Source organism: Dipteris shenzhenensis, chromosome 8 (assembly GCF_047967505.1).
Source record: "Dipteris shenzhenensis isolate YYH24624 ecotype China chromosome 8, Dip_SZ_1.0, whole genome shotgun sequence".
In the NCBI taxonomy this organism is placed as follows: domain Eukaryota; kingdom Viridiplantae; phylum Streptophyta; class Polypodiopsida; order Gleicheniales; family Dipteridaceae; genus Dipteris; species Dipteris shenzhenensis.
Genome location: NC_141603.1, coordinates 6,589,325 through 6,877,682, shown reverse-complemented (window position 1 = coordinate 6,877,682; position 288,358 = coordinate 6,589,325). Strand labels below are relative to the sequence as shown.

The 288,358-nt window shown below is 42.7% G+C and overlaps 4 protein-coding genes across 9 annotated transcripts; 3 read left to right on the top strand and 1 right to left on the bottom strand.

Moving 5' to 3' along the window:
• Positions 1-9,073: 9,073 nt before the first annotated feature.
• LOC147899034 (putative chloride channel-like protein CLC-g) lies at positions 9,074-14,449 on the top strand. Its single transcript, XM_087377953.1, has 7 exons — positions 9,074-10,279; positions 10,389-10,589; positions 11,212-11,389; positions 11,512-11,774; positions 11,931-12,203; positions 12,361-13,510; positions 13,588-14,449. The coding sequence occupies exons 1-7, from the start codon at positions 10,032-10,034 to the stop codon at positions 13,738-13,740; spliced, it is 2,466 nt and encodes an 821-aa protein (XP_087234079.1). The 5' UTR covers positions 9,074-10,031; the 3' UTR covers positions 13,741-14,449.
• Positions 14,450-28,823: 14,374 nt separating this feature from the next.
• On the bottom strand, positions 28,824-52,817 carry LOC147899033 (ubiquitin-conjugating enzyme E2 5-like). The gene is made up of 6 exons (XM_087377921.1): positions 52,465-52,817; positions 52,256-52,335; positions 50,941-51,055; positions 29,699-29,751; positions 29,441-29,569; positions 28,824-29,218 (listed from the first exon to the last, which is right to left on the bottom strand). Exons 1-6 carry the CDS (start codon positions 52,506-52,508, stop codon positions 29,091-29,093), a joined length of 549 nt encoding a protein of 182 aa, XP_087234047.1. The 5' UTR covers positions 52,509-52,817; the 3' UTR covers positions 28,824-29,090.
• A 34,827-nt stretch (positions 52,818-87,644) lies between these two features.
• Positions 87,645-221,090, top strand: LOC147899032 (FAD/NAD(P)-binding oxidoreductase family protein). 6 transcript variants are annotated; one of them, XR_015541405.1, is made up of 17 exons: positions 87,645-87,975; positions 111,474-111,623; positions 160,958-161,017; positions 201,858-201,971; positions 211,395-211,470; positions 217,482-217,624; positions 217,719-217,820; positions 218,049-218,120; positions 218,202-218,301; positions 218,408-218,490; positions 219,130-219,207; positions 219,445-219,543; positions 219,664-219,714; positions 220,008-220,064; positions 220,289-220,330; positions 220,465-220,684; positions 220,833-221,090. XR_015541405.1 is itself a non-coding variant. In XM_087377975.1 (16 exons), the coding sequence occupies exons 1-16, from the start codon at positions 87,820-87,822 to the stop codon at positions 220,540-220,542; spliced, it is 1,473 nt and encodes a 490-aa protein (XP_087234101.1). In that variant the 5' UTR covers positions 87,645-87,819; the 3' UTR covers positions 220,543-220,784. The 6 variants fall into 6 exon arrangements, 1 of the variants encoding a protein (XP_087234101.1); XR_015541403.1 differs by having other exon boundaries at positions 211,395-211,482; XR_015541404.1 differs by having other exon boundaries at positions 211,395-211,482; positions 220,465-220,723.
• A 42,344-nt stretch (positions 221,091-263,434) lies between these two features.
• LOC147899031 (DnaJ/Hsp40 cysteine-rich domain superfamily protein) lies at positions 263,435-266,586 on the top strand. Its single transcript, XM_087378488.1, has 3 exons — positions 263,435-263,819; positions 265,772-265,921; positions 266,049-266,586. The coding sequence occupies exons 1-3, from the start codon at positions 263,550-263,552 to the stop codon at positions 266,133-266,135; spliced, it is 507 nt and encodes a 168-aa protein (XP_087234614.1). The 5' UTR covers positions 263,435-263,549; the 3' UTR covers positions 266,136-266,586.
• The last annotated feature ends 21,772 nt before the right edge of the window (positions 266,587-288,358 follow it).

Sequence of the window (288,358 nt, the reverse complement as noted above, 5' to 3'; positions counted from 1 at the left end):
AATAAACACAAAACCATTTGGCAAAAGGCAAACCCAAATTCCAACCTATTGAGAACTGTCAGAATGAAATCCCATCTCCTCCTATCATAAGGATTGTTTAAATCAAACCTGAACCTAATGTACATGCATAGTCAAGAGTTGTGACTTGGAGACATTAAGAAATTTTTCAAGATATCATGTGCTTTCAGAAAGCCCATCTATTCCCGGTCTACAACTACCATCCAAAGTTCTTGGATCCACATGAGTGCTTTAGCAATGATTTTGTACCAAGTGCTGAGCATAGTGATAGGTTGTCTCTGTTACCATGTGCTTTCAAAAAGCCCGTCTATTCCCGGTCTACAACTACCATCCAAAGTTCTTGGATCCACATGAGTGCTTTAGCAATGATTTTGTACCAAGTGTTGAGCATAGTGATAGGTTGTCTCTGTTACTTCAAGACGTATTTCATCAATCTCGTAATAATATCCTTTTCCTCTATTGATAGTGATAGGTTGCCTCCGTTGATTCAAAAGCTATTTCCCAACCCAGCATTAAAAGTGACCTCTAAGAACTACTTCATTTTCCATTTCCACTAAACCCTGCCTAATTTCATCCCAAAAGGTACAAAAAAGCTCAATTCGCCAGGCCATCAAGGCGAGGGGACCTATCTTGCGACATGAGATTTAAATATCCCAAACTCCTAAATTGTAAAGAGTCTATCCAAGGCATATCTTTGAACATCGGACACCCTACACTCAAGCCCACTCTACACTTTGCTAACATCCTCAACCCAAGTAACATCTTGGGTTGCAGGCTCACCCACTATCCCACTCAACCTCATTCCATGTGCCAAAATTCCATCACCAAGTTGCCTTGATTATCAACTAGCCTATCAATTAGCTCTCGTTGGTTCTTCCTACACCATGTAATTTGCAACCATACCTCCTCCTTATTTCTGCCAGCTCTAACAATTCTCTCCCATTCCTTGTCCTTCCCCAATATTTCCTTGAATAGTAGCATCCCACCTTGAGCATGGCTCCTTCAAACCAACACAAACTTGCTTCCAGAAATGAAATAATTTTTGTACTAAGTGAATGTCCACGCACCCCCCACCTACCATCTCCCTCCCCCTTGCTGTGCTTTCCATCCCCCCAACCCCCTTTCCCTTGTTTGGCATCTCCCATCACCTCTACCTCGTCTAAACCACCTCTCCCCCATTTCTATCACCCCTTCTCTCTACCTATGCCTCCCCATTCCTCCCCCTAGTGCCCAACCCTTTGGCCTACCCCTTTTTTTGCCTCCAGCCCCTCTCTTCCCTCCCCTCTTCAACCGTTCCTATAACTTTTCTTGCTCTTCAAGACGTCAGCATGCATGGGGAGACTCTAAAGTGCAAATTAAAAAAAATGGATAATAGGAGAACATGTCTCTCTTCTAATCATACTTATTGCAAAGGGGTATAGCATTAGAATTCTACAATCTGGTGGCTTCATCTTGAAGAGGCTTATAGAATACCTCCAAGGCAAATGGTTTGCAGTTGAGGTGACTGTTAAGAATGTTCTATTATTTTTTTGTTTCCATTTATTGCTCTACATCCTACCCATTAAGTAAGGACCTTTGAATTGATTTACCTTTCATGGAGATCCTACTAGGGGACTTCAACATGGTTGAGGATTAAAGGACAAGTGGCTTGAGAAAGGACAATGCTCAGAGGAGCTAAACTCCAAAAGTGGGAAGAACCCAAGGAGAATATGTAGTTAGTAGACCTTGGTCTTGGCACTTCTTTCACCTAGGCTATTAGATGTACGGGAGAGAGCAATAGTGTATAGGCCAGAGATGCCACTATATCACTCTATGATATGGGTCAAGGTCCTCCTCCACTAATGCTTTTTAATCACAAACAACTGGCTTATGCATGTGATTTTGGAAGGGGTTGAAGGTCTTCTACAAGCTTAAAGTTGATCCTTGCTTCTTCAAGCTTAAAGCTATAGGAGTTATCAAGGGCATCTAGGATGATATCTTTGTATAATAGCTCTAGAGCTAAATGTTAGGCTAAAGCAATGATCTCCACACAAAAATACTTAAACAATGTGAGCACAAAATTAGCTATAGAAGCTAGACTGAAAATAAGGGATAAACTTAAAGAGAGTAGAAATGTTAAAGTCAAGGCTAGGATTGGGGACATCAAGGTGTAGATCAAAAATTTCGAATCTTTGCTAAGAACTGAACAAGGGTTCATATTGGATTACAACTACTTTAAAGGAATAGAATGGTGGCCTGGAAAGATATATAGGCCATATTTAGGATAATTTTAAAAAATCATGCTAAGGAATAGATTACCTTATTAATGAGGGAAAATGGGAATACAGCTACTTTTAAGGAAGAGTGCAAATCATATACTGAAATCAGTTCCAAGTGTTGCTTTTCTATGCCTCTAGAAATGAATGATGTTCTTCTTTAGGCCAGACATAAATGCCAAGAAGTTAGGGAAAGAGCATTATAATTACCTATAGAAGAGCTTTAGGGGACCGTTGGGGCTCCACTTCTTGAGGTTTCAGTTAAGAGTTCCTATTGGCTAGCTCTCGTTCCCATCACACTTGGATGGAGGGATCATGAAACTATACCTAAGGGAGGCCTTGCGAAGGAATTTAATAGTTGGAGACCCCTTATAATGCTCAAGTGTAGCTACAAGGTCCTAGCTAAGGCATTAGCTCTTATAGTTATGTTACATATAACCTACTAATATTTGATTGTGTGTATGTGTGTGCGCCTTGGGGCACCAACTCCCTTTAGTAAAAAAAACCTATCAAAAGCTTGAGTATGAGATGAATTTAACAATATGCCATGAGTAGAAATTAGTTAAATGAACATGGTTGTGTTCTACACTAAAAGAGCTTCAATTATGTCTTTACACCTTGAAATTTAGGTGGCACATGAAATAGTTACATTAATTTGAATGGAGATGGGTTTTCCTATTTTAGTGTATTTTTTGTTTCCCCCCCCCCATCCAAAAGACCCCCCCCCCCCCCTTGGGCCTCACATATTATGAAAAATATTTTTCCCTTACATATTTGAAAAATTTTAAGGAAATTGGTGCATATTCTATATGGACCTTGTTCCCCCATACCCTGGATTTTGGACGAGGGTAGTAACATAATACATATTGAGTTGGCGCACTAGGGTGTGTGCATGTGCATGTGTCAGTGCATGTCCGTGTACATATGTTAGTGCATGTGCATGTGCCTATGAGTGTGTACATGTGCCTGTCCATGCATGCACGCATGTGTGTGTGCATTTGGGCATGTGCATGTGTGTGTCTGTGTGTGTGCATGCATGCATGTGCGTGTGCGTGTGCGTGTGTGTGTGTGTACATATACAGACACATACACATACATATACACATCCACATGCACATACACATACATGTACACATACACATATACATATACATATATATAAACATACATACATGCATGCATAGTATGGATATCTAACACCCCCACCAATAATAACCCTCCCAACCAAATGTGTGATTGGCAAAGTTTTGTCCAAATAATTTTGGTCTTGTATTGACTTTGTAGTTTTAAGTTAGTGAATCATCTCATATTCATTCGATATCCCATAACATGTAAATTGTGTATAATAGTCTACATTATTTACTATAGTCACTATTTAATGTTTACAATTTTTGTAATCCTAGACCCTCTTGATATTCATTTAATATTGCATATACTTTTGTGATTTTAATAGTTTATACTACCATCAATTAGTATTTGTTATTTCATACATATTTGGTGACCTATGTCTCTTGTAGTCACATTATAGTGGTTGGTTGTTTTTTATATACTTAAACAAGTTCAATTTCTTAGATTATTGCATGTTTTAGATGATCCGATTTCATTTATCTTTGCAAACTATGTAAATTTTGAGATAATCATTTGAAATTGAAAAAACTCTTTTTTTTAATGCTTGAAAGTTGTGCATTTGAGATTTGTCATGTGGGTGGAACAAAAAGTACTAAGAAGAAAAGCTAGAATGAGAGCAGACAAAATATAAAGTGATGCATCATGGGTTTCCATCTTACCCCTCAAGATGGTGGCTCTAGATTCCCATCTAGAGTATTTATAATTGTTTATTTCCCAAAATCAAAGAGACAATAATAGTACATCAAAAGCCATCCCTTCTCTACAATTGGGGGGATCACCCATCATAGCTCCATGAGCTCAAAATAAGTCACGGGTTTTATTTTTCCTTATCTAGAATTAATCTAATAAATTAGCCCATGGCTTAATTACTACACTTTTTAACAATATTGGCCCATGGCCTTATTGGCCATTTGAGAGTTTGCTCAATCCAAATTTTATTCACCATATTCATTAATGAATCTTCACACCAACTGAGGGCCCAACACAATTACAATTAATATAAAAACCTCAGAATACATGATACATGCAATTGCAATAACAGAGTCACACTAGCAACATTAGTATAAACATGGAATCGCCCACAATACTAACCATCAAATCTATTAAAACATGGATACTTTGACTTCTTTATACAATACATCAGTCATCGGTACCCTTGCACTATGAAACACCTCAATCGGTGCCCTAGCACTATATCCAATTTCCATAAGCATCCTTAGCAAGAAAAATATTTATGGAAAATGGATTTTCTTAATAGATATAAGATATTTATTTTTGTATAATTTAAAAGGTGTACTACCTAAGGTAAGATGTAACTTATGAGCAACCATGAATACTCTGTAGCTTTGAAGAATTTTCAGAACTTTTCTTTTGTTTGACAAGGAGTTATACATACCGCATGCATTGTTTTTTACAAGCATTTCATGCATCATGCATGTCATTTCTCATGTTCTTATCCATGTTTGCTTTAGATTTCTTTCCCTTACTTCCTTGTGCTATCTCTATGGCAATGACAATATCAATGCATGCTCAAGGATAAGATCAAGGTGTTAGATCAAGAGCATGGTGATGCATAAGTGGTGGGGTATTTTTTAGTGAATCTATCTATTCCTACTATTGGTAGTGCCATGATATAGAAAACAAGGCTCAATGATATTCAGCAATCAAGGAAAGGTCTTACCACTTGGTTATAGTCCAAGGGTAGTGCCCAATTCCTTGCCCTCTATGTTATAGATTCTAGGTCTAAATCAATGCAAATTAATACAATCATATCACAGATATTTGACGATGGACTTGTCCCAAGTCTTGATGGAAATCATTACCAATGGTTCTGCAGTTCTTCTTAGGATGCAAATTGATAATAGAGTGGTTGGGAAAAAATATTTAATGCCTTCACTTGACACAAACAAACATGAAAGGGCATAAAATTGGACAAGTGTGTGGAATGATCCTAACAGTGCTCAACATTGTGGTGATACATGAATTTAAGGGCCCAACAGATCACAAGATGATGTGACTTATACATACCAAGTAAGCTTTTAGGAATACATGAAGAATAGCTATTGCAACTATATGATGAGCATGGCATGAATTAGAGAGGTAATAGATAGGAGACATCAAGAGGTGGAAGATGTGAGAGATAGAATATATACGAGTCTACTTGTTGCCACAACAGTTATGTTGAGCATAGAGGAGACTGATATAGTCATTTTGTAACTAGCTAATACTCCACTCTCCAACAACCCACCGAAGGTTTGACAATGAGAGCCTTGTAGGTACAAGAGGTAAGGTAAATCTTGAGAAGCATTTTGTGGCCTAATTTGGACCTCACGATTACATCCCTTTGCTCATTTGTTGCTACCTGCACATGCTTTGTATCTTTACCTCCTCAAATGAATTTTGTGCTTGACAGAACCTCTCAGGCAACACTAATATAGATACAATGCAGCAACCAAAACTTTAAAAAATGGGAAAACTTTACCACATCATTGAGCAACTTGTCTCCAAAAGATGGTGGCCAAAAAAGAATAGTTGTGGCTATATAGAGCCACCTAATGTGGTAGCAAAACGATGAACGTGACGTAGGTTTGAGGAAGCAAACGATGATCATAGAGATAACTATCAATCTCCTACTCAAGAAAAAAATTGACCAAGAGATTAGTGGCACATTTGAATGATGGCAAGCTACCCCTTAGAAGAGATGCAACCGACAAATCGAGGGGAGCTAGAACAAGCCTATATTTTGATATTATATTGTAAATTAGAAAGGCTACATGATGAAGATTGAGGCAAAAATGCTGAGTTGTATAATTCAACAACAAGTATAAGAGCCGCATTTTATAGGTTGAGGTAGCCTTATCCTCTTGCACACTCACACTTAATCACTCTTGCACACTCATATAGAATAGATTTAGTCACATGCAAGGCTCTAATTCCCAACTCTCTCTCTCTCTCTCTCTCTCTCTCCACACACACACACACACACGTACGTATGTATGTACATACATACATACATAGAGACTACACACACAAACACACACGATAGACATCACTCATAACTCAATAGTGTGGCAATTCTCATGAATGACTTGCAAGCACCCCTCGGTTCTTATTATGATTACCTTTGTTGGAGGGCTAATGAAGCCTTTGTTCTAGTGTGTGCATGGATGTGCTCTTACTAAGCACAAGGTGATGCTTCATAGAAATTGTGCTTCCATAGATAAAGGAGATGTATTGTCTTGGTTGCACATATTCATGATATCTTTGACAAGTGTAGGGATCTTAAATCTCCTTTTCCACGTGTCACCACGGGGGAATCAAAACTACATGTTACTTAGCCACCAATGGATCTTTCCATGTTAGGGTTCCGCATCATGATTTCCTAGCTCCCCTAGAGTTCCCCACTTCCCAAAATCCTTGATAATCAATCCAACTAGCCAACATGCATGCAACCACGTTGCATGATGGTGCTTCTTGAATTAATTGACAATGATTTTCATCAAGTGGAAAAAAGGCAATCTTGACTCATTGTCCATCTCCCACAGTGCTTCATGAATTAGCACCATCATTGGAAGAGCTACGTGTTTAGAACACCACATTAGTGCCAAAAACATACCTTTATTTGTGGATATTTATACCTATTAGATCTAACACATGCATATTGTGGTTTCTATTATGTTTTCATTAGTATGAAGGACAATTGTCCTATCAATCTACTTAGTTAGAGATAGTGCTGCTATCCCATGGTCTAGAAATAGGCCTCTTATTGAGATTATTTTTTGGTTCATAAGGTGGGCATTATCTCAGGGCCCTAGCACATAGAGGCCATTTTAATGTTATTCCCAAACTAAGTCATCTAGAATGGAAACAACCACTTTTTATCCCTTCCTTAACCAAGACCTATAGGAAGAAAAATGCATATCTTGGTCTAGCTCTTGTCTTTCATGAGCATGTCTTAGGGGGTTCTAAAATTGCAAGGGACTTTTGCCCCTAAAAATAGGATGGAAACATGTACTACTATTCCCATGTTATTTCTATGCATGTGCTTATACCTATAGAAGTGAAGCTACTTTGCATATCTTAGATCCATGGTCACATGTGTTTTATTCAATGGTCACCAACTTGAGCCATTGCCCATGGCAAAGCTTTCGTTAATGTCACAATAGTGGGCACAATGGATGCACTTATGTGCACATTAACTTCAGTCCTTTCCTAAAAGGAGGGGCTTTAGTTGAGTACTGATGAGATTCAGCTTGGTTATCATGAAATATTGATTACAAGCACCATAAGTGTTACTAGTGGCAAAGCTTTGGTTGGGAACCAATGTCACAAAGTAGGCACCATGGATGCACTTATTTGGCCACTAACTTTTGTCCTTTCCTAAAAGGAGGGGCTACAGTTGAGTACCGATGAGATTCAACATGGTAATTATGAATAATTGATTGCAAACACCCTAGCCATCTCCTTTTACTTAGATAGCATGATCATGCTTACATCATGTTCTATAGCGTAGAGGAACCAATAGGTCATATATAACAAGGGTTAGGACTTCCCAAAATCAGCTTTGACTAAGGCAAATATTTTATTTTGCTAAGAGAGGCTCTGCTCATCCAATTCAAAAAATACATCTCCCTTTTGGAAATCATAAAAGCTAAGGTAGACATGTGGGTGACTATATATATTGGTTGCCATGGACTAGCTTATGAAGTGGTTAGATGATGTAGCTACTTCAAAGAATGATGCTACTACCATAGCAAAATTTTTTGTGGGTGTGCACATGAAGAGCAACTGCTAAAAATAAGACTCAATTGGCAATCTGAGAGGGCTTTTATAGCAATAGCCCAATGCCACTAACCGAGTTCTTGCACCTCTCTACCTTTGGAATCACTCCCTAGGAGCCATAAGTCTAGCATTGCAATGCCAACCCTTAGAGTGCTGGGAGGGGAGATCGAGTCATAGAGGATGTGAGAAGACATTCCTCCCTTTGTTTCTCCTCTAGATGTGGTAGAAGCATGCCAAGTAGATTTGAGTTAGTGGAGTCTTCTAGTTTGAGTTTGAGTGGACATGTGAGGACAATGCGTATGCCTTGATCCCCATTGATGAATTCACGAGCTCGTTGCTAGATCCTAAGTGCTAGGGGCTGAGGTGGGCATTGAGTGGGGAGGTGAGTAGGGAAGCACAAGATGGTGTATGATTTGTGGGAGAAGAGTGGGGAAGAGGTGATGAAGTTGACTGGGGAAGACGTGATGAAGTTGACTAGGAGAGGAAGGGAGGCCCACCACGATGGTGTGATAAAGGCTGCGGATGTTGATGAGATACGCTAGGCTTGGAGTGCAGGAACGAGAGCATCCACAATATTCTATGGATTGCTCAACGAAAGCAAATGCACATGGACGGACGCAGGGGGGACCCTCTGCATTTGCTGTGTATATTCTTAAGAGTGGAGTAGCTTATTCAGCTCTGCACAGTGCATACTTCCATGGCGTTTGGGGAGGAGAGGCCACTGGCACTGGCACTGGCACTGATGAGAGGGAAGCAGGGAGGGAGGGAGAGAGGCAGCACTCTCTTCGCCACCCATCTCGCCACACTCCTCTCCTTTTTCTTTGCATGCACCACGCTGCATGATGGATGCTCTCTAAAAGCCATTACCACGCTGCATGATGGATGCTTGCATTAGTAGATTATCAATTATTCTCTCTCCCGAGTCCCTCTCTTAGATTATCAATTCTTTCTCTCTCTCTCTTCCATTCGGCGCTCCGTTATACATCAACACAATGCCTCGATTTTGCCCATAAAGCAAGCTCCCAAGCTCAGATGACTTCGCTTGCGCTCTTCCTCCCCGCGTTCTCTGCGTCTCTCTGCCTCTCTCATCATGAGAAAGAATAGCTCACCAGTAAGCCCGCATCTATAGAATTTTAGTTACAGCTCAGAAGCTCGGATGACTGGGAATATTGGTGCAGCTCAGAGGCATGCTCGGATCAATAGTGTATTGCTTCCTGCTGTATGTTCTGCCTCTGAATCATGCGTGCTCACAGAGCACCTTTGAGAGCTTCAAAGTCCTCTCTCTCTCTCTCTCTCTCTCTCTCTGCATCAGTTGCTTAAAAGGCTCGAGAAGCAAGCTTCATTCAATACGGTGGGACAATTCATCCGTAATCACTGACTTTGCCTTCCCTGCGGTTGCCCTTGAAATTGCGGCGTCTTGATTTGATCTTATTATAAAGAATTGGAGTTTTCCCACCGTGACTTTCTCGAAGGCAGGCTGGTAGCTCTCGTTAGCGGTGTCATGATTTTTGCTATCTTGCAACCAAACAACTCACTCAAGCAACATGTTGCTGCGCATCCTGTGAAAATGCCGTCCTTTTCGCTGCTCTGCTCACACTTCGCACGCCCGCCAGCTGCGAAAAGGCCGGAGTCCGTTGCCTCATCAGGACCATCGTTTGGAGTGGGCGCCTACAATTCCGCTTTCTTCTTATTTTCTCAGCCATTGCTTCTTCGCTATTGACTAGTCCTTTCTCATCCTTGTGCTGGCCGCTTGGTATATAAGATTGGTATTTGTACTTTTTGCAAATTTATGTAAGAGAATGCAACTGTGTTTGAGTCGGCATCAGCGCAAGTGAAGTTTGTCAAGCTATGATGGAAGATATGGAGCAGATGGAACAACTAAACGAATCGAACGATTTGACCCTCTACGACGAACATAGCCTCGCAGATTCTATGGTGAAGGGAGACTCAGCGTTGATTGACATGGAAAATGGCTGTATAGAGCCCTTGTTAGCAAACAATACTTTAAAGAGAGCGTGTAGTGCAGTGCCTAATGGGACCTCTCAGATGGCCATCATTGGTGTGAAGTGTTCGCATATCGAAAGTCTTGACTACGAGTAAGATCATGCTTTCATCTGATGTACGTGCAATTGTGTTCATTTTATCGGAGAGGATTGGTGAATGGTCGAGCTCTTTTGACACTTATTCGTTCCATGGTTTTATCAGTATTGTGGAGAACGATATCTTCAAGCAGGATTGGAGATCCAGAACGCGAGTAGAGATCTTGCAATACATTATCTGCAAGTGGACAATGGCGTGCTTGGTGGGCTTAACTACAGGAATTGTGGCCGTCGCAATCAATATGGCTGTCGAAAATATAAACGGAGCCAAACTTTTACAAACAGCCACCTACTTGAACGACAAGAGGTGGGCAATTCTTGCTAATGTGTAATACTCTTTTTCAATGTACGTGTATTGGATGCTAATAATGGTTGTGCTCGCAAAGTGGGTTCATTGCATTATACGATCAAAGTGATTGTGGATTAATTTTCAAGAAAACGGAATGAGAAATTCAGCTACTTGATGGGACACAAGATACTGTGGCGTTCCGCAAGATCATTTCTTTTAAAGAGGTTGGGGAGGGGAGAGAAAGAGCGCTGCTAATCCGAGGTTTTCGTCGCTTTAATGTCTCGAAGTACACACTGTAATTGTTCAATGAAGACCCAGCCGAGATTTTGTGCTTTGTCAAGGTGATTTTGTTGGGTCAGGGGCTTCACTATTTCAGGTCTCAAGGATCCATTGAACATCGCTTTACTTCCCCAGTTGATTGTTCTAGGAGGCTGCAAATAATTTTGTTTCACACCTTTCTGAGGCCACTGTCCAGAGCTTGTAATATTTGGGTAATGCCCATCTCGTGTCCAACGTGATCGTTGTGATAAATCATTATTCAGCCAATTAGAAATCCAGATCAGAAATGGTGTATGCACTGGCAGGTTTGGGGTTATCACATTGGAGGTCGTGCTTGATAATATGAAAACGGTATTTGCAGGTATATGGTTGCATTTTCAATCTTTGGTGGGAGCAATATGTTACTTGTAGTACTTTCTGCTGCTCTTTGTGCATATATTGCACCTGCAGCAGCAGGCTCTGGAATACCAGAAGTGAAAGCTTATCTCAACGGTATTGATGCTCCTAATATTCTTGCACCAAAGACGCTAGCAGTGAAGGTATCGTTTATTTCTCTTTTGGCTTTTTGTTTGAAACAATCAGTCCATGTGGTAATCTTACGAACCATGAAAACTTTAGTCATGCTACACGCTTGATCTGAGAGGTAGTTTTGGCAGCACAGATCTTTGGAAGCATAGGTGCCGTTGGAGGCAGTCTGTATGTGGGTAAGGAAGGACCTCTGGTTCACATAGGATCCTGTATCGCATCTCTGTTGAGCCAGGGTGGCTCTAAGCAGTATCATCTGACCTGGCGATGGCTCCGATATTTCAAGAATGATCGAGATCGCCGAGATCTTGTCACTTGTGGGGCTGCTGCTGGAGTTGCTGCAGCTTTCCGTGCACCTGTTGGGGGTGTCCTATTTGCACTAGAAGAAGCCGCATCTTGGTAATTGCTTATGTTTTTACTTTGCATGATAAGATAATAGTCTGTGGATGTTAGGGTGATAAGATAAAAGTCTGTGGATATTAAGGTGATATATTGTTTGAAGCTTGACAGCAACTCGGGAACATAGTTCACCTATGTTTACATGGTTTTTTGCAGGTGGCGCAGTGCACTTTTATGGAGGGCATTTTTCACTACTGCTTGCGTTGCTGTTGTCCTTCGAGTAGTAATTAACTATTGTCAGAGTGGCAACTGTGGAACGTTTGGAACTGGCGGCCTAATCATGTTTGACATGGGAACGTTATCAGCTGAGGTGGGACTGATGGAATTGATCCCAGTCGTGATACTAGGCTTGATTGGGGGTTTTTTGGGTAGCTCCTTCACTTACCTCAATGGGAAAATCGTAAAGGCCTATTCTGGATGGCATAGCAAGTACGTGACTGGGCATGTACTTTCTTCTTCACTCAAAATCTGTAGCCTTGCGATCAAAGTGCTGCCTCAATTTCCTGCTTTGCCCACAAAAGGTAATATTCACAATAGTTTGTTAGCTGCTGAGACTAACCAGGCTCTTCAATGTGATGTTTTGCAGGCATGGATTAATGGCAAAGCTCATTCAAGCCCTTCTTGTCTCTGCTGTGACTTCTTTGTTCATGTTTGGACTTCCTTGGCTGGCCACATGTACACCTTGCCCATCCAGCCTCATGGCTGTTGGGATTGACCAGTGTCCTACAAGTCGTCTCTCAGGGAATTTCAAGCAGTTTGTATGCCCCTCGGGCCATTACAATGACCTTGCCAGTCTGCTCCTAAACACCAATGATGATGTTATACGAAATTTATTCAGTGTAAATACTTCAAATGAGTTTCGATACGACTCCCTGCTGTTATTCTTAGCCATTAGCTTTCTGCTAGCACTGCTGACTTATGGTATAGCAGTTCCCTCTGGACTCTTCATACCAGTAATCATTGTAGGAGCAGCATATGGTCGTCTCACGGGCAAGCTTATGAGGTCTTTTGACAGCTTTGAAAATCTAGATGAGGGCTTCTATGCATACCTAGGTGCTGCTTCCTTCCTAGGAGGATCAATGAGAATGACAGTTTCACTCTGTGTCATCCTTCTGGAGCTCACAAATAATCTTCTAATGCTACCTTTGACCATGCTTGTACTCCTCATTTCAAAGACAATTGGAGATCTCTTTAACCACAGCGTGTATGATCAGATTGTTCGGATTAAGGCTCTACCTTTTCTTGAAGAGAAACCAGAACCTTACATGAAGCATTTGACTGCCCTTGATGTGTGTTCATCTCCTCCAGTTACTCTTGCAGCAGTAGAAAGAGTGGGGAATGTAGTGGAAGTTCTGACACGGACTGATCATAACGGTTTCCCTGTTCTTGATCGTTCATCATCATCCGAACCTCCTGTCTTACATGGGCTTATCCTGCGATCACATTTATTGGTGCTGCTCAAACGGAGAGAGTTTTTCTCTTTGGAGACACCAGAACCATGCAACCACAGCAGTCATTTTTGTTCAGTAGATTTTGCAAAGCCAGGTTCAGGGAAAGGCATCAAAATTGAGGAAATCCACCTGACTGCTCAAGAGCAAGATATGTACCTGGATCTTCATCCATACACAAACACATCACCGTATATTGTTGTTGAAAATATGTCATTGGCAAAGACTTTCTCATTGTTCCGTCAACTGGGCTTGAGGCATCTCTGCGTTGTGCCTAAAACACCAGGGGTAAGTTTTCTTTTGGATTTTCTCCATTATGCTCTTCCCTTGCGATGTATTTTTGACACATCCCATTGTTCATGCAGCCATCCCCAATTCTAGGCATATTGACGAGGCATGATTTCATGCCTGAGCATGTCCTTACGCTTTATCCTCATCTGAAAGCCAGCAAATGGAAACGACTACGTGTACGACCATCACTAATCACAGGAGTGGCACAATGGTGGTGTTGCTCTTGAGGCAGGTTCAGATGCAAGGGTTTAAAGTTTTTCTTCTCCCATTTTTTCTATCTACAGTTAAGTTGTCACCCTTGCCCTTGTTCCATTTGTTACACTAAGAAAAATCCGCTTTCTAAAGAGTAGCACAAAGAAGTATTTTGCACGCTACTTTCTGGCGTAACACTGCCGGACCCTCTACAGATGAAAGTTCTTCAGATCATTTTTGGCATTTCATGGAGGCATGATTGGCCATTCCTCATCATTTTTTAGAGCATGCCCATCCAATGGGGTCAGTGCTGTCATAGGTGGTGGTGGTCATGCTTTTATCAAGGTGTTCCTAATCTCCTGACCTGGTACGCATAGAATGAGGACCGGGACAGGATTTGCATACAGAATCATTTTTTAGAGCATGCCCATCCATGGTCAATGCTGTCATCGGTGGTGGTGGTCATGATTTTATCAAGGTGTTCCTAAGCTCCTGACCTGGTACGCATACAATAAGGACCGGGACAGGATCTGCATACAGAAATATAGAAGAAAGAGTTTGTGCCCATGTACCTGAGTGTTTCGGTAGGTTTCTTACAATGGCTTGCGAAGAATTTTTTAGAACGACAGTGTACGAGGATGGGGAAGGTCTGATTTACAACTCTCCATCATGTTGTAATTCAGTACTCAAGCTCAAATACTCGTTTCTGCTATGTTGCAGGCTAATAGAGAGAATTGTTTCGTCTTTTTTCAGTACCCATGGATTGATCCAAGTTCCACATTATTTCCTTTGTATTAGCTGGCTTGAAAAACTTTTATCGGCCGAGGGTCTGGCACCAGCCTCTCTCTCTCTCTCTCTCTCTCTCTCTCTCTCTCTCTCTTTCCCACCCCCTTTCCAAAGCGTCTTCTCCCATTGGTAGGGGGGAGGGAGGGAGGACTGATCCCCCAAACTCAACTAATCCTCCAAACTCCCTGCCTCTCGACATGAAAACTTCAAGCAAAACGCATGTATGCATGCCCAAACTCAACTAAAGACCAAGTTGAAAGTATACAACTTGAGATTCTTCTATCACGATAGCACACGATACCAGTGCCACAATGTTGGTTTTGTCTCTAAAATCATTAGGAACATCAATCTTCCGTAGCCCAAAAAAAATTATGATTAGTTATAAAATAATCTTCCATTAAATATAGATAGAACACTCCAAGCGAGAGATGCCAAAAAGTGCCAAACAATGAAATGTTACTAGATGATGCTCCCCAATCGCCATCACTAAACTTTGGACAACAGCAAAAGAGGACTCTCTTTGCTATCAAGTCTAAGGAAATCTAATTTTTAGCAAGCCCTTGAGGATTCCAAAGTAGATCCTCCTTGCACCAAGAGTATCATTTAAGTAAGAAAGCAAGAATATTGTAGAGGGGCGTTTTTTTCTAAGACTCCAATTTCGGTCCATTTAAACCAAATCGGATCAAAAATATTGTCTATATAGTCAATTGCACAAAGGATTTTGAGTAAAGGAATAGTGTAATCAAACTATCAATATGACCAAAGCACATTGCTCATCAAATTCAGCGTTAAATACTCAATGTTCCATGGAAACTACTTTACATTTGGAAGTATCATATTGACAATTATTCATAGGCTAGAAGTTGCGGTCATGTGCAATGGCCAGATGACTAGTAAACAAAGTTGCAAAGCAATCAATATATTCAGAGCATGCTTGAAGAATATACTCTTTGCAAGTGATGCATTTCACAAAAGCATCGAAAATATGGATAGTGTTGAATCCGGCAAATGTGAAGATATGGGATGATGATGTGGACCGATGCTTCGCAAGACATATGTTGTAGGAGAGATTGACTCAAGACGTCTAATCCAATCAAAGGTGCTCCAAATGTGCATCTTGGAGACACTCATTCAAAAGCTATTGTAGGTTCTAAAGCTAGTTCTATTTCAAGCTAAGAGGGGTATAACCACGAGCTTCCATCATAAAGAATGAAAAATAGGGTGTTTCCATTAGAAGGTTCTTTTTCCAAGGCAATGAGCACAAACCTTACTACTCTAGTTTTAAAGAGTGTTAATAGCGCACTTTAGGGCTTCATCAAGGGAACATTCTTTAGCATGGTGTAATCTGCTCCTTTACAAGGTTTATTTTTTCAAGGCAGTGAACACTTGAATTATTACTTTGTGAACCCTCTAGTTTCTAGGAGGGATAATACGCTGGTTGTTTCAAATTGGAGGCTGAATTTTGTTCTCAGTGTTTCTTACATAATAGTTGCTCAAGCATTGGCTCTCTAGATTAAGGAGCTCCTGGTGGCTAGGAGTAGCATAGATTTTGGAACATCTTTGAAAATATTTTTAATGTAAACATGGCTCTTGACTATGCGCTTCAAAAGAAGAAACACGATGCATTTCTATATCTTGAAAGGCTATGATAAGGTTAGATGGGATTTTCTCTAAGGTTTTGCAAAGAGTGGGATTTGGCATAAAATTTTATCGAAAGGTGAAGACTCTTTTTAGAAATGGAAGGGAAGTGGTGACTTTAAATGCAAGGGTGGTGGGGGCTTAAAAAATGCTTAAAATACAATGGCTATGATGATGAACTTTGGAATTATTGGGGCAGTGGTAACTTCAAAGGGCGTGTGGTGGGGGAGTTTGATCTAACAAGATCGATGAGACAAGGTTGTCCCTTGGTCACTTAGGTTTTGATTAGTAATTTAATTCCCTAGAGGAGGAGGAAGGGTTAATCACAAGTTTTATCTCTCCCCTCTAGCAAAAAGTTAGGGCTGCAACATTTTGTTGATGAGCTTCTCTCTTCCTTGAAACCTAACAAGGCCATGGTGGATGAATTACTTTTGTTGGTTCATAGTTTTGATCTGGCTTTAAGTTCTTTGTGCACCTTTGATAAGGGATTTGCCCTCTTGGTGGGATGAGGGAGGCTAGATTGGCTTGATAATTATCGTTTCCATTGGCAAAGATTGGGGGCAATTTGGTATCATTTGGGTCATCCATTAGGGGTTCCGATCTCTATAAAATAGAGATTTGAAACGTTGATGATGGTAAGGAATAAATATAAAACCCTAAAGATGTAGGCTCCTTGGATGAAATGCTAGTAGTGTTGTTCAAAATGTTCCCATGGCTTACCCAATTTAATCTCCACTCTTTGGTGGTTTGTCTACAATTATGACACTTTTTTGGGACAAAGGAGATAAGACCTAAAGTTCCATGTCATTCCCTAGTGCTCTATCACAACACTTCTGGGTTCCTAAACTAAAAATGAAGTTCTTAGCTCTTGATTTGCTATTGATTTCTCAAGAGCTTCATTGTAATGAACCATGGGTGAATTGTTTCATGCGGTTTACAAGCGAGGCTAAAGGGATAAGAATTGTATGGTAGAGAGGGATTACTTGGAGACACAAGCTCCTCTCTTCTTTCTCTTTTAAGATAAAAGGCTCTGACTTAGAAAGTAGTTTGTTGAATTATTGGAAGGGATTATTTGACCAATTTAGTCTAAAATGGGGGAGTATGTTTGAGAGAGGATAACTGAGAGTTAGTCCAATACAGTGGTGCCTGAGAAAAGAGATAATGGACAAGGAAATGATGCAGTGTATGACTGCCATTAGGTGGAATCATAATGATATGCCTTTGGCTTGGGTGATGAGGACAACTAGATCCCTACATAGTATCTAGGGTTGACTAATGGATGCATCTCTAGATCTAATAATAGTTCAATCTCTCTGATAGAGCTCTTTTAAATACGATTTACCAAGGTTGGATTGGCCTTCCAATAGCCTTTCTTATGGAGGTTTTCATTTGGCAGTTGGTGTTCAAGATCTAGTGCAAGAATGTACAATTTCAAATCAACCCAAATTTTCCACGTCCTTTACCGATACAACCTTCTCCCACCTCACCTTTCAAAGCTTTAGTGAGGGTGGAAGGTTGTTATGTGGAATACTATTGGAGTGTAAGTGTAGCCAGAATCTAGAAGAACCCTACCAAAACTAAAGTACTTTCTCTCAAAGGTGTTATTTTGTATCCTTCCTATTCAAGGATGTTAAGGTTCTTGAGGATTAGTCCCCTCCGTGGTTTTTGTAAGGGAAGATGGGAGACTATGCGTCATGTTTTTTGTCCTACCCCATTGCTCAAGCTATTTAGCCAAAAAGGTTTAAAAGGCAATTAGGTTGATTGGAGCTTTCATTAGTTTGCTATTTTAGGTCAATTTTGCCATTGCTTTCTAGGGGATATCTAGGCATTTCCATCCTCTTTAGTCGACCTTTAGTCTTAGCTTGGCAAGTCATTTGGGATTAGAATTTACTCTCGATTTAGCTTAGCAGCGTGCAGGTCAGTCAATTAGACTTTGCTCTTCATCTTGGTCGATTGTAATAGGTTGATTTTTAGAAGTCAAGATCTTTGTGTTAGGGAGCTGGAGCTAATTATTAGTCAAGTGTACAATGGTTTTTGGCTTTCCTCTTTCTCTACAGGAGGCAAGTTTCAAGATGTAGCCTCATCTACATTACTCTCTATAGCCTCAACATGCTATTAGTTTTGTTCTCTTAACACTAGTTTGGTAGCATAACAGGACGTAAAAGTGTCCTCTCAATGCTTTGGCAAAAAGATCACAACTTCAAGTAGATCTGTCTTTCAACAACTCCCTCTCTTGAGCTTGAGGTAGGCTCATAATACTTTTTTTTTTTTTAAAGGAGAACAAAATGCTTACAAATGTATGGTGACATAGCTTTTTACCAAGGGAGTATTCAAATTTGAAACTTTGTCTAGCAAGCTGGAAAATAAAAATGATTTCAATGAGCTTGCATTTTTTACAAAGTATTTATACGTATATCAAACCCCTAAGAGTGACAAAAGTTGGTAAAAAAATAATTCTGGCAAGATTGATTTAGAATTAGCAAGAGTGGTTAGCCTACACATAATAGCTACCAAGTGTCATATCTTAGCAATGCTAAGATTCTATCATAGGTAAAAGTCACCACATCACAATAAAGGGTACAATTAAAGGAGATTAACTGCTCGTAATCTCAACTATCAAAACAAGTTATGTGTTAAATCTAGCTTTTACAATTTTGAATTATACCATATATAAGTATTCTACATATGACCTTTTTTTAATGATATCACTCCTTCATGACTATAGGCACTCTAAAAGCATAACTTGGAATTATTAAGTATTGGAACTCGTACCTATTAATTTGAGTTCTACATAAAATGGCTATGCTTCTTAATTAGAATGAGTTTTTTAAGAGGTTGTAAGTCCTGGAGTCTAAGGATAGTTATAACACATATGTTTAGATTACTTAGGAGCTAGATAATCATATTTATTATGATTTATGGCCTCAAATGTAATGTTATTGGATGTTGACAAAGAGGCAAATTTTGATCTTTTGCAAATTCTTTGACATTTCGTAACTCAATTGTACTTTGTATATATATTTAGTAGGATATAGAGTCGCATGAGTTTTTAGGGAACTTAATATCATGTAATTAAAACACCAAATTCAAACCCAAAAAAACCTTATCAACTTCTACCAAACTAGTGTTAGCGTTTTGTACTAGGAATTTGACTTTTTAATGTAACCCAAAGTTAGATACATGTGGCATTAAGAATGATGGGCTCGTTAATGAGGATGGCTAGTGTACAATCTACACAAGTTGGCAACTATTCAAACATGCGGCGTACAATAAACTATATGTGCTACCTGTGGGAAAAACCGAAAAGAAACTTTGGTCCTTGTCCTTTGGGAAGTCGTTATCTTCCACCTACGCAAGCCATTCGTTGGGTAGGCTGGGCAACATGGTACATCGACAAGATTGCATGATGATGCTGCAGCCTGATAATGGAAACTTGGGGAGCCACAGGTCAGTTTCGGAAACATATTACAGGCAAGAACAAAAATCTGCAAACTCCTGAAAGCTTTTAGAATTGAAGTCACGAACGGACTTGTTATTCCAACGTTTAAAGGCATAGCAGATAGTCGATGGGAAGGGTTCCCGGGCAATCCGTGAGGCAACGTGGCGAAGGGTGATTGCTTTAGATCATGAGAATACGTCATGGATGACATCAAAAGAGCTCGAAAGGTTGAGGTTACTGTTTCCGTCGAACAGACAGCCAGTCCGCTGAGCATTTGAGCAGCGTTTTCGCTTCGTTTCTGTACAGATCTTCTTGTTTGTGGTCCTACGTACCTGTAGACAGACTTGGCCCTTATTGGGTGACGCGTTCGTCGCGGGAAGTTAAGGAGATGGTTTTCCATCTAGTAAACGCCAACCCCACGCAAACACCTTTGCGTAAGAGAATACCAAGAGGGACACGAGAACGAACAAGAGACAGAGATCTCCTTATCGTGAACGTAGGCGCAACGCAAATACTTTTGCGTAAGAGAAGGAACCTACGATAGGCTTTTTAATAATACGAGACGTGCTATAGGAAATGCAATGGTAGGCGAAGTTTGTTCATAGTTGGTCCAAATGTGGTTTAACTATGTGTTAATCAGTTGCCTCAATTTGTGTGTTGACATGAGGTGGTTAAGGTTATGGTAATGCAATGTCAACACCCACAATGTATGTTGGAGATGTTGGGGTATGATGATTATTGGATAAAGTCAAGAGGACCACTAGTTAAATAGCAACTAGCAAGAGAAATAGCCCTTAAGACATGCGACTAATGCACTTATTTTTATTGAATCAAATTACACACAATGGACTCCTCAACGAGAAAAGAAACCACATGAAAGAAGTAATATACTAAAGAGTGAGACAAATTAAACTCAAAAAACCACTCTCATTCATTTGAACTGAAATGTAAACATCATGATGTGTCATATGAACTTAAAAATTAAACTCAAAAAACCACTCTCATTCATTTGAACTGAAATGTAAACATCATGATGTGCCATATGAATAGGCTCACTATGCACCTTCCTCAAACGCAATCACAAAGCCTGAGCTATTGATGGTAAAGTGCCCAATAGGCTTTGTGTAAGCAACATGGGCCGGCTAGCTACCAAATTCTCGAAGTGCAAATGGGTGAAGGGACAATTGAGCTACTGTAAATTTTCAACATGAGCTCCATGAACTTGCACTTGTATTCACAAGCCCTTCGAAATCACTCCTAGCACGATACATGCTTTGAGCGAAGGAACTTGAATTATGTTCTGAACACTATCACAACTATAGCAAAATGGCCTAGCTAAATATCTGCAGCTCATCCTTACGCTACCACAAGTGTTGCATTGGTACTTCACCAGCTACAAATTTAGTCATGTAAAGTATAGCACTCCTGCAACCTACCCACGAGTGGAAGAATGTCGAGCGTTAGTAATTCAACTCACTAGGGAAAATGTGATACAAGAGATTGAAAAGTGCACCTTCCGGCCATAGCCCAAAACTCAAATTTGTTGTACAAATGTGCTTTGCAAATTGTCACGCATGGTCCTTGCTGGCACATCTCCAAGAATAGTAAAGTAAAAAAATACCCAATAGGTTTCGACATGCATGTGCAAGACATTTTTCAGCACATACATAACAATTCCATGGTCAATGTACTCTTGATTGAGCTTAGAGTGCTTTGTTGCTCGTTTACAAATGACAACTACCTATAATATAGGCTCAATCAACAAGGATGCATGGATAAGAATACAGTTAAAGATCACTCAAGTTCATCAAACCTACTCTGGCATGGTCTTCATTGTCGGGGCTGTCAACACTAAGTATCTGGCCATTGTCGGATCTCAACTAAGAAGAAGCCCATGGGACATATGAGCTAATGCACATATCAAGATGGAAGCAGATTGAGCCATCAAGTGGCTTAGCCTTCACAATGCTAGTAGTTGCATCCAAGCGAAGCAATAAAGTGGACACACCACCCTCTCCTCGTCGAGAGTTGTCTATGACTGTGGCACCCTCAACTCAATAAGAGTTATCAACTTGTGAAATATCATTACACTGTTGGTCAAAACAATGTGGAATCACGTCTCACAACAACACTCATCCATCAAATCGACCTGCACATAGGTAGGCTATGATGGATCTCACACTTTGTGATTTGGCCAAATTCCTCCCAGCCTCTCTTCTAGATTACATGCACACAAGACACGTAATTCATTTTCTTCATGCCTATCCACAAGCCCACAAATCCCTAGATGGTTCCCTCCTGCCACATGTCATCATTTTAGACCTTTAGCTTGGCACACCATTTACCCCTCTCTTGGGGCACAATTAAAACATTTGCCCCTTGGCATTCTTACACATTAGGTGCACCTAGGCCTGAGCACTCAGAACCACCTAGTCGATGCCAATACACCCTCACCTAGGACCTTGGCAGTTACTTCCCTTGACCATTTAATTTACGCACATGAAATATTACCGAAGTCGGTGTCTAAGGGAAAATGCCCACCGATCTTTCCGAGGTCATGCTATCTCAGCTAGAGCATAACATTCCTTCCCTCTTCAAGCATTAGCGTCCTCAATGATGAAATCTTGGAACACTCTCCGTAACTGGTATACGGATTCCCAAGTAGCTTCTGATAGAGGTAGACCATGCCATGCAACCAACACCATGGGTATCTTCTGATTGCGCACTTGCATTGTTCCTCGGTCCATGATTCCTGTTGGTTTGTGTCTTGCATTATCCTCTCTCTCCTGAAACAAAACAACACCTTCGATTAGTGAGTCACCTGTATGCAAAAATTTCTTTAAACGAGAAACATGAAACACTGGGTGCACTTAACAACCCTATGGCAATTCTAATTTATAGGCTACCTTGCCTATTCTTTTTAGAATTAACCATGGCCCACAATATCGAGGTGATAACTTAGCACACTCTCCTGCAGTCAAAGACTTAGAGTGCGAAGGAATTCTGAGAAAAACTTTTTCTCCTTCCTCAAATTCTCTAGCGGATCGATTTTCATCTGCATACGCCTTGGCTCTATCCATAGCTTGGAAGATGTTAGCTCTCGCAAGTGCTAACATCTCCCGCATCTGAACCACAAAGTTCGCGGCACTAGGCACTTTCTGAGGTATTCCAACTATAGTTGGATTCGCTGGCCTATAACCATAGTTCTCGTGAAACTAGACTTCTTTTGGCCAAAGATGAAAAAGCATATTCATGAATATGTGACACGTTTTTCGTATCAGGTAAGTAAGATAGAGCAGGTGAAGCCACCCGGACTTTTACAGCCCTTGGAGATACCACTAAGTGGGAGAGCATTTCCATGGACTTTATTGTAGGGCTGCCTACGACACAAGGTGGATATGATTCTATCCTTGTGGTGGTTGATCGTCTTACCAAGATGGCTCACTTCATTCCAACTAGAGAGTCTGTTAGTGCCTCGCAAGTAGCGGATTTGTTTATTAGACATATATTTCGTCTACATGGATTACCCAAATCCATAGTGTCAGGCAGAGATGTCAAATTTACCCGTCATTTTTGGACTGCGGTATTTGAGACACTAAGGACTGAGTTGGGAATGAGTAGTGGGGATCATCCAGAAACGGATGGTCAGACGAAAATAATCAACCAAATTTTAGAGGATATGCTTAGAGCATATGTGTCATTGAGGCAACATACATGGGACAAGTGGTTGCCATTATTAGAGTTTGCCTACAATGATAGAAAACATTCCTCTACAGGATTCAGTCCGTTTGAGCTCATATGTCTTCTCGACTCCTGGATGTCCCGCACATGGGCTATCATGGCATTGTCGAATGACTCTCTGCCTGAGATCATTCTGATTAGGTACTACTACCTTGCCATTTCTTTTCAGCATACCATCCCTTATGGCATATCTTGCATAAGTTTGGCCTTTTCTGGATGCCAGGTCATCCTTTTCCCCGGGTTTTAACATATGAGCCTTAGGCCATAGGCTTTGGACGAACTCGTCCACCTTTTGAGTTTCTCTAATCTTGGCCATTAGAGCACTCTCTAACACCGTGAAACTCATGTTATGCATAATGCGTGACAACGCATCAGCAACTTTATCATCCTTTCCTCTTCGGTACCGAATCGTCAAGTTAAACTCCTGCATGAGTTCTGCCCACCTAGCTTGGCGGCCTCTCAAGTCAAGTTGTTTACAAAAATGTTTCAGAGTATCATGATCAACATCCATATAAAACTCTGATCCATACAAATAATGTCTCCATGTTTTCAAAGCATGGACAACAGCATACAAGTCTAATTCATGAGTTGGCCAATTTCATTGAGAGAGAGAAAGCTTCTTGCTTTCAAAGGCTACTGGCCTTCCCTCTTGGAAGAGAACTGCTCCTACCGCAATGCCACTTGCATCGGTTTTAAGGAACAACGTTTCTGGGGATCAACTATTTTTAACACCGGTCCTATGACCACAGCTTGTTTTATGGTGTTAAAACTTTCTTGTTGATTCTGTCCCCATATAAAAGGTACTTTATCTGAGGTCAGATCAGTCAATGGCGATATTATTTCGGAATATCCTTTGATATGCCTTCGATAAAATTGGACAAATCCCAAGAATGATCGCAAAGCGGTCAAACTCTGAGGGATTGGCCAAGTCAATATCGCAGCCACTTTCTTTGGATCCATTTCTACCCCCTCAAGAGTAATTATGAATCCTAAATATTCAAGTCTTACCATACATAGTATAGTTTTCTTTTTATTTACATAAAGACTGGCTTTCCTCAAAGTACTGAACACTATTCTTAAGTGTTCGTGATGCTCAGTAATACTTTTACTGAATACTAGAATATCGTCAATAAAATGTACTACAAACTTTCCAATATACGGACGTAGTAAATCGTTCATAAGCATGACGAATGTAGCTGGAGCATTGCTAAGTCCAAACGGCATTACCAAAAACTCATAATGTCCAAACCTGCTTCTAAAAGCGGTTTTATGCACATCCTCGGCTCTAATACGGATCTGATGGTAGCCACACTTAAGATCTATCTTACTGAAAATTACGGCTCCATGTAATGTATCTAGCAAATCATCGATCCGAGCCATCGGATACCTGTGCTTAATAGTGATATTATTCAATGCTCTGTGACAGTATATCAAAAGTGGCAAATGATCATAACCTGCATCAAGATGTAGTGTCATGAGCTACAAACTCACAATGGGAGACATGGGTGGATGGACAAATGGGAGTAGAAGGGTTGAATAAAGGCTATAAGGATGGAGAGCGGAAGCTAATAAAAATATGCAAGAAATATATGGCAAAGGGGATAAAGAAAGGATGGGATATATCGATAGACATAGCAGTGGGGTGCACTACTAAGAAGCCATTTACGGGTAAAAATATACCTTTCATAAATAAATGCACATTTTTTTCAAATTTCAAAATAAAAAGATCCCCTTTCTAAATACATTTACATAAATTTCCCTATATTTTTTAATTTAAATGCACATGGTATACATACATATTTATAGATAAACCACATGCATAGAGGATAGTTTGGGGATACAGGAAGGATGGATGGGTGGCTAGAGAAAGTGGAGGGTAATGGAAGGAGGGATATGAGATTCAAATAGTGAGCCTTCTATTTCAATGGAGAGTCAAAGGAGATAGAGGCAAGATGGGAGATGGGGAGAGTAGATTAGATGGGGATAGAGGAAAGATTAGAGAGCTAGGTGGATGGAGGAATGTGAGGAAATGGACAGAGGTGGCTAAATATAGATTTTTTGGCCGTGCGACGGTCTTTGTTTAGTGGACAATCTTTCCACTGATGTTGCTGAAAGCAGCCGAAGCACAATCCTTCTTTTCTAGCTTTTTCTTTTTGCTCAGGGGTCAACGAGGACTTTGACCAAGCCCGGGCTGCCATTGGAGTTACTTTTCTTTTCACCCCAATGGTGGTACTTGTCTTTGCTTGTCCCTCAACCGGCTTCACCTGCTTGGTTTGGCCACTTGGCTGCGAGACACTTGTCTTTGAAGTCCATTTCCTCTGAAATCCCTCTTTTCTCGGGTACTCATGCTGAGTCCCTGCCTGCACAAACCCACTAGGTCTGCCTCTGGCATCCTCATAGTTCAGGGCTACTGCAATAGATTCATCTAATGTAGTCACATATTTAGCCCGAACTTCCATTTTAATCTTGTCGTTCAGTCCATAGATATAGTCTTTCAACTGAACCGACATAGGGAAAGGGTCTGTTATTTTCATAACACATTCCCTGAACTTGTGAGTTACTCTGCCACCGACAAATTCCTCTGGCGAAGGCTTCTGTAAGCATCCCAAGCTTAGGACTCTTCGTCAGGTGGAAGAAAGTGTTTCTTAAATTCAGCCTTAAACCCTTCCCAGGTGGTAGGGGCAACCTGATCTTTCTGTTGTTTTATCCACCACCTATCCGTTGCCTCAATAAACAGGTGAGTGGTCTCGCGGATTTTCTTTAGATCAGAGCTGATTTCACAAATGGCGAAGGCTTCTTCCCACTTGTGTAACCAAACCTCGACCACATCAGAACTGCGCTCGGTCATCCGACCAACGTACTTTTTCGGTCTATAATTGGCAATATTAGGTACCTTGACCTTCGCACGTTCCGACGAGTGTATACTGGGCTCTGGCTCTACTGGAGCTTTGCCCTTTCCATTTCTAGATGGTCTAGCCAACAAGGCTTGCACCATCCCTCTAAGTTCATTTTAACCAACGTTCACTTGAAGCTGCTGGTTCATGATCTGTTGTAAGGCATCTTCCAGCACAGAAATCCTACCCACCAGAGTAGGTACTGTGTGGTGGGACACTTGTTGCGTAGATCATGCTCTAGATTCACCAAGATTTACCCTGGAATCTTGTCCCTCTGCCTCCATTCTTTCAAAAGGGAAAATAGAATTTTTTTTCTTTTTTTAAAAAAATATTTTTTTTGTACGCCAAAACTCCAAAAGTATATCACTCTTCAAATTCCCCTTTGCTGTACAGGAATAATAAACTGCAAACTGAAAATTTGTACAGAAAGGAAAAAAAATGCCCCCTAGAAGCTCCACGAAGTCTTCCTGCGCTGAAGTCTTCCTTCTGTTTCTTGCCTTCCGTCACCTGCCTACGGGAACCTTATGCTCCTGCGACAGCTTATAAGCCTGCAGTTGTACCCGCTCCTGCTCTCCTACAACGGTGATGATGTTCGAGACCCCACAACTGCGCCATCACCCGATAGCTGCGATATTGCTAATGCGTAGCGCAATTCTGAAGGGCCAAGTTTCCGCTCTTTCAAGCTACCCAAATATTCTGCGCTCTAATACCAAATGAAACACTCAATAACACTCAATACTACTCTCTCGTCCTCCTTCGAATCACAGGCAATCACAAGCGATGGCATCCGATATTCCTCCCAACCTCTCTTCTGGATTACATGCGCACAAGATACGTAATTCATTTTCTTCATGCCTATCCACAAGCCCACAAATCCCTAGATGGTTCCCTCCTGCCACATGTCATCATTTTAGACCTTTAGCTTGGTACACCATTTACCCCTCTCTTGGGGCACAATTAAAACATTTGCCCCTTGGCATTCTTACACATTAGGTGCACCTAGGCCTTAGCACTCGGAACCACCTAGTCAATGCCAATACACCCTCACCTAGGACCTTGGCAGTTACTTCCCTTGACCATTTAATTTACGCACATGAAATATTACCGAAGTCGGTCCTCTAAGGGAAAATGCCCACCGATCTTTCCGAGGTCATGCTATCTCGGCTAGAGCATAACATGTACAAGGTACTGCTTGGATTTGCTTTCAGTTTTCAGTTTTCAGAAAGGGTCTTACTGAACCCTTTGCTTCAGCCCTTAGTGGCTTGTATGAGGTACTGCTTGGATTTGCACTCTCATAGGCCCGCAAAGCCTCTTGCAGTCGTTAATCTCTCTCTCTCTCTCTCTCTCTCTCTCTCTCTCTCTCTATATATATATATATATATATATATAAAGTTGCACACAAAGACAAGGACCTGGTATCAACTTGATTCCTCAACTGAGGAACCCCCTCCTATCATGTGATGAGGATTCCTCAACTGAGGAACCCCCTCCTATCATCTGACTCATCACAGCCACTAGGCAATGAAACTAGCATTTTTTGTGGCCTATCAAAGATGAATGCAGAATTGCAGGACATGCTACGTGCTTCAAAGAGTACTGATATTCTGAATTACTATCTGAAACAGAGGGGCAATCTTGAGCTCATGGTGACCAAGTCCCTGACACTTTTCTGAAAGTACACCCTGTGGCATAGTTGTTCAGGCCATCAGAACACCTTGGGTCGTGAACTCGCATTTGTAATCGCCATAAAGAAAAACACTCAAAAGCAAGCCCTAATCAAACTCATACCTTGCTAATGTTTCCCCCATCAATCATTCTTTATATCCATCTTGCAAGACCTGAATAAGCACGATTGTTACGCTCAACAACCTTTGGTTCTCTACTGACACGCTTTCCAGTTTCTCTCTTTGCCCCTCAGTTCTACCACACCCAACCCTGTCTTTCTAAGCATCCCTTGAACTCAATGCATCTCTTAAAAAGGTAAATATCAAAATGTGCATTGAGACATGATGGATCAGTAAGAGTCCTTAACAATGCTAGGGGTAGCCCAAGAAGAAATGGGAAAACTTGTGCTAGAGACTTTCATGTGATTGTTACTTTCGCCTTGAAAGCTATCATATGACCAACAGGGAACTCTAAAAAGCTCTTTTCTTCCACACTTTATAACAAAGAAAATATATGATACAAGCCAGAAACAAAGTACAATATCCATAACACAGAAAAAATGGTGCTTCGAATCTACTACATGGCCATGTAGATCTCTGCTTGCCAAAAAGAGTACAAGTTTACACAGGAGAGATGCCAAGTAACAGTCCATGATCCATTCAAAATTGCCATCAACAGAAAATTTTATAATACAAAAGATCTAAAAGTGGCATCATTGTTAGTTTTTAAGAGCTAATATATAATCAAACCTACCAGCTCTGCAACCCACAATGTATTTACAGTTGGGCTTGCTACGCCGCTTCATAGACAGCTCCTAAGAAACAGCATAGGCATAAGCTTCATCACGCTGCAAAGAAACGTATCTTAAAAGAGAGAAGGAATGTAAAGTTATCCACCACTGCATTGCATTAAAACCCATTTGCAAAACCATACGAGGAAGTGTCGAGGAACAGAATAGCCTAAAACTAGCATCGTTGCTATTATTTAAGAGTTAATGTATGATCAAGCCTACCAGCTCTATACAACCCACAATGTATGTACAGTTGGGCATGCTGCATGGCCTCATATACAGCTCCTAAGAACACTTACTTCTACAGCATAGGTATAGCCTTCATCACCATCTACTTAGCTGCAAATAAATGTATCTTCAATGAGAGAAGGAACATAAAAGTTATCCACCTCTGCATTGCATTAAAACCCCATTTGCAGAACTATACAAGTGTCAAGGATCTGAAGGCCCTGCCATCTCCTCATCACTGGATTGATACTCATCCTCACTCAGCTCACCGTCACTGCTTTCCTCTGGACGGCTGCCAATATCTTCGGCTTTTGCATATCTTTCACAATATTCTGAACAACAAAATCACAAGGATAATGCTTACAATCCCTTAAAATACTAAAACAGTACACGCATCTACATGACCCCGCACAAAAAAATCATTTAAAATATTTCAAAAGAGAATCACCGTCATAGCATACAGAATGAGAAAGTCAGAACAAGAACTTTATGTAAGGCCCGAGGGTCCCAAAGAAGATAACATATGTTTGCCATAATCTTACACAAACAATTACCTTTCACCTTTTGTTCATATTTCACCTTGTCCCGCATCATAAGTGCTGCAGCTTCACCATTTAATGGATCCGTTGGGTTTGGGTACAACAAAAGCTGTGGAAGAAATACTTCAAAAACATTGATGAGATCTGCATACATCAATCACCCAATTTATATTATCATAAAATTTAGAAACCAAAGACCAAAAAAACACACAACTTTTCTCTTTAGCTCTCTTAATCCGAGAAAGATCTCTTAATCAAAGAACATTGCTTTACCAAACATAGGGCTCCACGTTTGATTGATCACATCCAGACACACAGAGCCAGACCTGCAATTTAAGTTCGCAGACTTCACTAATTAGCCCTGAAATAGTTACTTAACTACACAGGAATTCACAAAGTCACATGTCACCACCATGTAAATATCCTAAGTCAAAGTATAGTTGACCATTTATTTGATCATAATTAAAGAGTTTTAAATGTGTTAAGTATGGTCAAAGAGTTATTTTTAATGGTCAAAGGATTGACTACGGTCAAAGATACTTGACTCTAGTCAAGTAAACCTGACTGCGGTCAGAGAGTGTTGACTTCGGTCAACAAGACTTGGCATGCGCCAAGAGGGTTAACCCCGGTTAACCAAGATGTGCCAACTTCGGTTGGAGAGACTTGGCTATAATTAAGGCGCCTTGACCTTTGGTCAAAGCTCTTTAATTATAATCAAGAGTGTTGACTCCGGTCAACCAGAGAATATATATTTATTTATTTGTATATATATTTGTTTAGATGTGCACATGTGTTCAATGGGGACGCCCACCGTGACTAGGTTTAGTCCACAGTGTGTTATTTGCATGCAAAGCGCTAACAATTAATGGGTACCATGGTGGTGCGCTTTAATTAATTGTTGCAGGTACTAGGAAGGATTATTTTTCCTAAGCGTAATGAGAGCCTGACAAGCATCTAGGAGGCGGTTCGTGTGACCGAGAGCTTTGAAGACTCCAGAATGGCCCTTAGTGGCATGTAATAGGATTTAGTCTAGATTTTAGACAAGTGGCATGTTGCCAATTTGAATGGAGCTTGAAGCTCTTGTAAGAAAAGGGATTATTCACGTTTTGTAATGAGGAGATTTACCAGATAGCTCTACGCTGAACTTCTGTAACAGATTTTCTCTGATGAATAAAGACCTTCGGGGGGGTCCAGCCCGACGTTTTGTCCTGGGCCCTAGTGCATCTTCAGAGAGAGGGAGTGAGGGAGAGCTTAGGAAAGCATAATTTCTGTTATTTATGAGTGGTAATGGCTGTCTCTCACCAACGAGTCGGTTCCATTGGTATCAGAGCGGGATTAAAGGCTTTTTCAAGCCCTTGACGATCGGAGCAGTAGCCTAGGCAAGGATGTGCAAGGCAGCGGAGAGTTTGCTGTAAGTAACAGACAGGGCGTTATTCCGCCTATCAGCAAAAGCTAACGCGAGCCTTGAGTCTTGACGGGACGTTGACGTTGGCTCTTGGTTCTTGCACGGGTATGCCTGGGTAATAGCTGGCCTGACGGGGTGAATAGTCGAAGCTATGGAGAAGGTTCTCGTAGGCATCGACTTTGAGGGAGCGCACGGGCTCCGAATATAACCCTTGACAAATACAATCGACGGACAACGCAGGCTCCATAGAGCTTCTGCTACACAGCGCGATATGATGCGAAAGCTCCTACGGCTGGAATTCGTCGAGGAGTAAACTGACGGAGAATAGGTGGGCTGTGGTGTGCTACGGCCTGTGATAGGCAAGAGTGTGAAGCCTCACGGAAGAGACCAGCTTACCGCCCTTCGAGTGACAGATTAAATTATCGATAAGGTGACGAAGATCGCAGATGTAACCACGAGCCAGCGACGCGCGACGACGATCAGTCCATAACCAAGGTTTGGTACCTTAGGTTCTTGCTGACGTGGCCAGGTGTTCAGCCAGGTGTACACGTGGCACTGACATGGCAGGCTTAACGGGCGCTGATGTGGCAGGCTTAACCGACGCTGACATAGCAGGCTTGACCGACGCTGACATGGCAGCCAGCAGGTCCAGCTGACGTGGCATGCACGTGCTGATGCTGACGTGGCAGATGAGTAGTGGGCTTGATGACATGGCACTGACACATGGCAGACAGCTCAGCAGCTGACGTGGCAGTACACGTGGCTGACAGCGCAGTTGCTGACGTGGCATGCACGTGTGAGATGACCTGACATTCTGACAGGTGACATGGATGCTGACATGGTTGACCAGGGGTTAATCTAACTTAACCTTAGTTAGTGGACTGGTTAGAGGTCCAGTTAGTTGACCCAACCAGACCAGTCTGGTCACTGAAACCAGACTGGCCAGTCTAGTTAGTCCAGTTGCAGACTGACGAGACTAGAACCAGTCAGTCTGGTTAGAGTAACTAGCCAGTTACTCCATCTGGTTACTGTTCTGTATTTTTTTATTTTTATTTTTTTTTTAAAAGAGAACAGTTGCAAAGACTGTTTCTGCTAGTAATTTTCATCTGTTTGTCAGACTTTTACTGTCAGAAAAGCAGCAGAAAAACAGAGAAAGCAGAGAAAACAGAGAAAGTAGATCTCTACTGTCAGAAAATAGCAGAAAAACAGAGGAATCAGAGATTTGCAGAAAAAGAGTATGCATGCCTTTGAGCAGTAAAAAGAGGGAAAAACAGATGCCTTTTGAAGCCATCTGCAGCAGCCAGAAAAGGGCAATATAGTTGTTGATGCTTTGGCAACTGTGTGGGTATATGCCTTGAACTGACAGCCAGTACTGGCATAGATTGTGAATGCAAAACACCTCTTGTTAAGGTACTTTTTCTGTTGGAAAAGCAAAGGTAGTGTGCACCAACTTACCTGCACGGTGTGAGAAATCTGCAGATCTCAGAATATGGATCAATCACCTATCCAGTGGGATTCACAAGATAGGGATGTACATCCAGGACAGAGAAATGTGCCGCAAATTCAACAAGAATTTGAACAGATGGTACGCACTCGTATACAAGAGCTGGAAAATCTCAAAAGGGATCCCAGGGCTCAGCATTTGTTTCAAGCAGAAGCTATGCCTAATCCAGTATATGACGTGCCAATGCCAGAGGCACACTCTCGTGTACAACCTGAGAGAGAGAGATCTCATAGAACTCATAGGAGACGGTCCCATAGTAAAAAGAGATCGAGGCATCATCACCAATCTCCTAGTCCATCACCGTCTACCTCGAGTTCGACTTCTGTGTCTTCTTCTTCCTTATCAGATAAACCATCCAGGAAAAGAAGGAAACACGAGAAGTCTAGAAGAGAAAGTCTTCCAAAGCGACCAAGGAATTTAAAGAGGGAGGAAAATCTGTCAAGTTTATGACCTAGAATGGACAGTATGGTCATACAGACAAAGCATTGCAGTTTATCAGACAGTTTGATGCTGCATTCGGTACAGAAAAATTTTCAGAATCCTCCAAGTTAAGAATGGTCAGTTTACACTTGACAGCAACCGCTAGTGCATAGTGGAGTGCACAAACCACAGATGGGTCAGCCCCAAGGAAGTGGAAGGACTTCAAGAAAGCCTTCTACCAGCAGTTTATGCCTAAACAATTTAGAGACCATGTTCTTCAAGACTGGGACAGCTTACACATGGATGCAGGAGATACAGTGGATGGGTACAACCAAAAGTTTTGGGATGCTTATTTGCAGGTTGCACCTTTCAAAAAGATCTCCAAAGGCACCCAAATGAGGAAGTACAGAGCAGGTCTCACTCCAAGAATTCAGGCAGTAGTGAATGCTTTGGGGGCAAAGAATATTCAAGATCTTATGCATTCAGCTTCAGTAGCGAGTCTTGTGCCGCTACAAGATCCATCTACAGTGCCATCCTTGCATGTAGGACGTGCTGATAAAAAGAAAACTGATTTTCCAAAATCAGAAAAGAAAGAGTATCCCAAGGCTGAAAAGAAAGGATTTCAGCCTCAGAAGCCGAGGGGTACTCAGTTTTCAAAGACTTATAAGGGCAAATCTCTATTTACCCCTGAACAGATAGCGGAATTCCGTTGTCAAAACAGATCACCAAAGTCTGAGATACTTTTTGACTCAGACCAAGCTTTCCGAGAAGCATATGAAATGGGCAAACATGCTGTCAATGTATCATTTTCAGATTGTCCATACTCCAGGAATTCGGAACAGAGTGGCAGATGCCTTGTCCCGAAGACCCCGGGTCAATAATGTAACTATTGCTTATCATCAAGACCTGGAAGGCATGAGGGAGCAATATGCTCATGATTCTGATTTTGGTGAAATTTTACAGCAAATGCAAGAGGGGCAATCCACCAGTCACTATTCCCTGAAAGATGGGTATTTAATGAAAGATGATTGCCTATGCATCACCCAGGAGATGAGGAAAAAGATTTTGGGGCAATGCCATGCACCTCCCTATGCTGGACATAGAGGAATTACAGCAACAACTCTAGCACTAGAGAGGTATTTCTTTTGGCCAGGAATGCGGAAAGATATACATCAGTTTGTTACTGAATGCCTTACGTGTCAGAAAATGAAGTATGATAGACGGAAGGCACCTGGCCTACTTATGCCTCTTCCCGTGCCTCAGGCACCATGGGAAAGTATTACAATGGACTTTATTTTTTATTTGCCGAGATCAAAGTCAGGAAATGATGGGATTTGGACTATCATTGATAGATTCAGCAAGCAAGCTCATTTCATTCCGGTTCGCAAAACCATAAAGGCAGATCATATGGCTAAGTTGTTCATGGCACAGATTTTTAAACATCATGGTATGCCTAAGTCCATTGTTAGTGATCGAGATCCCAGAATGACCAGTCTATTCTGGAGAGCTTTATTTGATAACATGGGGACGAATCTGAATTTTTCTTCTTCTTTCCATCCCCAGACAGATTCCCCAGACAGATGGTCAAAGTGAAGTAGCAAATTCTACCATTTTGGATATGCTGAAATGCTACGTGGGTGACCAAAGTTCAGACTGGGAAAAGTACCTACCGTTAGTAGAGTTTGCTTACAATAATACAGTACATAGCTCTACAGGGAAAGCCCCTTTTGAAGTCATATATGGGAAGGTGATTTTGCCACCTATATTGAGGACTAAAGATGAAATATTTGCAGTTCGCAAAACCATAAAGGCAGATCATATGGCTAAGTTGTTCATGGCACAGATTTTTAAACATCATGGTATGCCTAAGTCCATTGTTAGTGATCGAGATCCCAGAATGACCAGTCTATTCTGGAGAGCTTTATTTGATAACATGGGGACGAATCTGAATTTTTCTTCTTCTTTCCATCCCCAGACAGATGGTCAAAGTGAAGTAGCAAATTCTACCATTTTGGATATGCTGAAATGCTACGTGGGTGACCAAAGTTCAGACTGGGAAAAGTACCTACCGTTAGTAGAGTTTGCTTACAATAATACAGTACATAGCTCTACAGGGAAAGCCCCTTTTGAAGTCATATATGGGAAGGTGATTTTGCCACCTATATTGAGGACTAAAGATGAAATATTTGCAGCTGATCAGTTTGTCAGAGACCTCCAGACAGCTTACAGCCAAGTCCGGACAGCAATTGAAAGGTCTCAAGAGAAACATAAAAGAGCTGCAGATAAGCATAGGAGACAGTTAGATCTCAAGGAAGGGGACTGGGTACTTTTGAGGTTTGAAAAAGCTAGGCTCCGCAAGTTTAAAGGCAAACAGAAAGTGTATGCAAAGTTATCTCCCAGATACTATGGCCCTTTCAGGGGCCCTTTCAGGGTTACAGAAAGAATAAATGAGGTTGCATACAGATTAGCATTGCCAGAGCATTGGAGGATTCACAATGCATTCCATGTGAGTCTTCTAAAGAAATTTCAGGGACCAGAGCCTACAGAACCAATATCAGAGGATCCACCAGAAGTGGATGAGCTGGAGGAAGTCCTTCAGCCAGAGCAAATTGTGTATCATATTGTACGTAAAGGCCCTCAGGGTAAGCAATTTTACAGGTATCTTGTAAAATTCAAGAATTATACGGCATTAGATGCCAAGTGGATGGACGAAGACATGTTATCCGATCATCCACAGCTTTTGGATGTTTACAAGAAAGCTTTTCAGTTGAGGTCAACTGAATAGAAGCCGAGGGGATGTCACCACCATGTAAATATCCTAAGTCAAAGTATAGTTGACCATTTATTTGATCATAATTAAAGAGTTTTAAATGTGTTAATAATGGTCAAAGAGTTATTTTTAATGGTCAAAGGATTGACTACGGTCAAAGATACTTGACTCTAGTCAAGTAAACCTAGCTGCGGTCAGAGAGTGTTGACTTCGGTCAACAAGACTTGGCATGCGCCAAGAGGGTTAACCCCGGTTAACCAAGATGTGCCAACTTCGGTTGGAGAGACTTGGCTATAATTAAGGCAGCTTGACCTTTGGTCAAAGCTCTTTAATTATAATCAAGAGTGTTGACTCCGGTCAACCAGAGAATATATTTATTTATTTATTTGTATATATATTTGTTTGGATGTGCACATGTGTTCAGTGGGGACGCCCACCGTGACTAGGATTAGTCCACAGTGTGTTATTTGCATGCAAAGCGTTAACAATTAATGGGTACCATGGTGGTGCGCTTTAATTAATTGTTGCAGGTACTAGGAAGGTTTATTTTTTCTAAGCGTAATGGGAGCCTGACAAGCATCTAGGAGGCGGTTCGTGTGACCGAGAGCTTTGAAGACTCCAGAATGGCCCTTAGTGGCATGTAATAGGATTTAGTCTAGATTTTAGACAAGTGGCATGTTGCCAATTTGAATGGAGCTTGAAGCTCTTGTAAGAAAAGGGATTATTCACGTTTTGTAATGAGGAGATTTACCAGATAGCTCTACGCTGAACTTCTGTAACAGATTTTCTCTGATGAATAAAGACCTTCGGGGGGGTCCAGCCCGACGTTTTGTCCTGGGCCCTAGTGCATCTTCAGAGAGAGGGAGTGAGGGAGAGCTTAGGAAAGCATAATTTCTGTTATTTATGAGTGGTAATGGCTGTCTCTCACCAACGAGTCGGTTCCATCACACCACCAAATGTATTGATTCCTTGGCAATCTAGTTCATAATTCCTGGGTAACTATTAATAAAGCCACCATTCAGAGAAAAAGTGGCTATAACCTCTAATCATTACATCATCAGCAATCACCCCAATCCGTACCCATGCAAATATTAAATATCTACACCACTAAGGGCCAAGGACTTCATGAGACGTCATCCCATGATGGGTTCCCCTCCCTTAGCATAACCAATGCTCCAATGTGGGATACTTGAACATGGAATAGAGGACTCATAATACAGCTATTGGTTGAAACAAATATATCGTAGTCATTTACCCTGGTTAAAAGCTGTCCTAAAACATCAAAATTCTTTAAATTGTAATGTTTGGAAACAAATTTCTGAATACCCAAGATAGCCATTTGTCATAGGTCTAGTCTTGTGTGGATAGAGTGGACATAAACTGTGCTCAAAGGAGTATATACTAGCTTTAATATACCAAAGATTGCATCAATGAAATATAAGGAGGACCATATCTATATGACACTGTTCCTAATGGCATTCTAGCTTGCTTCAAAAAGTTATGATCTTCTCATGCCTCTTGTCCCCCCCCCACTCCCCAAAAAAAAATCTTGACCCTCTAAAATCACATCCCACTAGTTCTACACATATTATTGCTCTGCTTTTTTATCTAGAGATGCCAATATTCTAGATTTATGCTTCTAAATTGGGATAGATTCTGATAAAACTGGGAATTATGATAGATGCCAAACTAGGCACTTGCATGTAGTTGCACAAAGCCAAACATCCACTCAAGTCTGTACTTCTCGAATTTCATTTTCTGACAGCTGACTTTTGTCCTAAAAACACGTTTTGAAGTACTTCGTTGGGCAATTTAGGGATGTGGAGCGCCCCTAAAGGCAAGTAACACGTGTGGCTTGCATATAGATGCGCTTCAGTCACTGGACACACATGTAGCCCATGCATGTGGACTTCAGCAATTCCCCCTTGCTCCTACCTTTTCCTGTTCATCTATTTCAGTCTCCTCTCTCTATCCCGCACTAATCTCCCAGCTTGTGTTCTACTCAAGAACTCAACCAGCCTGCTTGCTCTCATACGCCCCTAGCCAAGCCATTGCCATTTACCGGCTGCTCCTGTCCACCCTTTGCTATCCCTTATTCAAGGAGTTAACTTTGGATTCGATATCCAGAAGCCTGCTTTCAGCCTTAAGCACATAACTCACTTGTTTCTGCAAGGAGAAAGGCGCTTACTATACTGTTAGCTACTTGCCTTTGCGCCCTCCTCACATCCTTTCATCTCTGTCGAGATTTTGGTCTGCATGGATTGAGAAGCATATATAGCTTACACATGTAATTGGAATGTGTTCTTTCAGAATCGTGTTCTCCTTCTGAATCTCTTTGGGATTCATGCATGTTCTCTTTATATGTATACCTTTGTAAGACCAGAACATATCCAATCGTACAAATTTAGATTTTGTGTTGTTCTGAAGTCCAAAATTCTACAAAAAAATTACAAGAGACAACGAAAGAGAAGCAAAAAGGTAACAAATTTTTTTGAAAAACAGAAGGAAGACATACTTAGCAAGCAAAGCAACACTTATGTCGTCATCAGTACCCAAGCATAAGCAGCTATACTGGGTTTCTAAAGATCCGCGGAGTTTCTTTACCTTGGAATTTTTTACTTTTAATTATGAATCCTCGCATGTACTCTTTCAAATAATTGTCGTATAGTATTGATTATCTTCTTGCATATTTGCAACAGCTTATAAATATCAATACAAATTTTGGAGAAGGAGCTCAGCCCTTCGGTGCTCCTGGACCATATGCACCACCGAGATGCTCAGGTGCTGCAAAATCTATTCCAGCAGATGCAGATGACATAGTGGCAGGTTCTCTTGCTGCAGCAGAGTCAGGAATCCCAGCATCTTCACGATGGGATTTTAAATATCTTATATGGGATCTATTCAAACAAGTACTAGAGTATGTACGCTCCTGGCTGAGTACGTACGAGTCGCAGTTTGCCATCACCAACTCTGCTGACAGCTTCCATGCTACCCTTGTGGAGATGAATATCCGGGGAAAAGCTATTGTTAGACCTTCTACACAGAACCCGGGGTGTTCTTGCTATTGCTCCTTCTGCTGCTACTACCCCTAATCATAGAGCAAGTCTCAATGAAGAGGCTACTAGCTTCTCCTTTCAAGTTCCTTTTGGTTCACACAACAAATACTGAGGATCTTGTTTTATTTTGTTACTACTCTTTTTGTAAGATGCTAGTTCTATCCAGGGACAACTCAGTTTTATTAGCTAAAATCTGATGATATACAAACCATGCATATGTGGCTCAACTGAGAGACATCATTGAGTTTGATTGCTTCTATAGGATAGAAGGTCCTGCGATAAGTAAGAAAGTACCAGGTTAAGGAGGCACCTATAATGTCTCTTTACGTGTTGATGCAACAACGAGCGTTCCAAAAGCTGACCCATTCGATGGACAAGTCTGTTTTCATCCTGATAGGAACATAAGTGCTTATGTGCCTTGGGCAGCAAATCAGATCCAAGCTGCAGGCGATTCATTTACTTCGTAATGGACACCATTGCCTTTGTTGTTGTGAAACTGGACTTGGACGGACCTTCATGCAAGCAAATCATTGTAGCTAATAGATCAAATGCTGAAGATCGAGCTATGGTATGGAGGTCACTTAGTAACGCATTGTCTTGTAGTACATTAAAGTACTTAGAATTTCACGCCCCCGTGACAGGTCGTATCCTAGGGTAGCGCATGCAAGCATAGTGGAACAGTGGTCAAGCGAGCTCCTTGGGGCCTAGAGTCGGCTCCCCTGACAGCCAAAGAGCGCTCGCCAACCTAAGAGGAGCTAATAGCAAGATTCATGAGATCGAGAAGGCCATTCTGGAGGCATGGCAGGAGGGGCTTGGTAGGATCCCAAATCCCACCAAACCTCAACGCTAGTTTGGTCAAATCTCCGGGATGAGAGTTCCTCTCAAAATTTTCTTCTTGTACCAAACGAAGAACATGCCCTCCCCAGATTTCTTCAACATCGACTCGAGTGGGTCACTCCAAATGGAATCAAAGCAAGTGGGACATAGGCTTAGGAATGATGGAATCTTAGACTCGGTGGAGTAACAGAGGATTGGTTGTTTGGAAATAGCTAGACCATTGACCTGAAACTATTCTAGTATGGACAAGATCATTCTCAATGGCACTTTTGATTACGGAAGGACGGACCCTTGTATGAGATGCAACGAGACCAAGCGAGTGGTTCTGGCCATCTAGGGTTCGGCTCCTAGATCAAGTAGCACGGACACTTAGAGTAGATGGCAGAGTTGCATTTCTTCTCCTATGCCACCCGCATTGATAGACGACTTCAATTGGATGCATCAGCTAGATCCCCCTCAGAAGACCAGTAGTCGAGCAACACAGGCCAACATGAGGCCAACAAAGCTGCTTTCTTCTGCTATACCACCCGTATAGGTACTAACTTGAGCAACAGAGACCAACGTGAGGTCATTAAAACGTTTTGGTTCTACCTCTACACTAGCCTTTGTCCGAGGAAAATCTCTTATTTTTTATGACTGGTAGACAATTTTTAAGAGCTTAGTTTCTATGTAGGCACTTACATCCACCAGACACCTCATGGAGAACTCTTCTACCATACTTAGGCCCATGGAGGTCTATCCATAAGACCACATTTGGTACGAAAGAAGGTAAAGGGCGTTTCTCATTGCTACAATGCTAAGGATCTTGAGACAATAGCTCACTACTTGTGGATTGTCTAGCAACTCACAAGATCTGGCAATGCTCTCTTGAGATTGTAGCCAAGATGCAACAAATCCAATGGGAATTCACCTGCGGCATGGCACTTGGTTGAAAGAGGGACAACATGCCTTCATGATGGAGATTGTCTCTCCGGTTATAGAATATGTTCCGTCTCTCACCCACCTGGACGTTCAAGATTTGGTCCCTCCCTCTCGACGAAAACTTGAGTTATTTCCAAAGGACAAGTTTGGGAGATGATGGAAATCATCAATGCCTGGAATATTTGGGTAGTGCATTTTAGTTTAGTGACGATGGGACAACAGCTCACCCTACAACAACCCTCATCAACATATGACATTATATAAGCTATACCCAATGAGCCACTTGGGAGCAAGGTATGGAGGGGCCTAGGAAGACCGCCAAAAGGCAAAAGCGTTGCTACAAGGCATGGCTTGCAATCACTTTTTACATTCTCATGGATCAAGGAATCCACTCGTTGTACAGCCTTCCACAATTAGCCTCACGTTACTTCGCCCAACTCGAGCTGAGACCATGCAAGGTTACCATGGCCAGCTCGGATCGAGACCATGCATGCAAGGTTACCACGACCAGCTCAGATCGAGATCATGCAAGGGTAAATCCACACTAACTCTGAACAGCCAAGCAGCGCGACCACAAGCCACCAAGAAGTGCCAACATAAGCTACGATGGAGAACCAATCAGTAGTAGCAGTTCTATGCGTTTCCATGTCTTGATTCGGAAGGTGCCACATCGCAACCGCATAAGTGCAAAGTTTAGGTGTTTAGATGTAGAGTCCAAACTAGAATGGGATCGCTCTTTTGAGGAAGAAGAGCAACAAGCTGGTCAAATGAGAAATTATTGGCATCACCCCCTGCAACCAACCTCAATGTAGTAGCAAAGCCTTGATATGAATCAGGCAACCCATCAAGGGTATTAGAAACCAGCTGCCAATCAGGCATAATCTCATCAATGTTAGCCAACTGCTCTTTCAAATCCTTCACATTAGTGAGATAGGCATCCATGTTACCACCCTCATCAAGCTTTAAATCTTTCAATTGCATGCGGAGATAGGCAATCCTCGCCTCATTCCGCACCTGATACAAAGATGCAAGCTAATCCCATGCTTGCATAGAGAGCAATCAAGGCATGTGCTTTGGCATCACTACCATCCCACTGAATTTGCTCCTATGAAGGAGGCAAAGCACTTGGAGCACGAGGTGCAGAAGTCCTGGCTGTAGCAGTAGAACCATCACCTGAAGAAGCACAGGCTGCAGGTGTAGCACCAGTAACTATGTGTGTAGGCCTGGCCTCAGAACCTGAAACAATATGCCATAGATTCTTGGCAACCAAAACATGTCCCATCATGTATGGCCACATATTAGTGCCATCAAGCTTGTCATCGGCCCCAATCAGCCCAAACAAATCATCTTTGCCACCAGACACAGTGCTGAAATACAAGGCAAATGCACCAACTAGCAAAGCAAATGAGAGAAAGGCAACCTCTCATAATCAAGTGCCAAAAAACTGCCCAAGCTTCAAAGCTTATGTCTGCAAAAGACTCTGATGTCCCAAGGTGTACCTGTTGCAAGAAAAATCCCCAAAGGCAACACGAGGCCTTCCAAGGCAACACGAGGCCTTTTAAGGCAACACGAGGCCTTTCCAAAATGCAAATGAAGCAAAAATTGGAAAAAGCCAATGCAACAACGGCTTACCCAATGATGAACAGCAGTGACAAGCTCTTAAAGCAAGCAAATGAGGGCTGGAAATGAGAATTACAGCAAAAGAAGTGCTCCCACGAGAAGGAGAGCATGTAGAAATGGAGAGAAAGAGATCCAATGGAGAGAAGCTCGCAGCCCGAGGTAAAGGGATGCCAAATGAAGAGGGAAGGGCTCAAAGAGAAGTCTCCGGATCAATTCAGCAGCTCCAAATGGCTCCAAACTCCGGCACGCAGCTGGAGGCAGCTCCAAAATGCTGGGACGCAGCTCGAGGCAGCTCCAAAATATTGGCACGCACGAGGCAGCTCCAAAATATTGGCACGCAGCTCGAGGCAGCTCCAAAATGCTGGCACGCAGCTCGAGACAGCTTCGAAATGCTGAAATTCTGAGAAATGACTGGCGCGCACACCGAGGCAGCCCGTACTGCAGTGAATGTACTGAAATTCTGACAAACCGGACATAAGTACGGAATTTTCTGACAGGTGTACGAATTTCCGTACAATTTGACGCATATACGGTTTTTTTTTTGACACGTTCGAAATTCCATACAGATGCTGTAAAAGATCGCGTGTGGTCGTTTTTTCCTGCAGCAGGCTGAAAAATGCACCGAAAAACAGTTCCCTTCGCGAGAGTTGCTCCAAAGTGCAGTCTTCTCGCGACAAAATGAGGTTTTTCACGACAGAAGTGCTTGGAAAGGTCTCAAACACTCGTGGGAGTGTGAAAACCAGCAAGACCAGCAAGAATGAGAGCTCCAAAGGCTACCAAACAGCTTGGGAAAGCTGTCAATGGCTGAGGGAATGGATTCCCGACCTGCTCTGATACCAATGTTGGGTGTTGGAAGCAATGGAAGCTCAAAAATGGAAGCACAATGGAGAAAAACGAGATGTTGTAATAGATTGCTGCAAAACTGAAGTGTGGAGGCTCAAGGGAAAGCCAACATAACAAAACCCTAGGGCTAACTGCCCTAACTGGACTAAGTGTCCTAACTGACCTAGATGGTACATAAACTAACTGTACCAATAGTCCTAACTAACTATAACTAGGCCTACAAGGCTCGTACCAAGGTATAAGTAGCATCTATGGATAGCCCATGAGATAGCCTACACCTTGCAGTTTACAGCCTATCTCGTTTGGGTATTCCGTTTGCTGGTTTCTTCCATGGCTGATGCAAGTAATCTCCCTAAGGGGGACCAAAACCCAACCAATTCCAACCAGCCTTCCCGCATGACTGAACGAGACATTGATGGGGACAACCTATGATGTTTATGAGGATCTGGTTACTAAGGAGGCTTTGAACCAATTCCTCGCGGAATTGGATGAAAAGTTTGTGCCCCTGAACTCAAACCATGAGCAGTTGTTCCAGCAACTTATTGCTATGCAGACCCAGCTTCAGACTCTAAGTCACATGGACGCAATGGCTTCTGTCCTTGGCCCGAATATCAACCCAGCTCAATTCTCGAGGGAACAAAAGGATCGAAAGATAGTAGTGGATACTTGGCTTCACAAATGACAGTTCCAATTCAACTTTCACCCCTACCTGCAGGACAAGCGAATACAGTTAGCAGTTGGATACCTAGTTGGAAAGGCTCTTCTCTGGTGAAAAGAATTGAGGCCTCAGCCATCCACTTGGGCAGAGTTCGAAGAAGCTTTTAGAGCTGGGTTTCTTAAAAATAAGGTGATTATGACATCGTGGCCAAGTTCAAGGCCTTGGATATGAGCAAACAGAACCTCATTTTTTAGACCTATCCCCAGAAATTGCGAGACCTATAGACCCGCACTACAAAGATGGATCATGTTACCCTCTTGGGTTTCTTTGTAGAAGGCTTACCCGATTCCTACAAGTTGCAGGTCAAGAACAATAAGAGCTCTAATCACTTTGTGTGCATTTGCGCGAATTTGACCCAGGGCAAGCGAAAATCTGCTAAGGACAGTAACGCTTCTTTCATTCGCTTCAACTTTGAAGGGAAGGACGATGCTTTATTTGAGAGCAACGTGGGCATACACGAGCTGATTGCCCCAAGAGGCCCGCAGCCTCATAAGGATCTCTACCAAAGCTCAAAGGACCACCTACGAAGTCAAAGACAGCCACTCATACTACTTTGACATGTATTTGTGTCAATGTCCTCACACGCCCTCATTCCTGAGGTTGTTCTTTTAATAATTCACTGCTTGGCCCCCATGATCTCTACCGGGCTTATGGAGAGATCCAAGGGACACGGATTCACATTCTTTTTTACCCAAGAAGTTCTCACAACTTTGTTAATCACAAACTTGTGCAAAAGCTATAGCTGACTACGACACCTAGTGATCACACCTACGAGGTGCAACTTCCAACTGGGAAGTAGTTTTGGGATCGCAAGGATCGACTTCATAAACCCCAATCAGGATTCAAGCCTGCAAGGATATTTTGGAGTCCTATGTTATGCACTTGGATCATGTAGACTTATTGTTGAGCATTGAATGGTTTAAAACCCATGATGTCCAATTTCATTGAGAAGCACATACCCTTTCTCTTTTGCATGGGGATACAGAGTGATGTTATACATCCCTTAGAGGGACCTCTTGTAAATGCGATTCAAGTTCATAATATATTACAAACAACTTCTTATGATGTGTTTCGATGTGCTTTGATTCCATTTTCTTTTAATTCAATATTTTCGACCAAATACAACAAATGAGGAGTTGTTAAAGGATTTTAATGATGTATTTCCCGAACAACTGCCAATAGGCTTGCCTCAAGAACGGACAGGAGATCATCGCATAGATTTAGTCCCGGGTTCTCAGCCTATAAGTATACCACCTTATAGGATGAGTCAATTAGAGAAGAACGAGTTAGCTCAACAACTTCAAGAATACTTGAAGTTGAGGTATATAAGCCCAAGCAAATCACCCTGGAGTGCTCCCGTTCTTCTAAGGAAGAACGGCTGGTTCATGGAGAATGTGTGTGGATTATAAAAGATTGAATAAAGTCACAGTTAAGAATAACTATCCTCTCCCTCGTGCTGATGACTTGATACACAGATTGGCTGGAGCAAAGTATTTCACTAAAATTGACTTACGGACTGGCTACCACCAGATTCGTATTTATGTAAAACATATTGAAAGGACAACCATTCGGACCCGATATGGTCATTACAAGTTCCTCGTATTACCTTTTGGATTGACCAATGCTCTCGCAATCTTCCAACAGATGATGAATGACTTGTTCCAAGAGTTCTTAGGCAACTTTGTTGTTGTGTTCTTGGATGATATCTTAGTTTACAGCAAGACTTTAGAGAAACATATTTATATATACCTTTGTAAGACTAGAATATGTCCAATCATACAAATTTAGATTTTTCGTTGTTCTAAAGACCAAAAATCTACACAGAAAATAAAAGAGAAAATGAAAGAGAAACAAAAATAGGTAAACAAAAACTTTTATAAAAAAACAAAAGGAAGACATACTTAGCAAGCAAAGCAACGCTTATGTCGTCATCAGTGCCCAAGCACAAGAAGTTATACTGGGTTTCTAAAAACCCGAGGAGTCTCTTGGGCAAACCCAATGCTTACTAAAGTACATCAAATAAACAAAAGAGAAAGGAAGAAGAAAGGAAGAAGGTGACTAAGCAAAAATAAGCAAGCAAGTCAAGAAACAAATCTTCCAAAACAGGAATAAAATCTCTCTCTCTCTCTCTCTCTCTCTCTCTCTCTCTCTCTCTCTCTCTTATTTAAAACATAAAAAGCTAAATGGACCCTTTACACTTGTGTATCGCTTCCTAAAAGGAGGCAAAATTACATTCCTAACTTAGAAAGCACAAGCATACTCAATCAAACTCTCTTTTGAAACTAAAAGAAAAACGGGCTATTCAACTCTCAGCTTTTTGTTTTCAGCTTATGTTCAATCATTCTAAACATGCCTAAGGCCAATACACCATAGATAAAGGACTTCATATCTAAGATTGTGCGTACTCTTTTCATTGTTTTCCTAGGATTATACCTCTTGTGTGATTGTAAAGTGATCAAATTACTACATTGAGTGATAAAAGACTCCTTAGTTGTACAAAGGCAAGAAAATATATGGAATTGGGAAGAAATGACTCCTTTTGCCAAATCAGAAATGTTTTGAGTCAATGTGAGGCATTTTTATAATGTGTAAACCACTCTATTCAGGTTGTTCAAGTTTACCGTATATATCAACCTCTAATCCTATGGTAGATTGAGAAAGTCTAAGAAAACACAAGAATTGCCTCTTGAAGTGCATTCATTTCACAAGAGTCAGGAGGATAGATTTCTTCTCCAAAAGCACAAGCATCTTTGTACATAAAGTCTTGAAAGTCAGGAGTATCTGGAACAAACAAATCATCTATAAAATGCCTAGCTTGGCTAAGCTTATGTAAAATGATAGGGAAGGTATTGATAGAAATAAGACGTTGCATAAACTCAAATTCATAAGTGAAAAGATAAAAGTTTGCTAAAAAGACTGCACAATTAGTGCCCATGGGGATTCCTATAATTTGTTGAAACAAAGAATCATCTATTGTGATATAAAGATTATCTAAAAGAAAATCTATCCAAGATCAAGCATCTTCAACACTTACTACCTTTGTGCATCTTTTCTTTTTAGAACCGATGTCATGATCTTTATTATGTAGCCACAAAAAGTCAAAGCATAAAGCTGTTTTCTCAACTTTTAGCACTTTGCATGTATCTTTGTCAAATCTCACCTTGAAAACTTCAGCCACTAGCTTTTGATTCTAAACTTCAAGTCTTCTAGCTCAATCTTTGTGTAAAACGTAGTAAAATCAAAGGTTTGAAGGAGAATCGGAAACTCTTTTTCTAAATGCTTCAAGAGGATTTAAAAAATTTTGCAACAGGAATCACTCCTACAGAGTCATTTAAAATCCAGCTTGAGTGCGAAGGAACATCTACCTCCTTTAATAAGTCTCTCCTTTAAAAGAAAATCTATCCAAGATCAAGCATCTTCAACACTTACTACCTTTGTGCATCTTTTCTTTTTAGAACCGATGTCATGATCTTTATTATGTAGCCACAAAAAGTCAAAGCATAAAGCTGTTTTCTCAACTTTTAGCACTTTGCATGTATCTTTGTCAAATCTCACCTTGAAAACTTCAGCCACTAGCTTTTGATTCTAAACTTCAGGTCTTCTAGCTCAATCTTTGTGTAAAGCGTATTAAAATCAAAGGTTTGAAGGAGAATCGGAAACTCTTTTCCTAAATGCTTCAAGAGGATTTAAAAAATTTTGCAACAGGAATCACTCCTACAGAGTCATTTAAAATCCAACTTGAGTGCGAGGGAACATCTACCTCCTTTCATAAGTCTCTCCAAAGTTCATGGACACTAGGCAACATGGCTTTGAAGCAACAGCTTAGCCATTTAGAGACATCCGTTAAAGTAGTCTCACAAGCAACAGCAATAAATCTTGGATTTTTTTGGAGTTTTGTGAAACTTCCAAGCAGCACAAAGAAAAGGGATACTTGGATTGCAAACAAACCCAAAAGGGGAACATACCAATAGACTGAAAGAAGTATTGGGTGCTGAGGATCAGGTAGTTACTCCTCATGAAGTTATAGAGGTCGAAGATTTAACCCTTATACCACACGAGCCAGAGAGTACTCTTGGATTTCGTGAACGTCAAGTTAAAAATAGGATGATCACAGAATACAAGATTAAGTGGAAGGATCGTGTCAAGAAGGACTTTACATGGGAGACATTGACTAACCTTCAGCAAGATTTTCCGAACTTTCTTTTGAACTCAAGAGTAAGTTCTTAGAGGAAGGGGAGTATGTCATATGCATGCATTGTATCTGACATGTGTTTAGGCACACAGGACTAGCTTTGATAGCCTGGGGAGGCTAGGGACTAGGTAGGCAATTCTCACGTTGGGTTGCAAGGGCAACAGATGAGTTAGGGTTCCAGCTACTTTTGGCTAGAGCCTATATAAGGGGCCCAGGGGTTTAGTTTTCATTCACGCAAGTCAAAGCAAGTCTAGCTCTTGCAAACACGCACTTGCCTTCTAGCGTAGCCCGGATTCCCAACGCAATCCTCGGGCCCTATAGGTGCCTTTTGGTGGTATGAGACACCAGTAGGTTGTGGACTAGTTGGATGTAGATGTTCGTGCCAGCAGCCCAGTTTGTGGCTCGAGGGGATGCTCGGATTCTACGGGTCTTGGACCCATGAGCATCACAGTTGGGTGGTGAGCATGCCTGCGTAGTTGTTTGTGCTTGTGTGCAGGTCCAGATTCCCAGGAGCGATCGTGGTCATGCAGTCTATGCCAGGGATTCAGTAATGTTGTCACCTTGCAGGGTCAGCTGTAAAATCTCGAGTTTCTCCATTCAACCATCCTAATGCAAACAAAAGTGCTCCATAATCAATTGCCGGCGAGTCATCTAGACTTTGATGATCTACGCTCCTTTCTTCTCGAAGAGGAATCGGTTCTAGTCTCCAAGGGAAAGCTCAGGATCACTCCAAGTGGCACTCCAGGTGGAGGTAAAGCACTTTTGACAGTGCATAAGAAAAAGCAGAGCAAATGTTATAAATGTTGTAAGAGAAGGCATCTCGCCAAAGATTGTTGGTCCAAAGGCAAAACTAAGGACCAAGCCACATGAGTCTAGCTAGCAAAGCAAGTTTGTGGAGCTATGGCCAGATGAGTTCGGAGTTCATTGTTTGACGTCGCAAAGACTCAAGTTCCCGTTCGTGATGTGTTCATTGGAGGATATAGGTTGTGGTGTGCACCACAGATCATTCTACCGGAAATCATTGAGACTGGCATGGGAAATCACAGCTGAGGACATCTCTTTTGCTGTTCGAGGTGGCATTGTGGTTCGAGGCGGCATTGTGGTTCGAGGAACCAAGCTGTTTGGTGCTCTCTCCAGCAGGCATGCTGCTGGAGGGTCCATGGTTGCACCTTCATCAGCTTGCTTCTTCAGATTATGGTGCTCACCATGAGCTGCAGAGAGGGTATTAGAGTATGTCATCTCATGGTGAGAGGGGGCTTTTATGTGGGTGTGCCCACCGGGGAGAGGCTAGGTTAGGTAGAGGTCTAAGCTGGGATAGGCAGGGTTTAGGGCAAACTGGGCCCCAACCTGATCGTGTCAACCGGTCTGTATAGTCCGGTCAACCCGACCCTAAACTGACCTAGCCAGGGTCGGGTCAGCCAACTGACCTGACCCAACCTGGCTGGTCGGTTCATTGGCCAGCCGACCAGGCTGGCTGGGGACCTATAAAAGCTCCCCTTCACTCTCCACTTAGTGTCTCACACTTGGGCAGTTCTTGGAGAATTCTTGGAGCATTCTCTTCCTCACTTTGTTCAGCCCCTTGGCTGTGGATTGGATCCCTGATCTGGATATGCAGTTGCATTGCCTATCTACTGTCTCTTCTCTCTCTCTCTCTCTCCTCATGCTCCCATACATGCACCACTCTCACAGTTACCACACTCGACCGGCTTTTAAAAAACCTGTTCTGCTGAAAATCCAGTTCTAGGGCCTCATAAACTGGTATACTAAGTGACAAATGAGAAGATTGCATTTTTGGACCAAGTGCAAATTCTTTTTGGATTGCAAGTTATGGCTTGTCGAAGTTTTAAACAAGAAATGGCCCTTGATGATGTGGCAGAGGTTGTTCACGAATGTGTGCCCTTCTCTGTCTCTGGCCCATCTGCTCTGGTGACAATTTCAGCTCGTTAGCCGGAAAGTTCCAGATAAGAGAGAGTCAGCCTAAAAAACATAAGCACGTTGCACATGGTCATTCACACACATTGGCTTCAAGAAGATTTTGAAAACCTGGCCTGGAGAGATTCTCTCTCACTGCAGAGTTTTTTGCTTTATTTGAGCTTTGCTTCAAAAAGTTATCAATCCAATAAATCGATTGCACACAATAGCTGACAGTACTTCCACAAACGACAAGACCCAGCACCAGCTTTCCTGCCAACTCAAGATAAATAGAACTTGGATTGCTCTGCTATCAATCCCATGTTAGAGCAGACTGCCTATTTGGCATCATCCTCTCATGGCTCACATTCTCAGTAAAATCATCCTTTCCGAAAGGAGGATCTGTTATGCTTGAGCCTTGCAGCTTCCATCTGCATACTTATCTCCAATCCTCCAAACAAAGTGCCGCAACTATTATAAATAAAGAATTGCTCACTTATCTTTTAATAGCATTCCATAGACAATTTCCAAGAAATTTATTAAGAAAGACAACTGCCCAAAGTAAAAAGAGGAGCTTCACAAAATTGTCAACTTGCCATGATCCTTTGATCCTTCAAGGATCACTATGGGGATAACGTTACATATGGTGGATCCCCCCCTAGTGAGGGAATGCCATGATTACAATCCTAGCTCGTTCTATATCAACGACCTTTCTAGGACTAATTAGCCCCCAATTAGAACAAAAACCACAAACAGACGGTTGTGTATCTTGCCACTGCTTGTACAGGACATACCACACCATGTATGCATTTCAGCTCTTTTGAGCTGCAGATTGTTACAACTCAAGTGTAAGGGAAGCACTATATTTACAGAGTTTGTCTTCTTGCTTCATAACGTCAATTTGAAATTTTTCATCCAATTAAACATGTATGTTGCACCATAGATTATTTTGCAAATCTTTCCCAGCACAGGGCCTTGATAAAGGTATAAAATCAATCCCCCCCCTGGAGAAAACATTGTAATGTCATTGTTGGGTCCCATAGACTCTGTTTGGCGGGAACAGACAAGAAATAAGAAATCGTTCGTTGTCACCTCTGCCACCCACCTTTGCCACTGCTGCTGCTGCTGCTGCTGCTGCTGCTGCTGCTGCTGCTGCTGCTGCTGCTGGCTCCTCTCTCTCTCTCTCTCTCTCTCTCTCTCTCTCTCTCTCACACACACACACACACTAGAGCAAGGTTCCATCAAGCACATCTTCCCAGAAAGCATACTGAAACACAAAGGTGCCAACCCTTTTACACGTTGAGAGATATAGACTCACATTTCATCAACATTTGGATGAAATATCTTGTTCATAAATCCAATTGACGGAGACTTGTAGGGATATGCATCCGGCAATTCCACCCTAACCTTCCATACACCATGTTCATAAGGACCTGGAAATCGCATAGAAACTGTCAGATCAGTAGAAAGCAATGGAAATTTCCATAAATACATAAGGTAAAAAATCAGAAAACGCCACATAGATATATGTGAAAACTTGCAAAGCATCACATGGCGACTGTGTTACGACAAGAAAATCGCTAGTGCACAAGGAGTACATATGTCTCTTTGAGAAACAAACATCCCCTGCAGCTCCCATCTCTTTAATCTTGCACAACTGGACCAGACAGCATCATAAACGGTGGAAAGGTGATGAGTTATTTGGACGACAAGTAAGCCACATCCTCACCCAAACCTCACCAGAAAAACATAATGAATATGCTGGCAAACATCACGCATCAATAAAATTAGAATAATACAAATCTTCCAAATTCGGAGGGAGGGGGGTTAGAGAAAAAGGCCACCCATAGATTGCCTTCTGGTTCCCAAAGATTCTGAAATCTCTAACCAAAAAAATTGTGAGCAATGGAAATATTAGTGTTTCACGTTAGCTGAATTTCGTCATTGTCTGGGTTCTCCAGCAGGTTACCACGCTTTAGTTTCCTGTTGACACGACGACAAACTCCAAGTTCGCTGATTGTGAGAGTTTTGAAATACAATCCAGTTCATACTAAAAATTGAAGATACTTCATGTAGATTTGTGTGCCAATGTTTTGTGGACTTGCCACGATTTTAACAGCATCTTCATCTAATTACGTGGAGACTTGTGATAGTATCTTCTATCATAAGACAGCTTTCGTTTCTGGATCGACATCAATAATACGCTCAGCATGGGACTATCGTGCAATGCAATACGCAAGAGAGAATGTATGAAAGCTTCCAGAATCTGCAAAGAATTTTCATAGCTTATATTCTCATGGGTAATTTACACAAAAGCGATAAACAAGACGCTGTCAACACATGACGTCGTCTTTTACTGGTACCTATAAACAGACAAATGCAAGAGATGTTCACACCAAAAGACATACTTAACATTTCTGCCAAATGCTGTTACAAAACATTACATCGACGAAGCATCCAGGCATTTTATCAAGCTGCTGCCCCTTCCTGGACAAGAGAAGGTGATCTTCTATATAACCGTAAGCATTCCCCCCGAAAAAAGAGAAATGCGTTTCCCATATGTGATGCTTACAATAGCTTTCTGAAGAAACAAAGGATTGTTATGCAAGCCATTAGAAAAGAAAAGGGCATACTGTCACAAGGTCCGTGAAACTCCACGTAAAACTCATGCATTCCATCGTTCACCATCTCGACTTTATAATCGCTCATCATCCTACAGAAAAATGCGAACCGAAAAAGCCGCGTGCCGTTAAAGGACATATGACAAAAACAGCAAGATCCGCAGCATCTATGGCTCAGTACATTCAGAGAATAGATAAGGAGAGCAAGACTGCCAACGTACAACTTCATGACATCCATCTCCCTTCGTTTACTCGGGGAAGACATGGTGGAGTTGTGGGGCGGATGAGAAAACGATATTGAGGTCAAGATGATGATTCTGAGGCCTGATCGGGCACCCTTTGCTGGTGCGGTTGTCTCTCTCTGTCTATGTCGCTATGTGGCTCCGTCGCGTTCAGGTAATCTACAGGGGCGGTGGAGAAGCAGCAAAAGAGGAGATGTACCGTGCTGAAAAGCAAAGGAAGAGTGGCTATGGAGGCAGGATTCAAGCGAAAAGCTCGCTCTTAGATATGATGATGAGGATGAGGAAGGCGAGGAAACAAGGCAGCAGCAGAATAGGCACACACAAAGGAGACACACACACACACACAATCAAAAGCTTAACATCATGGACATCAATTTTATAATTGATTAGTCTCACCTAAACATCAAATAATTGTTGTTCACCCTTTCTTTACTGTCTCCTCATGGTTATGTGCCACCAACCATTATTAAAACTTCATCCATGCCACACCCATGAACCTTCCCCCTACGAAAACAGGCACATTCGTTGTCACAACTATCTCGAAACTCGAGCTTTTCTCGTGCCTTCACGAAAGAGATATCAGCACGTATCTGTTGGGCACTTCAAAAACGTGGCAAGCTCATTATTCTAACAGCAATAGACACTAGTATTAAGTATGGGAACATGCAAAGGTTCTTACTCATGTCTCATGCTTCAGTGTGCTGGAAGGGAGAAAAAGGTCGCCTTGTATATAGTAATTAATAAAAGCATAGTGGTACACAAAAGCTCATGAGTTTTCATGTACAATAAACATTGAGAGACATGCTGATGTAGAATGACATCAAGCCACCATCAAAGTATCTAATTTTGACCAAACTTACAAGATGTATAAACTTGAGTGTGAGCTAAGTTTCAAGCCTTAACCTAGTATCTTTGTATGTAACCAAGACACTTATAATTATTGTGCATTGGACACTCAATATATTACATGAATGATACTTTAGAATTTTGAATCATGATTGAGTATTGTAGCAAGCAAACGTTCTTAGTTCACTCATAATTTAGTGTGCCAAAAGCAAATATTATACATTCATATGATAAAACAACCCTATTCCACTAAATACTTATTTCTTTCTATTTTAGAGCAAAATTTCTTATGCTATAGCAGGGTATGCCTTAACATAGCATTTAGAAACATGAATGGCATAGTGTTTCTATAGAACTTATAAATTACCATTGTTACCTTTCAATGCATAGAATTTAATCCATCTATTTTTTGAGTTTAGTAATCCTTTATTTAGTACTAGTGTTGTACCTGTGCTTTGCACGGGCATTAAATGCTCTCTTCACAAACCTCCAATCTCTCTCTTTCCTCTCTCCAAACCTCCAATCTCTCCTCGAACAACCATCCTCTTGCCATGTCACCAGCTTCGGTAAACTTCTCCTTAATATATATAGAGATATAGAGAAGAGAAGTATGAGAATATATCCTCCTACTATTAATAAAATATTTAGTCAATACTTTGAGGTATGGGTGAAGAGAGTTGGTTACTTTCCTCTCGAAATTCTCATTTCGCTTTTCCTCTACAACTACACAATTTTCCATTCTATGACTTTGAAGCTAAGTTTCATTAAATGACTCTCTAGCTCTAAAACAATGAAGCATAAATGCTTGTGGGCATGTCTCATGATTTATCACAAGAGGAATTCTTTGAGTGGAGAGAGAGAGAGAGAGAGATGCCACTATAACAATCGATTTTTAAATTGGTAACCAATAAAATAATTAGTTCTAGACATGCCACTTAAAAAAATGATTTTTAAATGGTAGCCAAGAAAATAATTAGTTTGGTGAAATTCCTCTTAAAGCCCCTGACTTTCCTAATGCTTGCTCTCCCTCTCCCTCTTCCTCTCTATCCCCCCTCGGCCTCCCCCTCCCCCTCCCTCTCCCTCTCCCTCTCCCTCTCCTTCTCCCCTTTCTCCTCCCCCTCCATCTTTAGGCCCCTCTCCCCCTCCCCCCCCCCCACTCTCTCTCTCTCTCTCTCTCTCTCTCTCTCTCTACGCTTTTATTTCAAAAAGTAGTTTCATATTGCATCAAGTCTTTGTCGATTTGAAATTCTAAGTAAGTCTTTTAAATTTGAATTCTAGAGTAGCATGTAACACCCCTAATAATAATTCCAAAATTTATGTCACATGTGACATAAAGCATACATCAAAGACTTAGAATTAATAGCATCATTTGTATTATATAATGTTCACAACAATTATCATGTATGACATAAAGCACACGTTGATGACTCAAAACTATATGAATTTGCATGATCATTTACCTTCAAGTAGTTATTTTTCATCAAAATTTTCAATTCCTTGATAAAATAAATACTTTTCATTGCATACAATTGGAAAAATGCTTGCCCTTTTTATAAAGAAAGGTATCAAATCAATTTAGAAAATCAAATCAATACTTTTTTGATCTTTTAGTTACAATTCCTTTAAAATTATATCTTTTCACAAAGCGCTCTCAAAACATAGCAAGAGATTAATTGCAATCAAAAAAAGAATATAATTTTGATGTCATTCATGGATATAAAGTTACAAAGTATAATGTAGTAGCAACAAAGTTGATCATCCTCAATTTTCCCTGGGTCACCAAACAATCTATTATGTGCAAGCAAGGATATAGCCTTGGCTATGATGAATGGACACCTTTGACTTGTTGTCCACCATGTTGGCACACAAGTTTGCAATGTGTCTCGTACCCATAAACATGAGCCAAAATGATTCTTCTTTTTGTGGAGCCAACCTTTTCAATACTCTCTAAAATTTCATCAATCTCATGCATAACCTCTATAGATTTCTATCTTCAATACAACTTCTACTTATGTTGCATGTGTTATTCCATTGAAATCCGTTCATGGTTGTCACAATCTCCAAAACATTAGCAGGTTCAAAGGAGAGAGAGAGAGAGAGAGAGAGAGAGAGAGAGAGAATTGTGTGCAACGTGTGTGTCTGTGCACACGTGCATGTGCCGTGTACATGTGAGTTTGCATGTGTGTGTAGCCTATTCAAAACCAACCTATAGAAATCTAACCTATACTAGATTAGCCTTCCTTCTTGACTAACTTATGTCAAAGCAATTAGTGTTCAAAAAGAAGGGTCAAAGAACGTTGCTAGGGCAGGAAACCCTGCACTTTTCAAACGCCTTCAAGATAATGTCGAAACTACCTTTTCTTCCAAAACATAGCTATCAAACTACCTTTGTAATTGGATAAAGATGGAAATTGCATTGTAACAGGAAGCTATTTTATCATGTCATAAAAAGTACTACTTTATATTTAGGACAAGGTTCTAAAGTATGGTATTAACAATTATTAGTCTAGACTTAAAGGATTCAAGGGTAGCAAATGTGTGTCTCTCGCATCCCAACCATATATGAACATATTATTTAAGGCAAACTAACTCACCTATAACCATCCCAAAAAATGCATAAGGTAGTACTTCTTATATTTGTGTGGGGGGTGGATAGGCTTCAATGCTAGTCCAAAAATTCCCTTTACTAAATGAATTCTTAATACATTTGATCATGTTTCAACCTAAGGAGTGTCTTTTTACAACTCGAAGATATCAAAGAAGTCCAAACTCCTCTGAATTTGTAATTATACCTTTAGAATTAATATCTCTACAACCTTTTCAATTTCATACTAGCAATTAGAGTTACTATTTTAACATTCTCTGCCACAAATTACACGTGAGAACTAGTGGTGAGCATAATACATATAGATTACTATCTTACCCAAAATAAGGAGTACAAACGTATTTCCAAAATGCAAACAAATCTACCAATCCAACTGGTAAACTAAATAGTTATAAAATGTGCTCCCCTTAATTTCAACCTAGTTGTGGGGGTAAGATACTACGTTTAAAATGATTGTACCTTGTTCCAAGTGTTTATATAGTCAAATGTCACATTGAAAACTTGTCATCAGCTCTAGTATCCCCACCATGCCAACTAAATGAAGATCAGTCTAGGAAAGTAAACTTCTTTGATGCTTTTTAACAAGTCAAGCAATTGATTATTATACTCATCCTTTGCGTTCTATCCTTGCAATTAAGAAACGATCAAACACTAATCTCTCTAGGGTTCCTTACTTTGTTTATAAAGAAATGCCTATGCCCCTATTCAAAAATATCCCAAAAAATTGCATAGATTTCTCTGCATAGTCTTTGTCCCTTATGCCGCTATTATTCCCAAGGAAACCTTTTGCAAGTGTTAGTCTATTATATTACTTTTCAAATAGGTCCTTCTCCATACGCTCCCAACATCCACAAATATCAAAATCCCTTTTGTTTTCGGTTGAATAGTATACCAAATATAAAAGCCAAAATAGAAGGCACAGTCATACCACTTGTGTGGCTGTTACCAAAAAAAATGTATATTCAACTCCACAATAATTCATAATTAAAGCAACCACCTGCCCTATGCACTCAATTGAATGATCATTCAACACCTTCATGACTCTATTCCAATTAACTACATTGTCTTTGTGGCTCCCTCTACCCATAACCAGCATCTCATTAGTGCTATGAGAGAACTACACTCCATAGATCTTCTAGAAAACTTAAAGTGCTTCTAGTCCAACATTGCCTTTCCATTATTTCATTATCATAAGGGAAACAAGGGAGAATAGGGTGTGGACCAAAAACTCTCAATGCTTGGGTACCTTCAAGAGACATTGTCTCAAACATTGATGCCATACTAAGTGATCAATAGATCATGTATTGTAAAGAATCACTAAGTTATCATAGATAAAGAAAGAGATACTAGACCAAAGTAATGCCTATGCATAATTTGGACCACTTAAGTATTGATATTCTCAAACACATTTATGAGGTGTAGAGTAGCATAAAGACTACTTCCTTGTGGTTTCCCCATTCTTTTTTTGAGTAGAAACTATTGACGCTTATATTGATAATAAAAATATTTTACAATGAAGTTTTAGAGATCCACGAGAAGAGTCTGTGCAAACCATGATTTACATCTTTATATGGAAAGCTGAAAAACCAGTGCTCAATGGGTAGATCCAAAGAGTAAACCGACATGGAGCGTAAACTATGGGGCATAAGACCCATGTACATTGCTAGGAATAATACATTCTCTTGAAGCCTTAGAGTTAGGAGAACACGGGCAACCAGCATTAGTGCTAGTAGCCTCAATACCAAGAGCATCAAAACCATGAGCATCATAACCAATAGGAAACCTCAGAGACAAATGTTGTCTTGAACAGAACCAAACCTCCCAATCAAAAAGTGCAAGCTCCCCCAATGAGAAAGGTTCCTCCTTGACATAAGGAGCAGCAGAGGCAGGGGGAGGGGGGACTCGAGTAAAAGTAGAGGGAATAGTAGCAGCGAGAGCATGGATAGGTGAAGAGAGGTTCCAATTCATTCTTTTGCTGGAAAAAGTATCCATCCCTATCCATAACTAATCATGATCACCATTATATGGGTTCCAACTAATGGGTTTTCCAGTATGTACCTACACATATCTCTAGATGCTTCTAGCTTGAGGGCAAGCTACAAATAAGTGGAAAATGTCTTCTTTGCACCCTAGGCACTCTCATGCAAATTCCATCTCCTTTTCCTATGACCAAACCCCTAACATCCATATAACCATGTGGAGAATGAGACAAAGAAGAGTGGAGATCTTTTCGAGGATGGACTTAGTCCATATATTGTAGAGCTTGGATTTCCAGTAGTAACTACTATCATGTAGCTTCCACCTAGAGTTGAGGACTCTAAAAACTTATACAATTATAGAAATAGAAGTAGGGATGGGGGAAAATAATAGCTGCCAATCTAGCTAAATCCATCTCATAAACCAAAGATGTGCCCCCTTTCCTCCCTTCAAAGATCAACCTACCCATGACAAGCTACTATGAGACATTTGAAATAGCGAACTGCCTCCTGATCTCTGGGCATGTTTTCTACCTCATGTTAAATTTGTTCCAAACTCGTCTCCAACTGTAGAGACCTTTTTTGCAGAGTATCCTAGCTTTCTCAAATTCATTGTCCTTAAGGGGTTTTTCTTTAAAGATCACGAACACCCACATGGAGTTAAGGAACATGAATGCTCTCTTGCTTGAGAACACAAATTGGCTTTTAATGTCCTTAAAGTACTTCCATAGAGACTACCAAAGAAGGTTTCCCTTAGTTTGGCATGGCTCAAGATTGCAAAGAGTAGAGAGGATGGTGTACCTCTTCCATTTAGGTGCTCTACCAGGTCTAATTTGTCCACATTCTTAAAAGCAGCTGAGATCAATCATAATTAGGGTTTGGAATTGCCTTTATAATCTAAGGAGCTAAAATTTATTGGTTTCTTGATCACTTAAGCCACCCTCCTCCTTTGGATTTGTGAAAAAAGTGTAAAAAAATTATTATTGCATGACACATATGGTATGCCTTGTTAAAATTGTTCAACTAAATTGGAGAAAAGTAAAGAGAAGTAAAACCATATGGCTGGTTTAGATAACATGATGAAATTCTTACTAAGCAAGAGGGGATACATGAATGTTAGCTAGAAATATAGATTTCATAATTTATTTGTGATATTACATTAATGGATAATGAAACAATAGTTGGTATACTAGATAATGTCTTCTATGTATTTTCTAGTAGCTAAACAAAATACATATTGGATCATTACTAGCTACAAAGTTATATTAAAAAACTTTGAAGTGTGATTGGACAATGGTGTACATGTATTTCTATGCTGACCACATATTAATATATGCTACTTATTGTTACTCACATAGTCAGGAAAAGAATTAAAGAGTTAAGTGTTATATTTATTATTGTTTTTCAATATCATACTAGTATAGGATGGTAGAGATGTCAAGAAATATGCCAAATGTAATGATTGAGTTTATACCTCAAGTAACGTGGCCATTGAATGAATGTGGTATAGTAATTTTTATTGGTACAAGATAAGAAGTTGACTATCTCTTGGTTAATGAGAGAGTTTAAGATCTTTTAATGATACTTTTTTATTGTCTCAATGATGATACCTGAACTTGAATGCATCATTGATCATAATCTGAAAAGAAAAGAAAATTATTTATGCCAAATATTTTCTAAAGTTTAGGGATCACCCGAGAGATAGTGCTCAAGTTTAGGGATCACCTGAGAGATGGATGCTTGAGCGGTTCTTTCAAGCTTCTTCAAACCTCATCAATTCCTATAATCGAACATACAATTGAGGTTAGTTGCAATCCAAGCATGAGGGATGTTACCGAAATTGTAATTCTGATATTTTTTTATATGGATATTATTTTATTTTAGTCAACTGTGACTATGGTAAAGTATTCCATAGGAGTGCACTAGATGTGGCAAGGGTCCTAGTGGATGCTTTGTGTGGTTTAGTTGGGGACATTAGATGGTCAAGATTGTGGGTGATTCATGTTAATACTGATGTCGATAGTGTTACTAGTGTTATTGTACTTTCAGTCCAATTATATTGGGATCGATTGATTTGGTGATTCATTCAATTGATTATTAATAACTAATGTAAGCTGTGGCTTGAGTACAAGTTATGGAACTACTTATGAGGCTTGGAGTTAGTGTGAGGGCACCGATCGAGGTGTCACATGGTGCATGCTATATGGCCATGGGCCAATGTTGTAAAAATAATGAATATAAAGCTATGGGCTATTAATTGTGAACGAGGGCATATTGAGCTTGAGCTGAGCTTAAACTAGTGAAGCTATGTTGAGAAATCCCTCTAATTATGGACAAGGGATGCTTTCAGATGTACTATTTATGGCTCTTTGCTTTTTGGAATATGCAATTGTAAATATCTAAATGGGAAGAAAGAGCCACCATCTAGAGGGGGCAGTTTGGACCCCATGAGGCATCGTTTCTCTTCTTTCCTCCTTGTTTTCTTGTTCTTGGTTTCTATGGGTTTGGTAAATAATTAATTTGTGAGCATTTTTTATTACAATTTTTGTTATAGATTTGGCATGTAATGGCTACTTTTTTTTTTGGACATGTGTACAAGACCATGGAGAAGTAGTTCAAGTCCTCAGCTCTCAAAATTTTAGAATTTTCCAATTTGAGTTACATTTCTACTCATTCTTGAAGCTTAAGGAGGGAAGGGGATAAATAGTACAATGATGTGCATCATACTATTGCATTCAAAGGAAATGTAGGACCATAAAAGTCAGTACATAGGTGCTAATGGCACATATGTGATGGTTGAGTGGTAGTAGTTAGAGGAACACTAGCATCTGGCTATAGTGTTTGATCACTTTGTGTTAGCAAGCACCAAAAGCTAGAGCTATCAACAGCTCTTGTATTAGTCACAAGAGATGTAGCAAGCTAAGCTAGCCAAAAGAGCTTGGGGAGCATCACTCCTAGATGACCATAAATGCTAGGTCATCACTTTCATGCCAATGCAATGCTAGCATTTGTGTGCAAGAAAGACCCCCCTATGAGATGCTAGGACTCCTTAAAATCCCAATCCACTACCTCCTGATCCATTGCTTCCCACTTGTCTAGGATATTGCATTCTTGAACAAAACCTCTCTAAGTGCAATGAATGTTGCAGCAAGATGGGCACTGGGGCCACATTTGCAAACTCAAGATCTTGGCTAAGATTTTCTTTTAGCAAAAACAAAGTTTTCCTTTTTTAATATTATGTCTTAGGAGACAGATAACCACATAAAGTTTCAACTACAACTGGATCCATCATTACATTTGAGAAACCAAAACAGAAAAAGGGAAAGCAAATGAAGATCATACATTAGTTATAGACTGAGGGTCTATTGATTTTGCTTTGAAGTCTTTGATCAATGCCTTGCCATCTCGGTAGACAACCCATTTTCCTTCCTTTCTAGCCACCTTTACCTTTGTAAGCTCTGAGGCTTTGCTCTTTAGTTGATTTTTTGTGAGTTCATCTGGAATCCACATTGGAAGTCCTTTCAACTTGTTAGATTGCCTAAGAATTTGTGTTCTTTCTCCCCTTGTTCCAAAAGTGAGAATTGCATGAGCTCCTTCTAGTCCAATGTCAAAATTTGCATCTCCCCACTTAATTCTTAGTAGAGCTTTGCTGAGTTTTTGGAAGGTCTCAGTGCCTAGAAAGTCAATCTGTGCATTGCCATACCGGCCTTGGAGTCACTAATAGACTAAATTCTACTCTCTAAGACACTCCATGGAATGTTCTATCTCATCTTGAGGGTTCCATTCAACTGGACCCTCAACCTAATTTGACTATGCAGGTGAGGAAATTGACATACAATGGTGAGCCATGATGTGCCACTAGTCTATGCACATGGTTTTCTCCTTCACTAGGCATTGCAATGCTATTCAAAGCATAGAGGGAATGTGAAAATACACTCTTTACATTTAAACTCATAGAGTATTTCCACTAGGTGACATGAGATACTATGGATATTTTAAACGGGTTTAAAATTCTTACTCTCATAAATACGAGAGGAGGAGGTCCCTTCCCTCATAAATCAAGGACTTATTGACTCTCTTCTTTACAACCCCCTGCCTTTACCACTCCTCCACTCCTTCCTTTTCCACTAATTAATACATTTTTAAAATCTTTTCCATTTTTGGGACCTATTCTTTCCTATATTGTCAAATTCAATCATCTGTACATTATGGATATATTTTCCATATTGTGATGGTTTGGAGCAGGTGTGCAACCACTTTATGTAACTCCCTTTTGTAGTCATGCTATGAAGGAGAATTGAAAATGTGTTGGAAAGATGCATGCTCGTATGTGTGGAGACAAAAAAGGTATTGCATATTGAATTAGCCAAAGAAACAACTACGGAATGTGAAACCATGTTTGGGGACTACAAACAAGCTAAATAGGGGCCATTCAAAAGGCAACTTTAATGTCCATTTGGTGAAGCAAGAGTGAATATTGAGCAGCAAGCGTGATGATGATCTGCAAGGATTTCATTTTCATGATCGGGGTGTAGGTCTCGGTGCAGTCTACACCTTGTATCTATGAAAAAACATGTGCTACTAGATGAGCCTTGAAACGAGGAAGAGATCCATCTGCATTGAACTCGACCACTTTAATCCTACTATTTTTCTACCTGGGGGTGGATCAACAAGGACCCATGCTTCGTTCATCTCAAGGGCAGTGATGGCAGCTCTCCAATGTTGAGCATCCTCAGAGTTCTATCAAGGTTTGAGTATCAAGGATCTAGATTCATTATGTATATAGAGATAAGCATTTCTAGGGTAGTTTGGTTTTTAATATGCATTTTAAGGTCGGGTGGTGCAAGTTCGAAAAGATAGAGCTATAGAGTACTCATAACTATGCAGATCCAAACTTCAAATCTAAGGCCCGGAGATATGAGGTAAAAGGACCATGACATGTGGTTGTCATCCATGGACGTTTGATCCCCAATGCGATGGAGAAAGTTGTGTTGTGACCAAATAGCATCCACAAAGATTATTTGAGTTGAGATGGAACAAAATCACAACCCATTCTTTAGATGCATTCAATCTAAGCACCACTATGGCCTATAAGTGTGATCAACTGAGATGGAATGCCATATGATGATTCAAAGTACATACTAATTATTGGTGATTGTAATAATTTTAGAGCATGTAGTCCACGAATCTGGCAACCTCTACCTAGATACAGTGCTAAGATTCTCACATAAAATGATACATGAAATAATACATTGCAAGAGAGAAATTACAATATTATTGACGGATCACTCCCTATCTCAGAACTCCATATGATGGTCACAATAGAACTAGCATAAATTGACACAAAAGTGGACTATACTGACAATAAAAAGAGAGCCTCAACCCTATGGGGTTCATTGGCATTACAAAGATTCAAAACTAACAACCTAGGACTCCCATGAGCTTGCTTACAGACCTACTACCTACACCGACTCTCATCATAGCAACTTTTAGAAAAGAGAGAGAGCTGCTTCATTGACTAGTACGATGTCGGAGTCTCAAGGAGCCAAGACACCTTCACCTTTGCAAGCTCTGAGGCTTTACTCTTTAGTTGTTTTTTTGTGAGTTCGTCTACATCACTGGAAGTCCTCAAATAGCCTTGCTCTGATACCAATTGTAAAAATTTTAGAGCAAGTAGTCCACAAATCCGACAACCTCTACCTAGATACAATGTTAAGCCTCACATAAAATGATACATTAAATAATATGTTGCAAGAAAGAAACCACATGAAATTACAATATTTTTGACATATCACTCCATCTCTCAGAACTCCATACGATGCTTACAATAGAACCCACATAAATCGACAAAAAAAGTAGACTATACTAACAAAAAAAAGAGAGCCTCAATTGAGCTTGCTCAGAGACCTACTACCTACACCAACTCTCTTCAGAGCTGCTTCGCTGCCCAACGCTATGTAGAAGTCTCAAGGAGTCAAGCTAGTCATGCTACCAAAAATCGCCATTTGCTATGTCTCCTTCATGCATAGACCAACCATCCTTCCAGCCAATCAACAATCCCTTACTTGCATGGGCCAATCACATGCAAGTGACCAGCAAATCTCTATGTTTCCAATCACTTCTTATCCATCGATCACAAGACAAGGCACAAACCTTAGGGCTTCATTCACCTCCCCATGAGGCTTAGTGTTAACAGTAATGATGTGCATGTTAAACCTGAGCTTTCTAATTGAGAGTGAAGAAGCCAAAGGTGCAAAGCCAATTGTACTCAAAAGACCTTTATGGAATTTGTACTCAAGAAGTTGCATGTTTTTGACTGATTCAAGATGTTCAAGGGAATAGTAGAGAACCATATGCACCAATGAATCAAAGTCCTCCAAACAAATAATGGAGGGGAATATGCGTCAAAGTGTTTCAAATCCTAGTGCAAGCAACATGGGATCCTACAATAATTTGACAACAACAAGGACTCTAAAACATAATGGATAGGCTGAGATGGCAAATTAGATGCTAATGAACATGGCTCTGAACACGATGCTACCAAATTTTCTCTAGGGCAAGGATAGTAAATGCAGTAACCCACCTACACAAATGGAGCACTGGCATGAGTTACACTAGATGAAACATGGCTAAGAAGGAGACAAGAGGTAAGAGATTGTTCTAACATTGAAGCATGGCCAAGACGGAGGCTAACATTGAAAAGTACAAAGCACAATTGATGGTCAGTGTGATTCACCCAAATTGAAGAAGTGGATTATATAGAAATATTTGTAAGTGTGGCCAAGATGGGGACTGATAGAGCTATTCTTTCTACGGCAAGTGAGCTACGAATGCATGTATGCATGGATTTCTTGAATGGGGATTTTAATGATGACCTTATCAATTGTAAGGCTTGCTTGGAAGGCCATGAATGAAGTACCGATTGAAAGGCCGTAAATGAAGAAGGGGCAGTGGTCAACTTTATTTACAAATCTATTTCTATTCCGGGTCCAAGCGGCCGCCGCTGGGAACCAGGTTCTACCAAAGAAAATACTATGCCTTTTCCCCCACCAATTTCCCCGGGCCCTAAGAACAAGCCCAAGAAGTGAATGGGTCGGACGATGTGCCTAGTGAAGCCGAGCCCTCAAGGGAGAAAGGAGAGATATGAGAAATTGCGTATGTAATAACTTGAATTGACTGGTACCCGTCAACCCGATAGAACATAAGCAGCGAGGTAAAGATCTCTTCATGCTTGCATGGAGTTAGTGGTTCAAACCTAGCAGCCTTGGGATTGGGTTTCTCGGATTGGATGTTTAGGTTTATATGTGGCAACCCATAGCCTTTGAGGATGGAATGAGGTTTTGTTGACGTTTGTGTGAAGATCCACCTTTTTACCAACATTGGTTTTTCATTAACTTATATGTGTTGATGATCTTATTCTCTATACCAATAGTATCTGATTAATGAATTAGCTCATATGAAGGTTAGGAAAGACTTTCAAAAGAATGATCTCAAGAAGATACACCACTTCCTAGGCTCGTAGGTGTGGAGACACCATGAAAGAGGAAGCCTGAAAGTTGGGTAGATCCAATATCAAGAATAAATATCGAAGAACTATTGATTGGATGAGAGCATGCCATGGAGCATTCCAATGGACTCGGGCACTTGACTTTGCTGAAACATGAGCCCATCAACACAAAGTGAAATAGGTTGGCCACCATGCCAAAAATGACCATCATAGTAGGGGCACTTAGCATATTTTTAGTAGCCAATTATGGCAGAGTGGATTAGAATGTATTGAAGGGAGCAATGATGTACTTGAAGGGAATGAAAGACCTTGGACTATTATATTAGCATGGGGGGCTACAACTTGTTGGGCACACTACTAGATGCTTATGTTTCATTGGAGGGATATTCATAAGTTGGTACATAGGAAAATAGTCAATAATTGCACTCTCAACAATGAAAGATGAATAAATGGCAACTTGCTATGCTACATAAGAGTGTGTGGTGCTATGATAGTTGCTGGAAGACTGCTCTCCATAGTGTGGCCATGAATGATAACTAGGGAGCCACCTTCCTTGGAAAGAATCCAAGGTTCCACTAGAGGTCCAAGTAAAATCAAGCTTTAGTTTCACTATGTGTGGGACAAAATGAAAGGTGGGAATCTCATTAGAGCATTGTCCTATGGATGTAATGGTGGTAGATGACTTGATAAAAGGGTTGGAAAGGATAAATTTTGAGTACTTTTGATAGTGAATGGACCACAACTTGTGGGGGGGTCTACAAGATAAAGTCCATAGCAACAAGCCAACTCCATGGAGGATTGATGTAAGTAATGAAATGGATAGGACAATGCAACTGGCTTAGTTGGTGATGACCAATCATGTGTAGGAATGATATGGATAGCAAGATTTCTTGATATGCGAACTTATCAAATCTATGACCTTTGTACTTATCCAAGAGGAAAAAAACTTCCTAGGCTTGTAGGTGTGGAGACACCATGAAAGAGGAAGCCTCAAGGTTGGGTAGATCCAATATCAAGAATAGATATTGAAGAACTATTGATTGGATGAGAGCATGCCATGGAATCGAATAACATAAAGCAAAAGTTGAGTTATAGCAATTAAGTACTTGAACTTGCAAAGGTGCTCAACTAGACCCCAAATTGAGAATTGAAAGTCCTAGAAATTGTGTAATAGAAATTTGAGTGCCTAACACATAAGAGAACAAGTCGATGATTGGCACAATATGCTTGCCAACTCATCCTAAAATTCTATAGTATTATTTGTTGGAATTGCACAACTAAAGCATGCATTTTGCTCCATCTGATGGATTGTTGATGAAGAATTTATTTTCTTATGGGTTTGCGATGATGGCAAGCAAGTCACACAGTGTTATCCTGTACTTCGATTGCCTTTTATTGCTCATGTCAAGAGAGCTTAAATTCAATGTTTAACCTATGGATCATTACATCCTTTTTTACAAGCATGGGGAAACCTTATTTCCACCTCTCCTATCCTTGAGGAGGTAGTAAAGAGGGCTAGATTTATGTGTCTAGATGTAAGACAGAAAACAATATAGAAATTTGCCAATTTCTTTATGGAAAACCCTTTGACATAGGAGTAACTCAAAGGGGCTATAGATGTGATGGCATATGGAAAGACCTAGTGGATACGGGCTACCTTTGAATTCTACAAAACATTCAAAGAGCTTGTGGGCCCTTTCCTCCTCCTTGTGTGGCAAGAGAGTGTTGATAATCAAACTCTTCCTCATCACATAAATCCAAGAATTATAAAACTCGTCCCTAAAGAGGGCAACAAAGAGGAACTAAAAAGTTGGAGACCCCTCACCATGCTCAACTGTGGCTACAAGATTCGCAATGCGCTAGCCCTTAGAGTGCAGAAAAGGATGCACACGTGGATCCTTCAATAACAAAAAGGATTCATTAAGGGTAGATAGCTTCTCTAGGAAGTTATCAACATTTGGGAGGGGCGTGAGTATGCTAAGGAGACATGACTGGACATTTGTTTCCTTAAGTTTAACTTTGACAAAGCCTATGATAGACTAGAATGGGACTATCCCTACAAGATATGGGTCTTAGAACTTCTCATAAGGTTTATTAGACAAGGATTCCCCCTAGCCCCTCTCCTCTATGCTATAGCAACTCCCCTTAGATGGTTGCTACACAAAAAGTTGAAGCTCCATTAGGGGGATTGAGCTCCCCTTATGGAAGCAATTACATCATTAGTAGTGTGTAGATGACACAAACCTTACACCAAGAAATATTGCACATAGGACATTCAAGAGGTGGTTGATTGCTTAGAAACATTTTGCAAAGCATATGGATCCATTATAAATAATAGGAATACAAGTTATGTCACTCTATCTAGAGATGTGTAGGTCCTTCTTGAGAATCTAAGTTGCAACAAGACCACCAAAGGCTCAATTTTTAGACTCCTTAGATTCCATGAGCTTTGACATCACAGAGATGGACTAGTTCCTAGACAATCACAAGAAGAGTTTGGACAAGTGGAGGGGGTAACAAGCTAACTTGGCTGGGAGAAAAGTGGTCCTTAAGTACTGTACCCATAGGCACACAAAAATGCAAATCTCACCTACTTCCCTATGGATCTAGTCTTTAAAGTCTTCAGACACAACATCACACATGCTATTGTGCACACAATGGTACGGTCTGATTGAAAATTCAATGCATGCACAAAAAATTTCTTTGTGTCATATGGCATGGCAGAGCGGTCACACCTTTGTCACGAACAGAGAGTGTCATATTAAATTCTATCCAATTTGGTGGAAGGTTAGTAGGCACATAGGGGTGTGTGGTTCAATCATCAAATCTTAAATCCAACGGGATTTAGGGAGATTGAAGTTTAATTTTTGCTTTTACTCCTGAGAGGATCAATAAAGAATATTAAAAATAAATCTTGTAATTATTATACATGACCAAACATTTCAAAAATGTCAATATGTTTAGTCCTCCACGTGATGAATAAGAGGAAAAAAATTTGGTTAAATTTGAGTAAGGGAAGGGTACATTATGGCCTCCACAAGTGAAATCTCCCTTTTGTGGGGGAAAAAGGGCCACCCAAGCCTAATACCAAGACAAGGTAGGCTTGGTGAGGTAGGTTAGGAGCATCACCGACCCTAGTGGCAAGCCTTTAGAGTGTGCATGCTGCCCATGTAGAAGGCTGAGTCATCTATTTTTGCCTTGCCACCATGCCACGTTGTTAGACTGCAAGCTACCATGTCATCAAGGAGATGTGACATCACTCGTTGCCATGTCACCTTAGATTGCCACACGTGCTACCACATTAGCCACATGTGCCACCTCATCATTCCACATTATAGGAACTCCTGGAGCCATGTCATCACACCTTGCCAACTTGGCGTACCTCGTTACCATTGCCACATCACCAATCCCTCCACCTCAGTTTGCCATGTCAATCTACCACCTCATGAATGCCAACTCATCATGCCACATCACATTTCCATGTCATGGAAGAGCCTCATATATTCCACACCATATTGCCACATCATCACCATGCATGGTGCCACATCAGCCACATGTATACACATCATGATGATGCAAGCCACATCATCAACATGCATGGTAAGTTATACATGCATGTGATTTGAGTGCGTGAAGCATAGAATACCACGATCGAGGTATTTGGAGGTATTTGGAAGTGGTAAAATAATCAAATTGTCATGGTTTATGACCACGATCAAGGTATTTAGAGGTATTTGGAAGTGCCAAAATAATCAAATTGTCATGGTTTATGACCACGATCTAGGTATTTGGAGATATTTGGAAGTGGCAAAATAATCAAATTATCATGGTTTATCACATAGGTTATTCTCAAATTGCATTAACGAAAATATTAATCAAGATAGGCACATATGTAATGTGAATATTAAACTGAAATAAAATCAAACAATGAAAATATTCAAAATTAACATTGGATTCCATGTATATATAATATGATTGAAATCAACTTATTTGAGTAGACCACAAAAATTAGTTTCAAAACAAAATCAAATGAAATTTTAGTAGCCAATTATTTTCAACCTTACCACCTTCTCCACCAATAATAATCAAGAGCAATCTAGTGGATGAGTTCAGGCTCTCTATAAGACACCACATTTCGGTTCATTTCACCCATTCTTAGCCATTCTTGCCTCCCCATCACTTTGTCACACCTTCCATCCTACTTTCATTGAGAATAGGTTCTCAAAGCCGTAGAGCTAGTAGACGTGAAAGATGTAGGAAACCCCCCCCCCCCCCAATCTCATTGATGAGGAGTGCAAGCGAAAGGCTTGCGAGTGCAAAAGAGCCTCTAGAGCTAGAGCTCGTGCTGCCACCACCAATCCACCTCCACCTCTACATCCCACCTCCACCTCTACCCCCCCCATCCCCACCTCCATTGTCCCCCCCTCCACATCCTCATCCGCTCCCCTACCTCCAGCCTCTGCCCTTCTCCTAGCCACTGACATTTTGCCCTCCACCTCTACCTCTTCCCCCTCCACCCTCCCCCCTCCCCCTCCCCCCCTTCCCCTTGGCGCCTCCCTTCCCCCCTCCACCCTACCATCTCCCATTGATCCCCTTGCCCCACCTTGTAGCAACAGCAGTGTTGCTTCACGACGCGACTTACTGAAGTCCACTATCTGTCGTCGTACTAGCAAGATTGTGCAGTCTTTTGTTATTGACCTTACGCCAGCTTTGCAATCTGCTCTTCTCACATCCTTGATTGATCACCTTGACTTGGTAGAGTGTAGGAGGCTTGCTGGTCTTGGTGCACATAGAGATAGGCTTGGATGTAGCGAGGTTCTTAGCAGTGTTCGACATTCCTATGCTTCTATTAAGCATAGGAACTCCAGTGATGCCCTCGAATGTATCATCGAGGAGGTGAGGGCACAGAAGCAGAGGGTTTATTGTTGCTTTGTTGATTTACGCAAGGCATTTGACACGGTTCCAATTGCATTGTCATGGCACTTTACGAGAGAGTTTCAATGAGGAGGGTGTGGATTATTACTTGTTGCGATGCTCTATGGTGAAGAGTGTGCTGAATGAGGATACAGTGGATGGGCATGGGATGCACTTCGATGCTCATAGCATGATCGTAGGTGGCTACTATTTTCAGCAGATATAGAGGCGTGGTCATTATATTGAGTTCTAGGAGTACATGGTGGATCAGGAGGCATACATGTATTCTCATCTTGTTGTTGCGATCAAGATTACTTTGAGTCATGTTCGCACTCGCAAGGCGATGTCCACTCCACGATGGCACCTTGCAGTGGAGGATCACGAGAGCATACTTGCAACTATTGGAATGAGAGCCAATCCTGAGGAGTAGCACATTACATATCATAGTTTTGGGGATCATCAGTTGATCAGATAGATTTTTATTAGGTATCACTAGTTGATTACATATTTTTGTATTCGATATGTATAGGCTCACTTTGTGAGCATACCATTGTAATTTTCATGGACTCATATTTTGTATTTCACTATGATGGTTTTATACACGTTCATACACATCATTGTATTAGATTCTATTTTATACATGATGTTCGTTGTCTTCTCAATGGGATTTGTTGTTTCTTTAAAACAAAAAAATTGTTTATTAGTAGTTATGTTGTAATTGTGTTTTGTGCTTCAGGACATTTTCAAAATATGACTAAGAAAATTTGTGCATGTACTAAACCAAATACGCATGTGGACTTATCTGTTGGGGATGAAACTTTGCACGGCCCTTAGGCTACCCTAGATATACATCCATGCAAGATTTCATTGCCAAATGGTTTTTTATGTGCCGCGTGGAAGGTATAATGTGTACATTTTTTCAAGCACTCGCTACTAGTGACTACATATTAAAAATGGCAAATGTACTAACCAAATATGCATGTGGACTTATCTGTTGGGGATGAAACTTTGCATGGATATTAGGCTACCTTAGACCTACATCCATGCAATATTTGGTTGCCAATCAATTTGGTATGTGCCACGTGGAAGGTATAATGCATATATTTTTGCAAGCACTCCCTACTAGTGACTACGTATGAAAAATGACGCACGTACTGACCAAATAGGCATGTGGACTTATCTGTTGGGAATGAAACTTTGCACTGCCCTTAGGCTACCCTAGACCTACATCCATGCAAGATTTGGTCTCCAAATGATTTGGTATGTGCCGTGTGGAAGGTATAATGCATACATTTTTGCAAGCACTCACTACTAGTGACTACGTATGAAAAATGGTGCACGTACTAACCAAATAGGCATATGGACTTATCTGTTGGGGATGAAACTTTGCACAGCTCTTAAGCTACCCTAGATATACATCCTTGCAAGATTTGGTATTCAACTGATTTGGTATGTACTATGTGGAAGGTATAATGCGTACATTTTTGCAATCCCTACTAGTGACTACATATGAAAAATGGCGAACGTACTAACCAAATATGCATGTGGACTTATCTATTGGGGATGAAACTTTGCACGGCTCTTAGGCTACCCTAGACCTACATCCATGCAAGATTTGGTTGCCAATAAATTTGGTATGTGCCACGTGGAAGGTATAATGCGTACATTTTTGCAATCCCTACTACTAGTGACTACGTATAAAAAATGGCGCACGTACTAACCAAATAGGCATGTGGACTTATCTTTTGGGATGAAACTTTGCATGGCCCTTAGGCTACCCTAGATATACATCCTTGCAAGAATTGGTCATCAACTAATTTGGTATGTGCCACGTGGAAGGTATAATGCATACATTTTTACAATCCCTTCTAGTGACTACGTTTGAAAAATGGCAAATGTACTAACAAATACGCATGTGGACTTATCTGTTGGGGATGAAACTTTGCACAACCTGTAGGCTACCCTATACCTACATCCATGCAAGATGTGGTTGCCAATCGATTTCGTATGTGCCGTGTGGAATGCGTACATTTTTGCATGCACTCCCTACTAGTGACTACATATGAAAAATGGCGCAAGTACTAACCAAATACACATGTGGACTTATCTGTTGGGGATAAAACTTTGCACGGCTCTTAGGCTACCCTAGACATACATATCTGCAAGATTTGGTCTCCAACTGATTTGGTATGTGCCACGTGGAAGGTATAATGCGTACATTTTTGCAATCCCTACTAGTGACTACGTATGAAAAAATGGCGAACGTACTAACCAAATATGCATCTGGACTTATTTTTTGGGGATGAAACTTTGCAAGGCTCTTAGGCTACTATAGACCTACATCCATATAAGATTTGGTTGCCAATCGATTTGGTATATGCCACGTGGAAGGTATAATGCGTACATTTTTGCATGCACTCCCTACTAGTGACTACGTATAAAAAATGGCGAACGTACTAACCACCGATCCATGTGGACTTATCTATTGGGCATGAAACTTTGCATAGCTCTTAGGCTACCCTAGACCTACATCCATGTAAGATTTGGTTGCCAATCGATTTCATATGTGCCACGTGGAAGGTATAATGCGTACATTTTTACAAGCACTTACTACTAGTAACTATGTATGAAAAATGGCGAACATACTAACCAAATACACATGTGAACTTATCTGTTACACATGAAACTTTGCACGGATCTTAGGTTACCCTAGACATACATCCATGCAATATTTGGTTGCCAATAGATTTCGTGTGTGGCGCGTGAAATGTATAATGCGTATATTTTTGCAAGCACTCACTACTAGTGACTACGTATGAAAAATTATGAACATACTAACCAAATACACATGTGGACTTATCTATTGGGCATGAAACTTTACACAGCTATTAGGCTACCCTAGACTACATCCATGCAAGATTTGGTTGCCAATCGATTTGGTATGTGCCAGGTAGAAGGTATAATGCGTACATTTTTGCATGCACTCACTACTAGTGACTATCTATATGAAAAATTATATACGTCTTATATGATTTTGGACCAATTGTACATAATCATGTATTAATGTTTGACACATGTTACTACCATTGAGCACCATTCCATGCTAAACATTGACATCTTTTTCTTAATCTACAATTTACAAAAATTAGTGACAATATTATTGTAATAATTGCAAGCATTGATGTATACGAAATTCAATATGATATTCAAAATGATAAAGTTCATAGCACGAGAGAGAGAGAGAGAGAGAGATCAAGAGAGAGAGAGAGAGAGAGACCTTATACTTGAATACCTTTTCAATGCTTAATGTTTAGAATTACTTCACACGGCATTATTTTTAAAATACCTTATATATTAGATGTGTGAATTGAGATATCTGAAATTCAAAATGATACTCCTAATTTTAAATGTTTATGTTAGATTTGAACAAACTACAAACTGAGATAAACAAAGTAAGAACAACATCATGAAAGTACCAAAATGCTCATACATTATAAAAGTAAGAACAACATCATGAAAGTACCAAAATGAATGTGTACATCATCATCATCATCGTGCAGAAGTGCATCCCTAAACAAGATATGTGTGAAGCATGAACAATCATCCTGAATCAGAATCTGATAACTTCACATATGGTCCTCTAGTTGTTCTCTGATGTGGCTCCTGTATGACCCGCTGCCCAACTGTCCACTGTGTACCCTCGGGCAAAGCCTCATTTCCTGGACCAGATGGGCCAGCCTCATTCTAATGATGAGGAGAGCATGCTACTCAAATGGGCCAGCCTCCCTCGCCTCATCTATGTATGCGTGCCTTAGCTCCCAAATTCATGCATTTGCAAATACCCATGCCTCAAATCCAGCTCGAGTAATCATCTCTACATGTAGAAGATGCTGGTCTTGGCCCCGTGCCCAAGCTGATACTCCACCCACTACTGCAATGATATCTGAAGCTTTGCCTCTTGCTCAATACAATGTGTCTCGTTTGCTCGTGCCTCATCACCTGGCATGAAATCACCATACGAGAAGCGCCGCGGAACACACGTTGTAACCAATGAAGTATCAGCATCCTCTTGCTGCACAGCAAAGCTCTCTGTGCCTCCTCCCTGTAGTGCTCTGTCAAGACCACGCGGGCAAATGGATCAATGGCCTGATGATGACTAACATATAGATCATCCATGCATAGTCCTCTGTATGTGGCCACATCAATGTTAGCAAAGCATACATGGCACACTGATCGTGCCACCATGTGGTAGGTCATGCAATGGAGATGTGCGATGTGGCCGCACCCTAGTCCATGCACCCTAGTCCAAACCACCCTATAGTGTCAAAATCCTCATGGCAAAGAATGCAAGTGGTAGTAGGAAGCCTAGCTATGATTGGTGCGTCTATGGGTGTCCTAGTCTCGGCACATCTACAGGAGGGACGAGGTACAGGGCCACACTGGGCTGGATCCTATGGCGAGATGGATCATGACTAATATGTCTCAACTGCGAAATATAGTGCTCCGCTCGATGGTAGGCTATGCATGTTCGAATCCTCTGCTCCTCCAAATTCGCCTCCAACTATCGTACACGAGACTCCATATCTGCCTCCAACTGTTGTACATGAGACTCCATATTTGCCTCCAACTGTCATACACGAGACTCCATATCTTGTCGCAATAGATGTGCCTACCAAGCAAACATGTTGCGTTCATGGTGAGAATGAACAAAAAAACTTCAGTTCAAAACACGCAACAAAAAAATAAACTAAAATAATCAGAATAACTAACCTCGACCCTAGACTTAGCCAACAATACCACCAACTTTGCAATTCGTGCATCTCGAGTATCTAACTCATGTTGAGGCGGTGTAGATGTGGGAGGTGTTGCACATGTGGAAGGTGGTGTAGATGTGGGAGGCTCCGTAGATGTGGGAGGTGGAATTGAAAGTGATTTCGATAGGGCAAAGACCATGTCGTGCAAGGATGAGGTCACTGAATGAACATCCCCCCTAATCCATCATCCAACAACTCACAATGCCGGTGCAAGGATAGTGTGCAATTGTGGTGCCTCGCGTCGATGCTGAACACTTGCAGTCTGATGCCCTTGACGCCCCATCCTACCATTTCCTGCTCCTGATCTTGGACGGGTACTAAGGTAGTCTACCCGATGACCAACACAAACTCGACATATAGCTGCATGGCAAATAACCTGGCTATCTGACAGTTGTGAGGCAATCGACCACCATTCGCAGCGAGATATCTCAGATAAATGTGTGCTGCTATGACAGGGTGCCTACAATGTAAAATATAAAAGGGCTTCTCTGATCGTGGTCGCATTGCCTTAGTGTGACCATCCCAAAACATATCCTCTAAGGCTTGCCTATGAGGTGACTCGCACTCAAACAACTCTCGAATGGCTCTCCAACCCAAGCCATGACCACCGATCTCTACCTCAACCTATGCCTAAAAGGTATCCAAAACGTCCTCAAATGTATATAATCGACCTAGAGCATCGACGACTGAATCGAGACTCGTGACCAAGTGAGGGGTGCCCCAGCATCTTGCAATGCCCTCATCTCAGCTCTCAAAATCGCTATCTGCATATGAACAGTGGTGCTAGAACCTGCGCGTTGTGGGCTGGCGCATGCACCAAAAAACACATGGAAATTAATATTCTATTTGGGTAATGAAAATTAATATTCTATTCAATGGGACTTAATATTCTATTTGGGTAATGAAAACTTTTAGCTAGCCAATTTTGATTGAATTTTTGCAAAAGCTCATGACAGTTTCATGGAATCACATAAGTCTTTGTATTTGTCTATGTAACTATATCCATACATAGATCAACAACCTTCCCTAGTTCCCTATTTCTATAGTTTCACGTGCCACCTAAAGGGATTGCTAGCCACATGATCTACCCTCTCCTTGCATCAACCTCTCGCACCATATGATTTGAAAATGATGTATAGGCGAATGTGTTGTTCAAATCATCCTATTTGTTTGATTGATTACACTTAGTCAAGCACTTCTTGATGAGGTAGGATGTCATTGGGATCATCCTATGCACCTAACGGTAGATGGGCCAAATGTGTGGCTATGCCTATAACAGTGCTATGTTGTAAGTACAACACATGCACTCTTGCATGCTCCAAGTTTCTCCACTCTTCAATGGAAGTAGAGCTATGTTCTCTGAAGTTGAACACTTCATTTACAATTTATTACACATTGAATTTCCCATCAATATATTTAAAGTTCCATGGCTTGGTAATAACCCTTTAAGGTACTAGCTTTTATGTGAATTTCAATCACCTATTGCTTGGTTCTCTTACAACCCTACACATCGATCGATCACTCGCATGATGGTTGTAGACTACATGCGATGAATTTCTATATGATCGATCGCATGATGGTTGTAGACTACATCTTTTAAGTATAGAGTCTAAAACCTCACCCTTTGAAAAATAATATAAAACTTACATTAAACTCTTATTTTCTCTTTTTTTTTAATATATGATTTTTAAAAACAAACTATATATGTTTTTACAATTAAATGAAAATTTCCCTAATTTGAAAAATAATATAAAAACTACTTTAATCTCTTTTTTAATAAAAAATAGATGATTTTAAAATACAAAATATATACGTTTTGACATTTAATTTAAAACTTCACTAACTTGAAAAATAATATAAAAAACTACTTTAAACTCTTGTTTTCTTTTTTTTTAATAGATGATTTCTAAAAATAAAATTTAAACGTTTTCATATATAAATAAAAACTTCAGTAATTTGAAAAATAACATAAAAACTACTTTAATCTCTTTTTTTTTTAATAGATGATTTTAAAAAACAAAATATATACGTTTTGACATTTAAATAAAAACTTCACTAATTTGAAAAATAATATAAAAACTACTTTAAACTCTATTTTTCTTTTTTTTTAATAGATGATTTTTAAAAACAAAATTTAAACGTTTTTATATATAAATAAAAACCTCACTAATTTGAAAAATACATAAAAACTACTTTAATCTCTCCTTTTTTTTAAAAGATGATTTTGAAATACAAAATATATACGTTTTGACATTTAATTTAAAACTCACTAACTTGAAAAATAAGATAAAAACTACTTTAAGCTCTTGTTTTCTTTTTTTTTATAAATGATTTTTAAAAACAAAATTTAAACATTTTTATATTTAATTAAAACTTCACTAATTTAAAAAATAACATAAAAACTACTTTAATCTCTCTTTTTTTAATATATGATTTAAAAAATATATATATATACGTTTTGACATTTAAATAAAAACTTCACTAACTTGAAAAATAATATAAAAGCTACTTTAAACTCTTGTTTTCTTTTTTTTTTAATAGACGATTTTTAAAAATAAAATTTAAACGTTTTTATATTTAAATAAAAAATTCACTAATTTGAAAAATAACATAAAAACTACTTTACTCTCTTTTTTTTAAATAGATGATTTTTAAAAACAAAATATATACATTTTGACATTTTAAATAAAAACTTCACTAATTTGAAAAATAATATAAAAACTACTTTAAACTCTTGTTTTCTTTTTTTTTTAAGATGATTTTTTAAAACAAAATTTAAACGTTTCTATATTTAAATAAAAAATTCACTGATTTAAAAAATAACATAAAACCTACTTTAATCTCTTTTTTTTAATAGATGATTTTAAAAAATAAAATATATACGTTTTGACATTTTAAATAAAAACTTCACTAATTTGAAAAATAATATAAAAACTACTTTAAACTCTTGTTTTCTTTTTTTTTTTAAAGATGATTTTAAAAATAAAATTCAAACATTTTTATATTTAAATAAAAACTTCATTAATTTAAAAAATAACATAAAAACTACTTTAATCTTTTTTTTCAATAGATGATTTTAAAAAACAAAATATATACGTTTAGACATTTAAATAAAAACTGTAATAATTTAAAAAATAATTTTAAAAAACTTTAAAATGCATTTTTAATTTTTAAATATTTTATAATTAAATTACATTTTTCTATAAACTAAAATTTAAATAAATCTTTGCAAAAAAAAAGCTACACTTAAAAAAACCTTACCTGGAATCTCCTGCTCTATCCATCTTCGTCACTCCGTCGATCTCTATCCATCGTTCTCCGTCGCTCCAGCAATTCCGTCGATTTTGATGAGGAGGAGCTCGATCGAGGTTTAAACAATTAGGGGCTCGATCGTGGTCCCTCTCTTTATATACGAAAATTTAGGGTTTCAAAGTACCACGATCGTGGTATTTCACACGAACATATCATGCCATGCATTGCCATGTGTATACATGCATATGTGGCTATCCATGTGCATTACCACGATCATGGTATTTGTGCCAAGTATAATCTTGGATGTTTCTCCACGTAAGAAAATCGTTCCACATCAAGTCCAACCACTGGCCACGTAGGATGCCACATACCTCGATCGTGGTATTTGACATGCCCCCATGTCATCGGTCTAGCATAGCACGATCGAGGTATGTGGACTTGCCACGATACCTCGATCGAAGTATGTTAGTTACCAGCACACTACGCTGAATACCATGTCGGATGCCACGTACCTCGATCGTGGTATTTGACACGCCTCCATGTCATCAGTCCAGCATACCACGATCAAGGTATGTGGACTTGCCACGATACCTCGATCGAGGTATAGGCTTGGTTCAGTTGATAAAAATGCAAGACCTTGATCGAGGTATTAGCTCAGTTCGGATGTCCACGTGTGCCAATTTCATTTGACACAATACCTCGATCGAGGTATTCCACACCGAAGCAAAACCTTTGTATTTTCACTGGAGGGAGTGTCACACTCCCTCGCGGGTGGTCTGAAAGTGGACACCCTTAGCTTGCTACCTCCCACCAATATAATTGCAGTCAAAGTACAATAACCAAAGATAATACCAATAACACTAGCGCCATTAGTGTTAACATGGAATCATAGGCTAGTTAGGCATCTCCAACTAAACCACACAAAGCATCCACTAGGACCTCCAATGTGCTCCTATGGAATACTTTGCCGTAGTCACAATTGACTAAAATAAAATAATAACCATGGCAATCAATATTATAAATACAATTTTCCTAATAAAATCAATCAATTTTGAGTGTGTTAGGTATACGTATTGAGTTTTTCTTTTCTTTTCCTAAGGATACAACTATTGATGCTTTAAAAAACAACCATAAAAATTAACAATTTGAATAGCATTGAGTGTGGAAGAAAACAAGAAAAAAGATTTGGCTCTCAGCCAACATATTTTCAAAGAACCCAGCTCACTGCCTAGGGAATCTCTGACCAGGGGTCGACAACTAGAGTTAGGAAGTGTACATCTAGCAAATGCCTTATTCATGTGAATAATTAAAAGACACGCATAGGCCATGCCTTCCATAAACACACACATCTCTCAACAAACTATATTCTAATGTCATCAGCTCCCATATGGTGTGTCCAGTATCCTACCAAATGGCAACAAGCTACCTACTGAAGGAATTGTTGGCCTCCCATCACCAAGTTGTAAAGCATGTGACTAGATGTTCCAAGTAGTAATGTTAGACATTGTCTCCTTCATACTATCCTCTAGGAAAGAGGAAAAATATTTTTGATAAGGAGGAGTCACATCATGTACCTCAATCCAAAAGACCCTCTATCCTTGGATCGTATAAGTTGGTGTAAGTATGTTGATGTAGAAGGTGTGATCCTATGAGGCATACCTCAATACACTCTATTTTGCTTCTATGTTTTATTGTCTACATATTTTTTTTATGTTTGACATGGGAATGTTGATACTGGCATTTTTTTGAAATGCAAATATGTAGGGAAAGATGATCCATTTTGGGAAAAGCCTATAGAAGGGTGTTGTATACTTTCCACGAGGCTACAATTTTAATACTTTGTAATTTACACAATTCAATCATCCGGATGGTAAAAGTTGGTCCATAGGTCTAGAAAAAGCACTTTGGAATCATTTTTCAAATTGGATTTCCGTGCATAATTCTAAAATGGAGATTTGAGGACTGTGATGATCATGACCAATCTTATAAGAAATTGGAAGATGGTCAAAATTCATCTTATTGATTATTCCTAGGTTTTGCACAATCTAGAAGATATATGGCTTTGAATATGGCATTTTTATGGTGAAAAAAAGAAAAAAAGAATTTGTGCAATTAAAGAGATGGCTTTCTTTCTAAACAGCAGGAGTATTTTTGGAAAAAAAGCAAGTTCACACTTCAAAAAGGTAGATTTTTAGAGATAAACAATTAACTCTCCATGCATATATTTTTTATGAAGCTTTGTGTATGCAAATTTCTAAGGGAATTAAGAGATTGAGAATCAAGATTCGGATCAAGAATGACACTAACATTCCAACATTAGATTTTGAGTTCATGATTGAGTGTGAGATATGGGAGATAGGGCATGAGGGTGATGGAGCAGCACGTCTTCCTTCATATGGGAAGTATTTCCTTTGTAATAGACTATTTCTTATCAAAGAAACCTGTTCTTTCCAATTTTGAATTGTGCTTTTAAGTGAAAATTCAACTATAACCGGGCACCTCGTGGTATTATAGTGAGGTTTTAGATCTTAAAAGATGCATGAATTTTGAAATAGGTTTTCAAATCTTGTTGAAAAGCTCAAGTTTCAATTTTGGATTCTATCAAACGTATGATTTTGAAAACACGGTCTTTTGAGGAAGACACTCAAATCTTAGTTTTTGCAAATTTTGGGAAAATGGAATTCAAAAAATATATATATATATACATGCATGCATGAATGCATACATACATACATACATACATATACATTGTATACATATACATATACATATACATACATACATATATATATATATATATATAGAGAGAGAGAGAGAGAGAGAGAGAGAGAGAGAGAGAGAGAGAGAGAGACCAAGAGAACACGAGTATGTGGTGCATGACGAAGCTAATTGAGGAGTAATCATAGGCCCTCAATGCACTACAAGCTAAAAATAAAAGGTTACCAAAGAAAGTGAATGATCTCAGATCCCCTATGAAAAGTGTGGCACATTGAAATACCATTACTGGGGGACTACTAAACTTGGAAAGAGTCAATCTAAAAGACAAAAGCAACTTATGGGGAATAGAATGAAAGGAGGGATGATGAAATACAAATATGAGTATCTAATCTAAATGTTCAATCAAAGTAGATTCAAGACATTCACCTTCGTTTACAATAGAGTCCTAAAATTTTTTTACACCCATAGTTTAAACAAGACACATCACTATGTCTATCACCACTCTACATCCATGTATACATAGTATATGCATCAAAATGCAAATTTCTAGCCCCAAAATAGAGATGATTTGAAACAAATAAAATTTCCTAATGGGCTATGAATTAGCCTCAAAGTCGGCCACCATGAGAGTATCAAAGGAAGGGAAACACAACAAAGAGTATGACCAATAAGGTGGATTGGAGGATGTGGGATCTAGAGTACTCGAAACACACAAGAGGATGGGGCTTTGCTGTAAATGCAAAAATTAGGGTCATGTGCACGAACAAAGAGATTCCTCCTAAGATTGAGGCAAAGGTTGTGATACTAGGAGTAGTCCTTCATGCTAGAGCACCATATAGATTTACATAGTAAGAATATACTGAGCTAAAGCTTCAGCTACAGTCTTGAGTTTGTCTCCATGTGGGAGCACCCATCTTATTTCAAAAGAAGAAAGATGAAACATATTACCTCTACATAGACTTTAAAGGACTTTATATACTACAATGAATAAATATCCACATCCTTAGATAGATGAGCTATTATATCAATTAGCTAGAGCTAAAGTTTTCTCTAAGATAGACCTTAACCTAGTCATTACCAGATTCAAATAAAAGAAGAGGATATATTTTAGGGCATTATGAGTGTACAGTCCTACCTTTTGGTTTGACTAATGCTCATTCACCAACTTCTCAACATACAAAACCACCAATTGTGATATTTGGGCTCTCATGAATGAGGTAACTACTTTCAACCCATACATGCATGTTCTTAATGGATAACATTTTTTCATGAATACCTATATGATTTTGTGAATTTCTAGAAAATATATTGATCTATTGTAAGAATGAAGAAAAACCCGAGTTTCATCTCAAGAAAGTTTAAGAAGTTAAGGGAATATTTGTTATATGGAAAGCTAAGCATACTGAGGAGTTTATGGAGTATCTAGGGCATGTAATTTCCAAACACAAAGTGCATAAAGATCATGAAACAAAGAAAGGATCGTTGATTGGCTAGTTCCAAAGAATGTAAAGGAGGTTCAAGGTTTTATAAGATTAGCAAGTTATGAAAGGAAACATATAAAGGATGTTGCGAAATTACTTCACCTCTTACAAACTCAACAAATAAAAATAGTAAATTCATTTGGGATGGTCAATGTCAACAAGGTTTTGAAACAATATAAAACAAGGTGGTCTGGAGAACTATGTTTTAAAAATTCCAATACTTGGTAAACCTTTCACCCTTTGAGTAGAGATGAAATAGCCAATGTTTTATCGCAAGATGGGAGGGTGGTTGCTTACAAGTCAAGAAAGTTCAAGGAGCATGAAAGAAATATGCCACTCATGATCTTTACTTGGCAGCAATTTCTCCTAGGTCATAGGTTTGAGCAAAGGATTGATCATTAGAGTTTGAAGGACTAATTTACCCAACCACAATTGAACAATAGACACAGAAAATGGAGGGAGCTTCTTTGTGAGTATGATTTCAATATTAAAGTTATTGGGGAAAGGAAAATAAAGTAGTGGATGCTCTCAACCATCGGCCATGTTGCCATTCCATATCTATGGTTTGCTTTGAGTTGATTGCTGATACCCGAGATGTGTTGCCTCATGACTTTGGTTTTTCGTCTATTTTGCAAAATATTATGGGTCGTAGTAATGCTTTGCTTCTTGGAAAGTATAGAAATGTGAGTGGGAGTGTGTTCTATAAGAAATACTACATGTGCCTAACCTCCCAACAAATATTGCTTGCCTGTGTCGCATCTCTTTTAACCCAGACCAAGGATGACTTCCTTACTTTTCATTATGTTTTATTGAACCCAACATGGATAGTCTAAGAAATACATCCTTCCTCTTGGGAAGCTTATGTGGACCCTTGGCAAAACCTTCCATGACTATCTAGTTAGTCAATCTATAAGTTCAAGTCATGCAATGCATTTTTCATGTTCTAGAACACACTAGAGCTTACAATATTGTCAACTTCTATCACTTTCTTCCTGACCATGGCTTATTTCATACCTATGAAGAAGACAGATAAGAATTCAATGTAGCCAACCTATTTGTGAAGTAAATCTTTAGGCTTCATGGAAGGCCTAAGAGCATAGTTTTTATAAGATTCCATTTTCACATCTAACTTTTGGTGATCAATCTCTAAGGCAATAGGAACCCAACTTGAGTACTACATTTCATCCTTAGGGTGATGGTGAGACAGAGCGAGTGACTGAGAATATGTTAAGGATGTATGTGGGTGAGAGAAAAAAGAATGGGTTGAGTTATTGCATATAGTAGAGTTTGCGTGTAACAATTCATGGCATTCATCTAGTTAGATGTCTCCATTCAAAGATTGTAGAGTATTGGTCAATTTCTATTCCCACAAATAGAGTATAAGTCTCTATAGAAATGCTTGAGAGTATGGAAAAAGACCTGAAGGTGATGAAATAATGCATGAGAAAAGCCCAAGATAGACAAAAAAGTACTATGACTAGAAGAGAATGCCACAATAATTTAAAGAAGGGGGCATGGTCATTTCAAAATCTAACACAAGAAGAGTAACCTACGATAGGGTCAAGACAAAAGATTTTTACATAGATATGGGAGACCATTCAAGACTTTGAAAAGATATGGCAACCTAATCATGTTTTACATGATTTACATATATTATAGAAAGATGGGAGTCTAAGAGCATTCCATAGGCATTTTTGATAACCTGGTAAAAGAAATTAGGAACAATACAATATGAGAGGTGATGCAAAAGTAGGATCTTTACTTGGTTGTGAATGTTACATTGGAGGTTTGGGATACTCTTAGTGTAGAATTTCTAGTAGTTTGCCCTAGGGACAGAGCCTTTCGACGGAGGGCGTATGTGAGGCCCTAGCTCATTGCACTCTATTTTGTTTTTATGTTTTATGGATTGCACATTTTTTGTATTTTTATCATCAATATTGATAATGGCCATTTTTGAAACATAAATATGTATGGGAAGATGATTTATTTTGGTTGTAGGACAAGTTTTGATACTTTGTAATTTACATGATTCAATTATTTAGATTGAAAAAAAATGGTTCGAAGAGAAGCAACACTTTGGGCTGGTTCATTTTGCTTGGATTTCCATGCAAAATTCTTAAGTACTAATTTGAGGCCTAAGGTGGTGGACGTTGGAAAAAAGAGATGAAGACTAATGTTGTAAGAAATTGAAAGCCAGTTAGAAATTATGTTATTGAGTATTCCCATATTTTGCACCATTTGGGAGATACGAGCCTTTGAACATGGCTATTTTCCTAGAGGCAAAAAAGCAGTGGCTTTATTTTTGGATAACAAGGATATCTTTGGGAAAAAGTAGGTTCACACTTCAAGAAGATAGATGTTTGGAGTAGAATAGTTTAGTCTACACACATAGATTTCTGAAGAAGCTTCATGCGTATGGATTTCAAATAAATCAAGAGACTCATCAAGATTGGGATCAATACCAAGACGAAGGTTCTACAATCAGATTTCGAGTTAGTGATTGATAAGGTTCTAGAATCAGATGAGTGAGATTGAGATTGCACATAGATTAACATTCGTATTCTACTTACAACAATGATTGCGATTGAGATACCAAAGTAGAGCACGAGGATGCTACATGAAGTATTTCCTTTGTAAAGGGCTCTCTTTAGAATAAAAGAACTATTTCTTTTCCAATTTTGATTATTGAAATTTTGACTTCTATAACTGACGCCTCAAGACCCCCCCTTTGTTAGGCAAGCAACCACACTCTATGTGAAGTCCCGTTGCATCCTTTGTGCCTAGCCGGGAGGGCCCTTGTCAAATCCTTTGTGCTATGAGGCAACTCCATCAACGCGAGATTGTCTTGAGATCATTGTCCCACATAATAGTAGCACCTCCCATTAATGCACATCTACTCCATCCATGGGTTGATGGGCAACCATCCAAAAGAAATAATCAATCCTTTGTGGTTGGTCCATAAACACGATGAAATGTCAAAGATGACCTCCCAGGGTACCTGTACTTGAACCAATGACACTCTCTTGAAGGATTCCAATTTGCAGATGCCACTAGCTAGAGGTAATGACCAATGCATATTGTGCAAGAGAAGAAACCAAGAGCACTTGTATGCATCCTAGTGTACTTCGTGGAGGGGCCGGACCTCCCAAAAGCAAAGGTACCACTGGGACTCGTCCCTTGGGATTAGTGTGACATCAACAGTCTCAAATGCTCTATTGCTCTAATCTGCCACTCAAGCAAGTCCAAGGTCCCATCCAACTCTAAGTCTCTATCTCTATTGGAGAAGACCTCTTAGTCCCACTTTGTAGTGCCTAGAGTGGTAGGATCCATGGACTGAATGCAAATCCTGAATCCTCAAGGACACCCTATCCTAGAGAATTGTCCATACCAGTGCCATGGAGCTGAAGCACTATGTAAATATCCCTCCAAGACGTGGGGATGGTGGAGTCTATCTTTATAATCCATGTGCCTATCCCCCTCAAATGAGAGAGGGCTCATGCATGTAACTTTGTCTCAGTGAGGGGAGATGACTACTATCCCACTGCACCAACCAATGCCATATCATGAAGCCCTCTTGATTCTCAACCTCCGGGTGCCAAAGAAGAGGTTGACGCTCGAAGTCCTCACAACATTGAGGGCTACCTTGAATGAGTCTCTCGGATAGATGCAACCAAAGTCTATGTAGACTCCTCATCAACGTTGAACCCTTCCTTTGCATTGGAATGTTTCTTAGAAGCCCTCTCCAGCAGGAGCTTCTAGGGTCTCAACCGAGGGTGAAATCTCGCACTACCAACTTGCCCGAAAGGACTCTACTTTAGATATCTGGGTCTATGATGCCAAGTTCTCCCTCTACCTAGGGTAGGATCACTGTCTACCAGGTGACCTTAGATCTGATGTTCATTGTCCATGTGAAAACACCAGCACAAGGCTATGTACCAAGTTGTGGCAAAGAAGATTTGGTCCATCAGGGCCTATCTTGAAAGGGAAAGTTTTGGCCAAGCTTCAATATAAAAGCTTGCGCCACGCATCGTCTAACGCATGGGCAATCTGTTGCTTCGTTGAAATGTCAATGGTCACACCTGGAAGCCTAAGCACCTTGTTGCATGACCTCACGGGATCCAATGGAAGCCAAGAGCCGCTGCCTAGTCTAGGATCTCTCAAACCTCCTCAGTCATCGTGAGGAAGCCGATTGATTGGGTCTAGTTGTTCCTAGCCTTAGATGGCATACAATGCAACTCAAGGGCTCCTCGAACTCCCTCCAGACTCGCCGTCTTGCCCTCCCCAAAAGGTGTTGCATCGTCTGTAAACTCTGAGCCTAGTAGCTCTTCCTCCTGTGATGAAGCAGGAGCTGCATCTTAGTGTAGCCTGTTGCTTGGGAGCACATAAAATAGCATAGAGCCGTTGCCACCAAAAAGAAAAGAAAAGGAGTGAGAGGGTAGCCCTGACCTATAGAGCGGGAAAGGGAGAAGGCCTCTCCCGTGTGACCCCCAATAAGCATATGGTTGGTACTCCTTGTATACAAAGGTGAGACCCTCCAAATCCAGAAACCCACTCTATCGTGTCATAAGCCTTCTTGAAATCCAAGGGTGTTCTCTAGGAACCCATCTTCCGCTTGGTGTTTTCCAAGGAAGGCCACTCCAAAGAGCGAGAAAGGGAGAAGGCCTCTCCCATGTGACCCCCAATTAGCAGTGGAGACCCTATGTACGAGAAACCCATACTGGCATACGAGGTCGTCCCCATACCCATGCCAGATCGCCTTCGCATAAGGGTTAGGGGAGCATCCCCATAGCCTCAGATACTGCATCCTCTTAGGCTACACTACCTCCATCAAGGAGGGTCTCGTCTCCATTCAGGATGCACAATGAGGTGGTGATCACCAAATCGTGCGGAGAGAGCTCCAGCCATACGAGATGGCAGGTATGATAGGTCACATCATTGGCTGCAGCCATGAGGTTGCTCCTCCTATGGGGACGAGATTCACACCCTCCACATTATCCATCCCGCACAACCCGTCCCCCTATACCTTCTTAATCAATGTACGAAAACCTCCGAGTTCGAGGATGTTGCCACCTTATTTAAAAACTTTGTTTTAGTGTGCGTTATACTTGGCTTCCTCGCTGTCATTGTGGCTTGATTGTTGCTTCGTTAGGATCCCACCTGCACGCCTGATTAGCTCATTGATCAAATGCTTTGCTCCTGTCGCTTTTGCACGAGGGCTTAAATGAAGCTTCCTCTCGAGGCCAGTCCTCTGCACGATTCGAGAAGTTCTCTCTCCTTTCATCTCTTGTCGAATCCCCAAGTGGCTCTGCTTGGCTATGGAATCAGAACCCACAAACGAAATGTAAATTTGGGTCCTCATTGTAGCAGAGTGCAAGAGGTACAATTTCTATGCTTCGCGCTCTCATGCAACGTCTTGTATGGAGGTAGGCGTGAGTGCAAAAAACACGAGCCTCTTTCGTAAGCTAAAACATGAGCCTCTTTCGGAAGGATTTGGGTATCATTTTTACATGTCTTGTCCTCAAATATTGACGATGTAAAAACCACAGTTTCAATAAAACAATCAAGTTGGCGGTATTAGGGGGGTCGCTTGTCTTTTGTATGACGTTCATGGTCCTCCACCTGACAAGGCTTTGAAAACAAGTGTTTCGCAACAAGCTCCACCTGCCTACATCTCCTATGTATTTGATTTTTAAATAGTATGTTTTGTACAAAGTATGCCTATGTCAGCGCTCTTCCTGTCTTCTCATCTGTCTGACACGGATGAATCAAATTTCCTACATTGGACTGAATTAAAGGACTGACGTTGTTCGAAGATACGAAAAGTGAAAAGTGTTACGTCTGCCGAGTCTTAAAGTGTTGGCAGAGCTCCTCTGTTCTCATGTCACTTCCATGAGGCGTCTGCCAGTCATCTTGTGAGGCTAAGCACTCAAATCCTTGATAGACGTGCTGAGTGCAACGTATCACGATGATGCATGAGGATTTTGTTTTATCTCCTCCTCTGCTTGGAAGTGTTGGTGGTAGAAGGAGGTGGTCATCTTCAAGATCTCTTGTGGATGGGACTGAAGCTGTCTTGTTTCATCTCTTAATCTCTAGAGCTTCGATCCCGTTAGAGTTTCAAAAAAGTGTCGTATCACCTTGTCCCTTGTTGAAGCCAACAGTTGCAAGAATTATGCTTGCCTGGCCTGTGTCTCTTGCAAGGTCCAGTGGGCACACTCGCATCAATAAGGGAGCCACTAGGAGTTGGGCTCTGGCTTCCTCAACCTCTCAATGGAATCCACTTCTCTGAAAGTCAACCTAGGTAAAACCAAGGTTATGATCTTCAATACATCTGAGCCGTCATGGGTCAGGAGTCGTTTACGTTTGACTGTTGAGATAGTTTCATCATACACGTACCTTGGGGTTGTCTTCTCCGGACCCATCTTCACTATGAGACTCGCGATGTAGGCACGCTTGGATAGAGGATACACTTCATTGGCCAGACTAGAGAGGCAGTGCTTCCGTTCGCACTTCAGGATCCACGGATCAAGGGGTTGCTCTTTGACTCCTTGGTCTTCCCAGCAGGAAATTATGGTAGCCCTTGTTGGAGACCAGACTTATTGGATACAGAGTGGGCGCGGGTGGAACGACTATTGGTTCTCATGCTATCATGGTTGATTCGTAGTAAGCCATTGTTCCTCACCACATTATTCAGGTTGAGTTTGGGTCATCTCTATTATAGCTAGATGCTGCATTTCAGGTTACCACATATCTGTACCGAGTCAGAGAGAATGGGGATTATTCTTCCGGACGTAGCAAGCTGCCATGGCTAGCATTGTCTTCCTCTATGACACTCTCAGCAGGGTGACCAGAGATGCTGGTATGCACGCACAGAGAGATGGTTTGAGGGACATGGACAGACTCCCTGACTTTCAGTACAGTATGGACGCTCCTTTTTCTCCCCTCTTGTCACATGATGTCAACCAGGTAATCCGTGAGGATCTCTTACAGCTACACATATTCCGGACCTAGTTGGGATCAAGCGAACTCCCAGTGAAGCTTAGCTTCTACAGGGATTATTGTTTACATATTACAGAGGAGGGTTTCATTGACCCACCAGGATACACGTAGATCCACTTATCCCACTCACTGAGGATCTCTATTGGGCAGTTCCGGGTCTCTTCACATAGACTTCGTATTGAGAGCGGTAGAGCAGAGCGCTTACCCAGGAAGAGGCGCTTATGCACATTATGTGACATGTAGGAGGTTGAGATTGAGGAGCACTTTATCTTCAGGTGTCCTGTTTACTATGAGATCCGAGGGTGTTTCTACTGCCTCTTCAGAGATAGCTATGGGGTTTTGTCCCGATTCCTCTCCTATCCAGATCAAAGATGCTTGGCAGGCTTCAATCATGAGGTAGTCAGGCACAGCGAGAGGATACTTCGATCACGGAGATAGGAGCAGACCTTTTCGTTGTTGGTAGATCCCTCTCATAGCTCTATCACAGAGTTCTTTCAGCCATATCACCTGGACTCCCCGAGACGAGACCTCGACATGATCGGGACCTAGAGCCAGTGACTTGATAGCTCAGACAGAGGACGGGCGCACATATTACACTTGGGGATATTCCCTCCATGTTTCGCGTCGAAGCATAGCCGACAGGGGTTACTGCAGCCCTTGTTAGGTGTAGAGCTATGACCAGGAGTCACAGGACCACACCCTCGAGTGGTCGACATCACTCTATCGTTGACTTCATGCTTCCTATGTCTCATCCACCCCTGATGTCTTGATGATGATGATGATGATGATATGACTTATCTGTAGTTGACCACCGACATGACTATGTTGTACTCAGTACTTAGGACTACCATTCTTCATTGGTGTGGATGCTCGTTTAGTAGCTCCACCCTCATAGCTCGCTTGTATCAGGAATTTCACCGTCTCATAGACCCATTGGTTTTCAGAAGACTTTGATAAAATTTCTTTCTTTCTTTCTCTCTCATGAAGTGTCTGTCTGTGTCTCAGAGTTAGGGCCTGAAGGTACGGATCGAAGAGAGAGAGAGAGAGTGCAGGTACAAGATGAGTCGAAAGAGAAGTCACGTCAAACTTAGATAGATAGATAAGGTTGCAAAACACAAGTACAAAGTACTTGTATCTAGGCCTAGGACTAAGTGTCCTAGGTGTCACATAGGACTAAGTGTCCCATGTGGCATAGAAGACACTAACACTATAAGTGCCTACACTTATGCCTACAAGGCACATACCATGGCCTATAGGGCATCACTAGAACCACCAAAAGATGGCCTACAAACCCCCCTCCATGGGATGGGCTGAAGTACTCTGGAAACGTCTCAGAATACCTGGTAGTTTCTGGTCATGGTGGCACATGTTCATCCAAAAGGATATAGCCACCTATGAATGTACAAGGAATGTCAGATCATGTAACAAAGGGAACCAAGTGTAAAGCCTGTCGGAAGACTTCGAACTTGGGACGAGGAAGTGCCTTTGTAAACATATCTGCGATGTTGTCCTCTGTGGGAAGATAGGACAACTCTATGTCTCCTGCTGACAACCGCTCCCGAACATAATGATAGTGAACTTCAATATGCTTGGTACGCGCATGAAACACTGGGTTACGCGAAATGGCCAAAGCACTCTGGCTGTTAGTGTAGACAATAGTGGAGGATGTCTAGCAAATACCAAGATCTGTAAGTAACTGTCGAAGCCAAACACACTCTACTGTAGCGGTGAAGGCTGCCCTGTACTCAGCCTCACAACTAGACGTGGCAATTGTCGGTTGCTTCTTGCTGAGCCAAGAAATACATGAATTGCCAAGCAAAAAACAATTGCCAGTATGTGACACTCTGGTGTCGGAACATCCTGCCCAGTCACTATCCGTGTAAGCATGCATGGTAAGTGAACCCTGATCACCATAGAAGAGGGCTAAATCCTGAGTGCCTCTGAGATATCTGAAGACTCTCTTCACTGCCTGCCAATGCTGTGAACTGGGCATGTGCATGAATCTGCTGAGCTGAGATACTGCATAGTGCAAGTCAGGTCTGGTGTGACATAAATAAATAAGGCATCCAACAGCCTGCCGATAAAGAGTGATATCACATGGTGGGCTCCCATCATGAGCTGAGAATTTGAAGCCAGGGTCCACCGAAGTAGAGATTGGCTTGCAATCCTCAAACTGAAAACGATCAAGGAGCTGTCCAATATACTTGGACTGAGACATCATGATACCCCCCTCAACATGAGCAAATTGAATGCCCAAATAATAATGGAGCTGTCCCATGTCTGAAGACTGACATGTCAAAAATCTGCTGCAAATCAGCCTTGAAAGCTGCAATTTGCTGAGTATCTGGGCCCGTGATAAGCACATCATCGACATATAAAATCAGCACTAAAAAATCAGATCCACTCCCACGGAAATAAAGAGTGGGTTCTGTGGGACTATTCTGAAAACCAAGGGATAGTAAGTGTGCATGAATTTTGGCATACCATGCCCTGGGTGCCTGCTTCAAACCATAAAGGGCTTTTCTAAGCCGGCATACCTTATTTTCAGAATTAACAACCTCAAAGCCAGGAGGTTGTGTGACATAGACTTCTTCCTGCAGATCCCCATGAAGAAAGGCGGTCTTGATGTCAAGTTGGTGCACTTGCCAATGATGATGGGCTGCAATGGCAATGACACATCGAATGGTAGTAATCATGTATGTGGGAGCAAATGTCTCCTCAAAGTCAATGCCTTGTTGTTGGGCATACCCTTTTGCAACAAGACGGGCTTTGTATCGATCTATGCTGCCATCAGATTTCCTTTTTAATTTGTAGACCCAACGCGTTCCAATGGCATGCTTGCCAGGTGGGAGATCTACTAATTCCCTCCTGTCATTTTTGGCAATAGATTGTAACTCAGTTTTCATTGCATCCATCCACTCTTTGCTGTCAAAAGCATCTTTATGGCACAAAGGCTCTTCATTGCAAGCTGTAGCAAGGAGTGCAAACTCAAGAAAGTGACCATGCTGTTTATTCCCTGATCTTGTCCGGGCAGCAAAAGGCTGATCTTGTTTGCTGTCCCTCAATGTGTCAAGAAGCCATCTGGGAACTTGCCTTTGCTGTCTATTGACAGCTCTTTCTTCAATGACTGCATCATCAGTGGTGGGATCATTTTGTGCCGGAAGAGAAACGTGCAAATCAGCATGAGGTTGGGGCTGATTATTGCTTAGTGGAGGGCTTGCGGGAGGCTCATGTTGCTGCTCAAAATCCTCTTCTGATGATGGCAGAGGTAACCAAGATTCAAAGGCATCAAACATGTCAATATCTGGCTTTGCTTTGCAGTCCACAAGAGGAGAAGCTGAATGTTCAGCAAAGATCACATCTCTACTGACAATAATCTTCCCAGTATTTGGTTGATATAACCGATACCCTCTACTCTCTTGGCTGTAACCAATGAATATGCATTTGATTGCCTTGTCATCAAGCTTATGTCATGAACATATGCAAGAGACCCAAAAACTTTCATGTGTGAAAGTGAAGGCTTCCTGCCTTTCCATGCTTCATAAGGTGTAATAGTCTTTAATGCCCGTGTAGGTAATCTATTCAGCACATAGTTGGCACACATTACTGCATCAAGCCAAAATTTATTGGGCAAAGACTTGGCCTTAAGCATGCATCTGGCCATCTCCATTGTGGACCTGTTTTTCCTTTCAGAAACAGGATTCTGCTGAGGAGTGTAAGGAGTAGTGCATGAGTGAATAATGCCCCGTGAGGACAGAAATGCATCAAACTCCTTTGACATATACTCACCCGCCCTATCTGTGTTGAGGGTGACAAGCTTGCTTCCTGATTCATTCTCAACCATATTCAGCCATCTCTGAAAGCATAAGAAAACTTCAGATTTGGCATTTAAAGGATATACCCAGCAATACCTTGTGAAATCATCAATGAGAGTCATGAAATACTTGTATCCTCCAATGGCATTTGTCCTCATTGGGCCACAGACATGACTGTGTACTAGCTGCAATTTCCTTTGTGAGAGTTTTGGACAATTCTTTTGAAAAGGAAATCGATGCATCTTACCCAAAAGACAGCCCTCACACACATGTTTAGAAACTGTGTGAGTCTGAGGTACATCATTTGCCATCTGCTGTGAATGTAGCTTTGCAAGAGCTCTATAATTGAGATGGCCCATTCTCTCATGCCAAAGATGAGTTTCAGCAATCTGTGAATCTGAAATTGCCAATGCTTCAATAGAAAGTGCAGCTGAATGATGATCAAGGTGATAAAGCCCTTTTTGCAAAGTGCCAGTGAGAACTATGGCATTGTCATCACGAAGATCATATACTAGGCATCTGTAGCCATCAAAAATTACTCTGAAACCTGAAGTAGCAATTGCTGAAATTGAAATTAAGTTGACTTCAATTCCAGGCACAAAAAGAACATTTGTCAGAGTGACAGGATGGCTGGAAATGGATGTGAGCTGCACATCTCCAACTCCTTTTACAGCACATGAAGCATTATTGGCACATGTAACAGTCCCCCCTCGAGGTGCATCAGCTAGAGAATGAAACAACTGTCTGCAAGATGTGACATGCTTGGAAGCTCCACTATCAAAGTTACCAGGACTGAGCATCATTAGCAACAAAGAGTGCATCAGCTTTGGAGGGATCAAATGAGCAATGGACAGCCCATGCCCAATCATCCTGAAGAGCATGTGCATGTGAAGCATCTGCTGGCTCATGGGATTCAATGGCATGTGAGGCATTAACTGTCAATCCTGCTTTCTTTTTCTCCGAAGCAATGCGTTTCCTGCATTCTGAAATGTCACGTCCAGGCTTGCGACAATAGTTGCATCTTTTCTTCTTTCCCTTATCTGCTGTATTTTTAGATGCATGGGAGGAATTGCAGCTGCTATGCGTAGAGGAATCGCAGCTGCTGTGCGCAGATTTTGGCTTGCCCATAGGCTTGGAAGCCTTGCCTCTTCCTGTCTGATGTGAAGCAAATGCATGATCAGGAATAATGGCTTGTTTGTTAGCTCTACTTTGCTCTTCCTGCAAAAGCAAAGTAACTAGCTGATCAAAAGAATAGTGGTCTGGATTACCCATGGCCACTAATCGAAGGGTTGTAGCAAACCCTTGATATGTATCTGGCAGTCCATTCAATCTAGTACTGACAAGCTGTGAATTTGGCACCACCTCATCAATGTTGGCAAGCTGTTCCATGAGGTCCTTGACCTTTGTCAAATATGCATCCATTGACTCACCTTCATTCATATTCACTTCTTGTAATTGCCTTCTCAAATATGCAACACGAGCTTCATTGCGAATCTGATATAGAGAAGCCAATTTATCCCAAGCATCCTTTGCTGTCCTGCAAGAACGGATGTGTGGAATAATGATTCTCTTGCATGATAAAGCAATGCATGAATGTGGATTTGCATCTCTTGCATCCCATCTAGACTGTTCCTGAGTTGGAAGAGCAGCAGCAGGAGTGCTAGAGGAAGAGGCATTAGGAGGAGTACCACCTGCAGAAGGACCAGCACTAGAAATAACCACTGTAGCATTGGCTGGCCTCAGAGCAGCCCCAGAAACAATATTCCACAAATGCTTTGCAACAAGAATATGTTTCATGAGATAAGACCACATTGGATAGTTGGTGCCATCCAACTTATCATCTTCACGAAGAACTCCAAATAAATCTTGATTGTTCCCAGCCATAGCAACTGTGATAACCTGTAAAAGACCTGAAAACCCAAAAGCCTCAAGGCTATCACTGCAAAAAGCTGGCTGTCCCAAAAATGACAGCAAATATCTGCAAATTTCTGACCCGCAAAAGCCCCAAATTTATTGAGGGCAAATAGGCCAAAAAGAGGGCAAATTCAGAAAAGCCCCAAATTTTGCTGAAATTTTGCAATTGTGACCCAATGTATGCAAATCTGACTCAATGTCCTGCAAATGTAACTTAATGTCCTGCAATCTGACCCAATGTACTGCAATCTAAACAAGAAATTGCAGAACAAATCCCAAAACTCCAATTTCTTGCAAGAAATTGCAATTAAAGGAGGTGAAAGGAAATGAAAACCCCAAATTTTCCAATGTCCTGCAATAGCCCCAAAATTTTCCAATGTCTTGCAAAAGCCCCAAATCTGCAAATGTCTGTAGATGACTGCAGTGAGACCAAGGACCTGTTTCAAGCCAATGCTAAAAAAGGTACAGAACCTGTGGTGAATCTGGATGGAATACCCAGATGAAGCTGTACGGAACACCACTGAAGGTACGTAGTACGGGAAGCTGGTACAGACTGCTGACGACTGAAGGTACGGTGAAAGTACCTTATACTCCTATGCAGGTACAGTCGTACGGGCGTAGGTACCTTGTACGGCGAAGGTACGAAACGGCGTACGGTACGAAAGTACGACGGATCTATCACTGCACCGTACGTACGGCGAACTGCAGGTATGGGTGTACGATTTCAATCAGCGTACGGCGATGCACCATTTCAGTACAGCGATGCAACGGCTACGTGCAGTACGGATAGCGACGGCGCAGGTACCACTGAAGGTACGGCGAAGTGTACTGCGATGCACGACTTCAGTACAGTGACCCTCGATGCGCAGGTACCACTGTAGGTACGGATCGTTGATACCAGGCCTTCCGTACAACTGTACGGAAGGGAATGCAGATACACCTGTTACTTGGGGAGCTGGACGCCTGCTCTGATACCACTGAAGGTACGGGTCGAAGAGAGAGAGAGAGTGCAGGTACAAGACGAGTCGAAAGAGAAGTCACGTCAAACTTAGATAGATAGATAAGGTTGCAAAACACAAGTACAAAGTACTTGTATCTAGGCCTAGGACTAAGTGTCCTAGGTGTCACATAGGACTAAGTGTCCTATGTGGCATAGAAGGCACTAACACTATAAGTGCCTACACTTATGCCTACAAGGCACATACCATGGCCTATAGGGCATCACTAGAACCACCAAAAGATGGCCTACAGGGCCTGCAACTCTTTGCTGCTCCTCTGAATGATCTTAGCTCATGTATATCTTTAGGCTTTGGCCATGTTTCAATACATCAAAGGGCCCAACCATCTTGTGGGCAGGCACCCTTTGTAAGTCATCTTAGGTTTGTTCTATTTTTTAAAGTACTTGTTTAGTTAGTTATGAAACTGTCCCCTTCCCCCTCCTTCCCCCCCAAAAGAAGAGCTCAAAAGATCTCATTATTTGACAAAAAAGCAAGATAATCTAGATCCCGTGCATGTAGGCAATCAAAGAATGATCGCGAAGCACAGAAGAAATGATACTAAGACAGGGCAAGGTCACCAAAGACTCTGTGATTACGGTCCTTTTATAGATAGAGTCCATAGACCCCCTACCCCAAGAGCTCCAAAGCAATCAACAGGTTAGGATCTACCACCCAACATGCAAGTAGCTCTAGGAGGGGAAGGACTTTCTCCTCCCCTACGGGCAGAACCTTCAATTGCAACAACTGAGCCTAGTTGATTTGCCATACCCTCCCCCTCCTCCTTCAATTCAATTCTCCTAAATTTGCCAGCTTTTCTTCCCCTCTTCTTTGAACTAGGCTTGGCTTCATACCTGTTGTCCCTAGCTTTGTCAACTTGAATTCCTCCTAGCCTTCCTGTCCCGCTTTCCTCCTGTTGGAAAGGTCACCTCCCCATCTAGAAGCCCCCAAATTAGGAGAGCATGGGGGAGGGAGGCCTAGGGCAAGACCTGCCACATGGGGCATCTGCCCAGAGGAGAGAGAGAGAGGGCCGCCACATGGGCAGCACCTCACAGCAAACACAAGCAGAGGTACCTGGCTCCTGGCCAGATCTGCAGGGAGAAAATGACGTCAGCAGCAGTATGGATGGCCATGTCAGCAGTAGGAACAGTATGGGACCGTGGAGCAGCATGTATAGAGCTAGGGCGCAGCATCCTAAGGGCTGGAAAGGCCTCAAACATAGGCAGAACAGTGACCTGGCCAGTGGCGCAAAGCCACATGGCAGGCGGAGCCAGCAGCAACACCAAAGGGGCCAGTGAAGGGCCCTTATATAGGGCAGGGAGGCAGCCGACCAGGCCGACTGGAAAGTCGGCTCGTTAGGGCTGCATAAGGCCCGCCAAAAGTCGGCCATAAGGGCCTGCCTGGGTTGGCCAAACAAGCTGCCTGGGTTGGTCCATTTTCAGGGGGCCTTCCCCTATAAAAGGGGCCCCTTGGGGGTCATTCGTCATCCTCCAGGGCAGCCTTCAGGGAGCAGATTTGGAGCAGAAGAGCAGCAGACTTGGAGCCTACATCCAAGAGGACCAAGGGAGTCTGCATACTGCAGACAAAGCTTGAAGAAGGGCTGCACACCTAGGCTGACACTTAGGGCAGCAAGGTGCGGGGGATTAGACATGGAGACTAAAGTCTACATACACTCATCAGGGAGCACACGGACTCATGGATCTAGGAGTGTCTCGGAGGTAGTAAGACAACGTCTTTTGGTGAGGACAACGGACCACGATTTGGTGGGACTTTGGCCCCTTGTTGCATTGTGTCCATTGGACGGAAATATGTTGTTGGTCCCATATCTCTCTTGAGCATTGTCTATTTGCTGATCTGCATATATGTGTGAAGCACATTAAGTAAGGAAGTTTGTGATTCCACCCACACCAGCACTGTGTGAGCTCCTGGGCTATTCTATCAGTCTTCTGTTGTGTGTACCCTCTGTTTGGTTGATTTCTAACATCCCATCTTGTCTCCCTCTCCTCCCACTCATGTTGGAAGGTTTGATAGGCCTAGACTCCCCCTCCTCCTTCAATTCTCCTAAATTTTCCGGCTTTTCTTCCCCCTCTTTTCTGAACCCTAGGCTTGGCTTTGACATTTGTTGTCCCTAGCTTTGTCAATTTCACTCCCTCCTAGCCTTCCCTTCCCGCCTTTCCTCCCCATGCCCTCGAGCCCTGCAACCTCTTTTGCCCCTCCCCTCCCACAACTCCTCCCATCTCCTCTCCCTCTCCTCCCGCTTAGATGGAAGTTTGTTAGGCCCGCACTCAACAGCCTCCTCCCTCTCCATCTCTTCTTCTTTGACCTCCTCACGTAGCCCCCTTTCAAGGCAACCTATTTATGAGGACTCTTGGAGAGCTCGATACTCGAACTATATTGAAACCCCCATAGTCTGGAGATTGTGCAGTCACCCTAGAAGCATTTGGTTGTTCAAGGATGATTTCGATAATATATCATGATGCGCCCACATGTATACGAAAAATAATAATGTCTTGTCTCAGTTGTTGTATCGTTGCTCGGTTCTTCAATTGTTTGTATGTTGCAACTTGGTAGTCAATCCATTGAAACTTCATCTCCTTCTCGATGAGCTCATATAATGGTGTGGCTACTCGAGCAAAGTCTGTGATGAATCAACAGTCGATGGTGGTAAAGCTTATGAATGAGCAAAGCAAAGGCAGGCTATTCAGCTCGGGCATTTGCTCTGTTGCCTCAAATTTTGAATGCTCGGTCATTGTCTCATCTTGAGAAACCAAGAGATGGGTAGAATACTAAACGGCACTTAGCCAGATTCAGTGAGACACCTACTTCTGTGCATCTCTTAAATAAATTCTTTACATAGTAAAAGTGATTGTTGTCATTTGTATAGACACAAAAATCATATAAAATAAATTGCAAGGAACTCGAACAAATACTCCTTGAAAGTCTCAATGGAAGGTGGGAAGTGCATTCCACAGTCTAAACAACATGACATTGCATGTGTAGGCTTCCCACTTGGTGACGAATATGGTCCTCCTTGGTAATGGAGATTTGGTTATAGTTATTGTATCCATCCATGAAGGAATTTAAATCGTATCCAGGTACTTGGTCTAGGATACTGTCAATGAATGGAATTAAAAAAAGGGACTACTAAGGTTTGGGCAACCGACTTGCAATAATCTAGATAGATGCAGTCCACGTGGGTGTAGGAGATCATGTTTGTTCAAATGGTTAAGGTGAGCTTTGTGGCCCTTGGGTGATCCTTGTCATCTGTATCCGCGTGCTCCTCAACACCAAGGTAGGTAAAGGGTGTGACACTCTCCACCTCTTTTACGGTCAAAACAGAAGGATAAACCTCTCGAACCTACACAAGAGTGTTAAAAATTGTTACTTTTCTCTTGGACAAGTTCACTAAATGAAGTGCATCCAATTGGGCTTGCAAGCCTTCAGGAGAAGTTCTGAAAGACCACACCATTAGAAAATAAGGATGCCCCCTGAGTCCAAGTGGATGTTGGAACCTAAAAACTCAATTGGATTCACCTACAGCCACAACTTGTTTTAGTTTATGATTAAGACCATGATAGGAGTTCAAAACTTCCTGTGCTGGCCGATTGGCTTGCGGAAGCTGATTTAAAGTGTGCGGAATTTGGCCACGTAGTCGTCGATCATCATATCCTTTTGGTCCATTCGACCAAGCTTGGCGAGGACGTGGATTGTGGTCTTCTCTTCATGGTACCGAGCCAAGAAAGCGCACTGAGGGCTGCAAAATCTGTAAAAGGGGCGATGCCGTACTGAGCAGACATGCCAATTGATCAAATGGCATGTGTTTTTGTAGCAGGAGATAGACTATCCACACTCTCTCTCATGCTCAATACTAACTGCAAACTGCTAGATGATGCACTCAATACACAAAGTGATGCTGTGGATGTGAGTGAGAGAATTAGAGGGAGAGAAAGGTAGTGGACCTCGGAAGAGGAATATATAACTGAAAGTATGAATGCCCAAAGGGCTGAATACAACTGTATGGAGGGGCTGAAACCCTCACTGCAAAACTGGAAGGAAACTAGACTACCTAGAGGAGTTAAATCCTCACTAGATCCCATAGAGGCTGAGGCACCCTGCTGGTCTGCTGCAGGGAAGCCTGGCTACTACTGCACTGAAGGCTTGGAAGGCCTGAGGTGGGGATTTTAAATGAAGGCCAAGGGGGCTGCTTTTATAGGCCCCCTTAGGCCTCAAATTGACCGACCAGTCTGCTCCCTGTTCACCGACCCGCTACTGCTGACGTGGCAGCTGACTTGCTGATGTCATCGTTGATGTGGTGCCCTGCTGATGTGGTGCCTTGCGATGATGTGGCGCTTGCACTATATGGTCTGCTGAGCTGGCTGCTGCTTGCGTGGCAGTCCACATGGCAGTCGGCTGATGTGGCTGCTTGCATGGCAGTCCACGTTGCTGCTGCGTGCTAACTGGACAGCCCACTTGACAGTCCAGCATGCCACGGGTTGAGGATGCCCTTGACATCCCCTTCTGTTGAAACTCGAATTAGGGTAGAGAAAAATCCGCCTTGTACGCTGCAAGGAGGTACGGATAGTCCGTGACCAAATCGTCTTGCACCCATGGTGCTTCGTGGGAGCCCCTGTGCTTTGAACTTGACTGCATACAAGCGTTGTCAATTGCATGTTCCTCTTTTGAACCGATGAAGTAAAATTTGCTCTGGTTCCACGATCTCGGCCTCATCGACAATTTCAGGTTGCTTTACATCTGGTACTGTGGTTGGTGCCGGACCCACATATGAGATAACTGCAACGTCATGGCCACATCATTCACCACCTTGATGATTGGAAAGGGTCCAAAACTTCGATGAGAAAGTTTCGGGTACTTCATTCCAATCTGCTTTAGACGTTTCTTCATGATTTGAATATAGATCCATTGCCCTTCCTTGTAACTCATGTCATGCCTGTGCTTGTTGGCTTGTGTTCATAAGGTCTCTTGGGCTTTGGCAATGCAGTCCTGACTCCATGATTTGCTCATAGGTCTTTGTGATGCGATGAGCTTCGTATACCTTCTTGGAAGTCTTGGTGAGAAGGGACTTGAACTTCTTGCCGAACGTTGCTTCAGAGGGAGTTCGACCATGTTGGGGGAAGGGGGGACAAGGGACAAGGGTGGAGGCGGGCTGAGGGCGGGCGAGGAGGGGGGAGAGGGGGTGGGAAGAAAGGCAAGGGGGAGGCGGGCTGAGGGCAGGGAAGGAGGGGGCTGGAGGGTGAGGGGCAGGTAGGCGGGCTGAGGGAGGGAAGGGGTAGGCGGAGAGGGAGGGGAAGGGAGGGGGGGAGAGGAGGGCTGAGGCATAGAGAGGGGGAGGGAGCAGCATGGAGTGGGGAGGAGCAGCAGCCGTAGGCACATGCTTTGATTGCCTTGTCAGTGAAGACATTTATTGTTGTGGACAGCATCAAGGTCTCGGTATTGGTTGCAGTTGCCACTCAAGCAACTGCAACCAAAGTTTATTGTTGTGGACAGCATCAAGGTCTCAGTATTGGTTGCAGTTGTCTCTTAGGTCATTGGGTCTACAATACGTGTGCAGAGGATACTCTTTAGAAGCGCGTTTTCGTGCTCTCTCGAAGAGTGTTATTTTGTATCTTTCAGTTCTCCAAGTATTAAACAAATTCTCCCTTGATTGAGGGAGGGGGCCCTCAGTGGACTGCTCACTGGTGCTCATGGTGTCCTTACCAGATCTTGGCTGGACCATAAAACAATAGAGCTGCCCCTAGACTGATTCTCCCTATCTCAGGAAAGAAATCTGAAGCTCTGATACCAATGTAGCGGGAGATCTCTCTTCTGCTCAATACTAACTGCAAACTGCTAGATGATGTACTCAATACACAAAGTGATGCTGTGGATATGAGTGAGAGAATTGGAGGGAGAGATATGTAGTGGACCTCCGAAGAGGAATATATAACTGAAATGTATGAATGCCCAAAGGGGCTTAAACCCTCACCGCAAAATTGGAAGGAAACTAGACTACCTAGAGGAATCCTCACTAGATCTCTATAGAGGCTGAGGCACCCTACTGGGCTGGTGTGGGGAAGCCTAGCTACTGCTGCACTGAAGGCTTGGAAGACCTAAGGTGGGGATTAGAAATGAAGGCCAAGGGGACTGCTTTTATAGGCCCCCTTGGGCCTCAAACTAACCGACCAGCAAGATGCTGCCCACGGACAGTCTGCTCCCTGTTCACCAGCCTCCTCTTGCTGCTGACGTGGCAGCCGACTTGCTGATGTCATCACTGATGTGGCATCCTGCTGATGTGGCACCTGTGCTGTATGGTCTGATGAGCTGGCTGCTTGCATGGCAGTCCACTTGGCAGCTGGCTGATGTGGTTGCCTGTGTGGCAGTCCACGTGGCTGCTGCATGCTGTCTGGACAGCCCACGTGGCAGTCCAGCATGCCACGGGCTGAGGATGCCCATGACATCTATCTTCTTCTTCCTACAAGGTGGTCCTGTTACATTGCACAAATATTGTAACGCCGTGTGTTGTGTTCAGGCTTCGTATTCTCCAATCGTTCTCGAGAGGTCTCAAGTTTGCCGACTTGTTCTAGATGCACAAAGCCGGTCCTCATCCTACGTATGAGCTGCTTTTTGAAATCTTCATTGAGATATTTCTGTCACACATCAATGAATATTTTGTTGATTTCCCTCTTATAGAATGCCATCTTCTCTTTCGGACGTCCTTGAAGCTTGGTCAGAAATTTCTGTTTTACAAACTCCCTTATGGCCATATCACTGGATGGTAGATCCTTTGCATTGATCTCCCAATGTGCCATCCATTCTACCCTTGTTTTGTACCATCTTATATGCTTGGTTGCCTCTGTTGCTCTGTGAAGAAGTCCTTTTTGTGTCCATGTTTTAAACAGTTTTGGTGTATTGACAAAGTGTTTCCCTTCTAAAAGTAGCATTCTGAGGGTCCTTAACATGTGCCTCGATGTTGGCCTCAATTTCCTTCTATTACTCTTATCACGTTACCTTGAGTGTTTCAGTTCCTCAAGACCCTTTTTGGGAGCTGCATTTTCTTGCATTAGGCATCATTGGCATTGGAAGCTTGGTCCTCCACTGTTTCTTTAAGATCTCATTTTCCTTCCTCATAACCTTTTGAATTTCACTGAAGCTGTCTGTCCTCTCCATACAGATATGATAATTAATTCCTTTATTTTTGTACTACACTCTAAACAAAAGTGGAAGAAACATCCAGTCATGGCAGATTCTGATGTAAGGCCTTCATCGCGCCGCCTAAGTTTGTGCTGGGTTATACCGCAAGATGTTTAGTACTAATGTAGATGAAAAAATCAACCTTGCTGGAAAAATATCAGCGTCCGTCATTGACGGAATCTAAGAGTTTTGGTCTGTCTCTTGATGGAAATTCTGTTAGTGTAGGATGAAAAGTTACAGTCTGCCCCTCCTTTTGTCAAAATGTTTTCCTTTTTTGATGCTGTTCTCTGCCCCAATCTGCCTCAGCTGCATTCACAATCTACCCTCTCCTAGGGTCTTCTGGACTGTTTAGGAGTATGGGGGTGCTTGTGGCTGTTTAGGATTGGCTGGGCCACCTAAGTGAAGAGGGCAGTATTGGTGCTGAAGATGGGTGTCCAAGTGGTGGCCATGGGCGTATATGTGTGTGTGAGGAAGAAAGAAAGAAAGAAAGTTAATTAACGTCTATAAAACACCGAAGGGCCTATGAGACTGAAAATAATCAGATACAATGAAATCTAAGCGTGGGCCCACTAAACGGCCACCCATGACGAGGAAAAAAATAGATACAAGGCGGTGCAGCATATCTTAGTAAACATCGTCAGAGAGATGTAGAAAATGGTGGCAAGTTTGGAGCTACAACTATGTATGTTGTCGCAGCAACATAGGAGTAGTAGAGCCGAAGCCAATTTCCATGTTGAGGATCTAGGAGGTTAAACTAACCTAGCTCTGATACCATGTGAAAGTAACATATAGAGAGTGAGGGAGTCGGAAAGATGGAGACAAGGCTTAGGCAAAATGCTTGAAGTGGATAGCAAAGTACAAGCCTCATCTTATGGGTAGAGGATGCCTTGTTTTCCTCACACAGATACATCATTGACGATGTCAGTAAGTAGAATCTCATCGACAAAGAAATTGATCAAGAAGTCACGCTGCTTGAGCTCCTCCTGCACTAACTTCCGCTCCACCTCCTAGTATCACCATAGCTTCCACCCTTGCTCCTCTGCTTCCTTAGCGGGGTGCACTCCTCCTAGTCCCACCCCTCCCGCTTTTGGTCCCTTTCTCCTTTTGTGTGGCTGTTTTTTTCCCTTTCAGCCCACTCCTTCTCTCCCACCGTAGTCGCTTCCCTTTTTGTCTTCAGCTCTGCTTTCCCTCCCTTTTCAGCACGTGGACTGCCTTCTGCTTTGCCTAGCTAATCCTTCTAGCACTCAATTTCGGCCTGTGCGAAAAGATTCTTGGTGCCCATTCCTTGGTTTGTTCCTAGGGAACCCTTCCAAAGAGCCATGAAAAGTAGGTCAGGGTGGTTGTGTGGCTATTGGCATCGTTGACAAATCCCCCAAAGGCTACACAGTAGCGCCTTAGCATAGCTGTGCCTGTGCGAAGGGATTTTTTCCTCTCGTAGGTGGTCGCACTTCAAGTTGAGCTCCTTGGATATGTATATCGTGTTCATGGCCCTCAGTGGTGGGCATGCATGTAGACTTGGCCTGCCCAAATGTCTCGCTCGAGTTTTTTGGGCTACTTCTGCCATTTGCAACTGTCCCTTCTTTCCTTTCCTTTGGCTGCACACAAGAGCTTTCCTTTGCTTTCTTTTCTTCTTGTTTCCGTCCCCTCCCGCCTCTTCCTCCTTCAGCTTGCAAAAAAGTTCTTTGGTTTGTTATTTTTGGCTCTCATGGTAGCTCCCTCGACTCCCAGAGCTCTTTGGATTATTCTTTCTCTAGAAGACAAACGGCAGGTATAGACATTAGTTTACTCCCTGCAAGTTAGAGCGTTGGTGGGCTGTATCATTGGCCTCACGCCCATGAGAAGCGAGGTCCGTGATTGGACTCAGGCAAAGTTTGGCCTTAGAGGGTGACCATATTCGAGAGGTCACTATCTATGGAAAGGAGTTTTTCCTCTTCAGTTGAGCTCCCTCGACACCACCCAAGCTTTGATGGAGTAGAGTCCCATCTTCCGCAGACTGCACCTAGCGAATTTTGTTCCTTGGTACCATGGTTTCATAGTGGACAACATGGGCTCGACGCATCACATACCACGATTTTTGGTGATGCTCTACTTCCGAGGGCTCCCAAAGGAGTATTGACCCATCTTGTCCTCCATCGGAAGGTGTTTTGGCACAATCTCGAGCCCTTGCCAACCACGGCAGCTTTGATTTTGACAGATGATGTGGTTCCTCACCTTAGGGTGATCGTTGAATCCCTTGAGACTTTGCCGAATGAGATCTTTGTCGAGACACTGGACGCGGCAGAGTGTCGGCGAGTGGCTTCGTTGCATACAAAAGGGCCACTTGGCAAGGGCTTGCCCTAGGGGAGCAGATCAAACGCCTCCTCTCCTGCAGCGTCTCCAAGGCCAGCAGCGTGAGGACAGGCCACAACATACTTTTTTTTAAAATAAATAAATAAAATAGAGATCCTACCTTTTTTACAGACATCTTTGTACCACAACATCCTTTTTTTCAACATCTTTGTACCACAACGTCCTACCAGGCAACATTAGGAGTTTCAAACCCCTCGGGTGGAACGTTTTGAGGGGGGTGGTCCGAATGAAGCTGAGAAAAGGGCTGCGAAGAACAGGAGAAGGCGAGCCCGCAAGCGACAACAGGCAAGCTTAGGCCTTGCACCAGATCCTCCAACTCAAGGGAAGCAGGCTGCTAGAGCCCTAATGAGAGATACGATTTCCCTTGTTGAACTGGAAATCCATATAACTTTATTGATTTCTTTTTCTTCCTCATTTATAGTGCATCAATAAATCAATATCTTGCATATTTGGTTTGTTGATCTTCATCTCATTAGCATAGCAACTTAACTGTAAACTCTTCTTGCAATGTCTTGAAGGGCTTAGAGTCACAATATAATCACCTCCACATCAAGTGTCTTTTGTTTTGACTTTTGCTGAAATCCAAACTTGGTATCACGATTCACAATCATGTCATTGACGATGTCAAAGCATAATCAATAAAATGGAGTAGGATGTGATTGTCGTTGCTTGCCTCATATGTCCTCTCTATGGTTGTCACACATGCCTCTTTATTTCACTATTAAGTACTTTGAAAAATGTGCTGTTGCACTGCCTTAGCATTGCCATGTGTTGCATGTGCGTGATCCTTCTTCTGCTCTTTGTATTGCTTGTGTAGTTGGCTTCCACATGCGGCCGCTTTTAAACTATGGATCAAAACTCAAAGCTTTAGACTATCACAATGACTTTCGATGCCACCGTGCCACACAACCTATTTTCTAATTGCACCATTGTGGTGTCGTCACACAGGTGCCACATGTACTATTACATTTTCTTGCTATGCCTTGCTTTGATGTGGATGCCGTCATCCTCCTATTGTCATGCTGTCTACGCAAGCTTGCGTTTACACCCATTTGCACAACTTCTTTGTTGCTAGTTCCAAGGCTTAAAAAAAATCTTTGCTAGAAGCCGTTTTTGTTGTTGTATACTAACTCTCTAACTGAGGCGATTTGTATGGCCCATGAAGTGTAGAAGAAAACGATAATGCCTTATGCACCCCACCTTGTACTTGTCTTGTTGCAACAAACTTTGTAGTGGCTTTCACTATTTATTGGAGAGTATCCCACCACGAAGTGCAGAGCTGTTAGAGAGCATTTTCTAAGGTTTCTACAACAACTCATAGGTCAATTGATAGACTTTTGACAACCCTCAAGGATAAACTATGTCCCTTTCAAATCAACTCTCAATGGAGATTTTAAGGTAGAACAGGATAGAGAAACTACAATGGCATGGAGTAAACTTTTTCACAAGCTACCACTATGGCTATCTGTAAGGAAGGCCTTAATTGGGCCAAGTTAATCAGGGTTAGGACTGCTTCAAAGCCAACGATGATGCATCTGTATGCAGGTCCAAATTCTGGCTATTGTAGGCGATTGCAGCTGCAAACACTAAGCGGTTTTGTGGGGATATGTGCTTCAATGAAAATAGCAGCCCAAATGATGGGAATGAATATAGGCAGTAAGAGAAAAAGCGATGTTATAACAATTTGCAGGGCTCGATATGATGCTTTGACAGTTCAGCATGCTAAATAGGCCACATATGACAGGAAGAAAGATTTCACGTATCAAAAATTTTGTGCAGACTTGCTTGACAGGATCACAATTACACTACATCTTGATGGTAACCTAATTTCTCATGAGAAATTAATTAAACGAGGCACATGTGTTTAAGTTGAAAACTTCTAGGTAGTAAGAAGAAAAGGAAGCATGTACAAAAAAGTGACTCAGAGTTTATAACTAGTGGAACACGTGTGCTACCGATTCCAAAGTTTGAAGTATGCCTGCAAATGTTCTCCACAATAGATATCATAAGCTTCTGTAAAAAAGAAAGAGAGGTACGTATCAGGAACTATCCAATTCACTGTATTTGCAGATGCAGGGTACATTGAGTGTTAGTACGCTTCAAAATGTGCCACGAGATTGACAGGTAGCGCTGGCACTGACAAAATTTTCACTATTGCTTCTCGTCCAAGCTCCTTTTCATCATTATTCGCACCTCCAAACATCAGATGCACACTTATTAAGGGCACTCCTGCTAGTATACACCGGGAAAGCATCCTGCAACTTAGGTGGCACAAAGGAGAAATGCTTATTTTTAGAGTGATGGCACAAACCTGCATAAAAGTGGCAATCAGGCTAGCCTGGTTGGTGAACAACTAGATCATGACGAACCAAGCAATGACCAGCAAATTTATCATAGAAATCAAGACGGAAAAAGGCAAGGATTTGGATGTGCTTACTATTGAAACCTTCAGCTTGTACACTTTTGAGGACAAAGTTTCTGAAAAGGAGGTGAGTATTGCGCACCATACGGTATCCTTAAGGACATAAAATCTAGAAGATCACGAAGGTGATAGAAAGGATGCTAAAGTGGATTTGCACACAATGACAAGGAGCAGGCTGTGCAGTAAGAGCAAGTAATGCATAACAGTTTTAGTCTTGAACTTGCATCGCGAGATAACCACCACTTGCAATTTTTGCAGCAGTGGGAAGCCTCTATGTCTAACCACCACTTGGCAATTTTGAGAAGAAGATTATTTTAAATGGGGATGGTTCATAATGAAGGCCATAAGTAAGCCAAGTTAGTGGAGGTAGGACTAATAGGGCTAGGGTGCGTTTGGTCTTAGAAGGGCTATATAAGCCGACTTTAGTCCCATTCTATGACACGTTTGATGTTGACATCTCCTACCTTATATTAGGTACACAGCCTCCTGTTTCCGACCTCCCTCCGCTTTCCTCAATCTTACACTATCCCTCAAAATTGTCTCTACCATAATCCTTGAATACCACTAACCAAGATCCAATAGAGAAGTCTCCCCTTTTCTACACTATCAAGCATTGAATCTACCGTAGGCCTTGATACGAATGTGAAGAAAAGAGTGCTGGCCAAGGGGACACTCAAGGACAAGAAGAGGTGGATACAAAGCAATTTCTTGTAACAAAATAGATAGAAAAACAAGAAATCTTCATTGTGATAGAAATAATCAAACGCAGACTGAAAGCTGAAAGCTGAATTTACAATCACTTATCCCATAGAGATGCACGATAGAGTGCGGGGAAAGAGAAGAGAGAAGCACCACACGCAACACTAGGGCCCAGAAATAAGGGCTGGACCCCCCGAAGGTCTTTATTGCAATAGAAAATACTTTGTACAAGTGGCTCTGGAGTCTGAGAAGAGCATGAAGCTGAGTACAACTCTTGAATGAATCTAGGAGGCCTGGGGCCTTTCTTTTATAGACTGGGCCTAGCAAAATGCTAGGGCCTGCTTTCTAAAAGCTACTTTTACATAAAAGCAAAGCTTTTTAGGCTTTCTTTTTAAATCTGGTGCTTTTGGTGCCTTTTTTATCTCGTGGGTCCTCCTTTTAAAGAGGCCCCCCCTTGTCCATGCTTTTGGGCCTTGCTCCTTTTGGCCGACTGGTCTTCCAGGGCACTAGGCAACCACATGCCCCTCTTTGTGTATCTAAAACACTAGCTTTCCGCATGGAGATTCTTGCTTTTCTTTGGCATTTCTTGCTCTTTAAGAGCACTGGGCAGCCATAGGCCCTTCTTTTTCTTGGCAAATCCCTGCCCTTGTTCCTTGTGGAGTTGATAGCTTTGCCTTTCATAGGCCCTGACTCTTGCCATTTATGCTGGTGGTGGAAGGAAAGTGTTCCAAAACAGTCATAAGACTCTAATAATAGAAATCCATCAGTTTTTCCATACTTTGCTTATCATCTTCCTTGCAAATAACCTCAGTAGCTCCGTAATAAGATGGGCTGCTTCTTCCAAGGGCTTTGTTTTCCCGTCGGCTCCACCTTTGATTCCCAAATAAGGGAAAGAAACACTTGGCCAATGATTACTTGTACCGATACTTGAGCGCATGAGGCTCTAAAGACTTCTTATTTATGAGTAGTGTTTCCTTGAAACAAATTCAAGAAAACAATCCACTATTCTCCTTGCATTGCCAGAAAAGGGTTAGATCTTCATAAGGCAAACTTTATCAACATAAAAGAGATACTTAGCCTTGTATATTTCTTGGAGCCTTTCTTTGTCTTCTTTTTCTGAGAGACTCCTCTAGTCTTCTCTCATGGAGTGATTTGTAGATATACTGTTACTGTTTCCAAGTAGTGTGAACCTCTTCTTGGGATTGCTTTGTTTTTCTATCTATTTTGTTACAAGAAAGAACCGTGATTGGTTTCAGTGGTATTAGAGCATAAGATTTTCACTTTCATTGGTGGAAACGGTCCAAGGCTAGCACGCAGCTGTGGGTGAGCCACACTTGTTTTTGTATTAGTTCGAGTGTTGGATGGTGAGGTGCACCAATTGTGACGTGATTCTTGCTCGAGAAGGTGGGGCACTCCTGTTTGTGAACTAATACACATCCAGGAAGGTGGGGCACTATTGTTTGGAGGCTCGTTGTGGCACCAGGAGCTGAGGCGCATCTTTTAGGCGGCACAAATTCGTCTTGGCCAGACGTCTCTTCTCTCTCTATCGACGCAGACTCAAAGCTCAAAGCTGAATTTACAATCACTTATCTTATCGAGATTTGCGACAGAGCGCGGGGAAAGAGAAGAGAGAAGCACCACGCACAACACTAGGGCCTAGAAATAAGGATTGGACCCCCCCGAAGGTCTTGTACAACTGGCTCTGAGAAGAGCATGAAGTTGAGTGCAACTCTTTAATGAATCTGGGAGGCTTGGGGCCTTTGTTTTATAGACTAGGCCTATCAAAACGCTAGGGCCTGCTTTCTAAAAGCTACTTTTACATAAAAGCCAAGCTTTTTAGGCTTTTTTAAATCTGGTGCTTTTGGCGCCTTTTGTATCTTGTGGGTCCTCCTTTTAAAGAGATACCCCTTTGTCCATGCTTTTAGGCCTCATGGGGGTGCTTTCTCCCCACTACTGGGTCCTTTTTGCACTCTCTTAAGTCCTACACATTGCACAAACAAGTTCCAACACTTTAACCCATTAGAGGTTAGTGAAATGCATGCATTCCTAGTTCTTGGACTAATCCTAGCCCTTGGTGGATGTTACCACAGTTCTCTTTTACCAATGCAAAGCAAAAGTAAAACAAAGCTTATTCTAGTTTACCAAGCTTATTCTAGTTTACCAAAGTCAACTTTCTTGACCATCGTCAATGCAATAAAGATTTCTCTTTATGTCTTGGGAGAAGTACCAATTGGGTGCCATTGTCTCCTATTCCCTCAACATAACCTTCGAGTTTTTGGGATAGCTATCCACACTCTTCTCTCTTTTGTAATCCATGGGAATTTCCATTTTTTTCCCTTTTCAGAAGAATCTGTCTTTCCATTTCTACAATATATAAGCTGGCATTTGGCATCTGATGTTATCTTTGCACTAAATCAATTGAAGATCCTCCTTAGGTCATTGAATGGATTTGCATTTCAGTCTGATTGGACTTATCTTCTCTTTTGCTGAGGTAAAGAAAGGCGCAAGTCACCATCAGCAGCAAAAACCGTCTGTGCTAGTAGTTGTTGGGGGTGGTGCAGCTGGCATATTTGGTGCAATCAGGGCAAAATCTGTGTGTCCCAGCATGGATGTCTTAGTGCTAGAAAAAAGTCAGCTTTTGTCAAAGGTAAGTGAATATTCTTCTTTGTCCCTCACCTTGATCCAGATATGGAGAAGAGCTTCTAGACAGATTTGTTTCAAAGCTGAACAATGTTCCGATTAGCGAACAAAGTATAGTTTGTTGAAGTGATCATGTTAACACTTTGTGTTTTGTGTTCAATGAAAGCTGCCATTTCTGTTTTAAGGCTGGTAGTACTATGCCATTTTTCATATGTTGAGATTCAACAAAATTTTCTGGAAAGTCTGATGGGAATCTCTTATCAGTGCAAATATGCTATGCCCAAGGGGCTGGAGGTCCTTAGCATATTTTTTTGCATTTAAAGGATTTATTTATCTGGTCTTGGTCATTACGTAGAGTTATCTCAATATGGTGGGAGCGTCTCTTGAATATCATTTTAAACATATATTTTCAAGATTTTCCCGTCTTGAATCACATATGGTCAAGACAATGAAGAAGCATAGAAAGTTTGGACTCATGACATTGTTGGAATATGAAGCCAAAGTGAGTCTAAAATGAGTGTTCTAGGTGTGTTTTATAGTCTAGTGAGTCCTAGCCATGCCACGTGTCATATTGGGAGTTATCCCATATACACTATGGCTTTCTAGAGTCTAGTGTCACACACTATAGTGTTGTACTTGTCTATTGTCTATTACATCAGTCAACATCAAGCTCTTTGGTATCATGTGAGTACTTGTCCATTTCTTTCATTTTCTTTCCATTTCATTCCATTATGCTTGTTATCTTTCCTTTCCATTCCTAGTGTTAGCTTGCTTCTCTCCCTACCACTATGATCTTTCATGTGGTACTAGAGCCATGTTCCTAGCCTTGCTCTCTCTTTCCCTTTCCCTTTCAAGAGGTTGAGGTGAGGGAGGCCAATGAAGCTACTCTACCTCCTCCTCCTTGGAAGGTTGCCCTCTTCTTTCCTTCCTTGAGCTCTCTTCTCCACGCCATGATTTGCCACCTCTCTTCTCCTTTCTTCAGCTACATCTTTCTGTGATTTGCGGACGATGTGACGCTTCTATCCGGATCTAGAAGGAAAATCACGGCTTTGTGTCTTCATCAAAGTTGTAGAGGACCTTGAGTACTACAAATTTTGTTTTTAGATCATTGCAATCTGACTTTTCTGTGAAAAGTTACAGCCCTTGCAAGAAGTGACGAAATTTGTTTCTGTGCGCGAATTTTATTCTAGAGCTCAATGATTTGACAGCCCAAGCATGATGCAGCCCGCTCAACGTGGAGCTGTCCATCCTCTTCATTGTTGACCTCTGCTCCAGCCCACCATTTGCTCCTTCTGCCCGACATTCTCTTGGAGCTACTGCCCTCAAGTTGGTGCCCGTATTCTGCCCGTCATTCTCTTGGAGCTGCTGTCCTTCTACTTCTGTTTGCCATGAAGAAGTTCCAGACTTGCTCCAGCTCATGAAGAACTTATCAAGGTCATCTTTCCATAGTTACACTTGCATTTCTACTCTTTTCCAGCCATGGAGTCTTCCAAATCAACTACCATTTCGTTCGAGAAGTTTAATGGTAAGAATTTCCCTACATGGCAAACAAAGATGCGTCTTGTACTAATGAAAGATGGAGTGTGGAATGTTGTGCGTGGCAAGAAGAAAAAATCACAATCAGATGAAAAGAAAATTGCACAGTGGGAGAATCTGAATGACAAAGCTCTTTCTCTCATTGGTTTGGGGTTGGGTGATGACGTTATTCATCATTTTGATTTTGATTCCACTGCTCACGACTTATGGGATAAGTTTGAAGAATTGTTTGGCAACAAAATCATCAACTCAAAGGTATTCCTTAGACAAGAATTCTTCAAGCTGCAAATGAAGAATGAAGACTCTCTTCTTGCCACTTGAATCATATGGAATCCCTTGTCACTCAGCTTGCTAGTCTGGCGGCCCTTGTAGGGGAAGATGATCAAGTTGCTGTGCTCCTCTCGAGCATTGAGGAAAATTCTAAGTATCGGGAGATCATACCAGCATTGCGTGTGACACAAATGGGTTATCATGATATGGTTGCTATGCTTATTGATCATGACAGACAGTATGCAGAAACTCCGGACTCCATTGTACTGTACACTCCAAGGGTAAAGGAAAAGGCAAATTCAAGCCTTTCAAATGTAATCACTGTGGGAAGCTTGGTCACACTGAGGATCACTGCTTCCAGAAGCTTGCCAAGCAACAATACAAGGATCATGTTAACTTGGTTAGGATTGCAACAAGTGAAGACGAAGAAGAAGATGATGCTTTGACACCGACTCATGCTCTTACTGCCGACATCAAAGATCTCTCTTTCTATTCAGAGGTCTATGTATCTGATGATCGGGACTTTTGTTTCTGATCTATTATTCCTACAGCTTGATGTATTTTGGGGTCCTCTGCCCTAGGTAGTCTCCCTAAAATGATATGTATTGAGTATTTGGTTTTCATTGAGTCTAAAGGTCCTCTGCCTTGGATAGTCCTCCTAAAAAGATATATTGGTGTTCATATTTTGGTGTGTGGCTTCCTAACATGTCCTATTATGAAGCCAAGGGGGGATGTACTGTGGGAGCCATATGTATTGGCTTTGATAGGTCTTGTTATCAGGCCCGGTCGAGTTCCAGGATGTTGGTGTATTCCTAGACCTATGAGCTGGTCATTTGTGTATGGCAGGAGGTCAGCTCCGGTGGAGGGTTCTTTTTCCGCCACCAGGTCGGGTAAGGTATTTCAACCCGCTTCCTCCCGCCGATGAGGATAGCCAGTTGGAATATACAGGGATTGGGCGGCATCCCTCATCGCCGTCGTAGACAGCTGATCAAGAATCAGCTCCATCCAGGTGTTTCAGGTGGTTCCCTAGACATGCTTTTTCTTCAGGAACAAAAACTGGATGTTAGAGATTGCTCCAAGTCAGGTAAGCTGCTTTCAGGCCAGACTTTTTGGCTTCCTGCCTTGGGAACCAGAGGAGGTACATGCATATCAGTTTCAGATTCTATTCTCCCTTTGATCATTGGACACGGTATCATAACCCCCTCTAGGGCCCAGTGGGTTCTACTTCTGATTGACGGATGTAAGGTTGGTTTCCTCAACCTCTATGCTCCGAACAACAGAGGGGACCGTGTTCTGTTTTGGAAAGAGTTGCTCTTGTGGGCTGACATTGCAGATTCGTGGATTATTGGAGGTGACTTCAACATGGTTGAGGCACCTTCTGATAAGCAAGGGGGCAGAGAAGGTGGTATTCATTCCCTCGAGAGAGCAGCTTGGGATGCCTTCTTGTTCATATTCAGTGGCAGAGATGTTTGGTCAGATGATGCATTTCATGTTCAGTCTCAGTCACTTTTGTTTTCATGGTCGAACCATAGGGTGCAGATGCCTATCCATGCTCGGATTGACAGATTCTATGTGGATGACTGGGCTCTTGATAGAGGGGGGATAGTTTGCATTGCACATGGTGTTTCCACTTCCGACCATTTTTCGGTAGTTTTGTCCATCTCAGAGCGCCATCTGAGAGGACGGTCTCACAGTATCAGGATCCCCGATGCCTTATACACGGATGAGACCCTCACAGAGGCAGTCTTGGAGATCTGGGTTTCTCACATGCAGGGGGGGTGGCCGGTCCTTCACATGTGGCCACAGCACTTGCCAGTATCAGCGACTTCGTTGCTAGTGCTCGGCGAGGTGAGGTACTAGTCGGGAGATTGGTATCCGCCGGCAGTTGGCAGCCTTGCAGAGGGAGGAGCAGAAACGACCATTAGATGCTTGGGTACGGGAGCGCCTTGCTACGGCAAGGGCTCACTTGCAGACATTGCTTGATCAGAGAGCAGAGTATTCCTTCCATGCACGGGAGTCCTTTTGGATACAGATGGGAGGGAGAGTCAATAAACACTTTTTCTCTACACTTGGTCCCAGACATAGTAGAGAGAGTGTTAGGCAGCTTATTGACTCTGACGGCGTTTTGCAGTCTCATCCAGATACCGTCATGCACTTAGCGGCAGCTTTCTATGCCTCCCTTCTTTCCGCAGATCCTGACACATAGGCCAGAGATGTGGCTAGAGATGAGATTTGGCAGAGTTTTTTTGTCTTGGTCACACCAGAGATGATATGCTCACTTGATGCACGCTTTACCAACACAGAGTTCAAGAGTGCTCTCTCCGCCCTTCATAAGGGCAAATGCTCTGGTTCCGATGGTCTTACTCCTTTTTTTACAGCCTTTTGGGATATGATAGGTGATCATATCACTTCAGCCCTGCAGGGCATTTGGGACTCGGGTGGGATGCCTGACTCACTGACCGAGGGACTCATACACCTTATCCCGAAAGGTGGCAACATGAATTTTGTATCCCATTGGAGACCCATCACTGTTTTGGGCACTCTGTACAAAATCGTGGCTAAGGTGATCAGCATCCGGTTGCAGCCCCTTCTTCCAGACCTCATCCATGATACTCAGACAGGCTTTGTGCATGGCAGGAGCATATTCGATAATATATTTTCCTTTTGGGAAGCCACAGAGTGGGCTATGCAGAGCGGGCAGAGGCTGGCAGTTCTACTCCTGGACTTTGAGAAAGCCTATGACAGAGTAGATTGGGGTTTTCTTGAGGGCACTCTTCTACGGTTTGGATTTTCAGATGCATGGATTAGAGGGGTGGTCTCCCTTTAGAGATCAGCCCACAACCAGGTTTTGATTGGAGGGGTAAGGGGTGACAGGTTTCAGATTTTCAGATCAGTTCGTCAGGGATGCCCTCTAGCCCCCTTCCTCTTTCTCTTTGTGGCAGAAGCTATGAGTATCTTCCTTAGATCTCAGGCTGAGCTTTATGGGACTATGAGTTGGCTGATGACATTGCTATTTTTATTGAGGCCTCTTCGCAGTCACTTGATTCTTTCCGGTCAGTCTTGGATATTTTTTGCTCAGCTGCAGGGGCACACATTAATTGGCATAAATCCTTTGGCTTTTGGATCAATGATGAGGACACTCTAGGCTGGGGAGTTGACATTGGCTTTTCTTGGATTCAGAGGGGTGTTCTTGTCAGATATTTGGGATGCCAGGTAGGATTGGGCATCTCTCTAGCACAGCAGTTTGCCCCAATACTAGAAAGTATAAGGAAAAAGCTCCTTTTTTGGAGCTCAGCCAAACTCGACCTTGCCTCTAGAGTTGTGGTAGTGAACCATGTTCTCTTGGCCACCGCCTGGTTTGTGTGTTCTTGCTGGTGCCGGTCTAGGGATTGCATCACTCATCTCATTAGACCAGTCAGGAATTTTTTATGGAGTGGACTTGATGGCACGGCAGATGTTGCAGCCAGGGTGGCCTAGGAGACCATTATTCTCCCTACTTGGGAAGGGGGCCTTAATATCATTGACCCGGACTGGCAGTGCAGGGCATTGCTTTGTAAGGTGGTGGTGAGGGGACTCATGCCTGGGCAGGAACCTTGGAAAGGAAAGATTTCTTTTTTGGACGCATTCAGGCTTGTACACCTACCTTAGGAGATGATTGGGTGGACAGCCCTCGCTGGATTTTTACTTCCGCCTCTCTCAGGTTTCCTGCCTCTCCTCTCATGACTGCCATCCTCAAAGCTTGGAGGAGCTTCAGGAACACTCTTCGAAGGGTTCTGCCCTCTACCCTTGAAGAGATTGATAGGCAGCCGATCATTTGGAAGGATAGTATACTTGATGAGCATGGCAGACCTCTGGGCACTTCCCATTATATGCAGTGGTCTGGATGGGAGAGAGGCCCCGTCTACAGAGTAGGCACTTGGAAGGCTTTTATCATTCTACTTGAGGATCAGAGGCTACAGTCCGTGAGTCACCTCAAAGGGGTAGCACGCAAGATTCAGTAGATAGATGCAGCCATCCTGGTGGATTGGACAGTTGAGATGCCTATTACTTCCACCACTTAGATGGAAGCTTTTTCGAGGACAACAGTTCCTCTACAGGTGATCGCTCTTCGAGGTCTCGGGGAAGATGCTCTGGTCTTTGACATTGGGGATGGAGGTATACTCTCTAGATCCACGGATGGTATTCTTCTAGAGGTTGCCTTTCAGCCTGTCAGGATTGTTGGTTTTGTGGACCATGGAGCGGGCTTGCAGTGATACTTAGACCCCGACCCTCTGCTCTTGGCCCTGCGATCCTGGAGGTTGTGGTTATATGGAGGTGCACCTATCAGGTGCTTGCAGTGGGACCCAGGAGAGTGGGAGTGGATAGATCATGGGCACCGAGAGAGGGGGATTCCCTTCTTTCGTTTGACGGTTGGTAATGCCAGGAGATTTCAGCTGAGTAGTAGAGGTTGGATTCCCTCCAGAGCCCCCCATTGGGATAGCGTCTTCATCACTGCAGATTTGCGTAGGAATTTTTGGAGGAGGCTCTGGAAATCCCTCAGAAATAGAAAGATCATTCTTTTCTTTTGGATTTCTATTCATGGAGGGATTGCAATAAACCTGTGGAGATCACGATTTGGGGCTGATCCCACTTGCCGTTGCTGTCATTCTGTAGAGGAGTCAGTGCGACATTGCCTTTGGGACTGCAATCAAGCGAGAATTGTTTGGAAAGGAGTTGCTCGGATACTCAGCATTTTTCATACTTCCCCTTTCTTCATGACTTGGGGCTCGGTCGGATGGTTATCCCTTACTGGGCTCCAGGTGTTTTATGAGGGTGAGCTTTCTTCTTGGGCACTCTTGATCCGCCAACAGGTGATAGAGCCCTGCTCTCTTCAGGATGTACCACATATTCCTTTTAGAGCTTCACATGTTTCAGTGGACACCTCTTGGGAGATTTTGGCTAGCATTTCCTCTTGGCACATTTGGAGAGCCAGATGCACAGAGGCCTTGGATGACACCCAGATACACCCATCACATGTGTTCACGGGAGAAAAAGGGAAGTTACATGCATTTTTGGCATCAGTTGCAATAGCCAAAAAGAGACACACATCAGATCCGAGTTATTAAATGCTTAACAAAACTTGAGGTTATGCCTTGAGCAAAGACTAGTCAGTTGACATTAGTTTGAGCTAGACCGTGCTTGCAATATATCTCTTGTTGAGGGAAAAACTACAGCTCAGACAGAAGGGACTGTGTTTATCATTAACACACCCTTTGAGTGAGGGTTGAGGCTAAGTTGCAGAGATGGCTTCACAGGAACATCTCATCCATCCTAGGAAGGAATTGCACACACTGCCTGTCTCACGGGGACATGAATTTGTAACTTTTAGGAATTTACGGTGACTGACCTGGCCTCAAACTGATTAATAATATAAGGCACACTTCAGTGCAATTAATTCCATGGGCTACCAGCTGTCCACACACCTTCCAGGAGCCAGTTTCTTTGATCTGCCACCAGCCAGGAGCCGTGCCAGGTCCCAGCTTTCATAAACGCCCTTTCTAGGAGCAGTTCTATGCAATCACAATAAACCAGGGCCTTCCCGGGAGTTGTTTGCTGATTCACACTTTTCCAAGGAGCCCTCCAGGACAGGCATTTCACTTCTGCGCGCTCTTTCAGGGCTGATTCAGGCTCTAGGCGGGTCATTTCACTGTTCTGCATGATCCCAGGGCTGGTCTAGCTGATTCGTAGTTTGCAGAAGCCCTGCTAGTGCTGTTTGGTTGATTCGCAATTTGCTAGGAGCTCTCCTGGCCAGTTGACTTTCAGTTTTGCACCCTTCTGGGCTGCTCCGGTGCCTTCCAACAGGATGTTCATCAGGTCTTCATCTGCTAGGAGCCATCTAGGGCTTCCAGGCTTGGTGATTTTCTTCAGTAGGCTTCTAGGGTTGCTTTTGTTGATTTTCACATGCTAGAGTGCCAGAGAACTGGACTAGGGAGATCCATTTTCATGCTTGCTGCTGTTCCAGGGTTTCCCGAACCTTCAGATCAATTGATTGCTTTCCAGAAGCTTTCCTACTGCCTCAGAACCTTCAGATCCTATGGCCTTATTGCAGCTAGCCTTTCTGTCTGCCAGGAACAGCCCGGGTTGGTTGTTTTGCTGGCCTCTGTCTTGCCAGGACTCCCTTGATGGGTATCAGAGCTGCTAGGGCTGTGAATCTCCACGAGCTTCCTCAGCTTGGGATCGTCGTCACTATGGAGGGTGACGAAGCCATGCTCTGATACCAATAAAACCGAATTCTCTTTCTCTTACGTAAGCATAGATCAGAGAGTTATCTTTCACAGCAAGCGTAGACCACAACATCTCTCTCCCTTCTCTCGTCTCTCATTTCGCAAGCATACTAGGGCCCAGGACAAATTGTCGGGCTGGACCTCCCCAAAAGCTTTTTATTACTTGATGAAAATCTCAATACAGAGTTCAGCATACGGCTGAGTTACAAAACGTTCAAATTCCCATTACAAAGGAGGCACAAGGCTCTCTACTCTTGGCAAGTGCCAAGTGTCTAAATTCTAGCCTAATTCTTAGTTACATGCCTCAAAGGGCAAACTCTAGAGCCTTTGTAGAACTTGGTCACGCGAACACCTCCTGGTTGCTTGCTAAGCTTCATAGCACTTGAGTTTCAACCCCTCTTGGTACGTGCAACAATTCATTTAATGCGCATAGCCATGGCACCCATTAACTGTTAGTACTTTGCATGCGTAAATGAACTTTAGACTAATCTTAGTCTCTGCGGGCGTCCCTACCAAGCAAACACGTGCACATGAACAATTATTTCTTTGGCTGACCGAGGTTAATCCTCTTTGATTGTAATTAAAGGGCTTTGACCGAGGTCAAGGCACCTTTAATTATAATCAAATCTCTCTAGCTGAAATTAGAATAACTTCGTTGACCGAAGTCAACCCTCCTTGGCCGAAGCCAAGCCTCGTTGACCAAAGTCACCACTCTCTGACCTTAGTCAGCTTTGTGGTTCTCTAGTTAACCGCAATTAACCTTCTTTGTGTAAGCCAAATCTTCCTAACAAAGGTCAAGCTTACTTAACCAGGGTTAAGTAAGCCTGACTGAAGTTAATACTTTGACCAATAGAAAATAACTCTGTGACCATGATTGAATAAATAAAGAACTCCATAATCATGACCGAATAAAATGGTCAATTGGAACTTTGACTTGGAGTTTTACAACTTGGTGACATCCCCTCGGCTTCTATTCAGTTGATCTCAACTGAAAAGCTTCCTTGTAAATGTCCAGGAGCTATGGATGATCAAACAACATGTCTTCATCCATCCACTTGGCATTCAATGCCGAATAGTTCTTGAATTTTACAAGACACCTGTAAAATTCCTTGCCCTGAGGGCCTTTGCGTAAAGTATGGTACACAATCTTCTCTGGTTGAAAGACCTCCCCCTGCTCTGGCTGAAAAGACCTCCTCCAATCCATCTTTTGTAAGGCTCTATAGGCTTCGGTCCTTGATATTTCTTTAGAAGACTCACATGAAAGGCATTGTGAATCCTCCAATGCTGGCAGTGCCAATCTATATGCAACTTCATTAATCTCGTCCGTAACACTAAAAGGGCCATAATACATGGGAGATAACTTTGCATCCACTTTTTCTTTGTCTTTAAGCTTGCGAAGCCTGGCTTTTTTGAACTTCAAAGGCACCCAATCCCCTCTCTTGAGATCTAACTGTCTCTTGTGCTTATTTGTAGCTTTCTTATGCTTTTCTTCAAACCTTTCTATGGCTGTCCGAACCTAGCTGAAAGCTGTCTAGAGGTCTTCAACATACTAATCAGCTGCAAATATCTCGTCTTTGTTCCTCAGGATAGGTGGCAGAATCACCTTGCCATAAATGCCCTCAAAAGGGGATTTCCCTATGGAGCTGTGAACAATATGCAAACTTCATTAGTGGAAGGTACTTGTCCTAATCTGATTTTTGGTCAGCCGCGTAGCATTTCAAAAGGTCTAACATTGTTGAATTCGCTGCTTCGCTTTGACTATTTGTATGGGGATGGAAAGAAGAAGTTCGTCCCCATTTTATCAAATAAGGCTCTCCAGAATAGGTTGCTCATTCATGGGTCTTGATCACTGACAACGGACTTTGGCATTCCTTGATGCTAAAGATTTGTTCCATAAAGACCTGAGCCATATGATCTGCCTTTATGGTTTTGTGTACTGGAATAAAATGGGCATGCTTGCTGAATCTATCAGTGATAGTCCATATCCCACCATTCCCTGATTTTGATCTTGGCAAATAAAAAATGAAGTCCATTGCAATGCTTTCCCATGGTGCCTGAGCGACCAGAAGAGGCATAAGTAGTCCAAGTGCCTTCTACTTGTCATATTTAACCTTTTGACACGTGAGGCATTCTGTAACAAACTGGTGTATATCTTTACGCATAGCTGACCAATAAAAATACCTCTCTAAAGCCTTAGAGGTAGCTGCAATTCCTCTATGCCCAGCATATGGAGATGCATGGCATTGCTCCAAAATCTTTTGCCTCATATCTCAGGTGATGCATAAGCAGTTATCCTTCATTAAATACCTATCTTTCAGAAAATAATGACTTGAAGACTGCCCCTCCTGCATTTGCTGCAATATTTCACCAAAGTCTGTATCAGTGGCATAGTGCTCCCTCATGTCTTTGAGATCGCTGTGATAAGCAATTGTCAGATTATTGACTTGGGGCCTTCGAGACAAAGCATCAACCACTCTATTATGTGCTCCCGGAATATGGACAATCTGGAAATGATACTTTGACAGCATATTTGCCCATTTCATATGCTTCGTTGAGAGCTTAGTCTGGGTCAAGAAATATCTCAAACTTTGGTGGTCAGTCTTTACAGTAAAGTTTGCACGCAAGAGATAGTGTTTCCATGTATTAATGGCATGAATCACAGCTAGCAATTCTTTTTAGATACCCAAATATCTCTCGACATCCCGTAGTCTATGGCTTTCATAAGCCACTACACGACCATTCTAATGTAATGCAGCCCCAACATTCTCTCCACAAGCATCACAATCAACATCAAAAGGCTCATACAGATTAGGAACTATCAAAATCGGCTCTGTAGTTAGCTTCTCTTTGAGTGTAGTGAATGCTGTCTTTTGTGGAACACCCCATCTAAAAGCTGCATTTTTCTTTGAGTGTAGTGAATGCTTTCTCCTGTGGAACACCCCATCTAAAAGCTGCATTTTTCTTAGTCAAGTCAGGAAGTGGAGCGGCAATATCAGCAAAATGTCTGATAAATCTTATGTAATATGAACAGAGGCCCTGGAACTATAGACTTCATGCACAGTTTTCAGCTCTGGCCATTCCTAGATGGCTTGAATCTTTGCCGACCCATCTGTATTCCATCCTTGGAAATTATGTCCCCCAAGTGGTAGATCTCTTCCAAGAAAGATTCACTTTTCTTGCTGTTTGCATAGAGCTGATGATTACGCAGCTCTTGCAAAACAGTAGCAAGATGCTCCCTATGCTCTTTTTTAGACTTTGAGAAGAAGAAGGTATCTGTGAACTGTCCATAAGGACGGAAGATATAAACCATCATTCTGTTATAAGTAGCCGAGGCATCTGTTAACCCAAAAGACATCACCAGATACTCATGCAGCTCAAATGTAGTGCGAAACGATGTCTTGTGCATATCCTGTGGGTGTATTCTGACTTGATGGTAACTAGTCTTGAAATCTATCCTACGGAAAACTAAGACTTCGTTGAGCTGGTCCAGCACATCATCGATGCACGGAATTGGGGACCTACTCTTGAGGGTCATCTTGTTTAATGCGTGATAGTCCACACACATACGAAATGAACCATCTTTTTCTGTACAAGAAGTACAGGAGAACAAAATGGAGAGGAACCGGGCTGAATCAGTCCTTTGGACAACAAGTCCTGCACTTGGGCCATGATTTCTTCTCGCTGTGTTGAACTAACTCTGTACGGGGGCCTATTAGGTGGTTCACTGCCAAGAATAAGCTGCTCTACTTGATGGTCCTCAAGTCTCACGGGGTAACTCTTCTGGCAAAACATTTGAAAAACAATCTTTAAAATTTACAAGAAACTGAAATTTATCTTTATCTTTTTCATTCATTTCAGCATGCATTTCAACATCTCTTTCTTTAATGAAAACCATGTACGCTGAAACTGCAGACCTTATTGCTTCTCCAACTAAAACATCAGATAAAATGGGAATGGTCTTACCTCTATTCCTGGCAAGAACACGTTTTTGCTGTACCCCTATGTACAAACTCAAGCACTCTTTCAGGTAGAGAGAACTTCTTTACCTTACGATGAAACCAAGGCATTCCCAAAACTACATCATGATGTTTAAGTGGGGAAATGCAGAAATCGTTTTGATCTACGTAACTCTGAACATGGACTCGGAGCTTCCCAATCAAGGGAGTAACAAGCAGGGTCCCCGTGGAACATCTGATCGGCATCTAGGGCCCTACCCAACTCTTCAGTATTTATTCCTAGCGTCAAGGCTAAATCTTGTGAGAAAACCATTTAGAACTTTCCACAACAAACCAAAATAACTTAGAACACAACACCCAAGAGCTAGATTGCCCTCGTCCTGCACCAGACACCAGATTGGACCTAAACATAGCACCCCTTTCGGTATTTCTTTATCTTTTATTCAGAAGGCTTCCAAATACAAGAAGAGCATTGTCGTGCGTCAGCCTAAAAACAGCACACTAAATAATCCCTTCACAGGCACTTCCGTCCTGCTATACAGTCACAGAAAGGCATCCCAGTCCAGATGCACTATCCCATGGCAGCCCTTCTTTCGATTTTGACTGAGGGTTCTAACCTGGCAGCTCTGATACCCATCAAGGGAGTCCTGACAGGAGAGAAATCAGCCAAATCCGTCTTGGCAGCTTTGATACATATCAAGGGAGTCTTGGCAAGCCTTGGCAAACAGAAAAGCTAGCTGCAACAAGGCAATAGGATCTAAAGGCTCTGAGGCAGTAGGAAAGCTTTCGGAAAGAAATCAACTGATCTGAAGGTTCGGGAAAACCTGGAACAGCAGCAAGCATGAAAACGAATCTCCCTGGTCCAGTTCTCTGGCACTCTATAGGTGAAATCAACAAAAGCAACCCTGGAATCCTGCTAGAGAAAATCGCCAAGCTTGGAAGCCCTAGATGGCTCCTGGCAGATGAAGGTCTGATGGACGTCGTGATATAAGGCACCGGAAAGTCAACTGGCCAGGAGAGCTCCTGGCAAATTGCGAATCAACGAAACAGCCCTGGCAGGGCTCCTACAAACTATGAATCAGCTAGACCAGCCCTAGGAGCATGCAGAACAGTGAAATGGCCCGCTTGGTGCCTGAATCAGCCTTGAAAGAGCACGCAGAAGTGAAACGCCCGTCTTGGAGGGCTCCCTAGAAAAGTGCTAATCATTTAGAGAGTACAATCAGGTCAAAATGGCCAAAGAGGAACAAGAAAAAATGGCACTCATCACCGAGTGGGGGATGGCACTCATCATCGAGTGGGGGGTTTTCACCTCCAATGTAATGACGTTTGGCCTCAAAAACACACCAACAACATTTCAACGCCTAGTCCAAGAAGTGTTCAATGAGTATCTCAATTCTTTCATGTGAATCTTCTTAGACGACTTCAGCATCTTTGAAGAGCAGATCTTGAATATCGGCCACCTCCGACTGTGCCTTACCAAATGCCACGTTGTGCAACTATTCCTCAACCTGGTGAAGTGTGCCTTCGTGGTCAACAGTGGACACTTGCTTGCCCATATCATCTTGAAAGACAGCATTGCCGTGGATCCACATAAAGTTGAGCGCATCTGCAAGGTGTATCGACCCGCGACTAGCAAGTACTTAGCCCGCTTTCTTGGCTAAGTTTATCATTGTTACACCACAGCTTATGAGATGATAGGGGACTAAGGGGGGGAAATCCACACTACATTTCTAATGACTTTGAACACAGTAATAACTGGCCTAGCATCAAGGGGGGGTGTTGAGATAGGTGATGATAGGCGTATGGACATGAGTGAGGTGGAGAGATGAGGTGATAAGGATAAGGTGGACAAGTGGCCCGATGAGTTGGTACATGAAGGTGATTAAGTACAATGTATCTCTTGCCTTTATATTGAGGCTCTATCCAAGGGAATTGTGTGCACTTTCTCTTATATAGTCATGTTCACATTTCTGTTTAAGCCTCCATAGCATTCTATCTTCTACAAGCCACGAGCCCTCTTTGCTAAATAGAAGTGCATTTTTCACTATACTCTTTGCCTTGCTTAATATTCTCCATTGCATGCTTATTCCCTCATCTCCATACAAATCTAACCATGTTATGGCAACCTAAGGTGAGTTGGAAAGTAGACACTCAATTCCCTGCAACCAAGCACTGATAAGAGCTTAGAAAAACCAAGGATTGTAAGAGAGGGTATCTTGGCCTGGGAAGGTCCTGGTGAATTGCGATTTCATAGAACAGTTGTTGGGAAGGGCGTTTTTGCAAGCGGGGACCTGGCAAGGCTCCTGGCTGGTGGCAGATCAAAGAAATTGGCTCTTGGAAGGTGTGTGGACAGCTGGGAAACAAGAAAAACGAGATTATGATTTGAGATGGAGCGAACCAGCCCTGGCTTAGCCCCCAATCCACTTGAGCCAAGAATAGATGCCTTTGCTTGCCCTGCAAGTCACTAGATTTTTACCCCTCTAGCCCTCAGATCCTTTGCCTTGGCCCATAAAATTAATTGCACTGAAGTGTCCTTTATAATTGTAATCAGTTTGAGGCTAGGTCAGTCACCGTAAATTCCTAAAAAATCAGAAATTCACGTCCCGGTGACAGACCCCCCTCTTGAAACACAGCAAACATCATCGTTTGCTGATTCAAAACAGCAAGCACAATAATACCGAGTGGTAGACTCTGCCAATATTACAAGTACCTGTTCAGATATGTACTTGAAACATTAAAAATGCATAAACAGCATAGAAAAATCAGAAAATATATACAAGGTATGGCTTGGTAGAGCTCAAGATAACCAGCTATTCCAGATATATAAACAAAAGCTTACAGTGACTGATCCTGAAGTCTCGCGACAGATATACTGTTAGCAAGCAGTACCTTGCGTCAGACCAACAGTCTCTCCAAGCGACCTATAGATATTAGGAGCGGTTTGAACCAAGGGAGTGGAGGTGCTACCGCCCTCTTGAGCATCAGGCAATGCTCCATACATATGCTCTGTTGAGCCTGAATGAGCCCCAACCAAAGTCGGCTCAAGCTGAAATGCCTCTAGGTAGAGCTACAACAACTGAGGTGAATCTGCCAGTTAACCCTCCTCCATCCACTTCGCATCTATAGCTGGATAATTTTTGCATTCCTTGTGTGTCAGAATCTATTCCGGAACCAAGATTTCATCCAATTCTTCAACTTCAGGCTATTCTTGAGGGGGCATATCTTCTGGCACATCTCCCTGAAACGGTTTCAAAAGACTCACATGGAACACGTTGTGAATCTTCTAATGATCCGGTAGCTTCAGTTTGTAAGCTACATCATTGATCTTTTGCAAAATCTGAAAGGGACCATAGTATCTCAAGGAAAGCTTAACATACAGCCTGTCTTTCCCCTTCTTCTTTTTCAGCCGTGCTTTCTGAAAGCGTAAGAGAACCCAATCGTCTTCTTTGAATTTCAGCTCATGACGATGACGGTCGGCGGCTCTCTTTTGCTTGTCCTAAGATCTTTGGAGAGCGATCTTGATTTTCCTGTAAGCCTCATCCAGGTTTCCACCTCCACAAATTTATTAGCTTCAAAGATTTTATCTTTGGTGTGCAAAATGGGTGGAACTTTCATGTATCCTTCTACGATCTCAAATGGAGCCTTTCTTGTACAAGTATGCACTGTGTTGCTATAGGCAAATTCAATTAGTGGCAAGTATCGCTCCCATTTTGCCTTGTGCTCTGAAACATAGCACTTTAGGAGATCGAGGGTAGTGCCATTCGCCTCCTCGGACTGCCCATCAGACTGTGGATGAAACGAGGATGAGAAACTCAGCGTGGTCCCCTCTTCAGAATAAACTGTCATCTGTTGTGGGTCACAGTCACTGATGATAGACTGTGGCATTCCGTGGTATTTGAAAACATGAGACATGAAAAGCCTTGCCATCTAGTCTGCTGTGATTTTCTTCCTCACTTGAATAAAATGAGCCTGTTTATTGAACCTGCAAATAATGATTCAGATACCATCATGACTTGACGGTGTACGAGGAAGATAAAAAATGAAGTCCATAGCAATGCTTTGCGACGGTCTATCCGGAATGGTGAGCTGCTATAACAGTCCAGGGTTTTATGCGCGTCATACTTCACTTTCTGACAGGTGATGCATGTCCTAACATACGCGCTTCAACATCACGTTGCAAAGATGGCTAGTATAAGAAGTGCTCAACAGCCTTTACAGTTGTCTATTCCTCTGTGTCTTGCGAAAGGTGGAACATGACTTTCGACCATTATCTTGGCTCTCAACTGCTTTGTGACACACAAACGGCCATGCATCAACAAAAAACCGTCTCGAAGAGCATAATGATCATTTCTATGTCCCTCAGACAAGTGATCATATATCCGTGCAAAGTCATCATCTGTAGCATATTGCTCTTTCATGGCATCCAATTCATCATGATAGGCAATAGAAATTGCAGAAACTTGTGGTTTCTTTGATACGGCATCTAGCACTGGCCTTCTGGAGAGTGCATCTGCAACCACATTCTTGTTCCAGGGACATGCACAATTTGAAAATGAAACATAGTCAGAAAATTAGCCCAGCGCATGTGCTTCTCAGCTAATTTTCTCTGTGTGAGAAAATACATCAGTGAAGAATGATCCGTCTGAACATAAAATCCAGCACTAAAAAAATAATGCTTCCACTGTGAGAGAGCATGAATTTACAGCAAGCATCTTCTTTTCATAAATCTGAAAATCCATTTCTGTAGGCTGCCACATCTGCTCTCGTAAGCAATGATCCTTCCATCCTGCATAAGAACTCCTCCAATGTTGTTGCCACATGCATCACACTGAACAGCGAAGGGCTTCTCAAATCTGGCAAGATTAGAATTTAGGACAGGGTCAGAACACAACTTTTCTTTTAGCTCGCAATTTGTTTCGAAGTCCAGCGAAAAGATACTCCTTTCTTTTGCAAAGTGTGCAGAGGTGAAGCAATCTCAGCAAAGTAATGAATAACCTCTTGTAGTATGGGCATAACCCAAGAAAGCTCCCTACTTCATGAATGTTCCGGAGTGGTGGCCAATTATTGATTGCTTCAATCTTTGCCGGATCCATCTGAACTCCATCTTTGGATATGATATGCCCAAGAAAGTTAATTTTTGGAATGAAAATTCACTTTTCTTTGCATTAATGACCAGCTTATGTTTTCTCAATTCTTCGAACACGACCGCGAGATGTTTTCAATGCTCTGCTTCACTTTTGGAGAAAACAATGTGTCATCAAAGAATGTGCCCACAAAGGACCTGTGTTCTCTAAAAATCATGTCCATCATTCGATTGAATGTAGCGGGAGCATTGGCCAGCCCGATGGCTTGACAAGATACCAAGAGTGGTCTTAAAAGCGGTCTTGTGTGTTCTTCAAATCAATGCGGCTGAAAATGGAAGACCTCTCAAGTGTGTCAAGAATGTCATCAATTCGAGGAATGGGAAACATGTTCTGCATTGTGAACTTGTTAAGTGCATGGTAGTCGATGCACATTCGCCAAGATCCATCCTTCTTCTGCACTACAAGAAATGGTGAACAGTACGGGGAGAAACTCGGCCGAATAAGCCCCTTGTGCAACAATTCATTTACCTAGTTCAATATTTCTTCCCGTTGAGCTGCACTGACCTTGTACGGTGCTATATTCGGTGGGCTACTACCTAGCATAATATCTATAGCATGGTCTTCGGGTCTCTCGGGCGGGAGTTCCCTGGTAAAGACTGAGAAAAACAATGCTGAAACTGAAACAAGAAATCTGTCCGCTCTTTATCCAAACTAGAAAGAGGCGGCTGATCATCTTCTCTCTTTTTCTTTGCAAAAATCAAATACGCAAAAATATGTTTTTTCATTACTTAAGCAATTCCAGAAGCAGATACAACTGGAATGGACTCTCCTTTGAGTTTTACATCAACGTTCCCCTGTGAGTCAGGGCAACTCTTTTATTGAAGGCATTAACAATAGCCCGAAGGTATCAATAATAGTCAGGGTAACTGTTTTATTGAAGGTATCAACAATAGCGTGAAGACGATAACACCATGGAATGCCCAAAAGCACGTCACAACCATTCAGAGGCATAATGTAAAATTCTTCGATATCAACGTAACTCCGGGCATAAAGGCGGAGCTTCCCAATGATCGGATTGATGGATGTACTCAGCCTTGTAGCAGCCATGTTTGCGTGCGCAAGTGAACCCATTTCTTCTAGGCGTATACCAAGCCTACCAGCTAACTCATGAGAAATAAAATTTGCCTTAGCACTTGGGTCAAAGAAAAATAGAGCGGTCTGGTCACGAACTTTGCCCGAAGCTCTACAAAGCTCCTTGTCATCTTCATGTTTCTTGTCAGTAATCATATCAAAGGCACAAGGCCAGCAGATGGCTTTTGCTTCTTGCTCTTTTGATAAGCTTTGGGTTCCACCTTCTGTTCATCTTTATCCTCCAAAGGCTGCTTTCTTTTCTTATTGTGCGGGCATTCATGTGCTTGATGACGATTTTCCCTACAGTAGAAACATCTATTCTGCTCTCTAAGGACTTGTTTCTCTTCTTCCGCCAATCTGGTAGGGCATGACGTGAGAACATGCCGCCATCCTACAACCAAAGTAGCTCTTGAAGGCTTACCAAATTTCTCCTTCATTTTGAATTCTTCTTTCTTGCTGCCCTTAAAGCCACTGGTCGTGCCTTGTAGCAAAGCATAAGCTGTATTGGCATTTTCTATCAAGTGAGACATGTTAGAAACCTTGGACTTTGTGTAAAAGTCTCGAATTTCCTTCAGCATCTGCATCCAATTTATGCCAAGCAATCATGATGTCAACTTCAAATGTAGTGGTCAACCATATAGCTGAAGACAAGTGGTAGGTGCTCTCCCTTGCAAGAGAAGATTTGTCCACCATTCTAAAGCATTTCCCTTTAAGAAAGTGGCAGCTTTTCTAATTTTTGAGGACTCCATGAAATTCCCACTTGAGTTGGCTGCATCAAACTGTTGAATAAAAGTAAGAGCTTTCAACTTGTCTTTGACTCCCATTAAAAGTGTCAAATTTCATAGCTGAACCACCTCTTGATAGTCCTTCTGCTCCCCTTTGGTTGTGAGATTATTTCTGCTTCCCTTTGGGTGTGAGATTATTATAGGCAAGTGGCTGTAAATACGGAGGCTGCATAATATTACCAGGATGAGTGGCACTTTGCCCACTACTCACATCAGGATTGACCATACCTAGTCCTGTTGCATTCATTCCACACATTCCCAAAAAAAATCCCATCATACTAGGCATAGCAGTCTGCATCCCTGGCTGCATTCCAATGTTACCATACATCATGTTAGGCATCATAGTAGGCATACCTCCAAACATCTATCCCTGATAGCCTTGCATGCCAGGCTGGAATCCAAAAGGGAAATTTCCAAGCATCCCCATGCCTTGCTTAGGCTGTCCAACCATCGCCTGAAATACTGAACCTCCTCCGAAATAAGGTGCGGGCATAGAAAATGGAGGAAAAGTCTTCTGTCCCGAACTGAAAAATTGAAAGCTCTTGGGATTTCCACCTGTACCAGATGCAGAAGGCATTGCGCCAGGCTGCTGTGTCTTCTTCTACTTCTTCTTAGGCTTCAAAGGGGCATTCACCAACTCTGCAAAGCGTGGATCTTGCATCAATTGTGCAAAAGTCTGAGCAGTTCCCTGCAACTGTGCAGGGAACTATGCGTCTGCATTTGGCTCCTCAACTTCTTCCTCTTCACTTTGAGTACCCTCAGTGGCATGTTCTGATTAAACGGGTTGTTTATCATCTTCCTCCCACCTTGCAATATAATCAAAAGACCCCGATTTCTCCTCACCATGAGTGCTTGCGCCATGGCTGAAAAATTATCTAGGCCACAAATTTATCACAACAACTAGTATTTGCTGGCCTGACCCAAACAGAACCACAGGCTCACCCTTTTGAAGAAGATGGTGATGCCCCGGCCTTCGGAATCTCCAAAGGGCAGAGAACAGATAATAACCAGCAAAATACTTAATTTCCAACCATTTAGAACTTTCCACATCAAACCAAAATAACTTAGAACACAACACCCAAGAGCTAGATTGCCCTTGTCCTGCACTAGACACCAGATTGGCCCTAAACTTAGCGCCCCTTTCGGTATTTCTTTATCTTCTATTCAGAATGCTTTCCCAATACAAGAAAAGCATTGTGGGGCAGCATATTCAAACTGTCAAGTCGGTTTGGCAGGCCCCAGCAGAGGCGTGCTTTGCTGAGGTGGTCCCCTGCTGGTCGGCCACTCAGCAGCCTCTATATGGCTGTGTGGCAGCCTTTCTTGTGGCGGGTCCCAGGGCATAGGGGTTAGGCCCCCTAGAGGTGCAGTAGGGCTGTGTGCCAGCCCTTTATAGAGGGCAGAGGTGGGTCGGCCCACCCTCCATGCTGGACGGTGGCCTAGGGCAGAGGGTCGGCCATGAGCCCCCCTGCTGGTCGGTTGTATGAGGCAGGGGCTGACCCTATTTATAGGCCCCCCTCTCCTCATTTGTTTCCATCTTGTGGAGCAGCAGTTCAGCTCATTCCAGGGCCTTGCAAAGGAGCAGAGCCAGCCCAGTCTTGCCCCTGTGGAGCAGCTCATCCACTCCCTTGTGCTCCCTTCCACGTGGTTGTTGAGCTTTGTGTTCCGAGCTCTCGAGCAGCCTGTTGTTTCTGTGGTTTTCCCCCAGATGTAGCGGGGTTTTCTCCAGAGATCATTTGTAGTTCTCCCGTGCCGCTCTCTCCTTTCTCTCCTTCTCTGTGTGTGTGTGAGGCGTGCTCTCTCTCTCTCTCTCTCTCTCTCTCTCGTCCGTTCATTTCCATTGCACTTCTCACATGGTATCAGAGCCACGGTTTGAGACCTGAGGGGTGGATGGAGGGTTGAGCCAACACACAGAGAGGAGGATTAGGGTGCTGTTCGGAGGTGTCTTTGAGGAGGAGTGGACTGTTCGGGTGACCAGCAAAGGGGTGACTTTGAAGGGTGTTTTCAGATCAGAGAGGAGGTGTTTCCAAGGGATGGAAAGCAAGCTGTGAAGGTACATTGGGCTGTCAGCCCCTTCATCCTCTTCTTCCACCTTCTCCTTTCTTCAACCCCCAGATCCCTTCCATCCCATCCACCTTCTCTTTCAGTATACCCTCCTCTTCGTTCCGACATGGCAACTTTGTCCGAGATGGCAGAGAACAAGACTAGAATTTCAGTGTTGCCCGTTCCCGGTTGACCGGCAGTTAGATGGGGCTCAATTACGGCGTTTGGCGGGTGATGATGGAATCTGTGTTAGAGAGGTCATAAGCCGCTTTTGGCCCTGCCTTTGGACAAGTTTGTGTCCGCTGAAGATTTCTTATTTCTTCTGGCTGTTGGCGCATGGGGGCTTGCTCGTTGGCTCGTGATGACTGGAGTAGATGAGGATAGATGGCAAATGCACTGGTTGTATGGATGGAGTTTTGGAGACGATCTCGCACTATCTTTGGGGCTGCCCTGTTGCACAGTGGATATGGCTAGTGTCCTTTAGGATTGTTGCTAGCACGCGGAGGATGAGTAGGGACTTCACATGGGGGATGCTGGCCTGGCCCAGAGAGGGAGGCCATGCCTTTGCGATCGACCCTGTCACGCCGGCTTACAGGATACATGGGCAGCAGGTTTCCCAGATTGAGCTTCACGACGTAGTTTAGCCCTCCCGTCCACGCCCACCACCTCTCCCGAAGGTTGGGGCTTGGGAAATTGTTTGGGGTTTGGGGTTTGGGAGACTAGGGTTTGGGGTTTGAGAGACGGGAGTGCTTCCGCCAGATTTTGTTGGCAGGCATCTTCTACACCCTTTTCGCGAGAGGCATTCTCTGGGTATATAGATCACCACTATGGTTGCTAGCTCTTGTTTTGGAATCTCTATAGACAAGGTGCCTTGAGATTCGGAAACGGGTGTTGTTCCTTGTAGCTCGACAACCTGCTCTTTTTCTCGTTTTCATCGACAGCTCCTTTTGGAAGCTGATTGTATGGCTTTTCAAGCATTAATAGAATTTACCTTTCTTTGAAAAAAAAGACGAGCTGAAAGTACAAATTTATAAGTTTGTGAGTTATTATCTTTATGTGTTTATGTACTTTTTAAATTGAATCTCTCTTAATTTATTATACTTTTTTCTTCACGTACTATACCATAAAACATGAGAAATTATTTCTCAAATAACTTAATATGTGCAGATGTTGTTTGATGTTTAACATTTTTACTGAATAAAATAAAGTTTTCAATGTAAAAAAAAGTTTCTTGAAATACAAAAATATATTCAAATTTATTTAGTTTAAATGTATAAAAATAAAAAATTAACAATGATTCTAAAATTTATAGGTGATTTGCCTTGTCTTTGTATCTCTTACTCATATTCACAATCCTTAACACACATAACAGAGGATTGAAAGTGCTATTTGTATTGAGGATCATGTGTATGAGTGAGATTGAAACCTTAACCACACCATAAACTCCTCTCTCGGAATAGGATGCAGCTACTGGAGTCAATTTGCACTTTGGAAACAAGCTTGAAATTTGTAGGCCATCTTCTCCAGGTTCTAGTGATGCCCTATGGGCCATGGTATGTTCCTTGTAGGCATAGTTATAGGCACTTAGTGTTTTAGTGCCTTTTATGTCACATAGGACATTTAGTCCTATGTGACACCTAGGACACTTAGTCCTAGGGTCTACCTTCAAGTACTATGTACTTCTCTTTTCATTTCAATCTAGTTGCGTGACGGCTGATATCCATCGACTCTTGAATCTTGTGCTTGCTCTCTCATTTATCGATCCTTCAGTGGTATCAGAGCCCAGGCTTTACATTTATCTTCCAGCTCTCCTCAGCCCCCCGAGTCCTCCATTGCTCATTAGGAGTCTGCTGCTCTGCTGGTCGTCACATTCCCAGCCTGTTCGAGGCTCTTCAGCTGCTGTCCAAGGCTTCCAGAGTCTTTTTGTCGCCATAAATTGCCTCTTTGCTGTTTCCAGGCTGAGGTGATTGCTTCTAGGTCCTGCTGCAGCATTTTCGAGGTCTCCTACAGCACCCGTGGCCATCTGTCGCCATTTTTTGTGCTGCAGATCACTTCAACCAGACTCAGATCCAGGCGCCCAGCTCCTGCGACCTCTCCAGAGTCATCTGCAAGAGGCGTCCTGCTGTCGCGACCTGTCCAGAGCCCTCCACAGGAGACACTTGCAGCCACGCACTCATTTCGAGGTGTCTGAAGGCTGTTCCAGCTTTGCTCCAGCCGCCTTTTGCACTTCAACTTGCTGCAGCAGCACCGTGGTCTGTCATATTCTACCTACAGAGGTCTTTTGGGTCTCAGCCTTAAGTTCAGGGGACCAGAAGCTGATTTACAAGCAACATTTGCTGTCTCTCCAACAGGAAAATTTAGGGCTTTTAACATTTGGACCTTCAACCTGTCAATACAACACTTTGGACAAGGTTGACCACTGAAATTCTTCCAAAAATTGAAGTTTTCAGTAAAATTCAGGTTCAAGACTGTCACATTGTGCCATGTCATCACTCATGCCAACAAAATTTGGGGCTTTTGTGTTGGGAGCTCAATTTCAGCTGGTATCTCTGTTTCTATACCTTGCTGCACATATTTTCAGTCTTTTTGCTATCTCTATTTTATCATCTGAGCAAGAAAAGGCACCGTGTTGCCTTGAGGCCCAGTGCAGTCTCCTGGAAATATCTATTGTTGGCTCATAGGTATTTGGGACAGTAAGACATATTTTTGCAGTTTAAAGCCTTGAGGCTATCCTTTGGTCACTTTGTCAGTGCATTTCTATCAGTACTATTTACAATGGCTGGGAACAATCATGACTTATTTGGTATTCTTCGTGAAGATGATAAATTGGATGGGACCAACTATCCGATGTGGTCTTATCTCATGAAACATATTCTTGTTGCAAGGCACTTTTAGAATATTGTTTTTGGGGTTGATCTGAGGCTAGCCAATGCTACAGTGGCTGCTCCTACTGCTGGTCCCTCTGCAGAGGGCACTACTCCTGATGCCTTATCTTCTAGCACCCCTGCTGCTGCTCCCCCAACTCAAGAACAATCAAGATGGGATGCAAGAGATGCAAATGCACATTCCTGTATTGCTTTATCATGCAAGAGAACCATTATTCCACACATCCGATCTTGCAGGACAGCAAAGGATGCTTGGGACAAATTGGCTTCTCTTTATCAGATTCACAATGAGGCATATGTTGCATATTTAAGAAAGCAATTGCAGGAAGTCAGTATGAATGAAGGTGACTCTATGGATGCATACCTGACAAAGGTCAAGGACCTCATGGAACAACTTGCCAATATTGATGAGGTGGTGCCAAATTCTAAGCTTGTCAGTACCACATTTAATGGACTGCCAGATACATATCAAGGATTTGCTACAACCCTTCGATTAGTGGCCATGGGTAATCTAGACCACTACTCTTTTGATCAGCTAGTCACTTTGCTTTTGCAAGCAAAGTCGTGCTAATAGACAAGCCATTATTCCTGATCATGCATTTGCTTCACAGCAAACATGAAGAGGCAAGGCTTCCAAGCCTATGGGCAAGCCTAAGTATGGGCCTAACAGTGGCAATTCCACCAATGCATCTAAAAATACAGCAGATAAGTCAAAGAAGAAACGATGCAACTATTGTCGCAAGCCTAGGCATGAAATTTTAAGAATGCATGAAGCGCATTGCTTCGGAGAAAAAGAAAGCAGGATTGACAGTTAATGCCTGACATGCAAATTGAATCCCACGAGCCAGCAGATGCCTCACATGCACATGCTCTCCAGGATGATTGGGCATGGGCTGTCCATTGCTCCTTTGATCCCTCCTATGTTGATGCATTGTTTACTGCTAATGATGCTCAGAATTGATATTTTGATAGTGGTGCTTCCAAGCACGTCACATCTTGCAGACAGTTGTTACATTCCTTAGCTAATACACCTCGTGGGGGAACTGTCACATGTGCTAACAATGCCTCCTATGCTGTAAAAGGAATTGGAGATGTGCAGCTCACATCCATTTCAAGCCATCCTGTCACTCTGACTAATGTTCTCTTCGTGCCTGGAATAGAAGTCAACTTGATTTCAATTTCAGTAATTGCCACTTCAGGTTTCAGAGTGATTTTTTGATGGATACAGATGCCTAGTATATGATCTTCGTGATGACAATGCCATAGTTCTCACTGGCACTTTGAAAAAGGGGCTTTATCACCTTGATGATCACTCAGCTGCACTCTCTATTGAAGCATTTGCTATTTCAGATTCACAGCTTGCTGAAACTCATCTTTGGCATGAGAGAATGGGTCATCTCAATTATAGAGCCCTTGCCAAGTTACATTCACAGGACATGGCAAATGATGTACCTCAAACTCGCACAGTTTCCAAACATGTGTGTGAGGGTTGTCTTTTGGGTAAGATGCATCGGTTTCCTTTTCAAAAGAATTGTCCAAAACTCTCACAAAGGAAATTGCAGCTAGTGCACAGTGATGTCTGTGGCCCAATGAGGACAAATGCAATTGGGGGGTACAAATATTTCATGACTTGAGAATGAATCAGGATGCAAGCTTGTCACCCTCAACACAGATAGGGGGGGAGAGTATATGTCAACGGAGTTTGATGCATTTTTGTCTTCACGGGGCATTGTTCACTCATGCACTACTCCTTATACTCCTCAGCATAATCCTTTTCCTGAAAGGAAGAACAGGTTCACTATGGAGATGGCCAGATGCATGCTTAAGGCCAAGTCCTTGCCCAATAAATTTTGGCTTGATGCAGTGATGTGTGCCAACTATGTGCTGAATAGATCACCTACAAGGGCATTGAAGACTGTTACACCTTATGAAGCATGGAAAGGCAGGAAGCCTTCACTTTCACACATGAGAGTTTTTGGGTCTCTTGCATATGTTCATACACCATCTCAGCTGAGATATAAGCTTGATGACAAGGCAATCAAATGCATATTTATTGGTTATAGCCAGGAGAGCAGAGGGTATAGGTTATACCAACCAAATACTGGAAAGATTGTCAGTAGAGATGTAATCTTTGCTGAACATTTGGCTTCTCCTCTTGTGGATTGCAAAGCTAAGCCAGATATTGACATGTTTGATGCCTTTGACTCTTGGTTACCTCTGCCTTCCTCAGACGGGGACTTTGACCAGCAACATGAGCCTCCTGCAGGCCCTCCAATAAGCAATGATCAGCCAGTACCCCATGCTGATTTGCAGGTTTCTCTTCCAGCACAAAATGATCCCACTATTCATGATGCAGTGATTGAAGAAAGAGCTGTCAATAGACAGCAAAGGCAAGTTCCCAGATGGCTTCTTGTGATACATTGAGGGACAGCAAACAAGATCAACCTTTGGCTACCCGGACAAGATCAAGGAATAGACAGATGCATGGTCACTTTCTTGAGTTTGCACTCCTTGCTACAGCTTGCAATGAAGAGCCTTTGTGCCATAAAGATGCTTTTGATAGCAAAGAGTGGATGGATGCAATGAGAGCTGAGTTACAATCCATTGCCAAAAATGACACATGGGAATTAGTAGATCTCCCTCCCGGCAAGCATGCCATTCGTACCTGGTGGGTCTACAAACTAAAAAGGAAATCTGATGGCAGTATAGATCGACACAAAGCCCGTCTTGTTGCAAAAGGGTATGCCCAACAGCAAGGCATTGACTATGAGGAGACCTTTGCTCCTAGATCCAGGATTACTACTATTAGATGTGTCATTGCCATCGCAGCCCATCACCATTGACAAGTGCACCAACTTGACATCAAGATTGCTTTTCTTCATGGGGATCTGCTAGAAGAAGTTTATGTGACACAACCTTCTGGCTTTGAGGTTGTTAATTCTGAAAACAAGGTATGCCAGCTTAGAAAAGCCCTTTATGGTTTGAAGCAGGCACCCAAGGCATGGTATGCCAAAATTCATGCACACTTACTATCCCTTGGTTTTCAGAATAGCCCCACAGAGCGCACTCTTTATGTCCGTGGGAGTGGATCTGATTTTTTAGTGCTGATTTTATATGTGGATGATATGCTAATCACGGGCCTAGATACTCAGCATATTGCAGCTTTCAAGGCTGATTTGCAACAGGATTTTGAAATGTCAGACATGGGACAGCTAAACTATTATTTGGGCATTTAGTTTGCTCATGTTGAGGGGGGTATCATTATGTCACAGTCCAAGTATATTGAACAGCTCCTTGATCGTTTTCAGTTCGAGGATTGCAAGCCAATCTCTACTCCAGTGGACCCTGGCTTCAAATTTTCAGCTCATGATGGGAGCCCACCATGTGATATCACTCTTTACCAGCAGGCTGTTGGATGTCTCATTTACTTATGTCACACCAGACCTGACTTACAATGTGCAGTATCTCAGCTCAGTAGGTTCATGCACATGCCCAGTTCACAGCATTGGCAGGCAGTGAAGAGAGTCTTCAGATATCTCAGAGGCACTCAAGATTTAGCCCTTTTCTATGGTGATCAGGGTTCACTTACCATGCATGCTTACACGGATAGTGACTGGGCAGGTTGTTCCGACACCAGAGTGTCACATACCGGCAATTGTTTTTTACTTGGCAGTTCATGTATCTCTTGGCTCAGCAAGAAGCAACCAACAATTGCCACATCTAGCTGTGAGGCTGAGTACAGGGCAGCCTTCACTGCTACAGTAGAGTCTGTTTGGCTTCGACAGTTACTTACAGACCTTGGTATTCGCCAGACATCCTCCACTATGGTCTACACTGACAGCGAGAGTGCTTTGGCCATTGCGCGTAATCTAGTGTTTCATGTGCGTACCAAGCACATTGAAGTTCACTATCATTATGTTCGAGAGCAGTTGTTAGCACGAGACATAGAATTGTCCTACCTTCTCACAGAGGACAACATAGCAGATATGTTTACAAAGGCACTTCCTCGTCTAAAGTTCGAAGTCTTTCGACAGCCTTTACACTTGGTTTCCTTTGTTACATGATCTGACATACCTTGTACATTCATAGGTGGCTATATCCTTTTGGATGAACATGTGCCACCATGACCAGAAAATACCAGGTATTCTGAGACGTTTCCAGAATACTTCAGCCCATACCATGGAGGGGGGTTTGTAGGCCATCTTCTCCAGGTTCTAGTGATGCCCTATGGGCCATGGTATGTGCCTTGTAGGCATAGTTATAGGCACTTAGTGTTTTAGTGCCTTTCATGTCACATAGGACATTTAGTCCTATGTGACACCTAGGACACTTAGTCCTAGGGTCTACCTTCAAGTACTATGTACTTCTCTTTTCATTTCAATCTAGTTGATGTGACGGCTGATATCCATCGACTCTTGAATCTTGTGCTTGCTCTCTCGTTTATCGATCCTTCAAAATTGGCTGGAAACTTCAATCTTAGCAAGGAGCATGAATTGCAGTACTCTGGGACAAATTACAAATGGGAGTAGACCTCGTCTATAGGCTGGAAACTCTAGACAGCACATTAGGAACTCAACAATGAAACTGATAGGTGAATCGTTGTAGAGAGTAGATGAGAGAGGGAGAGAGAAAACAAAAACATAGCGCTAGGGGCGCTGAGTCCCCCCGAAGGTCTTATTGCAATAGAAACTTCTTTGTACAAGGCGGTTCATGTGGGAGCAGATTCTGGGTACAATTCTCAATACAACTGGGAGCTTAGAGGCCCTTATTTTATAGACTAGGCCAGCCAACTAAAAAGCATGTGCTTTCTAAATGCTAGGCTTGCTTTTCTTGCCTAGAATAGGCGCTTTTCTCTAAAAAGTTGAGCTTTCTCCAAAATCTTGGGACTTTCTCCAAAAGCAGGTGCTTTTCTCCATAGAGTGGGAACCGTTTAATGCTTCTAGCTGAAGTCGGCCCTTCATTTATTGGGGCCACTTGTCTTGTGCTTCTCCCATTAAAAAGTGGGGGAATTTAGCAATCTCCATTAGAGGTTAGCCAAATCCGTGTATTCTAGTTCTTGGACTAATCCTACTCCCTTGTGGGTGTCCCCATAATGTTATTCAACCGATGCAACGCAAAGGAAAATAAAACTTCTTCTAGTTAACTGAAGTCAACTTTCTTTGACCGAACTCAACCTTAAGATTTCTCTTTATTTCTTGGGAGAAGTTACAAACTTGTGACATTCTAAATAGTTGACCTCAACTTGGAAGCTTCTTGGCACAACTGTAGAACTGGGGGGTCCTCCAAGAAAAACTCCTCATCCACCCACATGGCATCAAGTGCTGAATAATTCTTGAACTTGACAAGGTACCTGTGGATAACCTGCTATTGGGTCCTTTTTTCTTTGTGTGAAACACAATTTGTTTAGGATAGAGGATGTCCTCCATTTCTTCCATGTTTGGTGGTTGTTCTTGAAGTGGCTCAGTGGGTTCTGGTCCTTGTTAGAAGACTCACATGGAAAGCATTGTGGATTTTTTAATTCTTTGGCTGTTGTAGTCCATAAGCGACTTCATTTATTGGCTCATTGACTCAAAGAGGTCCATAATACGTGGTTGATAACTTTGGATATACCTTTTCTTTCCCTTTCATCTTTCTGAGTCTCCAGCTTTCTCAAACTTGAGGAGCATCCAATTCCCTTCTTGAAGATTTAGGTCCCTTCTATGCTTATTTGCTGCTCTTTATGCTTTTCTTGAGATCTTTGGATGGCTGTCCATACTCCAGAAAAAGCTGTCTCAAGTGATTGGCCACAAAAATCTCATTCTTCGTCCTGAGAATAGGTGGCAAAATCATCCCATAGATCACTTTAAAAGAGGCTTTTTCACACTTGTCTCCCTCTTTCTTGCCAATTGACCCTTCCCATTGCCAAGTGGTTGGGCCAGCTGGCCTTGCTACTAGCTCAATCAGCCTGCAGCCTGCCACGTGTAACCTAAAACCCTAAAAATTTAAACTTCATCGACTTCAAGGATACATCTAGTCACATAGTTTCTCATGCCATCTCATGGTGGTCAAGGATAAATCTATGGCTAGGATCTCATGCTAGCAAAGGTGCCCAAGGGTCAAGGTTTACAAAAATGGGATAGACCAAACACATATCACATGGCCTACATCATATGGTGACCAGAGGTGATTTACAAAAGACAAAAGACAAAACACATAACATTCTTTTTGGAGTACTATTCTAGGCAGAGAACCTCAAAAATTGACCAAGTGATGATAAATAAAGTTCAAAAGACAAAGTGCTCAAAAGGCATAGTCTTTATCTTCTACCACAAAGTTTGATTCTTCATTTGTTGATGGAGTTCTCCCTTCAATCAGATTTGCCATGTTTTTCTTCTTCTCATTGCAAAACTTCTGTGAATGATTGTTCTTGCTACAATAAGTGCAAGGATGGATCTTGTAGCAATATTTTTCAAGATGATTGGTCTTTCCACAATGCTTGCATGCCTTGTACTTACTCTTTGATGAAAACTTTACTGCAAGTGCTTGTGTGTGCACTTCACCCATTCTTGAAGTGTTCTTTCTCTCTTCCTCTTATAGAGCATTGATGATGTCCTCTAGTGTGGGTTGGGGAAGATTCTTCAAGGTAGTCACAACATAATCATAGTCTTGAGGCATACTCTTCAAGAGCACAACCATAGCATCATCTTCAGTAACTAGAGAGTTGATTGAGGCCAATTGTGTCATAAGACTCCTCAAAGTATTAACATGAGCTGCAACATTGTCTCCATTCATCTTAAGTTCAAAGAACTTAATTTTCAAATTCAACTTAGAAGTATGAGAGCTAGCACCAAATAACACATCTAACTTATGCTAGGTCTCAAAAGGGGATTCCAAATCTGAAATATGATGCACATAATCATCTCCCAAACCTAATGCAATAATTGCATAAGCTTTCTCTAGCCTTTTAGCATCTGCAGGTGTAGTTGAAGAAGAGTCACTTGCCTTCCCTTTATCTTTGGTTGTGTTGGATTCACCTTCTTGAGATGATTGATTCCCTGACTTGACCAAGTCCCACAAATTCTCTTTCATAAGCACAAATTTAATTTTCATTTGCCAAGTGTGAAAACCTTGGCCATTGAACTTGTCTATCTTAAAGATGCATCTTAAAGGGTCTTACCTTTATGTTTAGGCTGTGTCTGCTCTCTTACAAATGGCTTATGAGTCTCAACCATACAAGTGCATATTGCAAGCCATAACATCAGAAAATCCTAAACTTTTTGCATCAAAATAATAATATGGTTTATGTGACTTTTCCTTCAGTCGTTTTGTTACCTTCCTATTGACATATCTAGGTGCTTGTTTCTTCTTCTTTGCTTTCACATATGAAGCATTGGAAGATGAACAACAGCTAGGCATTATTAACCAATAATTTTCTGTCAATAAGTCATCTCCAAGCTTGCATTAAGCATTCAACAATAAAAAATGCCTAACACTGAAGAGTAAAAAACAGAGTAATTTGGAGGGCTTGATTCAAGCTTCTATGAAGCATAATTGAGAGGGCTTTTAATGCGCATTTGAAGACTTTATACCAGAGATTGTCCACCTAGGAGGATTGCCCAAAAAACGCGCAGAATTGCTCATGATAGTAGCGCCTTCTCTAACTGGTATTTTGCTTGTTTCTCCTTACTCCAGCAAGCATTTGAGCTCAAATTTCATCAGCAGCAAGCTCATAGTGTCGCCCATCTGTGGCTTAGAGGAATTGACGAAATATCGCATCTGTAGGCAGAACTGCTTGAAAGTTCGGCGAGCAGAGATCGTGTCGGCACGGGCAAACGAAGTGAAATTTCAGAGAATGCTTGGTGTCAAAGGTGCGTCCCAAGTAGAGGATACTTCAGCTCAGAGGGCTCTGGGAATGGTCACTTAATGGAGGAGAACGGAGCTAATCAAAATCTAGAGAAAAAGAGGGCAGAAATGAAGAAGAAGGTGGAGGGTGTAGGAGAAGATGATGAGGTGGCATATTGAAGCTACAATGGGCTAAGAGAGTGTGGGAACCAAATGGCAAAATGTTCCATTGAGTTGAGAGGAAGTCCTCTCTTTTATAGAATGGAAGAGAGGGTGGCCTAAATCAATGGTACCTCTCCTACATCAAAGGAGATAACTCCTAAATCATAGGAACTCCACAAATCATAGGCACCACCCCATGTGGGGACCTTTGCATTACATCATCACCTGTGTCATGGTCTATGGCACTAAGTGTGCCTCTCCTACACACACACTTTTTTTTTGTGAAGAAATCTTTTATTACTGTAAAATAATTACATTCATAGTTACTTCGAAACTGAAGTAACTATTACTCAATTAAAGATCTCAGTATAAGCTGTATACAAAGACTCTATGATGTCTGTCCATCCATAAAGTCCATAGTGCCCAGTAGCGTACCCATATAAAAAATAAATCAAAACCTTGTCTCGGGGGATGAAAACCAAACAACCAGAAAAGCCTGCCAAAAGTAACAGTAGGAAATCTTGCTCGAAGCCTCTGTCGGATGAGAGCGACGAAGGTACAAGTATGTGGACAGAACCAAAAAATGTGTAGCACAGATTCAGTGGGGTGTAAGCATCTGTGACAAACAGCCGGAGCAATATGTCTGTGTGCAAGTAGCTAGCCAGATGGAAAAATGCCAAGCAGGACTCGCCAAAGAAAAAGATGTTGTCGAAGAGGGACATTGTAATGCCAAAGGAGACGCAGCCTTTTTCTCCACCACTTTAGTGGGCGATCCATATGCCAAATAGTATTTGTTCTGTCAGAAATCCAAGGCGGAAGTAATAGCACTTTATACAGTGATGGCACTGTGAAATGTGAGAACATTAAGGGATGGGCTGAAGAGTAAGAAGAGCGTAAAATCCAATCCTCAAGCCTATTCTGAAGTTCCATGCGAGGTACCGGCAAAAACGGTTGAAGCATTGCTGAAATCTGATGCCAGAGAGGACGATAATGAGCTCCGAGACCGTATTTTCTGGCAGCCATAGAAAAGGATAAAAGTGTGCCATCATCCTGAAGTACATCTGCCACAGATGTGATGCCTTTAAAGGAGAGAAAGTAAGAATGTCTTGGTTCTTGAATGGCCAAAGAAGGGTGGAATACTTTAGACCAATAAATATTCTCAGCCCTCAAGGAGTTTCCTGACAAAGAGTCTCGGCCATGCCATTCCAAGTGGGATAAGATATGTTTCCAATCAAGAAGCAGGCGAGAAACAAAAGGGCAGCCTCTGATCTTGCCTTGGATAGAGCCGAATATGAAATTCCACTGAGTTGGCTGCCAATGCCCAAATGCAGAAGTATGAATATGTAATAAGAGAGAGTGGATCATTAAAGCCCACGGCTGATCTCCTTGCATAAACTGCAATATCATTTTTCCTCTGTGAGTAAGTAAATGCATGTGAATATTGAGAATGTTCAGACCCCCGTGCATCTTTGGAGAACAGAGACGATGCATAGAGAGTAATCTGAGACTTTTCTTGCCATTTTTGGCACACCAGAAAATTTCCATGATAGCTGACATAAAGGAGTTCAGCTCTGCCTTAGTGAACATAATGAGAGGCAGATAGAACTGTATGTATGCTATCAAAATGGATTGTGCGATTCACAAACGAACATGTAGTGGCCAAGTTGCAAGCTTCCAATATTCAAGTTTTGCCCTCAACTTTGTCAACACCCAATCAGTTTGTTGGGAACGGGTGAGTTCCCAACCTAGAGGATAGCCGAGATGTTGAATAAATTGAGAAGCGGGGACAATTTCCCCAGGCCACAGAAGACTGTGCCATTCCTGTTCATGCAACGGCAACAATTTTGATTTCTGAAAATTGACCCGAAGACCAGCAACCAATCCATATGTAGAAAGAGCCTGCATAATCATGGACAGATCACTCCGAGTATTTTTTGGAGTAAAGAATGAATCATCAGCATATGCTTGAGCAATCATGCTGCGACTGCCAGTAATCTCCAAACCATGCAACTGGTCAGTGTCCAAAAGGTGGTCCAGATATTGAAGCATTGGATGAGTGGCTATTGCAAAAAGTAAAGCACTTAGGGGACATCCTTGCCTAACAGAACAGCCAAGAGTCCAGGATGTAGAAATATCCCCTGAAAGTATGCAGGCAGCTTTACTATCTCGATATAGCCAAGTGATAACTTGCTGCATTTTTGTGCCAAATCCCAATGCGTGCATAGTCGATGAAATGAAATCCCATTTAACCGTATCAAAGGCTTTGGCAATATCAACTTGCAATAATAAAACATCTTGCTGCGTGTATTTGGCATATTCAATTCCAACATAGGCATTAGCAATGTTATCTGTGATATGCCTACGCGGAACAAAGCCATATTCATTTTTGTAGTGACTTTGTAAATGACTGGCATAAGGGTGATAGGTCTCCAGTCTGCCAAAGATTCACAGATTTGTTTTTTTGGAAGGAGTTTAACAATACCTCTCTTCCATGCGTCTGGCATTTTCTGATTTTGCCATGCAGAATTCACCATATGCAGCAATGTATGCTTCAAAAGAGGCCAGTATTCTAGAAAAAACTCAACCGTAAGACCATCACATCTTGGAGATTTCCATCTGCCGCAAGATTTGATTGCATCTGACAGTTCCCTCTCAATAAAAGGTTCCTCCAATTCCAAAGCTTGAGTAGTGGAAATAATAGGAGAAACATGCTGTAACGGCAAATTTCGTGCAACCAAAGCTTGCTGTGAGGGAGGAACTGCAGAACCAAATTGCTGAGAGAAATGTTGCACACAAACAGAAGCAAGCTGTGACCGCGAGGTGGTCCATGATCCATCAGGCATAAGCACCCTGCAAATTTCTGTTTTTAATCTCCTCTAATGCAAGCTTTTGAAAAATTCTTTGGAAGAGCAGCCTTTATCTGTAAAGGCTCTTTGTCTTGCTCTAGTCTCCCATTTGGCCAGTTTTCTATGATCATTGAGTTGAAGACAATGTCTGGCCTGGCATAGTGTTGTTTGCTCATGAAGGGACAACGAACGAAGATGGCTGAGTTCAGTGAGATCCTGACAAGTAAGTTTGGCCTGAGCAATAGTTTCCCTCAGAGTCTTCATGTAAGACTTGCCGTAACTTCTTATCACAACTTGCATTTTGGAAACAAAAGAGTCCCAGGCATCATCAATATGAACATGGCTGCGAGAAGACAAAGAGTGAGATGCTTCAGTAACCATGGCCTTGAACACAGTATGTTGCAAGTAGCTATTGTTCACGATTAGATGGCGCGTTTGTGGCAATCTATCATCTAGCATATCATGAAAGGATAACCGCAACCATAGAGGTGCATGATCTGAATGCACAAAGGCATAGTCAATCCACATCTTGCATGTAAAATCCCCATTTTGTTGCGGAGCTACACTATACCATCGATCCAAACGTGCCTGATAAGAAGAAAGAGCATTATGTTGGAATGTGTATCCAGGTGACAAAGGCTGCAATTCCTTCCAAAGGTCCACCAAATCCAGATGCATGAGTAATTGGGACCATGCATGCCTTTCAGGGGTTAACATATGAGTATGTCTGGAGGTATTGTCTCCCTATTGAGGAGCATTATTAAAATCCCCACATATAAAGGCATGATATCTACATGGATATTGTTGCATGGCATCCCAAATTTCAGTTCTTTCTCTAGAGGATTGAGGTGCATAAACAGAGGCAAATTCAAACACCTCTCCTCGAATAATGCATTAAAGAACAAGCTATCTGCCTTTGTGGTCATTTAAAGCAATAACTGGTTGGAGCTCATGTTTGATCAAAATGACCACCCCTGAGAAAGAGTGCTCTCCAGCATAGAAAATGTCATAGCCACAGTAGTGTCCTGTCTTTCCTGCATAGACATGTTGGTTATGTTCTTGTAATGCCACTATGTCAGGCTGAAACCTATTGATGTACAGCCACACTGTTTTCCATTTCCTACTGTCACACATCCCCTGGACATTGAGTGTAAAACATTTGATATGAGCAGTCATATTTACAGATATTTATAGTAATATAACAACTATGTACAACAGCAAATTTCATGATGTCAACCCTGCATTTCTATCTCAGGGTCAATGCTTCTCCCCTGAGAAGAAATATCCACCTGAGGAGTAGACAGCAAAGCAGCAACCTCTTCTTCAAGGAAGAGTGTTCTGCTGGCTGTCACTGCAGCCCATGTGATCCCAATTCCCGTATTGACCTCTGGGGTGTTTCCACTGGAAGACGCACCATTCCAAGTACGAGGGGGTGGAAGTCTTCTAGCAGAAGTAACTTTTCTTGGACTTTGCCATCCATCAATTGGAGGTTTCTGTCCTTTTGTTGAGGGTTGAGTAGCAAGAGGTGAATGTGAAGAAACATTCCCATTTGAAACCACTGGAGCTTTGCCTTTATCCTGAATTCCAGAAAACCGTCTACCACCTTTGTTTTTATTTGCAATAGAAGTAGGAGCATCCTTGGTAGGCATTTGAACCAATAAAACAGCAGGAGGCATTTTATGCTGATTCATTGGACACTGTGAAGCCATGTGTCCAAATTTTTTGCAGTCAAAACAAGCCCCTGCAAATAATCCCCATTTCAGTTTGTAAAAGGCACTTCCCATGTCCACATTATTCACCGTGACTGAATAAGAGTCTGGTGTGGGATTATTAGTATCCCAAAGAATGCAAAATCGATTTGAATTGCCATTAGGCCGTGGTGGGCAGACCACTTTGCCTAAAGAAGCTGCAATTTTAGGCAAGAGTGAGGCCATGCATTGTGGGAAGTCTACAACTTCAACCCAGACCGGGCATCTATGTCGGATTAAAGCCTGATAATCCCTTGTGGGAGACCATGGCAATACATGCACCATTTGTTGCCCAAAAAAAAGAGGCGAATGTTCCAAAAGCATTTGTCTGTGTAGCTCATCCACCATAATAACCTCAAAAAAACCCCTAGCTGCATAGTGCACTTTGCGAACAGACGAGCCAGCCAGTGTGCGAGCCAACCAGTTGCCTATCTCTGCAGCAGGTGGCATCCGGCTAGGAAAAAATAAAACTACTGCATTTTTAGCATATTCTCTGACGGGATCCACAATTTCATCTACTTCCACCATGAGGCCAACTGATGGAACCGAGTCTTTCCACTCTTTCCTGGTGTCTGCAAGTCCTTCATGCATGACATCGTAGACCAGTCGGGCCTCAAGAGTATCATGTACCGGGTCATGCTGACCCTCAGCCTGCTTTTGCTTCTTGCAGTGAACCGAACTTTCCTTTTGAAATGCTTTTCATAGGAATATTCAGCCATAGCTTTGTAAAAAGTGGAACTCAGAAAGGAGATACCTGTAAAGTGGTAGTGGAGGAAAAAAAACAGTCCCAAAAAAAGCCGACAGGAAGCCCACAGAGAAGAGCAAAAGAGTATATTGGTAAGGAGAAAGAAGGCAAAGAGGGATATAGAGGCCAAGATAGGATAGAAAACAGTTTTGTAGAGGAAAAAGAGAAAAAAACCAGCAAAAAAACCCCAAATGAAATATATTTCAAAGGGCAATAGAAGATTTTGGCGATGGGAAAGGTGCAGCAGACCTAGAGACTGAAGAGGAGAGAAATGGGAGCGAAGGCCTTCAAGATCAGGGCGTGGCTGTAGTCCGGATGCAAAACACTGCGCAGAAAACAGACCAGGAACCAGAGATGATGTAGGAGCAGCAGGCTGCAGCAGGCGAAAATGGCCGTACAGGCCGTACAGCTGTACGGAAGCTGTACGGAGGTTTGACAGGCTGTACGGCGGCTTGAGTCTGCTCCAAAAGATCGAGTTCAGGGCGTTGATGTAGCGCAACAGGGTGCTGGTGCTCACTGGCTGGTTACGGGATGCTTTCGAGCTGATCTGCAAGGGCTCTCTCTCTCTCACACACACACCACACACTTTTTTTGTGAAACCAAAATACTTATATTATGATACATTCATTTACATCTGGGCAGAGCTCAAAAGAGAGCCAAAGCCCTATCCATCAAAAGCAGTAAAAGAAAAGCTGAATACAAGAAACATCCAAATCTTCCTCATGTAAGGCATCATATAAAGACTGCCGCAATGAGGCTCGGAAGAACTCATATGGCTGCTGAAGTGGAGAATTCAGATATGCTTGATTGCGCTGTAACCAGAGGGTCCATAAGGCCCAGTATCTGATTCAGTGGAAGAAAAGAGAATACTGTGACAAAGAAGCTGATAGTTTGCCATATATCCAGAACAACCTGTAGAACCTGTGAGCTGGGAATCTGAGAGATAAGAAATAGGAGATTCTGTCTAGAAGGTCTCTGGAATATGAACAAAACCACAGTAAATGCGGAATACTCTCAGATGTAAGATGACATCTTGGACAAAGGGGCGAAGCTATCCTTCTTTGAGCCAATTTCACCCCTACTGGAAGAATACCAACAATACATCGCCATAGAAAGAGTCGTTGCTTCAAAGGCATTTTCAACTTCCATATCAATTGCAATCTTCCTTTCCACTAGGCTAATGACTTGTTCAAATGCCATAGAGAATTAGCATGATGGGCAATCCAGGGAGGAGGTAATATCAATCGATAAGCCTGTATAGAAGTCAATAAATTCAAAGGCCTAGAGGATATGCTTGTATTTGAAGACCAAAGGTGCCAATCTTGAAGCCTGTCTCTGACATTCAATGTCGGAATCGGAATCAGAGGGAGTAAGAGATCAGCAATAGCTTTCCAAATGGGTCTATGATGCATCCCCAAATTGTATTGCCGACATGCTACTGGAAAAGTGAGAATATTTCCTTGCATATCTACTACGTCATCAATGAACCGGATACCCATTTTCATAAGATTGTAAGCTCTGATGGGTTGTTGAACAGCAAGGGGAGAGGAAAACATAGCACTCCAATGAATACTTTCCATTCTGAGTGAGGAAGCTAAAGAAGCAGGATGGGGAGACCATTTGATGTGAGAGAGTACTTGCTTCCAGTCCTGAATCAAGGAATTAGAAAATGGACAACCAGGGATTTTACCTTGCAATTTGCCAAGCACTACTTCCGATGGATCAACTAGCCAGTGTCCATAAGCATTAGTGCTCATCTGTCCACACAAAATTGCCAACATGATAGACCAAGGCTGCTCTTGTTCAAAAAATGTCTTGAGCATAGTGATCTTTCTTGCTAACACATGAAATTTGATGTTTATTATATTCAAACCACCATGCATTCTTGGTGAGCAGAGCAAGTCCATTTTGAGCAGCCGTAAAGCTTTTTTATGAAGCTTTGTTTTCCAAAAAATCTCCATGGCTTGAGACAAAGGAAGTGAGATCTCGAGATGACCAATGTAATAGAGGAAGATAGAACTGGACATAAGCTAGAACAATAGACTGGACAATTCGAAGCCGTACATGCAGAGGCCAAGTGGAGATCTTCCAATATTCTAATTTGTTCTGAATTTTGTTTGCCACCCAGGACATTTGTTGCTTATTGCTGATTTTCCAGCCAATGGGATAGCCCAAATGTCTTACTATGTTTTCCGGATAAACAATCTGGCCTGGCCACAAGATAGCATGCCAGTCACAATGCTTGAGAGGCAAGAGTTTTGATTTTTGAAAATTAATTTTAAGACCAGCTGCTAACCCAAATTCTGAAAGGGTATCCATCAAGAGGCGAATCTCCAAAGGACTATTCTTTGGCATGAAGAATGAATCATCTGCATAGGCATGTGCAATGAAGGGTCGTGAACCAGAAATTTGAAGCCCCTCTAGCTGTCCAGTATCAACCATGTGATCCATATAAAGCAGCAAAGGATGTGAAGCAATGGCATAAAGCAAAGCACTGAGAGGGCATCCCTGTCGAACTGAGCGTTCGAGAGTCCAAGACTCAGACAAATGATTCCCTATAAAGCATTGTGCAGTGGAATCTGAGTAAAGCCAATATATGACATTAACTAGCTTTGGCCCAAAACCAAGTTTTAACATGATTTGAGAAACATAATCCCACTGTACTGTATCAAAAACCTTCGCCACATCCACCTGCATGACCAACACATCTTGATATGAATATTTTGCATATTCCATTGCGATGATAGTGTTAGAGATATTGTCATGTATGTGCCGTCTAGCAACAAAACCATATTGCCTGGGATGAAGGCCTTCATGAAGGATATCCTTTATCCGATGTACCAACATTTTGGCAATCAGTTTGTATATAACCGGCATCAAAGTGATGGGCCTCCAGTCATCCATAGTCTCACATAGAGAGTTTTTGGGCACAAGCTTAACCAGATCATGCTTCCAAGCTGAGGGAAGATGTTGATGCTGCCAGGCTACATTTATAAACTGCAGAATTGGACCCTTCAGTTCAGGCCAAAAGGCTTCAAAAAATTCAACCGTCAGACCATCCCAGCCAGGGGATTTATGTTTACCCAAATGCCTAAGAGCTTCATCCAATTCAACATCTGAAAAAGACATTTCTAGCATTGAGGCTTTTTGCAAGGAGACAATAGGAGAAACAAACTCGGTAAATCTGTTACGGGCTGAAATAACCTGAGGTGTAGAAGAAGATGGCTGAGAAAAGAGAAGCTGAAAATGATCCAAACATGGTTTTTCTAGGTGAGATAGAGTCTGGGTCCAAAGGTCGTCTGGTTTCCTGACCCTCATGATAGATTGGCTTTGTCTATGTGCATGTAAGTTCCGAAAAAAAGATTTCGAGGAACAGCCCTTATCTAGCATAGGTTTAGCTTTGGCCCGGATCTGCCATTTGGACAACTTGCGTTTATCATTGGCATCAATTATGGAGGAAGCACAAGACAATAAATGCTGCTCATAATCAGATAGAGATCTTTGATGACTAATCTGTACCAAATACTGCTTGTATGATTTTGCCCACTGGATATGTTGTCTGGTTTCTGCCATGTACCATATTCCATATTCCTTAATGACATTTTGAATACGATGTATGAAAGAGGTCCAAGCAAAGTCCAGATCCTCCTGAGCATGGGAAAGCAATGGCCTCTGCAAGCCAATCTGATCATATGCTGGAAATTTTCATGAGAGAGATATAATTGATTGACCTGTAAATTTCTGACTGAAGAGAGCTGCAAGTCATCCAGAGGCATACCAAAAGAAAGGATGAGCCATAGTGGAGTATGATCAGATAATTGCTGTGAATAATCAGTCCGCATTTGACATGTATATTCATCATATTGCTGAGCATGAATGAGATAAAATCTATCAAGCCTGGCCCAATATTCTATGAAAGCATTATGATGATATGTAAATCCCATAACTGTAAATCTGCAAATTGAAGAGATGATGTCATATGTTCCCATTGCTGAATTTCAGAGGGCAGCATATGGGATTTATGTGTAGTGTTGTCCTTCCAGTGAGGAGAATTGTTGAAATCACCACAAAGTAGTGCATTTGAAGACCAAGGATATTGCTTGATGGAGTTCCACATTTGAGCTCTTGAAGCTGAATTTTGAGAAGCATACAAAGATCCTATTTCAAAAATCTCTCCATTAATCATACATTGGATAATCATCCATCGTTCACCAAGATCATTATATGCTATCCAGGGTTGCAGATCATGTCTGGCTAAAATGCACAGCCCAGAGAACTGTTCAGATCCTGAATAAAATATATCATATCCAGAAAAAAACCCATGCTGGCCAGCCAAAAAATGCTGATTATGCTCTTGTAGACACACAACATCCGGATGAGTTGCATTTATATAATGCCATAAAAGCCTCCATTTATTCTGGTTGCAGAGGCCCTGTATATTATAGGAAAAACATTTGAGAGAAGCACGCATGAAAATATATACAAGAGATGTTCGGTCCTAAAAAAGAACAGGAGGCCTCAAGCCTCTGCCATTGCCACAGGGTCTTGCTGACCCTCAGCATCCAATTCCCTGATAATATCATCTTCTTCACAAAGGGGAAGACCCTTCTTGACTGCATTAACCCATGCCTTTGAGATGGGGTTGCTTGGAGAGGTAGAAGATTGTCCTGGAGAAGGAGCAGAGGCATCCCAATTACGAGATTGGAGCGGTCTTTGTTTGAGGGGCACCGTCTTCTTTTCAGTCTGCCATCCCTCATGAGAAGATGGGTTATTTTCCCCTAACTTGCTTTTGCCTTTATCCTTATTTTGAGCTGAATTGGCCTGGCTCCCTGTATGAACTGAAGGCTTTGCTCCTTTAGCTTCAATCTTTTCCACATATGTCTTCTGACCTCTTTTATTAGATGGCAGAGGAATAGCTGCTGGAGGAGGTGGATGAAGGATAGAGGGACACTCTGAAGCAAGATGCCCAAACTTGTGACAAGAAAAACAAGCTCTAGCAAAAATGCCCCATTTTAAAGTGAAATATTTCTTTCCCAAATTAACACGCTCAATCTCAACTGCAATAGAGGAGGGGGTCGGTCTATCAGTATCCCACAAGATGCAAAAACGATTTTTATTACCTGTGGGACGAGGAGGACAGATCACTTGTCCCAATGTCATAGCTAAACCTGGAAGCTCTGTTCTCATGTAATCTGGAAAATAAACCACTTCAACCCATACAGGGCAATGATGCTTGATGAGGTTCTGATAGTCCTTATTAGGGGACCAGGGCAGGATATGCACCATTTGTCGACCAAAAAATAAAGGAGACATTTCCAACATCTTTTGTTTTGTCAAGGCATCCAAAAGATGTACTTCATAAAATCCTCGGGAGGCAAAATAGACTCCTTCTACATAGCATCCACCTAGGAGAGAATTCACCCATTGTCCCACATCATTAGCAGAGGGAATTTTGCCTGGGAAAAAGATGATCACTGCAGTTTGAGAGAGCTTCTTCAAAGGATGCACAAGAGAAGGCAACTTCATTTTGTAAGTGAGTTCCGGAGCAGGTTGAATCCATTCCCTTCTACTTTGTTGAAAATCCTCATTCAACACATCAAACACATAGGAAGCATCTTCAGATGAAGGAGCTATGGGGGGAGAGGTTTCCCTTGATTGTCGTTTGAGTTCAGGAGAGAGTGCTCTCTTGACATAATACTTGTTTGCTTCTGCCATGGAGGCTAAGGGATTCAACAGATATCAAGCGATGAGAAAGAGAGAGGACTGAAGCACTATATTGACGAAAGGAAAAGCTGGCAGAACTGTACGGAAGGGACACCGGAGTGTGGTACGTACAGATGTACGGAGAAGCGACAAAATAGTACGGAATATTGACACGGAGAAGCTGACAGAACTGTACGGAACAGAGGCGCTGAGGGGACACGATGGGGCTAATCTGTACGGAGGAGCTAGGGATGTACGGACGTACGGAGGCCCTGTACGGAGATAAGGAAAAGATGACTGAACCTTACGGAATACGGACACAGAGAAGATAGACAGAAATGTACGAAAAAGAGAGGCTGACGGGACACGAAGGGGCGATACTGTACGGAAGAGGCAAGGAGGTACGGACGAACAGAGGGAAGTTCAGAAGGGGAAATTCGATGGCGAGGTGAACATCAGCGGGTTCAGACGAGACGCCGCAGGGATGAGTAGAAACTGTGCGTACAACGCCGTACAACCGTACGGCGTCCGTACAGATGTACGGACGGAAAGGGAGCTGTACGGGGACCTGGCTTTGCATCGACCTCCTCTCTCACGCTCTTTCACGCTCTCTCACACACACTCTCTCCAACACACACACACACACACACACACACGCACACACCACCAACACCACACACACACACTCACACACACACCACACACACATCACGCATGTACACACACACACTACACACACACTCACACAAGACTCACACAAGACTCACACACATAGACTAGTGTACTAGATCACCTAGTACTCGCACGTACACACACACACTTCTCCTTTCCTCTCCTACACACACACACAACCATATGACTGCTAGTGGATGCGCACATGCACCTAGCAAGCCCTTGATCACACATATCCCAACACATAGCTCTTTTTATCCATTTTGCATCTGTGGATGGAAATCCCCTAAACTTAAGAAGATGCATCTTTCGATTCTTTCCTCGTCTTCCAATGGTGAAGTCGTGGAAGATGACCTGCTCCGGGATCAAAATTATCTCATTGTCTTCAACTTTGGGTCGGTCTTGAAGACTTGGCTCTTGAGGTGGCTCCCTAGCAGAGGGTTTCATCAAGCTGATCCGGAAAGCATTGTGGATCTTCCAGTGGGTTGGAAGGCTTGATTGAACTGTGACATTGTTGATTACCTGCAACACTTTAAAGTGTCCATAATGCATGAAAGAGAGTTTTAGGTATATTTTCTTTGGCCCACCTTAGTTTTTAACCGGATTTGTCAAACTTTAACAGCACCCATTGTCCATCTTTGACTTCAAAAGCCCTCTGTCTTTTATTGGCGGTTGTCCTTTGTTTTTCTTGAGCTTTCTGAATGGTTGTACGGACCGTGGCATAAGCATAGTCATAGTCCTCAATGAATTGATCAGCATCAAAGATCTTCTATTTAGTTTGCATTAGAGAAGTTGGTAAGGATCTTCCATAGATAATCTCAAAAGAGGTCTTTCCAGTGGAAAAATGGATGGTGGTATTGTAGGCAAACTCTACAATATGGAGATACTTTTCCCACATGGTTTGTTGAGCATGAACATAAATTTTAAGCAAACACAAGAGGGTGTTATTTATAACTTCAGTCTGGCCATCAAGTTGGGGGTGGAAGGCTGAAGAAATAGAATCGTTCCAAGATTTTCAAACAAAGCTTGCCAAAAGTTACTCGCAAACTTAGAATATCTGGGCATCCCGTGGTATCTGAAGATGTGTCGGATATAAATGTGCGGCTTTAACTGCTTTGAGGTTTTTTCTACAAGGAATAAAGTACCAAATCATATCATGGACTTGGTTTGTCTTGGGAATTCCAGTAATGAAATCCACGGTGATGTGTTCCCAAGGCCTTTTAGGAATGGGTAAAGGTCAAACCTTTGGGTTTTCCTCTGTCATGCTTGGCTTTTTGACATGATAGACAAGCTAAAATGTAGGTAGCGGTGTCCTTTTTCATGTCAGGTCAATAGAATTGTCTATGCATGGCTGCAAACGTAGCCACAATGCCCCTATGGCGGAGGTGTGGGAACCTCCATACACGTTGCCCCCTTTGTTGTCACTTGGCAGTCCAAGAGTTTCAGGAGGGGGAAAACTACATAAGCATACGTATAATTCTCTCAAAATGCTTGTGGCCAATGATTTGGACTTTTCTCCTTTATCAAAGGTCTGATCTACATGTTCATGATGAGCTATCTCCTATCACTTATGGGTGATTGGAGCTGAACCATATGAACTTCATTGGAGAGCAGAATTTGGAATTCAGAATTAGATTTTGGCAGGCAAAGTCATCACCTATATAAATATAAGTCTCAAGGACTACCTGAGAAAGAAAGAAAGAAAGAAAGTTTATTAAAGTCTTCGGAAGACCGATGGGTCTATGAGATTGTGAAAATCCTGATACAACAAGCTGTGGTAGTGGAGCTACTAAATGAGCGTCCATACCAATGCAAAATGCAAGAATGCAGAATGGTAGTACTAAGTCCTAAGTACAACATAGTCATGTCGATGGTCGACTATATATCAATCTCAGCATCGTCATCAATATCATCATCATCATCGGCAGTAACAAGATATCAGGATGGATGAGGCAGTGGAGGCATGAAGTCGGCAATAGAGTGCTGTCGGCCACTCAGAGGTGCGGTCCTAGCACGTCTCCTGGTCGTAGCTCTGCGTCTGACCAGGGCTACTGTGACCGCCATCAGTTGGGCTCCGACTCTGGGCTCCGACTCTAAACAAGGAGGGGATGTCCCCAAGTGTGATCTGTGTGTCGACCCTCTGTCTGAGCTGTTAGGTCACAGGCTCCGGGTCACGGTCATGTCGAGGCCTCGTCTCGTGGGGGTCCATGTGATCTAGCTAAAAGAACTCCGTGATAGAGCTCTGAGAGGGATCAGCCGAGGAAGAAGTCTGCTCCTGTCTCCGTGCTCGGAGTATTCTCTCATGGTGTCTAAGTGCCTCATGAATGAAAGCTGCCAAACACCGCTGGTCTGGGTAGGAGAGGAAACAGGCCAAAATCCCATAACTATCCCTGAAGAGGCAGTAGAAACGCCCTCGGATCTCATAGTACACAGGACACCTGAAGATGAAATGCTCCTCTGTCTCAACCTCCTGCATGCCACACAGTGTGCATATGCGTCTCTCCTTGGGTAGTTGCTCTGCTTTGCTGCTCTTGATGCGAAGTTTGAAGAGACCCGGAACTACCCAAGAGAGATCCTCAGCGAGTGGGGTAGGTGAATCTGCGTGTCCTGGTGGGTCAATGAAACCCTCCGCTGTGATATGTAAGAAGTGATCTCTGTAGAAGCTAAGCTTCACTGGGAGTTCACTCGGTCCCAACCAGGTCTAAAATGTGTGTAGCTGTAGTAGATCCTCACGGATAACCTGGTTGACCTCGTGTGATAAGAGGGGAGAAAAGGGAGCATCCATGTTGTACTGGAAGGAAGGTAGTCTATCCATGTGGAGTCCCATTCGCTCAAACCATCTCTCTGTACGTGCATACCAGCACCTCTGGTCTCCTCTTGCTGCAAGTGCCATAGAAGAGGATAGAGCTATCCATGGTAGCCTGCTATGCCCCGAGGTATAATCCCCATATTCCCTAACTCGGTACAGATACGTGATGACTTGAAATGCATCATCTAGCTGTAAAGGGGGTGACCCAAACTCAGCCTGAATGATTTGGTGAGGAACGGATGACTTATTACGAATCATCCGTGATAACATGAGAACCTGTAGCCGCTCCACACGGGCCCACTCTGTTTCTGACAAGTCTGGCCCCCAACAAGGACTGCCGTACATCCTTGCTGGGCGACCAAGGAGTTAAAAAGCAACCCCTTGGTGCGTGGATCCTGAAAGTGCGAGCAAAAGCACTGCCTCTCTAGTCTGGCCAATGAAGCATACCCTCTACTCAAGCGTGCCTGCATCGTGGGTCTCATAGTGAAGTTGGGTCCGGAGAAGATAACCCCAAGATAAGTGTATGATGAAACTATCTCAACAGATGACCCCGCAAATGTGAACTGCTCCTGATGCATGATGGCTTGAGATGTATTGAAGATCATGACCTTGGTTTTACCCAGGTTGACCTTCAAATCATGAGACTCACAAAAGGACTGTAGTGCGTCTAGGTGTCTCTGAAGCCCCTCTGCTGAGGAAGACAAGAGAGCCATGTCATCTGCGTAGAGCAAAATCTGGATCAGCGTGCCCGCAAGAGAGCAACCTACACCCCCCTGTGTCTGCATCACTGTCTCAAGCTCGTCAATGTAGAGGCCAAACAAGGTAGGCAACAAAGGACACCCTTGTTTGACCCCGATGGTGCTCATGATCTCGTCTGTCCACCCGGATCCTGTCCGAACTCTGCCTGAAACTCTCTCGTAAAGTGCCATGACAGTCCAAATGATCCCCTGGTCATAACCCAAGTCTTGTAGGCACCGTATGAGGCATGCTCTTGGAACCGTGTTAAATGCCTTGCGGAAATCCACAAAGCAACAATAAACCCTCTGCTTCTGTGACCTCGCCTCCTTGATGATACATTTGAGCGTGAGAATGTGGTCCATGGTTCCATGATCACGCCGGAATCCGGCCTGCCGTGCTGCTCTAAGTCCTCGACACTCTGCAAGTCTGCTAACCTCGGAATCGAGTACTGATGCATAAATCTTGGACATGACATGTCCAATCATAACGGTCTTGTAGTTCTCCGGGCTCATGGGATCCCCTGCCTTGTGAATGGGTGAGATAGTGTTAATGGTCCAAGTGTGTGGAAATCCCAAACAAACAGCTTCATTAAAAAGCTTTGCTAAGATTGGGGCTAGGAGATTAATCCCATATGCAATGAACTCAGTGCATAGCTCCTCATGATCCTTCACTCGGCCATTATGAAGTTTCATTACGGCATCCTTTACCCCTCCTCTAGTGAAGAGGGTGCAGGATGTGGGACGAGGCATGTGTGAGAGGTTAGGGACTGGCTGATTTGGGATGTCATAAAGTGTGCGTGCATAATCAAACAAGATCTGAGTGTCAGTGAGTGGCAGAGGGGACCGTCCTTCTAGAAATCTCCGCCATAAGTCCTTAGAGTTGTTACTAAACAAAGTGTTTAATAGCTCCTCCTCGTTCCGACAAACGAAGTCTAGTTTCTTCCTCCGTATCAGTCTACGGTATTCGCGTAGCGTATCTGGTGCGCTCGGAAGACTGTTTTTGGTTTCGAATCTGAGTTGACGGCGTAAAGCCTTACACTCATCATCGTACCAACTATTACAGGGTACGGTTCCAGGGGGTGGTGGGCGGGTGGTGTGGGGGAAAGCGTGAATGGCAGCCTCGTGTATTGAGCGGGTGACAAGGCAGCACGATCCTCTAAAAGGGGTATGAAGTCAATATAAGCGAGAAGTATGTACAGACGGCCAGAGTAAGAATGTTTGTTACCAGGATTCCAGTCTCTAGATTTATTGGCTGTCGACTTATGGAGTGTTCTATGATGTCTATGGGCCTATTCCTGCTTTTTGTTGTAATTTCTTCTTCTCATTCTGAGTATAAAGTATCTTGTCTACAGCAATCAAGGCATTAGCCTAGTTTATAGGACATAAGAATAGGTAACATGTTTAATAGCAGCTATTCTGTGTACACAAAAATGACATTTATCAGTCTGATCAGACAGCTGCCATGTGTCAAGCACTAGTCACTATACCGATTTGGTAAGGCATCATCTCGCCTCTATTAGCCCTTTTGTCTTAGCAGCTCTCTGTCCAGCTCCTTAGGTAATATTAAGTAATGAGTCCATCATTTTCCTCTATGGGTTGCTGAGCAGCCACCATTATGAATTTATTTGACCAGCAACTGAAACACATGTATTCAACCTTCCAAGGCCTACCGAAAACAGACCTCTTCTTCGAGTAAGGTTGATTTGTAAGGTTGATGCAAAAAATCTAATTCTTACAAGCAACTGAAACACATGTATTCAACCTTCCAAGGCCTACCGAAAACGGACCTCTTCTTCGAGTAAGGTTGATTTGTAATGTTGATGCAAAAAATCTAATTATGAATTTATTTGACCAGCAACTGAAACACATGTATTCAACCTTCCAAGGCCTACCGAAAACAGACCTCTTCTTCGAGTAAGGTTGATTTGTAATGTTGATGCAAAAAATCTAATTCTTACAGCGTACTCATTCATGTTCTCTATTGCTGTATATTGGCTAATACAATTTCATTTGTTCCAAGAAGCTCATTTCTCATTAGGGCCCGCAATACAAACATGTAAGCATTATATAATAACCGTGTTTTCTACAATGTCTAAGTAGAATGCTTTTGAAGTTGTTCAGTTGTGCATATATTGTTTTTGACAACAGGTGAAAATATCTGGAGGAGGCCGCTGCAATGTTACAACAGGACTTTTTGAGGATCCATTGGTAATGAGAATCTTGGTTAGCCTTGTGATCAAGAGAATTTAATTATTGGTTCAAATTTGTTGCACAGATTGGCAAAAGCTATTCATAGTTTGCTTGCAGGAATTTGTACTAGGGTTTAGGTCACTTGTGAGAGCAAACTACACAGAATTCAAGACTTAATAGAACCTAGATATCTTCTTTACCTCGACTTTCTCAACTTCTTAGCATCTCAGTTTAAACATGTTCTTTGTGGGGAGTTGTTCTTTTTTTTGGGGGGGGGGGAGAGGGGGCAAACTACATGTGAGCAGCCGCCAGTGACCACGGTCCGCGTACGATGTTTACAAGACTTGTTTGCATTTTTATATATTGACATTTTAAACACGTACAGAGGGAGGCTACACGCAGTGAAAGGATTACATGTAATATCCTCCACACAAATGAGAAGCCTTAACAATCATTACAAGAGGTTCCAAAACATTATACTGAAACTTAAGAACATTGCCCTTAGCCTGCTCTATTTGAAGGCAATGTTTGAATTCTGTTTGAAGTAGGTCCCATGTGGCGTGTTCTTCCATGAGAAGGTCTAGGTACCAATTCTGATTGTCCTGGTCCCAAATAATTAACAATTAATGTCTCCAAACCTCAAATTATGAAATGTGATTGGAACTCCTACATGATTGCAGACCATGGACACGAGTTAAATACAAACTTGGCTTCCTTATACAATGCTGAGTGGATTATGCATTATCAACTGCTGACCGTGCCAAGAAATTGTTTGAAAAACAACAAGGAAAAGGCTGTTTTTGACATAGAAAGAGCCAGTTGCTAACAAAGGTTATTTTGAGATTGGGTGACCAACAGAACTGAAAAGGCATTTTTAAACATAGAAAGATTCAGTGACTAATGCCATTCACAATTTATAAAAAAGATTGGATGACAAACAAAACAGAACCGCAGTGGTAAAAGAAGGCCACCCATACAAATAACTCTCCTAGCTTGCAAGTGCACACACACTTTTTTTTTTTTGTAAAACCAAGATACTTATATTATAAAACATTCATTTACATCCAGGCCGTGCTCAAAATAGAGCTACAGCCCTATCCATCAGAAACAGTAAAAGAAAAGTTGAATACAAGAAACATCCAAATCTTCCTCATGTAAGGCATCATATAAAGACTGCCTTAATGAGGCTCTGAAAAACTCATAAGGATGCTGAAGAGGAGAATTCAGATATGCTTGGATGCGCTGCAGCCAGAGGGTCCATAAGGCCCAGTATCTGATCCAGTGGAAGAAGAGAGAATACTGTGACAAAGAAGCTGATAGTTTGCCATACATCCAGAAAAACCTGTAGAACCTGTGTGCTGGAAATCTGAGAGATAAAAAATAGGAGATTCTATCTAGAAGGTCTCTGGAATATGAACAAAACCACAATAAATGCGGAATACTCTCCGATGCAAGGTGACATCTTGGACAGAGAGGTGAAGCTAATCGTCGTTTAGCCAATTTCACTCCCACTGGGAGAATACCAACAATACATCTCCATAGGAATAGTCTTTGCTTCAATGGCATTTTCAACTTCCATATCATTTGCAATCTTCCTTTCTACCAGGCTAATGATTTGTTCAGATGCCATAAAGAATTAGCATGATGGGCAATCCAAGGAGGAGGTAATATTAATCTATAAGCCTGTATAGATGTCAATGACTGCAAAGGCTTAGAAGAAATGCTTGGACTTGAAGACTGAAGGTGCCAATCTTGAAGCCTGTCACTGCCATTCAATGTCGGAATCGGAACCAGAGGAAGTAGGAGATCAGCAATAGCTTTCCAAATAGGTCTATGATGCATTGCCAGATTGTATTGTCTACATGCTGCTGGAAAAAGGAGAATATTTCCTTGCATATCTACAACGTCATCAATGAACCGGATACCCATTTTCATAAGATTGTAAGCTCTGATGGGTTGTTGAACAGCAAGGGGAGAGGAAAACACAGCACTCCAATGAATACTCTCCAATCTGAGTGATGATGCTAGAGAAGCAGGATGAGGAGACCATTTGATGTGAGAGAGTACTTGCTTCCAATCCTGAATCAAGGAATTAGAAAATGGACAACCAGGGATTTTACCTTGAAATTTTCCAAGTACTACTTCCGATGGATCTACTATCCAATGTTCATAAGCATGTGTGCGCATCTGACCACACAAAATTGCTAGCATAATAGACCAAGGCTGCTCTTGTTGAAAGAATGTTTTGAGCATAGTGATCTTTCTAGCCAACACATGATATTTGATGTTTATTATATTCAAACCACCATGCATTCTGGGTGAGCAAAGCAAGTCCATTTTGAGCAACCGTAAAGCTTTTTTATGAAGCTTGGTTTTCCAAAAAATCTCCATGGCTTGAGACATAAAAGATGAGAGATCTCGAGATGACCAATGTAAAAGAGGAAGGTAGAACTGGACATAAGCTAGAACAATAGACTGGACAATTCGAAGCCGTACATGCAGAGGCCATGTGGAAATCTTCCAATATTGTAATTTGTCCTGAATTTTGTTGAACACCCACAACATTTGTTGCTTATTACTGATTTTCCAGCCAATAGGATAACCCAAATGTCTTACTATATTTTCCGGTTGAATAATCTGGCCTGGCCACAGAATAGCATGCCAATCACAAAGCTTGAGAGGCAACAGTTTTGATTTCTGAAAATTAATTTTAAGACCAGCTGCCAACCCAAAATCTGAAAGGGTATCCATCAAGAGGCGAATCTCCAATGGACTGTTCCTTAGCATGAAGAATGAATCATCTGCATAGGCCTGCGCTATGAAGGGTCGTGAACCAGAAATCTGAAGCCCCTCTAGCTGTCGAGTATCAACCATGTGATCCATATAAAGAAGCAAAGGATGTGAAGCGATGGCATAAAGCAAGGCACTGAGAGGACATCCTTGTCGAACCGAACGTTCGAGAGTCCAAGACTCAGACAAATGTTTCCCTATAAAGTTGTATTTATATAATGCCAGAGAAGCCTCCATTTATTCTGGTTGCAGAGGCCCTGTATATTATAGGAAAAACATTTAAGAGAAGCACGCATGAAAATATATACAAGAGAATGATCGGTCCTCCGAAAGAGCGGGAGGCCTCAAGCCTCTGCCATTGCCACAGGGTCTTGCTGACCCTCAGCTTCCAATTCCCTGATAATATCATCTTCTTCACAAAGGGGAAGACCCTTCTTGACTGCGTTGACCCAAGTCTTTGAGATGGGGCTGCTTGAAGAGGTAGAAGATTGTCCTAGAGAAGGAGCAGAGGCATCCCAATTACGAGATTGGAGAGGTCTTTGTTTGAGAGGCACCGTCTTCTTTGCAGTCTGCCATCCCTCATGAGATGATGAAATATTTTCTCCTAACTTGCTTTTGCCTTTATCCTTATTTTGAGCTGAATTGGCCTGGCTCCCTGTATGAACTGAAGGCTTTGCTCCTTTAGCTTCAATCTTTTCCACATATGTCTTCTGACCTCCTTTATTAGATGGCAGAGGAATAGCAGCTGGAGGAGGTGGATGAAGGATAGAAGGACACTCCGAAGCAAGATGCCCAAATTTGTGACAAGAAAAACAAGCTCCAGCAAAAATGCCCCATTTTAAGGTGAAATATTTCTTGCCCAAATTAACACCCTCAATCTCAACTGCAATAGAAGAAGGGGTCGGTCTATCAGTATCCCATAAGATGCAAAAACGATTTTTATATGCAGGTAAGCCCAAGAAGAAGGGAATATGTCATTACTGCAAAAAGCCAGGTCACTACATTGGAGAATGCAAGAAAAGGCTTGCAAAAGAAAAGAAAAACAGCTCCGGTATGGCTGTCTCAGATTCAGCTCCTCATGCATCTGACAATGAGCAAGCTACAACCAACTTTGTGGAGCACGACTATGCCTTCTTGTCTTGCATTTCAGACTCTCAGTTGGCTGCTCGGGATAGTACAGCCACTTGTAATGATGACACTTATGCTTTTCTGACATGTAGTTATGATTCTTCCAAGGATGCATCAGCTTTCAGTGTCAATGAGACACATAATACATGGTAGTTTGACAGCGGTGCCTCAAAGCATATCACTTCCAAGAAGTGTCTCTTCACATCTCTGCATCCACCACCTGTTGGTAAAAAGGTCACATGTGCCAACAACTCCTCCTATTCAGTCCGTGGTACAGGAGAAGTTGAACTTACAGCCATTGATGGTTCAACATTCAGAATTTCTGATGTCTTGTATGTGCCTGGTATCACAAAAAATCTACTTTCAGTGTCCACTCTTTGGATTTCAAGTCATTTTTGAAGATGACAAGTGTGCAGTCCATGATAGAGAGCATGACTATGCCTTGAGATTGTCTGGCACTCTGTTGCGTGGTCTTTTTCAGCTTGACATGTATGAGAAAAGACCAGCACATGCTCTTGCAGTTTCCACTCCTACTGCGGCTATGCAGAATGCGGAGTTATGGCACGCGAGATATCGACACATGCATTATGGCAGCTTGATGACGCTTCAAAAACATGCCATGGTTGATTGATGCATTGCCTCCTCTTGAAACACCTCCTCCACATGCCTGTGAAGGGTGCATTCTTGGTAAAATGCACAGATCTCCTTTTAAGAAGGATGGATCAGTTAAAGCTGTTCGAAAATTACAGCTTATCCATAGTGATGTGTGTGGTCCCATGAGGACTCCATCATTGGGTGGTCATCTTTACTTTGTCACTTTTATAGATGACTACTCCAACTACACTTGGGTTTATGGGCTGAAACGCAAATCAGAAGTGTTTATGGTCTTCAAACACTTTGTAGCCATGGTTGAGAATGAATCCGGACTCAAGATACAGACATTACGCACAGATAGAGGAGGGGAGTACTTGTCTGCAGATTTTGATGCTTTTTTGAAAGACAAGGGCTAACTCCTCAGCAAAATGGGAAAGCTGAGAGAAAAAATCGTACTCTTATGGAGATGGATAGATGTATGCTGAAAAGCAAAAAATTGCCTCACAAATTTTGGCTTGAAGGTCTCATGTGTGCCAATTATGTTTTAAATCGGGCACCCACAAAAGCTTTGAAGACCAAGACTCCCTATGAAGTTTGGCAAGGGAGAAAGCCTTCTGTGGATCATTTCCGTGTCTTTGGATGCCTTGCTTATGCTCATGTGCCTGTTGAGTTTCGGCATAAGTTGTCTGATAAGGCAATCAAATGCATTTTTGTTGGGTACAGTGCAGAAAGCTAGGGGTACCGTCTCTACAATCCTGTCACACGCAAGATCATTGTCAGTAGAGATGTAATATTTTCAGAAAATTCAGCTCACACTCAAGCTGAATTTGATATGCCTTCTTCTTCCGGTGATGTCTTTGAGGGGTTACTACCCATTGCCTTGGGTTCCCCTGCTGATATATCTGATGAAAATCAGAATTTTCAGATACCTCCACATGCTCCGATTCAGCCACAGGATGTCATACCACCTCCACAAGCCGTGGAAGAGGTTGTTCAGCAAGAAATTGCAGACATACATGCAGTAAAAACAGTCCCAAATTGGCTGTTACAGACTCTCAGGGAGAGTAAAATTGATGCTCCATTACCTGGCAGAACTCGGAGTGCAGCAAGGCATGGGGGAGGTGCTCTTTCAGTTGAATCAGCTTATGCAGGTACTCTTCTTGATGAGGAGGAACCTGAGACATTTGAAGAGGCACAGGATAATGTGCATTGGATGAATGCCATGCGATGAGTTGCAGTCCATTGAGAAAAATCAGACATGGGAAGTTGTCGATTTGCCACCAGGTAAACATGCCATAGGTATGCGGTGGGTTTTCAAAGTTAAAAGAAAGCCCGATGGCACCATTGACAGGTACAAGGCAAGGCTGGTCGCAAAAGGATATGCTCAGAAAAAGGGCATAGACTATGAGGAGACTTTTGCTCCTACATCCAGAATGACAACCATCCAGTCAGTCATAGCAATGGCTGCAAATTTTCAGTGGAATGTTCATCAGTTGGACACAAAAACAGCCTTCCTTAATGGAGACTTGTTGGAAGAGGTTTATGTCAAACAACCTCCAAGCTTTGAAATCTTAGGAAATGCACTTCAGGTATGCAAGCTGAATAAAGCTTTGTATGGGCTGAAACAGGCCCCACGTGCATGGTATGCAAAGATTCATGCCTTTCTGACCAGCAAGGGGCTGCACAACAGTCCAACTGAAAGCACCCTCTACATCAAGAAGGATGGGGGGGATATTTTAGTCATCATTCTTTATGTAGATGACTTACTGCTCACAGGGTCAAATGAAGATAATATTGCAGATTTTAAAGCTGAATTGCAGACCACTTTTGACATGTCAGATTTGGGGCTGCTACACTTTTATTTGGGGATCCAGTTCACTCAAGAGCAAAGTGGCATCGGTATGTCTCAATCCAAGTATGTGCAAAAACTCTTGGACAGATTCAACATGCAGGATTGTAAGCCCATAGCTACTCCCATGGAGCTGGGGCTGAAGCTTACAATGCATGAAGTAGGTGAATCATTTGATGTCACACTCTACAGTCAGGCTCTTGGATGCCTCATTTATCTCTGCAATACACGACCTGACATTCAGTTTGCAGTTTATCAGGTGAGCAGATATATGCAAAGCCCAAAGACTATGCATTGGCAGGCTGTAAAACGCATCTTCCGTTATTTGCAAGGTACCAACTCTTTTGGCTTGATGTTTCCCGGGGGGGTGACTTGCAGATGCATGCCTATAGTGACTCAGATTGGGCTGAATATTATGACACTAGGCAGTACACAAGTGGCAATTGTTTCTTTCTGGGGAAAGCTTGTATTTCTTGGTTGAGCAAGAAACAATCTACAGTGGCTACCTCTTCATGTGAAGCTGAGTACAGGGCAGCTTTCATAGTGACAGTTGAATGTTTTGGCTGCATCGTTTATTTGCTGATCTTCATCTTTCATTGGAGGGTCCTTCTCCAATTCTCACTGATAGTCAGAGTGCTATTGCAGTGGCAAAGAATCCTGTGTTTCATGCTCGCACGAAGCACATTGAGGTTCACTATCACTACGTTAGAGAGAAGTTGCATGCAGGAGAGATCAGCATGATCTATGTGTCAACACATGACAATGTTGCAGACATTTTCACCAAAGCACTTCCACGTGAAAAGTTTGAGGCATTTCGCAGTGCCCTGAACTTATCTCCTTTTGGTGATTGATCTTTTCCTTGTACATGACATTGGCACTGCAGGGGGGTGTTAGAATTATTGCTATAATTTAGCAGTGACCAATGTAATGTAATAAGTAGGCTAGGGACACTTTTCCCTCACTTAGAGGTTTTTCTCCCTAACCACAGTTAGTTCACTAACTATGGTTAGTGAAGTGATAAGGTTTTGTCACTTGGACAAAACCCATCACTCTACTCAGTTGTATCACTCTCATCTCATTGCAACTACATTTTCAGCTCTCACACTCTCCTGCGCTTGTTCTCTCATTTGCTCTCTCTCTCCCATTCTCACAGAGAGAGAAGACAAGAGAGGAGCAACTTCCTCTATGGAAAGAGGGTACGATTTGCAGTGAGATTGCTGCCCCAGTCAAACCGATTGCAGAATTTTCAGTGGGGGTTTTGCCCTGTGAGGATGAACCATTCCAAGTCCTGGATGGCAAAGGTCTCCTAGGAGTGACAACTTTTCGAGGAGTTTTCCATACTTCATCCAAATTTTTGCCCTTCACTTGAGGCTGAGATGCCGAAGGCATAGAAAGAGGAGCAGGAGCATTCGAGGCAGCTAGGGCTTTGCCTTTATCCTGGACAACAAAGAACTGTTTGACCCCTTTGTTTTTCATCACAAAAGAGGCATTTGAATTCTTACTTGGAGGCGGGATTGTTTCAGTTGTTGGTAGTTTGGGAGCTCAAGAAGGGCAATGTGAAGCCATATGCCCAAACTGCTTGCATTCAAAGCAAGCTCCTTCATACAGCCCCCATTTCAGCTTGTAAAAAGCACTACCCATGGAAACATTATTGACAGTAACCGAATAAGAAGCCGGGGTGGTATTATCTGTGTCCCACAAAATGCAAAAGCGATTCGAATTGCCGTTTGGTCTTGGTGGACAAACCACCTTGCCAAGAGAAGCTGTAATTTTGGCAATTGAGAAGCCATGCACTGAGGAAAATCGTCAACCTCTACCCATACAGGGTAACGGTGTCAAATCAATGCCTGATAATCCCTGGTAGGAGACTAGGGCAAGACATGGACCATCTGCTGGCCATAGAAGAGCGGAGAGAGCTCCAGTAAAACCTGTCTGTGCTCTTCATCAGCCATGATGATCTCAAAAAAACCCCTCGTTGCATAGTGGACTTTTTTGACATAACACCCACCCAGGGTTCTAGTCAAGCAATTGCCCACATCCGCAGTAGTAGGCATATGTCCAGGAAATAAAATAATAATGGCATGCTTGGCATATTCCTTGACAGGATCAGAGATATCATCCACCTCAATCACACACACACACTTTTTTTTTTTTTTTTGTGGGAAGAAATCTTTTATTGCTGTAAAATAATTACATTCATAGTTACTTCGAAAATGGAGTAACTACTACTCAACTGAAGATCTCAGTATAAGCTGTATATACATCCTGATCAATCAAACGAGTCTGAACGCAATCATAGAATGATTGCTGCAGAGATCGTTTGAAAAAGACAAAAGATGAAAATAGTGGATCACCAAAGACTCTATGATTTCTGTCCATCCATAGAGTCCATAGTACCCAGTAGCGTACCCATACAAAAAATAAGTCAAAACCCTGTCTCGTTGGATGAAAACCAAACAACCAGAAAAACCTGCCAAAAGTAACAGCAGGAAATATCGCTCGAAGCCTCTGTCGGATGAGAGCGATGAAGTCACAAGTGTGTGGACAGAACAAAAGATGTGAAGCACAGATTCAGTAGAGTGCAGGCATCTGTGACAAACAGCTGGAGCAATATGTCTACGTGCGAGTAACTGGCCAGATGGAAAAATGCCAAGCAGGACTCGCCAAAGGAAAAGCTGTTGCCGAAGAGGGACTTTGTAATGCCAAAGAAGACACAGCCTTTTTCTCCACCACTTTAGTGGGCGATCCATATGCCAAACAGTATTTGCTTTGTCCTAAATCCAAGGCGGAAGTAATAATACTTTATACAGAGATGACACTGTGATATGTGAGAGCTTCAAGGGATGGGCTGAAGAGGAAGAAGGGTGTAAAATCCAATCCTCAAGCCTATTCCGAAGTTCCAAACGAGGTACCGGCAAGAACGGTTGAAGCATTGCTGAAATCCTATGCCATAAAGGACGATAATGAGCTCCCAAACCGTATTTGCTAGCAGCCATAGAAAAGGACAAAAGTGTGCCATCATCCTGAAGTACATCCGCCACAGTTTAAATGCCTTTGAAAGAGAGAAAATAAGAACGTCTAGGTTCTTGTATGGCCAAAGAAGGGTGGAATACTTTAGACCAATAAATATTCTCAGCCCTCAAAGAATTTCCCGATAGAGAATCTCGGCCATTCCATTCCAAGTGGGATAAAATATGTTTCCAATCAAGAAGCAGGTGAGAGACAAAAGGGCAGCCTCTGATCTTGCCTTGGATAGAGCCAAATAGGAAATCCCACTGAGTAGGCTGCCAATGCCCAAAGGCAAAAGTATGAATATGTAATAAGAGAGAGCGGATCATGAAAGCCCAAGGCTGATCTCCTTGCATTAACTGCAACATCATTTTCCCTCTGTGAGCAAGTAAATGCATTTGAATATTGAGAATGTTTAGACCCCCGTGCATCTTTGGAGAACAGAGACGATGCATAGAGAGTAATCTAGGACTTTTCTTGCCATTTTTTGAACACATGAAAATTTCCATGATAGCTGACATAAAGGAAACCAGATCTGCCTTAGTCAAGATAATGAGAGGCAGATAAAATTGTATGTATGCTATCAAAATGGATTGTGTGATTCGCAAACGAACATGTAATGGCCAAGTTGCAAGCTTCCAATATTCAAGCTTTGCCCTCAACTTTGTTAGCACCCAATCAGTTTGTTGGGAATAGGTGAGTCCCCAACCTAGAGGATAGCCAAGATGTCGAATCAATTGAGAAGCGGGGATAATTTCCCCAGGCCACAAAAGACTGTGCCAGTCATGAGCATGTAACGGCAACAATTTTGATTTCTGAAAATTGACCCGAAGACCAGCAGCCAATCCGTATGCAGAAAGAGCTTGCATAATCATGGACAGATCACTCCGAGTATTTTTTGGGGTAAAGAATGAATCATCAGCATATGCTTGAGCGATCATGCTATGACTGCCGGGAATCTCCAAACCGTGCAACTGGTCAGTGTCCAAAAGGTGGTCCAGATATTGAAGCATTGGATGAGTGGCTATGGCAAAAAGTAAAGCTCTTAGGGGACATCCTTGCCTAACAGAACAACCAAGAGTCCAGGATGTAGAAATATCCCCTGAAAGTATGCAGGCAGCTTTACTATCTTGATATAGCCAAGTGATAACTTGCTGCATTTTTGTGCCAAATCCCAATGCCTGCATAGTCGATGAAATAAAATCCCACTTAACAGTATCAAAGGCTTTGGCAATATCAACTTGCAATAACAAAACATCCTGTTGCGTGTATTTGGCATATTCAATTCCAACATAGGCATTAGCAATGTTATCTGTGATATGCCTACGCGGGACAAAGCCATATTGGGCAGGATGCAACCCATCATGTAAAAACCCCTTTAGCCGATCGACAATCATTTTGGTAGTAACTTTGTAAATGACTGGCATAAGGGTGATAGGTCTCCAGTCGGCCAAAGATTCACAAATTTGCTTTTTTGGAAGGAGTTTAACAAGACCTCTCTTCCATGTGTCTGGCATTTTTTGATTTTGCCATGCAGCATTCACCATATGTAGCAATGTATGCTTCAAAAGAGGCCAATATTCTAGAAAAAACTCAACTGTAAGACCATCCCATCCTGGAGATTTCCATTTGCCACAAGATTTGATTGCATCTGACAATTCCCTCTCAGTAAAAGGTTCCTCTAATTCCAAAGCTTGAGTAGTGGAAATAATAGGAGAAACATGCTTTAACAGTAAATTTCGTGCAACCAAAACCTGTTGTGAGGGAGGAATTGTAGAACCAAACTGCTGAGAGAAATGATGCACACAAACAAGAGCAAGCTGTGACCGTGAGGTGGTCCATGATCCATCAGGCATAAGCACCTTGCAAATTTCTGTTTTTAATCTCTTCTGATGCAAGCTTTTGAAAAATTGTTTGGAAGAGCAACCTTTATCTGTAAAGGCTCTTTGTCTTGATCTAGTCTCCCATTTAGCCAGTTTCCTGTGATAATTGAGTTTAAGACAATGTCTAGCTTGGCATAGTGTTGTTTGCTCATGCAGGGATAACGAACGAAGATGGCTGAGTTCAGTGAGGTCCTGACAAGTGAATTTGGCCTGAGCAATAGTTTCCCTCAGAGTCTTCATGTAAGACTTGCCATAACCTCTAATCACAACTTGCATTTTGGAAACAAAAGAATCCCATGCATCATCAATATGAATATGGCTGCGAGAAGACAGAGAATGAGATGCTTCAGTAACCATGGCCTTGAAAGCAGCATGTTGCAAATAGCTATTTTTCACGATTAGATGTCACCTTTGTGGCAATCTATCATCTGGCATATCATGAAAGGATAACCGCAACCATAGAGGTGCATGATCTGAATGCACGAAGGCATAGTCAATCCACATTTTGCATGTAACATCACCATTTTGTTGCGGAGCTACACTGTACCATCGATCCAGACGTGCCTGATAAGAAGAAAGGGCGTTATGTTGGAAGGTGTATCCAGGTGACAAAGGCTGCAATTCCTTCCAAAGGTCAACCAAATCAAGCTGTGAAGCCATGTGTCCAAATTTTTTGCAGTCAAAACAAGCCCCTGCAAATAATCCCCATTTCAGTTTATAAAAAGCACTTCCCATGTCTACATTGTTCACCGTGACTGAATAAGAGTCTCGTGTGGGATTATCAGTATCCTAGAGAATGCAAAATCGATTCGAGTTCCCATTAGGCCGTGGTGGGCAGACCACTTTGCCTAAAGATGCTGCAATTTTAGGCAAGAGTGAAGCCATGCATTGTGGGAAGTCTACCACTTCAACCCAGATCGGACATCCTTGTCGGATTAAAGCCTGAAAATCCCTTGTGGGAGACCATGGCAATACGTGCACCATTTGCTGCCCAAAAAAGAGGGGCGAATGTTCCAAAAGCATTTGTCTGTGTATCTCATCCACCATAATGACCTCAAAAAAACCCCTGGCTGCATAGTGTACCTTGCGAACAAACGAGCTAGCCAGTGTGCGAGTCAACCAGTTGCCTATCTCTACAGTAGGTGGCATCCGGCCTGGAAAAAATAAAATGACTGCATTTTTAGCATATTCTCTGACTGGATCCACAATTTCATCCACCTCAACCATGAGGCCTACCGATGGAATCGAGTCTTTCCACTCTTTCCTTGTGTTTGCAAATCCTTCATGCATGACATCATATACCAGTTGGGCCTCAAGAGTATCATGTACCGGGTCATGCTGACCCTCAGCCTGCTTTTGCTTCTTGCAGTGAACCGAACGCTCCTTTTGAAAAGTTTTTTCATAGGAATATTCAGCCATAGCTTTGTAAAAAGTGGAACCCAGAAAGGAGGTACCTGTAAAGTGATAGTGGAGGAAAAAAACCAGTCCCAAAAAAAGCCCACAAGAAGCCCACAGAGAAGGGGAAAAGAGTATATTTGTGAGGAGAAAGAGGGGAGAGAGGGATGTAGAGGTTGAGAGAAGATAAAAACAGTTTTGTAGAGGAAAAGGAGAGAAAAAAACAGTAAAAAATCCCGAGATGAACTATATTTCAGAGGAAAAGGGAAGATTTTGGTGACGGGAAAGGTGCAGCAGATCCAAAGACTGAAGAGGAGAGAAACGGGAGCAAAAGCCTTCAAAATCAGCGTGTAGATGTAGTCCGCAAGTAAATCCCTGTGTGGAAATGATCCAGGAACCGGAGATGAGCTGGGAGCAGCAAACTGCAGCAGGCGGAACAGTCCGTGCAGGCCGTACACCTGTACGGAATTTGTACGGCACTTTGGCGGGCTGTACGGCAGGTAATAGCTGCTCCAAAACACCGGTTTTTGGGCTCTGATGCAGCGCAACAGGGAGCTGAGGCTCACGGGCTGGTTGCGGGAGCGCACACACACACACACACACCAATCACACACTTTTTTTTTTGGTAATATCCAGTGCAGTATATTTATATGCTCATAATTTACATGATGGGAGGTCTCCGAAATGGAGAGTATCCCGAAGATCAGAAACATAAAAAGAAAAGCTCTATGCAAGAAGCATCCATATCACCCTCATGGCAGGCATCATATAAGGATTGCCGCAATGAGGCTCGGAAAGATTCATATGACTTGTGGATCTGCTGTCACGGGGGCGTGAAATTCTAGGTACTTTAATGTACTACAAGACCGTGACAACTTTGGTTTTAAAAGTCCAAGCGTGGGCTTAATAATGTGTAATTAAACGCGGCATGGTGCCTAGCACATAAGCGTAATTAATCCCTAGGCCCAAAGGCATTCCAAGGAATTAAAAGAGTGGTTGTTGGGAAATGATGATGTGGCATTTTTAATGGGCCCCCTAGAGGGCCATGTACCTTCAGTGGCCCCCCTAGAGTTCCAGGTGGCTCTAGTGCCTTCTACATGCTCCTTTGCCATTCCTGGACCTTCCTGGGCCTTCTAAACTTCACATGTGTGGTTTTCTCTCTCATCTTCTCCCTTTGTTGAGATTTTGGACTGGTTTTTCAGCCTCCTTCAGCTGAATTCCGTTTTTCTTCATAACTCCTCACCCGTTTGGATTCCTCGACTTCCGTTTGGCCCGATGGCTTCCCCTCTGCCTCCCCTTCGTAGTGATATGCTTTTCCCTCCGTGCGTTTGGTAGAACGGGCAGAGCTGAGCACTTCTTTTGCTGGTCGAATTTGCAAAAGTGGCTTTTTCTGGACCTTTTTGCTTCTACCGCCTCCTGGGCCTCTCCTCTTGCAAAGCTACAGCTTTCTATTGAATTTCGAGTGGTCCCACGCGCTGGTTGACTGGTTTTTCTCAGTTTTGGAGGACTTTCCGGCGATGAAACTTCTCCAAAACCTTCTCAATGCATTCCTCTCTGAAGCACGCTTCTTTTGAGCCCAAGAACTCCCACTTCTTCGCGACAGAAGTGCTTCTTTTCGCATTTTTCAGTGGAATTCTTGCTGGTCGGCTCTTGTAAATGCTCTTTCTTCATGCCTTTGCACTCCTCTTTGGTTGAGAATGCAATTGGGCATTGGCTACTATGTCCTCTTGGCGATTGAGGACTTGGTTCGAGTTTTCAGGGTTTGGTGAGTTGTGATTTTGCTACTGCAATTTCTTTTTGCCATAAGCTATTATCTCGGTCATGGACATTGGGGAGATCAGTTAGACAGGGCTGCCCTCTTAGTGCTCTCTTCTATGCTATTGCGACCCATCCCCTCTTGATGTATCTTGATCATCTTACAAACACAGGACAGATGACTGGTCTTAAAATCCCTGGGGCTGCATCTTTTTTGGCACAAGCATATGCTGATGATTCCTTCTTTATGCCACAAAATTCTCCCCGGGAAGTTCACATGCTTATGACCACCCTATCATTGTATGGATTAGCAGCGGGATTGCATGTCAATTTTGACAAATCTAAATTGCTTCCTCTGAAACAATGTGACCGGCATTCTATTCTCTGGCCAGGTCAGGTGGTGCATTCCAAAGATGTAGTCAGGCATTTGGGATATCCTATAGGATGGCATATCACCAGGAAGCAGCAGTTAAAATGGATCTTTCAAAAACTTCAACATAAATTGGAATTTTGGAAAATTTCTACCTGGCCACTTCATGTCAGGCTCAGAATAGTACAATCCATTGTAATGTCCTATGTTCAGTTCTTTTTGCCTTTGTTACATTGGTCCCCCAGAGATATTTCAGCTTTTATGTCTCAAGCTATGGAGCTGTTATGGAGGACAAAAAATGCTGTGAAAGCATTGAGACTAATGAAGATGGAAATGGTGTGCTCTCCTAGGATGCATGGTGGACTTAATGTTCTCAATATAAGATATCATGTACTTGCAAGGAAGGCGACTATGCTCCATACTTTTTTCCGTCAACAACAGCCATGGACTTGTATGATAGCATCCATGTGTGTCAACATGAGGACATCGGCATATGGCCATTGGACTATTGATCATTGGGAGGTTGTCATTGGGAGATTTGTAGGGAAGATACCTGGCTGTCCTTTCTCTACTGCTCTGATACTTGACTGGAAACAAGTACTTTCTAAGGTCAAATGGGCTCCTGATAACTGCTCGGGGACAAACTCGATGAGGAAAGAAAGTATTCATTGGAGTGCCATCTTTGACATTCCACTTGCTTTACAGGAACCTGTTCGGGCATATAATCTCTTGAAATTGGGAATTAGATACATAAATGATGTGGTAGATGATCAGGGCTATGTCCTATCTTTTCCTCAGGCCACTGCTTCCTATGCATTGGGAATGCATCATAGGCTGATATGGAAGAAAATTGCTGATTTGTTACATCCTCTTCTCCCTGTTCCTCCTGTGGCTGGCACAGACAGGCTTATGGATTGGCAGTTGCAACCCTCTGCTACATGCTCTCATCCTGTTCCTCTGCCTCTCTTGACCTCCATCAAAGCCCACAGACTTCTTCAGCCTGCTCCATGGATTCAGCAATATGCTAATACTCTGTGGCATAGCAGGAAGCCCCTTTCATGGTGGCGGAAGAATCTCCGGATATTATGGAAGTGTAAAATGCCTTTGAAACAAAGACTTTTTCTTTGGAGATGCATGACCGGGACTTTGTCAGTGGGAATTACACTTGCCAAACGTCACATTGCACCATCCACATGTTTACGATGGCGAGCTCCTTCAGAGACTGTCCCTCATTTGCTTTTGCACTGCCCGTGTTCTAGGAACCTCCTTGGAAGAATTTCAGATCATCTTCGACTCCGTTTCCCGAGCCACAGATTTGGGAAACATTTTTTGTTATTTGGAAGATATATGAGGTCCTTGTCACATTATTCACTATTTCTCTCATGGGTCAGATTTTGGGCTCTTTGGACAATCTGGAATGAGCATAATTTGGCATACTTGGGTCGCCAGATTCACAAGTCATATGAATCTTTTCGAGCCTCATTGCGGCAATCCTTATATGATGCCTGCCATGAGGGTGACATCCATGCATACAGCTTTTCTTTTTATGTTTCTGATCTTTGGGATACTCTCTATTTTGGAGACTCCCATCTTGTAAATTTATGAGAATATAAATACACTGGATTTTACTTTAAAAAAAAGTGTGTGTACACCCTTAAGGATGACTTTCAACAGTCACGACAGAATTGGGGCAAACCAGTTCCAGAGGTCACTTACAAATTGAAATTGCCGTCCCTCCTGAATCCTCTCAGGAAGTTATCTCAAACCGCGGTAATAATTTTCTTTCCAGGAAGAATCCCAGCAGCCAGTGATGTCGCGTAGTGGATTAAATCCATCCTTAGAGGATGCTTTGTAAAGGGAGTGTATTTTGCATCTAGAGGCTTTTATGAGGTGCATTTATCAGATGCTTCGTGCAAGCAGAGGCTACTTGAGTACTCTCCCCTGTTTTACGGGAAGCAGATGGTACATGCTATGCCCTGGTCCCCAAACAAGGATTATCAAAGTCTTATACGACATCATTGTCCTGTATGGCTTGAGGTTGTTAACTTCCCGGACTATATGCGTGAAGAGTTGGTTGGCCTGGCTGCTTCTTTCGGACAGGTCATTTGTCCTCCACGCCCCATGGGAAACCGTAACAGGTTCTGCATTCTCTGGGACACTGATACACCTTCCCCTCCTTCTATTGCAGTGGAAGTTGAGGGAGTGCAATTGGGAAAAAAGTATTTTGAATTGAAGTGGAGCGTGTTTGCAGGAGCTTGTTTTGCCTGCCACAAGTTTGGGCATCTAGCCTCTGAATGCCCAATGGTTCTGCATCAGCCCCCTCCCAATGCCTTGCCGCCCCAGACACGGGAAAAGAATGAGAATTTGCAAGCTAAGACAGCAAATAGAAATGGAGCAAAGAATGCCAAACTAATCAATCAGGTGCAGTCACTTGCTGGAAAAGGAAAAGAGAAGATGAAGAAATCTGTGGGGATTGATCAGGATGGTTTTCAACAACCTAGGAAGGTGGTTGTATTGAAGCAACGGCCCTTTCAATCTCGTCAATGAGATGCTTCTTCTCCCTCACCAAGACACGCTTCTACTTCAGCTCCTGTCCTCCAAAATTGGGTGGGCGTTTTGAAGAAGGGCATCCCCATATGTGATTCAGAAGAAGGGGAGAATGCTATGTCTTTCATGGATCATGAAGGAATGCAGCCCATGCAGGCAGAGGCTTTGCCTCTCTGATGTCTTGTTTTATTCTCATACTTTACTGTATATACCTCTTTCATGCATCAAACACTTAAGTGCTTTACATACAATGTACAGAGCCTCTGCAATGTCTCAAAGTGGAGGCTTTTATGGAATTATGTACATAAAATGCAGCCAGATATTGTTTGTTTGCAAGAGCATAATCAACACTCCAAGGTTGGTCATCATGATTATTTTGGAGGTTATGATATATATTATGCTGGTACCACTACCTACTCAGGTGTATGCATACTGGTTAGACATGAGCTGGAGCCTCAGTTAGCCTTCAATGACAGCACTGGCAGATGGATGGTCATACAATGTAATGTCAATGGTGATATTCTTGAGTTTGCATCAGTCTATGCCTCCCAGACCTCTGCCATAAGGGCTTCATTATGGGATTCTTTATGCAGATATCCATGGAGATCCAATGCATTCATCTTGGAGATTTTAATAATTCCCCTCTGCCAAGAGATAACACCACTTCAAGATCTCATATGCTATCATTGGAAAGGCAGAAATGGGATAGCATGCTTCTTTCTGTGCAGGCTGAAGATTTATGGCTGCTTCTCCAAGGGTCAGTGCCTGGATATACTTTTCATCATAATGCACTTACTACATACTGGGCAAGGCTTGACAGATGGTATTTGTTTTACCCACAACAATTTGTAGATTTTAGCCCTCATATCCTTATAGATTTCTCATTGGGCTTGTCAGATCATGCCCCATTGTGGATGAATTTGCACCTTGGTATGCCTCTAGATGATTTGCCACCCCTTTCCAGTAGATTATTGCATGTTAATCAGGCTTATCTCCGACATCACTATTTCCAGCAAATTATCAGACTTACAATTCATCCCCTGCCTTTGCATGCCCAGGAGGACATGGATTATGCTTGGGACAGTTTTGTCTCTCGTATGCAGAATGTCATTAGTGAGTATGGCAACTGGCATATGACTAAATGGAGGAATGAGGTTAAATGGGGGTTAAATGGGCAAAAAGGACAGCACAACAATTGACTGAATTTTCTCAATTAAGGCCTCTCTCTGATTCAGAAAATGATTCCCTTTCACATGCTCAGATTAAATTGACTGTTAATTATCAGAGGAAATTGCACAAATGGCAGATTAGGGCAAGAATGAAGCCCCTCATGGATAAGGGCTGCTCATCAAAAGCCTTTTTCCAGGGCTTGCATGCTACTCGAAAGAAAAACTCATGTCTAAGGGTAAGGAAGCTAGATGGCTCTTGGACGCACTCTTTCTCTGATCTCCAAGATGAATGCCAAAATTATTTCCAGAAATTGTTCTCCGCTCCTGGTCCCCCATCAAATCAAATGACTGATGCTAGGACTGAATTTCTCCAATATGTTTCTGAAATAGTGGAAATGGATGATGCTCTTACCTTGGAGAGACCTTTTACTGACACAGAACTTGATAATGCATTGCTCCACCTCAGCAAATACAAGTCCCCTGGCTGGGATGGCCTTACGGTGGAATTTTATATTTCTTTTTGGGATGATTTGAAAGAAGTCCTCTTGCAAATGATCAATGTTGCCTGGCAAGAAAATCAGTTGCCGCACTCTTGGAAGCATGGCATAGTCAAACTTGTGCCCAAAAAACATCTGTGTGACCATATGTCAGATTGGAGGCCTATTACTTTGATGCCTGTAGTTTACAAACTCATTACCAAAATGATTGTGCATAGGCTTCACAGGATACTGGATGCGGGACTTCATCCTCATCAGTATTGGGTTTGTGCCGCGAAGACAAATCCATGACAATATATCCAATGCCTTGACTGCAATTGAATATGCTAAGTATTCGCATCAAGATGTCCTTATATTGCAGGTGGATATTGCTAAGGCATTTGACACTGTTCAATGGGATTTTCTCTCTCAAATTATGACAAAGTTGGGCTTTGGTCCCAAGATAGCAAATGCAGTTTACTGGCTTTATTCTGACTCTACTTCTCAGTGCATTCTTGGGGGTCATCTGTCTCGGCCATGGACATTGGGTCGATCAGTTAGACAGGGCTGCCCTCTTAGTTCTCTCTTCTATGCCATTGCGACCCATCCCCTTTTGATGTATCTTGATCATCTTACAAACACAGCACAAATGACTGGTCTTAAAATCCCTGGGGCTGCATCTTTTTTAGCACAAGCATATGCTGATGATTCCTTCTTTATGCCACAGAATTCTCCCCAGGATGTTCACATGCTTATGACCACTCTTTCATTGTATGGCTTGGCAGCGGGATTGCATGTCAAATTTGACAAATCTAAATTACTTCCCCTGAAACAATGTGATTGGCATTCTATTCTTTGGCCAGGTCAGGTGGTGCATTCCGAAGATGTAGTCAAGCATTTGGGATATCCCATAGGATGGCATATCACCAAGAACCAGCAGCTAAAATGGATCTTCCAAAGACTTCAACATAAACTAGAATACTGGAAGATTTCTACTTGGCCTCTTCATGTCAGGCTCAGAATAGTACAATCTATTGTAATGTCCTATGTCCAATTCTATTTGCCTTTGCTGCATTGGTCCTCCAGGGATATTTCAGCCTTTGTATCTCAAGCTATGGAGATGTTATGGAGGACAAAAACTGCTGTGAAAGCATTGAGACTGATGAAGATGGAAATGGTGTGCTCCCCTAGGATGCATGGTGGACTTAATGTCCTCAATATAAGATATCATGTGCTTGCAAGGAAGGCGACTATGCTGCATACTTTTTTCCGCCAACAACAGCCATGGACTTGTATGCTAGCATCCATGTGTGTCAACATGAGGACTTGTGCTTATGGTCATTGGACTACTGATGATTGGGAGGTTGTCATTGGCAGATTTGTAGGGAAGATACCTGGCTGTCCTTTCTCTACTGCCCTGATACTTGACTGGAAACAAGTACTTTCTAAGGTCAAATGGGCTCCTGATAATTGCTCGGGGACAAACTCAATGAGGAAAGAAAGTATTCATTGGAGTGCCATCTTTGACATTCCACTCGCTTTACAGGAACTTGTTCGGGCATACAATCTCATGAAATTGGGAATTAGATACATACATGATGTGGTAGATGATCAAGGATATATCTTATCTTTTCCTCAGGCCACTGCTTCCTATGCATTGGGAATGCATCATAGGTCTATATGGAAGAAAATTGCTGATTTATTACATCCTTTTCTACCTGTTCCTCATGTGGCTGACACAGACAGGCTTACGGATTGGCAATTGCAACCCTCTGCTACATGCACTCATCCTGTTCCTCTTCCTGCCTTAACCTCCATCAAAGCCTATAGGCTTCTTCAGCCTGCTCCATGGATTCAGCAATATGCTAATTCTCTGTGGCATATAAGGAAGCCCCTCTGTCACACTTACTAAACGTCGCATTGCACCATCCACATGTTTAAGATGTCAGGCTCCTTCAGAGACTGTTCTTCATTTGCTTTGGCACTGCCCGTGTACTAGGATCCTCCTCAGGAGAATTTCATATTATCGTCGGATCTGTTTCCCGAGTCACAGATTTGGGAAACATTTCTGGCTCTTTGGCAGATTTATGAAGTCTTTGTCTCAATACTCACTATTTCTCTCTTGGGTGCGATATTGGGCTCTTTGGACAATTTGGAGTGAACATAATTTGGCATACTTGGGTCGGCAGATGAAACCGGCCTCTAATCACTCAGAGGGCAGTGGAACTAAACCTTTAATCACTTCAGCACTTATTTACAGCTCACAAAGCATATATCACAACCATTAACCATTGCATGATCACCATTTGGCATTTACCCATTTGTTCACAAACAAAACCACTGAAAAAGGGATGGAGGCTAGAATGCCCCTGCTCAACAGACATAGACAAGTGCACCTGATTGGCCCCAAACACCGTGGCGCCCCTTTCGGTATTTCTTTATATTTCACAGTGAAATGATTACAAGTTGCATCTGGGAGACCTTCCCTGCAACTGAGCACGCAGCCCCAATTCACTAAGCCTTCGCAAGGCTTTCAAGCATAGAACACCATCACATAAGTGCACTTAACCCGTAGGCTCAACCCAAAGGCATTCTCTTTTCCGAGTGCAATTCCATTGGCTGTCCAGATGCAATCACACGACACCCCAGCTGCACTCTCTTTGAGTGGTTTCCAGATGGCATTCACAAAGCTTTTCAAAGCTCCAAAATAAAATCAGCAAAGTACCCAACCAAAGAATGACTCATGTAGCACTGCTTGGGCACCTGTGAGCCAAGAAAGAGGCGGCACACGAGGCCAACCAATAGCTTATGGCAAAAAGAAATTGCAGTAGCAAAATCACAACTCGCCAAGCCCTGAAAACTCGAACCAAGTCCTCAATCGCCAAGAGGACATAGTAGCCAATGCCCAATTGCATTCTCAGCCAAAGAGGAGTGCAAAGGCATGAAGAAAGAGCATTTACAAGAGCCGACCAGCCAGAATTCCACTGAAAAATGCGAAAAGAAGCACTTCTGTCGCGAAGAAGTGGGAGTTCTTGGGCTCAAAAGAAGCGTGCTTCAGAGAGGAATGCATTGAGAAGGTTTTGGAGAAGTTTCATCGCCGGAAAGTCCTCCAAAACTGAGAAAAACCAGTCAACCAGTGCGTGGGACCACTCGAAATTCAATAGAAAGCTGTAGCTTTGCAAGAGGAGAGGCCCAGGAGGCGGTAGAAGCAAAAAGGTCCAGAAAAAGCCACTTTTGCAAATTCGACCAGCAAAAGAAGTGCTCAGCTCTGCCCGTTCTACCAAACGCACGGAGGGAAAAGCATATCACTACGAAGGGGAGGTAGAGGGGAAGCCATCGGGCCAAACGGAAGTCGAGGAATCCAAACGGAAGTCGAGGATTCCAAACGGGTGAGGAGTTATGAAGAAAAACGGAATTCAGCTGAAGGAGGCTGAAAAACCAGTCCAAAATCTCAACAAAGGGAGAAGATGAGAGAGAAAACCACACATGTGAAGTTTAGAAGGCCCAGGAAGGTCCAGGAATGGCAAAGAAGCATGTAGAAGGCACTAGAGCCACCTGGAACTCTAGGGGGGCCACTGAAGGTACATGGCCCTCTAGGGGGCCCATTAAAAATGCCACATCATCATTTCCCAACAACCACTCTTTTAATTCCTTGGAATGCCTTTGGGCCTAGGGATTAATTACGCTTATGTGCTAGGCACCATGCCGCGTTTAATTACACATTATTAAGCCCACGCTTGGACTTTTAAAACCAAAGTTGTCACGGTCTTGTAGTACATTAAAGTACCTAGAATTTCACGCCCTCGTGACATACCCCTCTCTTGAAACAGCAAACCACAGTTTGCTGTCCCAAAACACAGGAGCGAGCATGAAATATAGCATAAAAGAGTATACAAGAAAGCCGCAGCTATAGTATACAGAGACACTGAAAATATGGCTAGGAGAGGCATGCATCCATCCATATATACTGCTCAAAATCTATGTGATCCTTGGCGATCAATAGTCAAGATGCATCAATATCATGAAGTCTCACAGCAGAAATACTGTCAGCTCAGTATCTCGGATGAAACATACAATGTCATCAAGCGACCTCATGAAATCACGGTGAGCCCGTCTGTACTAAGGGAGTGGAGGTGCTACCCCCCTCTCGAACATCAGGTAATGCTCCAGACGCTCGCTCTGCTGAACTACCTGTAGGAGCCCGGACCGCAGTCGGCTCTAATTGGAAAGCATCAAGGTAAAGCTGCAATATCCCAGGTGAATCTGCCAGTTCACCTTCCTCCATCCATTTCGCATCAAGTAATGGGTAATTTTGAAATTTTACCAAGTAGCGACGGATAACTTTACCCTTGAGCTTTCTATCTCTGTGTGCCAGAATCTGCTCTGGGACCAGAAGTTCATCCTGTTCTTCCACTTCAAGCTGCACCTCATCAGGTACATCCTCGGGAATATCTCCATGATATTGCTTTAATAAGCTCACATGAAAGGCATTATGTATCTTCCAATGCGGAGGCAACTTCAGCCTGTAAGCTACCTCGTTTATCTTTTCAGAAACCTGGAAAGGACCATAGTAACGCATGTTCAGCTTTGTGTACAACCTTTCCTTGTCTTTCTTATTTTTCAGCCTTGCCTTCTGAAAACGCAGCAAAACCCAATCACCTTCTGTGAATACCAATTCCCTGCGGTGCTTATCTGCTGCTCTTTTCTGCTTGTCTTGACTTCTTTGCAAGGCATATTTGATCTTCTTGTAAGCCTCTTCAAGGCTTTCCACAAAACGATCAGCTTCGAAGATTTTCTCTTTTGTATGCAAAATGGGAGGTATCTTCCTGGCACCTTCCACTATTTCAAAAGGTGCTTTACCTGTGGATGTGTGCACCGTATTATTATAAGCATATTCCAGCAAAGGCAAATAATGCTCCCATTTGCTTTTGTGGTCTAAGACGTAGCATTTAAACATATCCAAGATGGTAGAGTTTTCCTGCTCTGATTGTCCATCAGATTGAGGGTGAAAAGATGACGAAAAATTCAGCGTAGTGCCCATATTTTCAAACAGTCCTCTCCAAAAGAGGCTGGTCATCCTCGGATCTCTATCACTGATTATGGATTCAGGCATCCCATGATACTTGAAGACATGCTGCAAAAACAATTTGGCCATTTGATCTGCTGTAATTTTCTTTCTTACTGGCACAAAGTGGGCTTGTTTGCTAAACCTGCAAATTATTGTCCACAATCCATCATGTCCAGTAGGAGTACGTGGAAGATCAAACACAAAATCCATAGCTATGCTTTGCCATGGTCTATCCGGAATTGGCAAAGGGTGTAACAACCCAGGTGCCTTCTGCCTGTCAAACTTTACTTTCTGACAAACCATGCATGTTCTCACATATTCTTCCACATCTTTCCTCAAAAATGGCCAATAAAAGTATTGCTCCACTGCTGTAATTGTTGCTGTAATTCCCCTATGTCCTGCATATGGAGGAGCATGACTTTCCATTATGACTTTCTGTCGCATCTGATCAGTGACACAAAGTCGTCCATGCATCAAAATGAAACCCTCTTTCAACATATAGTGATCATGCCTTTGACCATCAGAAAGCTGTTCGTAAATAGTTGAAAAATCAGCATCATTAACATACTGATCTTTCATCACATCTAACACATTGTTGTAAGCAATGCTCACTGCTGAAACACTTGGTTTCTTGGAGGCTGCTTCAGGCTGTGGTTTCCTGGAAAGTGCATCAGCCACGACATTTTTGTTACCCGGCACATGTACAATTTGAAAATGAAACATTGAGAGGAAGTTAGCCCATCTCATGTGCTTTTCAGATAATTTTCTCTGCGTGAGAAAATATCTAAGTGACTGATGATCAGTTTGCACATAAAAATCAGCTCCAAGAAGGTAATGTTTCCATGTGGTCAAAGCATGTATCATTGCTAACATTTCCTTCTCGTATGTCTGCAAGTACAATTCAGCATCTTTGAGAACTCTACTCTCATATGCAACCACTCTGCCATCCTGCATCAAAGTGCCTCCTATGCTGTTCCCACATGCATCACAAGTTACAGCGAAGGGTTTTGCAAGATCTGGCAAGATAATAACGGGTTCAGAACACAATTTTTGCTTCAGCTCTTCAAAAGCTGCATTTTCCTTTGGTCCCCACCGAAACGGTACAGCTTTCTTTTGTAAAGCATGCAAGGGAGAAGCAATTTCTGCAAAGTACTTTATAAACCTCCGATAGTATGAACACAACCCAAGAAAGCTTCTGACTTCATGCAGATTTTTCAAAATTGGCCAACTCCTTATGGCCTCAACTTTTGCAGGATCCATCTTGACTCCATCCTTTGACACTATATGACCGAGAAAATGAATCTCATGCATAAAGAACTCACTTTTCTTGGTGTTTATTAATAGCTTGTGTCTTTTCAACTCTTGAAACACAATAGTGAGGTGTTTCCTGTGCTCTTGCTCATTTTTAGAGAACACAATGATGTCATCGAAGAAAGTGCCCACAAACTTTCTGTGTGCTCTAAAAATTCTGTCCATCATTCTATTGAAAGTGGCAGGTGCATTAGTCAAACCAAAAGGCATCACAAGGAACTCATATAAGCCAAATGAAGTGCGGAAGGCAGTCTTGTAGACATCTTCAGGCCGTATCCTTATCTGATGGTATCCACTTTTAAGGTCAATACGACTGAACATTGAGGAACCTTCCAACCGATCCAATATATCATCAATGCGTGGAATTGGAAAACGGTTCTTAATTGTGACTTTATTCAAAGCCCTATAATCAATACACATTCTCCAACTGCCATCCTTCTTTTGCACAAGCAACACAGGGGAACAGTAAGGAGAATTACTTGGCTGTATTAATTCCTTTTCCAAGAGTTCCTTCACTTGTGACATTATCTCTTCCTGTTGTGCCTTACTGACACGATAGGGAAGTATATTAGGTGGTGAGCTTCCTGGAATTATATCAATTTGATGATCCTCGGGCCTCTTGGGAGGTAATTCTTGAGGAAGTGCATCTGAGAAACAATCCTGAAAATCTGAAATAAAAGCAGCCCTTTCTCTATCTAAAGCAGAAAGAGTAGAGCCTTCCTGAACTGGTTGGCTGTCCTCTTTGACAAAAATCAAGTACGCTGAAATATGACGCTTTATTACATTGGAAATACAAGAAGCTGAAACTATAGGGATGGACTCCCCTTTCAACTTTACATTAAGTACATGATTTTTGCCTCTATGAGTTAAAGAAATCTTCTTGTTTCTCATCTGCACATCAGCCCCCACCCTGTACATCCAAGGCATCCCAAGCAAAGCATCACACTCTGGCAAAGGCATAATGTAGAAGTCCTCTGCATCCTGATATCCCTGGATATGCATCCTCAACTTGCCAATGATAGGAGTGACAGGTGTGTTGAGTTCAGGGTTGGCCATATCACACATGCCGGATGGCCCCATTTCCCCAGGCTCGATGCCAAGCCTTCCTGCCATATCAGGAGTTATGAAATTTGCCTTTGCCCCAGAATCAAAGAAAAACAAACAATTCTGATTTCTGATTTTTCCCCATGCTTTGCACATCTCAGTCTTTTTCATTTCCTCTTCATCATGTGCATGTGGCAAACTCCCAATCACATCTGGAAGAAGTCCTGCAGAAGGTTTAGGCTTTTTGCCCTTCCGATCAGCCTGTTTATCACCATTCTTATCATCATCTGACCTGTCTCTTTTCTTGAATGGGCAATCATAAGAGTGGTGTCCCTCTCCTTTGCATATAAAACATTTGTTTTGCTCCATGAGTGACTTTTTCTCTTCATCAGATAACTTGGTACGGGGCTGTTTATTAGGCTGTCCACGCCTTTGACCAGCTTTGAATTGGGCTTTTCCTCCCTTTTGAAACGATCGTTTGCCATAATTTTTATTTTCAGATTTGATGTCCTTATCCTGGTGTTTGGCAGCCCGTTTGTTGTCTTCTTTCTTGCTGTCCATAAAGCCCAAATTCTTCTCCTGCATCCATGCATATGCTGTCCTTGCATTCTCAATTAATTGAGTCATAGAACCCACCTTGGTTTTGATGCAATAATCACGTAGCTCACTAGGCAATCCACAACAGTACCTCTCTATTTGCTCTTTCAAAGAAACATGCCTGTAAGAGCTCAATGGCAGCAAAACATCCCAAAACCTCTGGGTGTAATCATCAAGATTCTTGCAAAGTTTGTATGACAAGTCATGCCAGTGTGAAAGTACTTCAACTTCAAAAGTTGGAGTAAGCCAAGTAGAAGAGAACACTTGCTTAAATTCCAGCTAAGTAGCAGGTGCATCTCCATGAAGCATAAGGTTAGTGTACCACTTAAGTGCATTGCCTTTCAAAAATGTGGCAACCTTCCTCATCTTGGATGCTTCTGTAAACAAACCCCCAAGAAATGCAGCATCAAACTGTTGAAGGAATGTGAGGGCTTTGTACCTGTCCTGTACTCCATTATATGTATCAAACTTGACATGAGAACCACCATCTTTAAATTCTTTATATACATTTGATATTGGCTGTCCCAAAGATGGCTGTATATTTGCAGCATTCCCTTCACTAGGGAGAGCCATGCTTGGCTGAACATTAGGCATGCCCAAGAATGCACTGAGAAGTAGAGCCAGAATAAAGCCAATAAACGGCATTTGCTATCTTGGGACCAAAGCCCAACTTTGTCATGATTTGAGAGATAAAATCCCATTGAACAAATGCCAGAAAAGTCTCCACTTATTGACATTGCAAAGACCCTGAACATTGTATGTAATGCAAGTAATTGAAGTAGACATAGAAGATATGTACAGTCAAACCAAAAAGCAGAGTAAGGTATAAGCTGTCAAGCCTCAGCCATGACATCAACATCCACCTGGCCTCTTGGATCATTAGCTCTATGATCCTCATCATTGTCACATACAAGGATGCCCCTTTTTAACACATCAACCCACAATTGAGAAGTGAGGCTGTCAGCAGGGGTAGAGGTCTGACCAGGGGTGGAAGTTGAAGCATCCCAATGGCGAGATTGTAACGGTCGTGGTTTGAGTGCGAATACCTTTTTGGGTTGCTGCCAGGCACCTTGGGGAGAGGCATGAGATTCTGAAATTTTGCCCTTTCCCTGATCCTTTTGCTTGGCTGAAACCCGAACCACATTTTCTTTGGGAGGGACAGATTTAGATGCCACATCACCCAGCTTGGTAGGCATAGCCTTGGGCCTCGGGCCATAAGTTGGGGGGGGAGTATTTTTTGGAGCAATAGCTGTAGGTGGGAGCTGGTGCAGGACTGCAGGACACTGTGAGGCTAAGTGGCCAAACTTATGACATGTGAAACAAGCACCTGCAAAAACTCCCCATTTCAAATCAAAATATTTTTCACCGAGGGGAACATCCTCCACTTCTACCGCGATGGAAGGAGGGGTTGGGTGACCTGTATCCCAAAGAACACAAAACCGATTGCGATTACCCGAAGGACGGGGTGGGCATACAACTTGACCCAAAGTAGCTGCCAAACTTGGTAACTCAGCCCTCATATAATCCGGAAAATCCACTACCTCAACCCATACGGGGCAGTGATGTCGAATGAGACCGTGGTAATCCTTGTTTGGCGACCATGGCATGACATGCACCATTTGTCTGCCATAGAATAGAGGTGACATCTCCAATATCTGCTGACGATATGAGGCATCCAAAAAATGCACTTCATAAAAACCTCTAGAAGCAAAGTATACTCCTTCAACAAAGCAACCTCCCAACAAAGCCTGAACCCACTGAGCCACATCTCTTGCTGAAGGTAACTTTCCTGGGAAGAAAATGATAACTGCTTGCTGAGAGAACTTTCGAAGAGGAGCGACCAATGAAGGCAGCTTCAACTTATATTTAATGGCCGGGGGAGGTTTGGCCCACTCCTTCCGGCTGTGATGAAATTCATCTTTGAGCATGTCAAAAACATAGTGAGCATCTACAGAATCTGCAGTAGAGAAATCAACTTGCTGTCTTTTGGAGTCCCGGGTCAATTCCTTGCGGGAGTAACTTTTAAACTGGTCCTCCATGGAGGTAAGCAGGGCGGGATTGATGAAATTGCAGAAAAGGAACGGAACTGTACGGCGGGATTGCTACAGGCAAAGAGTACAGACGAAGTACAGGGTAGGACTACAAACTGCACGGACTGTACGGAACGTACGAACCGTACGGGTGTACGGAAGAGGATCTTCGAAGGAGGCTGAGTCGTACGGGAAGCTGTCAGAGTGCGCAGGAGCTGTACGGAAAGCAGAGGTAAGCGGGGATGCTGATGGAATACGGTGAATCAAGCTGTACGGAAAGGGACGGGGAGTATGGATATACAGCAGGGGTGACGATTAAAAGACGAGCAGATACGGCCGGGGCTGCACAAGAGGGGTGTACACACACACACACTTTTTTTTTTTGGTTAAAATCCAGTGCAGTGTATTTATATTGTCATAACTTTACAAGAGGGAAAGTCTCCAAGATGGAGAGTATTCCACAGATCAGAAACATAAAAAGAAAAGCTCAATGCAAGATGCATGTATATCACCCTCATGGCAGGCATCATATAAAGATTGCCGCAATGAGGCTCTAAAAGATTCATATGACTTTTGAAACTGACGGCCCAAGTATGCCAGATTATGCTCTTCCCAGATTGTCCAAAGAGCCCAATATCTCACCGAGTATTGAGATAAAGGCATCCTAAATCTGCCAAATAACCAAAAGTGTTTCCCAGATATGTGACTCGGGAAACGGAGGCGAAGATGATCCGTCGCTATATAGCGACCTTTTTGCTCTGTTCCATCGCTATATAGCGACGCTTTTAATTAAAAACGTCACTATACCGTAAGCAAGTGGGTGAAGCAATGTGACGTTTGGCAAGTGTTATTCTCACTGACAGTGTGCCGGTCATGCATCTCCAAAGAAAAAGTCTTTGTTTCAAAGGCATTTTACACCTCCATATTAGTCAGAGATTTTTCCGCCACCATGAAAGGGGCCGCCTGATATGCCACAGAGTATTAGCATATTGATGAATCCAAGGGGCAGGTTGAAGAAGCTTGTAGACTTTGATGGAGGTCAAAACAGGCAGAGGAATAGGACGAGAGCATGTAGCAGAGGGGTACAATTGCCATTCCATAAGCCTGTCTGTGTCAGCCACAGGGGGAATAGGTAGAAAAGGGTGCAAGAGATCAGCAATTTTCTTCCATATCAATCTGTGATGCATTCCCAATGCATAAGTGGCAGTGGCCTGAGGAAAAGATAAGACATGACCATGATCATCTACCACGTCATTGATGTATCTGATTCCCAATTTCATGAGATTGTATGCCCTAACCGGTTCCTGTAAAGCAAGTGGAGTGGCAAAGATGGCACTCCAATGAATACTCTCTTTCCTCATTGAGTTTGTCCCCGAATGATTATCAGGAGCCCATTTGACTTTAGAAAGCACTTGTTTCCAGTCCAGTATCAGAGCAGTATAGAAAGGGCATCCAGGAATCTTCCCTACAAATCTCCCAATGACAACCTCCCAATGATCAGTAGTCCAATGGCCATAAGCATTTGTCCTCATGTTGACACACATGGATGCTATCATACAAGTCCATGGCTGTTTTTGACGGAAAAAAGTATGGAGCATAGTCGCCTTCCTTGCAAGTACATGATATCTGATATTTAGAACATTAAGTCCTCCATGCATCCTAGGGGAGCACACCATTTCCATCTTCAGCAGTCTCAATGCTTTCACAGCAGTTTTTGTCTTCCATAATAGCTCCATAGCTTGAGACATAAAAGCTGAGATATCTCTAGAGGACCAATGTGGTAAAGGCAAGAAGAACTGAACATAAGACATTACAATAGAGTGGACTATTCTGAGCCTGACATGAAGTGGCCAAGTAGAAATTTTCCAATATTCCAATTTATGTTGAAGTCTTTGGAAGATCCATTTTAGCTGTTGCTTCCTGGTGATATGCCATCCTATAGGATATCCCAAATGCCTGACTACATCTTTGGAATGCACTATCTGACCAGGCCAGAGAATAGAATGCCAGTCACATTGTTTCAGGGAAAGCAATTTGGATTTGTCAAAATTGATATGCAATCCCGCTGCTAATCCATACAATGATAATGTGGCCATATGCATGCGGACTTCTCGAGGAGAGTTCTGTGGCATAAAAAAGGAATCATCAGCATATGCCTGTGCCAAAAAAGATGCAGCTCCAGGGATTTTAAGACCAGTCATCTGTCCTGTGCTTGTAAGATGATCAAGATACATCAGGAGGGGATGAGTCGCAATGGCATAGAAAAGAGCACTAAGGGGGCAGCCTTGTGTGACTGATCTACCCAATGTCCATGACCGAGATAGATGGCTTCCGAGAATGCACTGGGAAGTAGAGCCAGAATAAAGCCAATAAATTGCATTTGCTATCTTGGGACCAAAGCCCAACTTTGTCATGGTTTGAGAGATAAAATCCCATTGTACAGTATCAAATGCCTTAGTGATGTCTACCTGCAATATGAGCACATCTTGATTCGAGTACTTAGCATATTCAATTGCAGTCAATGCATTGGAGATATTGTCATGGATTTGTCTTCGCGGCACAAACCCATACTGATGAGGATGAAGGCCCGCATTCAGAGTCCCATGAAGCCTATACACAATCATTTTGGCAATGAGTTTGTAAACTACAGGCATCAAAGTAATAGGCCTCCAATCTGACATATGATCACAAAGATTTTTTTTTGGCACAAGTTTGATTATGCCATGCTTCCAGAGGTGCGGCAATTGATTTTCTTGCCAGGCAACATTGATCATTTGTAAGAGAACATCTTTGAAATAGGTTGCCACACACACACGCGCGCGCGCACACACACACACACACATGAATGCTCCTTTTACACACACACACACACACACACACACACACACACACACACGTGGTCTGGAGAGGGGGAGGGCCAGTCATGAAATGAGGGCAAGCCTTGTCCATGTGGTCCATCTGTGTGCAATGAATGCATTTCCTAGCAGGCCTGAAACCCCTACCCTATACCTATATACACCTCCAACCAAGGTCTCCAAAATGTCGAAGCATACTGGGGTCAACCAAGCTCAGTGCACCTTGGTAACTTTGGGACTGATTACTGAGGTTGTTATATGGTCAAGGTCTCAAGGATAATTTTGAAATTGGCCCTAATAGAGAAGAAAATAGGTCTTTACTTTTTGGGAGGGCTTGGGAAGCTAGGATACCTTGGAATATGATGTGTCATCTCCATGTTATTCACTATGAACTCATGGGATCAAGTGATGAAGAAAAAGCAAATGGGTCCCAAAGTATACTGGACTTTGCTTCACAAAAGCCTGAGTAGTGTTGAAAGAGCTAATTTAGAGGAGAAACACCCCCTGGTCACATCTTGGATGTGATTACCTTCCAAGGCTAAGCTTTTTTGGACCCAATCTCGAACTTGTCATCATGTGGAGGTGAGGGCCCTATAACTGCTCGATCTTGAAGGATATGTACAGTCTTTTGCGCTTGTTGCTTGTCCTCTAGGGAGAGGGAGATCCGGATGGCTGAAGACGTCAAGGGTGCTGCAAGTGAGCCTCTCTATCCCACCAAGTGGTGCGCTTTTGGATTTAAAACCCCTTTGTCAAACAAAGACCATCTCTTGCTAGCTTTTGGAAAGGAGGGAAAGAAGGGGGGCGGGGGGGGGGGGGGGGAACACGAAAGAGGAGAAAAGGGAGGGGAAAAAAGGAAGGGGAGGGAGAGGAAACAAGGGGGGATCAATAGACATCCTGAAAAGCTCCCCTTGGTTGTTAAGGCAGTTGGAAGGGGGTTCAAAAAAGAGGTAGAGGAGAGCCTGTTGGGCCTCCGGTGCTTGGGGCTACTAAAGCAATCCACTGACGAAAGGACATCGAGGGAAGGCCACTACCAATGGCTGGGGACGGGGTGTCCAAGTCGGCAGGGCTACCTGTAGGCTATCTCATGGGCTATCCATAGATGCCACTTATACCTTGGTATGAGCCTTGTAGGCCTACTTATAGTCAGTTAGGACTATTGGTACAGCTAGTTTATGTACCATCTAGGTTAGTTAGGACACTTAGTCCAGTTAGGGCAGTTAGCCCTAGGGTTTTGTTATGTTGGCTCTCCCTTGAGCCTCCACACTTCAGTTTTGCAGCAATCTATTACAGCATCTCGTTTTTCTCCATTGTGCTTCCATTTTTGAGCTTCCATTGCTTCCAACACCCAACAGTGGTACCAGAGTAGGTCGGGAATCCATTCCCTCAGCCATTGACAGCTCTCCCAAGCTGTTTGGCAGCCTCTGGAGCTCTCATTCTTGCTGGTTTGGCTGGTTTTCACACTCCCACGAGTGTTTGAGATCTTTCCAAGCACTTGTGTCACGAAAAATCTCATTTTCTCGCGAGAAGACTGCACTTTGGAGCAACTCTCGTGAAGGGAACTGTTTTTCGGTGCATTTTCCAGCCTGCTGCAGCAAAAAACAACCACATGCGAGCATTCACAGCATCAGTACAGAATTCCGAACCTGTAAAAAATAAATAAAAACAAAATCCATACACGCGTTAGAAATTGTACGGAAATCTGTACATGCGTCATAAATTGTATGGAAATCCGTACACCTGTCAAAAATTGTACGAAAATCCGTACATCTGTCAGAAAATTCTGTACTTCTGTCCAGTTTGTCAGAATTCAAGTACATTCACTGCAGTACGAGCTGCCTCGGGGTGCATGCCAGTCATTTCTCAAAATTTCCAGCATTTCGGAGCTGTCTTGAGCTGCGTGTCAGCATTTTGGAGCTGCCTCAAGCTGCGTGCCAGCATTTTGGAGCTGCCTCGAGCTGCGTGCTGGCGTTTGGAGCCATTTGGAGTTGCTGAATTGATCCGGAGACTTCTCTTTGAGCCCTTTCCTCCTCATTTGGCATCCCTTTGCCTCGGGCTGCGACCTCTCTCCATTTGCTGCAATTCTCATTTCCAGCCCTCATTTGCTCGCTTTCAGAGCTTGTCACTGCTGTTCATCATTGGGTAAGCCGTTGTTGCATTGGCTTTTTCCAATTTCTGCTTCATTTGCATTTTGGAAAGGCCTCGTGTTGCCTTGGAAGGCCTCGTGTTGCATTTTTCTTGCAACAGGTACACCTTGGGACAGCAGAGTCCTTTGCAGACATAAGCTTTGAAGCTTGGGCAGTTTTTTGGCACTTGATTGTGAGAGGTTGCCTTTCTCTCATTTGCTTTGCCAGTTGGTGCATTTGCCTTGTATCTCAACATCATGTCTGGTGGCAAAGATGATTTGTTTGGGCTGATTGGGGCCGATGACAAGCTTGATGGTACCAATTATCCCATGTGGTCATACATGATGGGACATCTTTTGGTTGCCAAGAATCTATGGCATATTGTTTCAGGTTTTGAGGCTAGGCCTACATGAATTGTTACTAGTGCTACACCCTGCAGCCTCTGCTTCTTCAGGTGATGGTTCTATTGCCACAGCTAGGACTCTTGCACCTCCTGCTCCAGGTGCTTTGCCTCCTTCACATGAGAAAATTCAGTGGGATGGTCGTGATGCCAAAGCACATGCCTTGATTGCTCTTTCAGTGAAACGGATTATTATCCCTCATATTCGGTCTTGCAAGACAGCTGAGCAAGCATGGGATCAGCTTACATCTTTGTATCAGGTGCGGAATGAGGCGAGGGTTGCCTATCTCTGCAGGCAGTTGAAAGATTTAAAGCTTGATGAGGGTGGTAACATGGATGCCTATCTTACTAATGTGAAGGATTTGAAAGAGCAGTTGGCCAACATTGATGAGATTATGCCTAATTCTCAGCTGGTTTCTAATACCCTTGATGGGTTGCCTGATTCATATCAACGCTTTGCTACTACATTGAGGTTGGTTGCAAGGGGTGATGCCAATCATTTCTCATTTGACCAGCTTGTTGCTCTTCTTCTTCAGGAGGAGTAAAGTCGTGTGAATCACAATGCTACTATGGCTAGTGATCAAGCATTTGCTGCCCATCATAAACACAAAGGTAAAGACAAGGTTTCAACTGGAAAGCCATCTCATTCCCATGCTGATCATTCACATGGTGCCTCTTCTTCAGGGGATTGCAAAAAGAAGAAGTGATGTAACTATTGCAGGAAACCTGGGCATGATATTTCTGAATGCAGGAAGCGCATAGCATCAAAAAAAAAAAAGAAAAAGTTTGGTCTTGCAGTATCTGATGCACCGTGCTGTGTTTCCCAAGGATGGGAGAGTTGGTGCTTCACGTAAACTTTATCTGGTTGATAGTGATGTTTGTGGACGCATGAGGGTTGCAGCTCTTGGGGGGTTCTACTATTTTGTTACTTTTATTGATGATTTCACCAGGTACAATTGGATTTTCGCATTGAAATCCAAGTCTGATGTTTCTTCATGTTTCAAGCACTTTATTGCCTTGGTTGAGAATGAGAGTGGGCTACACATTGCTCACATTAATACAGACAGGGGGGGTGAATACATGTCGAAGGAGTTTGCTGTTTTTTTGGCTTCCCGTGGCATTCATCATTGATGCACGGTGCCTTATACTCCTCAAGAGAATCCCGTGGCTGAGCGGAAGAATAGATCAACAATGGAAATGGCCAGATGCCTGTTGAAAGGCAAACATTTGCCTAATAAGTTGTGGTTGGATGTGGTCATGTGTGCAAATTACATCTTGAATAGATGTCCTACAAAGGCATTGTAGACTATCACACCTTATGAAGCTTGGACGGGTCGTAAGCCTCGCATTTTCCACCTGAGGACTTTTGGATGCTTAGCTTATGCTCATGTGCCTTCACAAAGATGCACTAAGTTGGATGATAAAGCTGTTAAATGCATTTTTCTTGGGTGTAGTTCAAAGAGCAGGGGCTATAAGCTTTATCAGCGCCGCACGGGCAAGTGTTTTGTTAGTCGGGATGTTGTGTTTGATGAATCTTCCACTATGCCTTTGCTGGACTGTCAAAAACAGCCTGTTGTTGATGCCCGAGACATATTTGACAGCTTGATGCCTTTGTTTCCATCCGATGCTCGGGATGATGTTCCATCTGAGGTTGTCCCTCCTCCATCTGTTGGTCATTTACAGCCCCATGTGCATGCAGAAATTCAGCCTGATATGCCTATCATTGATCAGGGTCATTTGCACCGGACTCTTGACCAGGAAAGAGCAGAAATTCAGGAGCCTGAAAAGGTATCCCGTTGGCTCCTTGACACATTAAAAGACAGTAAACAAGACACTCCTCTGCCAGCCCGTACAAGAGCAGCTGTCCGGAAAGAGCATGCTAGTTTTGTTGCTTATGCTTTGGTTGCTACAGCATGCAATGAAGAGCCATTATGTCATCAAGATGCCTTTCAGAATGATTGTTGGATAAAGGCCATGCAAGCTGAATTGGACTCTATCCATGAGAATGACACTTGGGAGTTGTGTGATTTGCCTTATGGCAAGAATGCCATTGGAACTAAGTGGGTTTACAAGATCAAACGGAAAGTTGATGGTTCAGTGGATCGTTACAAAGCCCGTCTTGTTGCTAAGGGCTATGCTCAGTAGCATGGCATTGACTTTGAGGAGACTTTTGCTCCCACTTCCAGGATCACTACCATTCGCATTGTTATTGCCTTTGCTGCCCACTTTCATTGGCAGATACATCAGCTTGATATTAAGATAGCTTTCCTTCATGGGCATTTGCAAGAAGAGGCCTATGTTTCCCAACCTCCTGGCTTTGAGGTTGAAGGTTCTAAAAGCAAGGTATGCCGCTTGAAAAAGGCCCTGTATGTATTGAAGCAGGCACCTCGGGCTTGGTATTCGAGAATTCATTCTCATTTGCTCACACTTGGCTTTTAGAACAGCCCTACAGAGGCTACCCTTTACATCCGCAAGTGTGGGACAGATTTGCTGATTTTAGTCCTTTATGTGGATGACATGCTTGTAACTGGGACACATGCTCAGCAAATTGCAGATTTTAAAGTTGATTTGCAGCAGACATTTGCTATGTCTGATCTTGGTCTTCTGCACTACTATCTGGGCATTCAATTTGCTAGCAGTGAGGGGGGCATTTTAATATCACAATCCAAGTACATGGACAGCTTTTGCAGCGTTTTCAGTTTGAGGATTGCAAGCCAGTATCCACACCATTAGAGATTGGTTTTCACTTCTGTTCTGAGGATGGCAGCGGTACATGTGATGTCACTCTTTATCAGCAGGCAGTTGGTTGTTTGATTTACCTGATTTACCTATGCCATAGGAGACCTGATCTACAGTATGCTGTCTCACAGTTGAGCAGATATATGCACAGCCCATCTGTGCATCATTGGCATGCCGTGAAGCGTGTTTTCAGATATCTTAGAGGCACTCAGCATTTAGGCCTTCTTTATGGGACTAATACTTCACTTGTCATGCATGGGTTCACTGATAGTGATTGAGCTGGTTGTTCTGACACTCGTTTGTCACATAGTGACAACTGTTTTATGCTTGGTACTTCATGTGTTTCTTAGTTCAGCAAGAAGCAGAGTACAGTTGCTACTTTTAGCTGTGAAGCTGAGTACATAGCTGCTTTTACAGCTAGAGTGGAGTGTGTTTGGCTTCGGAAGCTACTTGTAGATCTTTGTGCATGTCAGATTGCTCCTACCGTCATCTTCATTGATAGTCAGAGTGCTTTGACTGTCGCACGGAATCCAGTTTTCCATGCTCGCACAAAGCACATTGAGGTTCACTATCACTATGTCAGGGAGCAATTATCAATAGGTGATATTGAGTTGTCTTATGTTCCCACTGAAGACAACCTGGTAGATCTTTTTACAAAGGCTCTACCTCGACCTAAGTTTGAGGCTTTTCGGCAGGCTTTAAACTTGGTACCTTTTGTAACTTGATCTATTGTACTGTGTACAGTCATAGGTTGCTATATCCTACGGGACGAACATGTGCAACCATGACACTAGATATTTAGGTATCCTGAGCCATGTCCAGGATACTTCGGCCCATACCATGGAGGGGGGTTTGTAGGCTATCTCATGGGCTATCCATAGATGCCACTTATACCTTGGTATGAGCCTTGTAGGCCTACTTATAGTCAGTTAGGACTATCGGTACAGTTAGTTTATGTACCATCTAGGTCAGTTAGGACATTTAGTCCAGTTAGGGCAGTTAGCCCTAGGGTTTTGTTATGTTGGCTCTCCCTTGAGCCTCCACACTTCAGTTTTGCAGCAATCTATTACAGCATCTCGTTTTTCTCCATTGTGCCTCCATTTTTGAGCTTCCATTGCTTCCAACATCCAACACTAACAAGGCCGAAGGACAGTTTGCAAAAGCATGAGTGACTCCTAGGTAACGACCCATAGTGCTAGGGTGCGAGTAGGCCCACAAAGAGTAGTACATGGCAACCACTGGGCAGATGGCCCATGATTGGGCAGCCCCGTAGCCAGGAGTTCAGAGCCCATCAAGCAATCTAGGCCATTTGCCTCAAAGACTGAGTAATATGGTGGGGTATCTTTCGATGGATATAAGGGTTGCCATTTTTTGGACAGATACATTAATGGCATCTTTATTACTTTCTTGCTCTTTCGCCTTGAATATTGGTGGCCTTAAGTCTTTCATGACATTGGCGGTTTCTCTCAAATGAGAGGTACCCTCTGCATGCAGCACGTGGAGTAGTTAATGGGTACCAGCTAGCTTTTGTATACTATCGGTAAGATTTTGAAGTGTGGTTAATTGTTACTAACTGATTTTCTACTTCAGTAGTTGTATCCTCAAGTTTAGTGAATTCACTCCAAGCTAATGGTTGCTAATTGATTTTCTACCTTTTTTTTTGCTGGAAAAAAGAAATTATATCATAATGCAAAAAAGAAAGAATCACAAGATGAACTCTTTACATCACACGAGCTAACAGCCTTGCTGCCATGATCAAGGAACTAGAACCCGTCCCAAAGAAAAACATGACATCTAGGCACTCCTTCTGCAAAGAAAGTACAAAATCCCCAAGCAATGGCTTATTCCTGAAAATGCAATTGTTTCTAGCCTTCCAAATACCCTGAAGAACAGTGGCTTGAACCACCTACCACAAATCGTGTTGTATTTCTGTCAACTGACCCTTATCTCCCAGGAAAGCTTGCTTCCAACGAACCTTTATATGAATAGAAGCCCAACCAAACCATGACATCATAGCTCGCCAAACAGACCTAGAGGAAAAGCATTTCCAAAACAAGTGATAATGATTTTCACATTGAACCTTACAAAACCTCACATTGACATCATAGCTTGCCTCCCATCCCCAAATTGCAGCCCACGACCTAGATGTTCCAAGTAGTAATACTGGATAGTGTCTCACAAACACTCTTCTTGGGTGAGGGTATAAGCTTCTGGCAAGAAGGGGAAGTCACGTCCTGCACCTCAGTTCGGAAGATCCTCTATTTAGAAATATCCTGAAGGTTCGCGAAACCATCTCTATCAAAAGGGCATGACCCCCTTTGATGCCAAGCTTCCATGTCACAGGTGAAGTCTTGCTGCATCCTTTTGCATCCTATCCATGATAGCAAAGGGCCACCTGCCAAATCCTCTGTGCTGCAGGGCAGCTCCTCAAGTAGAGCGAAATTTTGTGGAGAGCGAAATTATCTTGAGTCACTATTCGCACATCAGTGACACCGCCCATCCAGTCGCATTTGCTCCAACCACGAGCCACCTTCCAGAAGAAATATCTAATTTTCTGGGGCCATAGGCTAGTCCTCAGGCGAATGGCTTCTAGAAGGCCAGAACACTCTTCTCCTTTGAGAAGTTTCATTCTATAGAAGAAGAAAACTCTTGTGCAAAAATCATTAGTTATAAACATAGACTGCTTAAGTATTTTAATCTATCCTTGGGAGCAATAGTATGAAAGCCAACCTCAACTCCTGGCAATTAAAGACAAGGCCTAAGGAAAGCAAGAAGGTTGTTGGAGTCAATGAGAGTGAGCTAGGGATAACTTGGGACACAATCTTTCCTAGAACTAAGAATAGATCTACTAATAGGAAGGATAAATTCTTTCAAAACTTGAAGCCCTTGGGTCAAAATTCTTATGGAACCCCTAAATGCTTAGTTGCTGGTCCTGTAGAAATTATTTGCCTAGATTGGTGTTGGTTTGAGTTGTGCATTTATTCTACTATGCACACACCTACCTTGCTTGTAGTGTTGTCGGACAAACTTGGCTCAGGTTCTATTATATTATTAATAGCTCGGACAAACTTGGTTTAGGTTCTAATGGCTTTGACAAACTTGGCTCAGGTTCTATTATTTTATACCCTGCATGGAAGTGCATGTGCTTTTGTTTACTTATCGCCACTTTGACTTGCGGACACATAGTCAAAGCATAGTCATGTATCAATTCCCTAAAGTAGTCGTGGTTTCTATGAGATAATGTAATTGGTTTTGAAAATCCTCATTAAAAATCTCCAAGAAGCTGTGAACTTTGTGCTTGTTGTTGCAGTGCATTGTTGTGTTTAAATATTGGTAATCTCCACAATTGTGTTGACTTTTGATCCAATGCTCTTAGTATGACTTCCTTAAGGTTCTTGTTTCTTTGAAATTATAGATTGTTCCATGGCCTTTCAATGTTTGCCATAAAAGTCCATATGTCTTTCTACATGAATCCAAGAAATAAATATTATTGTGGGTCTCCTATTCTTGCAAGATGTGGAAGCTAGAAGGTGCTTATGTGTTTTTTAATCATGAAATGTCTTGAAGACTTCCATATACTGCAAGATGATATTATGTCATGTAAATCATGCTCACTTATTTTAAGTTGCTTTCAAAGGGTAAGCATGCAATTGTGTTGAGAATTATATTGTTACACCTTAGGTATAAGTTTTGTATGAAGATAGTCTCTAAGTGTGTTTCTTACAGATCTTGTCAGGGCAATATCCAAGAGGCCACAAGGAATTGCGTGGTTCTTTTTTTCGGGTCCATGGGCCAAATGATACAGCAATGTGGTTCTCTGAACGTGGGGTTGAATTAAAGGTATTCTTCATAGTGGCTTTCTAAGATTGTATTTTCAGTTGTATGAGCGCATGAGATTGGCTTGTATTTGAGATGTTCCTGTTCTCTTTTTCTTATTTGTTTACTTCATGAAAACCTTACTTGAAGCATGATTCCTACATATCTTCATTGTCATGTGTTGGCAAATGAGTGGCGAGTAAGCCTAGTATTTGGGGCAGGCTCTATAGGAAGCTGTGTCCCACCACCTTGTCACGATCTGTGACGTATTCCTTTCTCTTTCTAGACTTATGGATGGTTTAATGAATGGACACTTGTGGAAGGGTATGACCTTTCGACGGGACACTTCCTAATGAGGCATAACCCTTCACAAGAGACATTCTAATGAAGAGACATTCCTATTGTAATGTACCCTCTCATCAAGGGTCACACCCTTCACAAGGGGTACACACCTCTTCATGCACATACCCTTTGGAGTACACACCTTTTCATGTGTGACTCTTCACTCTCTATATAAGAGAGGCCCAATTGTATGGATGACACAATCACATCCACCCTAGAGACATTCAAGCAATATAATTATTCCTTGTTCTCTGCTATCTCAGTCTCTTTTCTGTTCCTTAGCACAGTTCTAAATATAGTAAATCTAGGATTTCTTACAGTGGTATCAGAGCAAAATTCACTCCTGCCTGTAGGAAATGCCCCCCACCTTCTAGCGCTGATCTGATACATTTTCGCCGCTAGAAGGACATCCGTGCACATTGTGCATGGAAGAGATGGAGAGGATGAGCGTAAAATTTTTTAACGCCTACCCGGCCTAAAGTCATCCTGGCCTCTCCATCTCCCTCACATCACAAGTTGATGTGAATGGACACGACCAAAATCGTGTCCTTTCAGGTGCTTGGGCTGTCCCAAAACCAAGGGACGCACCTTTTCCACCATGGGACACACCTTTTGGTGACGAGTCTCGACTCCTCACTCATGGGACATACCCCATCGTGGGCAAATGGACATACCTATTCATGCAGGGTCGCATCCCTTTTAACAATAGGGACATATCCCCTCATGAACAGGTGCACCTATTCCAAGGGTCACACCCCTTCGAATAGGCACACCTCCTAGGCTCCAAGTACCTACAAAAGGGTACCTAGAGGGGTCAAAAGGGACAAAAATTAAACCCATCCCCTACCCCTAGGTTTACCCTAGCTACCCTAGGATTAAAACTAAACCCCCAAATTAATTTTTGGGCAATCAACCCATTGGGCAGCCCCCATCGAAAAGAGGCGAACCTCTTCATTGCACCGTACGGATCTCGAGCAAATCTCTGCGCAGCCAGCCGTACAGCCTGCGCAGCCAGCCATACAGCCTGCGCAGCCAGCCGTACAGCCTTGCGCCATCTTTTCCGTACCCCCCCTGCACAGTTATTCCGTACAACCCTGTACGTATTTTCGCTGCCCTGCCGTACAGCCTGCGCAAGCCTGCCGTACAGCCGTACAGCCGCACAGCCTGCGCTGTCAGTTTCTGTTTCGCCATTCCCTGCGCTGCCAGTCCCTGTTTCGTCATTTACGCTGGCAACCCCTCGCTATTTGCAGCCCTAGCCTTGCCCATTGCGGCCCTGGTTACCTGCCATTTCCTGACAGCCTGCAGCCCTTCCCTTGTTTCGCCATCTTTGCCCTGCCAAATTAGCACCAGTTGCAACTATTCTCGCGATGAAGACAGCTCGTTGACAGCCCGGACCAGACAAGCCTCGAGCACTCCTTGCAAAACACTGCAACATGGACCTCCGGACAACGATTTGCAACCTTCTTCTACGCAATCACTTGGCAGATTAAAGTATTGCCAGGTGGAGTCTTTCCAATCTGCTTTTTACGGATTCTCTTTAACAAATTACAGCAAATGAAAGAATCCACATTAAAGCATGGAAACCCCTGGTAATTCACCCGGCCTCTCAAGGACACCTCAGGCACCTGCTACTACACAATATCGTGTTCAAATTGCACAGCCAGCCCATTTTGGAGCCTTTGCATCTTGGGTCTTTTGTGTCACGTGCCCTCCGAGTGACTTGGATCACATCCTCTACCTTCTGCGTGAGGCACCTCAGTTACATTATTTCCTCAGCACAGTACAGGTTGTGTTCCACGAGACACGAAGATATCCGGAACACGATATTCCTCAGGAGTTTGCTGTTCATTTTTGGAGAGAGTTTTACCCTTCACCTTCGGCATCTCCAGGGTACTCTCCACCTCCTTCAGCTCCCAGATATCCTCCTCTACAGGTTGTACCTTCTCCAAGTCAGTATTTACATTCTGAAGGCACTCCCTCTCCTGGATATCCTCCTCTTCCGACAGCAGCTTCTTACCCTTTTTCAGATCCGTGGACTCTGCTACCTACCCTTGTCTTATCACGAGCAGTAACACCTTTTTCAGAATCTCCAGTGTTACCTCCGACAGGACCTCCCTTACCAGATTTCCACGGGTGGTTCCATCCTGCCTCGCCTGCCCCCTCCAATATGAGCAACCTCAGGGAGCAGCCCGAATCCTCTTCCAGGAATGGTACAAACTAGAGCGCAAGTTCACGCTTTTCTTACAGGGATTTCCGACATGTCGCACCGCTCGCGTGAAGCCTCTCCAGAGATTAAAGAATCAAGTCCTAAAAAGACCCCTGAAGGCAACGTCCAAAGTGAATCACTATTGCAACTTCAAATATCTCAGCTTCAGGACAGCATCTCTGACTTGGTTCAAAAAGTTCAACAACTTCAAGATTCTCGAAGTCCAGTACATACAGAGGATGACGTGACGCAACCAGACGACGATGCGGACTCTTTCCCACCAGAGGTAGAAAACACTGAACTACGTGCCCTCTACCGATTACTTCAGGCTTCCAAAACTAAAAGACTTGACGTCAAACTTCCGGAAGCCTACACTGGTCAACGTAATCGCCGAACAGTTGACCAATGGCTCGCTAAAATGCGCATGTATTTTGACACTGTTGACCTCACGGAAGGCAAAAAGATCGCCTTGGCAGCCTCCCTCCTGAAGGATACAGCATTTCTATGGTGGCAAAGACGCTTAAAGGACGAAAAAAGTGTGTTAACATGGGAACGTTTTGAACACGTGCTCCGTAAGCAGTTTGTACCTGCCAATGCGGACTTCCAAGCACGTTCAAAACTCCGACAGTTGGAGCAAACGGGTTCCCTGTCTTCTTATATCTCTCAGTTCACCACATTGGTGCTGGAGATTGATGGTTTAACTGAGGATGATCGCCTTCATGCTTTCATCTCAAGCCTAAATCCCTCGTTATGCATTGATGTTCTTAAAGCAAACATCACCACCACAGATGGCGCTATTGCTTACGCAGAGCGCATTACAGATTTCCTAAACACAGGGAAGCAGAGTGCTAATCGCACACATAACTCTCCTATGGCCAAAGGTGCTCGCCCTCAAGATAACACCAGGTTTCGAAAAAACTTCGGTAATCAAGGTCAGCGACAGTCTCAAGATCCCCAGAAGCCTCAGAAATCATTTGTTGGATTTTAACAGAAGCACTCCCCCAAGGATCGTGTTTCTTCTTCTTCACAAAGTCATTACCGACATCCCCAACATAAAGGTGCGGCCACTGACAAGAAGAACAACCATAGTCACAATGAAACGCGTTTCATTGAATTTGAAACGTTTCGAAACGTGCAGCACGTTTCGAAACGTTTCATGTTCAATGAAACGTGGCTAGGGTAAGCTTACATAAGAGTTTGCAAGGGCAAATCTCCTGTACGTCTCCCGTACGGCGGCGACGCGGCGCAAGGGGCTTTTGGACGACAATCACGACACCTGCAGGCTAGGGGCTTTTTGACGAGTCACGACAGTCACGACAGGACACCCGCAGGCTGCGCCGCTAGCTAGCTGCTAGCTCCAAGCGCCTTGGCCCCTACGCAAGGCTCAAGGCAGCAATCGAGATTCGATATTCACATTCTACAGTCTACTCCAACGCCTTTGAAGTTTGAATGACGAACAGGTCCCAGGAGCGCCCAAGTGCATCGTGGACGCGTGACGCAAGTACGTTAGCTGGCAGCTGGCTGCTGTACATGCATGACGAATCACGATAGAAGCCTGTACTATGTAGCCCCTTTTGTCCGTGGCGTTGGAGCGTGGCAAGCTGCATGCTGCATGCTGCATGCATGATGCTGCTAATTGCCAGCTAGCTAGCTATTAGCTAGCTGCTGTGAGCAATGAGCATTGGAAGCAGTTGGTTGGTCTTGCACGAAATAATTGTAATTTATTATAATTTATTGCAAGACAAATTACAATAAATTTTGTAACATTCACGATTCACAATACAAAATTTATTGTAATTTGTCTTGCAAGCTTGAAGCAACAAATAATCAAAGGGATCTATGGTTGTCTTGCAGGTAGTATAGCTTAGAGATGGGGCGAGCAAAGGACATTGTTTGGGAGCAAGTGCATGTGGAGCAACAGTATGGTGCTTCGGGTTCGAAACAATGGAAGTGTAAGCATTGTGGTGGCTCATTTTGTGGTAGTGCACCTCGTGTAAGGGCACATCTTCTTGGTATCACTGGAAAGGGTGTGAATCCATGTGTAGGAGAAGTTCCAGATGATGTAATTCTTTCCTTGGGAGGCACACCAAGTGGCCCGTCAAAGAGGGCACGAGTTGAGGCCTCATCAACACTAGTACGTCCTGGATCTCCTCCCAGGAGTCCTGTTCTATCTGTGACATCTGGACCCCCTCCTCCACTTTCACCACCTACACAAGGGGCTTCTTTTTCTATTGGTAGTGCTTCCACTAGACGGGCATCAGTGCGAGTTGTGAAGCCTCCAAGGTTTCCAAATTCAACCAGGTTACCACCCAGGCCAGGGACTTTACGAGCTAGTTGGGTCACAACTTTGCTTGCATCTGCTCGTCGGGCAACTCGCAAGCTCTTTTATGAGTGTGACCTTTCCTTTAACCTTGCTCGTACTCCAGCTTTTCAGGAGTTCGTTCAGGCAGTGGCCGAGGCTGGCCCTTCATTTAGGGCTCCATCTTCAGAGACTTTATGCACTCGGGAGCTGAAAGCAGAGGTCTTGCAAGTTGAGAAGGAGCTGCAGCCTATTAAGGCATCATGGGCTAGATACGGGTGCTCCATTTTGTGTGATGGGTGGTCAGATACCAGGAGGCGCCCGCTCATTAACATTCTTGTATCATCTTGCGTGGGTACTATGTTTTTGAGATCCATAGATGCATCAAATGAATCTCATACAGGTGAGTACATTTACAGCCACATTAAGAAGGCAGTAGAGGATGTGGGGCCTCAGAATGTAGTATAGGTGGTTACAGATAATGCAAGTAACTGTCAGCGCATGGGTGCGCTACTTGAGAGTGACTATCCGCATATCTTTTGGACTCCCTGTGCTGCACACAGTTTGGATCTTCTTATAGAGGACATAGGGAAGCTTCCTTGGATTTCCTCGGTGGTTGACAAGGCACGGAGCATGGTGACTTTCTTGACGAGGAAGCATAGAGCCCTTGCAATTTTTCGGCAACATAGCTCCCATGAGATTCTGAAGCCCTCAAAGACCCGCTTTGCCTATCTCTTTATAGTCTTGTCACGCTTGGTAAAGGTGAAGCCTAACTTAAGGCGCATGGTAGTCAGTGAGGAATGGTTGAGCTGGGATAAGTCCAGCAAACCAAAGGCACGTGCCTTTGAGGACATTGTGTTTGATGGTGATTTTTGGCATGCAGCTGAGGAGATTGTGGGGATTGTGCAGCCCCTTTTCAGTACCCTTCGACTTGTTGATAGAGAAGGATGCACAATTGGACTCGTGTATGAGTTCATGGAGAAGGTTGGAGAGGCATTGAAAGGGTGCACATGGCTTGATGCAACAAGGTAAATGCAAATCAGGAATCTTGACTTTCAATTCACTGTTGGCTGCAGTTATGGCTATTGCTGACCCAAATCTCCCATTTGAGGTCATGACCGACGCTTCCGACATCGCTACAGGAGCAGTCTTGATGCAAGAAGGCAGAGTTATTGCTTTTGACAGCCATAAACATTCTGATATCCAAACCCGATATCCGGTCTATGATAAGGAGTTTCTTGCTGTTGTACATGCTTATCGCTCTTGGAAACATTATCTCATGGGTGCCGACTCTGCGGTCAAGACAGACCATCACTCTCTCAAGTATATCTTTTCTCAGCCAGTCATGAACGCTCGACAAGCACGCTGGGTTGAGTTTTTGGCCAACTTTCACATGACCATTGAGTACATTCCAGGACTACGCAATGTAGTTGCAGATGCTCTCAGCAGGTTACCTCTCGCATCAGCCATGGTAATCTCTACATTATCTATGGATGTTCCGAATTCATTCAAAGGAAAGTATTTCAATGATAAAGACTTCGGCACAGCAGTACAGGTTCTTTCAAAAGATCAACCTTCGACTTCCGAACAAAAGATTTTCTCATCCTATTCTTATACGGACGACCTTCTGTATTATCAAGATCGCGTCTGTGTACCACATGACAAGGATGTTCGATGTCTTTTGTTAAAAGAGCATCATGTAGTTCCTTATGCTGGCCATCCAGGCATCAATAAGACTTATCGGTTACTCAGTGCAACATACTACTGGCCTCAGATGAAAAGAGATGTCATCAAAATGGTTACATCTTGCTTATCTTGTCAACAAATGAAAGCAAGTCGACGCCTTCCAACAGGACTTCTTCAGCCTCTTCCAGTTCCAACTGAAAGGTGGGAAAGTATTTCCATGGATTTCATTACAACACTACCACGATCTTCCCGAGGTAACACTCAGATTATGGTAATTGTTGATTGCTTGTCCAAAATGGCACACTTTGTTGCTTGCAAAAGCAGTGCACAGGCCCCGGACATAGCCAAACCCTTTATACAACACATCTTCCGACACCATGGATTACCCAAGAATATCATATCCGACAGAGATCCTAAGTTTACCAGTCACTTTTGGATTTCACTGTTCGAATCTTTGGGTACTACTCTACTGTTCAGTTCAGCTTACCACCCAGAATCAGATGGCCAGACTGAAAGAGTCAACCAAGTTCTGGAAGAAATGCTTCGACATTATGTTCAGTCACGCCTCGCAGCCTGGGAAGAGTATCTACCACTCCTTGAGTTTGCTTATAATAACTCTTTCCATAGTGCCATCAGCATGACTCCATTCCAAGCAGCTTATGGACACACTCCGATTGTACCAACAAATTTTGTACTTCAACATCGAGTGGCTCTAGCTGATCAACTGGTTCAAGAAATGCAAGACATTCTACTGCAAGTCAGGGATCATATGCGAAAAGCGCAAGAGCGGTATCAACGGTCTGCCAATAAACATAGACGTCACCTGGAATTTAACACTGGTGACATGGTGCTATTATTTGTAGCCCCACATCGCTATAAGACGGTTAAGTCTGTGTTTCCTAAGTTGCGACCAAGATACTATGGACCTTTCCGGATCGTCTAGAAATATTCACCTTTAAGTTATAAATTGGAATTACCACCATCATGGGGTAAAATCCATCCAACATTTCATATTTCTTGGCTAAAGACATATATTCCAGGCGATGAAGCAGTTCCTCCTGCAGGTGATTATGTCCCAGAAATCGAAGACGATTATGTTCTCCTTATTCCTGAGCGTATTCTGGACCATCGACAGCGAGAGACTCGACATCGACTTATCACGGAATTCCTTGTTCTTTGGCGAGATCTGGACGACTCCGACGCTACTTGGCAGTCTGATGAAGACTTACAGCAGTACCCTGATCTTTTACAGCGGTATTTTCAGCATTTACAGTGATATTTTCTACATCAGTTCATTATCTCCACCAGGGTCTTCTTTTGAGTGGGAGGGGATGTCACGATCTGTGACGTATTCCTTTCTCTTTCTAGACTTATGGATGGTTTAATGAATGGACACTTGTGGAAGGGTATGACCTTTCGACGGGACACTTCCTAATGAGGCATAACCCTTCACAAGAGACATTCTAATGAAGAGACATTCCTATTGTAATGTACCCTCTCATCAAGGGTCACACCCTTCACAAGGGGTACACACCTCTTCATGCACATACCCTTTGGAGTACACACCTTTTCATGTGTGACTCTTCACTCTCTATATAAGAGAGGCCCAATTGTATGGATGACACAATCACATCCACCCTAGAGACATTCAAGCAATATAATTATTCCTTGTTCTCTGCTATCTCAGTCTCTTTTCTGTTCCTTAGCACAGTTCTAAATATAGTAAATCTAGGATTTCTTACACACCTTTTCTACACTTAGAGGGATAATTGTTTTTGAAAATCCCTCAGTCTCTAAACTTAAAACATGGGGGTAACAAGTCCATTGGGATATGTTCCGCTCCAGTTAGAAATTGTGGCATGAACTCGGATGGATCGGTGACACAAGCTCCTCAGAGAGACCAATGGTAATGTCTATAAATGTAAATAGTTGATTGGTTTGGTGTGTTATAAGATTGTAGGGGTTCAGCCCAGACTAGGGTTGTGTGAAAAGAAGGCGGGTTTCTCCTTGAACCGCTGCTGCTGCTACCAAAGAGGACGAGCAAGGGGGGAGCGGAGGCTGACGGAGGGCTAGGGCAAAGCTAGTGGGGGCTGACGGGGAGCTAGCGGAGGTGGAACGGAGGGCTAACGAAGGTGGAGTGGAGGGCTAGAGATTATATTCTTCAAGATGCCTCATAGGCCTATGAGACAAAAAATACATCCAAAGTCGATCCAAGTACAAGCCCAAGGGAGTGCATGAGGGAGCTCTTGTGGAGTGTGTAAAGCAGCTCCAACATTATTTTAAAACATTAACTAAGTTATAGTCCTATCAGATCCAAGTACAAGGCCAAGGGAGTGCATGAGGGAGCTCTTGTGGATTGTATAAAGCAGCTCCAACATTATTATAGAACAGAACTATGTTCTAGTCCTATCATAGGATGACTATTATTATATCAGTTTTATATTGAGAGTCTTTAGTCTTAAATTCCAACAAGACTAACGTGATGGTGGAGTCTACAATTTGATGGATCATGTTTGTAACTCAATAGCTAGCTACAATGGAATACTTTGTTCATGATACCTTAATTGAAGACAAAACTCTCTTATCTATATGGTCCCCTCGCTCCCTGTTCATGGGAAGAATTCTTTTGACACTCATATGCCGCCTTAAGCAAGCTACTTATTTTTTTCAAGCCTGCTCAGAAGGCTATGCTCGTTTCTTTAATTCCAAGAAAGAGTTTTACTACATCCTTCGCAGGCCTTGTAAAGGTTTATAGCACAAGACCTTGCATATAATCAATTCATATAAGTACGACTAATTAAAGGGTACTGAATATATATGTACTTTTTGAAAATGTGGTTTTGATGCACAGTTCTATTTTATGACACACATGGAGCATGCCTTAAACGTGAACATTCTGACTTGTATGGTGCAGACGGAAGAGGATGGTCGGATCTTTCCAGCAAGCAATACATCTGCTACAATTATTGACTGCCTCATGAGTGAAGCAAGTAAGCAGGGAGGTATTTCCTTATGCCTAGAACAAATTCTTGCCACCAATTATCGTGGTGCAAGAAATCTTTGGTTCTCAACATCTTAAGTTGATTCTGTCCCTAGTCTACCTTTGGAGCTCCTTCTGTGAACTAGACTACTTACATGATAACTTTCGGTCAATCTGCAATGTTTGAATAGGAAAGACTCTCTTGCAAATGAAGCCAACTTCCATTATACCAACTTTTGAGTAGGGAAGGCTCTCTTGCAAATGAAGGCACCTTCCATTATGGCCATAGAGGGGTGGAGGATGGGACCATACCAACAGGCCACAAGCTCTATACATTGAGCCGCCATGGAGTATAAGAGCTCATGACCACAATAGGAAGAACCTCTTAGTTGCACCAAACCCTCATCTACAAGGGATTTACTTTGCTTGAGGTTTAGTCTATCGATTCTCATATACATTGAGAAGATTGCTTCATTGATTGAATTTTTTTTATGGCAACCAATGAGACGAACTTCCACCATAGGTCCCTTCTTTGAGAGGTAAGGTGAGTATCAACAAGATGGTAATGATTCTAGTTCCAAATGTGTATTATGGCTGATATGAAACCCAAATGATGCATCTTGTGCCTTCCAACAAACCCGCATTGTGGAGGCATAAGCTCTCATATCAAGCTTATAAAATCTTAGGCATGACATCTGTATATGTCTAGTTCACTAACTGTATGATCATCAAAGCCTTCAAGACCTACCCGATGTTCAATCTCAAGAAACCCTCATCGGGTATGATGCACCAAATGTTGGCTAAAAGAGATTTAGATGGGACTAGGAACTCCAAGGTTATTAATAGTAAGGATGGTTCTCTAATAGAGGATCTTATTGTGTACATTCCACACCACTTGTGCAAAGAATTAATGTTCATCCATCTTGAAACTTCATTATTGATTAATTTGGCCTCTAGAAATTCGTTGGAAGAAACGTTTCAGTCAAATTCCCAACTTGATAACCCCCAAGGACTTGTCAAAAAGGTGATTGAATCGGCTTACAAATGCATGCAATATAATCCCAAACGTAAGCTTGAAAGTTGTCTAACTTGTCTCTTGTGGCCTGCAAAGAGGCCATCATCTAAGATCATTGTAGCCACTGTTAGACGTTCAAGACATATGTAATGACAAACCTACAATGACTAATGTGAAGATTACTAGAAGCTGTCAATTTTTGGCTGGCATACTCAAAAGAGAGCAAAGAAACAACCAAATTCTGATTAAATGGCCCTCGCCTCAACATTTATTCACAGACCTCTTCCAATGTTGAAAGGAGAAGGAAGACCAACAGTGGAGTACCATATTCTCCAGATAGGAAGAAAAGGGGTCAGAAAGGGATGAGAAGTTGGCAGAAATAGTCACCATCTCTTCCAGTATTTTCTGAGTTCATGGATGTCAGCTTCCTATGCAGTGAAAGAAAGAGATTCTCACTACACAAATCAAAAAACCTACCAAGGGGAGGTTGACAAACAAGCAGATTCTAAGCACCAGGAACATTTGCAATCCTCATCACATGTTGAGATTTATTTACTGTTTTTGTAAATGTACGCTTCAGGATTTTTCCGTAAATTGACCTCTAGAAATTCTTTACTTGTACACTGGAATTTAACACTCTACAAGGGATTTTCCTCATAACATCGGATCCATTTATACCCTCCAGAAAAGCAATCTTCAGGGGACCCATTTTCCCATGTAGCCCAGGCATGATTCACATGAGGGCAAAGTGCTTTAGCTTAGCTAGAGTGATCGTGCTTCTAGGCACACTTCTTGGATCCATTGACGAAGGGCTGGCTTTTTGATATGCTAGTGTGACCGATCGCCATGTAACCAACATCCTTCTGGGAATGTGACCTCCCCAGGACAAAGTGGAGAAAATTTGAGTGACTATAGATGATTATGGGGTCCAGGATGGTTCAATGTAAGCCCTTAGTTCCACATGAGATAGTACATGTAGAGTTTGCTATGACACTCTCCAAGATGCGATCTTTCAGACAGTGACATTCATACACATAGTCTAGCACTTACTTCCAAACTGGCCCATGATGAAGGGTAAGCGTATAAAAATTATACCACCTCTCTTCATCCGAATTACGAATGTTTGACAAGAAGATACTTCATTTAGTTTCACACATAGATTTTTGAGTAAATATTGCTTGGGAAAGGTAGTTCATGGGTCTTGTGCGCCACTTAAGCTAATAAATTTATCGCATTGGAAATTTGGAAGATGAAATTGCAAGCTGAAATATGATTGTCGATTGATACAACAAGAGCTATCAATAGGTGAACAAGTGTATGTATGTCTACCGATACAACAAAAGCTATCAATGATAACTATCAATAGGTGGATGTAGTGACAGGAGGTTGAAAGTGCAGCTTTCTCAAATAGGATTGCTTTCACAAATGTTTTATCTTAATAGGGACCAAAATGACCATTTCTATTCACCAAGGACAAGCAAATAAACGTGCAGAGATCCACCAGGTATTTATCATGCCTTACTAGGTTTGAGTACTAGGTTGCCTAAATGGTTGACCAAAAGATTATGAAGGAGCTATCGAATTTATCTTGAAACTAAAGCTTGTAGAAGGATCAAGCACAACTAAAGGGAGTGGGCGTAAAAAACTTGAGGTGATCACCCTTGTTTCTTCAACCACACTGCTTAAAGACTAACATCTTTTAATTTGCTTTAAATTGTTGTTGCACGACAATGTTACACCACTACAAGAGAACATTTAGTGTCAACCATAACTAGCTTGTGCTTATTTCCTCATCTTAACATTGACCCTCGGATGTTTTGAAAGAATGTTCCAAATGCTTTGGATTGGGAGGTGAAGTCCACTCAAGCATCCGCATCCACTAGGATCTCCTATGTTGCACCTTTTTACCTTTGATGGCTTTGAATATACCATAAGACAAGGCTGCTAATTCAATCTCACTATACAAGGAGATGATCCACATGAGACAAGGTGATGGATCAATTGGATTGGATGCTCCTAATACTGTCAAGTCAGGCCCATGTTGGATATTAAACCATTGTTTTCAATTAGAAACATTGTACAATGACATACTAAGGGAAGGTGATGTATTTGATGGTAGCTGACCTAGGCGAGTTGCAGTTGAGCGGAGGTGTGACCTGCATTGCAAGGTAGAGAACTCTCGGTTACAGTGAGGTAGACTCAATGTCACAAGAAACGTTTCGTTTATTTTGTCGTTTTGACAAGTTTTGTTTCGTTTCGTTTCGTTTCTTGTTTTTAGGTGAAATAAATATGTTTTGAAATGCTTTGTACTTGGCCGCAGCATTTTCCATAACATCTTTACTTTTGCTAGGCCACAATGTTGGCATGGTTTTGCCACATGAGGACTTATTGGCTTTGCTTCTTGGAGAAGGCCTATGATAGGGTGAATTGGGAGTTTCATGAGGGAACTTTGGACAGGATGGGCTTCCCAAGATAGTGGATAGTAGCGGTGTCAGCACTCTACTCCTTAGCACATAGCCAAGTTTAGTCAGGTGAGTCTAGGGGATAGATTTCATATAGCCAAATCAGTAGACACGGATTCCTCTTGGCCCCTCTACTTTTTCTATCTTTTGCAAAGGCTATGAGCAATTTTTTGAGAGACATAGGAATGGGTATTCTTGGCATCAGGATTCCCATTTCTTGCAATTGGAGGAACTTCTTGATGTAGAGTTTGCAGATGATGCGGTAATGTATCTTGATGGAGGAATAGAGTGACAGGAGTCCTACGGAATTTGGGTCAATGATTCACCATACCTAACTAGAGACTGCATGGAGATTTTACTTGGGTGCCTAGACCATGATACCTGGGATGCCATATAGGGCTGGCATCACGCCAAAGCAGCAGTAGGCACCACTACTTTTGAGCATTTGGAGGGAGCGCTTGCGTTGGAGCTCGACCAAACTATCCTTGGCAGGTAGAGTAATAGTTGCCAACCAGGTTTGGCTTGCTACTATGTGGTACATGACCTCTTTGATCCTCTTCTAGATCTTGCATCAGCTAGGTGAAGCAACTCATCTAGAACTTCATCTTGTTAAGAGAGGATGGCCGCTCAGCTTTGGTGAAGCTGGCTTGGGACATCATTATTCAAACACACTCCAGAGGAAGGCCAGGCATTGTGGATCCAGAGTGCTAGAGCAGTGTATTGCTAGTGAAGTTCATTATCAGAGGCATGTTGCCTGGCAGTGAATTGTGGAAGGAGCTACTCCTTCACAAACTGCATGAAATCCAGCTGGATTTGGGAGGCCCATGGGAGCCAAGTAATAGGTGGATTTCTTCTAAGATGAGGGCATAATAGGTGGATTTCTTCTAAGATGAGGGCTACTCACTTGGTTAGGAGCGCAGAGGTGAGATTTGCAGTAGTGTTAGAGACACCAAAGGCATCCCATGCATTCAAAGAGAGGAGGCAGCAACACCTCCTTTTCAACAACCTTATCAGATCGGCGTCCGGACACACCCTTGGGCAGAGCCCCAACCTCTCTTGAGAAGGTCTTGCTTAGACTGTGGCTAGTACAGTGGGAGAGTGGTTTTCTTTCACAGAGTTGGCCCAAATCGCACAAAGACAGATAGTTCACGGACTTAGAGGATCCTACAACATGATAGAGAAGATTGAGAGTGCAATGGAGAGTAGCTCAAGAGCCACAAGCTGCATAGGCCCATTTTATGACTTGGGTATTTTACGAGACATGAGCTCTTGCTTTTCGTAGTGGGTATCTTGAGTCAGTCCTATTTCACATTTACGGTGTGGGATGGCGGCAGGATGCAGAAACAGGAAGTCAGAATGGAGGACTTTGAAGGATGTATGCCTCAAAGAGTAAGGATAGTAACTCAGCTTAGAGGAGGTGGTACATTCATCTAGATGCCGGCACAACAAAGGAAGAGGCTTGGAGATTCCGGGTTTCAGATAGGGGACCCTTGCAGAGGCTTTAGTGGGACCCAGAAGAGTGATTTTGGGGAGACCTTTCATTCAGGATGCCCCCGATATTCCTTTTTTCAGCTATTCAGTAAGATTAGGCAGGAGGATCCAGATGGGGAGGACTGATGGCACGCCAGTCACAGCAGAGCATTGGCATAGGCAAGGATTCTCTCAGAGGTAGTGCATTTGGGATCGCCTAATGGCACAGGAGGTTTGGAGAATGAGCTTTTAGGTTGCTCTTTGCTAGGATCCAGGATAAGATGGTGGTGACCTGGGGAGCAGTGTCCTGGGTTACATACAGAAGACCTGCTTGCGGTTATGAGGGCATTCAAGAGTGCTTGTCCTTTAAATTGGTAGGGCAGGAGTTGACCTTCATTCATACTCAGTACTTTGCAGCGACGATGTGGACACCTGGGCAATGCCTTAGATGGGAGCTGATAAATGAGCATCATTGCCTGGTACATATGGACAGCTGGGTGCAGGCAGGCCTTAGAGCAGCAAACCACATCAGCCTCGGAGGCATTGGCCACAATCAGGTTAGTTATCATTCATACAATGGGATAGGACCCTAGGGAGACTTGGATCACGCTAGGCGCAGGTGGGAGGCTTTAATCAGTGTATAGGAGCATGGCCCTTTCCTTCATTTCACAGATGCATGCCAGCTAGGGGGATATCCTTGTAATTTTAAATTGTACCCTTCATAGGACTTTTGAGTGTGAAAATTCATTATCAGAAGCCTGAAATTTTGGCCAAGAATTGACTGTAATTTTCAATGATCGAGAAGCAAGATCGAGGGGACAAGTCAATAGATTTTGAATTACATACTGTTAAAGGTTCTATCCTTCGATGTTGTATAATGTACATCTTGATCTGCCAAATGATAATGTGAAACTGGAAAGCTACCTAGCTAATACTAGGAATACCAAATTTAAGAAAACGTGAATTTCTGATGCTTTGCACAATCATTGTCTGCCTATAAATTCAGAGTCATTTAACCCCTGTCAAGTTAAGTAATCTTCTCTATTAAATATACTGAAGATTGAAATGATCCAGTCTTGTTGCAGACTGGAATGCCAGTGGTAAATGTTACTTCAGGAGAAGACTCAGTGTTTAATGTCACTTGTGGACGAAGGACTGCATCAAATAGCCCCATAGAGGCAAACTTTCTTCTGCTTGCAACTGGCAGTTCCCAACAGGTGTGGACCTCTACAATATACTGTCAACTGTAACATTCAATCTACTTCTGTAATCCATTCTGAAGTTTCCTTATACAACGGGCATCCTATACAGGGCTATAAATTGGCAAAACAGCTTGGACATACTGTGGTAGACCCACGTCCAAGTCTGTTTACTTTCAAAGTGGCAGATCCACAGCTGCAAAAGCTTGCCGGAGTGAGTGCTATTCTGTTACTTTGTTCTGATGACTACTGACTGTTGCATTGTTAATGTTGGGTATTCTTGTCGCATCCATTTTGGTCTTTTCTGGCTGCCCAGTTTGTTGAGATTGATGTCTGTTTTGCTTAGAACTTCCCTATCAACTGTCTATTTATAAATATTTGCACAGGTTGCTCTGTGGGAGTTCCTTTCATGTGATAGTTATTGGCTTACTTTCTTTTCCAGGTTAGCTTTCCAGAGGTGAAAGCTGAGTTAGAGGTTGAGGGACAAAAACAGAGGGATCCTAATCTCACTCAGGTTAGCACTATGAAACTTTTGATCTCTTTTCCTTTCAGCATGACTTAACATTGATCCGATGGTGTTGTATTCTGTTTGCAGATTGGACCAATGTTAATAACACATTGGGGGCTTAGTGGACCTGTTGTCTTACGCACGTCAGCTTGGGCAGCCCGTGAACTTTTCTCTTCTAAATACCAAGGTGAAAATGCTCATCTTGTTAACATATTAGTACAATGGCTTGTGAATTTCTGAAAGGGTGTAATTTTTAGGGTAGTGCAACTCAGTTGATGATCTGCATTGTACAGGAATGCTCTGGGTGGACTTTCTGCCCAAATTAAGATTCGAAGATGCTATGAAAGCCTTAAATGAGCATAGGAAATATGCATCAGTAAGTTTTTCTTTCCTGACTGCAGTTCTTAAAGTGAGATGACACAGTATAACAAGGTTTTACTTAGCAAAGATAGTGCATTGTGTATTACATCTTTTGTTTTGAAGAAATACTGTTTGTCCCTCAGCAAGTAGGAACATATTATTCGTATGGTAGTTTTCAAACAATACCAGCATGCCCTCTCTGCAAATTGCTCTTGCAGTTGCAGAACAATTTCATGCCAAAATGGAAGTTGAGACCGTCAAGCTAAACCGGCCCGGTGGTTGAAATTGTGAGAGTGTCGTGGGCATGTGCCCAAGGCTACGAGAAAGACAGAATGAGTAATTAAATGCAGGTGAACATAATTAAATGCAGGTGAACATGTTTGAAAACGTGCCTCCTTATGAGTAGGCTGAACTTTATTGTGCCTCCCTTGATTTGTGAGTACTTAAGATTGTATTTCTATCTACGGGGCCCAAGGTACCAAGCCCAAGGGTGTACGTGGTTTATAATAATGGCAAAGCCAAGGGCCTATCTTACAGTGCCTTGGACTTGGAACTCATACCAGCACCACTGGGGCCAACAGTTCCATTACTCGCTTCTGGATTAGACGTGCCTTCATTCCTTTAGCTGATATAATGTCTGCTATCAATTTTGTAGAAACGGAAATTGGGCAGTGGAGCACCAAGTGAATTTCAATTGGTTCGCAGATTTTGGCAGTATCTCCTTTCACGAAGGGTAAGCACTCCAAGAAGTCACTTATGCTTCAAGGAGCATATATCAAGTTGTAGAGAAGAACATATATTTAAATAAACTTCCAATGTAAGTGTTCACCCTCAAGTAGTTTTGGGTTGTTCAAGCTAAGTACCTTAAAAAATGATTTTGTTCTTTGTGCGTTGGGTAAAAAAAGAACTTGCCTGCTCCACATCTTTCTGAGATCTTCTTGGGACACTTTTTGTCTATCACAATTCTCAGGAAATAAGTCTGTTGGACATGTGGGCCAACCTTTCCAATAATGATCTGCGACAGCTTGCATCGACAGTAAAGCGGTGTCCGTTTCCCATACAGGGCAAGGTGATGTTTTACAAAAAATTTTGTGTTTTCAGAACATACAGGCATTTCATCTTCGTTGCTGACAACAATGGAGACAATCATTAACTTGACAATCTTAAGTTTTTGTATGTTTATCGACAGGGTGAATTCAAAGACGAGTTTGTTACTTCTGGAGGAGTGCCACTTGTTGAGGTTCGATCTTGATGGCTAGCTATGAAAATATGATTCATTGTTCTTGAATGTGTACCCCAAACAGTTTCTTGAACAACGGTCTCAAACACTTTCCAGTTACAAGCTATCAAGTGAACGCTCCATTTTCTTTACTACCAGGCAACTGTGTGTTGTTTCAATCTCCTTATGATTATTGATGAAGTTCATTTCTTTGATTTCCTGACTTGATTTCTAGAAGAGTTAAGTACTACAGCTGTAGAAGGATTTCTGTACATTCCATCGTTTTGTGGGATGTTTGTCTTTGAGGGATGCAGGTAGATCTCAAAACCATGGGGAGTCGATTATGCCCTCAATTATATTTTGCTGGAGAGGTTTGTTGGCAATTTTTTTTTGCTTATCTAAAGCACATTTCATAGCAGTACACTAAGGGATGGGGGGGATGGTAATATTTGCTCTGTATCGTTCATTTTACAATAAAGAGCTAAAGTGGTCCCAGCTGCCACCTGTAGAGGTCTTGTTCTCCATTTGCATAATCTCCGTGGTCTTTTAAATTTGGCTTTGGACATGTAATTTGGTTGGCTGATGTGCCTTTCAGATCTTGAATGTTGACGGTGTCACTGGTGGGTTCAATTTCCAAGTATGTACCATTTTTTGCATACGCAATGTCAGTTATGGTCCTCCGTGTTTTATGCTGTCTTTTTCAATGGCACTGTAAATAATAACATGCCATTAATTGCTTGCGTATTGCTGTTCTTCCAATGGGTGTTATAGAATGCGTGGACGGGGGGATATATTGCTGGCACAAGTATTGCATTAATGGCAGAAAAGGGGAATGCCCAAGGCGTCTAACAATAACTCAAATTCAGGGCATCACTTGAAAGATGGAAATCTCATGTAGAAAGTAGGACTACAAGGGCCTTTGAACTACGTGGCACATATTTTGAACAAGAAGATTCAGCTCACAAGCAACTCAAAGGTCTTGTAATGCATGGTAACTGGGGTTTCTTTATGATGATTCGTAATGCAGCAAGTTAAGTCTATGCAAATGTATACAATTATCAATACATTTACTTTGCCATTAATATGTAAACTGTGAATAATAAAATAGTGGATTTACTCCATGATACAAATTTTTGCAGGGAGCTCATATCTATAGTCCTTGGTCTTGATTTTGGCTGATAAAGGCGCTTATCAATTGGTGAGATCACACGGAGGAATGTCATCAACTTGTCATACCCTTTTTGATAGGTTGAGAGCAATTGCTTAAGGGCAGTCACACTAGAGGATTACAATCTTGCACTTCGCTGAGAAATAGTTTGCAATGGGTTGTTCTCAAGCCTGATTTAAGAAATTAAGAAGGATAAGACTCATTATTCATTTCTCTATATGCTAAACCTTTGGGGGTAGATATATAATTTATGAACCAAGAAGAGCAGAAGCTTGCTCCTCTTAATGTAAAAGCATTTATGATTCTCTAAGGTTATAATGTTTTTCACTTAGTCTTAGATGCTCAGTGTATTTACTCCTCTCTACCTTATTATGTCTTGCCTTCCTATACCATATACTGCAATTCCTCCTCTTTCCCATACCCTGCTTATTTTCTACTTATTATCATCTTTGAATCAGAACTGAGTTTTCATAATTGGTTTGGAGGAAAATACATGTTGCTGTCAAGGGCTTGGCATGTTATTTAAAAAAGTATGTCCTTATGATCATTCAGGAAATGAATTGGGTGTCAAATAGTTGGAAGAAAATTGGCTGGGGTCGTCTCTTCTTACACAATCACTAAAGGTTCTATCTGGTGTGCAAGGGTTGGTGTTCACTTGGAATTGTTGGTTTCTTTGTCCTCGGCTGTGTAATCTGAGCCTTTGTGCATTTCAGCTGCGCCTTGAGACCAAATTGTATCCAAGTAGCTTGGAGCATTGTAGGCTTTCATTTAGCATAGGCCGAATGAAGCTTTGCTATGCAGGTCCCTTTGCAAGACTTGATGCTCTTAACATCTTTAATAACCTTATTGGAGTGAATGTGATTATTAAGATACCATATGTATTCATATGAGAGATTCACCTCTCCTCGTGTATCCAAAAGGTAAAAGGAGATAGTGGGTTGCATGGGAGGAAACATAAGGATCAAACGTTATAGGCAAGAGGGGCCTCGTATCCTTGATGATGTGTGCAAAAGCAAGGGGGAAACACCAGTGGGCATGGGAAGGGGCTCGTAGTGGTGGGGGTGGGCATGGGAAGGGGCTTGTAGTAGCAAAGAATTGTTTGGGTGGCAGGAGCAAAGTAGTTGAGAGCAAATCCACTATCTTGAAGGTAGAAGAATCAACCTTGGACTAGAAGCAAGGGCAAGCCGGAGTTGTCCATGATTCTGGAGGCATTACTTGGGGAGGAGGAGCTATAGTAGTGACAGAAGAAGGGATAGGTGTAGTGAATGAAGTGGGAGGGGAGGTGGGAGCAATTGATGGAGGAGTTTAGGTACGAGGTTGCCTCCTAGGTGATGAACGGTGAAGAGGGGGTTTCCTTGGGAAGGTTTTGATAAAGAGATGGAGATGGTATTGAGGTGCTAGTAGCTAGTAGTCACGCAGGTGAAAAGAGGTAAATACGATCTGGAAAATTTTGGAGAAGATGTTGTGTGGGTGGAGGAGGAAAAGGATGTAGGGGAATCGCAGCAGGAGAGGATGAAGAGAATGGAGGAGCAACCAGAAATGAAGAGGGGTGCAAGTGGAGAGTTGAGTCTACAGATGAAGGTAGAAGAGGCGAGTTAAGTGGGTCCAAGAATGTATGAAGAGGATGTAGGAGGTGCAAGTGGAGGGTTGAGTCTAAAGATGAAGGTAGAAGAGGTAAGTTAAGTGGGCCCAAGAATGTATTATTGTAGCTCGATATGTGTTCTTGTTGCAGGGAATGGTGGTAGAAATGTGGAAGTACATAAGCTCAACAAAGGGCTGGGACTTTCAGTGTGAAGCAACAAGGTTGCATCATAGTGGCTTGGTACAAGAAAGTGTTCCTTTGAGGGGATCAAACGAGTAGTGAGACATTAGAAGAGGTCGCACAACAGGTGCCACATACTTGAAAGGAGGAGAGGTAGCAAGATGTGTGGGTCTCGGCGGTGACTCATGTATCATGGGGATGTTGAAGAGATGCCGATGGAGCCTTCACTCCAAGCTACTCCTTGTGAGGGCAATGCAAGGCACGAGCCGTCCGCAAGTGTTACTTAAGTGGCCTCCAGATTGTTACAAATGTGTTTCGACGAGAGAAAGAGGAAAGGGGGAGAGGGAAGAAGAGAGGGGAGAAGGGAGGGAGAAGGAGAAGGGAAGAGGAGAGTGAAGGGGGATGGAGCGGCAAACACAAGGGCACTACAATGGAAACAAGAGAATACTCAAAACACTCTTGAAAGAGAAAAGGGAGCTTGTATTCAAACTTGTGCAAATAACAATGAAGACCAAAGTTAAGACTTTGGCCTTTTATACATGTCACCTTTTGAAAGAAGAGCCAACTCTTTTCCCTTTAGCATCTCCTTCTCTTTACAACCAAAGGCTCTTGGGCTCGTAGGGTGCCAAGGTATATTATTATTCTTTCCATCTCTTCCTACTAGCGGAAATAGCGCTTGCGTTAATCATATTAGAACGCTTGGGACAAGCCTGGCATTAGAAGGTGTTCTTAACCGGCTCCCAAATAGCGCTTGTGTTAGCCTCACGTCTCCAAGGCTTAGGCGATTTGGGGCTCAAAACTCCCTGAGCGCTCTCACGTCTTAAGTCATTTGGGGTTCGAAGCCCGTGCATGAGGCTCAAAACTTGGAGTGGTGAGGCTTAACTTTTGCGAGACACTTAACTGTAGCTTGCAACTGGAACATACAACTTGTGCACATTGCTTGAACGCTTTGGCCTCGGGATATTTGGGAATCAAACTCCTTGAGTTTGAGTTATACTCCTTCCATGGCTATTTTCGTTGATGTAGATTAGAATATGCACGTTGCCTATACTCTTTTGCCTTGGGGTGTTAGTTGGAAGCTATAATTTGTGCACGTTGCCTGCAATCGTTGGCCTTGGGTATTTGGGGATCAAACTCCCCGAGTTTGTGTTGTACTCCTTCCATGAGCACGTTGGCTGCAATCATTAGCCTTGGGGTATTTGGGGATCAAACTCTCTGAGCTTGTCTGTTGAAGTAGATCATGAAGTCTAATCACTGATTACCTTGCATTCGGTGACTGTACTCTATGGATGTTAACATGCCCCCCTTCCTGTTGCTGATCCATCTTGGGGTTAGCTGCGATGGAGGAGGTGTTGTGAGGATTGTCTGTAGGATTGCATAGTGATCCAGCTGTCGTGGAGTGAAGCGAGTAAGGTATGAGCGATATTTTAAAAAATGGGTGACATGCATATCCTCGGATGTGATGTCTGTGGAGATTACGGACGTGGAGGTAGAGGCGGAGCTCTTGGAATTGGGTAGGACCGACATCGGGATTGAAGACAATCTGGTTGTTCAGATTGTGGAGTCGGTTGTCGATGGGGCAACTGTAGGCGGGGAGATCGCGAAGGAGTAAGAGGAGGAGGCAATTGAAGTGGACCGTTGCTATGACGGTGGGATCTGGACTGAGCCATATGTGTCGTTGAATGACTAGAGGTAGAAGCAAAATCCCTCCCGAGTCATATCTTTGGGGAAGTTGTATAACATAGTGGGGTCCTTCTGTTGGAGTTCTCTAAATTCGTCCCAAGTCCATCGTCGTTCCATTGGCATATACAGGGGGTGGATTTGGTGATCGACGTGGACACTGCAGTAGTATCGTCAAAATTTCTCTAGCTTCAAGAAGGGGAGTCGCCATCGTGGTTGTAGACTAGCATCTGCATCGATCGTTGGGACTGGAGCATCGGGGACAAGGCTGTATCCTCCTCTTGTGTGCTTTGGATGCACGCGTCGCCAGTCGTTGAAGGATTGCATGATAAATTGTGTGAGGGGATGCAGCTCTAGGATTTCGTATAGATGGAGGTGGGAGCCCTCGAGTTGGCGCTTCCAATGATGCATAAGCGCACTGTCTGGCAGCTCTTGAAATGATTGCAAGTCGGGGTGCCATTGGGCATCTTCAGGGGGGGAGACAAGAGGAGTTGGCGGAGCCTCGTCATTTGCAATGGCCATGGGCTTCGGCTCTGCTATGCCTGTTGGCATTGTCGCTTCGGCTGGCTGTACAAAATTGGTTGCCTTGAGCAACGTGTTGAAGACCTCATTAGGAAGGTCGACTAGAGCTGTAGAGGAGATAGACAGGGAGGTCCCATGCTGTGCTATGGTGGTGTTGCATTAGAAGAATACTCGGGTAGTGTTGTCTGAGGGAGGGGTGGTTGGGTGGCTTGTTGGGTGGGTTGGGCTGGATCCAGAGGAGGTGGTGGTGGAATTTCGACAGGAGGGGCGGTAGAATTAAAGAGGGCGATGGCTTCTTGGCCTTCTTCCTCGGTGACTTCCTCGGGGTATGCTACATGAATTGTTTCAAAATTGCTCACCAAGGACTCAAGTGAGTCTTGGAGAGCTTGTAGCACCTTGTTGAAGAGGATTATTATGCCGAGTAGGTGGTGGACTGGAATGCCGCAAGGTGCCCTTGAGATTGGATTGCAGAGGCTCGGTCATAGGTCTGCATCCAATTAATGTCTGCTTGCAGACTTTTGGGGGTGCAGACCCACGGCATGAGTTCCTCGGGCTTTGCAATTTGTATCACTTCATCTTCCAGGATAATTAAGGGACTCCGTGAAGATGCGGCACCAGGCCTGAAAATTGAGGAGGATGGGCTGGGCGGCTAGAGTTTGGAGGTCGGAGGGACGGAGGAGAGAGAGAGAAGTGGGTTGGAGATCTAAGGAGAAGTATGACATGGCTAGGATGGGGCGACAATGGTCGAGGTTACAGCAGAGGATGGCTTGGAGGGCATTAGGAGGAAGTGGAACTGTGAGGTCTAAGTGGAAGATGAGGTTTTGTGCGCGGAGTGCATCGAAGTGCATTTGGAGGGTTTGGGGGATGTGTGTGGTGTAAGTGTGTATGTGGTGAACTGTGCGGAGACCTTCCTATACATCCGAAACACCTGTTGCTTTCGGTCTTCCAAACCTGACGCTTCTAATTGGCTGGGGGCATGGTGTCGTTCATTCTCTTCTTGGAGGGACATAGTAAGTACTTGTTCTTGGTCCAGGAGATCCTGTAGAGATTGAATCTGTCGTTCCTGGTGCACCTGTGTAATCATGTCCATCGGATACTGTTTGCATCATTGGGCATGCATTTTTTGTTGCACGTCTCATATGAGAGTACCAAAAAATGCACATTGGCATGCTTTCATCATATGTACCTATTTCTGATGGGTATGATACTTTTCACAAACATTAATATTTTTTATTTTAAGACCCATTCAAAGTATCATTCCCATCAAAAATCATTTGCATTGTTGGTCATGCATATTTGATTATTTTTCATGTCTCATACCTGAGTATCAAAAAATACACATTGGCATGCTCCTATCACATGTTTCTTTGTCAGACGGGTATGATATGGTCCGAGTGCTTCACTTGCGTGAGCCATTGCAAGGCTCTTGCCGGTTTTTCCACCTTGGGCTTGTGAATGGCGGCGAAGTGGAGTCGGCCCTTGCTCTTTTGTTGGTCATAGTGGCAGACCTTGCTGAGAGCATCCAGCTTTTTCTTTGTGGAGTACTTCTCATCGATGACCAGTAGGCCGAAGGCGGCACGTACCACATCCTGATTGATCTGGTAGCGGTGGGGAGTGCCTGTTGCATCTCGCAGGACGCCAATGTTGGTGTTGTATGCCTGGAGGAATTTTGCCAACAGCTTCATGTTCAGGTGGCATGGGAGGCAGTCTGCCACTCTACTCAAGCGAGCAACTCTGAGTGCATTCTCCACCCTTGGCTGCTTCATTGCCACATATGCTACCGTTGTATGGTAGTGGAGGGTGTAGTTGTGACCCTCGTAAGCAAAGCGCAAGTGCACAACACACGCATCCAATTCTTGGAGCCATGCTTCTCCAAGCGGTGAGTGTGATTGGGAGTGCACGACCTTATATTCGCCTGTTGTTGGACTCCGAGCCGTCGGAGTGCGCTTTCTTGATCTTGAGGGGAGCATATCAGCTGTTGTTGTACCCTCTTGGATGGCCTGTCTATTGGATACTTCTTCCCCTTGCAAATCTTCTATGGGAAACTCGGAAGGCATACAGATTGTCGTAGGAGTGATTTGGGAATCTGAGGGGCGAGTGGCTTGTGGAATAGGGCGGGGATGGAGTCCCAACTCCGTTTTGAATTCGAAGAATTCGTGTTCGGGATCCATCAAAAAGAGTGATAGTAGTTGAGTGATGAGGGAGTCGATGGACGAGGAAGAGCGGGAGGACATAAACATGCTGTTTTGCATGGCAATGAAAGAGGATAGAAGGCTGTGAGAATTCTGGACAAATTTTACAAAAATTGCTATGGCGACGACCCAACAAGATAAGGCATATTTATATAGATTTTGCATCCCCATGGCCAGCGGGATCTTTCGTTGGCGGCGGGGTAAGTCGATGGCGACGGTCAGTGAGGTGAGTCGATGGCGACGATCAGCGGGGTAAGTTGATGGCGACGGTTGGCGAGGTGAGTTGATGGCGATGACTGACAAGGTAAGTCGATGGTGACGGTCAGCAGGGTATCACTTTGGCGACAGCCGGTGTGATATGAAAAAGACCACGATCGATGTGATACAGGATGGTGACGGTTAGTGTGATCTGACAATGGCGCCAGTCGGTGGGATCTGGGATCGCGACGGTCAGTGGGATCCTTCTTTGGCAACAACCGATGGGATACTTGATGATGCCCCTCGGTGGGATCCGGGATGGCGCCGGTTGGCGGGATACTTCTTTAGCAACAACCGGCGGGATACTGACTTTGTAGAGAAGTAAAAGAGGGGGGGGTGTGAAGGTGAGTGGGAGAGGGAGTGCATTTGTTCGGTGTGGGACTGATTGTGAGGCCAGCGTGCAAGATGGTAAAAAAATTCAAAAATGAACGTACTGATCCTAATCACCTACTAGTGTTGACCGTGGACCATGGATGTGTGTGCGTGTTTGGTAGTGACTTGTGGGCTGCAGGTGCATCGGGTGAGATGTCTACCATATGGACTCACCTAGACCTGGACTTGATGATTATGAGGAATGCGGTTTGGGCGGAGGTCGTGTTGCCGCATAGCATGTTAAAAGCCACGCAGAGTAAGTGTCCAGCTTGTGTTTTACCTTGGATGCCAGAGGCAAATTGGTGTTGGCTTAGTTGTTGCAGCGTGGTCCATTTTCTTGGGGGAAGCGGGTTCTTGTGAGATGGCCCTTGGCATAGACCCTTGCTTTTGTGAGTAGGTCAATACTGTCGGAGGTGGTACGATCATAATTACTTTCGAGGTTTTGCCTTCGAAATTAGAGGGAGGTTCTTGTATAACACCTTGCAGGCGAGGGGTCGGTCCTTGCACTGCTCTCTGGTTGCCCTTGGCGAATCGATTTGTGTTGAGTCGGACTATTTGTGGTAATAGTGCGTACTCGATACTTTGGAGCTGGCCTACTGCGTTCGGATCATCGGTAGGTTCTTGTGGTGTTGCATCTTGGGATGACACATGTTCTTGTGTTACTGCCTTCGAAACCTTCGCAGCTTATACCCTCTTCTTCGGGACCCAGGTGACCTTGCCTCGGTCGCCCAAGTGTTTGGTGCTGACAGAGCTGTTTGGGGGGATGTGGTGGTGGATGAGGTGGATTGGAGCTGCATCCCTACCGAATCGAAAAAAAGAGAGTCCATTGATCGAAAATATCAACATGCTGCATTTTTTTCACAAATCTCCAAGTGGTGTGGTCTTCTTTTTGTAACGGATGGATTCGCAAGAGACGTTCTTGGGGCGACTGGGTTCTTCTGTGCTATTTGAACTTCCTCTGATTGAAGTGACATTGGGCATAGAGGATAGCCTCTTGTACTTGCTGTTCACGAATTTTTTGAGTGGAGGATGGTAGTGGCGGTGGAGTGGGCAATGGCACCGGTTTATCAGTGCAGGTGGCTTTCTTCTCCATTTGGGGTTGGACTTTTGTTGGGGTGTTGGAGGTGGTTGGGGCTTCTGGTCCACCCTTTTGTGTAGCTTCATTGTTGTGGACTGGAGAGGGTGGAACTGAAGGAGCAGGACTTGGTCCACATAGCGGGACTACCGCCGTTCTATCACCATTTGTGAGTGAAGCAGTCCGAGCATGCCAGTCGATTTGACAGTTCACGACGTAGCACCAGGTTCTTCCCAATATAATATGTTCGTCAGTTGCTTCTGTGGGGAGAACATAAAATTGTATTTCCACTGCCTGGCGAACAACCATTAGACTTAAATTCACAAAACCCAAGGTTTGTAGGAGTTGGCCGTTTATAGCTCTTATTGAAGCGAGGGTGAGGGTTAGAGGTACCTATAGCTTTTCCCATACCTCGCGGGAGATGAAGTTGTGGCTCACTCTTGGATCTACGAGTGCTTTGATGCGCATGCGTGGAACTTGCAGTTGCACAACCAATCTAGCTGGCTCCACTGTTAGCTCATCCGTTAGTTGCATCTGGTTAGTTGTTGCCTTAAGTAGTGTCATTTGCTTACGCTGTCGGAGCTTAGCGTTATGAGCTCTCGCTTCCTCGATGGCCTACCGTTTCACCTTGGCCACCTCAGCCTTGAGTTCTTTTTCTCTATGCACAGCTTGAAGGGTGGAGAGAGTGAGTGGCCCGTAGTATCTTTTTAATTTGCTCCCGTTAAGGTAGCCATCCATTTTTATCCCATCAAGGGTGGCTATTCGGCATGACCCTTGGGGAGTAATCTCAACCACGTGGTAGGGACCCATACCTCGGTACTTTAGCTTGCGTTTGGTATTACGGACGCTATATAGGAGTGTCAAATCTCCCTCTGCTAGGTCCTTGTTCTTGAGGTTACAGTCGAACCACTTTTTATGCCGGGCCTTTTCCACCCAGAGAGAGTAGGTTGCACGCAACCTTGTCTCTTCTAACCTTTCGAGGTCAAGTAGCCGTTCTACCAATGCATTCTCTGTAAGTCTTTCCTTAACGGTAAGGTGAAGGCTAGGAACTACATACTCCATTGGCATCACCACCTCCACGCCAAAGGTTAGGCTGAAGAGGGTACAGTGCGTGGCCACTTTATAGGAGTTTCTGTAGGTCCATAACGTTGCTATGATCTTATGCTCCCAATCGGTACGACTGGCTTCTACTATACAGGTCATGATCTTACAACACGTTTTATTGGAGCTCTCAGTCAAGCCATTTGCCCTAGGGTAGTATGGCATTGACTTCCTATGTATGATCATAAATTCACTAGCCGGGATTGCTATCGTTTCATTGAGGAAGTGAGTTCCTCGGTCGCTGACTAACTCCAATGGACATCTGGACCGCGTGATGACTTGTTCATATAAGAATTTGGTGGTGGATCTGGCATCCGCCGTGGCTCTCCCTTCTACCCACTTGGTGAAGTAATTGGTGGCCAGGATGATGTATCTAGCCCCGGTTCCCTTGGCTGTTGGGCTTATGGGTCCAATAAAATCGATGCTCCATTTCTCGAAGGGTTGATTGGTCAGGATTCCGGTCAAGGGCATCATGTCCGCTTTGTGTGGGATTTGGATACGCTAGCAGGGGTCGCATCGTTTGATGAACTCGATCGCATCTCCGAAGAGAGTCAGCCACCAAATACTAGCTTGAAGAACTTTACGTGATGTAACATCAGCGGCAAAATGATCTCCTACGATTCATGAGTGGGCTTCTTCAAGCACATCGATGTATTCGTGTTCGCACACACATCTTCGCAGGATGCCATCCTTGCCCTTGCGGTATAGTTGGCCTGCTATCAATTGATATATGGCGCCGCGTCCTTAATGAGTTTGCAAGCTCTATCCTTCTTAAGGGCTTGGCCAAGGGGTAATTCGTTTGCCAAGTAGTGGTCGATTATGGCGGTCCATTCAGGGATGATGTCGAGGAAGAAGAGAGAAGCGTTTGGAAGATCATCTTCTACTCTTGTTGGAGCTTCACCACTTGGGATTCTGGATAGGTGGTCGGTCAGGACATGGGTTTTTCCTTTATGTATAACGACTGTGAAGTTGAACTCCAAAAGTATTAACATCCACCTGGTGATGCGTCCAATCATGAAGGGCTTGTTGACCAAGTATAGTAATGCTTGGTGGTCCATAAAGAAGACAAACTTGTTAGCCAACAAGTAGTGCCTGAACTTCTTTACTGCATAGACCATGGGCAGGCCTTCCCTCTCGGTTGTGGTGTAGTTAACCTCGGCCTCGTTTAGTTGGCAACTCGCAAAGTATACCAAGTAATCTAGATTATGCTCCCCAGCTTGGGCTAACCTTGGGGTGCCAACTCCCTTTAGTAAGAAAACCTATCAAAATCTTGAGTATGGGACGAATTTAACAATATGCTATCAGTAAAAATTATTCAAATTAACATGGTTGTGTTCTACATTAAAAGAGCTTCAAATATATCTTTACATCTTGAAATTTGGGTAACACATGAAAAAATTACATTAATTTGAAAGGAGATGGGTTTTCATATTTTAGTGTATTTTTTATTTTACTCCCCCTCGTCCAAAAGACCCCCTCCCTTGGGTCTCACATATTATAAAAAATATGTACAAATCTTAAAATCTTGCATATTTTTCAAGGTATATACCTTATATTTTGTGAGAAGGGGGACATGAAATTTTCTCATATTTTTCTCTTACATATTTGAAAATTTTAAGGAAATCCATGCATATTATGTATGGACCTTGTCTCCCCCATACCCTAGATTTTGGACGAGGGTGGTAACATATAACATATTGAGTTGGTGCCCTAGGAGGCTAACACATACCTGATGGCAAAGTTAGAGGCACCGATATGGATGTGGAATATTAAATTCCAGTCGGGTGACCTTAACACCGATGCGGTGGCTAGAGCTAGTTTGAGGGTTTCAAAGGATTTTTGGCATTTCTCATTCCACTCAAAGGATACTAGCAGTTTGTATATAATGGGCGGGCTATGTTCGCATAGAACAAGATGAATCTCTTGTAATAGCCCGTGTGGCCAGTAAATCGTTGAACTCCCTTGGCGTTGGTGGGGGGTGGTAACTCCAAGATGAGTTTGATTTTATTGTGGTCCATAGAGATTCCAACCTGAAACACCATGTGGCCAAGAATGACACCATGTTTGACCCAAAACTGGCACTTAAGAGGTTTCAGGGATATGTGGTATAAGTAGCAGTTCTCGAGGACGAGCCTGAGATACTTCAAGTGGTTATCCCACGTCGAGTTCACACAGATGTCATCCAAGAATACTTCCACAAAGTCTCTCAGATATTCCTTGAATACCATGATCATCATCTGTTGGAAGGTGACCAAGGCATTGGTTAATCCGAATATCATCACCCTGGCTGCATACACATTCGAGTCAGTTGTAAAGGTGGTTTTATGTTGATCTTGTGGGCAATTGACACTTGGTTGTAACCCGAAAATCTGTCTAGGAAGCTATAAGATTCCTTTCTGGTTACCATTTCTAGAACATGTTTCACAGAATGGCAAGGGATCTTGGTCACGTCTAGTGGTGGCATTAACCTTTTTCAAATCCATGCATACTCTAACATTTTCATTTTTCTTTAGGACTATGACGATGGGTGATACCCAGTCCATGTGCTCAATCTCATAGATGAATCCCACATCTATGAGTTTCTGAATTTCTTCCCTCACTATGAGTGTGTATTTGGGATTCATAGGGTAGGGGCGTTGACGTACCGGCCTAGCATCGTCTAGCATGGGGATTGTGTGCTGCATTACTTGGCAAGCACCCCTTTCATGTCGGTGTACTTTCAGGCCATGCACTCCTTGTACTCTTGTAGGAGAGCTATTAAGGCATTCTCCTCGTTGGGGGTGAGATCATCGGTGATGAATACAGGTTAGGGGTCTTGCCCTTCCAGGGCTAGGTTTAGCTCCTTGACCAGGGCTGGCTCGTTGTACCCTTGGGAGCATTTATCTTCGCGAGACCTTTTGGCCTATTGGTATAAGATCTTGTGATCCTCAATCATGTAGGCCTTGTAATGGGCTGGTACCTGCTGTAGGTCCTCTTTTTCTTCAGTTTCCTCCTTTATTTCTATCGGAGCAGTGGTCCTTTTGGCCTTAGCCATGCTTTTGGATACAGGGGGGTTGGGACATGAAGGGGGCTCTTCCATTGCACTTATAGAGCCGACGGGGGAAGTTATCTTACTCACCTTGGTTTCCCAATTGGAGGAGAATTTTTGGTGAGCAGTCGTGGCACCCACGTATGACAGCCAATGGAGATTTGATTTACCCTCACACTTCCGTTGCTTACATCTTGGGGTTTGAGCATGCTAAACATTCTTAGGGGAAACACCGGGGTCAGCAGACCCTCAAGCTTTGGGGTGAAGATCTGAAACCCTATTCTCTCTGGGACATCTATATTGGCTAAGATGTGCATCTAGTTTTGCGAGAATTCTGGCTCAGAGAGAGGTGCATACCAGAAGTCATCAGACTCCTTCTCATTCTCTTCCTTGTCACAGGGTTGGAATAGCTTCATAGAGGTAGTTCGGGCGGTGGTGTCAGATTATGTGGCAAAGAGGTGTCCTGACAATGGGTGGGCCTTATAGGTGTACAAGTCCACTCTCATGGTTTGCTCCTCGTGCCATAAGTAGATGTTATCATTACGCCAGTTGTGCACGAGTCCGGACATTCACAAGAAGGGCCTGCCTAGGATAGCTTCATATTTCGATTGTCGAGTGAAGTCCATGACTACGAACCTGACGGGGTACATGAATCCGAATACCTTAATTTTTATGCCAGTAAGCACTCCCAAGGGCTCGACAGTTCCCCCATCGGCTAACTTTACCACCAGATGGGTTTGATCGAGTGCGGGTTTTTCCCATTTCATCCAGCATTCCTTGGTGCAGACACTCACTCCCGCTTCCCCATCCAGGGTGGCCTCAACTTTTTGGTTTTGATAGATTATGGGGATAGCGGCGTTCATGTCATCACCCTCAAAGTATTGGCCTAGCTTGTTGATGGGAACCTTTGGTAGGTTCTGCCCCTTTTCTGCGACGATTGGTTGGGCTTAGGGCTGGCAGGGACTGGGGACAAGAATGGTTTGTTCATCCAATTGGATAGATTGCGCCATAGGATGGGATTTCCTCTTATCAGAGAAGCGATCGGCATTTTTACCTCTATTGATAGGAAGGCAACCAACCCAATAATGCTGTAGGGTTCTTGTGAAGCCTTGCCTTTCGTGGACAATAAGTCCTTGAAGCCGTACACGTCTCCTTCCTCTTGGAGGTTTTGTAGTACTGGGTCTTCCTGAAACATTTTTTGCATCAGATCTGGAGCTTTTGACTGATCAAAGCTAAGGTGTTCCTCTTCCTCTACTCTTTCTGGCACCTTGAGCAATTTCTCCTCTCAGTGGCCCATCAGGTGGGCTGGATGAATAGTATCTGACCCTCTACTTGCCTTGAGTCGATGCGCGAACTTCTCTTGGCAATCCCATACGAAGTTCTCGGCATCTTTTACGTATTTCTTTTCTAGGACCAGGTCAGGATAGGTCTCCTTATAGGAGGGTGAGGGTGCTAGGCCTTGGATTGTTTACCTCTGGACTCGGAGGCTCTTCAGGGTCACCCTGTGTGGAAGCATGTTCAGAAGCAGAGGAGGTGGCGAGAGTAGCTGTCTCCTCATCAGAACCATCTTGGAGAGCACCTGGTCGGAGTCTTCACCTACTCGAATGGCCTTCTTGGACCAGGTTAGGGGGTGTGGAGGGATCTCAAGTCGGGCGAGACAGGGATTCTTTATCCTTCCTTGCCAGCTCTCTCATTCCCTTGCTTGCATCCTTGTGATGACTTGTAGGAGCACTGTAGCCACCTGGCCTTGTTCGATGCTAAGCAGATTAAGGTTGGTACTCTTTGGTGGGATGATTGGGGTTGTCAGTCTCCTCATGGGATAGTTTTGGAACAGATGCTCAGTCCCACACCCCACACACAAGGGTGTGGGGTTGGTAGTTATTGAAGCGGCAGGGGTATGATCCCTATATGGACAGTCCTTCAAGAAATGTGGCCCCTGGCATTTGAAGCAAAACATCGGGGCGTTTGAAGTACGCATTCACTTGCTCTATGGGGAACCTGATAGGTGTAACATTGGAGCAGCGGTCTGCAAGCGATTAAGTTTAGGTCTCTTGCCCTTGTGTTCACAAGGGCGGTCTAGAATATGGGGGCTCGTTGATCCTCTGGCGGGAGGTAGTGGCTCAGGGTGCCACTTCCCTCCTTGTAGGGGTAGTAATCATGAAGTCCATGATCTGGACTCCTTCCAGTCATTGGGCACTTCCTCTACCAACACCTGATTGACTGGGGTTATACGAGGTAGCGAGGGTTGCGGGCCCAATATGGGTGGTGGTAATGGAGCTAGTTGAGTTTTGTACTGGCTAGAAGTAGCCACATGACCACCTTGTATGATGAGGGGGGTTGACGAGGCCATTAGGGCTAATGGGGGTCTCATTTGATACATGGGTTGGGGAAGGGACCTCAGAAATTGACATTGGGAGGTATCATGGTTTCCCCACCTATGGCAGTGTGCACAGTAGAGTGCTAGCCTTGCCCTTAGGCGCAAACACACATTGGAGGGGTGGTTGCCATTGTATACCCCACACCAAACGTTGTCTCTCTGCCATGGAAACAAGTGGGGGTTGGTTGACGCCTCCTTGGAGGTTCTTGTCCTCCACTATTGGCCTAGCTGATCTAGTAGATTGGAGGCCAGCTCACTCATATCCAAGCCCTTGGGCTCATTGGTCTCCTTCTTGATCATTTCTACACTTGAAGACCTAACCAATGGAGCTATTTTTGAGGGATCCGGGGTTTTATCCAAATTCACCTTGTCCATCATGTTGTCACATATATGGTGGCCACCTTGTTGCATAGATCGAAGGAGGTAGGATTCATCACCATGAGGTGGTCGTGCAACTTTGGATCTGCCAATCCGATGAGGAAGCGAGACAATAGTCATTCGTCGCTCATCCGCTCATATGGTTCACAACAAGCATTGAGGTGCTTGATCCTGGCAATGTAATCCCTTAGGGATTCCTTATCGTTTTGCTTTACTCCATACAATTGGTTAATCGAGCTCCATTTATGGCCATTGGGGGTGAACCCCACAATGTAGGCCTTTCTTTGTTTCTACCTGGGCATACTGATTAACCTCTTTTGCATGCATTGTAGGAGTTTCTGAGGTGTCAGTAGGTTCTTCACCTAGTATGGAAAAATTCTGCTCAAATGGCATTTGTCTTTTAGTTCCCGCCTTCACTCTTGCCTTGAGATCCTTTAGCTCGTGTGCCATAGCCTCATATGCATAAGCAACTGAAGCAAATGCTTGAGATGGGCGTGTAGCAATTGCAAAAAGCCTGCTTTTAAGATTGGCCCATGCTTCCTGTGAAGTTCTGCTGAGCTGATTCTTCATTTCAGCAATAATATCTGCTGTTGTCTCATAAGCACACCATCTACTTCTGCTGCCATTTCCTTGAGTTGTACTTCAACATTTTCAAGCGCACAGATACGATCTTTCAGGACTGTATTCTCAATCTGTAATTCTCTCTGATCAGCTCCCATTTTGTCAAGTTGAATAAAAAACTCATCCTTCATTTCTTGCAGCCATGCTTTGATAGTAGGCATGCATTCTTGTTGTACTTTGACCTGCCCTGTCAAATTTTCAATGTATTTGTTTTGATGTTTCTTGGAGATGTGGTATTCTTTAGCCATCTTTGCAACCTCTGCATGTGCATTATTCTCAAGTTCTCTCTGTTTGAGAAGGAAACACTTTGCTGCCTCTTTTTCTTTCTGTAACTCCTGTACTTGCTTTTGGAATTCCCGGTTCTTTTTTCTTTGCTGATCACAATAGTCTTTCATTGTGATTAAGGCATGGTCTACCTCCATTGTTGAAACCTCCTCATGTGTCCTCTTTGCCAGTGTATTTGATATCGGGGTATCTGAAAGAACAGTAGTTTCCACAGTGGTGAGAAACCACCTACCGGGCTATGTGGAGGAGTATTGAGTAGGATTCTCAGGAGGTCATCTTCTGGCTAGACCCATGTTTGTTTCGCTTACTATGTTTGCTCTTGGATTTAGCTTAATCTTCCTTGTCGCTGGCTTCTCTGATTTGATTGGGAGCTCTGCTTCTTTGGCAATGGGAGTATCCCATAACCATTCTGCTAGTGATGTTCCATACATCGCTTGCATGCTCTCTTCATGTGAATAGTTGGCGGCCTCCAAATATTGTACCGAGGCATCTTTTACCAGATCCGGCTGTGCCTACTCTCTTGCTTTGTATTTGGGCTGTGCCGCATTTTTGTCCTTTGCTCCCTATATTGGATAAACACATGAGGCTTCTCAGTCAAACTTTGTGCTACAAATTCGAACAGAGTGGTGATGATTGGAGAAATCTTTGAGTGTGCATTTGTTGACGTTAAGTCCTTTTTCACAATTTCGCTCATAACCCTTGAATGCAAGATATGAGCCCAACTGATTCTGGTCCCTTTTTCGGCTGCTCTGAGTAAGGCATATGAGTCGCGACTCATTGTATTGGTTTTGACCAACAATTGCATTCTCTCCAAATACCAGATTAACTGTTGCCTTCTCCTACTGTCTTGCACATTATTGAAAACAAAATACTTTTTGGCCGTCTCTGGTGGACCGAACTCTTGCTGCATCTCTTGATCAATATCCTTTTGATATGTTACCCCCTCCCTTATCAATGGTAATTGAAAAACTTCAGCAATGACTTCGGGGGTAACCATCAATGTATATGTCAACTTACCTCCCATTTTTTGGAAAGACTCGTACTATTTGAGAGCATCCGGTGAGGATTTCCAAGCCGCCCAGGGCAGTGTCGCATAGTGCAACAAGCTGATCTTTTTCAACCACTTTTGGTTCTTCTGCACGTCTAGAGATACTCTGAATCCAAGGAAGGTGGCTGTAATTATCTGCTTCTTGAGTGCTGGTTGTGGCATCTCATAGTCGCTCTCTGTCTCTTCGTTTGCTTCTGTAATGATGGCTTTCTCTATAGTAGGGCTCTGGCATGGGCTCTTTCGTGCAGGGGTCATCGGCTTCTTCTTAGGAGCCATGTCCGAGTCAAGGAGGGCGATAGAGATGAGGAGGTCGAGGGATGGTTGTTGAGGCTGAGAAGAGATCGAGGTTGTGGGTCGGGACTTACATTTCGGTGCCATATGTACCAGTTCATGTGGCATGGAGCTTGCTAGGACTGGTGTTTTCTGGTTGATCTTTGTTGAGCTTGCTTGTTGTCGACTGGCAGTCAGAGTTGGTGATTGGGGGAGAGTTGCATCGAGCTCCCATCGTTAGATTATGAGAGTCCTTGTGAGGATTGTGTTAGTGTCCTATGTAATTTCCATGATTGGCTGCACAGCTTCGCATGAAAGTGGGGAATTATCCACATAGTGTGGGCAGTGAGGTCGTATGCTCGCATTTTGAGGCAAGAGTATGATGAATATCACGAATTGTGCATCGGATGGGACAAAATTCCCTTGGTGGTGGATAATCGATGGGCGATAGTCAGGGGTGCGGATGGTTGACTTACTAGAGTCAGGGCGAAGTCGGATGCTTGGTGGTGTGCACACCTTTAGTAAGAAGAGGGGAGGATGCGAGTCAGACCTCATATGTGTCAATCGGACGTGACACATTGCCTTAGGGTCAATCAAACTTTGGCCACACAGATTGTGGCAGCGGAGCGCTGGTGCACGTGAGTTGGATATATCTGACTAGGCCAGCTGTGTTGTCGGACACCAGTCGACGGACTGCACCTGTCCAAGTTGGTGACTGCATTGTCTAGGGAGTCGGACTTCTGTCAGACTCTAGTCGGATTGCTGCTTTGATCAAATATGGCTTTTTTGTATGCTCTAGCTCTCATGTGATGACATTATAATTAACCCCTTGTTTGCCAAGATAAAAGAAAATTACCTAATTAGATAGTTTGTTGCTTTGTAGTCAGTTTGAGTGTCCTGTCGAGCAGGCTACCGCTTGATGTTGGAGATGTTTTGTCAGGGTGGCAGAGAGATGTCCGCTATTGCTGCAGCATTTGTAGTGCTCTTTAGTTGTTGCTCTTTATTTCTCCCATCAGTTGGTGTGTAAAATATTACTGATATTGCATTATTTTCTTCATTCGTCACTTTAGATAGTTCTGGTTTGATTTTCTGTAGACTGAACAATTGTAATCTCTTGAATCCTTGTGACTTTCTTCTGCAGGTCCTTGTATATGTGATATACATATAGTTTGTACTTTGAATACACTATTCAAAATTTTTTGACTTTCTCCCCTAGTTTGGACTTTTTTTTAAGCATATTCTCTCCACTCAACTTCACTTAGTGAGCTAAAAAATTGGGTTTTTTAGAGCACTAAATGGGTCACTTATATACAAATATGGCCTTATTAAGCTAAAAAGTCAAGTGGTTACCTCTAATTTAAAAAAAAAAAGGCTCAATGAAGCTATAATTCCAAAACTTGTGCATGGTGCCCCCATCCAATAACTATAATAATAATAATAGTAGTCTCCTAACTCTAGTTCAATTTTAACACTATGAAGTGAAAATATGACACCATATGAAAAGAGTTTGTTGAATTCAACATATAAGTGGTGTATAGATACACCATTTTTTTGAAAAAAAAAGAGTTTGTGAATATATAAGTGGTGTATAGATATATCATTTTTTAAAAAAACATGTAAGAAAATAATACGTCTCTGCTCAACAGATAACAGGATCTCGTACGCAAGAGAGAAACAAGATAGTATGGAGAATAAAAAATTTGATTACTGTAGAACTGATACAATAGATGGCACTGCCTCCCAACCGTGCGCTCCTATGAAAGAAGCTTCAATGGTGTGCTGAAAATAGTAGAAGATGGAGGCTGGATGCTAAGGAATCAGGGTTGCTATAGCTAGTGATGAAATGGGCTTCACGGGCTTGCTCTTATATAGCCACCAGTCGTAGTCAGTTAGGCTCAATTGGGTGATCGACCCAGTCTGCCCAAAACGATCGACTGGGGGTCCATCCCGAAATAGGCAGGCTCAATTGGGTGACCAACCCAGTCCGCCCAAAATGATCGACTGGGAGTCGGTCCCAAAATAGGCCACCGACCATACGATAGAACCGGTGCGCAAAACAGAGCAACTAATCTATGGTTACTGTTCGGCCCAGAGCCATTCGGGATCATCTGAGGCTCCAAACGGCGGGCCCTGCAACCCGAGAGTGGGCTACCCTTGGAAATGCTCCGTCTACCCTCAGTGCGATTAGTCAAGGGATGCCTTCCCACACTTGCATGTAGCCTAGTTGGCGGTGTGCCAACTCTATTTGAAGCCGTCCAGCCATCAGGCCACACATGGCCCCCATCTAGTGTCCAAGCCAGGACCTACCGGATAACTGAGCTACTCAAATGCCTTCTTTTCATATGGGGGGCTTACAAGTAGAGTTAGGTTCCCGTGTAGTTACACAAGAGTGGAGCATTGATATCTAACACCCCCCCTTAATGTCCACTCGCAAGTGAACTTACTTTTTCGGCCCAATGCCAAGTCGATGAAGATGCCTCTCCAGCAAGTCTCTTCCAAGAGCCTTCATGAAGATGTCCGCAGCATTCTCTGTAGTTAGACAGTATACTAAGTCGACCTCTCCATTTGATGATGAGCTCACGTACAAAGTGATATTGAATCTCAATGTGTTTTGTACGAGCGTGGAACACCGAGTTCTTTGCAATCACCATGCAACTTTGATTGTCACATGATAACTGTGTAGGCTTGTTCTGCACTACACCCATATCCCCCAAAGTCCTCCTCAACCACACTGCCTCACAAGAAGCAAAGCATGCAGATTTGTACTCGGCCTCGGTAGAAGAAAGAGCAACTGTGGGTTGCTTCTTGCTGACCCATGACACAACTCCAGATCCAAGTGAGAAAGAGTACCCTGTCACTGATCTCCTGCTGTCCACGTCTCTTGCCCAATCCGAGTCTCAGAATCCGGTCAAGATATTGCCCTTGGTATAGGTGATGCCATAATCAAGTGTGCCTTTGATGTATTTCAGCACCCGCATCCCTCCCCTCCAATGGTTCTCTCGGGGCTTATTGGAAAACTTGCTTAGTACACCAGTCACAAAACTGATGTTCGACCGTGTATTGCACAGGTAAATCAAGCTGCCCACAAGCCTTATGTACTTTCGTCCACCAATGGTGATGAATCCTCGTTTGAGAGCTTCGCATCAACCTCCATAGGGGTACCAACTATCTTGCACTCAGCCATGCCAAATGCCTTTAGTATCTCTCTAGCATACTTCGGCTGTGAAATGAAGATCTGTTTTGGCTCCTGCCAAACTTCAATCCCCAAACAGGAATGCATCAGTCCGAGGTCTGTCATTTCAAGCTCTCTTCCTAGCAAATGCTTCGTCTACAAGATCTTCTCTTCATGGTTTCCTGTTATGACAAGGTCGTCCACATAAAGAACCACAATCATACACCTGCCTCCTTCTCTGAAGATATATAAATTTGCATCAGATGGGCTCCTCCTGAACCCATTTTGCAGAAAGTAGGCATCAATTCACTGGTACCATGCTCGTGGGGCCAGTTTCTGCCCGTAAAGTATCTTCTTCAGTTTGCAAACTTTACCTTCTGAACTGGGGATCTCAAAACCTGGTGGTTGTTCCACGTATACCTCCTCCTTGAGATCTTCATTCAGAAAGGTGGATTTCACATCCATCTGAAACACGGGCCAACTTCCCTAGGTAGGTAAAGCCAAAATACGGCGAATTGTGGTTAGTCGAGCTGTGGGAGCAAAAGTATCTTGATAATCAAAACCATGTACCTGTGCAAATCCTTTTGCCATGAGCTGAGCCTTGTACTTATCCAATGTGCTGTCGGACTTGTACTTGATCTTGTACACCCACTTGGTTCTGATTACCTTGCATTTTGGTGGTCGATCCACAAGGTCCCAAGTGTTGTTCTTCATTATGGAGCCATACTTTGACTGCATAGCCTCCATCCACCTATCATCGCCCTGTGCCTCTTCAAGACACTTGGGTTCATCAGCATGGATCATTTTGGTCATCAAAGCATAGTTGACCAAGTGTTCCTGCGCCCTTCTTTGCTCCTCTAATCTCTTGGACCGACGGTGTTCGGATGGTTCCTCCTCAATGGCTGGAGGTTCTTTGCTATCTAAAAGTTGCTTTACCCACTTCGGGAATGGCTGTTGCTGTTGTGGTTCTGCAGGCTCTCCTTCATCTTCTTTGTCTTGAATCCTCCCAAGCACCATTGGGGGAGTTCGGTATGCTGTTGGTGGTGGTACTGGATGGATATCCTGGTCCTGGTTGTCTGGGAAGGAAGCATCCTCCTCCAATTGATGCGGCTGTTTTGAGAAGACCACATCGCGACTTATAATTACCTTCTTAGTAACAGGGTTATAGAGATGGTAACCCTTCGCCTCTTCACTATAGCCCAAGAAAATACACTTCCAGCTCTTCGGTTCCCATTTGGTCTTGGTAGCATCAGGGACATGCACAAAACAGTCACATCCAAAAACTCTGAAATGTGCAACTGAAGGTTTCTTACTAGAAAAGGCTTGCAGTGGAGTCATCCCATTCATAGCCTTCGTGTAGCTATGATTTAGGATGTAAACTGCAGTGTTACATGCTTCAGCCCAGAAAGTCTTTGGCAAATTTTTCCCTTTCATCATACTCTGGCCCATTTTGCAAATGACACGCATCTTACGTTCTGCTACTCCATTTTGCTGTGATGTGTGTGGCGGGGGTTTCTGCCTCTTAATTCCGTGACTTTTGCAGTAACTTTCGAATTCAGTTGATGTGAACTCTCCACCTCTGTCTGATCTCAACTTCTTCACCTCCCTCCCCATTTCTTTCTCGACCATTACATGCCATTCCTTGAACCTACTAAAAGCCTCGTCTTTAGTCTTCAGGAAGTATATCCATATCCTTCTACTGTAGTCGTTGATCAACGTCATGAAGCAGTAGGAACCACCCAAAGCTTCCGTCTCCATCTTTCTGCAGAGGTCCGTGTGAATGAGCTCTAGAGGAGCCTTTGCCCTGCTGGCCTCTTTAGGAAAGGGATGCCGATGCTGCTTGCCCATCATGCAAGCTTCACATACATCGGGTAGATCTAAAATTTCTAGTAGGTCTGCGATCATTCCACTTTTATGCATCTCCTTCAAAGAACTAAGGTGACCAAACCTCTCATGCCACAGCTTAGTGTTCTTCACATCTGCTCGAGCACTGAAAGCTGAGAGTTCGTCAATGTTTTTGTGCCGTGTGCCTTTACCAATGACCTTCCCTTGAAGATCCAGAATTTGTGCACCATTCTTATTGAATTGAACTTTGAGATCCCGATCTGTGATCGCATAAATGGACAACAAGTTTCTCTTGATATCTAGCACATAAAGAACATCGGACGACTGTTTTACAACTCCATCTGACTTGAGAGCAATCGTACCTTTTCCTTTTGTTGGACATTTTGCATCATTACCGACTGCTACCAGGATGTCATTCCCTACCGGCTGTAGAGAGGTATACTAATCCTTCCGACTGGTCATGTGGCGCGATGCACCACTGTCAATGATCCATGGTTCATCCACAGGTACATGAACTGCCTCCGTGCAAATCTTCTCAATTGCAACAAACAGCTCTACTGGTACTGCCTGCATGCTGTTGCTGGACTCTTTCTTTACTTTGTTCTTCTCATCTGCAATCTTCTTTCGGCACTCATTTTGCTTGTCCTTGTTGCAATAGAAGCACTTGCTCTTCTTCTTTCTCTTTTTATCATCAGAAGAAGATGGGTTACTAGAGTCCTTACCCTTACCTTTCTTTGATCTGTTCAGAAAGCCGAATCTTCTCCAGTCCTCGTCTTTTGATGCATCTTCTCCTCCAGAAGCATCGCGCTGAAATCCTCAAAGTTGAGGGGCAGATTTCTATTCTACGTATTCAGCGCTGTAATAAGACCGTCGTACTTTGGTGGGAGAATCCGTATGCGCCTTCATGCCAGATTCTCGCTAGTGATGGTGATGCTAATCGCAGCCATCTGATTGCATAGATTCTTTACCCTAGTGATGAACTTCTCTGCCGCTTCAGACTCAGACAATTTTTCATTCGCGAGTTGAGTCTCCAAATTCTGAATCCGCAACGGTGGGATTCGCAGTCTTGCGGGCTGGGCCATCTCTCACAATCTGCTCGCAAATAGAAACACACTACCAAATCTTCTTGCTAGAGTCTAGGCTCTGATACCATGTAAGAAAATAATACAACGTCTGTGCTCAACAGATAATAGGATCTCGTACGCAAGAGAGAAAACAAGATAGTATGGAGAATAAAAAATTTGATTACTGTAGAACTGATACAATAGATGGTGTTGGTTCCCAACCATGCGCTCTTGTGAAAGAAGCTTCGATGGCATGCTGGAAACAGTAGAAGATGGAGGCTAGATGCTAAGGAATCAGGGTTGCTGTAGCCAGTGATGAAATGGGCTTCACGGGCTTGCTCTTATATAGCCACTAGTCGTAGTCGGTTAGGCTCAATTGGGTGACCGACCCAGTCTGCCCAAAACGGCCGACTGGGGGTCGGGCCACCAACCATATGATAGAACCGGTGCCCAGAGCCATCTGGGATCATCTGAGGCTCCAAACGGGCCCTGCAACCTGAGAGTGGGCTACCTCAGGAAATGCTCCGTCTACCCTCAGTGCGGTCAGTCAAGGGATGCCTTCCCGCACTTGCATATAGCCTAGTTGCGGCGTGCCAACTCTATCTGAAGCCATCCAGCCATCAGGCCACACATGGCCCCCATCTGGTGTCCAAACCAGGACCTGCCGGATAACTGAGCTACTCAAATGCCTTCTCCTCATTTGGGGGGCTTACAAGTAGAGTTAGCTGGTTCCTGCGTAGTTACACAAGAGTGGAGCATTGATATCTAACAAAACAAAGCATACAATACATTATCTTATTGGTGGTGTATAGATACACCATTTGTATGGAAAAAAGCATACAAAACATTATCTTATGCATTTGAATCTCATTCAAAGTCATCAGATTCATGTAATGTATTTGCGCTTGATGGGTCAAGTCTTGCCAAATGATGTTTAATATGGACACAACTTGCATCAGGGATTGTGATACATTTTTCAACATTATATCCATGCTTCTTTTTAAAACTTCGTGTCCTCGATTTCTATCAATGAATAATGCTACTGACTTCCACCTCTGTTAATCCCTCATTATTTGGAACCCATTCACGTTTCTTTTGCAAGCATCCCTCATAGAGTTGTTTTATTGTATATCTTCTCGGGAGATTTTTCAATGGCTTTGGTTCATACCATAAAGTTGTGAATATTATAGGAGTTTTCTTGTCACCCCTTTCTATCTTAGTAACCTTTGCAATCCAAATTGGGCCACCTTGGTCATCCAACTTTGAACCTGGATCAGATGCCCAAACTATAACAAATAGACCCTCTTCAATCTCATTAGATGGTATAAACTCTGGTAAGGGTTTGTCTCCCTTCCTGCCACAATATTTTCAAGGTAAAAGACATTCCTCTACTTCCTCCATATCTACTAACATATTTATATCCAAAGGAAATCTTGGTGACCTAGCTTGTTCCAGCCAAAAGGATTCATAGTATTCAATGCTCATTAAGTTTTCTTGTCTTTCTAAAGATTGGATAAGTGCTTCAGTTGATTTAATTGTCTTAAAATTCTTAGTTGTTTGCTCAAGATATTTTTGCATCATACTTTGAAGATGTTTAATGAAGGCTTTCAAGCCTTTCATTTCATCTATGTCAAGTGATTTTTTTTTTGCAAGAACAAATCTAGTTTCCTCCAATGGAATTATTCATTGTAATAAAGCATATGACTCACTCCATAAATGATCTCTATCTATTGAGTAGTGCTTCCATTGCATCACTGGAATATTGTTATGCATGTGAAACCGAAAGTAGTGTGGATTTGTGTGTCCTATTAGGCCATCATCTCCTGTTTGTAAATGTGGCTCTATGAATGCTCTCCAATCTACCATCCTCTCTAAGATAGCCACTTCTGATTCTTCCTTGCAAGACCCTCCAATTTTTTTCCCAATTTGAAATAGCATATCCTCCATTGTCAAAATATCCATTGACTTCAACTCACCAGAGATAACATTGAAGATTTGATCTATGTCTTCATGTGTATGGCCAACAAGAAGAAAGCCAACTTCCACTTCTTCAAATATTTTCAAACCAACCAGCATAGAGCATAAAGAAAATATATATTTATTCTTGTTCTCTCTCCAACAATTATCAACTTGTATTCGCAATGTGTTAGGTAAACATCCGCGATCATCTCTGACCTTTCTTATTGCTTTCATGATTGATGTAACAACCTGGTTACTATCATGGTAATGTAAACTATCAATCCATACATCACAAAAGATTCGGTATCCATATACTAATACTCCACACAAGTGTGTTTTTATTCCACGTTTGCCCTCCAATGCCGGTGGGATATGTCTATATCGTGGCAAAGTTGTTGTATTCTGGTCCATGCCATCAATGGTGATGCACATGGACTTATCGACATGTGAAATAGCTTCCTCTCTCCAAGAAGCATACAACTTTTGAGCATCCTGCGCATGACGTAAATGGATTGATCGCCATTTAATATATCTTCCTCGCTGCTGCTCACATTTACTATGTTCAATGGCATTTTTTAATTCATCACATGTCTTACATTTTGACATCCTTTGCTTTGATGGTGTCTTGACATGGCAAAAATCTCTATGCCAAATTTTGTACAAGGTTAACCATGAAATCATGCTCTCGTCTCTGTCTTGTAAAGTTTTATTGACAGTTTCTAGGACGACCTTCTTTGTCATTCCCAAAGGAAGATGTTGTTGACATTCGACACGTCCATCTAGCATTGTTTGTTGAAGATGAGGCTGTGGTAATGCATGGCCTTCGAGAACTTGCTTTAATGTTGCGGTTGCATTTATAGTGCTTCCATGGCATTTAAGCTTGTAGGTATTTCCATGAATTGTATGAACCACTTTTTCTTTCAAATCTGCCCAGATGGTCCAGTATGTGCCATGTGATAGTCCAGTTAACCATTGATATCCTCGATTGCAAATGGGTCTCCCATTAACCATGGGTTTCAATCTAGGTCTACAGTGTCTTGTGCTCAAATCTTGATCAGTGCCTTGATGAAGAAAGCATGAAAACTCTTGAAGAATATAGTTATGTCTATTAGGCACTGTCTTACTCCGAATACCATGGCATATGGCTGCACATTCATCTTTCCCAACTTTTCTAATGCAAAGTCTCTTGCAACAAACTCGCATAAGCATCCTTTCCATATTCTCCTCGGATAACATTACATGTCTCTTTGGTTCTGGAATTGATGCCATGATTCTTCGCCTCTTCACACTCACATACTTTCTTTTTGTAAATAGTGTCTTGCGTTTTCTAGTTGTAAGACCATCAAACCTCAAATCCATTTCCCTTGAATCTTCCTCTCTATAATCAAATGATGTGTGGGCTTGAGAATTATTTGATGCCTTATAATATCTTGGAAATGGCAATCTATTAGACATGTTCATTGATGTCAATTTGTTGCCAATGCCTCTTGAATTTTGTGGTTGAACTCTTTTTCCTTCGTAACTCAAGATTCTCCCATCTATATTCTCTAGCATGCTAGCAACAATATTACGAACAACATGACAAGTCTCAGATTCTCTGCCCCCTTTGCCCTGCATTCGAGTAGTAACATCATGATCATTGTCACTAATATCATTAATTCTTGTTATTGCATCACTTATCCCATCGATCTTTGAATGTATTTTTCTTTGTGGTCCCATCTTATTATTCTCAACACAAGACAAGTCTTCTATACCAGCGAGCATGTTCGAGTCACTTGCAACATAGGACAAGTCTTCTATACCAGTGAGCCTGTTTGAGTCACTTGCAACACAGGACAAGTCTTCTATAGCAGTGAGCCTGTTCGAGTCACTTGCAACACAAGACAAGTCTTCTATACCAGTGAGTATGTTTGAGTCACTTGCAACACAAGAAACCTTTTCTGCATCAGCATCTGTTACTATAATGTCCTTAGTACCTGTGAGCATGCCACTATGATACTCTTGATCACTACTATAGCTTCTTATCAATTTGGATCCCATTTGTGTTATAGTCCTTTTCTTCTGATAATATTCTATTGTGTCTTCCATGACATTAAAGGAAACTATCTTGGGCAAAATTAATTTCAAGAAAGCTAACCCCCATTTACAAGTACTATGAACTTGTAGATGAGACGTATTATGGGCGTCTAGATGTGAAGTACTATCCATTGCATTTTGAATGACACCTGCACTAGTCAACTTAATTATCTCCACTATACAGAGAAAACTCTGAGCATAACCCTTAAAGTTGCCAATTGCTAAAACTTCTTCGGAGCAAGATAACATCTCTACTTTTTCCCCCTCAAAATAAGTTTTCTTGATATTTTGAAAGTATGTCTTTGGAACAATTTCATCTTGGTCCCAGAGCATTCTATGTGCTTGCATATCAAATATGTCACATTATAAGATATCTCCCAATGTTTCAAAGTCTCCATGTGGATATTTTAAATGTACTTCAGGACTTACAACGTTGGTGATTATCACTACACATCTTCTCTCACCACAATGTTGGAAATGACACAGATTCATAAGATCAAGACTACGAATTCGTCCAAAAGCCACCACTTCATTCTTCACATATGACACCACATCCATACCCTCTGTTAGGGTGAATACTTGTTTTATATACAAAAATAGATTAGCAACTCAAAAAAAGACACAATAAATAATCATTGAGCTTATTATTACTTAATAACTTTTATATTAAAACTAGCAGAGAAGGCATTAAACCTGAACCCTACATCCTAAACTTTAAACAATTAATACTAAAACATCTTAACACCACTTCATTCTTCTTATATAACACCACATCCATACCCTCTGTTAGGGTGAATACCTGTTTTATGTACAAAAATAGATTAGCAACTCAAAAAAAGACACAATAAATAATCATTGAGCTTATTATTACTTAATAACTTTTATATTAAAACTAGCAGAGAAGGCATTAAACCTGAACCCTACATCCTAAACTTTAAATAATTAATACCAAAACATCTTAACCACGTAAATCCTAAACTTTAAACATTTAATCCCTAAACCCTAAACCCGAAACTCCTAAACACTAAATCCTAAACCCTAAACCCTAAACCCTAAACTCTAAATCCTAAACCCTAAATTCTAAATCCTTAACCCTAAACCCTAAACCCCAACCCTAAAATACAACCAAAATTTAATGATTTTTTTTGATTTGTGCAATAGGTTGGATATATTTGGGGTGACCCCAACCTGTTGCTCAAATATATCCAACCTGTTCCACAAGTCAAGAAATTTCTTGATTTGTGCAACAGGTTGGATATATCTCCCAACCTCTTGCTCAAGCAACAGGTTGGGGGATATATCCGACCTGTTACACAATTGAGCAACAGGTTGGGGGATATATCCAACCTGTTGCACAAATTAAGAAAATTCTTTGATTTTTGCAATAGGTTGGGTGCACCATTAAGCTGTTCCACTTGCAACAGGTTAGGGGATATATCAAACCTATTGCACAAATTGAAAAAAATCATTAAATTTTGGTTGTATTTTAGGGTTAGGATTTAGGGTTTAGTATCTAGGGTTAATGATTTAGGGCTTCGGATTTAAGATTTAGTGTTTAGGAATTTGGGTTTATGATTATGGTTTTAGGGTTTAGGGTTTAGGGCTAAGGGTTTAGGATCTAGGGTTTAGGGTTTAAGATCTAGGGTTTAGGATTTAGGGTTTACGGTTAAGGATTTAGGATTTCGCATTTAGGGTTTATGATTATTATTTTAAGCTTTAGGATTTAGGGTTTAGGGTTTCGGGTTTAGTATATAAGGTCATGAGCTTAGAGTCTAGAATCTAGGGTTTAGGATATGGAAATTAGGTTTAAGAATTTAAGCTATAGGGGTTAAGGTTTAGGGTTTAAGGTTTAGGGATTAGAACTATTATATAAGTTTAAGAGCTTAGATTGTATAACCTAAGATTTAGGGAGCTTTAGGATTTAAGATTTAGGGTGTAAGATTTAAGGTATATAGACTATATAAAATATGCATTCCAAAGTATTTAGTTTAGATATATATAGACTATATATTATATGCTTTTCAAAGTGTTTTGTTTATATCCAATACTAGGTACGATCCTTTGCAAAGGCTTTACTTTAAGTAATTATAAGTCTACCCAGTCAAAGTATCCTACTGATTAGGGACAAACACATAGGCTAAAAGCACACCGATTCATATTTTCTTACATTCATGCTACATGGTATATTAGAAGAAATGAAGAAGTATGTGATAAGAAATATTCAGAAGAAATATGTATTCCATATCATGGATTCATACCATGGATATCTGGTGGTTGCTAAAGTAGAAAAATGATATGGATTCAATGATATTGCAGTTTTGTGCAAAGCCTTAAACAAAGTTTAAGGCTTTTGCATAGTATTATATACTGTAACAAAGATAAGCAAGTATGCTGAACCTCTTCCAAATTCTATGGTTTTAAATACCTACCTTACAAATGCATTATCTAATTCTTCATTCTTCGATTAACAAGTATTTTACACGTGGAAGAAAAGCATACATGCTAAAAGCACGTGTGTAAAATTTAATATTTTCTTATTTTTTAAATTAATTCAATTCTTTGATTGACTACTTTTTAAAATTTAAAGGTTATTACTATATAATATACATAATTTTAAATGTTATTAATGTATAATATTAATAATTTATATATTTTTATTTAAATTTATACAATAATTATAATATATTTATATTAGTTTTTAAGTTAATAATGTATATTTTTATTAAAACTAAAATTTAATATCTAGTTAATAGCAGGAAGAATATTGTAGAGATTTTTCATATTAAGTACTACCATACAAATACATTCACTAATTCTTCATTATTTGAAGAATAAGTATTATATAAAGCACATATGCTAGAAGACCTCCCTTTCAAAAATATTTTCATTATTATATTTTTTAATTAATGTATTTATATAATAATTATATAATATTTATATTAATTTATAGATTAATAATATATATTTTTAGCAAAATTATATTTTAACATTAGTTAATAAAAATTTATTATATTATGGAGTAAAAATATTATAAATGGATTTGTCATATTAATAAAGTGTCGTGAAAAGAGTTTTTGGAGAGATTTATGATTAAATTTTGTTTTGAAGTTGTTGCGTACGCAATAGGTAGGGAGGTTTGAGTGGTTTTGAGGTTGAGAGAGAAATTTGTAATAGATTGTTTTCTAATTTATTTTTTTTGAAAAATTATTGCGTGGCCAATAGGCTGGGAGAGTTTGAGTTTGAGAAAAATTTGTGACAATAGGTTGTGAGAGTTTGAGGTAAAGAGAAAAATTTGTGGGAAAAAAGATTTAATGCAAAAGATGGTTTTTTGAAGTTGTTGCATACATTAATAGTGTCGTGAGAAGAGTTTTTGGAGAGATTTATGGTTAAATTTTGTTTCTTTTGTTTTGAGTTGTCGAATCTAGTTCAAAAAACAACATTACTAGTATATTCAAAATTTTTGGACTGTTTTTTAGTCCATTTCTCAAATTGGACTTTACACAAGTCCAAAAATTTTGAATAGTGTGTTTTTGGAGATGGTTGGTACTTTGGTAACTTGAAATGTTGAAATAGAGTGAAAATATTATGTTGTATATACAGAATCATGCAGAGAAATTGTATTTATTTTTGCCTTTGTTGTATGATCTACAATGTATGGTTTCGATTTGAAGCCATTTATTGGTTTGTCAAATGCATTACCATGGAGATCTGAGACAAGAAATGTCCCTTGTTCATATGCCTCAATTACCCTGAATGGACCATCATATCTGAGTTTGAATTTTCATGGCATTTTTCCCAGTTTGGTGTTGAATATCAACACTAAATCTCCCTTTTTATAAAGCTTAAACTTTATGTTTCTATTTATCCATGCTGCTGTTCTTCTTTGAATAATGTCAATTGTGTGAGAGCTTGTCAATCTATCCTCATCCAATTGTAAAAGCTACTCCAATCTTGCATTGATGGAGTCTTCTAGGGAAAGTTTGTTGTCAATTGCTACTGTGAGACTTCCTGCAATAAATTCCATGGGTACTACTACTGCCTCACATCCATACACTAGCCTTGAAGGTGTCAATCCTATGGCTACCTTGTGAGCTCTCCTTAGTGCCCAAAGTACTGAGTCTAAATGATGATCCCAATCCTTTGGATGATGTACTCTCAACCAAACCATTGGCTTGTGGGTAATATGCTGTAGAATTTTTGTGCAACATCATATGCATTTTTGTCATCTTTCTGATTGTTTTGTTTATGAAATGGGTCCCTCTATCAGATACAATCTCAATTGGAACACCAAATCTAGTAACAATATTATGGTAGAGAAAATGTGCAACTGTTCTAGCTTTCCATGTTTTGAGTGCAACAGCCTCTACCCATTTTGTGCAATAATCAGTAGCACCAAGTATATATTGATTACCTAAACATTTTGTTGGAGGCTTGATTGGTCCAATAAAGTCTAATCCCCACTTTTGAAATGGACCCAATGGAAGGATGTGTTGGTGTGGCATCCTATCACTATCCATTGTTCTATCATCTCTTTGGCAAGGTAGGCATGATTTTGCATAATTGTGGGCATCCTTTAATACTATGGGCCACCATAATCCAGCTTTCAAGATTTTCTTGCCTATAATATCACTTGAGAAGTGACCTCCTACTGTACCTCCATGTGCTTCTATTAATACAACTTTTTGCTCATAGTCCTGGACACATCTCCTGATGACCTGATCAATGCCCCTTCTATACAACACTCCAGCAATGATAAGAAAAGGTTTGCTTTGCAACACTAACTTCTTTCTTTGATCTTGATTCATTGTTTCTAGGATTAGTCCATCACTGAAAAAAAATAACATTTTGTCATACGAGTTTGGCTGCTCATCAATACTTACCATGAACAAATTTGCATCAGGAAGTTCATCTGGTATACTTGTCAGAGGCTCTCCTAACTGTAGCCTGCTCAGATAATCTGTAATTGCATGATGTTTCCCTGGTCTATGGACAATTGTGTAGTCAAACTCTTGCAACAATAGCATCCATCTTGCTAATCTTCCTATTAGATGCTGTTTGTTAACCAAGTAAATTAAAGTGTGGTGGTCAACATGAAAATGTACTTTGTTAGCCAAAAGATAATGTCTGAATTTATTCAAAGCATACACCATACCAAGCGCTTCTCTTTCTGTTGTTGCATAGTTCTTTTCATGCTTTGTCAGGATTCTACTTGCATAATATATAGGTTTGAACCACTTAGGTGATTGTTGTTGCATGAGAACTGCTCCCACTACTGAATCTGATGCATCCACAAAGACTTCAAAAGAAAGAGACCAATCAAGAGGCTATAATATAGGAGCAACCAGTATCTTCTTGAGAATGTTGAAAGCTTGTTCTTGAGGAGTGTCCCAGATGAGTGGTTCAGTATCCCTTGTGAGTTTAGTGAGAGGATAACATATATCAACAAGGTATCTCAGAAATCTGTAGTGCCATTTTATTTGGCCAATGAATCTCTGTAGTTGCTTGACATTTTTGGAGCTTTAGCATTGTGCATTGCTGAGACCTTGTTAGGGTCAATCTCCATGCCTTCTTGTGAGATAATATGTCCCAGTAGAATACCTCTACTAACAGCAAAAGCACAATTTACTAGGTTTAAGCTCAGACCAACAAATCTACATTTAGCAAAGCATAATGACAAGTGATGCAAATGATCTATCCTTTTTCCAAATACTGAGAAGTCATCCAAAAATGCCTTCATTAATGAGGTCAGGTACTCTGCAAATACCTCTTGTATATATTTTTGGAAAGTGGGTGGTGCATTTTTCAATCCAAAGGTCATAACATTGGATGCAAATACACCCCATTCTGTTACAAATGCAGTTTTATCTCTGTCTTCTGGAGCCATTCTGATCTGGTTATACCCACTGAAATCATCTAAAAAAGTGTAAATCTCATGTCCAGCTACAGCATCAAGCAATGAATCACAAAATGGAAGAGGGAATGGATTAGTGATGGTTGCTGCATTCAACTTTCTGTAATCAACACATATTCTCAGTTTCCCATTTTTCTTTGGAACAATAACAATTGGAGATAACCATGTCACATGTGTTAGGGGATATATGAAACCAACCCTAAGCAACTTGTCAATTTTCTCCTTTACCAACTTGGCATAATTTGGACTCATTCTATATCTCCCATGAATGATTGGTATTGCATCAGTCTTTAGATTTATTCTATGTTGACAGAATGATGGATCTACCCCCTTCATATCAGTGTAATGCCATGTAAAAATGTCCTTGTACTGTTCTAATAACTTTTTGAGACCTATTTTGAATGGTGGGGGTAAATTTGTACTTATCATGACTGTTTGTGGGTTATCATTGTCTCCCAAGTTCATTTCTTCCAAATCATCTTGTCTTACCCTAGCACTCCTTTGCATTTGCTCTTCAAACTGAATTTTTGCTTCTTGAATTACTTGTTCTGGTAATGTAGAAGCAAGAGATCTTTTTGCATCATCACTATTGTCTGCATTTATTTCCTTTTTGTAGATTCTGGTGTTAGAAGCTTGTTTGACTATGTTTCGATTTTGTTCTGTCCTGCAGCAGCTGGAAGTGTGTCAGACTGCTGTTTTTGTTCATCTGGGTCAACATATTGATCAATAATCGTCACAACATCAATTTCAAAAATAGGGAAGATAGTGGGGTTCCTTTTGAGAAAAATTTCTTCTTCATCTTCATCAATATCGAAAATCATATTGATGCCCTCTGCTACTAGTGGCTATGTTTTTTTGGGAAAACGTTTTGTAGAAAATAAGTTAACTTTGATTTTCTTTTTTCCCTTCCTGATAGTGATTCTCTTTGAGCCCCAATCTTGCTTGACTTTGGTAGCTCTCAACCATGGCCTACCCAAGAGCATGTTGTAAGCAGAATCTTTCTCCTCCATTCTGAGTACCACAAATGTAACTGTGAATGTCATACCCATGATTGTAATTTCTTGCCCTCTCAAGATTCCACGAGGTTGGATTCTTCTTTGGTTAGCCATCTTCACTTGGAATGGTGCTAGCTTATCATAGCAAAATTCTTTTAATATATCCTCTGATAGGATATTCACACCTTAACCTCCATCAACTAAAACTTTTGGAATTTTATGCCTTTTGTATATGACATCAATAAGTGGCACTTGATAGTCCACATCTTCAATTGTAGATGTATAAATGTCTGGAGTCTCTTCTTCATCATCACTTGCTTTATAATCTTTGCATGTATCTGACTCTTGTGTTAGCAATCCCTTGCAAATCTGATGTTTGAAGGCTGGTGGGACCAAGTTCAATAATTGCTCAAGAGTGATTTGAACTTGGGACTCCATAAGCTTTTGGTAAAAGAGTGTATGGTCTTCTTGTTTTGTATTGATGTCTTCTTTCTACTTATTGTCTGTTATCATAGGCATATGACTTTTGCTGTGGTGGAATGTAGCACATCTTGCGGTTCTGCTGTTATATCTGTGTTTTGCCTTTTTGGTGTTTTCGACCCTGTTTCGACTGCAGAATGCATATGCTATTTTGCAGATGTGTCTTGTTCTGAGGAAGCTTTTTTTGTGTATTTTCTATCTATTGCAATTTGTTCTGATGGCTTTTGATTGCTTTGAGGAGCTTTAGCCTGGTTGTCATCTTTGGTTTGTTGTGCAGACGTATTGTTGTCGGATCTGTTTATATTGACTGATACCTTTGCCTTTGTTAATGTGATGCTCTTTCCTGACATCTTGGGAAGCATTGTTGGCAAGTACTTGCTGCAATGCATTGTTTCTTGTCTCATTTTGATTAGGCCAATTCATTGCCTTGGCATTGTCTCTTTGTGTTTCTCCCAATCCTTGCAGAGGCTTTGTGTTTTTTGATCTTATAATTGCTAATGCATGAATAGTATTTTGACTTTGCTCATTGTTGTAACTGTTATTCAGATTATGAGGAGTTATATATACCATATTCACTCTTGGAGGTTGTTGTTATTGACCATTTTGATTGTTTCTCCCATCATAATGGATGATTTGCATACCTCTTTCCCCATGGTGTTTACACCAAAGTTCACATTGTGGGCCTTGCCTATGGCCATCATTCCACAATAAGTGCATGCCTGGGTTTGTCTATGCTACTGTTGTTGTTGATTTCCCCATTGTTGCTGAATTTGCCTTCTAGGGGTTGCATTTAGATATCTTTGTTGGGCTGGCCTTGCTACTGCTACTTGATTGGTAGGTACAGTTGGCTCTGGATTGTGTTGTTATTATACATAAGGTGGTACCCTCCCTCTATCGTTTGGGTTGTACCAACATCTTTCTTTGTCATGGTTATCTTTCTTGCAAAATTCACATGGAATCTTTTGGGGCTGTGGTGCTTGAGGTGGTGGCTTCAAGCTTTGAAGCTGCTCCTTGATCATTTTCTCCAACTTGGAGATTTTATCTGCTATTTTTTTTGCTGTGGATTTTTCTTTTTTCTTCTGCTTCTTCTCTTTCTTTTTCTTCTTGGAATATTCATCATCATCCTCATCTTCTTTTGATGAGGTAGCTTCTTCTTCATCAGTGTCTTCTTCTGCTTCACGATCAGTGTCCGTATCTGAATCTAATTGTGAATCTGAATGCTTTTTCTTCTTTGTCTTCTTGGACTTTGATACTGTACCAAGTCTCCTTTCTACCCATTGGGCTGCTTCTACCATATTATTAAAGTCATTTGCCCCTCCAAGCTGGTCCCAGCCAGCTACTGCAGTTCTCAGTTTTTTGTTTAATCCTTTGCAAAAGTAATCCCCCAGTTGCTCCTGGGTGGGTTGTTGGTTTGCTGTTAATCTTCTATTGAGGTTTCTAAACAGATTCTGAGAATAATCTTCAACCATAAGATCTTTTTGTTTCATAGTTCTCAGTTTCTTGAGGATATACTCTGGAGTTTTCTCTTTTCTAAAACGACTCAAGAATGCTACTTTTAATGTGTCATAGTCAGCAAAATGAGCAACACCGTACTGCATAAACCAGTTCATTGCTTTACCATTGAAGGTTGCTGCAAATTGTTCTTTCTTGGTAGCATCTGGCAATTGTCCAAATCCACTAGCTGTCCATCTTGTCTTAAACTGTCCAACATGACTGTCAGGGTCTTCTTTATCTTTGCCAGTGAATTTGGCTACTTTGACTAGTGGGTTTTCCATCTTTGGTTGTATTGGTGCACTAGCTTGCACTTGGGAGGTCTTCTTTTTGGGAGGTGGTGGAAAGGGTCACAAATACATTAGTTGCAATATTTACTGCAAGTGCTCTTTGTAGGATTTCTTGTGTAGGATTGGGCAACATCGATTTTTGTAATTCAGCTTGTGCTTCATGCAGTTCCCTGCTATGTAGTGAATTATCTGAGGAACTTGTGCCACTTGGAATATAATCAGAGTCGTGTAGAATGTCATCTGGATCTTCCGTTTGTGATGCAGTCTCTGCCCAACTTCTATTTCATGTGAAGTATGCAATACCAACATGACGTGGAGAGATATCTTCCTCAGGCCTATTTAACATGGTTTGTGCTTTCCATGAAATAAATAGAAAAGTTTTACTCACGGGATTTTAGCCAATTGATTGTTCTTGAGTTTGAAGCATCGAATGCTGCTTTGCCTATTACGACTTCATGTTGATGTTGGATTGTATTTGTTGTAGTTGCTTGTCATTGTGTTTGATGTCACCTGTTGCCCGTCGTTTTTCGTCGGCAATCCGACTGTTGTTTTCTTGATTTGTTGTCGTCTATTGTTGGTCTTCTTTCCGCCGGTAATCTGACTGTTGTTGTCTTGATTTGTTGTTGGTCTTCTTTCCATCGGTAATCCGACTGTTGTTGTCTTGATTTGTTGTCGTTTGTTGTTGGTCTTCTTTCTGTCTGTAATCCGACTGTTGTTGTTTGAGGAATTCTATATTGATGCAGCCTAGCTTGATTGGTTGTAGCTTGCCTCGATGGCCATTTGCACCTGGCTATTCGATGTGAGTGAATTGTATGCGACTTTTATAGTAATGCAAACTACGTTGATTTGGTATATGAACTATGAATGATCGTTCCCCACTCCAGCCTCGCTACCGTATTCGGTTGGGCTGTGGTTTTTTTTTTGAGTGGCATACTCGCAGATGAAGATTATCTAGTACAATTGTTTCTACTTCGACTTGCTTTTGTTTTTGTGGAGTTGTCGCTTTGCTATCCCTGCTATTGTTATCAACGTGAAGCAGCGTGAACCAGAGACTCTAGGAATGAATGCTATGAGGATCGACAAATGTGTTCAGAGTGCATTCAACAAATGAAAACATAGAACACACGTCAACTCAAATACAACAGGTGCAAGGAGTTGGACAAGAGACTGACAGGAGTCGGATTGCATGTAGATTGAACTAAACAATGAAAGAATAGCAGAGAACTCGTGAATTTGCAAAATGGATATATTGTATTATGCTTCAGCAAAGATAAACAATAACTCAGTCTCAAAATGGGTTGTTATAGGACCTTTATAGCTATCCAGATCCATTCTGATTGTTATAAGTCTACAGTCAATTATATCTTTTAGTAACAGCCCTTGTTACAAAACATTATACTATTGCATTAGCCCACTACTTATCAGTTACAGAAAGTGGTATCCACTACATTCTTAGTAACTACCTTGTGCCATGGGATTGACTTATCCTAACCTATGCTGACCCTGGGTTATTGGCCATGTAGGTGGAGACTGAGTCTTCAACAGAGATGCATACTTGTAAGGCTAGATTGCATAGTCCACTAAGTCCATGTAGGACATGTATGCGCTTATGCCAATGTAATTTACTTGTTCTGAAAATTATTTATGCTACTTATGTATGTACATGCATGCATGCATGTATGCATTTGCATACCTATGTACATACATACTTATGTATGTATGTATGTATGAATGCATGCATGCATGTGAGTATAATGTATGCACTTGTTGTGTCTATGTATATATATCTATGTGTATATGTGTCTGTATATTTCTACATTTGTATTTGTTTGTACCTACATATATGTGTATGTATGTATGTATGTTTGTATCTATATATGTGTATCTACATATGTATGTCTCTCACTACTACCTATGGGCCAATTTTCCTCAGTTTCTTGCTATGGTTTTATCATATTTAGAATTTTTTGGTCCCAATGATGAAGCATTGAGGAAAACAGCGGACCGTCAAAAAAGTGTAGTTGGAAAATTTTCCCATCAATATTTCTGTAAATATTTACACTAGTGTCTAACATCATTTTACAAAAGGATACTAGTTAAGGGACAAGGTTTATGTGACTTTAATATCGACATTTCTTGTATATTTTGGCATCTGTATCCATGGGTATATCAAATACTATTCTTATACTAGCAGTAGAGAAAATTTTACAAAATAAAGTTTATAAGACCTCTCAAAGTCATAATACATGGAATTTTTAATTGTTTGAAAGATAAAAATAGTTTAGCACATCCACATAAAGTTTAAGGTTAGAATATTTGTATATATTAATAATGAACAAATCCACAAATGAATCATCAGAATGCAAGTATAACTACAAGGGCAAAGGATGAAAAGTTGTCACCATGATCAATTATTCAAGAAATAGCCTTAGGATCTATACAAGCTAAAGAATCCTTTGATGGTGATGTTACTATAGTTGCATTAATTGTACCAGAAAATGCTTCAAATGCACGTAGAATTCGTACTAGTTGTGGTCTTATCTCAAAAGATAATCAAATCAATACATTCCACGTGAAAGCATCACTTCTAAGACCACAATGAACCATATGTTTTTATACTATAAGAAAAAGCATTAAATACATGAGCATGCATACTGTAGTGATAATAACTCAAAGTAAGGGGTCAAGTTAATAAAAAGGTTACATGAAGATCACATGCCCTTACAAACTTCCACTCTTATCCAATTACTATAAATCCCATTACCTTTGGCTAAATAAAGAGCTTCTTGTAGACAATCACATGACATGTCATTAGGGAGGAGAACAAGGTCCTCTAGATATGGCTATGTCATGTGTCTTTTTTAAGTTCTACACCTTACAGCTACTCTCTCTTTCTTGGCCCCTTCCTTACAGCTTCTCTCTCTTTCTTGGCCTCTCCCTCTCTTTGCAAGCAGTTTTGCATGTCATTGCTATTAAGAATACAAAAATTATTTATTTCCCTCCTAAAAAGTTCACTCATCCTTCATATAATCCCTCTCCCTTGATCAACATTAGCCACTACATGATTATCATCTTTATTATGCCAAAGATGGGGCATACTAGGATCCATCTATGCAAGGAACTCTGTCATATATACCAATGGATCTTGGACCAACCAACCCTCATCCATGCTTCCATCAAGCCTTTATTTATACATTACAAATCTATTCAAGGTTTTCATAAACCTCTTTTATGAAAAACATCCAATTTTCCTTGCAATTGCTACCTTATCCATATGTATACAATCAGTGCACCTAGATTGTCATAATGCTCGATGAAAAATGCTACTCAAGTAGGCACATAGCTTTGATGGAGTATAACATGGACTTATCATGCTCGATAAGAAGAAACCCTTTAAAAAGATCTATCCTTACCACATGCAAAGCAAGATTGTAATATTATTCAATAAAGCTCTTTTGTATGTACTAAAAGAATATCAAAATAGGGATAGAAAACATAATTACGATGTTATAATCATGTAGATCACCATTTTTAAATTAAAAGACAAGCATACTTATTAGAACTTGTGCCAATCGTGAGACTTGAGCCCTCTAAGCTTGTTGTCCATTGTAAAGGCACCATTCAAACAATGCATTTCAAGGAAGGTGGTTTTGGATTAATAATCCACATGATGCATTGCCAAAAACAAGAAAATGTGCATGCCCACCATGAAAAAGATACATGAAGCACAAAACTTTAACATCACATGAATCTTAATCAAATCAAAGCCTCTGCAAAGGATCATACCCATCTCCAATAGACGACATATGGTAGAAGACCGTCGATGCACACATTTTTGCACATGCATGATGCATGGTCAAAAACAAGGAAATACATGTGCCTAACCATGCAAACAATATATGAAATTTGCAAATATATGAATATTACCCATATTAGGGTCTATGAAATCATTAAACTTTGCAAATATATGAATATTTCTCGTTTATGGAAAGTACCATACCCATTGGATATACACAAATGTGGTAGGAGCCCAACGATGCATATGTGTAACACTCAAGCATGATGCATGGTCAAAAAATGGGAAGTACACATGCCCAACCATGCAAATGATATCAAAACCACATTAAACTTTGTAACAAAATGATTCTTATTCAAATATGAGCCTCTAAAAAGTATGATGCCCTATGTATGTAGGGCAGATGGTCAAAAACAAGAAATATGCATGCACAACCATGGTTAAAAGCAAGGGAATATGCATGCCCATCCATGCAAATGATGTCCAACCCATAGAAAACTTTGCAACAACATTAGTCTTACTCCAATTAAGGCCTTTGCAAAGTATCATATTTGCAGACATGACAACATCTTATAGACGATGAGAGCACAATCAGGAATTGTGGAGAGGGTACCTGTGTGTGCGGGGGGTGATGATATAGTCTCTCCAGTGCAACTGAGTCAAGATCTACCTCTAAGACATGATGTGCAGTGGAATGGGTACCCCTTACATTGCTAGTGGAATGGGGACACCTCTCTAAGCACATACCTCTAGTCCATTTTCCACGCCATTGATAACTTTCTTGACTCCACCAGCTCATGCATTGTTACCATATCCGAAGGATTTGTCATATGATTTGGATGAAATGAGACATATCATAGCGGGTGATAAGGTCTTGGTGTCATTTCATGCATGCAAAAAATCATGCTCATGGGCTATGACAAGGGCTATTTCAAAGATTGGCATTGCCAACCTTTGAATAATAAAGGCTATATCATAGAGCAGATGCATAGGGAGTTTCTTATGCTCGAGCACCTGTACTTTGGTTACATGCCTCATCACATATGTTTGGGTCATGAGCCATCACATGTTGGAGATCTAAGATGTGGTGAGAGCTAATGTACAAAGGCCACCACATGTTCATAAGAGTGATTGGAAGTATGCCAAGGACGAGTTGTGAGATGACCTCGAGAAGCTTAACTAGAAACGAATAGTAGCAAGGGCTTGGGTTGAAAAGAAGGGTGCTTCTCACCTTATAAGTAGTCACAACGGTCGCTTCATAGCCCACTTCGTGTCTACCACAAATTTTTTCATCAATCTATGTTTTTTTAAATTTTGCTTGTAAGGCTTTGTCTCATGAATAACTCTTCTTGATTCTAGTGTCATGCGGTTGGCCATTTGCCAACCAAGGAGGAGTATGATTATGCTTTTCGTGACAACATGCAAAATATTTTTGACAAGATAAGGTCACAGGGAGTATAGCTTGATTGGGTAGCATTGCATGAGGTAAGCCTTGGACCCTTGCTTTCTTCCTAACCAAGCTTCTTTCAACCTATGAAGTGTTGATTTACTTAAGAATCTTTTTCTTTCACCATGCATGTAGGTTACCCACTATGTTAGTGACGGCGAGGGCCAAAGCGAGTAGTCTCCTTTTGAATTGTCTTGCACGTATCTACATTCTCTACTCTCCATGTTTTTACATGAGTATGGTTTTGTATTCCCTCTAAAGTGGTTTTCACTTATACACTCATGTGACAAAATTATATAATATCTCTCTTCGAAGGCTTTTTTGATAATACATGACTCCTTATACTTTCATATACATGTATACATTGTAGGATCTTACTTGGGTGCACTCCATCTCACTATTATGACTTATCGTGGGGGTAGAATGGGTCTCATAGAGCCCCATTCTTTTCAACAAATTTTTTAAATATACATAATGTTGGTCCTTGATGTATATATCAATATATATTTTGACATTCATTTTGCTAAAAATAGCATTGGTACTGCTTTTAATGTTTCTATCAATGTGTGATGGTTTTATGTGTTGCAAGAACTTTGAATGCACATGACTTTCACAAGAAAAGGATGTAAGATTGTGGATGTAATGAAATTATAATTTAGATGCATTGGACAAAGAGAAGAGGAAGTTAGAAAGAGCTTCTTCAATATAAAACATGGTCTTTGTAAAAGTAGAGACATCAAAAGTATGGTTCATTTTACTAATTCATAAAAATGCAAGCTCCTTACGTCACTATTTGTTGATATCGATTGTGGTAATTCTCGAGTAGTGGGGTTACCAAGGGGATTATGCATGTCAATGGGGTGCTTCGGGGAACGAGAACTACTTTGACGTGGGCAATGATGACTAGATGGCCATATGTGAAGAGAGACAAAGGGCCTCCGTGTGCCGGGGATCTCGAGATAAGAGATGGGTTTGATGGAGAGTAAATTTTCAAAAGAATTGCATGAGGAAATGAGGAAAAGGGTTATTAGAGTTCCTACTTAATGACGTGGCGAGGCTTTGTTAACCCATGATTGGGTTTGATTGAGTTAGCAGAGCAATCGGCAGTGCGGGGCAAGGTTACGTTCTACGCAACGACAAGCAGTTTGCAGGCGTGCGATTTCCTTGAGACCTTCAAACGGCCTTGTATCAAGATGGCAGAGCCCACGTTTTCTGCCATTCCCCTTTGTTGCTGCTCCTGCTCTGTTCCATCCCCCAGCGCCTGTCCCTCCTCTTCAGGACTTGCAGTCTTCCGTTCGAATCCTGTGAGATCATCTCAACTGCGACCAAGCGTTTCGTTGCGCTCTTCTCGGAATTGCTATCCAAACAGGATTATGGCATTAGTTGTCGACCCCTCAGACAGTGCCCAAGGGAGTATCCACGAATTCGTCGCGCGGATGGAGAAGGCATGGCTGATTTCCAAGGTGGTTTTTTATTGACTCTAGAGGGACGCTTGTTTCTCAACATGCTTTTTTGATGAAGACCAGTGACCCTATTTTTATTTTCTCAAAATGAAAATAGCACTTTTAATCAGATAAGGTGTCTTTCTCAAAATGAAAATAGCAACGTAGGCTTAAATCAGATAAGGTATCTGAAAGACTGGTGAAAGTATGCTTTGGACAGCAAAACATATGAACTGGTACGCTACGCTCTTTATTGAAAAGAGTGTTGTAAATGGACTACTTACAGGTTGGAAAGGATAAGTTTTAAGAGGGTGCCGTATGACAGTTAAGAAAAGGTACTATGCAAAATGTTTGGACTGATATCATTCAAATGTGAGCGCTGTTTGATTCCTTTGAATCTCCTTGATCTCTCTTGCTCTTTTCGTGCGTACTTATACATTTTCTCAACATTTTGCTATACTTTTGAGTTTGAATTTAGGATAAGGGCCCGATCAGTTATAATCTCAGAATTAAGCGGAATGCTTATTGGGAAAGCTTCTGACTAGTGGGCTCTTTCACGGAAGCCCCACTCTTTCTCTTTGAGGATTGCTCCCCTTCCCCTCCCTTTCCCTCATCACAGCCCCGTCATTCCCTCTTTGCCAGCCACTTTCTCGGGCTGAGACGCAGCCCAGGGAGGGAAAGAGAGAAAATGGGCTGCCTATGACAGCTCAAGCTTGGGTGAAGTGCTCGACGGCAGCTAGGTGTACAGCACATCCCTAGAGAGGTTTAAGGACACCAGCAGAGGTAAGCAACCCGAAATGGGCTTGAAAGGGGCTGAGGATGACCAGAAAGGGGGGGCAAAAGCTCAGAACCAAGAGCAATAGCTCCCTGGCTGAGCAGGCAGGGCTAGAGAAGGAGAGTGGGATAGGCAAGGCATAGGAGGGGAAGACGATGAGACGAGAAGGGAGGAAGGGGTTGCAGGCTAACCGCTAGCAGCGAGCTCGAGCAGGGAACTACCTCCAATGCTTGGATTGCTAGTTGGAATTTAAGATTATCCTTCCCCACCACCGCCACCCCCCAGCTCATCAGTACCTTTGGCTGAACAGGCAGGGCTAGAGAAGGAGAGTGGGATAGGCAAGGCGTAGGAGGGGAAGAGGATGAGCAGACAAGGGAGGAAGGGGTTGCAGGCTAACCGCTAGCAGCGAGCTCGAGCAGGGAACTACCTCCAATGCTTGGATTGCTAGTTGGAATTTGAGATTATCCTTCTCCACCACTGCCATCCCCCAGCTTATCAGTACGTTTGTAAGATAGGACCTGTTATCCAGGTAAACAACTTTTTGATAAGTTCATCTCTTGGCAGTCATGTGCATCCTCATGTCTGCAGTTGTATTATATTGAGCTCCACATTCAAATAAAAATAAGTACGATCTTCTTAATATGAGATGACAGATGTGTATGCAAAGCCTCTATCCAGATTCCACCTGAGATCCCCATGATCCGTCTTGTCCCAACCATAACGTGTTTGCAAGGCCTCTATCCATGTGCAGGTCCCCATGATCCATCCAGTCCCAATTATAAATTATACTTTTGTGGCAGAGTTTAACGACCCAAACCTACGTTGACAGATGGCCTGTTGTCTGTTTTGCATTCTAGAAAGAAGCAGATGGTCATAGACTAATCAGATTTCCTAATTTCTTTGACTGAAGTTTTTGAATATTCATAGCCTAACTAGTTATTATGTCTCGTTTATATATGTATAACAATATTATTAGTGCATCGAGATTAACACAGGTGATATTCAATAGGTCTTGTTTTTCTGTCAATGGTTGGAAGTTGCTGCTTTATGCTAGAATCTCTTTTTAAAATCATAGAAGTAATGAGTCAATGGTTTGTGTTGAATTTTATATGTAAGATACACATGATGGTTTAGACACATTCCTATGGGTTGTCGTAAGGATGTAATTGAATTAGTTCAGTTGTTGATGCCATGACAGCAACCTCGTCCAGTGTCGTGCACATCTTGCAAGGCAGAAGGTCATACAGAGTGCGCTTGGTGCAAAGGAACGGGCTTTTTTATACTGGGTGACAACATGCTCTGTGAAGTGCCTTCACGAAACACATCGTGCCTAATCTGCCTCGGCCGGGTAAAAAACATGCATTTTATGTGTCTTTCAAGTACATGGTTGGAATTTTGCAGCTTTTATTGTGAATGTTTTGTCAATATTCCCTCTTGTATTCTATTGATATGAAGCTTTTATGTGGTTTCTTTAGGGCTCTGTACAATGTAAGGACTGCAAGGGCACAGGTTATAGAGCAAGGTGGCTGGATAATCCTTCGTCCACGATTAAGGGGAGTTAAGATCCGGGGGGGCCTTTAGCGTGAGAGGAAATTCAGTTCTATGCCTCAAGAATTGAAGAGTTCTACAGTGGCCAAATGCAAAATGATTCTCTTATGGAAAGTCTTCGTTGGTGTGGAAATCATGAGGGAGGCTTCATTGAGGAGCGGTTTCCAAAGTTGAAACTGGATGTGCTCATCTGAAGGAATTACTAGTATTCAGTCTCGTTCATTCTTTATGCCAAGTAGTGAAAGTACAGATGAGCATTTTGTATCCTATTTGTGACTCTTGCATATTTGTAACATCTCCTTAGTGGTCATACGGGAGAAAGCTAAAGAAAATTGTGATTTGGCTAATGGATATTTGATTAGGGGCTTTTTGGAATGCCTTTCTTGTCCCTGTGACTCCGTGCTCAACTCTATCGTCATTATGTGATGCCTGACAGTTTCTAAGCAGTCATTGTGCCCTCTTTGCAAGTGATTCCGAATGTTGTATGTTCATGTGTGGATTGCCCACTCCTGGGCTATCTTGACAATAATATATATAGCTATGTGTATGTTGCCTTAAGGGGACTAAATTGTGGCTTTTCGCAGTATGGGATTTGTACCTCTATCAACTATTGCAGCAATGAGGACGATAAGTTTCACTACTTTGAAGGATGATTGAGTCACCTATATGTATAGGCGTGAACTATTGTAAGGGTTTATGGAAAATGGACTAGTTCTTGTTGTGTTATAGTCCTTCAGCAAACAATTTAACATTAGAAATTAGGCTGCTGTTTAATATCAGCATGTATGTATAAAGGTGAATTCCAGAAGTACCTTGTGGACACACACAATAGGCAGGAAAATTGTGACTGAAATTTTATTGCAAGAACAGTTTGTATGATAGCAGAACGCAAAGAGTCGATTTACAATGTTGCTCTATAAACTAGCACATTATCTATCTACTCTTTCCCAAAATAGGAACTTCTGATTGAGCTTTGAAGATGAGGTACTCCATCTTAGACATATCAATGCCATTGTTTTTGCAATTTCCTTTTATTGTTAAACATCGCTTGCTGTAAACTGCCAACATTTGCAAAGATCCAATTTGAATCTTATTATATGTATGGATCCTAAAAGTGCCCTTAGGAGAGATCTTACAAAAAAAAAAGGGTGAAGGATTGAAGACCAGGCTCTCTACTTTTTTGTTTTGTGAAATCCTTTCGTATTATGTTATAAGAAATTGTGAAATTGTCTCCCAAAAAAGAGGGGACAAGTAATTACATCATCAAAATGTCTCATTATAGGACAAAAAGGTAGGATAATCTAGATCATCTAGGCATCAAAGAATGATTGCCATAGGGAAGCATGGAAGAAATGATACTTAAAGAGGGAAGGGTCACCAAAGACTATGATTACGGTCTTTCTATAGAGTCCATAGTAACCAGTAACGAATCCAATGAAAGAGAAGATGAAATTCTTGCTTGATAGGCTAAACAACAAAGATCCAAAATAGCTTGCTAAAACTAGCTTAGGAGAAGAGCCGTAAGTCATTGTTGAAGCATAATGAGAATTAGGGCCATAGACTCTCCCAAGGATAGACATCGGCCACAAACAATAGGAGCAAGCAATATTTGTCCAAATGGAAGAACCCCAAGGAGAACCCTTCAAAAGAAAACTTGTTGACGAAGCGGTGGTTTGCAATCCCAAATTTGCCTCGATCATTTCTTCCACCATCGCAGAGAACATGTCATGGACCAAACACGATTTGGGAAAGTAATTTGTCCCTAGGCATGTGTGCACGCACGGGCTCACACACACAGACACAAAAAAACTTTGGATTCTTTTTCTTCTTCATACAAATGGTAGGCATGGATTCAATTTACCACTAGACTTTAATATACTTCATTGTGGAAGGCTACTAAATGATCTCAGCATGTATTCAAAGCCAAGGAATGTGAGTCGTGTTGTGGGGCTTATGCTTTTGAGTTGCCTTTGTGGAGACTGTGCTGGTGCAACTAATGCTACATGTACAAGTGCTACGTGTAATTTTGAGTGACTGGTTGTGCAAGAGTGTAGAATTACCATGTGTCAGGAGCGATTGAATTGTGCGAACGATGTGCCACGTGTTTGCAATGACTCGACTACTGTGACTACCATGTATCATGCAGATGATGCTGGATGATGTGCCATGTGGACTTGGTTTGCTTGGCTTGCATGTCGTGTTGGCCTGCATGTTGTTCTGCATCCAATCTTGTCATAGCATCATAGGTTGTAGTTCAGGTTGCATGGTTGTGTGCGCTTTTGGGTTAGCTATAGCTATTGTGCTAGTTGACCTGTGTGTGCTTTTGGGTTAGCTGTAGCTATTGTGCTAGTTGACTACAATTCAGCAACAGAAGTAAGAGGCAGAAGGAGCAACGGCTTGCTGCAGTGCTGGTAGAGCTCTAAGAGCTGGGATTTGAGCAAAGAGTAGGCTACAGCGTAGCATTTGTGTCATGCTGTAAATCCAGTTGGGGAGACTGGCCAGCGAACAGAGCAGGTAGGCGCAGGCGGCGAGTAAGCTATACATTTGGTCTCTACTCGTTGTAGGGACGGCATTTTACAAAGGCCCCAAGAAGTGAGCTGAATAGAGCATGTTCAAAGGTTGTATGCGATAGACAGGGAAAGTTCAAAGGTGCCAAAATGACGTTTGAGGTTTGCTGGTCTACGGTGACTAAACAAACAGAGGACATGAGAAGCAGGCAAGAGGCGAGCCATGGGATGCTGGAAACGGTGGCAGCGGTCATCTCTGGGGACACCAATGCCACGAAGTTGAGCTGCACAGTGTAGAGTTGAATAACCGCTATTGCTTCATGAGCAATGATGGCAGAGGAGCAACAAAAACGCGACAACGACCGAGGGCATTGACGGAGTTCTAATGCAGAAAAGGGCGGGCGGTTTGGGTAGATGAGCGGATGGTTGTCATAGCAAGAATCAAGGCATAGTCAGGACTCTAGAAGTCGCTCTAGAAGGTCAAAGCTCAAGCGAAGAGGTCGCGGTTGAGGCTGGGCCTGGGAGGCCGCTGTCATAGTAGGCGAGGCATCAATCTGAATCCAGTCCCCCGTGTAGGCTGCAGGACTTTGCCGCATGAATTCGCCCGGTTCCACCGAACGTGCTTTGCACGGCTGCACCACTTTGAATTCTTCCAATGACGGCAGCAATTTCAGCGGTTGAACCAGGGAAATGCTGGGCTGGAATTGGAGAAATCCAAGCACCTTAGTTGTGCGAAGTTAAGGAAAGTGCTTAAATTTGGAAATATAATGGGGGGAACATTTAAAGGTAAGGTATATGATAGTGGGCTTTACACAAGGATTTATTATTCTATGGTTAAAGAAGATATTAATCAGTAATTAAAGGTTAAGATTGTCTTTCAAATTTAGTCTAGGAATAATAATCCTTACACGGCTGCTAAAGAAGTTCATTATTGTTTTCTTTGCTACTATCCTTGTGAATGAATGTTTTTTTTCCCCATAGACGAGAATCATCTAATCAATATTCGAATGCTTTGTGTGTGGGCCATTGAAACATTATATTTCATAAAAAAATGAAATGCATGTAGACGCTTTTGTTTTACTATAAGTTAATAATTGCATGGCAAGGTTGCAAATTTTGATTGGGTCATTTAGTACTTCAATGAATATTGCCAACATCAATGTACTTATGCACAAGTACATGGACCCCCTCACACTACTCCAAGTCTAAATGCAATTGAGAATAAATGTTGACCAAGGGGAACAAGGTCTTTCATATCCCATAATTGATTTTCATCATGTGCATACACTAGTTGATGTAGTCACCTAGAAGCCATTTGGAAGGTTAGTGTTGGAAATTATTAGTCACCACCTCTTGGTGGAAATGGCATGCGACATGTATGAGGATGCGCTTAGCTTTCTTTTCATCAATATTGGGTCTCATTTTAAGCCTTGTGTGCTTTTGAAGACCAATTTGTGAAGCCCATTTCAATGTGTGTATCCATGGTTGGACATATAAACACAAGTGGAGGGTCTATTGTCAAACTTGTGATTTTTCCCACAAGAATTTAGAAGAGCTAAGATTCAAGGGGTTTAGTTATGGAAATCTCTCATGGACTTGTTAGATATGTACTTTTAAGGAGTTTTGAGAAGCAAAACATGTCTGAATATAAAAAATAAATGAAGATGTGATCCTAATTTAAAATTCTTGTTAAATTTGTTTAGGAAACTTGTCATGGTCCCAAGTCCATATCCATATTTAAAACATTATTCACATGAGAATGAACATCAAAGGGAAAGTAGAAAAGCATGCTCAAATAAGGGAGAATGCTTGAGCACCTACTGCCATCACTGCCCTTTAGACTCACCTCCCCTTCACCACACCTCCCCGCGCCTTTCCTCTTCACCTCACCACCCCCCATGCACCTTCCCCCTTCTTGCTGCTGTCAACCTTTTCTTAGTGCTCCCTTTCACCTTATGCCTTGCCTTGGTGTTGCATAGGAATTGCCTCAGCCCATGCAGTTGAGTCGATCTACCAAGGGCACCCTTTGTGCCTTGTGCACTTCTCGCAAGCTTCCTAGCCAACCCACGCTATCATTTAGAGCCTTCATGATAGCTCATGGTAGTTTTCATGGAGGCGGGTTGCGAGCCTATTCATGGGATATGTGTGTCTCTTCCGATGCCTTGGATCTTGATGATTGTCTTCAAGGGGCCTGATGCTCAAGACTCATGTATCCCATATGCATTCAGAGCACAGGCCAATCCTTCACTTGAGCTTGGTAGCCCCCTTCTTGGTACCTTGGTTCAAAGTTTTCAAAGGCCCTTTGTAGCTCTCTACTCTCATCTTAGTGTGGTGGCTTATTTCCTTTTGGGAGCGCCCCCCTTTGGCTTGGAGTAACTTTCCAGCCTAAGCTGATAACTGCCTTCTTCTTTTCCCTTTACTTTGCCTCCCTCTCCCCACTCGGCGGTCTCCTTTTGGCAATGATGGTTTTTGCCTTGCCTTGGAGAAGAAGTTCTTGATGGTGACCCTTGGTTTGGCTAGAGGGGATCTTATGGCAACACCCTTGAATTCCCATGCCTCTAATTTCCTTCTCTCTCTTAACGAGAAAAAAGTGAAACAAGCAATTCAATCACTACACTACAAAGCAGTGATAGGCAAGATTGTGGGTCTCATGCCTATGATTCAATCAAGGCAAGCTTAGCACTATAAGGTGACCACATTCAAGATGCCACCACCTATGAGAGAGGAGACTTTCTCCTCCAGTTGCACTTATTAGACACTACCCTAACCCATTGTAGTGGGTCTCGACGGTGACTCACATATCGTGGGGATGTTGAGGATATGCTGATGGAGCTTCCACTCCGAGCTACTCCTTGTGGGAGCAATGCCTAGCACGAGTTTTTCTCGTAAGTGTCACGCAAGCGGCCTCCAGATTGTTGCAATGTGGTTTCACGTGAGAGAGAGGGAAGAGGAAGAGGGGAGTGGAGAGGGAGAAGGGAAGGAGAAGGAGGGAGAAGGAGGGGAAGGGGGAGAAGGAAGTGAAGGGGGATAGAGTGACAACCACAAGGGCACTATGAAGGAAACAAGAGAACACCCAAAACACTCTCTTAGAAGAGAAGAAGGAGCTTGTATTCAACTTGGTGCAAACAAAAATGAAGACCAAAGTCAACCATTTGGCCTTTTATACAAGTCACCTTTCAAAGGGAGGGCCAACCCTTTTCCTTTTTAGCACTCTCTCTCTCTTTACAACCAAGGGCTCTTGGGCCTGTAGGGTGCCAAGGCATATTGCTATTCTTACCATCTCTCCCTACTAGCGAAAATAGCGCTTGTGTTAACCATATTAAAGCGCTTGGGACAAGCCTGGCGTTAGGAGGTGTTCCTAACCGGCTCCCAAATAGCGCTTGTGTTAGCCTCGCACCTCCTAGGCTTAGATGATTTGGGGCTCAAACTCCCTGAGTACCCTCACACCTTAACCTATTTGTGGTTCGAACCCCATGCATGAGGCTCAAAACCTGGAGTGGCGAGGCTCAGCTTCCGCGAGACACTCAACGGTAACCCTGTCTCAGGATATTTGGGGATCAAACTCCCTAAGTTTGAGTTGTACTCCTGTCATGGCTATTTTTGTTGACGTGGCTATTTTCATGGATTTGGGACTGAAAAGTGCACGTTGCTTGCACTCCTTGTACTTCCGTGGATGTAGACCTAAAGTGTGCATCTCCTTTTTCCTAGTGGTGGTAGTTGGAACATACAACCTGTGCCTGGAATCCTTGAATCCTTGGACTTTGGAGCGGACTTTGGGTATTTGGGGATCAAACTTCCTGAGTTTGAGCTATACTCCTTCCGTGTGCACATTGCTTGTAATCAATGACCTTGGTGTATTTGGGGATCAAACTTCCTTGAGCTTGTCCATTGAGGTAGATCATTCGACCTGGTCACCTTTACTCATTACCCTACATTCGGCGGCTGTATTCTGTGGATGTTAACATGCCCCCTTTCCTGTTGCTCATCCGTCTGCTCATCCGTCCTCGGGTCAGCCGTGCTAGAGGAGGTTGGTGGTAAGGACTGACTGTAGGATGGCCTAGCGGTCCAGTTGTCGTGATGTGAGGCGAGTGAGGTACGTGCGATACTTCCAAAAATGTGTGGCATGCATATCCTCATAAATGTGGAGGTGGTGCCCGTGGAGATTGCAGACGTGGAGGTAGAGGAGGAGGTCCTGGAACTGAGTTGAACCGACGCGTCGGGGTTGAAGACAATCTGGTTGTTCAGATTGTGGATGCGGTCGTCGATGGGGCAGCTATGGGCGAGAAGATTGCAGAGGAGTAAGAGGAGGAGGCGGTTGAAATGGACGACGATGATGATGGCAAGATCTGACACTGAGCCGTATGTGTCGTTGAATGACTGGAGGCGGAAGCAAAATCCCTCTTGAGTCATTTCTTTGGGGAAGTTGTGCTTGGGAAAATTGTACAACACATTTGGGTCCTACTACTGGAGGTGTCGAAATGCGGCCCAAGTCCATCCTCGTTCCATGGGCATGTAGAGTGGGTGGACTTGACAATCGATGGGTGCGCTGCAGTAGTAGCACCAAAATTTCTCTAGCTTTAAGAAGGGGAGCCACCATTTTTGCTGTAGATTGACATTGGCATCGGTTGTGGGTACTGGGGCATCGGGGGCGAGGCTGTATCCTCCTCTCGTGCGCTTGGGATGTGTGCAGCGCCAGTCAAATGACTGCACGATGAAGTGTGTGAGGGGGCGCACCTCAAGAATTTCGTAGAGGTGGAGGTGTGAGCCCTTGAGATGGCACTTCCAATGGTGCATTAGCACACTATCTGGTAGCTCCTGAAAGGACTATAAGTTTGGGTGCCAGTGGACATCTTCAGGGGGAGAAATCGACGGGGATGGTGGGGCATCATCATCTACCAGTCGCATGGGCTCGGTCTCCATTGTGCCTGCAGGAGTTGCTGTGTCAGCTCTTTGTACAAAATTTGCTGCTTTGAGTAATGTGTTGAAGGCTTCATCAGGAAGGTCGACCAGAGCACTAGAGGAGATGGACTGGGAGGGTCCGTGCTGTGCGGTGGTGGTGTTAGAGGCATTACTCTGGCAGTGTTGTCCAAGGGATGGGAGGGTGGGTAGCTTGTTGGGTGGGTAGGGTAGGATCTAGAGGAGGCGGTAGCAGAATTTCTGCAGGGGGTGATGGTAGTAAAGAGTGTGATTGCATCATTTCCCTCTTCCTCGGTGACTTCCTCTGGGTAGGCTATTTGAATTGTTTCAAAATTGCTCACCAAGTACTCGAGTGAGTCTTGGAGAGCCTGTAGCACCCTATTGAAGAGGATTATTATTTCGAGGGGGTGGTAGGTTGTGGACTGGTAGGCCGCAAAGTGCCCTTGAGATTGGACGGCTGAGGCTCGTTTGTAGGTCTGCATCCAATTGGTGTCTGCATGCAGACTTGCGGGAGTGTAGACCTGTGGCGTGAGTTCCTTGGGCTTTGCGAGTTGCATCACTTCATCGTCCATAGGATAATTAAGGGACTCAGTGATGACGCAGCGCCAGGCTTGAAAATTGAGAAGGATAGGATGGGCGAATAGTGTTTGGAGATTGGAGGGGCAGAGAAGAGGTAGAGAAGTGGGTTGAAGATCAAGAGAGAAATATGACATGGCTAAGATGGGGTGACAATGGTCGGGATTACGTGGCGAAGAATAGTCTGGAGGGCATTAGGAGGAAGTGGAGTAGTGAGGTCTAGGTGGAAGATGAGATTTTGTGCATGGAGTGCATCAAAGTGCATTTGAAGGGTTTGGGCGATGGTGTGTGGTGCAAGTGTGTATGTGGCTAATTGTACAGACACCTCCCTGTAAATCTAAAACTCCTATTGCTCGCGGTCTTCCAATCTTGACTCCTCTGATTGGCCGATGGCATGCTGGCATTCAATTTCTTCTTGGAGGGAGACCGTTAGGTTCCTCTCTTGTGCCAGGAAATCCTGTAAGGAGTGGATCTGTTGTTCGTGGGACTCCTGTGAATGGGCATACTGCTCCTCTGCTTGTGCCTGTTGCTCCTGCGTTGTGCGCACGCTCGACTATGCCTTGTCTACTTGGTCCATGAGTGTCTGGACTAGGGATTCATTGGTGGCAAGGTCGTCCTTGAGCCTTGTAAGAGCGAGTTCGAGCTCTTCCACCTTGGCCTGGTATTCTTCGGCTCTATGTATTGCAGCATGGCCTATTGCTTGGGCTGCAACCATTATCGATTGGCTTTCATGCACAGAGAGCTAGGCTTGGATGAGATTGGTGGAGAGTTGTGAGGCTTGTTCCTGCCTCTGCTATAAAATCGTGGGGGCGATTTGTGGGTGGTGCAAACGTCATAGTGAGGTTAGCATGCAATATTATGAACACATGTAAAAAATGCAAAAATGGATTCTAATCACCTAGTGCTGACTATGTGTGTGCATGCAGTGTGTTTGGTAGAGACTAGTGGGCTGCGGGTGTGTCGGGTGAGATGCCTATCATACTGACTCACCTAGACCTGGACGCGATGATTATGATGAATGCGGTGAAGGCGGGCACCATACCGCAACATAGCATGTAAGGAGCCATGTGGAGTATGTGTCCAGTTTGTTTTTTACCTTGGATGCTAGGGGCACATTTTTGTTGGACTTCGTTATTGCTACGTGGTGCGTCTTCTTAGGAGAAGCGAGCTTTTGTGAGTCTACCTATGGGACCGACCCTTGCTTTAGTGAGTAGGACGGTGCCATTGGAGGGGGTACATTCGCCCCATTACGTTCGAGTGTTCGTCCCCAGAGGGAGGTTCTTGTGTAACTCTTCGTGGGGTGGAATTCAGTTCTTGCAGAGTTCTTTGATTGGTTGTGGTGATACTTGTGTTAAGTCGGACCACCCGTGGCACTAGTGCATATTCGGTACCTTGAGGCTGGTCTACTTCGTTTGGTTCATCGACAGGTTCTTGTGGTACTGTATCTCAGGAAGAAGTGACATTGGGCACAGAGGATAGCATCTTGTACTTGCACCTCTCGGATCTTGCTTGGGTGGAGGATGGTGGCACCGGTCGAGTGGGTAATGGCATTGGTTTACCTATACGACAAGCTTTCTCTCTTTTCGAGCTGGGACCTTAAGTTGGGTGCTAGTGGAGGTTGGGGCTTCCAATCAGCCTTGCTGTGTAGCTTCATTATCATGGATTGGTGAGGTCGGAGCCGAAGAGGGGGGGCTTGGTCCACATAGCGAAACCACTGCCGTTTGGCCACCATTGGTGAGCCAAGCAGTTCAGGCACGCCAGTTGATTTGACAGTTGACGACGTAGCACGAGGTTCCTCCCAGTATAATCTGTTCTTCGATTTCTTCTGTAGGGAGAACATAAAAGCGTATATCCTACAGCTTTGGCGAACAACCATTAGGCTTAGATTTACATAACCCAAAGTTTGTAGAAGTTAGCCGTTTATAGCTCTTATTGAAGCAACGGTGAGGGTTAGGGGTACCTGTAGCTTTTCCCATACCTCTCGGGAGAGGAAGCACGAGTGCTTTGATGCGCATGTGCAGAACCTGTAGTTGAACAAAAGCAACTGGGTTGGCTCTACTGTTAGCTCATTCGTTAGTTGCATTTGTTCAATCGTTGCCTTAAGCAAGATCATTTTCCTATGCTGTTGGAGCTTAGCATTACGAATTCTGGCTTCCTCGATGGCCTGACGCTTCATCTTGGCCACCTCTACCTTGAGTTCTTTTTCTCTATGCACAGCTTGAAGGGTGGAGAGAGTGAGTGGTTCATAGTATCTTTTTTATTTGCTCCCGTTTAGGTAGCCATCCATTTCTATTCCATCAAGCATGGCTATTTGGCACGACCCCTGGGGAGTGATCTCGACTACACAATAAGGACCCATACCTCGGTACTTAAGCTTATGTTTGGTATTGCGTACGCTGTATAGGAGCACCAAATCTCCTTCTACCAGGTCCTTGTTCTTGAGGTTGTAGTCAAACCACTTTTTATGTCGAGCCTTTTCTACTCGGAGAGAGTAGGCTGCATGCAACCTTGTCTCTTCTAACTTTTCGAGGTCGACTAGCCATTCAACTAGCGCATTTTCTATGAGTTTCTTTGCTAGGCACTACATACTCCATTAGCATTACTGTCTCCACTCCAAAGGCCAACTTGAAGTGGGTACAATGTGTTGCCACTTTGTAGGAGGTCCTGTAGGCCCATAACACTACTATGAGCTTATGCTCCCAGTCAATACGACTGGCTTCTACTGTACATGTGATGATCTTACAACATGTTTTGTTGGAGCTCTCGGCCAAGCCATTTGCTCTAGGGTAGTATGGTGTTGACTTCCTATGAATGATCACATAAACTCACTCGTCAGGATTGCTATGGTTTCATTGAGGAAGTGACTTCCTCAGTCGCTGACTAACTCCAAGGACACCCAAACCGCGTAATGATTTGTTCATATAAGAATTTGGCTGTGGATCTTGCATCAGTCTTAACCGTGGCTCTTCCTTCTACCCACTTGGTGAAGTAGTCAGTGGCCAGGATGATGTATCAGGGCCCGGTCCCCCTAGCTGCTGGGCTTATGAGACGAATGAAGTTGATGCCCCATTTTTCGAAGGGATGGTTAGCCAGGATTCCGGTCAGGGGCACCAAATCTGCCTTGTGCGGGATTTGGATACGCTGGCAAGGGACGCATCATTTGATGAATTCGGTGCATCTCCAAAGAGCATTGGCCATCAGAGACCAGCTTGCAGCACTTTACAACTATAACATCAGCGACAATAAAATGACCTCCTACGATTCTTGAGTGGGCTTCTTTAAGCACCTTGATGTATTCCTGTTTGCACACACATCTTCACAGTATGCCATCCTTGCCCATGCGGTATAGTTGGCCTGCTATCAGTTGATATGGTGCTGCGTCCTTAATTGAGTTTACAAGCTCTATCCTACTTAAGGTCCTGGCGTAAGGGTAATCCGTTGGCCAAGTAGGGGCAGGCTATGTTCGCATAGAACAAGATGAATCTCTGATAATAGCCCTTATGGCCAGAAAATCATTGGACTCCTTTAGCATTGGTGGGGGGCGGTAACTCCAAGATGAGTTTGATTTTATTGTGGTCCGTAGAGATTCCATTCCGAGACACTATGTGGCCAGGAATGACACCATGTTTGACCCAAAATTGACAATTAAAGGGGTTGAGGGATATGCGGTATAAGCAGCACTTCTCGAGGACGAGCCTGAGATACTTCAGGTGGTCATCCCATTTCGAGTTCATGCAGATATCATCCAAGAAGACTTCCACAAAGTCCATCAGATATTCCATGAATACCCTGATCATCATACGTTGGAAGGTGGTAGGGGCATTGGTTAATTCGAATATCATTACCCTGGCTTCATATACACCCCATTCAATTGCAAAGGCGATCTTATGTTGATCTTGGGGGGCAATCGATACTTGGTTGTAACCTGAAAATCCATCTAGGAAGCTGTACACTTCCTTTTCGGCTACCCTTTCTAGAACATGTTCCGTGAATGGCAAGGGGTAGTGGTCACACCTCGTGGTAGCATTGATCTTTTTCAAATCCACGCATACTCTAATTTTCCATTTTTCTTCAAGACTATCACAATGGGAGATAGCCAATCCATATGCTCGATCTCATTACTGTGGCAGGTACCCCTTTCATGTCCGTGTACTTCCAAGCCATGCAATCCTTATATTCTCAAAGGAGAGCTATTAAGGCATTCTCGTCATTGGGGGTAAGGTCATCGGTGACAAATGTGGGTTGTGGGTCTTGCCCTTTCGGGGCTAGGTTTACCTCTTTAATTAGGGCCGACCCATCATACCCTTGAGAACAACCATCCTCTCGAGATCTTTTGGCCTATTGGTATAAGATCTTACGATCCTAAATAGTATAGGCCTTATAGTGGGCTGGTACCTGCCATAGGTCTTCTTTATCCTCAATCTCCTCCTCTTTTTCTGCTAGAGCAGAGGTCTTTTTGGCCTTAGCCTTATCTTTGGATACATGGGATTTGGGACCTGAAGGGGACTCTTCCATTGTACTTATAGAGCTGATGGGGGTGGTTACCCTACTAACCCTGTTTCCCCAATTAGAGGAGAACTCGTGGTGAGCAGTCATGGCACCTACGTAGGACAGCTAGTGAAGATCTGATTTTACCCTCACGGATCCCTTGGTTACCTCTCGAGGTTTGAGCATGTTAAACATTCTTAGGGGGACCACCGGGGTTAAACCCTCGAGCTCCGGGGTGGTGATCTGAAACCCTACTCTTTCTGGGACATGTATGTTGGCTAAGATGTGCATCCAGTTCTGTGAGAATTCTGGCTCAGGGAGAGGTGCATACCAGAAGTCATCAAACTCCTTCTCATCCTCTTCCTTGTCACAGGGTTGGAATAGTTTTACGGAGGTGGCTCGGGCGGTGTTGTCGGACTCTGCGGCAAAGAGGTGTCCTAACAATGGGTGGGCCTTGTAGGTGTGTAGGTCCACTCTCATGGTTTGCTCCTCGTGTCATAAGTAGATATTATCATTGTGCCAGTCATGCATGAGTCCGAACATTCGTAAGAAGGGTCTTGCCTAGGATAGTCTCATATGCTGGGTTGAGTGAAGTCCATGACCATGAACCTGACGGGGTACATGAATCCAAAGACCTTAATGTTTATGCCATTCAGCACTCCCAAGGGTTCAATGGCTCCCCCATCGGCTAACTTTACTAAGCAGATGGGTCTACTTGAGTGCGGGTTTTCCCCATTTCTCCCAGCATTCCTTGTTGCAGACACTCACTCCTGCTCCACCATCCAGGATGGCTTCCACCTTTTGGTTTTGGTAGACTATGGAGATAGAGGCATTTGTGTCATCACCCTCGAAGTATTGGCCTAGCTTGTTGATGGGAACCTTAGGTAGGTTCTGCCCCTTTTCTAACATTGATTGGTTGGGCTTAGGGCTGGCAGGGGTTGGAGGTCAGAATGGTATGTTCATCCAATTGGACAGATCATGCCATAGGATGGGATTTCCCCTTAGCAGAGAAGCGATCGGCATTTTCACTTCTATTGATAGAAAAGTAGCCAACCCGGCACTTTCGCAGGGCTCTGGTGAAGCTTCTTCCTCCATGGACATGTCATCGAAGCCGTACAGGTCTCCTTCGTCCTGGAGGTTATGCAACAGTGGGTCTTCTTGGAACATCTTCTGCATCAGATCTGGAGCTTCTGAAGCTGAGCTGTTCCTCTTCCTCTACCCTTTTTGGCAGCTTGAGAAATTTTGCCCCTCGGTGGCCCATCAGGTGGGCTAGATGAATAGTATTTGACCCCCTACTAGCCTTTAGTCAATTCTCGAACTTATCTTGGCAATCCCGTACCAAGTTCTGGGCATCATTTATGTATTGCTTTTCTAAGACCAGGTCAGGATAGGCCTCCTTATAGGTGGGTGAGGGTGCCAGGCCTTGGGCTTGCACTGGTTTGTTCACCTCTGGGATCCTGGGTACCTCAAGGTCACCCTGGGTGGAAGACTGTTCAGAAGCAAAGGAGGTGGCAAGACTAGCTATCTCCTCATCAGAACCATCCTGGATGAGCACCCGGTCAGAACCATCACCCCCTCGAATGGCTTTCTTGGATCAGGTTAGAGGCTGTGAGGGAATCTCGAGACCGGGAAACGGGGATCCGTTACCCTTCTTTTTGAGCTTCCTCATTGCCTTGGCTTGCATCCTCGTAATGACTTGTAGTGGCACTGTGGCAGCCACATGGCCTTGTTTGATGCTCAATAGATTGAGGCTGGCGCTCTTTGGCGGAATGAGTGGGGTGGTTAGTCTCCTCGTGGGACAGTCCTAGAATAGATGCTCCGTTCCACATCCTGCACACAAAAGGGTGGGTTTGGTTGTAGTTGGGACAGTGGGAGTACGATCCCTGTATGGACAGTCCAAGAGAAGTGTGGACCCTGGCATTTGAAATAGGACATCGGAGGGTCTGAAGTGCCTTGGTAGGGGCATTCACTTGCTCTATGGGGACCCTGGCACGTGTAACATTGGAGCGAGGGTCTCCAAGCGATTGAGTTTAGATCTCTCACCCTTGCATTTACGGGGGCAGTCTAGAATACGAGGACTTGTTGATCCTCTGGCAGGAGGTAGTGGATCAGGGTACCACTTCCCTCCTCGTAGGGGTAGTAATCATGAGGTCCATGTTCAGGATCCGTTTCCTCCCAGTCGTTGGGCAATTCTTCAACCAACATTTGATTGACTGGGGTGATACGAGGTAGCGGGGGCTGTGGACCTAGTATGGGTGGTGGTAGCGGAGCTGGTTGAGTCATGTACTGACTATATATAGCTAGCCTCGGGACCACCTTGAAAGATCTGGGGGTTAGCTTGGACCATTAGGGCTAATGGGGGTCTCATTTGATACATGAGTTGGGGGAGGGACCTCAGAAATTGACATTGGGAGGTATCATGGTTTCCCCACCTATGGCAATGTGCGCAATAGAGTGTCGGCCTTGCCCTTAGGTGTGGGCACTCATTGGAGGGGTGGTTGCCATTGCATACCCCAAATCAAACATTGTCTCTCCATGGAAATAAGTGGGGGTTGCTCGGTGCCTCCTTGGAGGTTTATGTCCTCCATTGCTGGCCTAGCTGATCCAATAGATTGGAGGCCAGCTCACTCATATCCAAGCCTTTAGTCTCATTAGGCACCTTCTTGATTGACTCTACACTAGAGGACCTAACCGATGGAACTATTTTGGAGGTGGCTGAGGCCTTGTCTGAGTTCACTTTATCCATCATGTTGTCACATATACGGATGGCCACCTTGCTACATAGATCAAAGGAGGTGGGGTTCATCACCATGAGGTGGTCGTGCAGCTTTGGGTTTGCTAATCCGATAAGGAAGCGAGGCAATAGTCGTTCATTGCTCATCCATTCATATGGCTCACAGCAAGCATTGAGGTGCTTAATCCTAGCAATGTAATCCCTCAGGGATTCCTTGTCGTTCTGTTTTACCCCATATAATTGGTTGATCGGGCTCCATTTATGGCCGCTAGTGGTGAACCCCACAATAAAAGCCTTTCTCAATGTCTCCCAATTGATCTTTTCTTCTGGGGTGAGAGCCCTATACCATTGGCCTGCCTTCAATGTCTCCCAATTGATCTTTTCTTCTGGGGTGAGAGCCCTATACCATTGGCCTGCCTTGCCATCCAGCAGGCTAAGGCCAAACACATTGGCAATCTCGCCTGGCGCACCAAAGGCTTCACAAATCTGTTCAAACCGTTCCATGTGGGAGATCGGGTCTCCTTCTCCTAGGAACTTGGTCATTAGCTTGGAAATGGCTATGGGACGACTTCTCGAGGGATTTGCCCTCCATGCAGGGAACACTGGGGCGGGTGGAGGTGGTGTTGCCCCCCTTCCTAGGGCGTTCACCAAAATAGGCATTGCCTCATCTATCAACACCGTTTGAGTGGCTAGCGGAGGTGGTGTTACTGTCGGCCTGACGGGTCGCAGGGCTAGCCTTAGGCCTGGCCTAGGTGGTGGTCCCCACGAAGTTGCTGGTGCTAGCATTGGGACAGAGGTACCAAGGCCTGCATTCATTGGTGCAATTGGTATAGATGGGAAGGGACGGACTCCCGGGGGTGATGGGTCCTGGGGCATGGTAATGTTGGCTCCATGCAGCAAGTAGTAGGGTGGAAACTGTGATGCCCCATGGTTGACGAAGGCTTGTGGCACCGAGGCTGTTAGAGGGTCATAAGGCCCTCTACCTTGGAAGTTCCTAGTATCCCCTCGACTTGGGTCTTGTCTACGGAACTCCCTCATCCATGCATCTTCATCATCCATTTCTCCCACTGGGGAGGTCTGGCATAGGCAGAGGGACCCAGATTGGCAAAAGTGGTTTCTGTCCTGGTCTGGGGTTCGGGAGCTATCTGTTGCTGGCCTTCCCTTCCTGCGGACATGCCGACAAAGGGGTTCTCCATGTCAGCCAACTCTGTTCATCCTAAGCAGTCGAACATGTTAGAGAATGTACCTCTAAGCCTGGATGCCACCGAAGGTGCAGGAGAGTTGGGAGAGGCTACACTTGTGAATGGATCTTCTGAGGCCCTTGGACCTGAGGGGTCTTGCATCACTTCTTCCAAACTCTCTGTTTCGTCAGAACTAGATAGAGTTTCTAGTCGAGGACCTACGAATGAGTGGAGGCTTGGGATCGAGCTTTCGAATTTTCAGCTAGGGTGGAGGGTGGGCTGTGCGTAGCTCGAAGTGATTTCTTCTGGCACAGGATCCTTTGGCAAAATCCTTCCAGACCTCAAGTGCATGTGGGATGCCTCTGGCTAGGCACACTCAGTATGAACTGAGGTTTTGGAATTTTCTTTTAATTCTTTGGCTACCCTACAGGTATCGCATCGGTTGGTGGGATAGATGGTGGGATGCTACTCTACCTTTCTACCTGCTCAATGAAAAAAACTTGAAAACAAAACACTTTTTGAATGCCAAAATGCAAAATTTCAAAAAAGGTGAGTTCTAAGACACAAAACTACTTCAAAACTTGGCAATAATCCTTATTTTTTGTTGTTTTTTGAGGTGTTTGGACCTCACACACACCTTAGCAATCAAGCCCACTAAGTTTCTATCAACTTGAAATACCAAAAAGCATCAAAGACAAGCTTCTAATGCTCACAAATGGCTTTCCTACGATAAAAAATGGTTTCGTGTCCACCCTCTCACTTTCCACCTCTCTTCTCTCCTACAACTCCACTAATAAGCTCCATGGTAACCTTGAAGGCTTGTGCAATGGGAATATATCGAAGGAAGACACATGCAAATGCAAATGCATACCTTTTCTTCCCGGTAGCAGTGCCAAAAATGTAGTGGGTCTCAGTGGTGACTCACATCTCGTGGGGATGTTGAAGATATGCCGATGGAGCTTCCACTATGAGCTACTCCTTGTGGAAGCAATGCCTAGCATGAGTCATTCGCAAGTGTCACGCAAGCGGCCTCCAGATTGTTGCAATGTGGTTTCATGCGAGAGAGAGGGAAGAGGAAGAGGGGAGTGGAGAGGGAGAAGTGAGGGAGCAAGAGGGAGAAGAAGGGGAAGAGGGAGAAGGGAGTGAAGGGGGATAGAGTGACAACCACAAGGGCACTATGAAGGAAACAAGAGAACACCCAAAACACTCTCTTAGAAGAGAAGAGGGAGCTGTATTCAACTTGGTGCAAACAACAATGAAGACCATAGTCAACCGTTTGGCCTTTTATACAAGTCACCTTTTGAAGGGAGGGCCAACCCTTTTCCTTTTCAGCACTCTCTCTCTCTTTACAACCAAGGGCTCTTGGGCCCATAGGGTGCCAAGGCATATTGCTATTCTTACCATCTCTCCCTACTAGCGAAAATAGCACTTGTGTTAACCATATTAAAGCACTTGGGACAAGCCTGGCATTAGGAGGTGTTCCTAACCGGCTCCCAAATAATGCTTGTGTTAGCATTGTGCCTCCTAGGCTTAGTCGGATTCTAGGCTCTTTGTAGCCTCGAATCACCTGGTGATTTGGGGCTCAAACTCCCTGAGCACCCTCACACCTTAACCTATTTGTGGTTCGAGCCCCATGCATGAGGCTCAAAACTTGGAGTGGCGAGGCTCAGCTTCTGTGAGACACTCAACGGTAACCCTGTCTCGGGATATTTGGGGATCAAAGAGTTTGATCTGTACTCCTTTCATGGCTATTTTTGTTGGCGTGGCTATTTTCATGGATGTGGAGCTAAAAAGTGCACATTGCTTGCACTCCTTGTACTTCTGTGGACGTGGACTTGAAGTGTGCATCTCCTTGTTCCTAGTGGTGGTAGCTAGAACATACAACTTGTGCTTGGAATCCTTGAATCCTTGTACTTTAGAGCAGACTTTGGGTATTTGGGGATCAAACTCCCTGAGTTTGAGCTATACTCCTTCCGTGTGCACATTGCTTGTAATCACTGACCTTGGTGTATTTGGGGATCAAACTCCCTTGAGCTTGTCTGTTGAGGTAGATCATTCAGCCTAGTCACCTTTACTCACTGATTACCTTGCATTCGACGGCTGTACTCTGTGGATGTTAACACCCGTTTTAGAGCCGATCCCAATCTTCCTTAGCCCGAATGTGGTGTGTATCTTTCCTTGGTACCATGGCCTCATAATAGGGGACATGGACACGACACATCATGTACTCTCCACTTCTCAAGGCTTTGTGGTAGTATAGGGCCATCCTTCTGTCCATTGGTTGTGCTTTTAGCACATTGCTAGAGTCTCCACCACTGGACACAATAGCTTCTGTCGTAGTGGACGATGGGTTTGTAGACTCAAACTAGTGGTTGAGTCCAAAGTACCTCCTAGAGTAGGAGGGGGGATTTACCTTGATACCCTAGATGAGAGAGAGATTCGTTAGAGGATTGAGATCTTAGGGCTACCTGGGTAGTGCCTTAAGTGTTGGAAGGAGGACTTTTTGAAGATGCAAACTTGTGTGCCATCCATGCAAAGCGGGCCACAACTATGGACAAGGAATTGGCTCTTACAAAGCCACTCAACTCCAAACCCAGCTTTATGTGATAGATTCTTGCTCTTGCCCTTTGGAGGAACATTTTTTTATACATTGCCCTTAGAGCCAACTTCTTTTAATATAAAATATTTTGCTTTTTTGAAACATCACATTGTAAGTTTTATTTTTCTATGTTTTCTATGTTGAAATATGATGCATTTCATGTTGTTCCATTAAAAATAGATTTTGAAGGGTACATGAAGGAATCCACGGCATCTGACTTCTCACAAATCCACAAGGAATTTGGTTGTGCCACACAGAAGGTTAATTTGTTTGGGACGGTGTGGTCTGCTCGAAAAAATACCTAAACATGGCACGACATGAATTTGGACATTTGGAGGCTGTCAAAATGCTCAAATTCATGCCTTGGCAGGTTTTGGTGGTTTTGGGCAAGCCACTCCACCCCGAATAACTTTGTCTTCTGTAGGTAGGGACAAATTCCTTGTGGATAAGTCAGAAATGATATTAGAGTGTTGTGAAAAATGACCATTGGAGCATCTAAAATTGGCCTATAGCATTTTATTGACTTGGAATTTACATCATAATGCTTCTAAAATAGGGGATGCAATATTAAGAATAATTAATTGGATGGAATTTGATTTTAATTTTGTGTGGAATCTGATATAACAATACATGAATATCAAGAACAATGATAGGTAGGTTTACATATAAAAGACATTTAGGAATGTAGTTCTTGCTAAATCCATGGAAGATGCAGCTCAAACAATGATTGAGGTAGTGAGATAGTGTTGAGAGTAGGAGAAATATGGCTCTCTAAAAGTGAATGTGAAATTGCATCTTACCTCATGGAATGCAGCTCTAAATCCATGGAAGATGTGCCTCAAATAGTAATCGAGGAGTGAGATAGTGTCGAGAGTAGGAGAACTATGGCTCTCTAAAAGTGAATGTGAATGTGAATGTGAAATTTCTTCTGACCTCTATATATATCCAAACCCTTTTTAAAAAATCCCTAAATTCTAAACTCCAAAATAGTTTTTCAAAAATTTAGAGATGAAACCGAGTAAAAACATCAAAACAAATTGCATCACATTTTCTATATCTTCCATTTCTTGAAACAAGAACTTTGCAAATGCCAAAGAATTTAATGCTTGCACTAGTCAAACACATCATTACTATCTTCAATGTTGAAGGGAAGAAATTGGCATTAAAAATGCACTTCTCTAACACGTCTGCCTATCTTTTCACCATTGAAGGCAAAGTTGAAGTCGACAGGCCATCCTCCATGACCCATAGGTGTTCAATCACATCTGTTAGAGTTCATTGTGATGGTCAGAACACATTCTTTGACATCTCCCTAATCAACATCAATAGATAAACTTACCCACGTATTGTCATCAACGTTAGAGTCAAGGGAAACTCACAAGTTGCTTGTTTTCTTCTAGTGCTTGTATTGGAAAGATAAATACATCTCGCATGGTACCTAATAATCATATTTCCTTACATGCATGAAATTGAAACACATCACCCTTTTGTTCAATTGATCTAGTTCCTCAATCCATCCCAAGCAAATCTTCAAGAGCATTTTCATCTACTCTTGCAGACTACATAGTTTTTAATCTATCCATATGTATATTCTGAAAACAAGAAACAAAATGTGTAGAGGATATACCGAGATACCTTCGCCATTTGGAGCCAAATGTGAACTTCATGGCCATGCACAGATCCTTTGCGATCTTTTCCTTATATGATTGCAATGTCCTTGAGTCCACCATGCTTCAATCCATGTCTTCAAGTTGTGGTGGTGCAATGCTTTGCAAATGGCCATAGATTTGAGTGATGTATGTTGCAAATGATATTGTCCTTGGAGTGATGTATGTTGCATTATACCAATACATATTCTTCTTTCACAAAGAGGATGACTTCTCCCTAGCATGCATTTTCTTACCTAAACCCTCATGAATCACAATGAACTTACCTATGAATGACTCAATTGGTTCCCACTCCTCAAAGTCCTAAGGGAATACATCTACCATGAATAAGAGCTCTTACAAATCAACACAAATTTTTGAAATGGAGTCATTACACTCACAATTAAAAAAGTTACATAGATAGGAAGACTTACAATGTGATGGTATCCTAGATTGATTAAGTCATGGAGGCAAGAGCTTCTCTTTTTCCATGTAGATGTGTTGCACTTTTGCAAGCCATCCTTTCTTCCCAAAGTTGCACTTTAAGATGTGGCCCTTCCACTCATGCAAGATATCACCTCTCTTACTCTTGGGAAGCTTACATTTGGTCAATCCTTTCATAACTATCCAATCATTCAAGCTATAGGTGCAAGGGATCCAGTCATCCAATGCACTTTTGGTGTTGTGGAATACACACGAGGTCACAACATTGAATGGTCTTGTAGCCCTATTCTTCACCATGCTTGCATGGCAATGAAGAGCATAGAGAGAGAGAGAGAGAGAGAGAGAGAGAGAGAAGGGGGGGGGGAGCAAGAGAGGGTGGGTACAAAGGATGTAGAGGAGGTAGCAGAGTAGCAATAGAAGGAGGTGTTGTGGGGTGTAGTAGCCAAAATGGAGGGAGAAACCAAAGTAGTGGGGGCAGAGCAAGAAGGGGTAGAGAAAGAGGTGGTAGAGGGAAGAGTGGGAGGGGACAGAGGACAGTGCAATACAAGGCAACCTAAAATCTAAAAAGTGGAGGGAGAATACATTTGGAACAGAGTAGTGGAGCAAAGAAAGATGGGCAGACCTGCAACAAACTAGGAAGGGAATCAAAATTCGTCCAAAAGGGCCCACCTCCTCCTTGAATAAGATTTGGCCTGATTTGGGGAAGGTGCACATGGGAGGAGGATCAAGCATGCGTTAAGGGAGAGGAAGAGGGGGGGGCAGGGGAGGGATTGTTTGGGTGGTTCCTAGTTTTGTTTTGAGGCCAGCTTTGCTCTGTGAGGCACTTACACCCACCAAGCATCCCATGGAGAACTCTTTCCCCCCACCTTATTTATTCGGTGCCACCTCAAGTATGGACTCTCCATAATCAACTGAAACTTAGAGAGCGGAGAAGATACCAGGACCCTGACAAACCCAAGTATGCGGGACTTGCCTTCGACCCCTAGGTCTTCAGCTCATCACGATAAAACTCCATAAACCGACAGGTTCACAAACTAGAGTTGCCATACCCATACCTAGCATAGCCAATAAGGGCTCTCTACATGCCTACTCATCCTCCATCTCAACATGGCATTGCCCCCCACCTTGGCCCACTCTCATTGGTA

Excerpts from the sequence above, each read along its gene's own strand:
- LOC147899032 (XM_087377975.1), top strand. The coding sequence starts at position 87,820 with ATGAAGCTTCCTCTCGAGGCCAGTCCTCTGCACGATTCGAGAAGTTCT. Across the intron at positions 111,624-160,957 it reads AAAGTCAGCTTTTGTCAAAG|GTGAAAATATCTGGAGGAGG; the intron begins GTAAGTGAATAT and ends TTTTGACAACAG. Across the intron at positions 220,331-220,464 it reads CTGGTGGGTTCAATTTCCAA|AATGCGTGGACGGGGGGATA; the intron begins GTATGTACCATT and ends TGGGTGTTATAG.
- LOC147899033 (XM_087377921.1), bottom strand. The coding sequence starts at position 52,508 with ATGTCTTCCCCGAGTAAACGAAGGGAGATGGATGTCATGAAGTT. Across the intron at positions 52,336-52,464 it reads GAGATGGATGTCATGAAGTT|GATGATGAGCGATTATAAAG; the intron begins GTACGTTGGCAG and ends ATTTTTCTGTAG. Across the intron at positions 29,570-29,698 it reads AACGTGGAGCCCTATGTTTG|ATCTCATCAATGTTTTTGAA; the intron begins GTAAAGCAATGT and ends TGATGTATGCAG.
- LOC147899034 (XM_087377953.1), top strand. The coding sequence starts at position 10,032 with ATGATGGAAGATATGGAGCAGATGGAACAACTAAACGAATCGAACGAT. Across the intron at positions 11,775-11,930 it reads CTAGAAGAAGCCGCATCTTG|GTGGCGCAGTGCACTTTTAT; the intron begins GTAATTGCTTAT and ends GGTTTTTTGCAG. Across the intron at positions 13,511-13,587 it reads TTGTGCCTAAAACACCAGGG|CCATCCCCAATTCTAGGCAT; the intron begins GTAAGTTTTCTT and ends TTGTTCATGCAG.
- LOC147899031 (XM_087378488.1), top strand. The coding sequence starts at position 263,550 with ATGGCAGAGCCCACGTTTTCTGCCATTCCCCTTTGTTGCTGCTCCTGC. Across the intron at positions 263,820-265,771 it reads AGGCATGGCTGATTTCCAAG|CAACCTCGTCCAGTGTCGTG; the intron begins GTGGTTTTTTAT and ends ATGCCATGACAG. Across the intron at positions 265,922-266,048 it reads GCCTAATCTGCCTCGGCCGG|GGCTCTGTACAATGTAAGGA; the intron begins GTAAAAAACATG and ends TGGTTTCTTTAG.